The sequence below is a fragment of the Rhinolophus sinicus genome, chromosome 1, assembly GCF_057876585.1.
Source record: "Rhinolophus sinicus isolate RSI-liver-muscle chromosome 1, RSI-T2T, whole genome shotgun sequence".
Taxonomy (NCBI): Eukaryota; Metazoa; Chordata; class Mammalia; order Chiroptera; family Rhinolophidae; genus Rhinolophus; species Rhinolophus sinicus.
Window position 1 is genome coordinate 198450389 of NC_142501.1, and position 274988 is coordinate 198725376.

Consider the following 274988-nt stretch of genomic DNA (forward strand, 5'->3'; position numbering starts at 1 on the left):
ATCCTGGCTCGACCAGCTACCAGTTGTATGACTGGGACACATTGAGCCTTTCTGAACTTCTGTTTTTTTCTGTAAAATAAGGAGAGCAGTTCTTTCACTGCAGAGAGGTTCAGAAAATTGTATGAGATGTCTCTAAAGTCTCTCCCGGCTACTCCACCTCCATGACAGACTTCTGCAGAAAACCTTTAAAAGGCAAATGTAGCCAAGAAAGGGGGTGGGTGGAGGCAGGTGCAGGGAGAGATCCTTTGATCACGAGCAACCTCGGGTCTGGCCTGGCCCCAGAGCGTCTGTGGGCCCAAACATGGGGGATTTCTGTGTACAACTTGGCAGATTCAGAGCTTCCCAGGGCCTGCTGGGTTTGGCACCTCCTGGGTCCCCTAAGTAGCGAGCTGAAGACTTGCTGCCTTCTAGGGGCCTGGGAATGGTCTTGTTGCCCACGCAACCAGAGACCCTGTACTGGGCAGTTCCCCCAAGGAATGCTTTGGACGACCCAGGAGAGGCTGAGCACCATGGGCCACCCTGGCCCAGAGCTGGGGAAGCCCTGAACTGCACCTTCACACAGGGGTCACGACTGCTGATTCAGTTTGTGTTCCTCCAGGACCGAGCTGGGCCTCTGAGAGGCCCACTCTCCTAAGCAGTTGCGTTGGGCCACCTCCTCACTGCCTGCCATGCAGGGTCTCTGCTCCCGCTCCCCGCACAAGAACGCAGGATATGGTGAGGCCAAAAAGGAACACCCACGGAGCCATAGATAGGGGAGTCATACCACTATATTCTCACTGGTGGCTAGTTGAGACACAAAAGCAAACATCTGCCAGTACCCCAAGGAGGGGCATTCCTGCACCTCTGTCTTGCTGGCGGCCGGAGGAGACATAGAAAGTAGGATCCACACAATCCACTTGCTAACCCCACTGGCTAGCTGCAATCTGCTATCCACTTCTCTGCCAACCAACCAACCCCCTAGCCTAGCCACTGCAGTTATATCAGTGGCTAATGGCTAACCAGTAGCAGCTGATGGCCACCCAGCCACAGTGGATGGCTTTCTGATTACAGCTGATGGCCATCTAATAACCGCGTCAGCACCTTTCCATGTGAAGATGAGAGCCTGGAAACTGCTCTCTGGGACTCTGTCCCCATGGCAGTGTCGGGACAGAGTCCCAGAGAGGGGTTTCCAGGCTCTCAGCCTCACGTGGAAAGGTGCTGGCTCAGGTAGTGGATGGTCATTAGCTGTGACTAGTTGGCCATCAGCTGTTACCGGGTTAGCTATTGGCCACTGATGTAACTGCCGTGGCTAAGCTAGCAGGCAGCAGAGTGCGGGCTGCGGATTGCAGAGAAGTGGACGGATCATGTGCCTCCTGCTTCCTGTGTCTCCAACCAGCCACCAGCGAGAAAATAGTGGTATGACTCCCCTATCCATGGCTCCGTGGGTGTTCCTTTTTTGGCCTCACCATATCCTGCGTTCTTATGCAGGGAGTGGGACCAGAGAACCCGATGACACCCTGCATGACACACATGCAATCACGTCTGAGACCAGCAGTACCCTGACAAGATTAGCAGAATAGCAACCATAAACCCCCAGTTCCCAGTCAGTGGGGAGAGCTGCTGAGTCCAGCTGTAAAATCCAATCAGAACTGACCACCTCCATCATGGCCTTTAATCTGTGTCCCAGATGTAAGAAGTTCTAACCTGTGGCTGATACAGGAATTAAAACACTAATCATGCTCATGTGCCGGCTTAGTATTTTTATTCTGCTCCATATGTTTATAACCATGGGCATCTGTTTCAAGCTCCCCTCAGGAGGCAGTTAGCGTGCGTCTTAGGGGTACGACCCTGTCTTAGCCCACCTAGGTGTGAATCCCAGCCTCATTCCTTATTAAGTGACCTTAAGTAAGTTACTTACTCTCCTCCTGGCTTTTCAACACCCCGGGAGCCTTGGAAGCACACGCAGCTTTTTCTCCTCCTCTTGTTCGGTCACTGCCATCATCTCATCTCTCTGCCATCATCTCACTGCATGGCCGCTCCTCCTCATTCACTGGTGACCTCAGCACCCAACTCACTGTTACTTTCTCCGCCACTACTGCCACCATGTTTTCTGGTGATTTTAACAGCCACACAGATGAGCCGTCCAAAAACCCTGGCCACTCTGTTCCTCACCGACTTAGCCCTAGTGATTTTCTTTCCCCAATTGCGGCCACCACCGCCACAGTTACACCAGTCATCAACTTCTCCTCTGTAATAGTCACTGCAAATGAGTCTCTTTGGCACCGCCTCGCCCTATCTTTCCATCCAATTCTAAAATTCCACAATTCTCCACCTTCTAGTCCACTGACCCTGTCACTGTTTTACCAGCTTTTCCAACCCCCTTGGCCTCTGCCTTGTTGGAAGGGTTTGACAAAATGCCAATCCAGATTAAACTCAATGCTCCACCTAAGCCACCCCACACCCAAGCAGCCTGAGAAAATAATTCCATTAATTGGACTCACTTTAAGTTTGTACCACAGATCTCCAGTGGACCTTCAATGCTAACACTTCCTTAGCAAATCCACGTTCTCATTCTGAGGCGACCATTTCACTCCTCTCCACCCCCACCCCCACCCCGCTGAAACCTTAGCACCTATTTCATGGGGAAAATTGTCCTGCCACCAGTTTCACCACCAGCCAGCATGTCCCCTGATGCTCCTGTTAGGATGGAAGAAACATCCTGCTTCAACCTAAGGCTGACCCCTTTGGTCACTGGGTCTCAGCCCTTTTTGCTCAAAGATGTCACTCTCACATATGCTCCCTCTTCTCTCTAGAATGGACAATTTCTCCCCCTTTAGTGGATTACTCCTATGGATGTATAAATATGCCTTTGTATCATCCATCCTTTTTTTAAAAAAAAGCCTCCTAATGTCCATGCCCTCCCCCATACTGCCACCACTCTTGCAGCAAAACTCAAGCATTGCCTACATTTGGGGTCCCCACTTCCTCCTCTCCCATCCTCTCCACACCCACTCCCACAAGGCTACGGTTACAATACCTCCGAAAGTTCCTGTTGGTGTCACCGTGGACTTTTTTAAAACTAACAAACTAACAGTCATCATTTTAATGCATCGTTTCTATTTTAAATTCACAAAAATGAAGTCCTTAAAAATTATGTGGAGGCTGAAAATTGGGAATCTTGATTTGAAAATCGAGGTCTATGGTCACCAATATTTGGCTAGAGAGGAGCTTGCTGATTTGTAATTGTTATTTTCAGTGGGCGCAGGCCTGGACCAACAATGAGTTTTTCTATAGAGAAATGTAATCTGAGAGTCAAATAACCAATCTGCAAAATTTGGAATACAATGCATTGGTGAACAAATTCAATACACTGTAACATTAAAATTTTAGGATAATTCATCATTTACATTTCAAGCCAGTGTCTACTTTGCTGTATATTTGGCAATCGAATCATCAGATCTTACCTGAGCACCTACTGTGCGCCAGGCACTACGCTAGACACGTGGGTACAGGGAAATAGCCAAAATGGACATGATCTCTGATGTCACAGAATTTATATCTAATTGAGACAATAAAACAATGAGTACCAAAGTAATACGTAACTACAAACTGTGACGTCTGATACAAAGGGGAATCCGTAAGAGAGACTCCTAAAATGACAGTCGGCTTTTCTGAGGAAGAGACATTTAGCTGAGAAATGATGAGTTAAGGAAGCATTAACTTTGTGAAGGGTTAGGAAAGGACATTCCTGGCACAGGGCACGTCCCAAAGCTCTGGAGTCGAATCCAGTTCCTTCGAGAAATGGAAAGAAAGCCAGTCTGAATGAGGCTGCGAGATCCCTGAGTGACGCTGGGGAACAGTGCAGGGCAGAGCCTGCAGAGCCTTAGAGGACACTTTAGAAGTTGCAGTTTCCTCTAAATGCAACCACTGACTCAGTTTTCCCAGATAACGGCCAATTCTCCATCACTCCCTTTCTCCACTGCCGGGCGGCATTTGACATGGCTGCTTCCTGACCTGGGTCTCCTCGGGCCAACCCGGCCATCTTTCCCAGTCTCCTTTGTTGGCTCCTCCAGCAGGGAGAAAAGGACTCTACACACCGGGCAGGCCCCACAACAAGGTCTCAGCCCTTTCACGACCCACACTCTAGGAAATCTTGACTTTGCAGCCCAAAAGAACAAATATATATATAATATATATATATATATATATATACATCCCCATCCTTGACACCTTTTTCTGCAACAATTAGGCAGCACAAAATAAGTGGTGGAAAGAAAAAAGGGAAGTAACATATTTATCCATGTTAGAAAGTTTTGCAGCATCACTTAAAATGGTGACAATTGTTAGTTTATAGCAGCCATCTAATTGGGCTCCTAAACACCCAGTTCTATTCTCTAAACAGTGCAAAAAGTATAATTTAAAATAATAATGTTCACTCTGCAAGAGGAATCAGGAATACAGACATGAATAAAAAGTCCCTCAAGTTTCCAGCTGGGTTGGGGGCCCATGAGAACACTGGAAGCTGGATGGTAGGAGGCACAAACCACAACGCTGTCTCCTCCCTTTACCATTTAAAACAACATCCATCACGTCAGTAGCCGCGTTCTGTAGTCATGTCGTGGGACGCATGTATCATCCATACAGCAGTAAGCACACGGTACATTTTGTGTCTGGCTGTGCTGTGAAGTCAGTCCACCGCACGCACCTGTGGAAAGGTGACATTTATGAGCTGTAATGGCCTATTTCTAACCTGCATGGGCCATACAGACCCAACTTAGCATCTACCACTCAGCCAAATGTGACTTTCTTAAGGCTGAAATGTGGCCTTGAGGGATTCATTGTTTCCATGCGCAATGCAGAAAGGGAACTGGGGTACAACTGCCCACCATCACGTACAGAATTACGTAGGGGTGAGCATCTTGCGTGTGAAATGGACTACCACTGAAGGTCATTTTTAAAGAAAAAAAAATACATCCATTTTCAATGCATCTAAGGGAGCAGCTTTTAACGTTTTTCACTGCCCAAAATGACAAACATTTAATACTGAAAAATAGCATCTACAGAAAGTAATGGTTCTCAACCTTAGTGGCCACAAGATCAGGTGAGTTTGTTAGAAATGCAGACCTGGGCCCTATCTCCACATTGATTGAGTGCGCTTGGGTGGCACCTACAAATTGGCATTTTTAATCACTGGTCCAGGCAGTTCTGATGTGGTCGTGTGCACTTCACGGAAATGCTGTGTGAGTTCACTCAGAAATTGACAAACATTGATTACCTGCCATACTAACAATTCATTTCTTAGAACCTTTGGAAAGTTGAGAATTTCTGAACTGAACATTCCTCCTAAGAGTTAAAATACTATTTTCTTCTCTAATATATTCCTTGCTCTCACATTATAAGGTTTTTGTGAACTTGACTTAGTGGAATCCTAAGTATTATCTCTCTCTCTGCTCAGTGAGAACTAAAAGTGGTATGTAATACTTGTAAACAGTCTACAGATAATTGTCACAACTTAAAGAGGTGCCAAAGGAACTGACTTGCCCAAGGTAAAATCATACAAGCTATGATTTCAGTTATAGCATCATCTAGAAGTAAGTATTTAGCACATGTCTGCTTGCTGGACTTTTTCAAGAATGGGAAAATATTTAGATTAATTCAGATATATATAGGTTCCCCTACATATGGCATTTATAAACTCAAGACGATACCATAATAGTCTCTTCACATTTATAGTCAAGTGTTCTGACTAAAGAAGAAAAAATGTTTTAGCATTTTGCTGAGTGTAAAATTTTTATTTTGGAAGAAAATCAAGAACAAAATGAAAAAACTTGGAAGCCAGAGAATTAGAAAGACTATTATTGTCACAGTCTTATTAAGTCTAGGCAAAAAAAAAAAAAAGCAGCTATTTAAATTTCTAAAAAAATACAATTTTGAAAAGCAGCACAGAATACTGTAACAAGAAGGGCTTATCTTGATCAGGTGTCTCATATCTCAACCACAATGCTCTATCAACACCCTGCATTTAGTCCTCAGACCCTGAGAGAGGTACTCAATTATCCCCAATGTACGAAGGGCAGGGCCGAGTTCCACCCAGTCAGTAACTGAAGTTCATTCATCTGCCCAGGGTCCTCCACATCCCCACTCGTTTTGTTTACTAAATTCAAAACACAAATCCAGCATCTGCTAAATATACTAGTCTATAGTGATCAAATTGGTTCTAAATATTAAAAACAAAGTTTCTACCGCTATGGAAGGCAGTGTGGAGGTTCCTCAAAAAATTAAGAATAGAATTACCATACAACCCAGCAATCAATCCCTCTCTTGGGTATCTACCCAAAAAATCTTTATGGAGAAAACATTTATCCATAAAAACATGTATGCTCCAATGTTTATTGCAGCTTTATTTACGGTGGCGAAGACATGGAAACCACCAAAATGTCCTTTGATAGATGAATGGATAAAGTTGTGGTATATATACACAATGGAATACTGTTCAGCAGTAAGAAAAGATGAAATAGTACCATTTGTGACAACACGAATGCATTTGAGATTATAATGCTAAGCAAAATAAGTCAGACAGAAAAAGTCGAGAACCATATCATTTTACTGACATGTGGTATATAAAACTGAAAACAAGAAAAGAACAAGACAAACAAATGAAGGAACAAAAACTCACAGACACAGGCAATAGTTTAGGGGTTACCAGAGGGTTAGCGGGGAGGGGAGGTTCTAGAAGATGTTCATGGTCTAATGTATGGTGATGGAAGGAGAACTGACTCTGGGTGGTGAACACACAATGGGATTTATAGATGATGTATTACAGAATTGTACACCTGAAATCTATGTAACTTTACTAACAATTGTCACCCCAATAAACTTTAACTTAAAAAAAAAAGCAAAGTTTCTAATGGTGTAGAAATTACAGCATATATTTAAAAATACAATGATAAGCACAATTATTTGTTCTATACTTCTTATTAAAACTTAAAGAGAGGCTCAGGCCAGTTTAAACTTTTTCACTTTGATACAAATCCAGTTCCTAAATATTTGATGCATCATATTCATTAAAAGCATTAGTGAAAAAATTATCAACCTATAATTAGGACCAATTCACACTGTTACTTTAACTCAGTGTTAAGGGAAAGTGAGGTACATCAGTTAGAACTATTTCTGATCCCTGGTTCAGGAGGACAGAGTCTGGAAGTCTCAGTTCCGATTTACCCTGTGCTGGAACCACAGACAGCAAAGGTGCACATACCAAAAAAATCTTTATAAATTGAATCCTGAAGTCACACGGGACGGATTACTGTCTAATAAAGAACTGGTTGATTACTGTGAAATTATAATTCACTCTAAAAACAAGCTATAATTCTGTGTCCCCCAAATTCATCAGCTGTTTAAATGTTATGCAGTAAATGTGCACTGCATTCACTCTAAAATACTCCACACATTACAACCTATAATTTCTCCGTAATGTCACCCGACAGTTCACCTTTCTCATTCACAAAAGCTAACTTCAGGCATTCTGCACTATGCCATGAACGTTGACCAATCATAAACAAACATTTATGTAAATTAAATGTTAATCGTGGTTAAGGCCTGCAAGGCCACAGGCTCCCTAGCATGGTCTGTCTCCTGTAGATCACAGTTCTAAACTCCACACTCCTGCGCACAACAGTGGCTTCTCATCAGCTTTCCTTTCAAAACCAATAAAGATCAGACCAACTGAGACACCTGGAGTATAGAAAGAGCAATGTACCTAAAATCCCAGTGTTAACAGCTACCTATTAAAGAACCAGACAAACGACACAGCAATCCTGCAGTTACACACTTACCTGTAATGGTGTATCTTCCTGCCCAAAGATACTGTAAGCTTTAAAAGTGATTCTTTCATGTATCAGTGAACTGCGATTAGAATTCATACATAAAGTAGAAACTCTGTGAATGTCACATGAGAAGACTATTCAACTTTAGGAATGAGCGTTAGGAAATCAGGAGTGGCTCGTCTGCACTAACGCTAAATTATGTTTAGTTGACCCCTATTTCTCATGTTCCCAAGGAGTCAACCACACAGACAGTCTTATGTCCTTGACCAATTCTAAACAGAGGAAAAACACACTTCTAAACACTGCTGATTCAGAAACTTCAGAGCTCAAATACAGCACAATGAGAAAACAATCAGTCGGTGTCGAGCAGTGGTTTTGCTATTTAGATCATAAAGATAGTATCCATCTTTGGTTCATTTAACATCACAGTAAATCAGTACAATGTATTTTGAAAACATAATTTTGAAAGCATTCTGGAGACCTAAAATAAATTAGAACGTGGAAAATGGAAAATAGGAACAAATGTCTACATTTTAAAAATACCAAATGCATCCAAACTTCCAGTGATGAATGACTATTTAAATGTCATTTCTTCCTGATACAGGAATGATTCCTGATACCTATCTTTTGACAGAAAAGACTGAACTTTTTCTTCACATTCAATTTACGTTTTCCTAAAACACTAGTTCTGCATACAGTAATAAAAAGAAATTTCAGCAAAAAGTCTATCACAATAACTATACCACTAAAAGAAGAGGCAGAGTAAGAAAAAAAATAAAATTTACTGTTTATTTTTTTTCTACACAAAATTAAAAGTGGTTCAAGACATCTTAGCCTATCTCTTGTTTTTTTTCTGACATAACGAAAACATACAAAACAATGGCAAGCTAGACTACGAGTCTAACTCAGGGTCAAGTTTTTCCACTTTAATGACTATATCTGGAGCTCCAGCAGCAGCTCCGGCTTGTTGGCTCTCTGCCTCTGACTCGGACAACACCTCTTCCTTTATTTTTACGGGCTTATTACTGGCCTCCTCCTCTTCATCTGAAGACTCATCCAGCTCCCACTCATCATCTATGTCCATTTCAAATACTCTCACATGACGGAGATTGGAGCTTAACTAAAGAAAAGGCAAATAAAGAATTTTTAAATTAATGGCTTAAGTTATATATAAGGAATCAGAAATCAGAAGTTCAAACAAAGAATAATTTTATAGGAGAATTGTTTTCCCATCAGTTTACAACAAAATCACTAAATTCAGCCTTCATTTTACATAAAAGGATCTCCACATACAATACCAACAATTTCATAATTAAAATCTAGAACTGTTATTAATTGCTTAGTAAGCTTTCTCAGAACAAGAAAACTAAATAGCTGAGGAGACTAATAAGGTTATAATCAATAAAAGCAATGTATCACAAAATGTTTGCACAGATCTAAAGTCACTTCCTCCTACGTTTATAACTCTTAGTCAGGAAACAATTTGTACATACTTACCACACAGGACACTTTTCGAAAGCCATTCCCAGCAACATATTGTGCTTTCATACTTTCCAGTAATCGCCAATGCTTCTCGAAATGCATTGTACGGGTGGGGATCGCACCCCACTGTTCATCTAGCCTAGAGAGGGGAAAACCCAACCCAGGCGTGAAAAGGGGATCTTCTCCCCGGTTTACTAGGCGTGGTATCAGTGTCAAACATGGGTTTGATTTCTACCAAATTCCCATTTCCAATATAATTCTACCAGCCCTGGTATAAAAAAGCTGTGTGCTATATTCTATGAAAATACTGCAATTCCAAATAGGCAGAACATCATCTTATTAAAGTTTCTGATTCCCTTTCAAGGAAAACAAACACTTTTAAATTAGAGAAGGGATCTGCTTACATTTAAATCTCAGTCAACTAAAGCCATCTCTTGGAAATAGCCACGTACCCTCCACATGGCTACTGAGGGCCTAATTCCGGAAGGAAAACACTAAAGGCAATTTGAAATAATTCTACTATAAACTGGGGTTAATGCTACTCTTGAAAAAAGAACTAACAGAAGTCCCATTCTTCACTCCAAATAATTTCGAATCTTGTTCCAGAAAATAATTCTTAATTTACTAGTAAAGCAAAGGGACAGAAGAGCCGTTGAAGCCAGCATTTTTTAATAAAAAATGGAAGTATTTCTGCTCAGTTGACTTTACAATTATCCCTAATAACCATTATCTAGCATACCTAAAGAACTAGAATGTACAACATACATTAAAAAACATTCATCTGTTCTACCCGAAAGACGACCTTCCTGATGAGTTAGTTACCTTGCAGAGTAAGTCCCAGTGAATTGATATTCTGCAGAGTCTTCACAGTCATACACTAAAGACAATGGCAACTGGACCAAGAGTCTATCTCTTCCTTCACGTCCTACCGTGTCTTTAAGAACTACCGTTACAGTTTCATCATCGTAAAACTGTGCATCTAGGCAACTGTAAGTGCTAGAATTGAAACAAGTTTTGTTATAGCAAAGATGACCATAACTACTGAGAAAATACTGTATCATAACCTTACACTCGTACCAAGCAAAAAAATGTGTAATAAAAAGTCAAGTGACATTCCAAACAATAACGTTTAAAAATATATCATTAGTTTGCACTAAAATCACAGTTACCTGTTGTACTGATTATTCACATATATTTGTAGGCCTTAAAAATAGGTAATCATGAAAACAGAAAAATCTGTGAGGTTGGTTCGCAGTTCCCGAACACTCCTGACATTAATGATCAGGCCTTAGGCGTATGGAAATTCCATGAACAACATCTTTATGTATTTTGAGTTAACTAGACTGGAAAGTAAAAATACGACTGACATGAAGGCACAACAACTTCAAAGACGTTACCAGAGAAAACTTTCATGTAAGGAAAGAGAGGGAGAAAAGATCAGCCCATGATTAGTGTCAGTTCTTTCCTCTGCAAAGCCTTAGGGGAGCCTTTTGTGTCTTAAGAAAATCCCACCGGACTAAGAATAATGCCACCTTATAGTTTTGTTGGTCCTAACAAGAACCTCAGCCACCTGCCCCTGGAACCACATCACTGTCTTAGTAACAGGGAGCACAGAAGCATTAATTATAGGAAACCATGCTACGTAAATTCCTGCAGCAGGGTGGTAAGGTTCTTTTCAACTGTAAGTGAAAACATTCTCTATGTATAAAACATGTGACCAATCCTGCCCCTATGTTGCAAGTGAGAAAAGCCTTCTAGTTATGTCATCACTATAACTGAGTCTAATCATAGTCCTATAATTTACATTTATTAAACACATACACATATCATTAAACACACACACACACACACGTCCAAACACATTTCAAGATTTACCTTCTTCTCACTTTCTCGGTTGTGGCATAAGTGAAGCTCCCAAATTTAATAGCAATTAGTCCGTTACTTACAGATCTTGAAGAAAGAAGGGGAGAAAAAGAGACTTTGTGGAACAACCTGGATAGCCAATAATCTAAATGCTTGAAAGAACATGATTGTCAGTGTTAGTACATTTACCTAAACACCAAATCCCAGACTAAAATACCATTATGTTCACTCTAGAATACCGATAACTATTTTAAACACCTAGATAGGTCAACCTAACATCAAAATTACAACTTGGTTTAAAATCTTATAGTCACCAAAGTAGCTAGATATCTTGTAAAGTTAAGGACATCTGAACAACCAAATTATTTCTCTTTGGCTACATCTTGGTCTCAAAAAATGTCCTTGAAATTCAGAATTAAAATCACTTAAGATACCAATAGCATTCCGAGTATGATTTACCTCTTAGAACTTTTACTTTGGATTCTCAAAAAATTTCTCTATAGGTGAGGCCTCTTGTTTAATGAAAACCATACTTAACCTGAGGTAATGAGATAAAAATCCTTTCTATAAGACCCAAAATAGTTTTGAACTTCTACAAATTCATGAAATGTAATCCTGAGTATTTTGCTCTTGTATTTTTCCTAACCCCCAATAAAATCCTACATGTAATTGCTATATACCAACACAAAATTAGATAATCTGTTAATTAGAAAGGATCATATAGCTTCCTAATTTGGCACTGGGATCAAAATGACGTGAAAACTAACAACACTTCAGTGATAAACCTAAAGTCACGAGGTAGCTTAATTAAAACTTGAAATGTAGGGAAGGGAAGCTGTATACTTTATTATTAAAAATAATAAAATCTTATCTCTTCCAATTTAAACTTTAGAGTAATACTTACTGGGAAATATCAGTATGTCTCCTTAAGATGCACATTTTATACAGTGAATCTTCTAAAATAGTAAAAAGAAGATAATGCAGATTTGAAGTTTTATTATTCCACCTAAGGAAAAAAAATTAATGTCAAAACATGATATTTAGCTATCAATACACAGAACAAAATTGTATTGCTCACGTGATAGGGGAGAAACACACACTTACAGAAAAGGAAATTTGAACAATCTACGTGTAGAGTCCTCACTAAAACAAAAGGAAAAAAATTAAGAAAAATTTAAATTGGCTGCTGGATTATACCATCAAAAAGGTAAACAGAATTACCTTCTAGCATCTCTATATAATGGAATACAGATTGCTTGATTCATTGATTTTCCAATTACATCCTAAATAAAATAAAATTAAAAACAGTATTAGAGCATTTACATATACACAGACACATGAGCATGAAGTGGCTGAACATTACTGGTTAAGTCTAGTAAAAAAAATCACCTATGGCACCAAAACTTTCACACGACACACTTTAATGACAGTCATAGCAGTAAGAAAAATAAAATTTTGAGCTGAACAGGACTTTGGAGATTAGCGCATGGCAGGTTAAGGTATGTAACTAAGACCATTTATAACAAATACTAAAGATGTCAACATCTTTCAATAATCCTTTTATTTTTAATGTATGTAAGAAACTAACAATAAAAGGGAATGTTAGTGAGGACCATATCAGACTGCCATTTTTGTCAGTCAAAAACATTTAAACATCAGCATTTCATATGGTTCATCTTAATAATTATGGTCATTTACATAAATGAGCCACATATGGTAGAGATAATTCTTGCTCCTACACAAAAACATGCATTTCTTTCATACTTACTGCTGGCTTTTGCAAACATTGATCAATAATGTTCTCCATCCGTCTTTTCACAAAATGCAATGATTTTCGAGGATAATAAGGAAACAGCAAAGGACTTTCTGGTTTCAAATAAAAACAAAGACAAAAACAAAAAGCTATAGCAAACCAGGATTAAGAGAAAATACTATTAGAACCAGCCCACACAGTTTATCAGATGGTGGAGCTCTCCATGGCCATTTCATTACACCTTCACACAACCTCATTGAAAATGAGCACAGCCTCTGCCTTTCACCATCTCCTGCTGCCTGCCCTCTAAAAAAACACAACAAGCTGAATCCTAGTGGCTTATTATTCTATATACTATTTTTCCCACCAAAATCCTACAGTGTGCTTCTGTTGGCTCTAAGAAGAAAGGGATGGTCTGGGAACCATAAGACATATAATGAAACAAAGTTCCTTCTTTTCTATTCTTTGTCACATATGTAGTGACAACAGCAGCCCAGTATTGTTTTGGAAGCGTATGATACTAAAAATAAAAACAGGAGGCAAAAAACTAGTGCTATGAAAATAAGCTCTTTACTTTAAAAGGCTACTTTATCAGTAGAAAGTAATATATAATTTAGCATTTACGGACACCAACTATGCTAAGTTCTTTTGATATGTTATTTCCATTGCTTAAAATAGCTGTACAAAGCAAACATCGTATCTTCCATTTTACAGATAGAAAAAGAGGCTTAGGAGGCTTAGGCAATGTCCACTGTGAAAACGACCCAGTGCTGAGACCTATGAATCAAACCCAAGTCCAACGCCTGAAGCTCACCCTCTTCCACTGTGCCCTGCAGGCCTTCCTCGCTTACAGCAGCATCTCATGTCCCAGCTAAGCGGAACGAAATACATTTTAATCATGTTAACATTTTAAGTTCCCAGCAGGTGACAGCTGCTGTGGTATCACAGAGGGATATTTGGTCTTAAACTCCAGTTTCTGGCAGAGCTGCTAAAACCCTTGGAATTTCCTGAGTGATAAGGGTAATAGGAAAATCTTTTGTTTAGTGAGGCACCGCTTGCCAGGCTCCTAGACAGCTTCAGGATGGGGGCTGGAGCCATAAAGACCAAGCCCTGATTAGAAGCTTGGAACTTTCAGCCCCAACATCCAGGGAGGGAAGGGGAGAGTGAGTGACTTAACCAATCACGCCTGCATAATGAAAACTCCACAAAACCTCCTGAACAACGGTGCAGAGGGCCTCCGGGCAGCTGAACACTTGGAGGCTCTGGGCGGTGGTGCCCCTGGTGCTCCCTGCCCCTCCCGCACATGTGCCCTGCGCATCATTTCCACTGGCCACTTCCTTAGCTGTATCCTTTATAATAAACCAGTAAACATAAGTGTTTGAGTTTTGTGACCCATTTTAGCAAGTTATCAAACCTGAAGACAGGGCATTGTGGGAACCCCCAAATTTGTAGCCTGGAACCCAATGCTACAAGTCTGGGGACTAAAGTCCCCAGACATGGGGGCAGTCCTGTGGGGCTGAGCCGTTAAACCGGTGGTCTGGGGCTACCCTAGGTAGTTAAATCATAGGATACACATTGGAATTAAACTGTAGGATACACAGATGGTGTCAGTATTGGTTTCATGAGGGACAACACCTCTCATTTTCGTGCCCGAAATGCTTTGGGTAAAAAGAGCTCAGATGCTAGCATACTGACTGCTTATGTGCTCTGTGCCAGGCACTATTCTAAGCGCAATATTTAATTTATTGATTCTTCACAACAGCTTTTTGAGTGAGGCACTATTATCATCCTCATCTTTAGAGGAGAAAATTGGGCACAGAGAGGTTAGGCAACTTGCCCCAGCCACACTCCTAGGCGGTAGTAGAGCAAGATTCCAAGCTGGGCGTGCAGCGTCCATGCAGTAAGTTCATGCAGTAAGCATTTAGTGCTTCGTTTTTGCAATGTTCAAAATAAGTTTCACTCAAGTTTTCTTAACAGTTCCAAAATGACAGTCGGTATTACTTCATACTAGACTAAGAAACTGGGAGAATAGTGAGCTTGTTGAAACTCACATACCAGCAAAACCTCCAGCACTTAAAAGATAGAGTTAATCTGGAACGTATCTCTGGTAAATTTGAGGCCAGTAGCTAAGATGAGGCCTCTCTTCTCAGCCGCAGAAGATGTGGGGGAGTACGGGGGTGGGATCTACTTTAGCACAACCAAGTTCCCAGGACGAGCATTAGCACAATACAGCGACAGGGTCCAGGTGCTAACACTCCTGGCACATCCCCTTCTCGGGCATCCTTCCTTACTCCTTGGGCATCCTGATTAAATACAGTAAATGAGTTGAGTTGGCTGTACCTCTATTCTCCCTCCATTCAATAGCTAACTTATATCAGTGTACCTCTCACGTGATCTCAAGACTCTCAAGCAACACAAAATATGTTCTGCCCTGAAAAAGAATTTGGACTTTTAGGGTTAAAAGAGCAAGATGCAACTTCTGGGCCTCAGAGAATTCTCTCCCTCCCTCCTTCAGCCAGCCAGTCAGCCAGCCAACCATCCATCCAGATAAGCACCAACCAGATAAAAGTCAGAGACTACTACTGAGTCCAATTACAAATTCAGGCTCTGTAGTTAGCAGAATCCCAGCTCCATCACTTCCTAGCTTTCATGATCTTGGGCCTTCTTTAACCTTCCGTTTTCTCTTTAGTAAAATGAGGGTAACACGTACCTAACCCATAGGCTCTTGTACGGATTACAGGAAGTAAAACGTGTATGTGGCTATTATCCTAAGGACCTAAGTAACAGTTGAACTATGGCCAAACTACTCTTTGAGAAATCAAAGAAATACTTACTTAAAAAATGTTTTTATCTAAAATGATGAGGTTCTGACCTATTTAATGGTTGCTATTTTGTGTTGCATCCCTAATAATGCAGGTTAAATAAAGTTTTACCATATCAACATTTTATGATCTTAGAAAATGAAAAGGCATAACAAGTAAACAAAGACCTACAACTTCAGGAGAATGCAGTGATGCATTATTGTGCTTTTTGGAATTAACAAATTGGAATCGGCAAAACAGACTTCTCTGACTAGTAGTCTCTATAGTTGTCTTCCCAATATCCTACTTTTTAATAGAGTTCAAAACAGACAATATAATACTTAAGAATAAGCAATCTTACTACATTGCGGTAAATATCAGAGTGTTTTTGATCATGGTAATGCCACACACTATTTGTTATTCTGCTGTTTCTCTAATCAAGTAAAATGGACACAAAAGATAACTCTAAAGAACAGATAAGTAAGTATTCAGCAAGTGTTCAGCAAAACTGTAAGCTGATGTACTGGTCTCAAGTAAATATAAACATGGCCCACATCACTTGGTTCATGAAATACCTTTAAGGTGGCTGCTGTTCTGAAGAAAGTCATACCACTGGTTTCCTTCTGTGTTCGGGGGTGAGACAAGATCATCATCTTCATCTTTCAAGTACTAGAAATGCAGAATTAAAAATTTTAATGTAAGAAGCCAAAGGATTAGGCTTCAAAAGTTGTTTATATTTAACATTATTCTATTTAATAAGTTAGTTTGTTTTGCTGGCAAGTCCTAAAAAGTGCAGTGCTAATATTCTAAGTGACCAAAATTTGCTAAATGCCAAGCAACTAAACAAACTGGTAAAAGATTAGAATGCTAGAGATGTAGAGACTATAAATTGAGTTTAAATTTTGTGTTCCATTTTCATGAAGCATATTTTAAGCTTATACGTGTAAGTTTGTGAATTAATTGGAAACTGTCAACTGTCATTCGACTCTCTGGCAGTAGTTCTCAAAGTGAGGTCCACGGACCCCTGAGAGTTCCCAAAATGTTTTTAGGAATGCGTGAAGTCAATACCACTTTTATAATAATACCAAGATGTAATTTGTCCTTTTCACTGTAATGAGACATCTGGACTGAAGATCAAAAGCACAGGTGGGAAAATCTGCTGGCACCACCACCAAGACTCAAGGTAGTGACACCAAACCGTATGAGCAGTCATTATATTCTTTGCCACAGACAGTTTCGCTAATCTCTGATGAAGCTATTAAAATTATTAATTAAATCTCAATCCTTGAGTACAAATCTTTTTAATATTCTGCGTGACAGAACTGGGAACTATACATAAAGCACTTTTGCTACACAGCAAAGCATGATGGTTATTATCACAAAGCATTTAGAAAAATATAGTTGTGACTTAAGCCAGGCGCTCTTTTGTTGTTAATGGAATTCCATTTTTATTTGAAAGAATGATTGGCAGAAAAACTATGATCATTCATTCTTGGGTATTTGGCAGCTATCTTCTTGAAATAAATAAAATGAGCCTGTCACTTTAAGCAAACAACTGACAGCATTTGTTGCCAATGATAAAATTCAGGCATTCAGGCAAAAATTAAAATTCCGGAAAACCTGTATCTGCCACTGTGTGCTTGACAGCTTCACAGCACCTAAAGACTGATGAGACTGGTGATGATATTACTAAAATCTGACTTTTGGACACTACATGGAGAAAAGTGTCAGCATATGGAAGATCTGCATAACTCAGTGAAGCAGTATTTTCCAAATGGCCGATACACGGTATTATAAAATCACGCACGGGTAAAAGATCCATTCAAAGTGCAAGGTATGAAAGGTCCACTGATGCAATTTAGATCAACACTGAAACTACTGTCACTTGTCAGGATTTAGTGCAGTATCAAAGAATATCCACAATTATCTAAAAAGGTATTAAAATACTTCTCCTTTCCAAATACACACCTGCATGAGGCCAGACTTTCTTTATATACATTAAACAAAACAACGTATTGAATGCCAAAACAGATTGAATGCCAAAGCAGATGAGAATCTAGCTGTCTTCTACTAAGCCAGACATCAAGAGATTTGCAAAAATATAAAACTCTTTACTAAGTTTTGTTTTGTGAAACAGTTCTTTTTCATTAAAAATATTTACATTGACATGTAATGGTAACTGTTATTTTAAATAACAATGGTTTTCATTATTTTTAAATAAATTAAGATACAAGTTTTTATTCTGTTTAATTTATAATTCCTAATAATATCTACCACTGATAGCTATAACCCACATGAAAGCTCTTTAGGGTCCTCAATAATTTTAAGAATGTAAAAGGGTTCTGAGACCACAAAGTTTAATTAAACTGCTACTCTGGTTTATTTCACTAAAAGGATAGGGCTACTATATAACTGGTATTATATTACTTTCTATAAACTCTGGATAATAAAGACTAACACTGCTAATGTTTTAAAATCAGTGTTTAAAAATGAAACCAATTAATAACTAAGTTCAATCCAAAGCCCATACCTGACCAACTTTTTCAACATTAAAGTATTTTCCTTTTCGATTATAAAGGTCTGGAGCCTAAAAAGAATAAACATAGTTTAATTGTTAAGTCAACTAACAATAGAAAAAAAAAGTCTAATACTCAAACCAAAAACTTTATTTTTTAAGAGAGCAATTAGTGGCAGTTACTACTCTTTTTTTTTAATGGACTATAAGACACACATACAAAGCAAAGTTCAATTTATAGGCTGTATGTTTAATAAATACATACAGCCATTAATTAGTCCAATGGTTTAAAAAGCATAACTGCTAAGAACTTCAAATGAATTGGATTAAATTTGATTACTTCTTACCATTACCCAGACTTATCGCAATTATTAAGGAAAAAAACAGCATCACAGAAATATCAATTTCTTACCTCATTGAAATGTTCAGTAAGAAATTCAGCAACAAATGTGATATCTTTTTGAGTCATCTATCAAAACCAAAAAGAAACAAAAATCAAGATAAAAGAAAGCTTCCCAATAAAAGAAATATTGTGTAATAATAAATATGACTTTTTTTTTTCACTATCTACTAAAAGCCACAGGACAAAGAAGCAAAGTTCCTTCGAAGAAACATCAATAGAAATCCTCAAGATTATGTAAATCTGAAAATATAAAATCCTGGGGTTCTGAGAAGCATGGAATTAAACATTTAAACCCCTTTTCCAATCAGCCAATCCAATAGCTACAGAACTCCTTATAGCCTAAGGTTGTTCATTATTTTATGCCTGTGCTAAAACTTCATGTGCAAAGTCCCTCCTTTGGGAGTGGGGGACTGGAAACCCAGATAAAAACCTCAACCTGCGTTAAGGAGTTCAGGGCTGCGAATCAGCAGTGCTGCTTGCTCCAGCCGTGGCCTCTGCTTCTTCCAGTGACCCTTGCTTCACCCTACCCCCAGTTCTTCAGCCCTCAAAAAACGTACACATTTAGGTCCTTCCGAACAATTAACATGTTTGATCGGCCAAAATAAAGCGGGACGTCAGAGAAACAGCTAATGTGAACTTTCCCAGTTTGCAAGGCCAGTCACCTGCAGCACAAAAGATCTACTTTGCGTCAAGAGTTGTGACCCCTTACTCGTTTAGTCCACTGAGGCAATTTTAATGCTCTCCTTTTTTTCAGGTTGAAAATTACTTAATCTATCTGCATCAGTTTAGACAGGGACGATTACCGAGCCACAGTAATCGAGGGGGAAGTTTGCCCCTATTCTGTAAGAGCGTCTGAGAAGAAGACTGTACTGCAACTTGTCACAATCCTTACAGACAGAAAGAAACTTGGCTTACAAGGTATCAACAGAGGTATGGATATCTAAGGATTAGATTTGCAAGGAACATAAAAATGCACTTAAGATGTAGGGAAGTTAAAGTAAGAAATACAAACACCCTAAGTTATATAGATTATAAAATCTTACATAAACATGAAAATTATACGTTTCGATAGTCATAATAAAGGTATTCTGTGAAATAAAATATATACATGTATATATAACATGCAAACTTCTTTTAAAAATAAAAGGCTTACTAAGATTTGTCTCGTGTCTACAGCAAAGCTGAGCTCACAGGGCATAATTACAATGTTAGGGAAATACACTATTATATACTACCTTATTCAGCTCAGGAAGTACATGGTCTTCTGTCATTCTCAACATCGCTGTAAAGAAAAATTTAAAAACTGTTTTTAAAGGAAAACTGCAAACACAACTTTAATTATAGATGCTTTTCTAAGACTAAATGTGTTTCACCGAACTCAATTTGCAATTTTCAACAGTTTCTTTTCACCAAGTAAAACTCATTGTCTTCTAAAAACTAAAGGGTAAAGAATTTAAATTTGATTTATATTTTCAGGTTCAAAACGGTTGGTCCAACCCGCCTAAACTATTATTGTTCATTTTCTCCTTCAACTCAACCCATGGGACTCCAGACAAACAAACCTAACTGCTGCCTTGTGCTAAGACTACATGTGCAGGGATTCCTCCGTCTAAGCTGGACGTTTCTTTTCTTAAAATCTTGCCTCCAAAAGCCTTAGAATAGCAAACAGATGTGTTTCTTTCCCTTGGGCTTCTTCACTACATAAAGATATTTGCACTAAGATTTACACGTGTATACATACACTGGTATCTATACACTGTCTTTAATATCTGTGGCTGACTCTGTCTTTTCACAGGGTTGTTTTCATCGATACTGCTTTTGTGTCACGCCCACCCAAGTCATAACGTACGCTGCGTGCGCTTCTGCTAGTGTCTGAGCATGCTCCTTGTGTTTGGTCAGGAAAAAGCACGTTGGACGTGCTTCTGCAAATACAGATTACTTCAGAGACCATTTTTAATTAATTCAAACTTCTAAATTATCAGAAAAACCAGCCATAATCTAGTTCCATTCATTTATTTATCCATCCAAAAATTATTTGAGCATATACAGGTGCTAGGGATACAGTAAAATAAAAGAAGTCCCTGCCTTCATGGAGATGACATTTTACAAAAGAGTAAACCAAGGTTATAGAGCTAACTCGTGGCAGAGCCAGATTACAATGCGGTCTCCAGTGCCCCAAATCAGTGCGCTTTCTACAGCGTTCTGCTCTAATGATAAGGACTGAGAAGTAAATTCATTTCTCTTCTAATCTGGCTTCTTATTACAGCTGGGACATGCAAGAAGAATATAAACTGCCCAAATTACTCAAATAATTGGAAGGAAAACCAAACTACTACTTCTGTAAAAGAAAATTATTCCTAAGGTTTTGCTCAGTTTTAATACTGTAATTTATTCTAATTAACAACCCTTACTAATTAAACAGGCTGGCCTGATGAATGCTCTGGCTCCCCGTTCTGGTTAATGTTGGTACAGTGCTGAGAAAAACTTAACAATTATAAATGTCAACATCTGCAGATCACATTCATTATTTTTCAGGAGCAATTATATTAGGCTGACACATATGCTGTCAGTTTTTAAAATATCAGAATTGAAGATCTCGGCATTTGTTGAAAGGATGCTACTGTGTTTCCCTGAAAATAAGACCTAGCTGGACCATCAGCTCTAATGTGTCTTTTGGAGCAAAAATTAATATAAGACCGGGTCTTATATAAATAAGATATATAAATAAGACCCGGTCTTATATAAGATAATATTAGTATAATATAAGACTGGGTCTTATATTAATTTATGCTCCAAAAGATGCACTAGAGCTGATGGTCTGGCCAGGTATTATTTTTGGGGAAACATGGTAGTATATGACTGGTAATTTATTTCCTACTTTACTCTTTAGATTTTTAACAAATGTGGGATAAATTCCATTTACAACCAAATTTTGGATATGTTGGAGGGAAACGTATGCTGGATTATTTCAAAGACATGAAGAGAGGTCACAGAAAGAACAGTAGAAATGGACCTAAATAAAATATGCATACACTGTAGAGCACTATAATATTTAATATCAAGTTAATACATATTTGTTAATGTGTATGCAACGATCCTGTGAATATACAAAAAAGGCCCTAAGTGGTCTGCATCCGATTTACTAGGGCATCACCGTCCAGTAGAAGTGACAATGGAAATGTTCTAGCTCTGTGCTTTCAACATGGTAGCCACCAACCACGCGTGGTTACTGAGCACTTCAAAGGTGGCTAGCATGACCAACAAAGTGAATATACAATTTTATATAATTTTAACTCATTTAAATAGCCACCTGTGACTACTGGCTACCATAATAGATAGCAGAGATCTAGAGACAGACGACTAAAATATAAAACAGGAAATAAGCTACTCAGTGCAGAGGCTCTGTCATATTTTTTCTTTTTCTCTCTCTTTTAAAAAAATCTAACACTTAACAATGCCTAATACACAGCAGGGATTTAAAAATGTATTTTAACCCAAGGAGACATTACAAGGTAAAAAAGGGTTAATAATCAGCGAGTGATAGACAAACAATACTACAAGTTACATCTGTGGGGAGCTGGGGGTGGATGCAGGTATAGAGTAAGAATGGCTATGTAGTGACAACTGCTGAAAATAAGAGTAGAAAGTGGTTCATTTATATTATTCTGTTTTATAGGTATCTGAAATATTACTAGAGTAAATGAAATATTCTAAATTGATACTCCCACAATTTTAAAAGAAGTATAAATAACAAAAATGCTTTAGTCAATTAACTTACCCACATAGAGCCACCGAAAAAATGCTTTGAAGTTTTTCATACTACTATCTATAACTCTAAAAAGATAAAAATAAATCAGAAATAAAATTATTACATGTGATTCACATAACACTGTTAAATTGTCGTGAAATATGGTAATCCTTACTGTTCTATTATATCCTACCTGGATGACATTTAAGCCTTTAGCACAGATTTTACAAATCAAACACACACCCAATCATAAAATTTCAAAAGAGCAAATCCTGATTCTTTTCAAAAACAAATAACTCAGATTCTAACTGACTATAACAGCCTTGCCACACACTGTGTAATAGTCTCTCCTAGCAGTCAGTAAAGTATGAAATCCTTTCTAACTTTGCAAATAAAAGAAACCAGAAAAAAATAGTTCTCAGCATTATTCTCATTTAAAAAAAATACTTACTAGTCAGTAAGAAAAAACATCAACCCCAACAGAAAACTATGATTATAAATTTGTACCCGGTCTCTACTTCTGATATACGTAACTGAACATTATTTTTGGAAGTTGATTTTTTTTGTTCTTATAAAAACAGATCCCAAAAGTTGAATTTCCTTGTTCTTTACACAAATGTACCACCAAAATTAAGCGTAATAAGTGGAAGACACCTTCGTCTTGATGAAACTGTTTCTGATGTAGAGATGGGTATCATTTAAAAAAATCTCTTTAAACTCACCTCTTTAAGATAATTACTCTAAGCAAATAACAACTGCATTTTTCATTCTCAAATCTCAAAGCCCCTTCCAAGCAGTAAGTTTCAGAAGATTAATAGAGAGTTAGGTCATTATCATTAGCCTTTCTGTACACAATGAAACCTCTGACCTAAAAGACTGCGACATCTCCTACATCGCTAAGCAACATGATCGAAACTCTCCTGCAGCAAAAAGGAAAAACAGGAAAAAAGTTCCTTTGTGTCTTTCCCAATCAATACTCTCACTTTAACCCCAGGTAACCACTGATCTGTTATAGATTAACATCAAAATTCTCACTGCCTCAGTTTCTCCATCTATAACCTAAAATAATGCTATTTTCTACTTATTTCAAAGGAGCGAGAAATCAAATAAACTACCTTTCAATCATATTGAAAAGTGATCATAGAAAGCTTAATAGTTTATATTTACTCTTTGCAAATATGGTGAACCAAAAAAATAATGTAACACACAGGAAAAGCAATGTAACTTTTCCTCTCATTTTGTCTTCTGAGCATACGCATCTATAACCTCTACTTTCTAAAACCCCATTAAAATGATGGTGGATTGGTGGGGAGGGGTGTATGTGTTATAAACTCACACACACACACACACACACACACACACACACACACACACGAAAAAAGGACAGCAGAAAATAAAATAAACTCCAGAAATGTCGCTGACGGAGGACGGATGACTGACAACGCTCTAAAGACGCGGCCTTGAACCAGACAGCACACAGGAGCAAGCCAGGAGCCAGGTGCCCTGCAGAACCTCAAAGACGCTCAGTCCCCAGGAAGGTCAGGTGCAACAGAAGACAGCAGGATGACGTGGGGGGGGGGGGCTGGACACAGGAGGACAAACTGACATACACACTGGTCAATATGTTATTTCCCCCCAAATACAAATGCCTAGGGGTTTACCTTCCAGAGAGACAAAAACAAAATAAAACAAAACAGGGTTCTTCAAAGAAACGGAATGCACTGGGAAGAGCTGAGGCAGGTCCACATGGGCAATGGCTGCACAAGGCAGAGCTGGCACACTGGCACTCAGACTGGCTTTGGGCTGGCCCTGCACTCAGAGATTCTAAGCAGCTTTAAATTGCCTCACGAATAAATATGAGTAAACCATTGGGCATCAGATAGTGGAAGGAAGCTTCCAACAAGAGACGAAGACAAACAGAAAAGTGACCCAGGAAGACGAGATAATTCAGGGAGCAGCAGAGACTTTTAAAAAATCTAATGAATGTTCTTGGAGAGATTTGAGAAGATGTCACATCCACAAAGCAAGAGCAAAGCTTTGAAAAATGATTAAAGAAATAAGAAAACACATTTGGAAATTAAAAGATGAGACTGTCGTAACAAAAACTTCAGGGGAATGGTTCCAGGCAACAATCTCGTCCTCTACCCCACTGGTTACTTACTCCAAAGTTCACATCCTAGACCCTGTCATTACCAACTTGAACCTTCTACCAGTCCATTTCAAGCATCCCACTCACCAACCACCACCCCCTATCTTTCCACTGACCTCTTTTCTGTACCCCAAAATTTGTCCCACCAGGACTACCATCTACTGGTTTTACCACCTTTGACTGCCTCTCACCCCCTCATGTCCTCACTTCCCTCCTCAACCAGCTCAGATTCGAAGTGCATCCTTTTAGTCATGTCCTTGCTTCAATTCCCTCGCCTCCCTTTTGCTCTGTTCTCCTCACTAAGCTTAGTATATCTAACTGCTCATCTATCCTGCGGTCCCCACTACTGACTGGAGAAAACCACACAGCCAGGCTGGCTGGTCTCACTTGAACGCTCTCATGAATGCTAAGTGGCGCTTAACACTACCAGCAAACTTCCTGTTTCATGAGCCCATTCACTTTCCTATTGTACTAGACAACTGGTTCATAGCTCTTCCGTTATTCTTTAACCTCCAACACCACCTCCCATCCTTACCTTCAGCTGATGACAGAACAGGTCCTATTTTATTAAGATAACAAAAACAATTGGAAATGCTCCCACCTGCTCATGTATTAGCATCTGTGATGCTCTTCTCAACCTTCTCTCCTGGAACTCTGGATGAGCTACTTTCTCAGCCTCTTCCCAGGAGCACTAGCTCCCATTCCCTCTCATAAACTCTTGCTCTAGCAATCCACCCCTCTTTGCTATCAATTGTTCCCCTTCTAGAAGAACATTCCCATCATATACAAACATGCTCTGACTTCTCTTCTCCCATTATAAAAAGATAGAAAAACCCAACAACTGCTTCCAGCGACTAGCCATTCCCTTTATAGCAACACTCCTCAGAGACTACATTTGCTGTTTCCTTTGCATCTGCTCTCATTCTGTATCGTAAGAGCTCCTGTAACTCCAAACCAAAGTGGCTCTTAACAAAGTCACCAATAATCTATTCTAGTAACATTCTGACAACCTATTCTATCCTTGGTCTTCATCTTATGTGACTCAGCGGTATCTGAAACCCTGTCCCTCATTCCTTCTTTTTCTCCATTTGGCCAGTGGGACACCCACTCCCCTGGTCTTTCAGCCTCTCGTCTCCTTTGCTAGCTCCCCATCAAGCCCATGTCTAAATGCTGGAATGCCCATTGCTCAGTCTTCAGATCGCTCCTCCTCTCGAAGCATGCTACCTCATCGAGGCTCACAGCTTGAAATAACACCAACGGGCAGCTGGCTCCCAAATTCCCATTTCCAGCCCAGACTCCTCCCTTGAATGTTAGTCTCATAACAGTATGTAGTGGACAGCTCCACCAGTGCATCTCATAACCATTTCAAACTTAAAATGCCTAACACATTGACCCGGTGATCAAAATTAACATCACTAAGGAGGGGCATATGGACATCGTTTGCCTCTGGATATGACATCTTATGTGGGACACTCTACCAATTACGTAGTATTCTAGCCTGGGATGTATAACCTGAATCTAATCATGAAACATATCAGATAAATCCCAATTGAGGAACATAAAATACACACATACATACGTATGAGATATATTTATATCTACTCCAAGTCTTTCCCGTTTCAGTAAATGTCAATTCTACTTTCCTAGGTGCTCAGGACCTAAACTTGTATTTATTCATGACTCCTTCATTTTGCTATCCATATACAATCATTCGGCAAATCTTGTTATTTCTACTTTTAAAATATATCCAGATTCTGACCCTTCAGATTCTGACCAATTTCTCTCTTGGCTTGTCCTTCTCCTCCTATACTCCATTTACAACACTAAGTAAAGAACAGGAGGGATCTTTTTAAAATGTAAGTCGTATCCTGTCACTTCACTGCTCATAACTCTATAAGAGCTTCTTCTTATACCCGAGGAAGCCAAGGTCCTTACAACCGCCCGCAGGTGCTACACAACCTGGCCCATCCTCCACAACCTCTCTCAATTCACGCTCCACCGTTCAATTCACTTTGGCTGCTGTGCCTCTTTGAGGCCCCTGAAACATGCCAGGCATGCTCCAAACTCAGGGCCTTTACACTTACTATCTCTTTTACCCCCAAATGTCAGTAAGGCTCGCTCCTTCCTGTCTCTACAACATCACCTTTTCCATGAGGCCTTCCCTGACCACCTACATAAAATTGCACCCCCGGGGTGGCTGGTTGGCTCAGTTGGTTAAAGCGCAGTGCTCATAACACCAAGGTCGGTCGCTGGTTCGATTCCCACATGGGCCAGGTTGCTGCGCCCTCCACACCTAGACTGACAACAACTTGACTTGGAGTTGAGCAGCACCCTCCACAACTAGACTGAAAACAATGACTTGACTTGGAGCTGACGGATCCTGGAAAAACACAGTTTCTCAATATACCCCAATTAAAAAAAAAAATTGCACCCCCTACCTCTAGCATGCCCTAGGCCCTCCTTCTGTTTGTTTTTCGTCACTACTTATCAGTATCTGGCATGTTATATATTTTAATTATTCATTTCTTTATTGTCTGTTTCATCACATTAAAATGTAAGATCCATGAAGGCAAGAATTTTTATCAGTTCTATTCATTGCTATAGTCTCAGCATCTAAAACAGTGTTTAAAAGATCCACATTTAAAAGTGTTAATGTGAAATTTCAAGAATGAAGCTTTTAGAGAAAAAAAATACCCCACAAAGGAAAGAGAATCAGATGTTCCAGACCTTCCTTTAGCAACAAAAAGGACAGATACAATGGAGCAACGCTTTTGAGGCTCCATGAGAAAACCATTTCCCCTTCAACATCCTATCCCAGTGGAATCCAACAATTAAGTGTGAAGGTAGGAGAAAAGACACAAAAGGACACAGAAAGTTTATCCAGGCATATCTGCCATTTAAGTTACTGAAGGATGTTTTCCAGCAAAAGATTAAATGAACCAAGAAACAGGAGATCCTGGAAGTGTGGCTCTACGCCATGAAAGCAATGAAGACAATGCATGTGGTGGCTGACAGGAGAGCTGGAACAAAACGTCCAGACCGGTGTAGGGAATGGAAGGCTAAAGAAGGAAGTCTGAGGGACAGGGAGGAATTCCAAGGATATGAAACTGATACTATGCTTGAGACAGGGAAAGAACCTAAGGATGTGATAAAGACAGATAACATTAAAAAAAAAAGGAAAGCAAATAGAGTCTAGGAAAAACAGACAGAAGAATAATTTCTAAAAATTGATGAATAAAAGAAATATAGTATAGTCATACAATTTAGAAATACCAGGGGTGCCAAAATATATATATACACATTTTAAGAGATGTTATCTATTACTTTTCAAAGTGAAATTGAATTACGGTAGCAGTGTGTAGTTTGACGTTCACTCAAAAGATGGTGTCAATCAAATGAATGCTGGTGTCACCAAGCGACAGGCAGGACAGTCAAAGAGAATGGAGGGAGCACGGTTGTCCTTCAAGGAGCGCAAGACCATTTTGAAGTGGTATTTGAAATTCAAGAACATTCTCCTGACTTAACACCCCTTGACTTCTACTTATGGGGGACTTTAAAGGATGTGGTGTACCACAGAAAACCAGCTACACTGGCAGTACTTTGGGAAGAAACTGAAATGGCATCGCAGCAATACAAGTGGACACTTTAGTCAATGTTGCTCAAGCAGTAGTTCGCCGTAATCAGAAGTGTCTGGACGCTGATGGTAACCACTTGGAGCACCTCTTGTAATTGCAGAAGTCAAATGTGACTTGTATTCATCTTTTGTTATCAGTATATATCAAGTATTACAATTTTAATATGTTTTTCCTTTCTTAAAATGTGTACACATTATTTTGGCACGCTCTGTATGGAAAAAAACCTATGGAAGAACTAAAAATAAAAACAGTTATACGATTTAAAAAGTCCTGGGGTGAGGATGGCTGGGACAGAAAAATACTGCTTTACTGTATGAAATCACCATTCTACTGGCTTGTTTTAATCATGTAAAGGTATTACTTTGATAAAAACTTAAAAATTCATTTTAAGAAAAACATGACAATTTGCTAGGTTCTTATTTGTAAGAGACAGTGAAATACTCTCCGGTTAATGAGTCTAGGTATCTCTAATACTTACTGAAGAAGTTCGTTTGCCTTGAGTATGAAAGAACCCACAGCAGTAATGGCATCTAAAGGAAAATAAATAAATAAATATCATTTGTCAAGTAAAGTGTGTTTAATGTACTCTACTGAGAGATAAAATCACTACCTTCAATTCCTGCAGCATCCAGTCCAAGAGGTTCATATTTTTGCTTCCATGAAGCCATTCCTTTCAGTTCACTTAAATGGTATAATAAAGACTCTGAGCCACTATCAAAACGGAGCAGAAATAAATTAGTATCATTATCATCATCAAGGTGGCAGGCAGCCACCAAACCACCTTGCCAGAACATTTCTAAATGTTCAGAAATAAAAACTAAGTTTTTATTAACTTTAATTTTCTTTCTGTAAGAACTAATTATTTCTCCAAATTATCTCTAAAAACTACAGCAGAATCATTTGGTTGTCATCACTACTGAGACGAGTCCATGACCACAAGATTAAATTTTGTACGAAAATCAAATTTTGTTCCGTGGTTAGTCCTGGCACTTTTAAGGTATGAATACGGTCATCTTTACCCAACAGCTATGTATTTAATATTCTGCAAGTATTTACTGAGCTGCAACTTTAGGCCAAGCACATTCTGTCCCCCAGATACTGGGGAAATGACGGCAAACACAACAGAAGGGTCCTCATGGCACTGACAGTCTAATGGGAGAGAGAGGCATAACCACAATCAAGCGTATCATTCCAACTACCATAAATGCCTTGAAGGAAACACACGGGGTGCAGATGGAACAGAAGAACCTGATCTAATCTGGGGAGTAGGGGAGGCCTCTCTGAACAAGTGACATTGGAGCGGAGAGCTCGAGTGCAGATGAAGAGCAGGGTGGGAGAGTTCCAGAAGGCCAGAGGGATGTACAAAAGCCCTAAGTAGGAGAAAAAAATTGCGAAGTTTTTCTCAGGGCGAAGCCTAGAGGCAGGTGTGCAGCAAGTCATATGAAGATCTTGGTCCTAAGAGCAATGGGAGAGCACAGAGTTTTTAAGTGAGAGCAACATGACCAGCTCCACTGTGGAGAACACACTTGAGCAGCACAATGCTGACTACAGGAGACCAGGCTGAAGGGTACTGCCATGAGGCAAGGGAGAGGTGATGTAGTAAGAGGCTAGGGGATGCCGCACAAAGGTATTTGTCAAAATTTAAGTCAAACACTGAGCATTGAGCATCCACCTGTCAACTGCTGCAGTGAGGAGGCTGTGGAGAGAAACAGCATGAGACTCGAAGATCTGGGAGAAGTCTTGGCCCTGACACTTAGTATCTTTGGGCCAGCTACCTGACCATCCCAAACTTCAGTTTCTTTCTGTATAAAATAAGGATAATCAGAACCAACACATTGCCAAGGTGGTTAAACACAAAAATATGTAACGTGCTCTGTAAACTGCAAAGTGATATACAAACATACTCGTACTTAATTTCACTGCTCAAAAAAGGGTATGTGACCTTTTCAAAATATACCTCTTGGTTGTCTGGGTGAAAAAAAAGCCCAGACAGGGCATTACCTGGTGAAAAGATGTTGAAAACTTATTTCATAAAGCAGTATTTCCATGATTGATTCTTTAAATCTTGGGCACTCCAAGATTCCCATTAAAGGTCAATGCAATAATTTTAGCTAGGAAAGGCTCAAAAAGAGAATGTCAGATGATGAAGAGAAGGTTGCAGAAAGAAGACCAATGCCAGGTACATATAAATGCAATACCAAAAGTTCTACATCACCTGCATACCTCTGTAAGTGACTTATAACCAATTTTTGTATACTGGAATATGATGACTCTATAGACTGGCCAAGCTTTTTTAAGCCCTAATGAAGAGAAGAAACATATTTAGTATACAAGATACCATATGCCATTCTAAAAAGAAAAAAAATAAGAATGTGTTCACAGCAATTTAAATACAAAGATATTGTAACCACACCTTTACTGTTAACTGGTTCATTAAGAGGGTCTGAAGTTCAGCACTACAATAAAAAAAAAAAGCACTTTTAGTCTTCTCCATTCAAAATGTGAATGCATCACTTAAAATTTTATAAAGCATAAACAAGATTTTTAAACAAAAATTAATAACAAAAATTAAGACTGTTGTTCTCACAAAGAAATCAATCAAGTCCAGAAATAGACTGAAGCATACATGAGGATGCACTGTATGCTAAAAAGGCGTTTCAAATCAGTGAGGAGAAGGTGTAATACTCAATAAACTATGCTGGGCAATTATCTAAACATTCAGACAAAAAGAAATTACTCTTCCACAGCATATAACCAAATAAATCACATCTGGAACACGCAAATGAAATAAAACATAAACCATAAAAGAACTCTAGAAGAAAATACAGATCAATCTTTAAGTACTCTTAAGATAGGAAAGGTCTTAAGAATAACACTAAGGCAGATACTATAAAGAAAAAGACTAACTTGGCTATATAAACATTTTTTAATTTTTATACATTAAAACATACATATATATTATACACACAAAAAATGATCCTTTACATAAAAAACATGTGCACAGACAAGCCTAGAAAGATATATACTACTTTTGTTCTTGTACAACAGAACTTTTTTACAATGAATATGAATAATTTTTGAAATAAAAAACTACTTAAAGAAAGAAGGAAAAGCCAAAGTACCTAATGTGAGTTTATTACCTTGCTTTCCCCCACAACAGCAAGTGCATGAATTCATCTTGCACTGATGTGGTTGTGTTCTTTTCCTAGACAAAATGGATATAATCATGACATGCATTTTGTTAATTATAAGCATATTTACTCAAATTACAGGAGCATAACTCGCTTTCTTTTACTTAACCTTCCCTCAAATCCGTATTTCAACTGATTATGTGAATATCAGTCACTAGAAAACAGCCAGTCACCTCTTTCAACACCTGTCCGATCGCCCTGCCCCACCTGCTCCACTTCACAATCCTGTCCCCACCTGAGCTGTTAACAATGGGAACATAGTCCTTCCTCTTTGAGGAAATAGCTTCAGGTTGGACCAAGGCATTTGAAAGAAATCATAATCTTAGCCTTTTACAAATCACACCAAATTTTTTCGTGAACCTCATGAAGTACATGAGGACCGCATGCATGCTTAAGTCCTTCTGTGGGAAACCTCAGTTACATTACCTGCACAAACTTGGTGAGACGAGAATCCATCTGCATCAGTATTTCTTCCCATGCTTCACACATGCATGTTAGTGACAAATTTATATACTATTAACAAGAAAATACTAATATAGTAAAAAAAATTTAAATCAGTATCCTAACTATTAATAAATAATATGTGCTTCTGACTGTCAATTGTTTTGAAGAAAAGCAGAATTTACTTTCAATCACTTTGAACTCAGTTAAGCCTGTGAAAGAGAAGACCATAGCTAATACTTCATAATCACTTAACTGTGAAACGTTCTTAAGTTCTTATATGGTAAAACAGATATCCTCAAGCTTTTTATAAATATGTTTTATGTTCACGAACTGTCAAAATGTGGGTTTAGTTAGCTATTCAGTTTTCCAACAGGATCTTTAAAAAGATACCGATCTTCAGAAATCTTTGATTTTAATTAGTGACTGTGGTCAACTGGGGAAAAAAAAAAAAGCCACAGTTCTTTGTGGCTCCTCTATCCAGATGCAGTCACTTTCTCCAGTCCTTGAGTCTGGGCTGGCCTTGTGTCTTGCTGTGATCAACACAGAGCACCAGAAGTGATACTGTGAGTCCAAGGCCTCAAAGCTTTGGACACTTCCACTTATACTCCTGACACCCCAGCTGCTGCCACCATTTCATGAACAAGCCTGGGCCAGCCTGCTGGGAGATGAGGAACACGGAGCCTAGACAAAGCCATCACAGCTAAGGGACACTTAGATCAGCCAGCTGACCACCGAGGCACGATCAAGCCCAGACAGGATTACGTGAACCTGGGCCAGATCCACAGAACCTTCCAGCTTAGCTCGGCCCAAGTTGCTAACCAACTAAGACACCAACCTACAGATTCACTAGCTAATTTGAGATGGATTTATTATACACAAAAGCTAACTGATAGGATAACTATTTTCCATAATACTTTCTTTGCAATAAAACTTTTAAAATTTCAAAATATTATTTTATTTACTAGAACATTTTTATTTAAATTACATTTTTTTTTCTTTTCTTTTGGAGAAATAGGGATGGGTGGAAATAGATTTTCAATTATATTTCTTTTTCTTGCTTTAATGGACATTATAAATTTATCTATCAGACTAGATACCTCTACCACAGATAGTTAGCATTACAAAATAAAATTTGCAAGTTTTTTGTTTATAGAACATTAGAAACTTATAGTAAGTATTCACATAAAATAAGTATAAATAAATACCTGTAAAAGAGCTGAGATGTGAGTAAACTTTCTGGCCATCCGAGTAACTTCGGGTAAGAAAGAATACAATAGATTGGTTTCAAGCTGTAAAATCACAATAATAAAGTGAGTCAGAATCAGATGCACTGACTTCTTTTAAAGGTAAATCAGGGGGGTGGGGGGGGAGGTGAGGGTAAGGGGGATCGAATATATGGTGATGGAAGAACTGACTCTGGGTGATGAACATACAATGGGATTTATAGATGATGTAATACAGAATTGTACACCTGAAATCTATGTAATTTTACTAACAATTGTCACCCCAATAAATTTAATTTAAAAAAAAAAAAAAAATAAAAAAAATAAAGGTAAATCAGTTCCTCTCTGGTACAAACTTCCAGTTATAAAATAAGTAAGTCATGGGGACATAATATACAGCATGGTGACTAAAGTCAATAATGTTGTAATGCATACTTGAAAGTTACCAAGACAGTAAATCTAAAAAGTTCTCATCACAAGAAAAAAATTATATATGTGTATGTATATACATTTGTGTAACTTTGTATGGTGATCATTTCACAGTGTACATATAATTATCAAATCATTATGTTATACACATGAAACTATGTTATATGTCAATTATACCTCAATTAGAAAAATACACTTTAAAAACATTAAAAATAAATAAAGCAGTCCCTTCCAGCTCAAAAAAAAAAAAATTCTATAACTTGGAAGCGTCAAGGTCTAACTACATATGTATCAGAAAGACTATCAGAATTCTGCTCCCTTTGTGCATAATAGTTTGGAGACTGGCAGAACATAACCTTAGGATTTTCTAACCTGCCATGTTTAACTGTGCATAAGTCACCCTCCCTAGGTTAGCAATCCCCTCTATCTAACTAGAGTAAGTGTCATAATATATTTTGCAACAGTATTATGAGGAATTTAAACGATGACCACAAATATATGTACAATTTTTAAAAGAATTATAGGCTATTGACAAATACAAATTGAACATCTATTATAATGGTATGTGGCTTATATCTCAATAAAGCTGTTGTTTAAAAAATACATATTACAAACTTCAAAGAAATCATTTTGTTATAGCACCAAATGCAATCCTGGAAATCAGTTTCACAGAACCTTAGATGAAGAGCAAATATGAACAACCGTTCCAGTGAATCAGCAAGTCAAGTGTTCTCTGATGCTCTGAATACAATGAATGTCGGAAGGCATCAAACACATCTCACCCTGCCTTTTTTTGTTGTTGTTGTTCCACTTTTGTTTCAGAGTTCATGCATACCTAGACTAAGTGGCTGGGTTATGTGAGATGAAAATTTGGGTAAGATTTTCTGGAAGGCAAGGCCACAATCTAAATACTCCACAGCAGCCCAGTCAAACAGTTTCCACCATCTACAATACAAATGGCACACAACGAAAAAGGTTTCTCCCAACATTAACCGATCACCTCATACCAGAGGCGGTATGCTGGTTAAGAGCACTGACTCTGGAGCCAGGCTGCCCAGCACGACTTCCAATTCTGTGACACTGAGGAAATCGTGCAGCTTCTCTGTGTGCCCATTTACTTATCCATAAAATGGGATAATAACAGTACCTACCTATTTGGTTGCTGTGAGGCTTCAAATGAATTATGCTAAATCACTCAGTACTTGGAGCATATTAATGATAAATATTAGCATTTATTATTATTAGGGTCAGAGCCCTAAGAAAATACTGGGTACCAAGATGAACTGGTAGAGCAACCAATTAATATGGTCATTAACAGACCATCAAAACACTGTTTTTATGAAAACTGTACTGGGCCATGGGAATAATACTTAAGGCAGTGATTATAATAAGATTTTATACATAAGATTTAGAAGCTCCAAGTCAATATTTTGCTTTTTTTTTTTAATGACCATTAGAATGATTTGGATAACAAAACCTATAAAACCTTTAAAAAATAGATGAGTATTTATTCTCTACTGCTATTTGGGTTTCAATACTCACCTGAAAGTATGAAACTTCTGAAGCACCACCGGCAGAAACCTCTGTAACCACTGATAGTGATTTCAAATCACTTGATAAACACAAGGCAAGACAAGTACCAACAATCTGTAAGACAGTCAAATCCCCCAGTGTATTTAGTATTATTGTTAGATTGCATCTGCTTACAATAAAGGACACAATAATGCAGAGCTCCAAAAAGCAGTGTCGCCAATGAAGGTATGCATCTGCCTAGTTGTATGGACAGATGGGCGGACAGACACACACACACACACCCACCCATATCAAGAATCCCAAATCGAGTGTTGGAGATCCAGCATATTCCATAGGGCCTACATTATTTCCTACCTCTCTAGGGTAGAATAAGATGAAAAAGCTACGGAGAAGACCGAAACTTAGCAACCACAGGAAACTCAGCACTGAGAAGACTGCTTCAGATGACTCGTCACATTCTAATCACAAATTGTAGCTCTTACCCAGAAGGCCAGAACAGCATTAAATCATAATCAAGTGTACCCTATAAGCTTTTTTGTTACGATAAAAAACTTGACTAATTCCACTAATAGCTCCTGATCTTCACAGACAAAACACTATTTTACCTTAGTAAGAAAATTATCCTCTTAACATTTAAGAATAACCCCAATAATTGAAATGGGGGGGAAAATGTAGTGTTTTATTCTATTTCCATAAATCTGCCATTTTAAATAATATAGAAAACATTAAAGAAAAACTTACCCCTGTGACTCGAGCAATTTTGAACATTCCATATGCATAAAGTTCAATAAAACCAGAGCTTCCTCCAAGGACAAGAATATTAAGCCTAATTAAAAATAATGCAACAAGCTGAGGACAACAGTGAAGATGAAGTTCTTAAACCAAAATACAAATTGTTCCTGCACTCATATAATCTGCATAGTAAACTCCCCTGCGGGGGAAATGGAACATCAAACAAATTCACTAATACTCAATATTCAATCATATCAGGCTTATTCCTTTTATTCAAAGGTTTAAATTTTCTCTAGCCTCAAAAAAACCTCAGTTTACAGTAAAGTAAGAAAACATTATTTCAATAGCAGTTGAATTTATATACTCTCAATAACAAAACAATCTTTTTTTCCAGCCAATACAAAGCACCATCAGTTTTATCATGGCTCTGATGCTAAATATATTAAATGGGCTTAAACAACTTGAATATTTAAATTTTAAAAACTCTAGTACTTCAGTCTTCCTTTACTTCTTATTGAAATAAACAAAAGTACATTATAATATTAAATTTGACACAATCAAAGACCATACAATAAAAATAAGGAAATAGATATTAACGTCTGTATACTGTTCAGAGGTTATTTGTCAACAATAAAATAACATGAAATAAAGGAATTATCCTTGAAACCTTGAAAACCGCCTCAAATATCAAATGTTAACTTTAATAATCTTGTTAAAGATATCTGCAAAATTTACCTGACGTCTCCCAAAAGCTTAATAATTTCATCAGAATTTTCTTCACTAAAATATAAAAATAAATTGGATTATTTTTCAACTATATCTTTCAAATCATAAAAGATTATCTTACTTGAAAAGAAAAAAGGCGTATCTTACCTAAATATTTTTGAGGTGTTGCTATAACTAGAGAAAAATAGAGATTGGGGTAAAAACTACTCTTAACAGAAATGTATGTTTTATAACACATGAGAAAATTGTCAGTGTTAAAAGTAAAGAGAAATGTGCAAGATTAATTCCAATGGAATTAAAATGATACTTACTTTTTTGGCAATGTAGGTAGTTTAGGTAACAGAAGATTTGATTCATCTTCAGCATTATAAAAGGATGTTAGAACACTACAAAGAAAAAAACACACAAGTATCATAAAAACAGCAAAGATTTTACTCCTCTCTCCATTAAAAAAAATACTGATTTTTTTAATGCCGTTTTATACATTACACATTACCAAGTAAACAAATGCCACACATACTCATATTTATCATAGTAAAATTGTCTTAACAATCATAAACAAGACATACAAAAGTAGGAAATTCATCATTTAAAAAGGGCTTTATTTCTGGGGGAAAAAAATCAGCCTACACACTTTGCATTTAGAAGAACAAATATTAATAAACAATTATCTAAGCATATAAAATATATTCATGTGTTTAGTACTAGATACTGACTGAGAATTTATGATTTTTTAACTCTCACCTAAGAACCATCACTAAACACATGAGTAGCAAGAGGAATTTTAAAAAACACTGCAATTACTTTATCATTTAATTACTGGTTCTATGGCTTACGTACCTTTGGGGATATGACAGCCCAGCAGGTATATAAGAAGACACTATGCCTTTTATAATAGTCTTATTTATCCCTTCCCCCCCCCCTCAATCCTACCTCCAACTAAGGTTAGAAATAAATGAGTGAGAAGGTGAAAAAATGGTGACTTGGCAGGCCTTTTTTTCCCACTGGAACACAAACTAGGTGTCCCGAGAGACCCTGGAATCTCCATATAACATTTCTAAACCATTCATAGAACATGTGTTAGAATTACGCTTAGTAGGTAACTGGACTGGGATAGAAATTCCATACGCTAGTATACTCTGCTCCTCTATCCTATAAATTCACATGATTATTTGTAACCCTTGATTATTTGATGATTGATTAATCACTGTTTTATCTATAGTGAATTTCAAACGCCAGGCTACATCCTTGTTATCTAAATCCTTACAGGCCCCTCTTGGGAAACTTTTCAATTAATATTCAGAATTTACAAATTCACGTGATATTAACTTAAAACTTAATTAGAAAGGAAAAGCTAATGGAAAGAAAATTATCACATTTCCTCAAAAAGGAAACTTTTATTTTCAGTATTAACTAAACCCACTGATCCTTTAGGCCTTCTTTACTGCAAACCTAGTATATTACTTGACTGCATAGACTAAGGCAAAATTGTTTTCATGAAAAATAAACTAATAGGACCACGGACACAGAATTTGTACAGCATAAAAACAGAATGCTCAATTTAGCACTTTTCACACTCTAAGAATGTTTACTAAGGCATACAAAAAAAATATATGATGAAACGGAAAACAGAACCTCAATTTGCTAATCAGTAATTTTAAGTAATGTTACTTGAAAGGATAAATTAGTGATATGAACTACAAAAATTAACTAAAAAGAAAAAACATGGCCATTCAGGCATTAATTTTTCCATAAGAAAACATCTTTTTCGGAAGAAAAAATAATCTAATATAGCATTAAAAAATTTTATCTTGATAAACTTAAAACCAAAAGTTAAATGCAATATATACATACTCAACATAGATACTCTAAAGTACCCATTTTAAAAAATTAAAATTTCATGTACGGCATCCTATTGACTACTGGAGTTTTTTGTTTGTTTTTTTTTCTTGTTTTTGTTTTTTTAATTACTCTACCTGCTTTCTACAGTCACTTCCATCCAATGCATACAAGAAACTGGAGCCTCCACAGAAAAGGAGTGCAAGCTTTCAGGTTTTTCTACATCACACAAAACAATTTTCTTGGTGTCGGCAAGAGCAAAGGCCAAAACTGAAACAAGAAGAAATAATCAGAATAATTTAGTGTAACATTCTAGAAAAATAAACAGGTATTACATTTCTTGTCCAGTTTTACTATTTTAAACACATTGTGATCATTGAAATTATTTAACCTAAAAATCCTTCCTTTAGTAATATTTTAAAACCTAAAAGATATCTTTGCAGGTAGTTATGCTGTTATCTAAGCTTATATTCAAATGCTCAAACTTTCATGAACGCTCTACTTAACACTTAATACATCAAAGCCTCTAGACTGGAACCCAGTTACCAAGCAGAAAATACAAAACAGGTCTCAAGAGATAAACAATAATATTGTATTACCAAGACACTGATCCCGTAAACATGCGTAAAAGGTAACAAATATTCCATCTATTTGCTTCTTGGAAAATGTTTTATTACCCTTTGTTTCTAATGCTTAATGGAAAAGAAGGCCATCAAATACTAATGAGTCTTCTTCCTTTCACTGTGACTGAATTATCTAGTACAGTTTCTCTACATAAGTCATTAATATCTTCCCAACATATCAAATTTAAGAATTTCTAAATAGAGGGCTATGAGTGTCACTGTGTACCAATATACACAACTTGGCTACATTGTGAGACAATCCAGCTTTCCTCCTCTTCAAAACAATTTAAAGCAATCTGGAAATAACCAATACGTAAAACTTTTTTCTTTTACTGTCCAAAAGCACAACACATTTTTAGTGATAAAAATATCATCCACTTAACACACTGACTTTCATAATATATTTTAAGATTCGGGTGTTTTTGAATGAATACTGCAAGATCTCAAGGTTTTACTTACAAAAATCTTCTAATTTTACACATATTTTTTAAAATAAAAGATAAAACAAGAGCCGAGCAAAATGACTACAGATAGGAATAGTTATCTGTAAGTGATAAGCTTTCAGGGCATTTTTTACATACTTATTTAAATTTATCTAGAAAAAAAATTAAGCAATGAGGAGTGCATATCATTTGACAAAAACAATTCAGTTTTTTTCTTAAAGTACAAATGATACACATAAACTTTAAGCTATGATTTACATATTTTACTGTAGTGACTCTATGTGTACAACAGTTCAAGTAACAACTGTCATTGTACAAACACAGGAAGAAGCAAGTTTAGCCATGAGAGCCACAGTGAGCTACAACATAACAAGCTACAAAATAAAGAACACCAGAAGGAGAAACATCACATAGAAATGATAGTCCTTCAGGTAAGGCAAGCATATGTGCAGAGAGAATATTTATGAGCCACACATTTAATGCTAAGATACATTTTTGGGAGAAAGGGCCATGATGGCCCTGAACTGACTAGTGAGTGATAGGTGAAGTTTGGGCCAAACAGAGCAGGACAAGACAGTGAAAAACACAAAACCAACGTATTCTGTATATATCCATCAGATTTCATTTTAGAATTATCTTCACCAAGAACTCAGATTTCAGTTTAGAGAGATCTTTACCCAGAAAGAGATGGTAGAATTAATCTTGAGTTCTATGAAAATATTTGAAAGCATTCTAAAAAACAAAGTTCCCAAACTGGTACTTAGAATTCTAGTATACAATAAGAACAATAAATTCTTTCTGGATTTAAGCTTTCTTTACAGAATACATTTTGTAAAGAATAAAAATGTATTTTTTATAATACTATCATTACGTTTGCCATCTGGTCTCCAAGCCAGACAGGTCACTTCCTTTCCTGTATTTTCATTTGGTGGAAAACTCCAAACTCGATGAAAACTTGCAAGTCGATGAAGTAAAACCTAAAACAAAACAGATATAATGGTAGAAAATAAAAATCCATTTCCAAAAATAAAATAAACCTAGATCCCCACTATAAAATTTTTAAAAATCATCTCAAGTATAACACTTAGCTATTGGAAGAAATTAGAAGACAACACTGTCTGAATCAACTTAAGGTATTTTCAAAATGGGGAAAACAGGTGTAATTCAACCCTGGTACCCTATACATTTTCCTATCTTTTATGTCAACAAGAAACTTGTCTTTTGGAAAAGAGTAAGAATGTCCAACATGATGATAAAAAAAGGGAGAACACAATAGCACTAGAAAGGTAGCCGTGATACAATCAACAGTCAGCTTGGAATCAGACAACTTGCATCTGATTTCAGCCGTGTCACTTATTGGCCATGGATGTTGGACAAGTCACCTAGCCATTCTAAATTTCCATTTCCACACTAGTCAATTTCCACCTTGGAGGATCAAGATGGTGCCCAAAGTTCCCTGTGCTTCAAAAATAAGACTGTCCCTACTCCGTGCTCTCTACAACCATTGAAAATAAGAAAAGGTAGAACAGCATGTGCTCCTGAAGACCCCGCCACACCTTCCTAGCACCCCACATTCACAGCTTCAACCACTCCCTGCCTTATCTCATAGCATCCTTCACTGCTGGTCACATCTGTCCCCTGGGAAGCCAGGACTCGCACGGAATCAGTCATTCCCTCGAGTCAGTCAGTGCTCTTCTCTGAGCCCATCTCTGCCATTCCTTACTTCTGAAACCCTTCCTCTGCACCCTCTGGAGTTCATGGTTAGGTATCATCAAAATCCCCTGTACCTTCATTCTCTTCTCTGAAATGTGCTTCTCACCTGAGGATACTCAGGGGGTGGCCATTTTGCACGCCGTGTCCCTTGTACTGCTATTGGGCTAGGAGATGAAGTGGGTTTCCTCCCTGATGCTCGATGTCATTTCTGGATGACTTCTCTTCTCTAAAATCCTCTAACTTTGAATCTTATGCCATCAGACCAGATCTATCACCCACTATCGCCCTTAATTGCAGTCATCTAAAGACCCCTAGACCAGTCCCCTCACCCCTGCAAGACATGGACTCCTGCCCGGCTCACTCATGCTTTCCAACGCTACTCAGCATCATTCTTAGTGATTTCGAGAGCTTTTCAGTTCTCAACTTCCTCTCCTCCAATGATCACGTCTTCTGCCTCACCTCAGTCACTCCCAGGGTCCCACTCTTGCCCTTGTGTCATTACCAACAAGTACAAATGCTGCCCTAAGCTCAGTTTCAAACCTCCCACTTTCCATCACCACCTCTACCTTTCCAGCTCATTCCTACTAATATCCAACTTCAACTCTTCAATTTCACCAAGACACACAATCCATGGATTCTACCTTCTATTCACCGTCCCTTACCCAACACGCGCTCTCACTTCCCCACTTAATCAGGTTAGAATGCAAGGTTCATCGTTACAACCACTCCTCTCACGTATAGTTCAACTTCCTAGTATCTCTCTTGCTTTGTCATACTTGCAGAACAACAACCCTGGTTAAACTCAACCATGCCTGCATCCACACAGCCAAAAAGAACAGAAGACACATAGGAGTACAACCATGGTCACTACTTGCCCTTGAACTTACCAAGACCATTAACCTCACGTGGCTCTTAATAATGACCAGAAATCCTGTTAGGTTTCCACAGTCAACTTGCCTTGTTGGCTTTTGCATCTCTCTCCTTTCTCCTCAAACTTCCAATATTTTCTTTTCTCTAGACGGTGCCCTTTCTTCTCACTGAGTCAGTGGAATCACCAAGTGCCCACAATTATATCTACCCATCTAATCACACCGATGCCCCTATTCTCTCCCTTCCCTCCTACTGAGATGGTTGTGGTATCCGAATTCCTCTCTAGAGCCATGACGGAGTTCCAATGCATCTTGGCAGGGGAGAAAGATGAGATTTCATGGAGGGCCTTGAGAAAGCAGTGCCCTGGCGTCGAGGTCATGGCAGCCGACACAGCAACGTGGCCCTGCAGGCTGCTAAGTTTCCCAGGCTGAGTTTTCCTTACCATCATAACACAACTCTCACCTGGCCAGGTAATTCAGGAAACCTGCCAAAAGGCCAAAGGAGGGAACACCGGTGAAGGTTTCCTTACAAAATGGCTACCAGGTAATAACTCTCCGCAGAAAGTTTGGCACAACCTATTGTACTTGAAGCATAATATAACGTGAAGTAGGAATGCTAACTGACAACACTCATGCACATTGTCAGGAATCCAGGGAGGGATCACTCACTACCTTGTTTAATTTAAAGGTATTTTTAATGGGTGGTGGCTGTCCGACCCATAGTGTAAAACTTGCGCGGTATAATGTATGCCCTCTGCTGCAGCTACACGCATGGACGTTTGCAGCTAGTTTGACAATAACTCATCTTGCTTCTGCTACTAAACTCCAAGCACACACTTCCAGCAGCGTCTGTGGATCTACTACGTGTAGCTCACGAGTAACACATCACTGGCTTTCATAAAAAAGCCATTTAACAAATCATTGACTAAAAGAGACTTGGCGATGCTGAGTGTGATTGTGTTCAGCTGCGTGATAACGTATTTTCGCCACAAAATACGGAAAATGGGCACAGAAATGATCTCTCCTGTATATGCTCCCTTATATACTTTCACTTGGAGTTTATAGCCGCCTGGAAGGAGGGGCAGGGTAGACAGGTGGCCAAGTTCACAGAAGGAGCAACTGAGGCCGGGGCAGTCTGTCCGCGCTCGCTGTCGGTCCGGCGCGGTGTTCCTGGGGCTCCAAGCCGTTTCACTCACCTCGCCCGCGGTGTTGGCCAAAGCAATGAGATCCCGCTTGGGTGACCAAACCAGGAAAATGATCTCCTGCGGCAGCTGCTTCTCTCCCACCACCCGGAAGGACGGGAAACAGGTCGGAAAACGCAACATGGGGGCGACCCTGCAACGACACCCCGGTCGGAGGCCGGCAGAGGCTCCCCGCACCCGCCCCCACTGGGCCTGGCACCCGCGCCGCGCTCGCCCCGAGCCCTCCCGAGAGGAGCCCCGACCGCGGCGGTACCTGCGAGCAGCCCTCGCGCGGCCTCTCCCGCCCTCTGCCCGCCGCGCGCCGCCGCCGCGCGCTCCGGCACTTCCGTCGCCGGGACTTCCTCGCGAGAAGAAGGAGGCGGCGCGGGTGTGGGAGTCGGCGCCCGGGCGTGCGGTCTGGCCCCGGATGCGGAGCCTAGGACGCGAGGGGAGGACGGGCTGCACCGCGGACGCGGGGCTGGAGGACCGCGCGCGGGTCGGCGCCGGATGCGGGGCTGGGAGGGCGGGGCGCGCGGGTGCGGGCGCGTCGCTGAGGCTGCGCGTCAGCCCACGGAGGGGGCTCGTATACACGTGTGTGCACGCCCGCAGGTCGTGTCTGTTTTCCCGAAAATTCCTTGCTGTGGGTGAATGGACAGTCATAGGTTTAGGAGTGAGGCCTCAGAGGCCAAGGGGAGACGAAAAGGAACTCGAACTTTAGGTCCTGATCACCTGGAGCCTTCTTTGACAGTCTCTTAATAGGTGTTCTCAGTCCCGGTTGCTCGGTAGAATCACCTGGAGAGATTTTTAACTCCCCCCCCCCCCCCCCCCCAGGCAGTATCCCAGACCCGTTAATTCGGTACGGGACCCAGCCTTTATTAAATAAACTCTCAACGTGGTTCCGGTTTGCAGCTAAGGTGGGAGGGCACTGCTCTAAAACCTCCGACATAGGCAAATGTCTTCATTCTTTATCCCATTTAAGCCTCAAAACTTATTGTTGGTAGTAGCCCCACCATAATAATTGAGGACTGCGGGCTCACCGAGGAGTTATCCAAGTTTGAGCATCTGCTATGTGAAAGAATCTGAACTACACAAATGCACGGGATACGGGCTCTGCCCTAAAAGGCTCACAGGTCAGCCTGACCAACAGGTAAACCAGAAGCCATCTGATGCTTCCTTATACAGGACACGTTTGAATGTGTCAACATACTCCTAAGTGCCCAGAAGTTATGACCGGGTTAAGAGAATGTGACACTATCATCCTTTGATTCTTGAACTTAAAATCTGCGATGGCCAATGGGCAGCTGGGAAGGCAGGTTCAAAGGGGAAAGGTCAGGGCCTGAGAAAAGACACGGGATTCCCTGTGTACAGGGATGGAAGATGTTGCGGTGTGGGATGTGGCTAATCTAGGTCATATAAAGTCTGTTATTCTGAGAAGTCTATTTTGAAGTCATAAAATAGGTGAAACACATGAAATATGCAAACTGACTGAATTTGCTGGAAAGAAAAATTAATGTAGGTTGGTGGTGGAATCTCTCTGCCCTACCACAGTTTCATTCATTAGGCAACAACAAAAAAACCTGACTCAAAGTGGCACAAGTAATAACTAGAATGTTATCAACTCATGTAAATTGCAAGTCCGCAATAGGACCGGCTTCAGGGAAAACTAGATCCAGCAACATCCTATCACCAAGTACCCAGCTCAGGATATGTCATCATAAGGTTGGTTCCCCATGTGGTCACTGGAAGTCGGCTAACAGCTCTGGAGTGACATGCTTCCTCGTTCAGAGGGAGAACAAAACACCTCTTCACCAGTCACAAGATTAAAGTCCCGAGCCCCGCTGTGATTAGAGTAACCCGTCACCTAGCAGAAATCAATCCCAGCTAAGGGGGATGGAATGATGCCCAATAAAGACTTCCCCAAGAGCTGAGAGGATGTCAATCATTCCTCCCCCAAATCTCATGGCAAGAATGATGCTGCCGAAGGAACCAATCAACTGTTCCATAAGACAATCAATCATAACTACTCAAAGGGTAGTTTTAAGTATGAAGTACATTTTGGAGATGTTCCATCCTGGCAGAGGGAGTCTAAATTGTATCAATTCATGGTGTTCTGTCTCTCACAACTACTTCAGTTGCTGTTCTGGGAAAGAACTTAAGAGACCAACTTGTGACTCCCACCTTGAGAAATGAGTTCTACTAAGAGCTACAGAACCAGTATTCATACGTACAGGAATTTCTCCTAAGGAAATAAAGAGAGATTTGGTTATAAGCATGTCCATCATAGGGTCTTTTACAACAGGGAAAAAATGCAAACAACTTAAGATGTCCAACAATAGATTGATTTTTTTAAAAATAGGGTACATCCATACTAAAGAATACTATTTTTGTAGCTATAAGTTGATATGCATGTTTATGAAGAGTATTACAAAACAATTCCATTTTTGTGGGAGAAATTTTAGTGTCTGTCTGTATAGCTATTTATCTATCCTTGGAAGAACATACACAGAAGTTGTGACAGTAATTATTTCTGGGTGGTAGGATTAGAATTGCTTTTCATTTTCTTTGATTTACCTTGCCCATGTATTAATTGTAGAGTTAAGAGGCAGGAACCTTTGTTTCCTTTGTTCTCTTTAAGCACGTAGAATCTTTAGGGGGCTATTCTAGTTTTCTCCCACTCTTCGCCTCCACATTTGCAGATGAAGAAACTGGCCCATATGTTGAGGCTTAGCTTCTAGAGATCACGGGTTGTTACACTTCTAGTCTGCAGGGGGATGAAGCAACTAAAGTGTGAAAAGCTTGTGATGGTCCAGCTAATGGGATAAAACTCCCTTCTCAGAGCTCTGAGACCTGCTTGCTCACTTTTGGTGCTTTCCCCCTCCCCACCCCGTGTCCTGCTGAGTTAACATTTATACTAAGTCACCTGAAATCAAATAGTACAGATCTTATCTTCACTTTATTGATTGCAATGACCTTCTTAGCTGACCCTCAAGTAATTTAACCCACGTCCTAATGTCCCAATTAAAATCACATCAAGTAAGTGAAATTGGATTTTCCTTTGCATTTTGTGCAAGCTTTCCTCACCTCCACAGCCCTAAGCGTGTTAGCTTCTTACTCATGTAGCACAGTTGGGGTTCTGAGGCATAAAGCGGTATATTAAATGGCATTTCTACTCACTCAATATGTATTTATGAGCGGCTACTACTTGAAGGAATGGGCGAGCCTGGCCACCTGCTGCCCAGGTGGGGAGGAGTAAAGGGATGACATGTGCTACCGTCAGTTGTCTCTGCTATCACCATGTGCAAGGCACAGCTCCAAGAGCCAGGGAACACACACAGTGATGTCCACAAGCCCCGTCAATGAGCTTTTTATCTGACAAGGGAGACAAGTACAAAAAGTCAACCTAAGCCATGATTTAAGTACCTTATAAGAAGTATCAATGAAAAGACAAAAACACACACGCATTTTTATTTCACTGGCACAAGATGTACTATTTCACTAGAGACACCGAAAGGACATTATGAAGGAGGTGGCCTCAGACCAGGTCCTTTTGTAGACTGTGATTTTCTATTTAAAAATAAGTCAAACTACTCTCAGATGCCTATTATTTTTACAGATTACTTTGAAGGAGCAAGACATCAACTGAAGTGATTTTCTTAAAATAACCTTGAAAGCCGAAATATTACAAGTTTGAAGGGTTCCAGATAAGGCAGCTAATCTTGCTCACACAGCACATCCCAACATTTAAACCCTCAATGTTAGACTAGTCCTCCTATTGACTCTTAAATTCCTCCTAATACTGTTTAGGTTGTTTTCCTTGTTCCAGTTCTTTTAAGAAAGAAAAAAATAGTCCTCTCCATATCTTAGGCATGCCTACTCTTACGGACCGAACTGTGTCCCCCCAAATCCCTATGTTGAAGCCCTCCGTACCTCAGAATGGGACTGTATTTGGAGATAAGGTGTTTAAAAAAGGAGAGGAAGGTAAAATGAGGCCATTAGGGTGGTCCTAATCCAATCAGACTGGTGTCCTATACGAGGAAATTTGGACACAAAGAGACACCAGTAATGCACACGCATAGAAGAAAGACCATGTGAGGACACAGTGAGAAGGTGGCTTTCTACAAGCCAAGGAGAGAGGCCTAAGAATAACCAACACCTTGATCTTGGACTTCCAGCCTCCAGAACTGTGAGAAAATAAATTATTGTTGTTTAAGCTACACAGTCTGCTATTTTGTTATGGCAACCCTAGCAAACTAATACACCTACCATCTGAAAACCTATAAAATACCATGTTTTCATCAGATTTTTAATGAGTACCTACAATGCATAAGACATAAAAGTGTATAAAATGGTTACTGACATTAAGAAACTGCAATCTTTTGGGGAATAGAAGCTATAAATATAATCATATAAGAATAATACATGAAAAGTGCCTCAAATGCGGTGTGGAACGCCAAGGGGTTGAATCCTGGCACTGGTTGGCATCAGGGACTCATGCAAGACGTCCCAGGGCAATGGACTTGGGCCAGGGCCTGAATGCTCCCTAAGACTATAATAGATGGATGTATGGAGGGAAATATTCCAAACAGAAAGAAGAGAAGGCGATGAAAAGATGGGCACATTGGAGAAACAAATCAGTCTAAGTATCACACTAAATGTAGGAAAAGAACTGAAATGCAATCATTCAGGGCCTACAAAGTGATTGTATTTCATTAAATTTTATAAGCAAGAAGTAGAATGAAATTTAGCTGTAACTGCTTAAGAAAAAGGTCTTTCGAAAAAGCTTACAAAGTCTTATCTGTCAAATTTCAGGGATTTTCTTCTGTTGCTGTGTTGAGTAGGTACCTTAATGTTCATATTTGCAAATTTCTAATTAGAACAAATGACCTCATCTTCCATCACACTTTACCTCCCAGAGACATTTTTACATTCTATTTACTATCTGAAAAAAGAAAGAAGATATTAAGTCCTTAAAATTAGTATTGCTTGAACACAAGAACAGAATCAATAGTTTTCTTATGTTTAATTTTCTAAGAAGGTAACAAAGTTTTAAGTACATAATTCCTGATTATAAGTAATACCTTATTTCTTCAATTCTAAGATGTACTTTTATTTTTGCATTTTAATATTTCTGAAATAGAATACATCTAAATTTTAATATGAATAATTAATGAGATATGGAGTTTTTCCCCCTAAAAAGCTATGATTACATCAATAATGCATTTTTTTACAATTGATGGTATCTTAAAACAAAGGAAATATGGTGATAATAAGAACTATTGGCCATCAGGACCCACTTCTGCAGTAGTCACGGTCCCTGAGGTGCCAGAATTTCAGGGGAGATATAAATAGATTTTACCACGATATTGTGGATACCACGAAAGTCAGGCAATGTCCATATCCATGCCTGAATCGGAGAGGGGAGCCCTCACATGGATTCTACAAGGTTCATATCTCATGGTAATTAATCCTATCACCATAGCAACCCATGCAGTAAAGGGGGCAAGAGTTTTCCAATGCTTATTAAGTCCAGGAGCTTAGCCCATCATTTGACGTCGTCTGATGAACCACCACAGTGACCAGGACCCCACTTGAGTACCCACATCAGGCATCAGACAGTCCTAACTTAAATACCAGATGGAATTTAAATACTAGATAGAGTGCAGTTCTACCTTTACTCACAGGGCCGTAGCTAAGCCCAAGCAAGGATGCCTCCAAACAAGCTCTGAGGCAGGTGTTTGGGAACAAGAGAAAACTCATTATGCGAATACAAGCCCTTCAAAACTATCCAATCTTAAGGAGATAATGTCAGATTCTTAGCAGAGAAATGGGTGGGGGTGGGGGTGGGTGATGAACTGTTTGTCCTTGGGTTTCAAACTACTCCCGTCAGTGAGATGCGAGAGGATTGCCATTATGGCTCCAGAGGCATCTTCACTTGCTAATATTTCTCACCAATAACAGAACTGAGAGCCAGGCACAAGTGCACTTAATCACGAAAACAAACCTGAGGTGTAACTATTATTGTTCCCATTATGATACTGAAGAAACAGGGGCTTCTAAAAAGTGAATAACCTGGCAAGGACATACTGTCAGGAAGTGTTAGAATAGGAATGAAGGGATTTAGGCACCAAACTATCCTGCCTTCTGCACCACTTTTATAAAGAGAGAAACTTATTGCCTAGGTTATAAGACAGGAGATGACAGAGCAAGTTCTGAATACCTCATTTATGCAACAAACATTTAGGTGATTCTATACCATCAAAGGACAGCTGCAAAAAGTACTTGAAAAATGAATATTTAATAATAATGTAACCATAATTTATGATTATATCTTTAGACTGCCTTTGTCAAAATTCTTTCCATCACCTTCAGATTCTGTCTAAAAATAACTGTACATTGTACTTCTCTTTACAAGTGGAGTCTAAGCCATTGTAGAACGTTTTAATATTTAAAATATCTTACATACTCTTATGTAATGTAAATAAAACCTCAGGTTTTCATTTTCTTCTGACTCTGCACAAGAATGCTACATGCCCACTTTTCAGATAAAAGAGGCTAACATGACACGATTGGAAGAGATTTAAAGAGAGAAAAAACACACAGAGACAACTAGTAAACCAGCTAAGGATGGAACAACTTACCAGGTCTCCAGGGACTCTGCTGAGGGGTCTATAAACCAGCAAGTACCACCTGTCTATTATCTAGTTCAGAAAGGTGCACACCTGTGAAAGTGACAGAATTTAAATCCAGTGTGGCACTTTCAGAAAATGGCATCAAAGGCTGGACTATAAATCTTTCTTATTCTCAAGTCACTGGACATTTAAGAGCAAAGATATTGATGAGCTCTTTCTCTCCTTTTCTTCTTCCTTGTAACAGATGTATGATTCATGGATTGTCCTTTAGTGGTCTCCATTTTCATCTTATTACTTTTTCTTTGCTTCTGCTTTCTGACAGCTCTGAAAAACAAGGTGCTAAATTATTTTGTAGAACGAGCACCGTTAATAATGTAATGAAGTTTAATTAACTAGCTAACCAAATAAAAAAACAAGAGGAAGAATTTACTGTATTATAAGCATAAATCCTCCAAATCCTAACCATAATAACAAGGAGATAGTCAGAGGTCTGACCAAGCAAAATGTTTGAAAGATGGTTACTACAGATTTAGAACAATCTATTCAGGACAAACATACAACAGAGGTAAGTAGACAGTCAAGCCAACGAGTTGGGAGGTTTTTTTATTATTATATATCTGTACTGCTCAACTCAGCACTTCAATCTCCAAATCCCTGAATTACATTTTTCAGAAAAAGGACAATATATTCTGGCAGTTAGCAGAGGTAGAAAAATGAAACAGCACCATAGAAAAAACTGGGAACACTGTGAGACGCATCTCATAAGTCCTACAGCGAATTTTCCTTGCCTCAGTCCATCTAAAAGTCCTGACAAGCGCCATTCAGGATGTCCACATTTTGTGGTCTGTTTTCCTGAAGACTAGCTTCAAAATGAACAAGTTGGAACTCACCCTCTAAAAACACTAAACCACACCAGAAAATACCAGATCTGATGCTCTCTGAACTAAGTTACAGGCAATCTACAGCTGAGAGATTACTGGTCCTTTCACTCCCTTTCTCCAAGCTCACAGAATCATGCCATGTGTCATATCACCACGGAATGGGCTGGGGCTGCCAGCACTGGCACACGTGGAACCTTCCCATGGCTACACGGCAGTATCCGTGATAAGATTCATTCTCCTAAACCACGACAAGCCTCAGAGAAAAGCTTGTTATTCTTGATCTTCCCAGAACCAAAACCCAGGAACGGCACCTCATACACAGTATATCATCCCCCATGGACCAAACTCAGGCCTCCCTTTTTCTTCATTCAGCATGTACGTTAAGTGTTGGGAATACAAAAGTGCATGGGCATAATCTTTAACTTCAAGGAGCTGGGAGACTCAGACAAGGCAGATGTCACCCTTTCTTTTCCTTCCCTCCAATTTTTTTAGGGGAAGAAACGGAAGCTATGCAATCCAATGAGGAGGTGGCAAAACAAACTTGATTCTAGAACCTGTGCTCTTAATTGCCTTGATACTATTTACCCTACTGTAAGTTATTCAGGTATGTAAAATGCTAAGTGTACAGTAATTACTAAATAAATATGAGCTATTAACCGTAGATCCATATGACTATTATTCAGAATTTTGCTGAACAAGTTTAAATTTTTTCATATTTAGATTTTGCACTATGGACTGGGTTATCCTACCAGTTCATAAAACAAATGAAACTGTCATCTTTATACTGTTTTGTGCATGTTACATAAATCTCCTTTCCCTCCAGCCATTTTTCTTTAAAGTAGGATAATGTCCTGACAAGTGACAATTTAGCAAATTTAATGAACATAGCCTCTTGATGGCAAAGTGAATGAAGCTATGCATGTCTGCATACAAAATTTAAACAAATTTTCTTTGGCTTATCCACTCATAAGAACTAAACACAAACCAGATTTCACTAGAGGATACAGTGAACAAAAACAAAGAAAACACTCATTTTTAATATGAATAAATAAAACTTTCCAGACATAAAATTTTTCCACAATGAAGAACTTATTGAGTATAAAATCAACTGTTTTATTTTGCCTTAAAATTAAATTGACCTAGTATTTGTCCTCTAAAATGTAGGTATTTATGTAACTGATAAAATGAGCTTTAACCACAAGAGGGAGCCAGCATCATTCTAGTTCACAGCCAAAGGAAAATACTAAGGGAAAACCAATTAATATGAGACAGCCATAAAATACGTAAGATGAAACAATCTTTTATGCCATATATACTAATATAAGGCTATTAAAATTATTTTTCTATTGTAAAGAAACAAATTTTGTATTGCCAATTTCATTATAAAAATTTTTGGAAGTAATACTGAAAGATAACTGTTAATAGGAATTTCGCTGTTTTTTCTGAGAGAACAAAGTACCATCTCCTAAGGGATTTACTCTCTGAATTAAACATGATAAATCTAGTACTAAAAGATACTAGATGATTTCCTTCGAAGAAAACAATGTATTACTACCAAATAGTAGTCAGGCCTATTTGAGAACTAATGAAGAGCCCACAATAAATTACTATAATGCAAATTCAGTTTCCATGCATCATAAGATCACAGAATCAAAGGCTGAGCATGTTATTAACTCCTGTTTGCAACCAGAAACACACTGTAAATAGTGCAACAATCCCAAATCAATAGTTTATTAGGTTGTATTCCATTCTCGAAGGGTTCTAAGGAAAAATACTTCGTAAGATTCTTCAATATACCTCTTTAATTAATTTTTAAAATTCCACTTCTATCCCGTGGATTACTTAGTGGAAATAATTATTTAAAGTAAATTTGATAAAAAGTAATGGAAAAGGCAATTTAAATGGAAGGCAGAACTCAAATGGCTGGAATTTAATAGAAAAAAACAATTTTCACTGACCAAAATAAATACATAATCAAATGGGAAGGAATTCTAATACAATCATAAATAGTTACCACAGACTCAGATACTTCTAATATTAATCGACTTTTTTTTAAATCACAAGTAATATGATAGCTCAAAATTTTTATCCTGATCTCAATTTTCATGTAATGTTAAACTTGGCTATCTGGTTTTCATATCAATAAAACAAGAGGACTCAATACCCACCATCCCTTTTAGTTAAAAAAAAAAAAAGAAAAAAAAAAGGATAATCATTCAAGTTAGCTCAGTTGAAATAACAATGGTTTTTCTAAATATGCTATTGTCATAGGTGTAATTTTGTTCTGAGTTATAACCAATATCAAATATTGGTGGGAGAGGGGAAATTATCATAGAAAAAAAATGGTAAAAATTAAAACTTTAAATATTAAATATGTCTAAATATGTCTCTTGAAGTCTGATATAATTTAAAGCAGTAACTTCGTTTTCCAATGTTCCACTGTGGAATTACACATTACAGTCCATCTGAAATGTCTTCTCCATCCTTACCTGCTATCATATGTCTACATCCCATCTGTTCTGACTTAAATATCATGTCCTCCAATAAAACCTGAACTCTCCCCCCACAAATTATAATTTCACATGAACCACAAGCAATGCTCGTCACTTTCTACCTTGTTTTGTAAAATTTTAAGCTATTTGACTCATTTTCATGTCCTCCCTTCCTCCATCTATGCAAACAATACTTAACAGTGAAAGGAACAATTAATTTAGCACTTCTGAACCCTCTACCTAGCATAACTTTGTGGACTGCTCCATACAAATCACACAAGGAAATTTTCTAGTAAATAAAAGAATTCAACTAACTTGTTAACTTTCTTAGATGTAGAGATGCGAGGGCAAGTACCACGTTTATGATCTAATTCACCACAAATGAAGCAGCCGTCTTTAGAGCCCTTACAAGAATGGTCTGGAAGAGCACAGTGATTGCAAATGCTACAGTGGATCCAGGCTGTAAAATAAAAATTAAGTTTTGAAGAGGTTCATTTAACATAATTTTTCATTTGATTAACCTTTATGATAGAGAAGCATGAATGTTGTTTACTTCAAATACTGTGACTGGTTTGCATAGCTGGCTATAATTTGGCTAAAGACACCAAAGTGAAGAGGTTGGAATCCCTCATAAAATAGCTAACTTCTTTCTGATACATGGCAACAAATTTAGCCCTTCTCCAATGAGTCATGATCTCACAGCCGCTGATACATTGGGGGCTGGCTAAGTGACACAAAGCCCTATTAAAATAAGCCAAACAAATGCCACCCTGAAACACGATAGTAGTCTTGTCTCTCTGTGAAGGAGAGAATGTACATTTTGATACTTGCAGAAATTAATAAGCAAGTAAATTAATCCAAGTCTCTATATTATTTTTTTTCTTTTATAAATACAGTTAAATAAAAAGCCCATTTAAATGTTTTCATAGGGTCTCAAACATTAAGTCTAAATACTTACAAGGCTTTACACACTTTTTGCAGAGAAAGCAATGGTTCCATTTCCTGCCATCCTACAAAAACAATATTTAAATTATGTTTAATTTGTCATTAAAATCAAGTTCCACAATTAAAAATTAAAATGTCTTATTAAAATCTGTATAAATTATTAATTCCTTATTTCTCACTTTCCTGGGCTTCAAAATTACATACTTTGATTTTAATTTATACATTTCTCCACTCAACTCAGTGCCTCCTTGATGGGTCCCAATTTCCTTGACTCTAAAACTGGGGGATTTATCTAAATGATCTTGGAAGTCCACTCCAAATCAAGCCGCCCAATCTGCATAAAGAAGAGCTCACTGAAAATTTCAAGAGAATTAATGATTCATAATTTTTATGTGTCTAGCACAATCCTTAATAAAATTCATATTTGAGAACTTTATGTAATTTAGAAAGATGGGGATTATACGTAGGTTACTATTTGGGTAATTTTAAAACTGGGAAGTAAAATGTGTCTAGTTTAATGAGTATATAAAGTCAACATTTACAGATCTCAACAGGTCAACAAATAGAATGCCATGATCCCATTAGACACGTCCCCATGAGCCCTCCCCAAGCCAGAATTCCACCTTCCCCACTGAGTAACACCTGTTCTGGTTTCTGTGATGGCCACTTCCTTGCTTTGATTTATTTGTACCACTATGTATTTCTAAGTTTTGCTTTCCTCATTTTGAACTTGTATAATCTGGGCCTCATTTTTTAAAATGAAGAATACAGATAATTTCTAAATGAGTTGAAAATATATGTAATCAGATGTTATCACAATTAAAAACTAGTATAAACCAGTAGTAAAATGACAAAGTTATGAAAAATGTGACAAAATACACTCTTTCCTTTGAAGAAGAATATGTGTTTATCGGTCACACTAAACCTCACATATTCTTTCTGACTGGATTTAGTTAAAATAACAGAGCAACTCAAGAGTGATCCCACCTTCCTAAACAATAAAGAGGAGGTATGTCCTGTGCAGTCCTTCTTTCTCTGTAAAAGGCGAGGAGTAACTGTACATGTCTGCTAGGACTACTGTGAGCAGTAATGAGTTAGTCCATTTACTTTACGCCACTTAGGAATGGGCCTGGCACACAAAAAGTACACGGGACATATTATTCATTATAGTTGCCTTAGAAGAGCGATGATGGCCAATATAGTTCAATGCTTTACTTGACACATCATAATTCTGCCCTTAACAAAATTCAATGCCTTATTTGAAACACTAATAATTTTAGCAGTCATACAGTACTATATAAAAATGAATTGTTAGTGATGACGAAGCAAACTGTTACGTGCTGTTGCGTCATCTCCACTCCTGGCGACCCTGTGAGTGAGTGACGTCCACAATGTCCTGTCCTCATCAGCCCTGCTCAGCTCCTGCAGACTCATGCCGAAGGCTTATTGTATGGAGTCAGTCCATCTCTTGTTTGGCCTTCCCGTTTTCCTGCTGCCTTCCATTTTCCCAGCATTACTGTCTTTTCCAAATAACCCTGCCTTCTCATGATGGCCCTAAAATAGGACAGCTTTAGTTTGTCATTTTTGCTTCCAGTGATGTTTCAGGCTTAATTTGCTCTGGGACCCACTTGTTCATCTAAGTATTTTTAAAAGCCTATTGTACTTTATAATTAGAAATAAACTACTGTATTAAAGTATAATTAGTAAATGATAATGTATTAATACAAATAATATTAACAAAATAACATTAAATAAAAGTAATGAAACTCGTAAACTAAAACAAAATTAATATATTTGAATAAAAATGCATTCTAAAGAAACCTATACCTTGGATGTGCAAAAATTACAGTGCTCACAGTGCTGATTCTCTAGAGAAACATATCGCTGACACAGAGGGCAAAATCTAAGGAGAAAAAAGACTTGGAGAAATTAGCTGCATATACTTGAGATTCACAGAGTAGATAAAAGTTTGCAAGAAACTCATTATAAAAATTGGGTGTAATCCAAATTCAATTCAATATAAAATTATGAGCTAAAGTTAAAAGTAACAGAACTACTTGAGTCAGTATTAAAAGCACTCTAATGTTAGATATATGGAACTTTATTTTCAGTGACTTGTGTATTTCAAGTACTGTGATCTTACCTGTACCCTTCTTCAACAGGAAGGATTATTTTGTTGGGTGGAATATTGGTGAAAATACGCACGGGAGACTGTTTTCGACCCGTCTTTCCATGTTTATAAAGTGCATGATTATCATAATCTACCTAGAAAGTTTTGAAAAATTTAAAAAGAAAATTTACTCAAATGAGTCAATATTCATTAAGATTCTTTAACCAATGAATGAACAAGTTGATGCCAAGACCAAAGTATTTAGTAAGAAATTGTGAAAAGAGTTTACTTATTAATCAGCAGCCTCAGAAAGACTGTTGGCAGTAAAATTTCATTAAAAAACCAGTAAAATTTATTATGACAAATTCACATTGCCCAGTATTGAGAACAACTCTATTAACCAATACAATAGATGTCACAAGAAAGGCTATTATGTAATTAAGGATTTAGCTTTTGGCATTAAAATTTCCACCGCTGAAGCTGTGTGCCCGTGCTGTTGGGGCTTTTCCATTTTTGTGTGTGAAATTCACGTCCGTTTTCAGCTCACCAAGTCTCAGCATGGCCTCAGCATGGCCCTCCACACTCACTATTTGACAGAGCACAGGTCTGGTGGCCAGACTGGGGTTCTGCCTGCAGTTCACTTGTCATGGGACCTTAAGCCAGACTACATAATTCTCATCTGGAAAAGGAGGTTACCTTCGAGTTGTTGTGAAGGTTAAATGAGATGATGTATGTAAAACACTGAGTTCAGGGTACCATATCTGTACATATGGTACAGACAGACAGAAAGATGGAGATGAAGAGAGAGATTCATAACTACAGGTCTTCTTCCCACAATGACTACTTCAAACATTTACCTCTCCTAAGATCCCCAACTCCACTTTCAGTTTCAGCAGACTACCTTCAAACTAAGGCGCAGCTAACAAGCATGACTTCTATTAGCTTCGTGCTCCTATCTCCTCCTCCAACCTCTCTACTATCCACACACATTTCAACTTGGTGTTAAACCTCCTACAAACCCACCTGGACACTTAGTCCATCCTTCTTTAGATCAGTAATTCTCCAAGTGTGGTGTCTGCATCAGCAGCAGCATCACCCGGGATCTTGGTAGAAAGGAAAATTCTCGGCCCACCTGGGACCCTAATAAAACAGAAACTCTGGGAGGGGAACCCAGCATCCGTATTTTTAACAAGCCCTCCTGGCACAGCAAAGGTTGAGAACCACTGCTTTAGATGGTCCACAAGAATACCACGGGATTTTTATGAGGTCAGTACAGGTAGATCACAACTTTTAAATAAGTTGTAATGAGTGGTTTAGATTGTAAACAAGAATACACTTAAGTTTTACCACAGAACTGGTGCAAGCTATAATATTTAACCAGCAAATCACAAAAATGTAAGGAACTGATGACAATGGAAGGAGGTCTTTCACAGGAGACTCCTAAGCTTTCTCTATGGCCCTGCCAATGCCTACTAGATTTACAGGGGAACAACTTTCGGAAGATTGATTAACAAGCACCAGCAGTGGGGGAAAAATGAGTACAGGATGAGGAGACCCAGCTAAACAGAGAGGAAAAAAAAGAAACAGTGTGAAAAAAATGCCCTGGGGGAGGGGTCTGTTAACTTTCAGTATGGTGAGACCACAGTCTAGCGTAACTGTGTAAAGCTGGCACCGGCTCACAGCTGGCCTACACAGAAGTGTAATACTGTCACAAGAAAAGGATGAGGTTAGCTCACATTGGAAGCCCTGCATTCAGTCACATTTAAAGAGACATTAATAAAACCAGTTCATTTCCACTGAAAGTAATGGAAATGAATAGGATTTAGAGTTTAACATATTGGTGGTGTTTATTCAGAAAAGAGAAGACTGGGAGGATCTGATAGCTATTTTGTAACTGAAAGGGTGTCATGTGGAATAGAAATTAGACTATATCCTTTATTGCTTCAGAGAACAGAAGTAGGACCAATGGTTAGAAGTTAATAGGGAGCATATTTTATCTCAATATGAGAAAATTTTCTAACGATTAGAGCTATTAAATAAATTGAGTTGCCTTGTAAGGCTGTAGGACTTTGCTCACTGAAAGCATTCAAGTGAGGCTTAGATGACTACTTGTCATGAATTTAATGGAGAGGATTATTACATGGGGAAGTTAGCCCACGTTACCTCTGTTTCTTTCCAACTTTAAAATTCTATGAATATACGTGATCTATCAGAGGCTAAGATACAAAAGTAGATTTTACTTCAAAATCACCTTAAAATAGTACCTTAAGTAGTTTTCTTTTAAAATGATTTAAATTCATCATTTTTTCCCATTGCACTTCTTTACGCACTCAATATACAGCACCTTATTAAATTCAACAAAGATATTTTGAACATTTATGAGTGTCATAAGAAAAAAAAATTATTCCTAAGAGACTCTTACGAAGATTTTTAAATGTTGGAAAAGAGTATTTTAGAAAGAGTTCTAGCAAATGGAATATTCCATGCAATATAATAGATAGCAGATGGAAGAGAGGGGAAAACAAGAAAAATTTCTTTATGGTTACCCAAGGAGTCAAAGAATGCATGTGTCAGGAAGGTGGTTGATTGCTTGATTTTGCATAACCTAATTGAGATTATTATTATTTTTAAATGCGGGTTTGTTGTGCTAATTAACTATAAACATATGGTATGTAAAATGCATGCTGCTAGAGTAAATTAATGTACCTCTAACATACATCCATATTTCATAGCTTCATCCACACAAATAAACCTCCTATGGAAGTGCTGTAAAGCAAACACAATTTTGCAAATTGCGTTATCACTAGTGGTAGAACTCATACACCATTTTCCCATCATTATCCCTGACATTTCACTCACAATGATGATGAGAGGCATTTTCAAATAGAAAATTTCTCCCATGGAACTGATTAATGTGATGAAGTACTGTATAGAAATGAGGGAAAGCACAAAATCTCTGCACTTCCTAACTTTTAATTTTATCTCTACGCAAATTTCTTAAGTAACGTGAGACTGAAACTAGTTACACGGAAACCAAGATATTCAAGTCAACCTTCATTCTGTACCTACTATGCTCCAGGCATCGTGCCAGGAAACATGAAATGAAACAAAGTGCTTGTCTTTTCATAACTTCCTAAGGATTGTGTTCTATTTAATTTCAGTATATTCAAAAGATTCCAAGTGAACTCTTTAGCTCTGTCAACCAACTTCTATCACAGCAAGGTCTTTTAGTCTTATTTTCCATATCCCATATAACCTCTTATTTAAAATTGTTATTATTATATATATGTGTATATATATATATATATATCTATATAAATATATAACTTTCCTTGTCACTCCAAACCCATTAAATATTTTATGTTTATTATACTGAGTTTTAAGAATGTCAGTTGCCATCTTTTAATTTACAATCACATCTCAGAAATTCGTGTCAAAGTATCTTCATTCCTGACCATGAAACTAGCCTCAAAAAACAGTTTTCTATATGGGATGATTTTTTAAGCAATAGCTTAAAAAATAAAATAGCAAAGACCTCTACTATGAACAATCCAGACAAATGTCCCAGATTAAGTAGAAACAAGAGATCACAGCACGTTTAAGGTGGAAGGTGTGTGAGATGATCTAGTTCAGATCTGGTAAATACAAGACCTGAACGCCATCGCTCCCTGACCCTGACCCGGTGACAGACATCACTAATCAATCACACTACTCTCTGGTATTCCCAAATTCTCCAGAAAGTCACTACCAATTCATCACGCTTAGAGCTAAAAGTGTAACTTATCTGCCATCCCTTTTCTGGTTCAATCGTTTTATTTTATTTTATAGGTAAGGAAACAGAGATCTGGAAAGATAAAGTGACTTCCCCCAAGACTAAATAGCCTCTGAAAGGCAGTGCCAGAACTCAAACTTCTGACTCTAAAAGCAGAATTTCTTTTCATTATCACATCTTCCTTTCTAATCTACCCTTAGCAAAACTCTTGGTTTTCTAGGTCTTTGATCACTATTTTATTCTGAACTCATCAAGTGCTTTATCACAGAAGAGTCTACAGCATTTATATTTTATGAGGATTTACAGCATTTCTGCCTTCCTCTTACCTGAACAGTATTTGAAAAAGAGGGTTAGTGATTTTGGTTTCTTTTCTGCATTGTGGTTTGGGGGCTTATAATCATCTTAGGCAATGTCAGAAAGAAGGACTAATCAAGGTCTATAGGAAAAGTTCTGAGAAGGAGGAGAAGAGCCTTCAAATTTTTATTTGATGAAGGTGGCTAATATGAAAGAAAAAAATTACCACAAAATGAAGTTAAAGTAACAAAAGAATGCAAAAGGTTTGGAAATAATAATAATAATATCCAGATACATTTTTAAAAGTAGGAAAATCATCAAAGAGGAGGCACTACAAATAAGGCTAATAAATATACTAGGAGATATGATGAAATCAGTTTTTCCAACCGAGTATGTCATGGATAATAGTGCTCTTATCTTTTTTCCCCCAAAATCAACGCAGGACTTTTATTGCATCTTCAAAATATCACAAATAAGCCTGACGAATCACTTGACATCTTGGCGTTTCTGTAGCTGGACAACTTAGATCTAACTCATCAGCCCGCTGAACTGTTCCTTTTTCTGAAACATAGACAACATCCAAAAATTTTCTGATATCCTTGTTTTTAACTGTGTGGCTTGTTGAATCAAAGCAGCTGAATTTGATGCAAATTCAGTATCATTTCCTTCAAGAATTACTCATCTTTCTGGGCTTGAGATACTGAACAAGCGACACCTGACCTCATCTGAACCCTGCGAATGTATTTTTCACCCAAGAGATTTTGGATTTCAACATGAGAACCATTCTCCTGATAACAACGTTGATGGGGAAATGAGCCCACACAGAGCTCAGCTTGTAACGGACGCCCAATGTAACACCCTTGATTGTGTTCTGTCCGGGACGACAGAGAGTGCGAGCAGTCGCCAGTTCCTTTCTGTTTCCCCACCATTGGTCACCCCAGAGCCTCTTCTTTTTCTTTCCAAGGGGACTGGGTTCTGCACTGATGTGATTGAAGTCCCTCCGCAGGGTGCAATAACTGTGCTTTCCTTCAGAGTGATGTCCACATTTTCTGGAATGTCCACCATGTGATTGCTGAGAATGGGCTTCATCCTTGCGATAGATGCAGCATACAGCAGTAGCGTCCTTATCTTTAGTAGGAGTCATGGACAACAAGTATTTGTTTTGTTTTATAGATTTTATTCAAATTTTTCTTTTCAAGGGTCGGCTTCCTCTCTATTGAAAAGACTGTCATCCTGTCCAATACGTGACCTAATTAGAGCCTCTTTCACCAATACACTGAATTGTATAATTATTTCCAATAAGCTTGGCCCTTGGAACTATTCCTCAAAATTAAAACTCCAGTATTTCCAAAAGTTCTTTCCTAGTGACACAGCTGTCTAAACAAATGATAATTGGTTATTCTACACAAACACCTCTCATCCACTTTATTCTGGATCTGCCTTTGCCTCCTCACCATTTCAAACTCTTGTCCACAGTGAAAAGTCATCTCTAAATGTAGATGGAACCGTTTTCTAAGGGACCTTGTATTTTGCAATTTTAATGTCTCAGATACTGTACAAAAAAAGGACCTGAAGAGAGTTATACCCTCACTTGGGACTGTCTGAGTGATGACAATATAGTGATGGTTCTGACAGTGCTGATTGCAATAACCTTGACTCTGCATTTGCTGTGTGTCAGGGCCTCGGCTAAGCCTTTTCAATGTCTTATCTCATATAATTCTTGAAACCTTTGAGGCAGATACGGTATTACTATGCTGATTTCACAGGCAAGATGAGCTTCAGAGAGTTCGATAAAATGTGCCTACCTAGTAAGTGGCAGAGCCAGGATTAAGAAAACTCAGTTCCTTTCCAAATCCAGAGTTCACGCTCTTGGCTCTCTTTCATTTCATTATTGATTCATCATGTAGGGTACCTACTATGTGTCAAGCATTGTGCTAGATAATTTATTCACAGTCAAAGGCAGCAGACGCTCCTGGAAACCGGAACTATTAATAGTTTATTTAGGTAACATCCTTAGGGTATGTCAGCTATCTCTGCATTGCAAACGTCAATATAAGAAGCATCCATCAGATAAGGAACAGAAAAGTGGGTGCCCTAAAAAGGAAAGTAGAAGCTTTGAGAAGAATTATGATGTGGATTTTGCTTAAAGCAGAGCTCAAAAAGTCAAGGTTAAAATGGTTTGTGTCACACACTTTTGGAAGGGAACATATTAATATAGTTCAATAGTCCTAAAAATGTCCATTAAATTTGGTAATGTAATTTTTAAAATTCTTTTAGTTTTAGAAATTTATTTTAAGGCAGGTATGTAAGATACGGAAAAAAAATTATACGAATAAAAGATGTTTATGGCAGGGTTATTTATAGTACCTTAAAGGTGGAAGCAGTCTGTAAGTCTAAAAAGAAGAGAATATATAAGAACATAGCCAGTTAATGAAATAATTAGGAAGATTAGAACCAAGTGCCCGCTTGGAACAACTAGTGAAGACATTCACAGTTCGAGGGATGAAAAGCCGTAATCAGAGGCTACTCAATTGCTCAGGAAACTCAAATAGGAAAATAGAATTACAAAAGAGGCAGCAGTGCGCGCTTGGTGGCCACACAGGGTAATATGACAAAGGGCTTAGCTTCAGAACCAAGGAAATAAATACAGGAAAGTGGACATAAAAACAGTAGAATGAGTTGAGGGGCAGAATGGAGCTACCGTGGCCTCCACTGTCTATTCTCACCTAAGGCAGGTTCCCAGGACTTTGGGCAGAGATGTGAGGGAGATCTAGTCAACTCCGCCCTAAATCACACTCAACAAACAGATCTCAGCATCTCTGCCTTTCTGATGCCCCTCGACCGTGGCACATCTCTCCTTAGAGTTACTGGCATCCTCTGAGTTGCACAATACAGAGTACATGGCATTCCACAGGCCAGAAAAAGTGATTTACTTCTCTAGGGCCTCTGAACAGAGAAAACCCATCTGCATGATGAGCCTGGGTACTGTGAAATCTTCTGGTGATGATAAAAGATGAGATTAGTTGGTCTAAAACCCAGCTGCACTTCAGAATCACCTGGGGAGCTTGGTAAAATATTTTTTCTTGGGGCTTTACTTGCTGATTTTGATTTAGTTGGTTTATTTTGGTACCTAAGAATCTATATTTTTAATAAGCACCTTAGGGATTAGAGACATTTAGGTACCACTCTACTAAGCTACATATGGTATAATTTTAGTGTTTAATACAGCTTGCAGTATTTTCATTTACTAAAATCAATGGATAGTCTTATCAGAATATTTATTTAAGCTGGATATCCATTCCCCACCAAGCCAGAAGATAGAAGGTACTATACCTGATAATCCAGCATGCAGAAACTTGGAAAAAACTGACAAATTCGGGATTCAAAAAAATAGGGGAAAATCCAGAAAATGGGTAGTTCTTTGTTATCTAATGGATCACAAAAGTAGGGGGAAAGAAAATAAGAAATTGATATTAAAGAAAAAATAAAACAGCTATAACTGGAAAATTTCTGGTATCAAGAGAAGCTGCAATTGCTCAATACATTTAAATCATACAAAAGGAAAGAATGTTTACTGGCATGCCATTTACATCCTGACATTTCCCAAAGGAAATGAAAATGTTCTTTTATATCCAAACACAGCTACAAAAGTATGAAAAGTAATCCTTATATGCATATCACTATAGTATATGTAAAGGAAAGATAGTCCCAAAACAGTGGGAAATAAAATTAACTTTTATGAGAGGCAGGGAACGGAGCTATTATTATATGCATAGCACCTAGTATAGGCTGAGCACAATGCTAGGTAATTTCTTCTCCTTCTAATAACCGCTAGAGTTAGAAATTAATAATCCCATTTTACAGAAGGAAAAACTGAAGCTGCAAGATTTAAGTCACTGGTTCAAGTTCATGGAGCTGATAAGTGGCAGAACAGGAATTCAAGCCCACAAAGCTCTTTATTGTTTCCCCAAGAACATATACTTTTATCCACTCTGATAAGCAGCTTAAGAACCAAAAATAAGTGGAATACTTGACACTATGAGTCATGTTTTAGATTTCGTCTGCACTCTGTCCCGGGGCACACCATTTATGTAACGCTATTAACGGAGATGCCTGATCCCAATTCCTGACACTCTTACAATTTATCAACTTGCAAGCTGGAAACTAAAATAATTACTGTACAGACTAATAAGATAATTATATAAAATACTTTGAAGCTCTAAGCCACTTTAAATTGAATAATAACCCTCAGCCATTAACTCACGCCCAGGACCGGGTATCTGTGTGTCACTGATAACCATTGTTAGGCTACTGACTGTCTGACTTGCCCACCCGAATTTTGGTGCAGTTTAGAGCTCTGGGCCAGAGGTTGGGTGCCCTCTTAGAGTTTGGGGCAAGACTTTAGGAACAGGGAATGTATGGCCCATGAGGGCAGAGATATGTGTCTTATTCACTATTCCTAACACCTAAACAGTACCTGGTACATAGTGACTATTTGGCAAATATTGGTTGAATAAATGACAATTCACCGCTATGCTTCATAATGTCCCTTTATGCCATATATATATATACATATATACATACATATATATACACACATATATATGTACATATATATACACATATATATATTTTACCTATAAGCCATTTTAAAAACACATGACTAGAACAATACAAAGTGCATCATGATGATAAAGTTTGCTATATTATCAAATAAGCCCATTAAAAAAAAAAGACAAGAACTCAAGTCATGTGTATTTCATCAGTGCTCTGATTCACGGAGACCTGCTAACGTTTAACAGGAAGTAGATACATAAATACATGTTTATTTTGCAGTAAGCAATAAATTATATACCTTGGCTTTGACCTTCTTTCCACATAGCAATTAACTTCTTGAATGTAACAGCTAGAGGTTCAACCAAGCCACCGAAAGGAGGGTCTGTCACCATAATGACTCCTTCACCTTTATCTTCCTGTAGAAATGTTCTACATACTGCAAGGGCAGCCTGAAACAAATATAAATTCATTTCTAAGTTAGGACTAGAGGGAGGCACTGGGTCCCACCTGGGGGAGAACGCATTAGGCTCAGCCTCACCCTTCACACCGAAAATCCCACCCATCCTGCCACCCCAGAGCCCCTCTCTCATTCAGCTGCCGTAAGATTTTATCTTTGGGTTGCTTGATAAGCAGGTCTTTAAAATTGCAAATTCAAATACCGTCACTATCAGAGGATTACACATTTCAAATGGTTAAATTAAAAAAAACTAAATTTAGTAACGTAAAAAAGAGAAACTCATTACCCATGAAGACTATCTAAAACCGCTACATTCAGTTCAACAAACAGAAGCAGGGACTGGAGATACAAAGACGAATAGGACATACTGTTTTTTCCTCTCCAGTTTGTCTGTTGCCATGAGCTCAGTTTAATGAGTTACAAATGACCAGTTAAACATGCACGTGTCTTTGAGTACCAGGTAAATGAGAGACATATTTGAACATGTAGGTCAGTAAATAAATGAAAGCTCACAAATAACAAAGCTTATCCAGGCCATGAAACCACGCTATTAACGTGTTTTCCCAACAACCTGGATGGAGTGTTTTTAGTAATTACAAAGTTAACATTATCCACTATCTAGGATATTTCCCATTTTTTCGCTTTGGGAGAAGTTAATAAGAGATACAGCTATTAATACTAATTCCAGTCAACTGACTTTGTAGTAGTTTTCAAGTATGTACTTACCTAGAAAAGCAAGTCAACGCTTATATGAAATGGCATAAGATTTTAAAGTTTAATGGTATTTTAAACTTACATGTACTTTATAATAAAATATATATTGTTCTACGACTAAGTCAATGTAGAAGACCCGACTGATGAGAGGAAAAAGCACAACATCTAATCCCCGTTTCCTAGGAGAGTCTGTATTAACTTCCTACTGGAAGTCCTGTAACAAAGGATAATGTGTGAAGAAGGTCCCTCATTTTTCAAGTGCTGCCTGGTCCTTTCTTAACCTGCCTGCACAAACAGGACCCAAAGCACAGATGTTATTGCAAAACCTTCAAATTCCTTAGAGTGAGAAGCAGAAGAAAAGAAAAGAAACAAGTAAACGATGCCTAAACTCTTAACCAAATTTAGAAAACATTAAAGAATATCTTTCCAGTTAAGAATCAATGGCGTCATGTCCCGTCATGAGGTACCGAGGGGCCTAAAGCTGACCACCTATGGGAAACAAATGCTTGCTTAATGCCACCAGTGTTGACAGTAACTTACCTCTTTTCTGCATGTCAGTTATCACTAAAAAACTGCTTGACATTTTAAATGGCCACCCTCTATACATACTTCAACCCCCTTTACCATTAAGGCCTATGACATTTTTGTTATCCGAACAACTATTATTTGCTTATGAAAAAACCCTGGCGGGAAACTCCTGCTTTTTAATCCAGACTGTAAAGCAGTTATGTGCAGTGACAGAGGCTTATAACCTCAAAGCACCCTGTAAACCTGCATAGGCGCCTAGGGGACACTGAAATACTTAGTGATTAAGTAGATGGTCATCTCTACTGAAAACCTTGACTGGGGATGTACGTAGAAAAAGGACAGAGAGTAAAACCATTAAAAGAATACTTTCCTATAGTTCAGTCTGGACAGTTGCAGTGCTGTTTAGAGGCTGTTTCTAAAACATAGAGAGGAAAGCCTGAGCTGGACGACTGTTTTCTGCTGGGAAAGATAAAGTGGAGCTCAGTCTTGGCAGCTTATTCTAACCGTTAGTCTAGAAACTCCGAAGGTAATTCTGTAAACTTTCAATAAAAGTTAAACAGAATTTCCTAGAGAAAGGCTAATTGCATGTTACTTTCTTAAAATATATGAAATTGCTAGCCAACTGTTAGGTATTTAAATTTTACACTTATTCAAAATAAAAAGCAAAATCATGGCATGATATTAAAAACAAACAACTAACCCAGGACCCTCTACTGCAGCGTCAAGCAGTAACATAAACTCGGTTACTTTGTCATCTGTAACCAGCTCTGACCACAACCCCTGAGCTCAAGGCCCCACAGTTTCAAGAGGCCATACTGGACACTTCTACGTCAATGTTCTACCAGCTCCACAAACTCGACATTTCCAAGCCTCACTTCCGAACTTCCCTACCCTCTGTTTTGAAGAAGGAAATACAGATCCGGGTCACATCACCAAGTCATTTTGACTTATCCCCCAGTACATTTATGACCAAGTCTTTTTGTTTCAGGTGTACAATTTTGTAAAATTCAGGTGTACAACACAATGATTACACCAAGTCTTCTTGTTTCATCTGCAAAATGCCCACAGAATCCACTCCTTTCCTCTTTTTCCCACGGCTACTGTCCTAGTTGTGAAGTCCCTCATCAATTGTCAAGTGAGTTTTCAATCCCTCTCTCTCCTTCACACTAATCTAATCAGTTCTCAAATCCTAGTGATTATCAACCACTAAGCCCTTTGGGAAACGGTGAAACACATCTAATTCTAACTGTTATTTATTTCATACCTGCTTTTCATGGCCGTCACAGCTGAAAAATATATATCCCAACGCTAAATTGATTCTGATGGAAGGAATACATCACTGGCTGTACTTACTAAATCAGGAGACTTATTTTTCAATCCCAACCAACAACTGAGAATTTGTTTTCATTTCCTAAGTGCTTAGAGTTTTAGTCTTGCTTGGTTTTCATTCTATCATTAGCTAGTATTTTAAAGTACACTATATAATTAAGCATGGTTCACAATTTTTAAAAAAAATATATAGAAACATGTATGTACAGATATGCTTCAAATAGCCTTGATAATTTCAAAACCCTTTCAAATTCACAATCTGCTATCAGGTGTGATTGGTTGGTTACAGTTTTTATTCTGTAATAGGACTGACAAAGACCTCAAAGTTGTAGAAGTATCAGCTCTGCTCTGTTGTTTATTCACAGTGACACTATTAACATCATATTGAAAGAAGGTTTTGATTTTTTTAAGCCACTATCCTTTTTTTTAAGACTATTCTTTTAGAGTAGGTTTGGGTTCACAGCAAAATTAAGGAGGAGGTACAGAGTTATTCCACATACCCCCTGCCCCCACACATGCATAGTGCCCCCTCTTGCCCCCCCTTATCAACATTCCCGGCCAGAGGGGTACCTTTGTTACAGTTGATGAACCTACATTGACACATCATTATCACCCAGATTTCACAGTTTACATTAGGATTTACTCTTGACACTATTTTTTAAGGATTAGTTTAATAAAACCATAAATCCCCTTAATTGGGACATGAAATTTATCAGGGAGGCAGACACCAAACAACTGACCACAGAGTTATTTAATTACAGTATCGTAAATCTACAGAAAAGAACCTGACCTTGTCTGAGGCTCAGGGGAGACGGGAGGAAGTGACTTGGAACAGAACTCTCTCTGAAGGATGAGGTAAACTTAACAAGGCAGAGAGCGAGCAGAAGGCAGAGGGGAGAGAATGGGTAAAAGCCCCTGTTGTGGAAAGGCCAGTTCGAGGTGCAAGTCATGTGCCCTGTTCCCGAACACAAACAGCAAAGCAGGAACAGGGAGAGGAGAGGCTGGAGTGGCAGGGGTCAGATCCCACAGAGCCACACGGGGCTTGGTAAGAAAGTAGGTCTTTATCCAAAAGCAGTGACAAGTCATGAAAGAGGAATAACTTGATCGCTTCTAGATGCTCAATATACTCTCAGTGAATGAACAAAAATAAATATCAATAAACGGGGAAACAGCCACAATTTGATCTTGAGGGACTTTAGAAAAATAACAAAGAAGGTACTCTTGAATTTGTTCTTCCACAATAAGAAGAGATAATGGTCATAATTCTTACCTGTCCATCAAAGAAGTGATGATTAAACATGTTATAATGGCAAAAGCTATCTTCCATATAAAACTGTGAATACCTGTAAAATAATTTATTAACTGAAGTTACTTGTCCAATCAGAGATGTACAGTACATAAAGAGAAACTAAAATTTAAAACTATGAAATCGTATCTTTAATAAAATAAACTTCATCATTCTTTAAGTTTTCTGAAATAAAGAATATTTTCCCCAAATCTCAGAGTCAGTAACAGTGGATGATGAATAATGAACTTAAATTATGTTCCCAAGTTTAATAAATCAGTGGCAAAATTACATACGTAAAATACACACATTCTTATGGACTAGGAGGGTATATATAAACAAACAATCAGGTTACTGATACATTACTATGCAGAGTAAGGTTGAGATGGGTGGGCAATTAAAATACATCTCTCATAGTTAATAATTTTAAGCAAAATACTGAATGAACATTTCTGCTCAATAACTGTTAAGTACTATATTTTCTTCTGTGGTTAACCAAAAAAATTATTTGATACAAAGTTTTTCTTGTCTATGTCAGATTAGCTTTATAAAATATGCTTCTCGATACATTAAAAAGAGAAGTATGTGCATTTCACATTTACTGAATTAGTGCCAGAAAAGAAGGGATATTTATTTACTGATTGAATCATTTTATTCTTCTAACATACTACTCTTTTTAAAACACTTTTTAAAATTTATTTTTATTAAAAACAAACTTTTTTACATTTATTTTTCAATTACAGTTGACATACAATATTATATTAGTTTCAGGGATAGTAAGATACTACTTTAAAATGCCATCAGTAATGAATGACAGTAAAAGCTTTGGGTATTAATGTTTTATAAATTTTTGCTAATTTACTAGGTAAAATTCATACTACGAGTATGTTATGGTTCCAATTTGCATTTATTTGATTTCTTACGAGACTGAGAGTTCTTTATTCCTCAAATGTATTTGTACTGTCCGTCTCTATGCATTCTCTATTTATGTATATGGGTCTTAATGCTTTTCTTGCTGATTTTTGAGTTTTTCATATATTACAGAAACCTCTTTTTTATCTCAAGAGGATTTTGAACTTTGACAATTTTGTTATATAAACAATTCACATATGAATCACATCATCCTTCTATGGCATTCATACCCTTGTGGAAAGACTGAAAAAAATCAAGGACACATCCTTACTTCTACGACTTCCTTAAGCAGATCATGATGGCAGCACTTCTTTGTGTCTGCCTCTCAGTTATCCATTACTGTCTATGTAACTGATTCACCATCCATGGTGGGTACTATAACGGACGACCGTGGTTTATTCTCTTCCTATTACACTGTGGTTAAAAATGCAGGCTCTATAGTCAAATGGTCTGGTTTCCAACCCTGAGTCTTTCAGTTATTGGCTGTGAAACCTTACTGAGTTATTTAACCTACCTGAGTCCCAGTTTCTTCATCTACAAAATGAGAAACATAGTAGTTTCTACATCATAGGACTTAGTAAGAATAAATAGATAACGAATGTAAAGTGCTTAATGCGATACCAGCTACACAGCATATACTGAAATGTTTCGTATCATTATTTTAATAAATACCAGCTACCAAGATTTATGTCTTAATGTCCCTAATATTAGGGAATTATGTTTATGTCCAACCAAAATTTCCCCTCCTGTAATCTAAACCTATTTCTTCTTGTTCTGTAGAGACAGAGGATAGCTATTCACCATTCTCACTATAATACCCCTTAATATTATTTAAGACACTGTTAGTACATCTGCTGATTTCATAAAACATAAATTTGCACTGAGGAAAAAAAAAGGTTCGGATAACTGAAAAATATTTAAACAATATACTGTAACTTAATGAACATTCCAAAAACTGTATGATAATGAACATTCCAAAAACTGTGGGACAATGTCAATTGCCATTAATAAATGAATGTTTTCCTATTTAACTAAATTCCAAATAGCTGATTACATATCTATATCTATATCTATATCTATCTATCTATCTCTACCTAGATACATATCTAGGTATATGTGTGTGTGTGTGTATATATATATATATATAATATATATATATGTTATTTAATTTACATATACCTATATCAATACTAGTATAGCTGTGAGTCAGCTATCATTTAAGGTTTTCTTCTCTCTTGCATTGCTTTGTGTAAGCAAAAAAAAAAAACAAAAAAAAAAACACATTCCCTTTTTAAATCTATTTCTACCGTCTCTCCACTTTTCTTTTTTGCTTCACAATGACAAGTCATTTTTAAATATTAAAAAAGAAAATTTTATTTACATAACATTCAACACAGCACAGTTGTCCAAAACTTTCTGAGCAGTAGTGGGCAGAGCCGGGGAGAGAAAAAAGCCTAGATTTCAGCTCTAGGTTTCCATGAAATACAAGGGCGCATAATTATTCATATTTTAAATTATGAAAAATCACTCAACATTACCCTTAAAATGAAACTAGCCACAAAGAATTATTCTCTCCATTGAATAAGGCAAACAAAACCAATCAGAAATGCATGCACTTGAAAACTGCTCAAAAGGACATTCATTTAATTTGGCCATTCATTCTCTTTAAATGAGTCAGTTACCAACTGTGAAACATGCTCTACACACAGGAAATGTAGTCAAGAGCTGAATAAAATCAGTTCCTGAAGTGAACCCAAGAAATTCATTTTTTTGATATAACTTTATTTGGATGAAGTTTGCCTTCACATCTTTCATGCTAAAATTAGAGCATATATAAATCCATCTTAGCAAATGTTAACTTCCTATCTTAGACCACCCAAAAAAGAATTAATTACTTATAGCACATATACATAGAACACTGGAGTTGAGGCAGTTCTCTCTCTGCAGCTTTGGACAGGACTTTTGCAGAGCAACAACGAACCAAAGTCAAAGTGCCAGAAGTAACCACACAGGAATTTTTTCCTGATTTCATTGTGGTCCTTGTGAGAAATGTGAACCAACTACACTCCATCATACGCTAAATACAGGCAACAAACTGAGTTCATTCTGGCTACTCATATGTTTCAATAAACCAGCTCTCTCTTAACACCCAGTGTTGACCTTTTGTAGAACTGACTCAGTAACAGGGTAAGATACCAAAGAAACTAAGTAAGCTAGGATATCTTTAGTCCCACACCTTCGGCAACACACACACACACACAGGTTCATAGACGTGAAAAGAAAAAAGGATCAGCGTATTCCATTAGCTATAAAATAACTATATCTACATCTCCTACTCCCTACTCTGACCAAGAGGTTTCAACTACAGGCTCAAGAAAGGTAAAAACTACAAGGTACGGCATTTAAGGCGAAAGAGTTAAGGGTTCATTTAAATCTTTCAAATTACATCAGGTAAGATGAAAAAGAGTTCTGGAGAATGGTTGCACAATGATGTGAATGAACTTAACACTACTGAACTGTACACTTAAAATGGTTAACATGGTAAATTTTATGCTATGTGCATTTTATCACAACTTTTAAAAAAGTAAATCGGGGCAATGAATAGTACAAAATGAAATTAAGAAAACAATGTAATTTACAATGGCAACAAAAAGGATAAAATATTTAGGAATAAATTTAACAAATGAAGTACAAGTCTTGTACACTGAAAACTACAAAATATCATTTAAAGAAATTGATCTACAAATTTAATGCAATCTCTGTGTAAAATTTCCAGCTGGCTTTCTTGTAGAAATTGACAAGTTGATCCTAAAATTCATATGAAAATGAATGGAACCCACAATAGCCAAAACAATCTTTAAAAAGAATAAAGTTAGAAGACTCACACTTTCCAATTTCAAAACATACTACAAAGAAACAATAATCAACATTGTATGGAACATAAGGATAGACATAGATCAATGTAATAGAATTTAGCGCACAAAAATAAACTCGTGCATTTTTGGTCATTTGGTTTTCAGTAAGGTCTCAAGACAATTCAATGGTAAAAGAATAATCATTTCAACAAATGGTACCAAGGCAACTGGATATCAACATGCAAAAGAATGAAGCTGGAATCCTACCTCACGCCATATATAAAAAGTTGACTCAAAATAAGTAATCTAAATATAAGACCTAAAATTAAAAATTCTTAGAAGAAAACAGGTGTAAATATTCCTTACCTTGGATAAGACAATAGTTTCTTAGATATGATATCTTAAACACAAGCACCCAAATTAAAAAGAATAATTTGGACTCCATCAAAAGTAAAAAGACAACCCACAGAATGGGAGAAAGAATTTGCAAATCATGTATCTGATAAGAGCCTAGTATATAGAATATATTAAGTACTCTTTAAACTCAACAATAAAAAGACAAATAACTAATTAAAAAACGGACAAAGGACTGAATAAACATGTCTTTAAGAAGATAAACAAATAGCCCATAAGCGCACGAAAAGATGCTCAACATCATTAGCTACCAATGAAATGCAGTCACCTTGGAAAACAGTTTGGCAATTCCTCAAGAAGTTAAATACCGAGTTATCATATGACCAAAAAATTCGACTCCTAGGTAGATTCGACTCAGTTATGGCCTCAATTGTGTCTCCCAAAATCCATATGTTGAAGCCCTAATCCCCAGTACCTCAAAATGTAATGGTATTTGGAGACAGGGTCTTTAAAGAAGTGATTAAGTTAAAATGAGGTCATTAGCGTGGGCCCTAATGAATGTGACTAGGGTCCTTATAAGAACAAGAAATTTACACACACAAAGAGATACCAGGATAGGCACACACCGAGGAAATACCATATGTGGACACAGTGAGAAGGCAGATACCTGCAAGCTAAGTAAAGAAGCCTCAGAAACCACACCTACTGCCCCTTGATCTTGGACTTCTAGCCTCCAAAACTAAGAAAATAACTTTCTGCTGTTTCAGCTACCCAGTCGACAGTGTTTTGTTATGGCAGCCCAGCGATCTAATGCAATACCCAAGAGATATGAAAACATGTTCACACAAAAACCTGGACATGAATGTTCATAGCAGCATTATTCATAATAGCCAAAAAATGGAAGCAACCCAAATATCCATCAACTGTACATCCATGTAATAGAATATTTGGTATATCCACATAATAGAATATTATTCAGCCATAAAGAGGAATGAAGTACGGATGAAGCCAGACACTAAAGGCTACATATTATATGATTCCACTTATGTGAAATATCCAGAGTAGGCAGATCCATAGAGACAGAAAGTAGATTAGTGGTGGCGAAGGGTTAGGGGAGGCGGAAATGAAGAGAGACTCTTCTTGGGGGAGTGTTTCTTTCAATGGTGATGGAAATGTTCTGGAATTAGATAGTGGAGATGGTTGTACAACCTTATGAGTAATACTAAAAACCACTATTTTATGTATGTGAAATGTATCTCAATTAAAAAAAAGAAATATTCCTGAAATACTGCAAGTGGAAAAAAAAGACTATATGTTATGATTCTACTTTTTAAAATTTGTATATGCATAAAAAAGTTCTAAAAAGCCAAAGTCCAAAATGTTCTGGGTAATAGAATTAAAGATCATGTTTCCTTAAAAAGGAAAAAAGGTAAACCAGGGATCCTTGGAATTTGAACAAGTTCTTTGAGATGAAACACTATGATTTTTTCCTTTGTGTAAACTAGTCTACCACAGTTAGGTTGGGAGAAGCTTGTCTTTAATGAAATCACAGTCATTATATAATTTACAATGTAACTTCAAAGAACTAGGTTATCGGAAAGACAGCACGGTACCATTTTCACTCAAGTAAAGTGCCAACGGTAGGAATTTTAGTGCCTCTGATCACTGATATACTATATTTGCTTAAATAATTCGGTTGTGGACACATGATTTGTTTGTTTTTCCAGCACCCATATTTCCCCTCCTTCAGTTAAATACCTATTTCCAATGAAGAACCCACTTCTGCAGTTGGCCAGGGGCTGGCCAGAACACTCTGTCTGCCAGACCACAGTGATGGTTCTGGAATGGCCACTTGATTTCAGACAAGCAAAGTGGAGTGCTTCCTGGAGCTCTGCTGCTGGAGCTCTCAGGAAAGACTGCCTCTTTCTACTGGGCAGTGAAGCTGAGGCTTTGTGAGCTAAAGGTGCTGCCCGCCAAAGTCCCTGGCAGTGTGAAAGAAGCTGTGTGTGAATAAAGCCAATACACACAGGAAGACAGATGAGAGGCAGAGAGAGAAGACGGAGCCCTCACCGCACTGTGTGAGGCCCAGGATGTTGACCAGACTAAAGCGTGCTGTGTCCTGCACTCCAGTCATGTGAACCAACACATGTTCTGTGACATAAACAAATTTTCAAGACCCTAACAAAAGAAACATTCCTGACTAATATGAACGCCTTATTCTAATTACTATATGAATAACATGAAAACCAGTTATTAACTCATTTGAAATCCACTGTCGAACAAGGCAGGGGACAGACGCAGAAAGGGAAAGACAGGAGGGTGATGAGGGAAACGGGCTATATAAGAAAGGCTCATATACACTTTCAAAAGCAGTTACTTCCAGAGGATAACTTAATTTTTGGAGACAGCTTGACTGGGTTTGAATCCTGACTTGGCCACTTGTAAACTGTGACTTTGGTCAAGTTATTTAACCTCTTGTAACTCAGTTTTTCCATCCGGCCAATGAGAATGATAATAGCATGTATCTTCATAGGGCTATTGTCAGGGCTTAACATATGAAAAGTACTCAATAAATAGCAGTTGTTATTAATGTTGTTATAGTAAGAACCCAAAAGTTAAACTTCTACCTTTAAAATAATAAATGTATAATAATTTAACAATAATAATTTAGGGGGAAAAGTGGTAGTTAACAAAAGAAATTAATATACCTATACAGTGGACTATTATAACAGCCATGAAAGGAATGAAATACTGTTACATGGAGGAATCCTGGAAACCTTATGCTAAGTGACGAAGTCAGACACAAAGGTCACATTGTATGCTCCTGTTTATGTACAACAACTAGAACAATCAAATCCATAAAGACAGAAAAGAGATCAGTGGTTGTCAGGGGAAGTAACGAAGGAGCTGCTTTTCAGTGTTCTGGAATTAAACAGTGGTGACGGTTACAAAACATAGTGACTACACCAAAAACTGCTGAAATATACACTTAAAGTGGTAAATTTTAAGTGCATATCTCAATTTAGAAAAAGGAACTGCGTTGATTTTTAAGAAGAACTCTGTACTGTCCTTATGGAATTCCCTTCTGCTGAGGGTCCCTCACCAAGCAGGTAATGTTAACAAATTGTGCTAGTCCCATCGCCAAGGGCTGAGTGCTTCAGACAGCGGGGCGTATTTCTGAGGAATGTAGCTGCTTATTTTAGACAACCTAAAGATGACTTGGAAATCTAAAGAAAAATGAATTATTTTCATAGCTACACATTTTATTGTGACTTTTTACACTTAAAAAATCTGCCTGCCTTGTTTTTAGTGAGAAAAAGCATATGCAGTTTCATAGATTGTCTCCAACAAATATTGGAATATTGGCGCAATAGACTCTAGCAGATTAAAGAAAAAGAACCACAAAGCCTGATTCCTTCAATGCATAGAACAAGTAAACGATGCTAAGAACACAGTGTCTTATAGACTCACCGTGAACTCCTGGGATTCAAGTAACTACAGAAACTAGGAAAAGTACTTCAAATTTACAGAACCACAGAGACTGTGGATGAACGTATTTACCATCTAGGGTTATAATAAAAAGTCTGTATCTTCTAAATTACCACCAGGGGAGAGATTCAAGGTATGGTCCTCTTTCTGTCTTATCTCCCTTTGTCCGAACATATCAAATGCCATCTAATTTTGAAGCTCTCCCACAAAGCTTATCTGTTTGCTAATCCTCTGCCTTGGGACCTGTCTATTTCCCTAGTTAGCACTCCCTTCACTCCAGGCTTTGTCCAGTGAAAGACAATATACACATCATCTGGTAAAAATATGAAAATAATATCACACTTAAAACATCTTGATGCAAGTTCAGAATTCTCTTTGAAAACAAGTATATGAGAAAAAATTTCATTCAATAGGAATTTATCTCTAAATTACAAACTAAAGACAACTAGACACATTCATAGGGAAAATTTAGGAAGCACACTAGTAAAAAAGAGAAATCTGCTGCCTCTGTTTGAAATATGGAAGATTACATGTGGAGTTTCTATGACTAAAAATATGCCTTGTAACAAATTACTACTTCTAAATGATAATTACGATTATAACAGAAAATAAAAAATTAAAAAGAGGAAAACATCAAAAAGAAACAGGAGACAATGAAGGAGAATAAATACACTTTGTAAACCTACCGAAAATCAATATCCAATAAAAGGCTTTTCATGTTAGACTTCTTGTCACCTGATGCTTTCAACCTGATCAGCTCATGTAACCTAAAGTAATTAGTGAAAGCAAATTTCATAAGAAATTACAAATGCCATAGATAATAAGCAAATAAACAAAAAACTCCCATCAATGTTCTCCTGATATTTCTAATATTTCAATGCAACAGTGAAGAGAATTTGGCAGATATAACCAGTTCCAGTTTTGCAAACATTTTTTGAAAGGCAGAACTTAACTGAAACAGAGACATATAAAATAATAAATAATTTAAGAATCAAATCAGAATGAATCCCTATCATATATCTGAAATCCATAAAGATTTCTCTCAACTGGCATACATAGCGGGTACCAAAAATATGTATACACATTTTAAGAAAGGAAAACACTGTATTATTGTAATACTCAATATATACCAATAACAAAAGATGAATACAAGTTATGTGTATCCATTTTTTTGGCATCTCCAGTAGATTGCAAACTCCTTCAGAGGGACCATGCTTTATCTTTTCTTGTATACACAAAGCTTAATGCTATATCCTGGAACTTGATAATCTTTTCTTACAGTTTACATAGTGATGCGAGGAGACGTTCTGAAAAAAAATCACATAACATACCTTGGTGTTCCAACACACAGTACTCTTCTGAACCCAAGGGTAGAAAGTAGGTCTACCAAGAACTGACAGCTCCTATCAGCAAACAAATACTGGGCATGTGTCTTCTTGTTTTCCAACGGATAAAGGAGCTGACTGGGCCTTTTTAACTGGGCGATAGAAATATCACCCAGTGCCTGGTGCTCACAATGCTTCTCCCAGTCATCTGGCAACAGCAACTGCTGACATGTTTGACAAAACTTCCTCTGAGACAACGGCAGCTCAATGAACTTCACATACCTTCAAGATACAACAAAAAACAAAAAAAAAGATATTTTAAGTTTGTTGTCTTAAAGGATAATTTATTTTTGCAATTTTTAGTATGCAAAAAGTATTACTGTTTCCCAAAGAGAACCGCATAAAGAAGCAAAGGTAAGAAAAATCTGCGCAGTGTTGCCTAGAATTTATGTCTGGCTGCATGTCTACAAAGTGGAAGAGAATCAGCAATTTCATAAGAATTGAGATGCTCCAATTCAGTCACCGAATGAAGATCAATATCCATTTAAAATGTGAATATAATATATTACTCAAACAACTTAGTAGTAATGGAGACTACTATCACGTTTAAATTTATTGACAAATCCATGCGCTCTAACTTTCAAGTGTTAAACAGTCTGGCTCAGTATGACAGTCATTTTAAAATGAGAATTTAAGATCATTCTTCAAGTTCTACGGCATACTTAGCAAGAAAAATTACCTCCTAAAAGAAAAAACATTCCTACAGAGTTCCTCTATTCTTAGCAGTACTGACAAAGACAGTTCTGAGAAGCTCATCCCCAAAACAGCAAGATGATATCCAAAGCCTTAAAGAAAAACACTATTGCATATCCCATTGGATCTCTTTCAAGTCATCCTTACATCTGATTGCAAAGTCACCACTTTGGGTTTTTTCCTTCTGTTTTCATTTTATTAGAGATGATTAAAGAGAGAAAATAATCACGGTTAGTATATTTTAAACACTGCTCATTTTGTACATGCTGTACCAGCTATGAAATCAGAGTAAGATTAGCGAGGCTCATAAATGTCTAAATCTAAGCATGTCAAATAGTACACTAATGGATTCTTATAGTTTGAGAAGTCATATGGTTTCAATTGAAGTAAACTCTGAAACTGTACTGTAAAAGACTGTGAACTTAACATAAAATCAAAGGGGGGGGGGTTAAAACTTTTTCTTTCTAAACACAGTTTCACTTCAAAGCACCCAGGGCAGTGACAAATAGATATTCTGAATGGCTATAGTAAGAAATAAGCTTATCGTGCCAGAAATTTAAGTGTTTCTGTTCCTATGATAACTGTTCTTTTGACAGCTTTATCTATGACTGGAAAGAAAAAGGAGAGCGATATTAAATATTGGAAGAAACTTTTATAGTAATTCAAAGTAAGAATGTCAGTAAGTAGCCCCTAAGACATGAAATGCAAGTGGAAAGAACCACTACACTCTAGAAATACTAAATTTACTACAGTTACCTTTCCTTATTACATGTTAAGTGTCCAAGACTTCCACATCCAGCCATGAGAGAGTAACACAGACCAGATTTACCATCCTGGCCCACAAAAAATGTCTTAAACAGAAAACATATGAAACCCCCGTTTTAAGATACTGGATAACTGGCAGCCCAAACAGTGAACAGTAAGAGAACGGAACAAGTGAGTGAGTATACAGCTGCCCAGCTTATAGCAGCACTACCCTTACCTGCGGGGGGTACATTCCAAGAGCCTCAATGATGCCTGCCCGAAACTGTGAAGAGTCTTGAACCCCACATATACACGTATATGCTGTGTTTTTCCCTATACATACATACTTGTGATAAAGTTTAATTTCCAAATTAGGCACAGTAAGAAACTAACAACAATAACTGATAAGAGAATTATAACAATATACTATGATAAAAGTCATAAGATTGTGGTCTCTTTCTCTCTAGTAATTTTTGTATTTTTCATTGCGATCCTATTCCTGAATCTGGACTTACTGAATTGGCTAGGATCCCCAGTCAGGGTCGAATCGAAGCTGTGAAAGCAGACATCCTGCTGTGTCCCAGTCTTAGGAGATGTGCCCTCAGTCTTTTCTCAGTCTGGTGAAAGCTGTGGGTTTTTCTTAGATGCCCTTTATCAGGTTATGGAAGTTCCCACCAATTCCTAGTCTCCTGAGAATCTTTATCATGAACGAATATTTGACTCTGGACTTAGAAGAACTCGGGTTACATAGTTATATAAGCTGGGTCCTCAGTGAAGAACCTGCTGGGCAGCTGGGTGCCAGGTAGAAAGGGCAACTTCCAGACGGGAGCCTTTTTAAAGCCCGCAGGCAGATTTCTCTAAGGAGATGATGCTACATCTGAATGTTCTGAAAGGATTCCGACGACTAGCAGAGAGTCTGCAGCTGAATCAGTGATAAGCACATAAATAACCAATAGCAACTACAACAGAAAATCCAAGACTGCTATTAACTCCAAGGAAAACAAAAAGCTGCATAGGAAAGAACTTTCATGGTTTTATTGATTTATTTCATGGTCCAGCTATTAGCAGCATTTATATGGTTACAATATTGCAAACACTAAATTTTGAATCTAACCAAAATCATGATATAAACATGTAAGAATGGGGTATGAAAAGGGTACAGATTATAGCTGGGGGTAGGGGGACGGGGAGGGGAGAGAGCAAAGAGAGCGGGAAAGATAAATCTTCATCTGCCATATGAAATAAGGACAATTCCAAACACTGATAAATCAAGAAAGTCAAGAAAGACATGCATGTTTTGTATTTCACAGATAGGAAGGTAAATTCTAAAAGAATTGGCCAGAAGAGCTGACTGGGGTTGTTTCTGGAGAGGGGAAAATGCATGGGTGGAGACAGGCGCTTTAAAATCTCACAGAACTATTTGATCCTATTGCTGCTACATACAGATTTCTTCATTGAAATTTAATTCACGTATCACACTATCACCCTTATAAAGTGTGTGATGCAGTGGTTTGTTAGAATATTCACGAAGTTGTGCAACCAACACTGCAATATAATTCCAGAACCTTTTCATCATCTCAGAAAGAAACCTCGTACCCATCAGCAGTCACCCCCCAATTCCCCTACCCCCAGCCTCTAAAAACTACTAATATTCTTTCTAGCTCTAGAGATTTGCTCATTCTGGACATCTCATATAAATGAAATCATGTGATAGCCACATACAAATTTTGATTTAAAAATTGTTTTATTAATAAAAGACTTAAAAAAAATAAAAACTTCTAAAGGATGAATTTCAGCCCCATACATGAATGAAAAGATTACAGCCAAGGGGCTATCAGTAAGTACTGAATCCATTTAACCACAGAATAAAAACAAGAACAAATATGGGTATTATAATTACAGTACAAAACATAAATAATATACATTTAAATAAAAGTTTAGGGGAAGGGGATGAGAAAGTGGCAAGTAGTGTAAGTATATCAATTTTCTTATGTGTTAGCCATAGGCCAAAAGATATAATTTAAAACTGAAAAATCAAGTAAAGGGGTTATAAGCAATATTCAAAGCTATAAAGGTTAACCCTAAAAAGAAATAATCATCTAAAATTGGACAGTGATTGCAGAGAAAGAGATAGGAAAAAATATACGAGGTTCATTATTTGTCATTTTTAGATGGATGAAGACTATCTGAAAAATTAAAGGATTAAATATGGTATAGAAAGTTACAAAGGCACCCATTACAACAAAAACACAGAAGAAATATACATTAAAACAGGAAAAGCGAAGAAAACACAGACCATATAGTGACAGAGAACAAAAATAAAAACAGAGAGTATAAAATAATACAGCAAAACTAAGACCAAGCATATCTTTTAGATCCACTATGAAAAAGGACTCAATCCACCCATTAAAAGACAGCCTGTCGGATTGCATCACAAAGCAAAATCAACCATGCTATTTCATCACTTCTAAGAAGCATATTTTTTCACATTTTAGCATCCGTGATATTGAGCTATGATTTATAATTGCCACCAGCCAGATGGAGGTCTGTGCAAACTTGTGCAAACTTGCCGCCCATGTGCAAACTTGGCCCCAGCTCTTCAGGCTGCATCTCTTCGATGCAGTACCAGGCATGGCTGGAACTACAGGGGGAGAGTCACAGTCATCACCCTATGATTCGATCCCAAAAAGCAAAGTCATTGTACGTGCAGTCAGGCACCCAAACAGAGCAACAGAGCATACATTCGATATGAGAGAAGTAAATACTCATCATTGAACAATGACAACAATCAAAGGCTTTAGAGGAAAAAGGAGAAGGAAGGTCCCCAAGGAGATGAAGTTGTGCCAAGTTCTGCGTCAGGTTCAGCTAAAGGCCAGAGAAGCTGCAAAATCACCAGGAAGAGATGAAATAAAGTTCAAGGCAACGAGGGGCTCGTGGGGTCTAGTGGGACAGTTCACGCACTATATAGGACTATCTTCAGGCACTTAAGGTACTAAGTTCGATTACTCTTAAAAGAAGAACACTGATAAACGAACCTCCACTTATATCTCTTTGTGCCTTGTCAAAGTTGTCCTTCAGAAAGCTTTACTGCTTATCAACTTTCTCTTGACAAAAGATAAACTGAGCTCTTGTGCATATTTCTCTCTATTCCAAATCACATCATAATCATTCAACTATACTTCTTTGAATTTAACATTCAGACTCAAGGTTTTTTGAAAGTTTGGTAGCAAGAACAAGGGACTATGAAGAGCTAAGGATTACTCAGTGTTCCCTCCCTTATTTGTACTTACTACACATACTCCAGGGGGAAAAGAAATTCATTCTGTCACATGGCTCAGCATGATTCACAAATTGCAGGCTAGCATTTTGAAATGTCATTTTTATTGATCTCCATTTGATGTTCCATTTGCCTTTCCTGGAGTAGACAAATTATGTTTATAACATTTCCCTAATAGCAGACCTTGAAAATCTGAGTTTAAATGAGCTCTGAAAAAAACATAACCAAATGAACTATCAACTAAACTATCTGGGTGCACATAAATAAATAATGATTTTAGCATGAAAATATATCTTCCCTAAGACTTCATAGGTCACAATAAAGGTGCCAACGTAGGACATAATAGAATAACACATTTCAGAGCGTAACAGGCAGCTAAAAACTATAAGGAAAGCCAAACTCGGGCATAAAATGTAAATCTGTCAACTGAACATTAATGAAATATAAAATATGGTTCACAGACTGAGATTAGAAAAACGAATACCAAATCCTGTTCTGTAGAACCCAGAAGTCTGTGTAGCACTGCCAGTTCCATAATAAAAATCAAGTAACAAAGGTCAATTTATCTTGCTAGCTAACATCGTTCCTTTCTGACAATTTCAAAAATAAATTAGTCAGTGAAAAGCTATTGTTACTCCATAACAGCATATGAAAAGTTTGCTTCATAGAACAGGTATAATGTTTAAATACTTTTAATACTTTCAAATACAGTAGTTTTTGAAACAGAGAACTTATAAATGAGTCGTATAAAGTTAAATTAGAAAACAATTACAATCTCAAGTAATGGTACATCATCCCTAGGTCCATTTACACACAAGAATGAACTGCTAGTAGTAAGTTGAAGATACACTAACAGACTAGGTAATTAGTAACACAAAATAGATAATTTAGCCAGCTTTTGAATTAAAAAAGCTAAAATTTTAAATTTTTAGAGGATTGACTGATTTCAAACTTTTTACTCCCTAGAAAGCATATAAGAAATCATAAGAGCGTCAATTACAAAGTGACGTAGTGAAATCGATGTATTTCAAAAAGCTTACACTTCTATTCACCCTCCAGAACCTGTTCAAATACCATGTTCTTAAACTGTATCAATCAGCTAGGGCACAAGTGAGCTGTAATGCTCTGCCTTTCCTAGAGCACTCACTCTTTTCTGTCAATACTGTCATTCTTTGCATTGTAGACTCTTTGAATGTATCTCAACTTCACTACTAGCATTTTAAGTTCTTTTTGAGCCCTCAACAAAGAAGGAATAAATGACTGGATGGATGGTGGATGGGTGGATGGATGGATAAATGGATGGATGGTTGGATGGTGGCTTGGGCAACAAATCCCAAGTCATGAGTCACAGATGATTTAAAATATTGAAAATTACTTTAAGACATTCTCTCAAGAATCAGCAGATCACAGATAAAATTCTGGCCTCCGAGTCTTACTGAAACTATATTTTCTTTTTCTATTTAAATAATTCTGATTCTGTAAGGTAAATAACCTCTATAAGCTGCCCAAACTAACAACCTTTTGAAAATTATTTAATACTTCATATTTTAGCCATGGTTTTTATATCCTAATTAGTATGAGATGTGAATTTCAAAAAAATTCTTTATTATCAAAAAACCCATATTCTGGCAGTACAAAGATAAGAACAGTGTTTCAGTTCCAGACTAAAATTTTATTATGCAAGGAAACAAGATTACCTCGATTTTCTTCTTACAGAATTTAATTGACTCACCAATATCTTTATGTAATAACATGAAAAACATGCTCATCAGATAAAAGAGATAAGGCAGAGTACAAAACAATGTACACATTATGACTACAACCTGGTAAAACAAACAAACCTTGGCACAGGAAAAAAAGGCCTGGAGGAAATACTACAAAAAGACCAATGTAACGGGTACAAAGGGAGAAACCATGGGTGATGTTTTTCTACTTTCTACTTTCCGCATCTTCGATATTCTATTTTATCTCATTAGGATAATCTCATTACAATAATTCTATATAACTCCTTATATTTCACCCCCTTATACCTCCTTAAATTAAATCACTACACATCATATATTAATTATTCTGTGCTTTCATGTTTAAAATACCGTTTCAGAGTCAGAGGCATAAGTTTGAATCAACGCTCAGTCGTTCCAATAGTATGAACTTGATCAAGTTACTTAACTTCTCCAAGCCTCAATGTTCTCATCTAAGTAAACCACCTCACCAGGATTAACATCTCCTGTAAAACACCAGCTTAGTTCCCAGCTCATCCCGGTGCAGAATTTACATCACTTCACTTTTCGACATTTTTTGCTGTAGATCGAATTCCCATAAATTAAGTAGACATCACAGATTAAGTACTCTGGTTAAGAGGTCATCAATTTATCTTAAGAAAAGTTTCCTCCATCAAAGGAATTGAAAAATCTACTAGTAAGAATAGGAAGACATCTTTATTAGATCTCAGCAGTCCTTTCCTCTTAGCCTGGAGGAGACCTCAGCAGTCATCTAAACACAGCAGCCCAGATAGGCAGAAGCAGTAGCCATGAGAGTAAAAGCCTATTTGTCATCAGCAACCAAGGCCAGGAGATTCTTAAGCAGCTTCTCTCAGCACATAGAGCAAATGCCTATGACACGGGAGAGGGATGAATTCTTTTCCCAGGTTTGACAAAGAATTAAATCTATGACTCAATTCTAGTTCACCCAATAAAACATTTTAACAATGCAGATTTTAAAAAAAGATAGATGTTTATAGCTTAAAAAAATTTTTTTGGTTCTTTCAGTATTTCAGAAAAGAAACATGCAGTAAATCTTCATGACATTGGCAAATCGGCATGCCAAATTGGCAATGGATTCTTAGCTATGATAAGAAAAGCACAGCAACAAAAGAAGAATTTGATAAACTGGATTTCATCAAAGTTAAAAACTCTTGTGTATCAAAGGACATCATCAAGAAAGTGAAAAGACAATCTACAGAATGAAAGAAAATATTTGCAAACCATCCGCTAAGGGTGTAAGAGCCAGAACATAAAGAGAACTCCTGCAACTTAACAACAAAAAGCAAACCCTGTTAAAAATGGACAAAGGACCTGAATAGACATTTCTCCAAAGAAGATATACAAATAGCCAAAAAGCACATGAAAAGATGATCAACATTATCAGTAATTAGGAAAATAAAAAAATCAAAACCGAAATGACATCCCACTTCACAATTGTTAGGCTGGCTATAATAAAACAAACAAACAAACAAACAAACAAACAGAAAATAATAAGTGTTGGCAAGGACATGGAGAAATTGGAACCCTCCTACATTGTAAAATGGTGCAGTCACTGTGAAAAACAGTTCCTCCCAAAATTAAACATAGTATTTAACCACATGATCCAGTAATTCCACTCCTACGTATATAAGCAAAAGAACTGAAAACAGGGATTCAAAGAGATATTTATACACTGATGTGTGTTGTAGCACTATTCACAATAGCCAAAAGGTAGAAACACCCAATGTCCGTTGAAGGGTGAATAAAAAAATGTGCTGTATATATACAATGGAATATTGTATTGCAGCCATAAAAAGAATAAAATTCTAACATATGCTACAATTTGGATAAGCCTTGAAAACATTACGGTAGATGAAATCAGCCAGACATAAAAGGACAAATATTGGTGATTCCACGTATCTGAGGTCCCCAGCATAGTCAAATTTATAGAGACAAAAGTAGATCACAGGTTACCAGGGATTGGGGGGACGTGGAACGGGGAGTTATTGCTTAATGGTGACAGAGTTTCTATCTGGAGTGATGAAAAGTTTTGGAAATAGTGGTGATGGTTGCATGAATGTAATTAATGCTATTGAGTTGGCAAGTTTTATGTTACATATATATTTACCACAATACAAATAAATAAATTAATTAATTAATTAAAGGCACAGGGGGAAAAACCAACAGGATAACAAATGAAATCGACACCACATCATTACCTTTCCACACACTGCACTCGGGACAGAGGAGGCTGACATCTTCGGTTCAGAGCTTCTCGGGCAGCAAGTCTAGCTCCTGACAACTGAAAGACAGTACAAAAGCCACTGAAGAAGCCACCAAACTTGCTACCACCCTAGAAAAACTAGTATCACATTCTGACATAAAGAGGTTAGAAATTCAAGCAGCTCAAAGTTACAAACAAGCACTCATTTCAGGGGGGAAAAAACCCCCAAAACATTAAACTGGGAACATCCTAGAGTAGTACCCAATGTATTAAAGCACTAACTCACATTTGATCTTAATAGGTTCTGCAAAAGAGCGGTTTACAAGACTGTTTTCTACTGAACCTAACAAAGCTGAAAATGTTCTAGTCAAAACTTTCAGAAACTTTCATTGGAGCTGAGTCCAAGAAGATATCCAGCTCATAAGTATATCTCTACATGCCTTCATCAGTCACCCATTGGCTTAATAAATGATGTTCAATGAAAATGTTCAAAAAAAGTGTTTTTCTAAAACACTTGCTGGAATGATCATGACCTAGACTCTTTGGGGAGAAATCTATATTTGAAAACTCAATACTAACACCTCAGAAAGACCTAATGGGAATGAAGTCTTTGAGACAGTAGTTTAAGACATCAGTAACAAAATCAGTTCAAAGTATGAACTCCAGTCTCTCGAAACAAAAAAACATAGTATTTTCATCTCTTAAGAGATTTATCTCCAAATACATGGTGATGAAAGGAGAACTGACTCTGGGTGATGAACATACAATGTGATATATATAGATGATGTAATACAGAATTGTATACCTAAAACCTATGGAACTTTACTAACAATTATCACCCCAATAAACTTTAATTAGAAAAAAGAAATTAAACAAGTTCCCCACACAAAAAAAGATTTATCTCATACATACATCAAAAATAAAAAATACATATCCAAAGACTTAATATACCTTTTCATCTTCCCATTGAAAAAAATTACAATCTTTTCTGTCTCTACAGGCTGAGCAGGCATAAAACCTCCGTGTTTCTTCTTTCCCTTGGCTCACCTTTACAAACAGAAGAGTGGGTCCTAGTTCCAGAATAGGAAAAAAACATGTCAAGCAATAGTCATCTACGTCAAGTTCCTACTTTTCACCACTCTTAAATAACACTTGTTTTAACTGTATGCATGTTTTTCTTAACTAAATCCACTAAAATGTTGAATTTTTTTTCAGTCACAACATTCCAGCACTATTTATTTTTTAATTTTTAATTTTTTGTTAATTGGGGAATATTGGGGAACAGTGTTTCTCCAGGGCCCATCAGCTCCAATTCATTGTCCATCAATCTTAGTTGCAGGAGGGCACAGCCCACCTTCCCATGAGGGAACTGAACCAGCAAACCTGTTGATCAGAGCTCCTGCTCTAACCAACTGAGCCATCCGCCTGCCCCAGTACTATTTAAACAGTAGTTTTTGGAAACTGGTCTGTCCAGAAAGAAAATGCTATTGTCAGTATAGTTGCTATGTACATGGTGAACAGCCTGGGTCCTGAGACTAAAACAAGGTGTGGGTCCAGAGAATCGAGCCCTTCACCACCTCAGTTCAGTTATCCTTTCAGTGAGAAGCTGAGCTTTTAGAGTTGGACACACCTTCTCTCAAGTTAGAGAAAAACTGGTTCTGGTTTCTACGCAAGAATTCATTCTATCGTTCTCGCTAACTTTTTTTGATTGAAGAGATAGCAAATCAACAAATGAAATCCCCAAGTACTTGGCAAAGCGAATTACTCGAGAACATGCATTCCCTTTGCCTAGCCTCTGCCTCTTCCCATTAAAAAAAAAAAAAAAAAAGGAGCCAAAACCAGACAGTGACGACTTTCTACGACGGTTTTTAAAGTAAGTTGAAAAACACAACTTCCCGAGAAAGGAGCGTTTTCCAGGCATCACACACGGGAGGGAAGAGAGGCTGAAGGCTACTGCACGCCCCTCGGCGCCCGACAGCCAGGCTGAGCCCAGACACGGACCCACCGTGAGGGCACAACGGGGCGGGGGTGGCGGGATCGGGGGGAAGCACCACCTCCACTCCCGAGCTCCCCTGGCGACTCGCGCTCCCCTCGGCCTCCATGGTTCCGAGCCGGTCTGTGAAGGCCGCCATCTTCCCGCCGCCGTCCCGAAAGCCTCAGTCCGAGCAACGAGGAGGCTGAGAAAGAGCGCCGCCTCGACTCGCAGAAACTCAGAGCGTCCCCGCGCGCCTCGGAGGAGCTGCGGCCCCCGGGGCGCAGGCCACGCCCCCAAGCGCAGTCGCGGCCGCCCTGGGCTGCAGCGAAGCGGTCGTGGCGCTGGGGGGAGCGACTCGCAGGCAACTTGTTGGACCTGTGCAATAAGCTCATCTATTTCCTGCCTCACCCTTAGTACCTGTTAAGCACCCTCCTGTCATAAGAATACAGCCAGGAGATGAGATGACTCTTTGGAGCAAAGGTTTCGTGGGGATTATGTCCAAAACACAGCATCACCACCTACAGCAGCTGACTATAAAAATAGCTGAAGTATCTGCCCTTGATGAAACCATCCTCTTTTCAAAATCAGAGGCAGTGTCGTCTACCTTTACGATGTTTATATTTGCACGTCATAGTTGCATATCTGTTGACATTTTATATATTGTAAAGAAAGGAACCTGTCCCTATTTGTGTCTGACATGATTATATATGTAGGAAATCCCAAGGAATCTACGAAAATAATTCTAGTTTAAGCTGAGTTCAGCAAGGTTGCAAGATACCAGATAAACATACAAAATCTATTGTACTTGTAAATACTGGCAATGACTACGTGAACCAAAATTAAAAATAGAATACCACTTACAACTGCTGGAATGAAATACTTAGGTGTGAACTGGGACTTGTAAAGGGTTTGTATGCTGAAAACTACAAAATGTAGATAAAAAAATCAAAAAAAGATCTACATAAATGTAGAGACTTCCTGTGTTCATGGATTAGAAGACTTGTCACAGTAAAGATGTCAATTCTCCCCAAGTTTAGGGCAGATACAGGTTTAGCTTAATTTCTGTCAAAATCCCAGTCAGATTTTTGTACATTCTGACAATACTATTTTGAAATTTATATGGAAAGTCATGGGAACAGCTAAAACAATTTTGCAAAATAATAAAAGTGGAAGGAATCTATCCAATTTCAAGACTTATTGTATAGCTGCAGTAAACACACATATACTCTTATAGATGAAGTAGTCAAATATCTCCTTATAGTATTTAAAGAACTGATGGTATTTATACATATTTAAACTTACACATTTAATACTATGGTATATTAATTTAGAAATACTGCTCTTTTCCATGCATATTTCATGCACTGGTTTCACTCAAATCCTTTACCTGCACTGTAGCATCTGGTCTTTGACATAACAATTCCCCTTTTTAAGTGGTCCAACACAAGATATTGGCACCTCTACAACTTTAGGAGTGGGAACTGTCTGGACCCATGTCTACTGAAATTTTTGGAAATTTTATCTCAAGACCTACTAGTTCTCAAGTTCTCATTAACACTTCTATTTTAAAATGTTTAAATAATAGGTAGAGATTTGTGATTTTTAAAAAGGACCTGTTTACAAAGCTTGCAAATTGAATTCAAGAAATCATACCAAAATAGTTACTGAATCTCTATTTTCTTATCGTCTCTTAAATAATTCTGATTCTGTGAGAAGAGCTCTATAAGCCACTCAAACCAATACAGATTTGCAACCTTTACAGATAAGCTTCCCCAAACTGTAAAAGTACAACAAAGGCTGTCCAAATAAGGGAAATGGAGAGCACCCCTTAGTGTGACAGACTTGGAAGGTTTCAAAAATAAGGCAGTTCTCTCTTTTCTGGGGGATAATTTGAGGAGAAAAATACTCATCTTATATTCAGACATGTGTAGTAAATAGTGTATGTTGAATATTGGCTGAAGAGGATATAAATATGAATAGTGTTTTGTTTCATTTGTCTGCTAATATTTTTAGTTTGTACAGGAAAATCCTTGAGCAGAGAAAAGTGGAAATGTAGCAGGATTCTCAAAGGAAACCCACAGCAGAGTTGAAAGTAGGCCCCTTGAGGCCTGAACAGAGATAGACCCATGACACTTGTCCTCTGTCAGGGTACAATCCTTTATGCCCTTAAGACAGGCTCAAATTCAACGATTGCCCCACCACAGGATGTGGACAAAGTAGTGAGCTTCTCATAGGGACCAGGATCTCACTCCTTGACTTTGTTAACAGGATAAAAGCCCTCCTATCCACCCCCGCCCCCACAAGTGGTTGAAGCCCGGGAGCGTTTTGTAGTGGCTGCCTGACCCACTTCTCTATCTTCTGTTATGGAACCCAGATTTTCTTTGGGAAGCCAACCCTCACCAATTTAGTTTGAGAGGTACAAAGAACCATAAGGACTTTCTTGGGTTTGGGCAGGTGACTTAGGGAATGGCTGGAATGGCTGTAATAGTTAGATTTTTGCCATCTCAGTGGCATTCACAATACTGAGTTGTCATGTTTCTGAGGGGTTCTGCTCTCCCGTCTTTCCTGGGCTAGGTGGTACATCTAGTGGGGGGCTGGTCCAGGTTCACCTAGGCTGGGATAACTCAGCTTTGCACAAGTCTTGCATCCTCCTTGCAATGATCTGAATGTTTCTGTCCCCCCCCCCCAAACTCATATGTTGAAACCCCTAACCCCCAAAGGTGATAGAATTAGAACGTTTTGAGAGGTGATTATTAGGTTGCCCTCATGCATAGGATTAGTGCCCTTTTAAGAGGCCCCAGAAAGCTCCCTAGTCCCTTCTGCTATGTGAGGACACAAGGAGAAGTGACCCAAAGAGAGCCCTCACCCCACCGTGCTATCACCCTGACCTTGGACTTCCAGCCTCCAGAACTGTGAGCAATAGGTTTCTGTTGTTTTAAAGCTATCCAGTCTGTGCTATGTTGTTATAGCAGCTTTAATTAACTAAGGCACTCCTGGAACCAGGGTGCCAGCCTGGCACTTCTTTCTCAGAGATGGTGAAAGCACAAGAGAGATGGGAGAAACAAACTTCTAGAGGCCTGGGCTTCGAGCTGCCACTCTCACTTCCGCCTCATTCTTTTGGCTCAAGCAAGTCACGTGGCCAAGCACTGTAAAATTACGTGGTGAAGGGCATGGGTCAGGAAGGGGTGAAGAACTGGAGCCAATAATCCAGTATCATAGAGACTCTCTTCACTGGGATAACCAAGTGGCTGGTGGCAGTGTTTCCCCGAACTTACGGAGCACCGGCGTTAGCAAGAAGTCAGTAAGAAGCAAGAAGAACTAAGACAGGGATGTGTGACGATACCATGTGAGCACCTAAATCCAGCCAAGCCCGATGTTTTCAGTTACAAGAGTCACAAATTCCTTTACCTCCTTAAGCCAGTTTGAGATGGCGTTAGTTCTATCAGTCACAACCAAGGATGCCGAGTAATGCTCTATGGCTGCGGCCATAATAATGGATGTATGGATGTCTATGAATATGTATTGCAGCCCCTTTCCAGGCAAGACCAGCTAACCCTTCTCTCCACTCTCCCCTGCCACAATTCCTGTCAATCTGCCTGCTATCCTCCACTTCACCTTTCTCCTCTACCCACCTTAGGTTCTCCTGCTAAGGCCCTTTAAATTAGACAAAGAAAAGACAGATTAAGACAAGGGGAAAAAAAAAACCCCAAACCATAAGTTTATTAGTTTATTAACTGCATCAAGCACACACATAGAAGCACTTAGAGATGAGTAACTCAAAGGGGTGATTAGAACTTGGGCTTATATAGCATCTTAACAAAGATAAACAAATTTTTTGGGGAAACTAATGGTAGATCAAGGTCAGTTTTAGCAAGATTTGTTATGTAGATGCCTCTGGTGCCCTCTGAACTGATGAGCGTCTAGAATTGTCTCCACTGATTAACTTCTGTCCTTCTTGGTAGAGAGGAGAGGAGCAAACATCTTTACAAATTATGTCCTGCTTTTAGGCAAATAGGCAGAGAACTTTTCTTGAGTGTGCTTTGTAATTGCCTTTGGCATAATCCTTATGCCCACGTGGCATATTTGGGAATGGAATATTCTGCTTCCCTTCCACATCTTCATTCAGAGTCAAAGGCTTTTTCTATTGCCTTCCTCTATCGATGATTGCAAATTCTACATCAGCGATAATAAGCTGTCCTCTCTGAGCCACAGACTTTCCAAACTTAAAGGTAATATTTACCCTCAAAACATATTAGGGTGGATGCTATCCAGTAAATGAGCAGCATTTTAGCTAGAGATTCAGAGAATTATGCATTTCCAACTCCTCATGGATAGCAAGTGTAGCTAGATGTTCAATCGCTTCAACACTTTGCGAAGGTAGTGGCAACCTTGGTTTAAACCAGCACCTTGGTTTAAATGCAGTTCCTGATTACCTTCAAGTACCACAATTTAAAACAAACACTCGAAGAGTAAAATAGCTTTCTGGATTATTCCCAAGGTTACACTGAGAGATAAAAGGCAGTTTTATTCACCCTGACAGGCCTTCAGCCCTGAGTGTCACTGAATCTGGTTAAACCAGTTCGCAGGCCAGAGATCAGCCCGATGTTTATACAACTTTCTGACTCGGGAGAGGCTCCCGGAGTTTTCTGTTTTCTGCCGTTTCAGAGGGCTGCAATGGTTTCTGAGGCCTTGACTGTCAGGTGAGAATGGTGTAGCGTAGACGAGGTTGAGGAGCAGCCAGGGCTCCTGGAGTCAAAGGAAAAATAAACACATCTCTTTGCTTACAGAATAGATTAGCTGCCTTGTTTTGGTAGCACATGCTTTCCATTTCCAGGTCTAAAAGAACCCACAAGGCGACATGCAGAGTCACCAACTGCCCGGTTAGCATTTCATGGGCTGGAACTGGTGTCAGGGTTCTGAACAAAAATCTTTTGAAATGTTGCTTAGTTTCTCAGGGAGTCAGGTTCGGATAAAACTCTATCACCTGGTGACCTCAGGGATCTTTTCCTTTCAATCCCAAATCAATTCATGTCACATAACAAAAAACTTTAAAATAGCCTTTTGATTCCAAATCGGTCACCGTGCTCCAGGAAAGACGATGTCAAACCTAGAAATTTGTGTGTGCACATACTCCCTTTATGCAGTGCCCCCAAACCCAAAAACACGGATGCGTGCCTTATTACATCATCTAAAACCAAAAATCCAAACATGCCATTAATACACACAGATAGCTTCTCGGATGGAAACCTCATCTATAACTAACAGAACTTGTACCGCACTTTTCTCAAAACACCTTGTTTCGTCCTCATTACAAACCTGCCATCGCCATTAGCTCGTGTATTTTACATGTGGAGAGAAACCTGCTCTGGGAGACTGTGAGATTTGCACAAGAGCACGGAGCTAATAAGGGGCAGAACCAGGACTTAAATATAGGTCTATTCCAATCTCAAACTCTTAGTCCGGAGGGAACTGTGGCATAACTTCAGTTTATTGAAGATAAGCAATATTAGAACATAAGTGTACAGTATTTTGAAATGACAGAAGTTTCATCTATTGCATTACTTAGAACAAAAACTTTAAAGCTTAAGAATTTTTCTCAAAGAACTCTACATGGATTCTGAAGCAGGCTAAAATGTACTAAATAAAATGACGCTGATTAATAACACAGTTTACTTAGATAAATGCATTTTTGTGATATACTCACACTACTTGATCCATGGGCCAAGAGGCTGAATGAAAGCCATACCCTCCACAGCCCAAGAGAAATCTAGGTGTGGAAAACATGCTTCTATTATAAATAACAGAAATGTTGTGAGCTCCAGTCAAAGGCAGCCAAGCATTTAGTTTACAAAGCATTTACTTTCCCTCCCTTGCAGGCAAGGAATTTACAATCTAAGAGGCGAAGGTAGACCTGTGCAGGTGTAGGACATACAAAGATTAGGAAGGACATTATTCCTTAGAAAATATTTGATTTCAGACCTATTACCATTTGCAGATTTTCCTTATTCCTTTGAGCAGTATTTGAAGAGTAAATCCAAGAGTTGACTCTTCCTGATTTTTGTATTCCTACTACCTTTCTGAGAATCTGGCACACAGTGAGTACTTAGTAAATGTTTGAAGTCAGGGATTTATAGCCACCATACAAACTGTGATCCACTCAGGAGCTGGGATTTTATAAAGGAAATGAAAAAGGGCTACAGCAAATTCATGTATCTGCCATGACTGAGAAGTAAATGGTTTGGATTCACAACTGCATCAAACAGAACCAAGAGCCCGGCAGTAAGTAAGCAAGACATTTATCTCAGTAGTCAAAATAATGATTACAAATCCAGGTTGAAAAGTTCCTACACGTTATTATGAAGCAAGCCTCTCAGACCACACTTGAGAAAATATTTAGAGGTGGGTGTCCCTACTGTCAGTGTTCCATCAGGAATATGATGGAATACTAAGGTGGCGGGGACGACAGTAGTGGTTAAGGTAGAGGCTGGTGTTGGTTACATTAGAGACTATGTCATATGCAGGTACTTGATGTTTTTTACTTTGGGTGGTGTTAGGGACTGAAATGGATGGGTCTTCCCCAAATTCATATGTTGAAGGCCTAATCTCCAATGTGACTATATTTGGAGCTAGGGCCTTTAAAGAATTGTTAAATGAGGTCATAATGGGTGAGCCCTAATTGTAAAGGACTGGTGTCCTTATAAGAGGAAGATACACCAGAGATGTGAGTGCACAGAGAAAAGGCCATGTGAGGACACAGTGAGAAGGCAGCTTTCTGTAAACCAAGGACACAGGTCTTACTGGAAACCACTCTTGCTGGCCCCTTGGATTCCAACCTCCAGACTGTGAGAAAATAAATTTGTTTAAGCCAGTCTGTGGTATTTTGTTATGGCGGCCCTAGCTAATTAATAAAGGTGACAAACAAAGCCTTCATGTAAATGTGCTCCCATATAAAAGCTTATTAAAAAAAAATTGAAAGATGGAACATAACAGAGAAACAGAATATAAAAACACTCACTTACCTACCACTCAGAGTTTAACAAGTGTGTGGGCATCTTGTCATATTCGCTGCAGATTTTCCTCAATACTTCTACAGTTCGGTGTAGAGACCCTGTACATTTTTGGTTGGACTTATTCCTAGAACTCTGTTCTGCTGCTGCTGTAAATGGCATCTTCCTAAATTCTCTCATATAAACTTTACAAAATTCACTTACTAATTCTAATATTGGTAGATTCTTTTGAAGTTTCTACATGCCTAACTTTGTCATCTGTAAACAATGAGTTTTCTTCTTTTCCCACCCTCAGACCTGTGACCTCTCTCCGGCCGTTACTGCGCTGGCTAGGCTCCACAGTACAGTACTGAGTAAGACAAGGGAAAGCAGGCAACCTTGTCATGTAACTGATCTCAGAGGGAAAGTGTGGAAGGCAGAAAGGCCCCCAAAGGTATTCATGTCCTAATTTCCACAATTTATGCATATTATATGGCAAAGGGGAATTCAAAATTGCAGATGGAATTAAGGTTGCATTTCAGCAAGGCCTTACTATAGGAAAAATATCCTAGATTACCTGGGTGGGCCCAGTGTAATCACTAGGGTCCTTAACAGTGGAAGAGGGAGGCAAGAGTCAGTGTCAGAGTGACTGGATGAGAAAAGGATTCCACCAATGGTAGCTGGCTTTGAAGACGGAGGAAGCCACACACTGTGGGACGTCCCTGAGCTGGAAAGGGCAAGGAAACGGATTCTCCCCTAGATTTCAGCAAGGAACGGAGCCCTCCTGATGCCCTGGATCCACCAGCTGAGCTTGCCACCACTAGTGTGGACGCCTTCTTTGGGGCTGAGTACATGCCGGCAAATTCTGGGTTCTCTGGCTCTTAGGACCATTACAATTCCCTTACTTTCTCTGTGCTTGCTCCTCCAAACTGCTGTTCCCGTGTGATCTTGTTGTTATTGATGGTTTTAGTCCAAACTGCTGATTCTGGGATTCATAGGGATAGTCTATTACTGAATTTAGTGAAGATGACGTCAGTTTTGTAGGGTTTTTTTTCTTTTGCTATACCTTAACTCCACTGGGATTTGGGGAGATTAAAAAACTACCCGCTGCTGCTGCCATTGTGCCTCCTATAATTGATGTTTTATTTTAAAATGATTTATATTTTCTATTTACATTATAATGCCCAGGACAGGACAGACTATGCTTTAATAACAAATTCAAAATTTTAGTGACTAAACACAAACATTTATTTCTTGTTCATGTCACAGTCCAATGAAGACCTCCTGGTAGCTTTCCAAGCAGTGACTCATGTGCCCTGGCTGCTTCCATTTTGCAAACTGTTTACAGCCAAACAGGAATACAGGAAGGAGCGAGTTCAGTCATGGCCACTGATTGTGATGGCACTGCGTTTTATTACCAGGTCTGGAAGTCACATATATCACTTGTCCCCACATCTCACTGGCCAGAACTCAGTCACATGGCCCCAAACTAACTAAGGGAGGCTTGGAAACGTAGAGCAAACTGAGAATCTTTGTCACAACTTTGTACAGTTGCCCAAGCAACTATGGGAAAGAAGATAGACTATAAAACATAAGACGCTGCCTGTCTCTTCATATTATCTGTGAAAGGACTTAAGATGTAATCTGATCAAAGAACATGTCACCATCATTTTTTAATAAAGTTTTAATACCATTAGTACAGTATTTTAGATTAAAAAAATGTAATCAAATTGTTTTCAAGTCTGCAAGAAACCATGTTTCCACAGTCTTCAATTGCTGACAAACTTGGGAGAATAATGCAGCATATAATTAAATAAATTAAAATGTCTCCAATTATAAAGGTTCCAGTTAAATACATATTTTGGAATTATAAAGAATTAAACTATACCGCTTATATAAGAAGTAAGAAAATGGTTGTTTGGCATCATTTATAAACATAAATATGTCCACAAACATTCTAAATATTCAATATACATACTTCAGGAGAAATCTAGCCTTAAGACAATGGTTTTCATTATTACCTTTAGTCTACCATGTTTGACACTATAAATATACTCATTGAAAACATATTAACACAATATTTAAATAAGAGTTAAGTTCATGAAAATTTACAAAATATAACCAATGTACTCTGACTTGTAATCACATCTTAAATATTTCAACTTTACTTTTCTGGCCTGGTCAGACCATTTAAAAATATTTCCACACCATTTTAATTTTAGGATATAAAACAGTAGCGATTTACTAAGTTTTCCATTATAAAAATTAATATAGCAGTTCTCAAAATACTGAAGAAAAAGAAACTGTTTTATGAAAGCAGTACCCACATCATAACATCTTAGTTCTTTTAGAACACATTTCAAAGGCACATTTCAATTACTAGTATTTATCTAAAGATAGTAGCTTCAGTTAAATTTCCAGTTTTCCATCATCTCAACATTAAGATGGCGGAGGGTTGGGGGAGGCAGGAGAACAGAGATTTTCAATGGACTTCTACTTGGACACCATACTCTCACTCCCACATCACAAGGACCAAGAAAAAGATGTGAAGGGAGAGAGAACTGCACATCTGTCTTCCATGCTTACTTAACCTATAGGAATCCTTTTTACACAAAAATACTTAATTAAAAAAAAATAATCAGAAGACAGAAAGCTCAAAAAACCAAAGGCCAGACCACAAACTGCCCAGTTTAGTCCCAGAGGTGATGTTATTTGTTTGGAGCCTCAAGAAGAGAATGAAATTCTGCTTCTTTGAATCACATCTTCATATTGAGTTCTTCTCAATTTAAATTACTTGGTGAGTTAAAAGTGCTACAAATTCCCAGGATGTCAGACATACTGATATTCAAAATCAAATATAAATGATTTTATGGTTATGTCTGTTATGTTCCCCTTTAATTAGGGCTGATATTCTAAAGTTGACTGTAATTATAACATTGATAATTCCAAATTCCCCAAAATAGTATACTATTCTTTTTAAAAGTTTATGTTGTAGGACCCCAAAATGCAATCCAATATGCCCTTTGAGGTATGGTTTACTTTTCAGTGAAGTTTAATACTAACTGAAGTACTTAATTGAACAAGATTAGTACTCTAGAGTACTAACTGATTAAAGAATTGATCCCACGCAAGAAACAAAAAATTTTAATGCTATTTTGGAATTTCAAAATACTAAGGATCTACCTTAATTTATATAATTCTCTTCAATTCTCAGTTGAATGTTTCCATTTTTTAAAAAGGGGGTATCTTTAGTTTGTTTTTCTCACTATAACAAAATAATTGACCAAAAGTATTCTTAAGTACAAAAAAGAAAATGGTCATCTGTTACTTAACCAAGATATAATTTTCTAGTCCCTAACAGTGGTCATTTTAGGAGTACTTATTCAAGTTCTAAAATAGCAGCTTTTAAATTAAGGCAACACTGCTTTATTCTTACCTGTTTTTCTATTAACTACTCTGTTAGAGTTCATAAGAGCAGTTTCACTCTCAAAGGCCTTTTATAATGTAAGAAGAGTTAAAATGAACATTCTTCACAATGTTTAAAAAATATATAAAAAGTTGTTGTATTCAAAGTCAACAAATACCTTATTTTTCTGTTTGGAATTCTAAAGTAATTACAGTCATTTCAGAATGTGTAAACCATGAAATTACCTTTTAAACTAACAACAACATAAAATACAATTATTCTACAAAAATACAATATGGGAGATATACTTCTTCCCTGAAATAGAAATTTAATATTTAGACAAAGAACTGTAAACTTTTGATTACATTCAAAACATAACCTTTTAAAGACTTATATTATTTGAGGTTTTGGCAACTGGAGCTCTTAACAGCAGATTTACATTACTGTACAGTAATGTAATGTAAATCCATCTTACATTTTAATAACACAATAATGCCAGTTTGTTTCTCTTATTCTTACATCTGCTACCAGGAGGAGAAAAACGGCTTCCTGCAATGGAAAGTCTGGGTGAAAGTACTGTTGAGGTGGACAATCCGACCCTGAGTTCCACCTCGACTGTGCTCCACAATCACACAAGGCATCTGTACCAGCTGGACAGGACTCTTCCCGTCTCTCAATGCCTGAGTAAGATTTAAGATCTGTGAAAAGAAGAGAGATTTTTCACCATTCAAAAAGACAACAACCTTCAGTTCACTGACATTATTTTAACCATTTATCCATAATTACAACTTTTATTTCATCCGTTTATGCCCAATACAGATTGTGATGAGTAACTGCTATAAATACATATTACATGGATGCATGTAACTTTATATATATATATATACACACATATACACAATATTTAATTCTTTGTTTATGTATGTATGCATATATAAAATCAGAATTAAATAACTTTTGCCAACTGGTAACCTTAAAATATTCTACAATGCACCTACGTCCAGGAGCAGTGGAATCAGAGACTGAATAAAGTGAATGGTTCCACATACTCCATTTGACATAGAACCTAAACAAATACTGGTCTAAATAGTCTGGTTTTAACTAATTACTTGCCTTATCCACTCATCCAGCTAATTAACTGCAAGAGCCTAGAGTGCTAGGCTCTAAGTGCCGGGGATACAACAGTAAAACAACCAAACCAAATCCCTACCTTCATGGAGCTTACATTTTAGTAGGGGGAGGAGTCAATAAACATTATGAATAAGTAAATCGTACCATGTTATTTTATACAATGTTATTTATAAATTATACAATGTTTATTATATATGTTTATTTTATACAATAATTTAACAATGTTTATTATGCAATAGCTTATAAATTATACAATTATAAATTATACAATGTTAGACAGTAAGTGTCATGAAAAAACATGATGCAGGGCCAGTAGGCAAGCCCTGGGTTAGAGAATTTGGGAAGGTGGCCATTTAAAATAAAGTTTTATTTAAGAGCTTACTCTTAAATAGAAAACATAAAACTAAGGAAAGTAAACTATATTACATTCCAGGTTTACACATACCCTTGGAATTGTTACTTGAGCATATAAATAAGGTTATGAAACTTAATACATAGCTTACAGCCTATTCTACTGTTTAGATAAAATAAAATTTTAATAATTCATTTTTCCCTGCATATCAGGTAAAAAAAAATTCCCCTTGTTACGCACTTTAGAAATAAGGATGTTTCCTTCAGATATTTGGAAATACCTAATATACAGATGATATGCATTTTACTGGATCTTGTAAAGACTATTCAGTAGTGATAAGCATAAAGATTTCAATATAAAACCACACTAATACATGAACTTCATAATCCTTTACACAGTATAAACTAGATGGTTTACAGCCTAGGAGATTTAAAGTATGTATTATAACACATCAGGGAATTATTTCTAACAACCGTAATTATTACTCATTGCATTTATGTTTTAGGCTCCTGTTTAAGTCTTCCCTTAAAATCTTCTAGGGTGGCTAAATCGGAATAACAAGACAAAAAGTTTTCATGAAATTTACACTTATAAGCATTGTTCTTTTTTGTGTGTGTGTAAAATGAAGAAAACTCGGTGCAGTGCTCTTTTAGGGTATGGTAAGGACCAGGATTACAAGTTGTATTAAGTATTGTTCTTACCATGAAAATAAAATGTGGGCACCAGCATGGCTGAGGATTTATGTGTCCTGGGTGAGTTTCCTCTACTTGTTTTAAAAATGTGAAGTCTAAAAACCCTAATTTAAGTAACATCTAATATTTTCCTGACTTTAAAACAATACATAACTGTTGTAGAGATTCTGGAAAATAGAATAGTAAGAAGAAAATGAACACCATTCTACACGATTAACAGTTTTCAAATATATACTAATAGCAAAAATTATTCAATCCTAAATATTAATATTTCTCTGGGAGTTGAGAAAACACTTGATAATCTTGCACTTATTTACTAAAGAAACATTTACTGAGCACACACTGTGTCGGGGAGAAGAGAAGACACCTCCCCATGAAAAAAATCGTATGAGCCTGAAAAGTACTCACATTCTAGAAACAACAGCCATGTGAACAAGTAACAGCAATATTGTGTGACAAACACTTTAACAACAGTGGACCTATGCCAACTTTCAAATCTGTTCCTCTCCCCCACATAGCACCATTTTTTCATTTCTCAAAGGATAAACCAATCTATTATTACGTTTTTTTCCCCCGATGAGAACTGAGCATAACCCAGTAGAGTTACAGCTAACCTGAGCACTCACGTGTTATGTTTAAATCAGAGAAGATTCTTTTAGAAATAAACTAAATATTGCAGGCAAGAAGAAACATTTTAGAATTCTCCAACTATGCACATGTGATAACTTGTTAGGGATGTGTAGTTATGTCAAGGGCAGATTTCTTTCCTTTAGACTAGTTCACTGGTCCTCAAATTTTAGTGGGCATAAGAAGTACTACATTATCTCTACAAAGCCACATATATTCTATTTTATGGTTGATCTAGCTATTTTTTTTAATAGTAATGTGCTCAATATGCTGATTTTAACATCAAATTTCTGAGTAAAATGTGACTCCAGCATATTCCCAGGGAGTGCCGTGGAAATCAGAACTCCCTGGGTGGCAGGAAGAAAGAGCCTAGGAATCCTAGACAGAGCTGAAGCGTGAAGGAAAACTGTTCTCTAGAGGAAGAGGAAAAGGCACCGGAGGAGAGAAAGCAAGCAGTACAACACACACAAGGGCACCACTGGGAAATGAAAAATGGGAATGAAGAGCACTTAAGAGTGGCCAGGCTTAGGGGAAGCTGCAAATGAAGAGATAAAGGCAGGTGGACGGGTGGAGACAGACTATGAAGGGTCTTGTCGACTGTGCTCAAAACTGGGACTTGAGCTTGTACATACAGATGATTCACAGGCGTTTTACGTCACAAGGGATATGTCTGGATTTGCGTTGAGAGATTGTTCTGGTCTAATGTGGAAGAGAGACAGGGAAATAGGTAAGGCCGCCGCTTAGATCATTAACTCCAGAGAAGAGATGAGCAAGGCCCCAGGCAGAGGCAATGCCTAAGTGTTGTAGATTCGCCAGACTGAGACAGGCCCCCTTATTTTATAGATGTTCCTCAACCCCTTTGAGCCAAGTTTCCTCCACAGAAAATGCAGATGACTATGGACAGCTATTATGAGAATATATGACAACAAACATAAATAGCTAGTAAAGGGTCAACTACTCAGGAGGTACTGAAGTGTTAGGTTCATTTTCTTTAACATCAATTGTTACTGAATCTACAAATGAGATTCTGGTTGACCAATCACTGAGTACAAGTTCACTGTGCATTCATAGCACAGTTTTATTTATTATTTCTACCATTTTTTTCAGATCATGTATACAATATATTTCACGTTGCCCATAAATATTTTCTGAGGTGTAGTGTCCCAAATAGGCACAGAGATAAAGGGAAATGCGTGATCTCATTGAATCTCATCATGACCTACTGCTATTTAATGTAAAATTTAAAACACGATTTATCTTTAACTTTCATAAACATAGTGGTTACTGGTCCTGATTTTAAAAGAAATGCCTTCATACTAGTTCCTACCTCCATTCCACAGCTTTATGTGAAGAATGAGAGCATGTCACTGATTATCATGTGTGCAAAACTAAAGACTTACTATAAACTAGGGCAAAAGACTTGGTTGTACAAAGCACAAATCATGAAGTTAGTTGGCAAAACTGGAGAGGAGAGGGGTTTATGGTAAAATTATAAATGATGGTAAAATCACAAGTATTTTGACTCAGTTAAGGAACTGGCTGGAACTGGAGTAGAGGTTACTATTATTTGTTTATGTTTGTTAAGCATCTGTTTCATAAGCAGTATTGAATTTAGAATATAAAACACTACCTAATTTTTCACACCAGATTAAAAAGGAAAAAAGTGTCAACTAGAGAGCTACATAACCATGTACATGATTAGGTACCTTACTCTTTCTGGCCATCAGGATGGTCAAAACCAAATTTTAAAAAACAGTAAAATTAAATTAAAACATATAAAGAAGGTATCATTTTGTTTCTTTCCCCAGATCTTGATCCTGTCATTTTTCTATTTTATTTGACACATTTGTATAATACTTTAACTCCTTTGTGGAGACAGGATATGAATAAAGAAACCTAAAACAGCAGATAGACACTGGTATATCTCTGTAGACCTCAGCATTGGAATGTCTCCGTATCTTTTCAGACGAGCATTTTTTAATTTGAATTTAAGTTCCTCATGTATTAGATTGGTGCAAAAATAACTGCAGTGTTTGCAACTGTTTTTAACCTTTTAAACTGCAATTACTTTTGCACCAACCGAATACTAACTAAAATTAACAAAATTATTTACAACTTTTATTTTAAAATATTCCTCAAATAAAGATATATATTTAATGGTAAGAGAATTCCAAAAGATGGAGCATATTGATTAATTTGTTTCAAACAAAAAGGTCAAATTAGGGCATCATTATTTATGCCTGGTAACTGAGCTCAAACATAGTTTGGGATGGTGACCCTCTGCGTGGTAATCACAGTGATCATCCAAGCCCTTCATTCATGCCTGAATTACCCAAAACAGTTCCCCCAGAGGCTCCCTGGCTCTAGACTCTTCCTCCACCGAGCAAACTTGCAGCCCACTGTCCAGCGTAACCTTCTGCAGTGGTTCTTAGTCTTTGTTGGGCTAGGGATCCCATGTGCTGAGGTATAAATCCTATGGTTTTCCCCCATGCCCAAAAGACACGTATACACAGAACTTAGTGCACAATTCCAGGGAGTCCATAGAAGAAGCCCAAGATGAGGTCGCCTTTCCAACAACGTCAGTTTCATCATTACCCGTTTTCATGCTAAATCTCTAACTGTGCCAATCCCTTCCATGTGGAATCTGTATTCTGGCACTTAAGGCCCTTCATGATGTGGCTCTATGCTACTGCTCCAGCCATTTCGCTTACTGTTTAAAACTGGACTCCAGCAAAGCACTGTATCAATTCAACAGAGCACAGAAATGTACAAGCTAATAACCAACCCCTTTCCCTGAGCCCAGGCCTCATCATCGGAGCGAGAGTTCCATGAGAAGAGGAACCGGGTTTTGCTCACTGCTTTATTTCAATGAGTAGAACAGTTTCTTGCACTCGTTCTGCAATAAATACAGAGGGTATCAAAAAAATGTATACACATTTAAGAAATGAAAAACTGTATTAAAATTGTAATAATACTGATAACAAAAGATGAATACAAGTCACATTTCACTTCTGCAATTACAAGAGGTGCTCAAAGTGAAATTACCCCCAGCATAATTTCAATACAGTTTTTTCCTTTCTTAAAATGCGTGCACATTTTTTGGGCACTCTTTTGTATTTGATGAGTAAATGATTCTCTAATTTAATTATATTTATTTGTTAAAGTTATGTAACATAATAATCAGTGCAAAAACCAGACTCGTCTTCTTTGCAAAAGGTAGGCGGCAAATGACTACTTTAAATTAAATGTATATTTTAGGAAGAAAAATTTAATTAGTAAATCACTACAAGACAATGTTTACAGTATAGTTTATTTTCATTTCAAGTCTTCCTTTTGGAATCTAAACACGACTAATTAATACAGTGGAAGAACCACGTGTCATCTGTAGGTCCACACCAGCAGAACTAAATACCTTGTATCTCTAATTAAAGGAGGGGAAAAGGGGTGAGAGAACTTAGTTACAGTGACCTTGGGGACATGGCTATTCAGTGACTGCTCTAGCACAGGCCAAACATATTCTATGAAGCAAATAATCAACAGTCAACAGAGCTCTGTGCTAAAACATCTAAGGAAGTGTATTTGAAGAGGGAAGAGATAGTAACACTCAGGAAAATAGTTACCAAAATGAGGACAAAGAATTCACAGTAGGAGGTAACTGGGTTACTAAACAAAATACAAGGTCAACAATATCTAATTTATAAGACAATAGAGGAAAGATGCTACTGAAATCAACTTCATTTCTAATAATCTGAGCTATTTTGGTTCAGCATAAAGATAGTATCCAGAGTTCCATCTTTGGGTCACAATGAAGACAAAAGTTGACAACTACTCTTTCAAAGAGAGATTTTGTTTCTTAACAAGAGCATAAAAAGGTGACCCACCTGACCTCTCATCACAGACATCTGATTTTCAAAAGTGGCTTTGCTAAATCTTTTGTCATTCTATCACAGGAAAAAAAAAATATGATTACAATTCCAAAAGTCAACATCTTTGAAACAAATATGTGAAAAACAAACACTTCAACTTTGCACATAAGGTCATTAGAAAGCTTTCCTAATTAATACAATAACATGAAAGAGTATTTTTACCTGAGGTATTTTTGTATACCCCTAGAATGACAACAGTAGTTAATTTATACTCCATCTTGCTACAGAAAGGATTTAAAATGACATTGCAATCAATGGGGTTAGGCTTTTTTGAGAGGTAAACCATAGCAGGCTACCAAACATTTATTATAATTTTTAGAGTCATTGTGTAAATATTCAACTTGTGAAGAAAACAACTTCTCAAGTTTTAATTCTCACGTCAAAGAATACTCATAGTACGTGTAACTTCATAAATTTATGCCTGTGTAGAATAAAACTGCTAATTCCTTTCTGTTAATGTCAAGTTCTACTACAAGAAGTGATACCTGAAGCAGTAAACTTCAAATTAGCTCTATTAAGAAAATCTATTTGAGAATAATTTCATTTTCCGCAATAATACAACTAAAAATTTATTTACCTTAAAAAGTTCATAAAGATCTTCACATAAATCTTGCACAAAGTTCATGTCAGAAATATATGGTAGAATCAAGTTTCTTGTTTCTTCAGAAAACGGAACTTTTGCTTGAGGCAGCCAAGCCCAGTGAAATGGATCTAATAGAAAAAAGTATTCTAATCAGTGGGAGAAAGGGTTTATTTTGATCTACATTTATCCTGGTTCTTTCCCTACAATTTCTACGTTCTCAAAAAACAAACAAACGAACAGGAGAAAGAAATTATAAAAGAACAATTACCCTTTGCTGTCTAAATTTTTCAGATTCTAAATTTGGATGTTTAGCTCAGATGTCAAAACCAGTAAGGTATTACCTGAATCAGTCAGGTTTCTGAGTTTTAAAGAGTAAGAATTTTGATAATGAGACTATTTCAAACAGATTAAAAAAAAAAGATCTGACTCTCTAGTTCCTGAGTTTGGAAATTAAGAGATACCTAGAAGTTGTTCACAGCCCCAGATCAAGTATCATGATTGAGATATCCCTGCCCTTCCAGCCACAAATCATCAGGAACTGGCCACCCATTTGTTCTAATATTTTAAAACCATTAGTAGGTAAATAGGCGAGTGGCTCTAAGGAGTAAAAGATCCATCGCTCCCAGTTAACTCTAGTTCTCTTCCAAGAGGACCATTAAATCTACAAAGGGCCAGGACTAGAAAGATCTGCAAAGAAGTGAAATCTTCTAGAGATGGTGCATACTCAGCCTGCACGGAAGTATATGGCTTATGACACTATGATCACCCATAGAACCACTGTAGGTTCATCCAATGAAAACCTCCAGCTTTCATGGCTACCATTTGGAGAGCCCTGAGGAAGACATCTGCCTTCAAAGTCATTCCTTCTTGTCTTTTATCTATCTCTTTGCATACTGTGGGAAGTACACAGTCCATTCCAAAGAAAGCTTTTCCTCTGGCCCACACCTCCCTGAAGCTATACCCAATTTTCTTTTTATTAGATTGGGACAAAAGCAATTGTGGTTTAAAGAGTTAAAAACAACTGCAAAAACCGTAATTATTATTGCAGTAACCTAGTATCTTTCCCTGATCAACTACACAAAAGAAATGCCTTTGTTCTATGTCTGCCTCTACTTCCAATCCCTATCCGTCAACTTCTATTAGCAAAGTCTCTTCCCTAAGACCACTGGTCATCTCTTAAGGGTCTCTCCAAAGGCCCAATTTGCAGTCCTCATCTACTTAATGTCTTTGTAACACGTAGCACTGTTTTCTGTCATCTCCCTCTGTGAAATTCTCTGCTCTGTGGCTTTGGAGATACTACTCTTAAAGTTTACCTTCTGTCTTTTAAGTCACTTCTCTAGTTTGCTGGCTTTTCTTCACTTCTTCAATGTCACCATTCCCCCAGAATCTACACTTAGTCCTCTCTTGCCTTCATTTACTAAACATTTATGAAACATTAACTGAGTACTGTACCACAAATTGTCCTAATAATAGTATTTGTTTACCATGATTTCCCTGGGTGATAGCCAACACCACTATGGTTTCCATTACCAAGGTGACAGTTAAAAACCTGTATCTTCAATGTCAAGTTCAGGACCCTTAATCAACCTAACTGTGTCTTTATTAAAATTTCCATATATACTGTAGTCACCTTAAACTTAACACTTTTAAAGTGCAATTTGCATACAGATTCCAAATCATTAGAGGGGGAAACAATGGAACACAGACATCCCAAATCAGTTCAACAAAAGATAGGACAGAAAAAAAGAAAAAACTGGAATTCATGGTAAATAGGAAAAAAAAAAAAGATGGCAGGAAAAGTTCAAACACATCAGTAGTTTACTGAGACAAACTACAGAGTTAAGTGTCCCTACTAAAAGAATCTCAGATTGGGCAGAAAAATATCCAGCTACTTGCTGCCTATAAGTCATATACTTAAAACAAAATGATGGAAGTAAAAAAAAGTATAGAATACCAGGTAAATACTAATAAAAAGAAATGAGGTACAGCAAGCAATGTTACCACAGACAAAATAAGAAAAGAAATAAACACTGAGACCACGGTAAAGTGGGATATATTTTACACTGATAAAAGAACAGGCCACCAGCAAAATAAAACACTGGGTTTTATGAATGTGAAATACAAAGCAAAAAATGTATAGAAATGCAAGAAGAAATTGACAAAAATCACAATCACAGTAAACCTTTAAGTTCCTCTCAAAAATTAACAGATCAAGTGGTCAAAAAAGAAGTCAAGAATATGATTTGACAACTAACAAGCTTTAATTAGTAGACAGATAAAGAACTTTGTGCCCAAACACATTCTTTTCAAATAGTTCTTCAAATTGGCCCTATATCAGATTACAAAGGAATTACTAACAAATTTCAAAAAGCAGATTTCACAGCCACCTTCACAAATCACAAAGTTATGAAACTGGAAAATAACAACAAAGGACAGTTTAAAAAAACAAATCAACTGACCCAGAAATTTTAAAATCAAAATCAAACAAAATGCTTCTAAATTACTCCTGTCAAAAAGAAAATCTGAAAGTATGAATCTATAGAGCAGAATCATAGAGCAGCATACCCAATCTATGGTTTAGCCAAAATGATAGCTAGAGGAAAACATAAAGGAAAGCAATCTAGGATGAATGCAACAGAACAAATAGATGGAAAACATAAATCAATGAAAGAAAAAAAGTAAAAAACTGAAAATCTGATCAATAAAATCCAATTAATTATCTGAAAAAAGTAACTAAATAAATAAATATAAAAGGTTAATGCTTTACAACAGACATCTTTGGCAACTGTAATGATGGAAAAAATCCCACTAATAAACAGTAGAAATTTAAAAGAGAAATAATCATAGACACAGAGATTATTTTTTAAATTTATTATACATATTTCTAACACAGAATCCTAATGAATGACAACTTCACCCAGGTTTTCCTGTACTATTTGATATCCATAAATTTTATTCCCTTCCAATTCTGGAAAAGGAGTAATTACAGAACCTATAGAAAGTTCTAAATACTCACATGCTCTCCACTCATCAGGATGTTTAAAAGGAAATGCTAGACCATTATCAATTGCAGCTATTTTAATAAGCGATTCTTTATTATCAATCCACTTTGTTTCCTAAAGGGGAGAAAAACGGTCTGTTGATAAAAAAATGCATATGAATATTTTTAACACATAAAGCATTTACCATAATTGTTGAGGTTTAAAGAGCAATTAATTTTACCTGAAGAGCCTATAAAAATAAAAATAAAAAATAAGTTGCCAGAAAGTAAAAATTCACCCTTGAAGGGCTGACTGTCTTAAAAATCAGTAAGAATTTTGTAATCACTATTTTTTTTAAAATTTGATATTATAAACTTAAGAGTAATGTTTTATTTTTTTCCTCTTTGGGGAAGAGGGCTTGGAATTATTAAGACTTAAAATGTTGTCCCAGATAATTTATTGCTACATGCATTGCTTAAATCTATGATTATTTCCAAACTACAGACATTTTTAAGATAACAACTTAAAAATTGCCTTATTAAAATCTAGTCTACCCTAGGGTCCCATAAAAATAATTAGTTCAAATACCAAATGTTTCTAAATAAAACTCTCCAAAGACCATAGTTAAATATAATAAGTTCCAATAGCAGGAACCTCAAGAAACTCTTGATTACAGAATCTAGGCCATTCCTAATTTCTACATTCTTCAGTAGCAAAAACAAAGACCTCAGAAGCAAGAGGATTTTCATGTAAAAGACTGTTTCCTATTAAAAAGTTTAAGATAGAAAGATGCCATTATTAAATGGCCTAGATAAAATAACAAAATAAGAAAAAGGTAATTCTTAAATTAAAAGTATTAGAGGTTCATGTGATACATGCCATATTTGTTTCTTTTAGTTTATATCAAATATCTTAGCTCAATGAAAATGCACAAAATACTTTAGAGCAAAATAATGAAGTTTTCAGTAAAATCTAATGCTTAAGATATACCAATAAAATATATTTAAGAACTAATAGAATTATGTATATTTATGTGTATATTTTAAACCATTTCTGCCATAACTGCCATTTATTTTTATTTCTATTATTTTTTTCTATTTAGAACTTTATTGAGGTATAATTTACATGAAATAAACTTCATGATAAATAAAGTGTACAATTTGATAAGTACGGACAGATGTGAAACCTTCACCTAAAAGTTCCTTGTGTCCCTTTGCAGGCTCCCTCCCTTCCTCCACCCTCAGGCAACCCTTAATGTCATAGGGATTAGTTTGCACTTTTCAGATTTTTATATAAATGTAATCAGACAGTATGACTCTTTATGTGTAGCTTCTTTCAATCAACAGGATTTTGAGATTCATCCACATTACTGCCTATATCGAGTTTGTTCTTCTTTTATTGCTAAGTACTCTGAATATGCAGTTTTAAAATTCTTTGATAAACACTGAAAAGTACAAACTTTTTAAAGTGAGGCAACAGCTTTAAGTGATGAGAACACATAGATTATACGTATTGGAGAAATTATTTTTTAACTAGTTAAAACTTTTCAACTGTATGGACTGTTTTAAACTAGTAAAACTATTCCAAAATATCTCTTATGCAACTATTTAAAATTTGAACTTGGTAGTCAAAGTTGACAAAAACTGATCTAAACAGCTATCATTCTGATAGCTTTAAGGGTCTATGCAGTCCATTATATACATTAAATCCAGCTTCTTATAAGTAGTGGAAGCACATTTTTTTAAGTTCAATGTATGGGATTCACAGGTAACACATTCCATAATACTATATTACCTAATATTGAGTCATAAGACTCACAAAGAAGTGAATTGGTAATATATAAACATGACCAAAAATACCAGATACCTTTATTACATAAAAGCAAAATAAATTTGGTGGTTCTACAAAAATTTTCCAAGCCCTGAAAAAAGTACCAAGCTCGTATCATTCTTCTATCCTAATGCAACATAAAAAATAAAGCTGCATGGAGATTTTAAAAAGTGGAATTTTAAAAAATGCAATGAAAACAAGGGAAGAAATGAAAAGAGATCAGAAAAACCAAAAAGGAGATAAAAACCAAGAATCCAAGTGAAGGAAATGATGAATAAGAACTTCAAGGAATCTTTTACAGAAATGGAGTGTGTGTGTGTGTGTGTGTGTACATATATATACATTCTTTTAAAATTTCCTTACCTTAATTTCCTTTCCATGTTTCTGCTTTTCACATCTGATTAACCAATTATCATTCCCCCTGTCTTTCAAAACAACAACAAAAAATCTGTTACTTTGTTTTTTATGGATATCACAGCAAACAAAAAAATCTAGTCACCTCTTGATTTTCAAGATTTTCATTGGTTATCTGTGGCATGTGTTTACATATTAAAGGCTCTAATCTAACACATACAAACAAAAAAATATTCATAAATGATAACTAACACTGTTGAGGGTAAACTTGGTCAAATATTGTTGTAAGTGCTTAACATGTATTAATTCATTTATTCTCACAATCACTCTGTGAGGTAGGTATAATTATTGTCAAGAACTATTAAATCAAGGATAATTTCTCTATCCTTAGGAAGAAAAAGCATCTACCCCTATGACCAGGCAAATTTCTGGACAGGCTCTCACCTAATGTCTATGTAGGCGTATTCTAGACTCTATACTAATTTTAACATTAACTTAAACCACATTAATTAAGGAGGTAGATCTAGAAAAATATATAATGTTTGTTCAGAAACCAATATAAATGAGCAAACATTTTTGAACCCGTGGTTCTCAAACTTCAGAGTGCATCAGAATTACCCAGAGGACTTGTGTAAAACACAAACTGCTGGCCCCCATATGCAGAGTTTCTGCTTCAGTAGGGCTGGGGTGGGTTCCAAGAAGATGCACGTGTAACAAGTCCCCATGCAACGCTGACCTTGACAGGCCAGGGAACCACATTTGGGAACCACTGTGTTATATTATCCACATCATTGCTCCCTTCCAGCCCATAAAAAATTAAGAGTTTAATGTATTTATAGACTGCACTACGTCACCTAAGTCAAAATAAGCACCTAAAATAATTTACACAATTAAGTTTTAATCATTCATATATGCAGACAACATTTCGAAAAATTGGCTTTGTCCTGCTGCCGAGAAACAGCTCACTAGGGATGGGAACTGCTCTCCAATACAGTAGCAATTCTGCCAGTAGAGTCTACTACATCTCCGCTTTCTAAGGCAGGTAGAGGAAACATGGCCTCAAGACTTCATCAAAACGTATGTCTTTGATTTAGATAACAAGAGTTGAATATGGTTTGAAACCTAAAAAAATTTGAGTGAACGAAGAAGAGAACTTCAATACCTGTATTTCTGATGATGTAATCCAAAATAACTAATCTTTCAAACTGTGACTGAAATTGTTTTCTAATATTCTCAGGTAAAGGGTCAGCTTCAAATTTCCTAAGCCAAAATTCAGCCTCCTTGTAACCTTCAACAAATAACTGAAAGGAACCAATCTATAATTTTAAGAACCATAGTTAGAAAAGAAAGTACAAGAACAAAGGTATTATTTTTTTAATTTCTCAGCAGTATTTTCAATAAATATATAAACACAATAAGAAAAATAGAATGGTTAACGCTAATTTAGGTAAGCCACATTTATCAAGAACACTATTTTTATACACTAATTTAAAATAATCATACGAAGAACACATAGCAAACAAAAAATTCTCAACCTTAGACTTTCAAGAAGCATAGCAGCTATTTTAGGATAAATGGTATTTCTATCACTAAAATTGCTAGCTGTTAACATTAAAAAATTTATTAAAGGAAATACAAATTTAAACAGTACATGGCACACAGGTAATGGATAACTTTGTTGGCCTCATAAATACAGATAAATCACCACAAAGAAAATGTTTCTCCTCCTAACACTTTATGTTCTTGTTGGCATGCAAGTTTAATGATTTCCTAAAGGTTTTCTCTGAAACACTTATAATTAAGTCCTAACAGTCATAAATATGGAAATAATATCTTTTTTGAGTCACACTTATTCCGTCATACCCAAAGAGTTACAGGCCTTGTAAAATTTTCAAACTTCTTGATTACTTGGAGTACAATTTTAAAAACAAGTTGGGTTGACCATGAATTTCTACTCAAAGTCTTTTATCTAGATAAATACACAGCTACAATAAAGCAACAAAATCGCAGGTCAAATATGTGTTTAAAAAAAATAAAGCCTAGAGCTTTTCCTAAAATGCCTTTCCCATTAACTCTCCCCACCCTTGCTTATTAGCTAGCTGCTAATCATCCCTTTGGTTTACTTAAAAGTGATTAAAAAAAATCTAATATGTAGTGAGTAAACATAGTTACTACCATTTACTTTACCATATGTCAAGTACTTGACATATATTTCTTCATTTTATCTGCACAACCCTAAAAGGTAGTTTTTATCATTTCTCTCCCCTTACCCTCTCCTTTTATAGAAACTGGGGCTTGGAGAGTAAGGAATTTGCCGAAGGTCTCAGAGCTAAATGGTGGAGAGGCTGGGAGTGAAACCTAGGTCTGATTCTTGACCTGTGCTTTTAGCCATTCTTTATAAAGCTTCAGATTCAATCTCCTCTTAGACACATTTCCTAGCCCTCCAAACTGGGTTAGACATCCCTCCTCTATTCTCTCTGAGCTTCCTGCACTTAACCATCCTAACTACTTTATCACATTGCATTGACATTGCTTCTTTACTATAAGCTCTTTGAAAATGAAAAAACTGTTTTCTTTACTGTTATATCCACAGCCCTCAGCACAATCCCCAGCACATGGAGCTAAGTAATAAGTGCTGAACTGTCTCCCAAATAAAGCTCATCACAGTAACTTACCTTAGGAGGGAGTCCTATCCGATGAAATTTTCTACCTACTTTTGGCACTTTCTCTAAAGCATACTTTTTGCCTCTAGATTTTGCACGGTCAATTGCACTGTAGTTAAATGTCTCACTGACAAGCCAAACCACCTAGAAATATATGGTTTAGAAAAATGGTTATTAGAATTTGCATGATGGTATTTCTATTCATGTATACTATGAACCCACTCTAATGCTGCAAATTAACAAAGTTTAATCCTATATTAAATGCCTCAGAGAATCTAAAATAGAAAGGCTAAGGGTTTTGCAGTCAGTGAAATGGCACATCTTTCTCTCTGAAAGAGGCAGCCTAAAATTGGCCAGTGGAAGAAAGAAGGAATAGTCTTGAAATGCAGAATTAGGAATGAATATTTTGAGGAAGTCTTCAAGTAAAAATGTATAAAGGATAAAAAGAAAAAACAAGTCTTTTGAGCACATTTGTTATCTCTACCTTCAGCAGAAAGTCTAGATCTCTGATCTTTTTATCTGCTTTCTAAATGCTAGTTCTTTTTCCTTCTTGTTAGCATCATCTCAGCTCACGTGTGCAAGAGATACTCACTTGGATACTTTGTGAATCCACACTAGAAATAATTTATTCTCTCTCGTGACTCTGGATTACCAAAAAGGGGGATCACTTTAGGCTGTGTCATTAGAAATAGTACTAACATGTTCACAGAGAAGTAGGCTGTAAATTAGAAGTCCATGACCTAGAAGAAATTCTCCTTTACCCTTGTTTTAGGTACAATGCCCAGATGAAGCTTTTCATCCACAAGGGAGGCAGCAGCTTCGGAAAGGTATCCCTGGTTAGGAACCAAGCAGCCTCTGCCGAAGCAGCAAGGGCAGCAGACCTTATGAACATATTTGGTCCATTTTGGATTCAGTTGACCATAAGGCTCTTCCGATTTGGGTTTAAATACACCAATAATTTTCTATAGGGAAACAAATATAGAAATTTTATTAGACTTTTAACAGATAGAGATAATAATCCATAAACTACATTCTGATAAATCTTTTGTACTTTTTCCCACCACAGATTTGGACATAAACCTTAAATATTAAAGAGATTTAGTTCCAATCATATTTTTATATTCATTCTCATTCAACAGTCTAAAATCGATAATCATTTGGGCTAGTGATTTTCAAACTGTGTTCTGAGAAACCCTAGGGGAAGGTGAGAAGGGAGGTGAGGGCAGGGCTCTAAGAACTCATGCCACTTAACCAGTGAGGCTCTGATTCCACCTGTTTTATATTACTGGACTTCCAAGCTATGAGAGGATTCTACTGATTTTAAAATGTGTGAAAACCACTATTCTAGGTCAAACAGTATTATTCTTCAGTATTTATCCAAATTACATGTTTGTTTATTGTCTACAAGAGCAGGAACTTTCTTAGGACTGTATCCCAAGTACTCAGAACAGTACCTGACACATGGCAGGCATTCAAGCATTTGTTGAATGAATAAATCCAATGACATAAAGTGGTCTCTATACAAAGATAATGAAAAAGATAAAATACAAAGGTAATGACAGGATATAGTTAACACCTACCAGTATGTTGTCCGATTCTCTTACCTTAATCTTTCCATTATTTTTTTATGAACCCATTTAAAATAAATTCTCTCCTCTTAAAGAACTTTTTCCTCATGGATGTCTAAAAGTCTATAATCTTTACTACTGCTCTGATAAAATATATTCATATTAAATTTAGGGGCTGAATTATCCTTAGATAAGAAATAAAAATCTTATTATAATTTTGAGTATATAATTGCTTTATAAATACAATAACGTCTGAGCCACTAGTAAAAAAGTTAACAAGAACAAATTGAGAAATCAAACTCAGAATAAACGTTGAGATTGACATTACCTACATATATGCTTAAACCTCAAAAAAGACTATGTTTTAATATGCAACTTCAATCTTTACAAAAAATATCTGGATGAAATTATAATTTTTCTTCCTCTTGAAAAAGATACTGCTGGCTATGCATTATTCAGAAAGCTTTCAGAAGTGATAACATCGATTTCTGAAAAATTCTAGACTAAGTGGAACAAAATCCCATATCAGCTTCTCTTTCCTGCCCTAGAATTCTACTTTGGTTCATTTCACTTTGTCACATTCCAGCGCCTGCAAACTTCAGACTTCCCAGGCTCCTTCTCTGATATAATGCAGGAAAAAAAAATTTTCTAGGGTAAAATATACCTTTGAAAAAAATCAAGCACTTTGGAAATGACATTAAACAGGTTTTGAAAGTTTAAACTTCTACTTTCCTTGGCTAATATGGTTATAGACTACTGTAAGGTAAGGACTTATGAATATAAACTCAATAAATCTATAGCTAAATATGAGTATTCAATAATTCAAGTGGTTGAAACCAAATATTAAAATAATAGAACAGTAAACTATGACTTCAAATAAATAGCTCTATTTCTAAATAGTAGAGTGCTTTCGTAAAAAAAAAACAACAAAACAAAACAAAATTGACCTTTATTTCTGAAAAGAGGGTGCAATCAGATTTATTAGGAAAATATCTTCAGAAACTCACAATGACTTCACATTTAAACTAGTGATTTCCAAAATTTGTGTTATATATAGTAGGTCTATGAAATTCTCACCCTTTTAGGATCCTTCACAAAGTAACTTCCACTTGAACCTTGAGAGATTCTTTCTGGAAAAACTCCAAATTCTATTGCCTGCTCCGCTTTCAATACAACATCAGCAAATTCTGGATCATCCAAGAATGTATTCAACTCTGAAGAACCAACAATTATTGCAGTAAGAAAATCAATGTTGGTGATGGAAAGAGAACTGACTCTGGGTGGTGAACACACAATGTGAGATATAGATGATGTAATACAAAATTGTACACCTGAAATCTATGTAACTTTACTAACAATTGTTGCCCCAATAAACTTTAATTAAGAAAATCAATGTTAATATAGTACATGAAGAAGAAAACCCAGCTATGAGAATGCTCATGATATGGACCTGTAATAATGGATTATGTCAATACCATTAGAACATGAAGGTACAGAAAATTGTAATCAAGTACTGTTACGGGCTGCTTTGATCCTTTTCGCCCCATTAATCCCACTTGTCTTTGAGATTCAAGTAATGACACATGGAAAACAAGACCCCTATTTGTTGGAAAAAATCACGTTACTGCCTCACAGTACTTTGAACTGCTCTCCAGCAGTGATTTCTGTCCTCCATCCTCCCTCAGCTCCAACTGCAAACACGTAGTCATACCTCAGATGTGTCGTTACCAATACGTGCAACTTCTCCATACTTTCCATTTCAAGCAATTTCTATCCCTAGTTCACTCTCTGGCAACCTGAACCCCAAAATCCTTCCATCCCACTAGGAACTACAAAGCATTGACCTACTATGTTGTCACTGACCTTCACCCCCTTTGTGTCCTTACTTCCCTCTTTGATGAGCTTAAATTATGACCAATCATCATATAATAAGTCTCTTCCTCTCTCTCCACATCATGGTCACCTTGAAAAATCTCAATCCTGGTTAAATCCAACTGTCTGCTGACTATGCCTGTACACAGACAGCTGAAATGACAAGAGAAACACACACGCACACAATGCCTGGTCTCACTTTAAATCCATTACCACAAACTTCAGGTGGGCCCTTCATGCTGCCCAAGGAAGCATACTGTATTTCCCCGGACAATCAGCTCTAATGCGTCTTTTGGAGCAAAAATTAATATAAGACCCGGACTCATATAATAATTGCATAATAATAATAAGACTAGGCCTTATATTATAGTAAAATAAGACCGGGTCTTAAATTAATTTTTGCTCCAAAAGTCGCACTAGAGATGATTGTCCGGCTAGGTCTTATTTTCGAGGAAACACGGTACTACATTCCTGTTATGGACGGAATGTTTGTGCTCCCCTAAAACATGTTGAAGCCCTAATCCCCAACATGATCATACTGGGAGATGGGTCTTTCAGAGGTAATTTGGTTTAGCTGCGGTCATGAGGCTAGGGCCCTGTAAGGAGATTAGTGCCCAGAGCTAGCTAGCTAGCTCGCACTCTCTCTATTTCTCTCTCTCTCCCTCTGCCATGAGAGGACACAATGAGAAGGCGGCCATTTGCAAGTCAGGGAGAGAGCCCTCACCAGAACCTGACTATGTTGGCTCCCTGGTCTTGGACTTCCCAGCCTCCAGAACTGAGAGAAGTAACTGTCTGTTGTTTCAGCCACCCCGTCTACGGTATTTTGTTATGGTGACCTGCACTAAGGCAACTCCCCTGGTACACAGACTCTCCTGCTCTTCTGGACAACTATCTCACACCCTCACCTCTCCTCAAATTCCCAGCACCTCCTCTCTCTCAGCAGATGATCTAGCTTCCTATTTCACTATGAGAAGCAATCAGGAGAAAACTATCATTATCCCTCAGCACCGTATCTACCCACCCACACCCTCTCCCTTCTGTCTGTTACCACAGTTCTGTTCAAGTTCTATGACCAACTCTTCCATTCTGTGTACTAGACCCTATCTCAGGGGCTGCTCCAGGATATTTCTTCAGCAATTTATCCCTGCATCAAAATTTCCCTCTCTATTGCATTCTCTTACCCTCCACATCCAATCCAACAGCAAGTTATACAGCATTGCCTTAAATAAATATCCAGAATCCACCATCTCTCACCATCTTCATCCCTTCCCTGCAAATTAGGTCACTATCGGCTCTCACCTAGGACATTACAAGTCTATCTGATCTCCCTCTTTCATCTGTGCCCTCTCTATACTCAACAGAGAGGCTATAGTAATCCTTTTAAAATAAATCAGATTAACACTCCTTTGTACAAAACAGACCAATGGCTTCCTGTCTCAAAGAAAAAGTCCAGGTCCTTATAATTAGCCCCAAGACACTATCCAATCTCCTCTAACCTCCAATTTGCTTTTTTTGTTTAGCACTTATCACCTAACGTATAACTTATTTAGTGAGCTCCCGGAAGACAAGGATTTCTCTCACCGCTGTATGCCCAGAACTTTTACAGTTCCTGGAACATAACAGGCACTCAATAAACTCTTGCTGACTGAATTAATAATTAATAATTTAAAGTGAAAGACAAGCCAAAATTACTCTGGAAGGCATTTAAATACTACATGCACTCAATATTATAAAAATCCAAAACAAACTTTCCTTACTTAAAAATTTGCCTTAATTCAGACAGAAACAAAACTGCTGTTTACTAATTTTTAAGTCTGTGCTAAGAAATACTACAGAAAGTGCTACTGGGCATATTTAACCTACTTAAAAGAATAAATAATCCTAGTATTTTAATCAAGTCTATACAATTGATATGTTAATTCCAAATCATTTTTTAAACTATTTTTTTAATTGAGGAACAGTGCATTTCTCCAGGGCCCATCAGCTCCAAGTGGTTGTCCTTTAATCTAGTTGTGGAGGGCGCAGCTCAGCTCTAAGTCCAGTCACCATTTTTCAATATTTAGTTGCAGGGGCGCAGCCACCGTCCCATGCGGGAATTGAACCGGCAACCTTGTTGTTGAGAGCCCGTGCTCTAACCAACTGAGCCTTCCGGCTGCCCCTACGGCACCTCAATGGCAGCTCTTCAATCTAGTTGTGGAGGATGCAGCTCAATCGAACCAGCAACCCTGTTAAGAGCTTGCACACTAACCAACTGAGCCATCCGGCTGCCCCCAAAATCATTCTTAACTATCCCATGAAAATCCTTAAGAATGGAGGGAGAAATTTTGTCTTTCTTGTTTATTGTGTATGTGTATCCCTAGCACCTAAGAGAGTGGTACTTAATAAATATTGAATTGAATAAATATATTATTTATGTGCTAGAATGTGCCAGTAATCATTATCATTAGTCAAATGATATTTCTTCTAGGTCAGAGCTCTTAATAATAAGAAACAACTTGAAAAGTTATGGATTTCAACCTTGCTTCCAGTCTAGTGTACTTTCCATAGTACATTACCAGCAGGCGGTCTTTGGGCCAATGTTCAAACATTTTCAAAGACAGATCACTCCTTTCTTCATGCTATTGTTTGCTTGAAAACATATATAAACTTTTTCCTTTACCAGAAGTATGTCTCCTGTAGTGTCACCCAATGTCCTAGACATCTCATCTGGAACAAAACTCTACCTACTCCTTTCTTCCCAGGGATGGTCCTTCAAATAGCTGAATATCATTTCATGATCCCCCAAGTCTCTTTATTCTGCGTCTCCTTCCATACGGAAGTGTTTTCAGGCTTTTCAGGACCTGAGTTGCCCTCTCATTTCATGCCTCAGTTTTTCAATGTTACTTCCTTAAAATATGGTCTCCAGAATAGAGCAACTCATTGCAGACAATAAAGACATCGCTCAGTCTTGACACTACACCAAAATAAGAAGCACTTCAGTATTTTATCAGTTGTTTAAGAATCCTTTTCATATTTCTAATTCATACTGAAATGCCTAAACTCTTGGACTCTCCCATCTTGTACTTGAGCATTTTTTTGGGAAACTATGTGCAGCCTTTGACGTTATTTCTATTAAATGCTATCAAATTGCTTTATGGGTGAAGCTTTATGAAATCTTCATAGAACCTGCCTATGTTGCTCTCATGCAGCCATGATTATACTCTGAATACTTAATAATTCAGTTTCAGCCAAAAGCAGATCAACAGAATCATTCCTATCAAATCAGCCAGCATGTTCTCAATCCTTTTTTTAACTTATCCCTTGTTGAGCAACTCTTTTGGATAAATGAGATAATCTCCCCCCATGAAAATGGGCATTCTTTGAGATGGCCTGGATTTATCACACAATCAAGAAAGGGATTTAAAAGACAACTGGTCCTACTATCTAATTAATGCCAGAAGCAAAGGGTACATATCAACTATTTTAAAATCAAAGTAATTGTATTTTAGTAGATAATTTTTCTTTAACTGACTCATAACTCACATTCTACAACTTTCTTCATTTTACTTAGATGTACATTTGGCAATGAGTTTAACTTGGGGACACCCCCAAAAGGTACACTGCTTCAAGCTATATATACTATGGAGATTTGGTTTGAAAATTGACTGTCACTGTTTGGTTTGATTTTTTAAATAGCTGAGGGACATGGTCAGTTACATTTTCAATTTTTTCAGTTAAAATGACTAACACCCCTTTTAAGCAATAAAAATGGGGTTTATTTTGTCTCAAAGAATATTTAAATTTTCTAAGAAGAATCTCAATTCTCCCTCTGTGTACTCCCTTTGAGTCTCCTCTAAGAAGACTCAGTAGATTTCTAGTGAAGTTCTAGTTCTGCTCAAGCTTCTCACTTTTCACAAGACATGGAGCCTACCTTCGAACCTTTGCCCCTGCTATTCTCAGGCAGATGCCGAGCTGCCTTCCCAGCGCTAATCCTAAATTCATTCTTTGACTCCATCTGATCACCTGCAAAGCTATCAAACAAAATGATATGGGTTCCCGGAGGGCAGAGATCTTTGTTTTGTTCTCTGATATATCCCAAGTGCCTAAAACAGTGCCTGGCACATAGGAGACCCTGAAGAAATTTGAGTTCACAAACTATCCCTTGAATCACACTTAAAGATTATTACTGGTCCTTTAACAAGTGGAAATTGAAAATGGAATAAGAGAATCCACAGTATAACCTTTTATATTAAGTTGGTGCAAAAGTAATTGCGGTTTTTGCAATTATTTTTAATCTTTTAAACTGCAATTACTTTTGCACCAACCTAACAGTATTAGGTAAGTATGCATGGTAACTTAACAAGTTCTCATTTTAAATAAATAAATCAAATGAACTCTTCCTCACTTGAGGGTTGGGACTATAGCTTACCCACTAAACACAACATTTTCTAAAAAAGTAGCTGGCTCACAAGTTTGGTGATTTGAACCCTGCGTCAGTGCTATTCATCCTACGAGTCTCAAATTCGATGGCACTTGCTCTGCTAAGTCTTCCGTGACCCCTAAATCTAGGGCATGGTTCAAATGGAACCCTCAGCCTGCCCCATCCAAGTAGCCGTTTCATCTGTTAGAACTGTTTTAACTGACCGACTCCTCCATTAGGCTACAAAGCTATGTGGGGACAAGGCTGGCCTGGACGTCCATGTCATATCTGGTCACCACTGTTTCCCCAAGGCCTCCATTTCCATTGGCACCCAGCAGGCGCTCAAACATTTCATGAATGCTGTATCGCTGCAATAAATGGAAAATAGAGAATAGGTGGATTCTAATTAGTGGTTGAGGAATAATCTCTGACACATCGCTGCTTACTACCTTTCAAAAGCTCAGTTATAGAGGATCGTCAGACACGTTAGGACATCTACTCTTCTAACACCTTCCTCTAAATCAAGGCAGATTAGCAGCATTTGAATCTAGACCCACCAATACTGATAGCGCCACCCATTAGAATTACTGCTATTGAAGTGGGCTTCTGGGAAGTTAGATGAATACTACAGTCACTTTTACTACAAAAATATTCTTTAGCATATAGTCTCCCCTCCAAGAGAACACGTAACAGGTTATCCTTTGTTAGTTCTGTTTTGGTTCAAATAACCAGTTTGTTTTAACTTTATGGACAATAATTGTGTTTCTCTCAAGTTGACTGCTCAATAATCTTAAAAATCAAGTATGTGGGCTGCCTGCATCAAGTATCTGACGTGCACTTTGTGTACTTATTCCAGCCTCCTAACATAAATCTTATGTTATCTCATTATCCTTATTTCCCATTCTCATCTTTCCTCCTTACTTTTAAATGATTTTATTTTGTTCCTACATTTTATAAGCCACCATTAATTACTAAATGGCTTACAAATATACACTTCCTTTTACTTTGGTAGCTCTTTGTGAATTCTAACACTGTTCTCTAATTGTTAGGCTCTCCAACAAATGTGATTTAAGTGCTCCTGGTTTGTATTAACTGGGACCTTGGAGAAGTCACTTCACCTCTTTATGCTTCTTTAAAATGAAAATAAAAAATAGTACTCACTTCACAAGGTTGGTTATGATTAATATATGTGAAACGCATAGAACTATGCCCTGCATGTACTGTTACATAGGTATTAGCTATCGCCATTTTTATTACTCACCAATTCACTAATTAAAATGACAATAAAAACAAGGAATGCCACTAATCCTTATACTTTGACATTGATCCAACACCACTGTGTTTATGCTGGTTCTAGACTTTGTCAAATGCCTTGTTCAAGATCACAGACACGACATTCTTCCACTGGCTAAAGTACACAAATAACAAACAAAATAGTCACAAACGATGTTAATGTTAAACTAAAGGCAAGAACTTCTTGGAACCAGAGAGGTGGCTTCATGGAAATTGGATGTAAAGGACAAAGGAAGTTAATGGGCTCACTGAAAATAAACTTAAAAATCTAGTTACACAGTCATAAACTTTTTAAGAGACTGGTTTGAAATTTTTAACATAGTTTTTACAATTCAAAGCTATTTTTAAATCCATTAAAAATGAGATCTCTATAATAAATAACCAAAGGTAACCATTATTTTATAACACTTGGGGATCTGCAGAAAAATGGAAAAAGCGCAGCACATGAAGAAAGAACTAGGTTCAGTCCTGGCTTTGTCACTTTCTGGACAGGTAGTTAACTTTGGCTGATCTCTGAAATTCTGTAACTACTCGTCATTACAGTTTTATCCATTTTCAATCCTCACAAGGATGAGGGTAACAACTAACTTGCTATGCTGTTGTGAGAATCAATGAAATACACACACAAAGATCTTCAACTATAAACTGTGATATAAGGTATTACCATTAAAAAAGGCAGGAATTCTCTTTAATAATGCATTTGTATTTTGAGTACTATATCCCCCGTTTTATTTTTTCTAGCCTTATCTGTTTACAAAACCTCACTTTCACAGAAATGCACTCTCAAGTTTTAAAATATAGCTACACAGGTAACTCTGGGGTAGAAAAAGGCAAGCTAGCCACTTGGATCTTAGCCTTTTCACAAACTGGATTCTAGGTAATATCGTACAAATTATCAGCGTAGCTAGGTGAATGTGGGTCCGTTTGTGATCTGGTTCCAACTTCTTGTTTGTCCCGTTAAATGTACCGTCAATGCATCCATTAGCTAACATAGTAATGGCAGTTGACCTGCATAGCTGATGGGTTTGCAAAAGCTTTATTTGTGAAACCCTTGAATTGAAAAATCCGCTTTCCTTAGGCCTCTCTGATTTATCTACTCTAGAATGTTTGTAAGTTTAACTGCAACTTGAATAATCTATCTAAATATTCTATCTAAAATTATTTAAACTACGGAAGACCCATTAATTAGTGTATTAGTAGCAGCACATGTAATATCCAGTATTAATGAAAACTACCTTGTCTGTGGCTTTTCTTTGAGCTGTAACATATGGAGAGATCTTTCAGGCATACTGCACACACCATCTCATTTAAACCATCCTAACCACCAGCAAACTTTAATCACAATTTTACTAACTAGCCTGTCTCATCTCTAGCTAGGACGCTTACAGGTCTACTCTATTTTACTATCAAATTAGCCTAACTCCACTCGACAAGCCAAAACACTCGCTTTTTTTAAAACAAATATCCATGCTTACAGTAGCATGCCTCAATTTTACTTTCAATATCATTTCAATTACCCTCTCTTTCACCTGAGGCTATCAGTCCGCTTAATAATTAAAGTGTCTTGTTTTTTTCTTTTTTAAAGTGTAAGAGTAGAAATGAGTCAAGCAAAAAAAAAAAAAAAAAAAAACTTTACGAGAGATAACGGGTACAGAAATTCAACTGCCTCTGCCTCCTCTGGCTAACGTCACAATAACAACATTTAATAGCATTAGTTTTTGAAACGTGTCCCAGTGGCAGCTGGATATTCTTGCTGTATATCTTGCAAATTCACAACTCGGGGAACTTTGCTAGTTCAGGGTTCTTAATCCAAAACTCAAGTCCAAACTTGAGCAAACAGCTTACGTCATTTTACAGTGTTAAGTTTTCTTCGGTGTCTGATTCCAAAAGTTTAGGCTCACTCTTTAGGGAGGCCTCAAGGATCAGTCTAATGACAACCATAGGCCTTAGGTGCAGTAAGTCTACCGCTCCTGGAAAAGGTGCGAGCAAACGGGAGAGCAGGAGAGAAAGGCAAGGTGTTTGACCAGCGGCTGGCCCCTAGGCCTGTGCTCCGGACGGGATGCCTGGCGAACTGCCTTTCCTACTAGGCAAGTGCTAGTGAGAGACAGAGGGAGCCGGGGACAGGGCGGGCGCCCGGAGCGGGAACCCGGGGAGCGGCGTGAATCGGGGGCTGAGCGCCGGCAGCGGCGACAGGCGCCCTGGGAGGCCCGCGGGAGAAGGGAAGAGCCGGGTCGCACCTGAACACGTGGGGCGGTCCCAGTCCAAGTCGGTGGGCGAGCTCCGGAGGAACCTCACGCCCCGGGAAGGGCTGCGGGGCGCGTCCCTGGGCGGGAGCAGCAGTTCCTTGTCGCCGGCCTCGCCCGGAGAGCCCGCACCCTCCTCCCCGGCAGCCTCCACCAGCCTCACGGCGGTCCCCGGGGCGCCCTTCCGCGGCTGGGCCCAGGCGATCCGCGGCAGCAGCGGCTCCCGCTCCTCATCCTCCTCCTCGTCCAGGCTCCCGCCCCCCGTGGCTGCCCGCCGCCCGGGTTCGGAGGATTCCGCCATGACCTCCTTCTCTGCCTTCCGCGCTGACACGGCTCAGAGAAGCAAGGTGCCCGGGTCTGGCCTCGGCATCGCGGGGGACCGGAGCCGCTGGATCCGGTCGAGGCCACCTCACACACGGGCTGGTCCGCTCCACGCCCGCCCAGTGGTTGCCCCGCCCCACTTTTGGCCGCGACCCACCTCACACCGCCTAGCGCCTGCGCAGAAAGGGCCCTGGCGGCAGTGGGCGGGGCGCGGGCTGGGCGTGGGGCTGTCACCTGCCTCGAGCACCCGGAAGCTGCGAGGGGTAGGGGTGGGGGGCGGTGTTGCTCCTACTGGAACGCAGGGGTCAAAGTTTAACTTAACCTCCAGAGTGCGCCTCTTCATCCTGTTAGCCTCTCTCTCTCAACCGCAGAATTCTCACACTTTACCACAGTTTGTACCTATATATTTTTTTGTATGACTATTTAACATTTATTTCCCACTCTATAAGTTCAGGAGAGCAGGGATCACGTCTTTTGTTCAGACATTCCTGATATTGGTAGTTTTTATTTCCTTTTTTTCTGACTAATCTAGCTAGAAGTTTATCAAATTTTTTAATTTTATCAAAATCTATCTCTTGATTACATTGATTTTGTTTTCTAGTTCACTGACTTTTGCTCTTTATTATTTCCTTCATCCAATTAATTGGGATATGATTTCCTCTTTTTTTAATAGTTGCTTAGAGTAGCTTGGATTATTAATTCTGGACCTCTATTTTTAATTTTTTAATATAAACTTTGTTTTTAAATAAAGCTATGCATTTCCCTCTAAGCACTGCTTTATCTGCATTCCACAATATTTGATATTTTATTATTTCATTTTCATTCCGTTCAAAATAGTTTTTTATTTACCTTATAATTTCTTTTGACTCACTTCTTTGAAGTATGTTAAGTTCCAAATATTTGGGGGCCTTCCTAGATATTATTGGTTTCTAATTTAATTCTGTTGTGGCCAGAGAAGATACACTAAGATTTCAACCTTTTGAAAGCTATTGAGACTTATTTCATAACCCAGCATATTATTTACCTCGGTGTGTGCTTTAAATTCCATGTGTGCTTTTAAAGAAAGGTGTATTCTGCAGATAAATGGTTCTGTAATTATCAGGTGTTTCTATAAATATCAATTCAGTTAAGTGTTGATAATGTTGTTCAGATCACCTATATCCTTAGGGATTTTTAAATTTAGTTCTGTTGTTCACTGAGAGAAGGGTACTATAACTATGATTGTGGCTTTGTCTGCTCTCCTTTTAGTTTGGTGAGTTTTTGCTTTACGTATTTTGAAGTTATTAGGTGCATACACAGAATTTTTATATCTTCCTGATGATTTGACCCTTTCTTTTCTCTTTTCTCCTCTCTCTCTCTCTCTCTCTCTCTCTCTCTCTCTCTCTCTCTCTCTCTCTCTTTCCTACTTATCAACTGTCTCTCCTTATCTCTCTTAATACTCCAGGCTTGCAGTCTATATTGTCTGATATTAATGTAACCACTCCACCTTTCTTAGGTTTACTGCTCACCTGGTAAATCTTTTTCCACCTTCTCCCTTTCAATCTATTTGTGACTTTATATTTAATATGTATGTATCTCTTGTAGATAGCTTATAGTTGGTTTTTAATTTAAAAAAAAATTAAGTCTGATAATTTCTGCCTTTTAATTGTAGTTTTTAGTCTATTTACATTTAATATAATATTAATGTGGTTGGATTTAGATCTATCATTTTGCCATTTGTATTCTATTTGTTTCACCTTCTTTTTGTTCTTCTTTTCTTCTTTTCCTACTTTCTTTAAAGTTAATCAATATCTCTTCATATTTCATCTTAATTCCTCTATTGATCTTCTGTTAAAACTCTTTACATTATTTTTTACTGCTTACGCTGGTATTTACTGCATATCCTTAAATTATCTCAATGTTCTCAGACCTCATGTTGTACTACCTAACATAAAATGTAAGAATCTTGCAAAAGTGTAGTCCTATTTATCCCTCATCCTTTATGTTATTGTTGTAATATATATTAGACCGACATATATTTAAATACATTGAATACATTTTCTCCCAAACAATTACATGCCTTTAAAAGAAATTAAGAAAATAATGTATAGTCTTCTATATTTACCCACACATTTACCATTTCCAGTGCTTCTTAATCCTTCCTGTAGATCTAAGTTTCTATCAAAGTAGTATCATTTCCCTTCTCTCTGAAGAATTTTATAAAGCATTTCTGTAACGCAGATCTGCTGGTGATAAATTCTAAGTTTACGTTTATCTGAAATTATCTTTATTTCATCATTATTTTCAAGGGATATTTTCTCTGGATATAGAATTCTGGATTGATGTTAACCCCCTGCCCCACTCCAAGTTCAACTCTAAAAATGTAATTCTGCTATTCTCCAGCCTTCATCGTTTCTGAATCATATCCCTTCACCCACCCACCCAATTTGTATTGTCATTTTCTCTAGTTCCCTTTAAGATTTTTTCTTTAACTTTGGTTTTCAATAGTTTGATCATGATATTCTTGGTATGAATTTCTTTATATATATCCAGTTTGAGTTTTGCTTGGCTCCTAGAATCTGTAAATTTATGTCGTCCACCAAATTTGGGTAAATCTCAGCCATTATTTTTTCAAACATGTTTTTCTGTCCCATTCTCTCTTTCCTTTCCTTCTGGGGTTCCTATTACATGTGTATTTGACTCCTTGATATTATCCTGAAGGTCAGTGTGAATCTGTTCATTTTTTCCAATAGATTTTCTCTGTTTTTCATATTGGATAATTTCTCTTGTTTTTAAATTTGCCAACCCTTCAGCCATTTCCAATTAGCTATTAAACCCATCCAATGGATCTTTTATTTCAAATGTTGTACTTTTCAGTTTTAGAATTTCTATTTGGTTCTTTTTCTTTTTTTTTTTTTTTAGAGTTTCTCCATCTCTGTTATTTTCCATCTGTTAGTTCATTATGACTTTATTTTTTAAGTACTTGAATATATGTATAATAACTGTTTTAATGTCTTTGCTAATTCTTACATCTGAGTCATTTGGGAGTCAGTTTCTATTGACTACTTTTTTTCTGGACCATGAGTCAAACTTTCCTGTTCCTTTACATATCTGTTAATTTTTATTGAATACTGTATATTGTTGATAATATATTGTGGAGCCTATAGAGTCTGTTGTCTTCCTCTGATGAGTGTTGAAGTGTTCTGGTAGATAGTTAATTCAATGAGAGTCAAATTCCACCTGAAACTTCTGATCATTTCTTTCGGCTGTTGGTTTTTGCTGGGCTCTTTGGCGTATCCTCCAGGCACATAGATTTCAGGAATCCACCAAAGATTTGGGCAGAGTGTATGTGTAGATTTTGAAACTCTCTCCCTCCTTTTCAGGATTTCCCTCTTCAATTTCTAGCTGCTTTGGAAGCCCCAGAAATCATCCTTTAATTCCTTAAACCATTAAGACTGTGGCTTCCTTATTGAGTTCTAGCTGCCTTTCACAGTGCAAACTGAGTAGTGCTCTCAGATGAGAAAAAGTATGAGCATGAATCACACTCATTATATTTCAATTCTTTGAAGAGTGTCCATCCCTTCAATTACTGCCAGCCTACGTTTGATTACTTCTAGTGCCTTCATACATCACTTACCGATGGGGATATGTTCTGAGAAACGCATCATTAGGCGATTTTATCATTGTGTGAACCCCAGAGAGTGCATTTACACAAACCTAGATGGTATAGCCTATTACACTCCTAAGCTATATGGTATATAGACTATTGCTCCTAGACTATACACCTGTACAGCATGTTACAGTACTGTATACTATAGGCAATTGTAATGCATTGTACTATGATGTTACAACAGCTATGACATCACTAGGTGATTGGAATTTGTCAGCTCCATTATAATGTTATGGGACCACTGTTATATATGTGGTCCATCATTGACCAAAATGTCATTATGTGGCACATGACTGTAATTGTTCTTATATTTTATCCAAAGTTTATAATTTTATCCAGAAAAGGGTTAGTCTAATATAAATTCCTATGGTGTATTTTATTGGAAATGTATCTTTTGGTGAGACGAGTGGTGCTCTATTTTTTGTCAGTACTTCACATGTTAGTAGAGGAATACTACTGATTGCTAGATAAGACAGGATTCATCATCAGTTCTATTTGTAGTTTATGTTTTTATAGACATGAAGAGTGAGAAAATCTGTCCAAATAAATATGTGAAGATGGAAAACATCTTGTAATAGCAGTATCAAATCGTTGTTCTCCTTCCAAGGTATATGCTAAAAATCACATGGTACTCTATCACCAAAAATATTTTTTGTGATCTGTCATCAGGTACCTCATTTAGGTTCTCCTTTCTCAGTTTCTGGGAAGTATACCAAAAAGGCTTTTAAAAGACATTAAAATTTTAATTGTATATAACTTTTATTTCAAGGCACCTTATTTTTTAAACTCAGAGTTAAGAAAATAAAGATATTAACATTTCCACAACTTTTTGCCAATATATTATGTATTAAAATGCTTTAAGTATCTTTTTAAACACTTTAGAACTACAGATTTCTCTCATTCAATGTATGTACACATATAATTTAAAAGTTAATTGGCGAAGCCAGCTTTCATTATCAAATCAACCAGCCCAAACAGACTTTTTTCAATTCACATCAACATGTTAAAATACCCCGTGTCAGCATCTCAGTTTTGAATTCTAAGGCTCTGCTGCCTTCAGTATTTCTCACAGATACTTTCTTTACTTTGTTCCCATGGAATATTCCCTAAGGGGGTCCATTCTTTGATATTAGTGTTTAGAAGAGACAAAATCTTTTAACTTAAATGTGTCATCTCTCTACAACTTCACTCTACAATACCTATGTATACAGAACATTCTAACACAGGCCTAAATGTACCATGTCCAATATCACCATCACCTTTAATAAGAAAAGACATGAAGCACTGCTGATACTTTATGAGGCCTCTGTTAAAGGCGGCTTTGCCAACACCTGTATTTCAAATTCAATCTTTGTGGGAAGACTCAGGTTCTTTTATACCTGGGAGCAAGGAGCCACTAGAAGACTCAGGATAGGCATTCCAATACCAACTGGTGTACTATAATTCAGTTTTGGCACTAACCATCAGAGTTAGCACAGATCCCACAAGTTAAGGGATCAGTCTTCCATAAGACTGCCATCACTTCAGATGCCAGCCACACTTTGCAGGTCCCCAGGCCACCCCCATTTATGACCAACTGGCTACAAATTTGGGGGCTCTGTGACCTTCTCAGGTTCTATAATTTACTAGAAAAACTCACATAACTCAGCAAAGATTTCAAAGTTCTTGCCCTCAGGGAGATCATGATGAGATGGAACTTACAGATAAATGAATAGGCAATTACAATACAGTATGCTGAGAGCTGTGTGGAGGAAGTACAGGCTTCTATGAAAGCAAATAAGAGGGGCCAAGATTAGGAAAGGGGAGAGGCTTGGCTGATGTAAAATCTCACCCGAAATTTCTGGTACAAGGAAAGTTTCGCAGGACAGATGACATTTGGGTGGAGACTTGAGCGATGAGAAAGAACGGTTCATAGAAAGAATGAAGGAAAGGGTAATCCTGGCAGGGGGGCAGGTTGAGCAAAGGCTCCGAGAAGTGCTTGGTGTGCATTAGGCACTGGAGATCTTTGGGGAGCAGAGTGGCGGCGTGGAGGTGGTGAGAGGGGGAAGCAAGACACGAGGTCCTGAAGGTGGTCCAGGGCCTCACTGTGCTGCCTTTCAGTACAAATCTCATGCCAAAATGTTCAGCCCTCGGGCTGAAGGTCTTGATCACCTCATCCTTCTCTGTCTAGATGCCAGAGGGTGGATCATGACACAAAATGAGCTTAGAGATTTAGGAGACTTTCGGGTCTGGGCTGTATGGGTTAGAGTTCAGATTTAATTGGAAATTTGAGTCCAAAGCCTTCCCCAAAGGATCAGAACTTTTGTTTAAAGAGACATTTTAAACAAATGTTTGATTCCTCTAATAAATGAACTCAACATATAACCGTATAACACTGTTGAAGGTTAGTCTCAATCTTAGATGCATATACTTGCACTGAATGTTTTTGGAAATATACACGGAAGAGTGATAACTGGTTGCCTTTGGAGAGGGAATGGGAGAGTAGAGACTGAGGTGGGCACGAGATCTGCTTTCTCTCTATACAAGTGGCAGGACGATGGGGTGTCTTATTGGTCCTGGTTGAGCTCCATCAGCAATCCTGCTCCCCCCAAGACACCCCAAATGAATATATGCTGTAAGTAGAAAACCATGCTTACTAAGCAAACTCAGACTCAAGAAGGTTTCCTACCTCCTCTGTTCATTCATTCATCAAATGAATTGTGCCAGGTGCTATTCTAGTGCTGGGGAGAAAGTGTAAGGGTGACAGTAGACTTTCAAGGATTTAACAATCTAGCTTTTTTACTGAATCATAGTTTGATTTAATTTATTTTGTAGTTTATTATTTTTTTCCTATTCTTTATTTCTTTCCCTCACTGATGATTTAATTGCTCTGCTTTCCCAAGGCTACATGCATACCTCATTAATCTTGTTAATCAACAGAACACTAACTTGCAAGAAACTGAGTCAGCCCTCAGCCATCAGGATACTGGGAACAAGGCTGCAATTCTGGATGGTGATTTTCTGTCAGATGACGTATCAATCACCCCTAAGACCGGGTTCGAGATAACCATCGCAGAACAAACCAGACCCCTGGAGAGTCACATGACTAACTCCCCAGGCCCCAGGAGAGTCACATGACTAACTCCCCCTTTCCTTTGTTCTGTTTCTTCTTGTGTATGTATATAAAAACTTCTGACCATTCTAGGAACGAGGAAATGGCCTTTGGACAGGCGTCCGCTGTCCTCCCAGTATGCTAGCATTTTGAACAAATCTGCTTTTTTTTTCTACCAACCTTGTTTCTTGATTATTGATTTGTGAGCGATGAGCAGCTGAAACTTAAACCATTAAAAAAAAGAGTAAACACATCTCTTTTCTCATGAGTCTTCCATTCTCATGGGGGAGACGAACAACAACAAGTAACTAATAGCACATTAGAATGTAAAATGATGACAAATGCTATGAAAAAGAATAATGCAGGGTGAGTACTAAATGATGGTGGTGTGGGTGGGTGCACACTCTTTTATAGAATGGGTGGGCACTCTTTTATATAAGGTGGTTTTAGTAGGTTGAATAGTGGTTCCCCCAAAAGTTATGTCCATGTCAAATTCCCAGAACCTGTGGATACTATCTTATTTGGAAAAACGATCTCTGCAGATGTAATTTAGTGAAGGATCTTGCGATGAGATCATCTCAGATTATCTTGGCTGGTGCTAAATCCAATGACAAGTGTCCTTAGCAAAGAAAGGCAGAGAGAAGTTTTGAGACAAAGAGGAGAGGATACACAGGGAGGCAGATGTGACGATGAGGCACACGTTAGAGTGATTTGGCCACAAGCCGAGGAAGCCAAGGAATGCCAATAGCCACAAGAAACAAATAATTGTCAAACACTCAATGCAAGAATTGACAGAATTGAGGGTAAAAGTGATGGCTATTATGTTACTACTTGGGAGAAGAATGTTCCAAATACATGGCTACCTCTAAATCCCTTCTATATGGAAATTGTGAAGCTTCTATTTCTGCATACATTTTTTAGCTGTTGGACTTTTTTTTTAAATACATTAAAAATGATTTTTAGCACATTACAAGATTTTTATAACAATGAAAAAAAGGAACAAGAACTATCTGACTTAGGTGAAAGTCTTAATCAAAGGTGGTTGATATTTAAGGTTATGACTCAAGTGACATGCAATCCGTAAGCACGGAAAACAGAGAGAACACTAGCCTTTGAGTCAGTCTGACACTAGCCACTCGGTTGAAGATCTGTCTTGGCTTTGTTCAGCGAGCTGCAGTGGGCTTCTGCTTCACAGACTCTTCTTACCTTGAGAAAGCACAGAGATCCTTTAGATGAGCCCCCCAATCTTTGTATTCTGTTCCATTTCAACGTTTACATGTATATGTTGTGATTTGAATACAGACATATTTAGGAACAACTTAATTCCCACTTTCCTGTCATCCCCAAAATTTATCTTATACTAATGCTGGATCTGGCTTTCAGCAGAATCTGTTCTCAAAAATTTACATGCAAATAAAATGCTTGTGAAACAAACACTTGCTTTAGTGCAGTAATAATGAAGGCTACAGTTTATTGAGAGCCAGATGCTGTTCCATGTGCTTTGAGTTTATTAGCATATACACCTTCACAACAACCCACTGAGACAGGGGTTCTTATTAGCCTCTCTTTGCACTCGGGGAAACTAAGGCATACAAAAGTTAAATAACTTTTCCCAGATCACCCAGATGCAGTAAGTGGCAGAGTTAGTGTTGGGACGCAGGTGGTCTGGCTCCAACCTCTTGGCCATTCTATTCTGCGGCCTCTCTTGGGAAACCCACGGAAGGTTCTTTCTAAATCACAATTCTGATCATTGTCACTAACTTCTAATGTTAGTCGTTTGCTCACCAAAAAAACAAAAACCTGAAAATTGACTGTGGCATGTAATTCCTCTCACAGACTGGGCTCTAACCTCTGACATAAACCTTGTTTCTCAGCATCCCAGCGGCAGCCACCTTGTCCCCACTCCTAGAACCAGTTATGTCATGCCTCTGTGTCTTTAGTGTTGTCAGGATATCCTTATCCTCTTCTTGACTTGAGCAACATCGATCTGGCCTCTAAATCCTAGTTTGATGTCAAATTGCAACTGTCCCCAGTTTCCTAATTAGAGATCATCATGTCTCTGTCCTGTTTCCTCCCCAAATCCTTGCTCTGACCTTTGATGGAGCCCTCTCTTGCTGAAGTTTATTTCTCTATTCAAAAATGTGATGAAACTGTGAGCTCCTGGAAAGAGAGATGTGAAGCTCTCGCCTCTGTATTTCTCTCTCACTCCCTCCAGTTCCTAGGAGAGTGACTAGAATATAGTATGCGCTTAACAAAAGTTTTATGAATTAATGAAAAAAAATGAATGAATAATATTATATTTAAAGGAGTTCTGTAAATACATTTTGCAGTGAGAACCATTAACCCCCAAATTCTCTTTGGTAGTATTTGCTCCCCAAATATCACCAAGACAACCTATGTCAGAGGTCCCCAAGAGCATGCCTTGGTTTGATGATTCACTAGGAGGACCCACAGAACTCGACATAGAGTCGTATTCACAGCTATGATTTATTGTAGTGGAAAGACACAAAGCAGAATCAGCAAAGGGAAAAGACAGATAGATAAAGTCGGGAGGAAACTGGGCACTCGTTTCCAAAAGCCCTCTCCCAGTGGAGTCACACAGCATGCTTCGACTCTTTATTATAACTTAAAGTTAACTGACTGTAGATGTTAACCACGTCTCCAAAATACCCTCACGGCAACACCAAATTACAATTTGATTGAGTAAACGGGCACAATAATTTAACCACGTAGACACGTACCACTATCCATCACACGGACCATTTTGTTCCTTCTCCCGTCTAGCTAGGAAGCACCTACCCCTCATCCAGGTCTCAATGTCCCCAGGAAGGTTTCTGTGATGGCCTCCTTCTCCAATTGGATTAGGTGCCTCTCCTTGTTACCTCCAAATGAAACTCTCTAAACATAGTACTAACACTATACAATTTTATAATGACCTGTTTACCTGTTTACTAACTAGAACATAAGCCTGAATAGCAAACACTGAGCTGAGGTCCTGTTACACACATCGGCTAGCACAGACCCTGCCACGTAGCAGGCACTCAATAGTTTCCAAGTGAGTGCATCTCGCCCAACTCCACGTTACTGTTGAAGTAATAGGTTTAGAGATAATAAGCCCCTTACTTACGATTACCACACCCGTTAGCGGCAGAGCTGGATTAGAACTCACGGCTCCTGCCTGAAACCTCAGGTTCCTCTCCATTTGCTACTCCTCTTTGAGCAGGAAGGTTCAGATCCACCAGATGTGGTGAGGTTTAGTTTTTAGAATATGTGTGTTCAGTACTTTTGCATTAAAAAAGAGAGGCAGACTCAGGTTCCTGCAATAGGGTTTTGTGATTTTTTAAAAAGACACATGATGATGGGAAGCTCACGTGACAGGAACTGCCGTCTTGCAGAGCCGGTGGGAAACCCGACCAGGAACTGGGTTCTCTCCTTGCTCCTCAGCAGCCCGTGGTCACCAGTGGTCACCAATACCCTGCCATCCTGCTGACTCAGCTCTGCCCTATCTCTTCTGCTCTTTTTCTCCTGCTGCTGTGCACCAATAGCTCCTCGTCAGTTCATGCCTTCCTGACTGCTTCTGGGTAATATGGGCTCACGCATGCCTTCTCTTTGAAAGTTTTCAGTGTCTCTTCCTGCCACCCAACTGACACTTCATATTTTCCAAATCTAATTTCTGATTAAGGCAGCTGGTTGGCTTCTTTTGCTATAATCTTTCTTGTTTGGATAGGGCTTCTCGTCCCTGTTTTTTTGTTTTGTTTTTTTTTTGCTGTTGTTTGTTTTGTTTTTACTTTGTTTTGTTTTTTAGTAAACTTTATTTTTTTGGAGCAGTTTTAGGTTCACAGCAAAACTGATCAGAAGGTACGGAGATTTGTCATTTACCATTGGTGCCCACACACGGACCCCCAATATCGAGATCCTGCACCAGTGGGGTCCATTTGTTACAATCCATGAACCTACATTGACACATCATTATCGCCCAGAGTCCACAGTTTACATTAGGGTCACTCTTGGTGTTGTACATTCTGTGAGCTTGGGTAAATGCATAACGACGTGAATCCCTAATTATGGTAGCATACACAATATTTTCACTGCCCTAAAAATCCTCCATGCTCTGCCTATTCATCCCTTCTTCCTTTCTAACCCCTGGCAACCACTGATCCTTTTACTGCCTTCATAGTTTTGCCTTTTCCAGAATGTCATATAGTTGGAATCACACAGTATGTAGTTTTTTCCGATTTCATGCCTTCACAGATTAGCCAATGAACTGGCTGCTTTTAGGTCTAATTGGCTGTGATGGAGGGAGTCAGGAGGCAGTCAAATCACATGGAATAGAACATTCCAGAGACTGGGAGAGGCATTTATTTTCTTTTCCGGTGACTGAGATTGAGGCAGGTACCATCATTGACCTGTCCAACATGCAGAAAAAAAGATGACCAGAAGTTTTGGATAACAGTCCAAAGTGTTATCTCATGTCAAGATATATTCGTATTTTAAAAAGGCTCATGCTCCCTCATTGGTGACATATGGTGGCTCTAGATTTTCCTTTTCAGGTTAAAAGGCTGGGAGTAAAACATGCTGGGGTTGGTGTGAAGAAAATGGGAAAAAAATATAACGGAAGCGAGTAAAATAACCCTGAGATTATAACAGTATTTGACTTGGACAATAACAAGTGAATTTAAATGAAGCTAGATCTCAAAGTGATTGCTATGAAAACAGACAACTAAGTTTTATTTTTCTTCCTTCCTTTTTTAAAAAAAGATTTTAATGTAATCTGGTAGTGTAGAAGAAAATAACTCAATGTTCTGGAAATAAATTTCCCAGAGGAGGCTATTACAGCAGCCTTCTTGTTTCCTGTCATACTCTGAATCAGTTACAAGGACAAACTCTATTTGTTTGGGTACATTAATTTTGCTCAATGGCCTTTCTATCAAATGAGCATCAAATTGATGGGACCGGACCTCAGCAAAGAAGAAGTTCCAATTTTCTCTGGATGGATTGTTCTGGATGTGCAGTGGAAAATTATTATTAATAGCAATTCATGTTTACTATCCAGTGAGCACGAGAGAAAGATGAAATTTAGAAATGCAGCTGTATCCAACTAAGCACTGGGCATCATAGGACAAATTACTAGGGAGCGACGACCCCAATCTTTGGCTCCTGTGTAGCCAGTCTATTTGGGCCACATTTGATGTGTTGGAGCATAGGTTTTCTCTGTGCCTTGTTTCAGGAACTTCAGGGAAGCAAGATGGATTTTTGATATGACCTAGTCCTTTGAGTTGTGTTCTTGCAGGTACCACATGGTGTTTATGCCCTGCATGTATCCATCTGCGTATTTACTTCAGTCATTCAACTGGACACATGGAAAGGATCTGAACAGACATGTTCCCTTCCCTCATGGAGTGATTCTATCTGGTTCTTAGGTCTTCCTGATTCTGACTCAGCCTTCAAAGGTCAAACCAAAACAGAGGCACATGGTTGTTCTAGATTTTCCTTTTCAGATTAAGGGTCAGGGAGGTAAAGTATGCTGGAAGGGGGATGTTTGGAAGGAAACAGAAAGACGTAAAATAACTTTATCTCCTGCAGTTAATTAGAAACCAGCTAGTCCCTGTGGTCAGTGGGGTATGGAAAGTTGCTATAATGCTTATTTCTAATAAATGTATATGCTTTGTCATTTGCATTCTGTGTGCTAAGCTCATTCCTGAAGTCATTTCTTTTTCTCTTCTGTGGAAGTAAATGAAGACCAACCAAATGGGAACAGGCAAGGTGTCTTTATTTAGAGTTTGCTGTAGTAAGGGAGTCAGCTACCATCACTCATGTTTTGGCAGAGACTCAAAGGCAGGCAAAGGAGTGAGAAAGTGTAGAGTGAAACAAAGCGAAGGCATCAGGTACACCCTGATAAGAGGCTGTTGGCCTGGGGAAGCTGGAGGTGGGCTAAGGAGAAGTGGGGCAGCCTAGGTGATTGGTTGGGGGTACAGATCGGGCTCTCTCTGGTTGGTCCTAAGTTGGAAGTCGGAACAAAAATTAGGAAAGCTCATTTATTAATCAAGTCCTGGCTGTTTTAGGCCAATTGCTACAGAGATTACTGTTTAGCTTCCTGGGCTGGTTGACAGAGAGAGTGGTCTGACATAGATATTATAGCAGATTAGTTTCCTGGGCTGATTTCTATAGATAATAGGTTGGTTTCCTGGGCAGGTTGTTACAGTTTGTGGGTCAGAGTTCTATTTTCATATACAGTCTGGCCATTGCCTGTTTGGATATTGTCTCCACTTACTATTTTACCTAGGATGCTTCATCTATTTTAACTTTTAAATCCTTTGTCTTACACATATCTATCAATAGCCATTAATTCTGCAAACGTCATGGTATAATACATTTTCAGAAAACTATTAATTACAAAAATAATGCATGTTCATTGAATAAAAAGTTTTAAAACAGAGCTAAGCAAAAGGAAAAATAATGTTACAAACTACCAACCATGTGCCTACTGACAATTTGTTGTATGTTCTTCCAGTGCATCCCTATCAATATAATCCCATAACACTTCGCACATTCATAGCTCTCTTATAAATAGTTGTTTTTCCCACTGGGGGTGTGCAGAGATGGAGAGTATTTCTTATTCAACCCTTACTCCCCCATCCTCGCATAGTGTGTTGAACAGGGTAGAAATGTTCAGTAAGTATTAATTGAATATTTGTATTCAACCATATGAAGTTTCCTTTTTTATAAGTCAAAAGCAGCCCAATGATGGCAATCGCATGTGGTTCAACATAGTGGATGGATAGATGAGTGGATGGATGTATGAACAGACAATGGATGGATGAATTGTAATGAGTTTTGCCACTGTCAGTTCTATTCCACCTAACTAATGATTTAAGCATCAAAATTCTGGATGAATGTGTTGTGGTCTCTTGACAATGATGGGGGTATTCCAACTTCTGCTTTCAACTTAGTTATTTCTTCCATTTGTTTATGACTGTTATTTAGGCAATTACCAAATGGCAGTGTCAATCCTTTTCATCCATATATGCATTCAACTTTTTTTTATGAGAATGCAATCTCCCTGTCAGGAATAGATGGATCATTTTCATTTTTCAATTATTTGAGCTTCAGTTTAGGACTTTGGTTAATGGTTTTGCAAGACACTGATTAGGGAGGTCTTTTTCTTTCCTGATTAAATGCATGTATGATATCTTCTCTCCAGCTCTCTTTTATTTGTATCTGGTAATTGTGGATCTAAATATATGACTATGGCAATCTGTCATATACTACATTATATGAATTTTTCAGGAGGCGAAATCATTTTGTTTTTTAAAAAAATCATTTCAGAAGGTTGTCATTAGTCAGACTAAGGATTTTGGAAGTAAATCTTAAATAAAATGAATCGTTTCCAATACGACACTATAATAGCAAATCACTGCTGCCAACTCCTCCTCAATATTCCTATTAAAATATCTGTGTACAATATCTAGAGAAGAGTTGCCACATAAATTATCTCTAAGACTGTTGTCCTTAGAGCTTGGTCTTTAAAAACTACAACCAGGTGGTAGTTTAGTATTGTGGGTAAGAGTACAAGGTTGGCTGTCGTGAGTTCTCTTTCCTTCTAGTTCTGTCTCTTACAAGTTGTTACCTCAAGCATGTACTCTCCTTTGTGGTGTCTCAGTTACCTCCTCTGTAAAATGGTGCTATAGACTGAATGTTTGTGTCCTCCCAACATTCATATGTTAAATCCTAACCATCAATGTGAGATACTAGGAAGTGGGGCCTTTGGGAGGTGATTGGGTCACAAGGGTGGAGCCCTCATTAATGGGATTAATGTCCTTATAAATGAGACCCCAGAGAGATCCCTCATCCCTTCTGCCATGTGAGGTTACATTGAGAAAACTGTGTCTATGAACCAGGAAGTGAGCCTTCACCACACATTGAGTCTGTAGGCACCTTGATCTTGAACTTCCCAGCCTCCAGAACTGTGAGAAATAAATGCCTGTTGTTCATTCAATCTACGGTATTTTATTATAACAGCCCAAAAGGACTAAGACAAATGGGAGTAATGTTATCTTGGAGGATATACTCATTCATTCTTTCATTAAATATCCACTCACTTAGGTGTCCAGAGCTGTCCTTGGCAGTATTACTGGATGGCACAATTCCATGCATAAAACATACACAGAATATGTTCACTTTGCTTTGTAGGTTCTGAAGATACAATGGGAAAAGAAGCAGGCAAGGGTGTTTTTCAAATTTTTTGTCATAGTGTAATATCATTGGTGACTCAAAGATACAAGCCAGTTCTCTAAACAAGCATGTTATAGTTGGAGGGAGGAGTATTTGGGTTCAAGTTTGCTGTTATTTGATCTTGAGAAACTTCTGACTCTTCTCTCTCAATTCCCTCCTGGGAAAAATGTAAATAATGGTTTTTCTACCTACTTACCTCCCAGAAGGGTCAGGCAGTAACACCTCTTTGTAGATTACATATATTATGGCAAGTCAATAAGATAATCAAATGAGACTATCTCCATTATATACCACATGTAAACTATAAATATAGAAATGGTGGTTAAAATCTTACTTTAAAAAAAACACACAAAAAACTAAACACATTGACATGAAGAAAGTAGAGTTTTTCTGGATTTTTTGGTTAGAGAGTTAAACTTTCCCAGAGAAGTTTTGGAACTTTTTCCTGCACTCGATATAGAGAATTTATCCTCATCACCCAAAGGTATCACTCTCCACTCTGGTTATTAGCATTAACTGGGAAATATCTTAAAAATATCCATTGCCTCAGTCTCAGCCCAAGCAATTGAATTCTAATCTCTGGAGGTGGGCATTATAAAAAACTCTCCACGTTATTCTAATGTACAGCCTGAGTTGAGAAACACAGCCCCATGAAATGCTTTTCTAATCTAATATCTGCAGTTTTGCCAGAAAAACTCTTAAGCATTACAATTGTTCTGAGTGGGCGGGTGGTGGTTTGCCCAGCTTCCCTTTCACATTCCAAAGGTGGCAGCTGCGGCAAAAATTGATTGCTTAGGTGGTTAGATAGAAGATCTGCCCTTACAAATGGCATTGCCAGCACTTAATATGTTTCATAGTAGTAAAACCACTTTTATAATTGAAGCGCTTCACAGATTACAAAGTCCTTTCAAATCCATCATCTCACTGAAGTTTTTTTTTCATATATAAAGAAATGTATGCTCATCATAGATATCTTAGAAAGTATAAAGCCAAAGACAACATCAAAAAATGTCCCAAGTCCCATTATCCAAAGACAACCACTGCTAACAATTTATAAATTTCCTTCCAGTTGTTTTTAATGAATTAAAATTTTATCATGAAATTATGCATATTCGTTGTAAAAAAATCAAATACAGAGTTAAAAAGCAAAAACTGAAAGTCCCCATCCTCTCCCTAACCCCCTAATGATCCCAACTCCTACATGCCCTTGACAATTCACATTCTTCAGAGGCAGACATTGATAATGGTCTTTTACACGCAAACCGTTTCAGGGATTTTATTTCTGTAGGCATAAGTTTACATTTTTTTGTTTTGTTTTTCATGGTTGTAGTCTCAAAGTATTTGCAATTTTGATTTCATCATACCCCACTGAACACTGTCAGCAGCTTTCTTGAGCTTAATTTTTAATGGCTGCATAATATTCTATTGACTATGCGTATTATACTTTGCTTAATTTGCTGTTGAATAATTAGGTTGTTTCCATTTTTTCATTGTAAATTCTGTGATGACTATCTTTGTATATAAACTCTTTTCAAAAATTTCTATAGAAAAATCCACACTTCAGGAGTGTATTCTTGGGTCACATCACCCCAGGAGATTCCCTCAAGTCCTTTCCCCATCAGTAACCATCCCCCCTGCCCAGAGGTAACCACTGACTTCTATCACCTTGGATTCGTTTTTCCTGTTCTTGAACTTTATTTAGTGGAACTGAACATCAAATGAATCACATATTCATTCAATAGATGTTTGTTAATTGCCTAATATGTACCAGGCACTGTTCTAAGTCCTGAGTTAGAGGGGTTCCAGGGTTAGTTAAATGAGGAGTTTGAGAATGTCATTAAGTACCACTTTTCCTTTGCACCATCTTTAGAGAGTTTCAGAGTATTTAACTTCATCTTTGGGTTTGTACCCTCATAGTCTCAAGGCTGCTGCAACTCCAGGTGTCCCATCGTTACAGACCTCATCAAAAACAGAAAGTAGGTGGAAAGAGGGTCTTTCTTGTGTGTATGTATTTTATTTTATTTTTTAATCAGGGAGAGAACTTTCCCCAAAGTCCTCAGCAGACTTTCCCTCAGTCTCCATTGGGTAGATTGGGCCATATGCTCCTGCTCTACTAGCAAGGAAGTTTGGGATAAAGTATATTCAGCATTTGCAATTTCTTTAATGAGAAGCATGTTCAACCAGCAAAGAGAAGAAGCAAAATAGTTACGGAGGAGCAACTAACAGTTTCTGCCATAACAGCTCTTTTATAACTGTTTAAACTTGGGTAAAGGTTTTCCCATGGAAAAATGGGGGCAATAACACCTGTTTTAAAGGTTAGGGTCAGTATAAAACAAAGTAACGTGACATGATAGGCACATCATAGGTGCCAAATAAATGTCAATACCCTCCCTTTATATCATTCTTATGCCAATGCCATTCAATGTGTGTGGAGATTTCATCAAGAATGATTAAAATGAAAGACAGTTGAGAAAGGCGAAGGGGAGACACCAAGAGAATGTATTTCATGTTATGATAGAAGTCTATGTAATTTATAAATTATATGGCTAGAGAAATTGTAGCTTATTATTTTAGAATGTGAAAGAGAATGTGGAAATCTGAATCAGTTACAAAGATATGTACTGCAGCTAATCAAATTTTGTTGCTTCACACATACATGAAAAAATATGATCATGTGAAGAGATATTGGATACCAAACGGGCTTTATTTTCAACTGTTTTAATAGCTCATGAAAATATGATGGTGCTTTTTATGGCTGTAATGAACTTTAGGGATATGAGACTTCACTGTAGCTTTCTAATACTAAATCTTTTTGGTGGAGAAATAAGATACTCAGCATACTGGTGTCTCTCCATGGATCCTGGTGGCTAATTCCTCTTCTGTGGCTGTTCATGCTTTTCTAAAAATTGTGGTTGTGAGTATGAGTAGAAAGGGTGATAATTTCAGGAGTTGGTGCTTAGGAAATTGGTACGATCCCCCATGAGTGTCATTTTACTTCCTCGGGTTTACTCTCAGTTCTTAAATACAAACCTTTCTCCCTTCCCATGTAGGGGATATGGCTTATTTGGCATTAGAACTTTAAAAAGGGGAATATATGGGGTTGATATGACTCTCTGATTTCAATATCAGAAATTCAGCTTAACTTCTTAACCAAAAAAAGAAAATGGATTGGCTCATATAACTGAAAATGCTGACCTCAGGTATGGCTGGATCCAGGAGCTCGAATGTTGTCAAAGGATTGGTTTGCATATCTTGTGTCTTGCCTGCTTTCCTCTAAAGTGGTTCCATTTGCAGAGAGGCTGATCTCTAATGGTGACAGGATAGCTACCAACATTTGTCATCTCAGCAAACCCAGCAGAAAAAAAACACATCCTTTCCTCACTAGTTCCAGGAAAAGGTGTCCATTCTGGAGGATGAGGGGCAAGAACGGGGCTATCTGAGCCAAATAGTACCCCTATAGGAGGGACAACAATTTATAGTTGCCATCAGATTGGGCAGTGCCTACGCTGTACCTGAAGTAAGGAGAAGTGGCAAAGAGTTATTTCATTCATCTTCATCTTTATTTTCCCCTTTTCTCTGTCTTTGCCCCACTAAAGTCTCAAGAAGTAGGTGGGCAAGATTTGATCCTAGTTGAGGGTAATGATATAGTTGTCATGGTAGTATTGTATGTTCGGGGAGTGGGGCCTGGCTATCCAATCCCTGTTTTCCACCACAAATCCCTTTGTTTGAGAAGAAAGTAAGAAAAACTTGAGCTTCACTAGGGCAAGTGTCTAATATCTCATCCACCATTGTGTTTCCAGCACAATGTAGCCCAGTGTCTGGCACTTCTGAGGTATTCATTAAGTGTTATTTGAATGTAGGAAAGAAGAAACTTGAAGAGGCGATAGGATTTTTCTCCCCTTTAGTTGTCTTAAAGAGCACAGGCATGTTTCAAGAATAAAAAAAGGAAAAGAAATAAAGAAAGAAATGCAAGGGACCGGGACCCAGAATATCCAAAACAATTCCGGAAAAAAAGAACAAATTTGGAGGACTTATCCATTGCAATTTCAAAAATTATTACAAAACTATTATAATCAAGAATGTGTGGTACTGGCATGAGGAATAGGTCAATAGAATAGAATTTGGAAATAAACCAATTTATGGTCAATTAATTTTTGACAAGGGTGCCAAGAATAATTCAGTGGGGAAAGATTAGCATTTTCAATAAATGGTCTGGGACAACTGGATATCCACATGCAATAGAATGAAGTTGAACCCCTATCTCATGCTACACATAAAAATTAACTCAAAAATGGATTAAAGACCTAAATAGAAGAGTTTAAAACTATAAGAATCTTTGAAGAAAATGTAGGGATAAATCTTCTTGATTTTGGATTAGGCAACAGTGCCTTAGACATGAGACATAAAATATAGCAGCCAAAGAAAAAAGATAGATTAATGGGATTTCATCAAAATTTAAAACTTTTTGGCTTCAAAGGACACTATCAAGAAAGTGAAATGACAACCCATAGAATGGGAGAAAATATTTTCAAGTCACATATCTGATAAAGAATTAGTATTCAGAATATATAAAGGACTCTTCATAAAAAGACAAATTACCCATTTTTAAAATGGGCACAGGATTTGAATAGATATTTCTTAAAAGAAGAGGTGATACAAATGGCCAATTGGCCCATGAATAGATACTTACATCATCAGTCATCAGGGAAATGCAAATCAAAACCAAAATGAGATTATCATATTACACCTAAGAGTATAGCTATCATCAAAAACAGATAACAACAAGTGGGAATGTGGATATGGAAAAATTGGAACTCTCATACATTGCTGATGGGATATAAAATGGTTATATACAACTGCTCTGGAAAACCTTTTGAAAGTTACTCTAAAACTTAAACATAGGTTTACCGAATGAGCCATCAATTTCACTCCTAGATATACACCCAAGATAATTGAAATGATACAAATTAATATAACACTACTAGAGAGCAGATTAGAAATAGTTATCACAACTTTAAATGCACATGCTCTTTGAGCTATAAATTCCACCTCTAAGAACATATTCTAAGGAAACATTAAGGCAAGAGTATAAAATACATGTCAAAGATGTTCACTGAAGTTTAGTAAATTTGGAAATCACCTAAAATATCTATCAATAGGAGATAAGTTATGATACAATTTCTATCAGGCAGTGGAATACCTAGTACTTGTTTAAAAGGACATTGTGATGCTGGGTTCATGACTCTCTTACTCTACATTTTTTTTCCTTTCTTGTGGAAATGGAATCAAATGACTAGGACAAACACCTATTTTTCTTACGCACCTCTGGGCCCAATTCCCAGAAGACAGAGTGAGTATTTGAAGCAAAGAAGGAGAACTTGTGATGTTTGCAAATTCCTTTAGACAGTTCCTCTTTGTTGGAGGTTATGCTGAATTGCCTGCTATGTCTGTCTCTGAGAACTGGGGTGGTGGGGAGGGGAGAAAGATGCTCCTCTATGTCCTAAATGAGCGAAGAGAGTTAAGATTGGGAGGGGCTAACATTCACAATTTCAGCCTGGAGAAAGGAAAGAAGTAAGGGTGTTACTGGCCCGAAGTCCACGTGCCATATGCTTCGAAAGGCCAAAACTCACACCATCTGAGTTTGGAGTAAGGAAAGGTTTATTGATCTAGAAGGTGCCAACCAAGAAGATGAGAGCCCAGTGGTACCTTAAATCCATCTTAAGAAAGTACAGAGTTCAGATTTCTTGTATGTCAAGGGGAGGGACAAGATGTGATTGATGACCTCAGACATCTGGGTGCCGGCAGGGGTGCAAAGAAGACCGTGATAGTTGCTCCGAGTCTGGTCATGGGGTTCCTACAAATCTTTCATAAACAATACACACCTCCCTTATCTCCTCAAGCTGCAAGCAGAACTCCTCTATGTCTAATTGCAAGACTAAGCAGAAACTAGTAGCCTGAAGGCCATGGACAAAAGCACGCGTGCACGAAACGAGGTCAGAGAGAGTTAGCATTTCACTCTGTTAAAGGGCAGCTCTCACCTTGGAAAGATGGAACCCCACAGGAACAGACCTGTAGGACACTAGAGGGCCCCTTGTTTTCTGCTCCCAAATCACTGAGAGCCTCCCTGACTTGGGGCCCACCATCCCTTGGCAATCTATGCATCCCACCACTAGACAGAGGGTGGGAACAGTATGGGCTAATTCTTGGATTTTGCTTACCACTGAGTGGTGTTTGCCTCTTTGGGCCCTAAAATTTCCACTTTATTGCAATGAGTATAAGTAAAACCTAGACCTGGGGTGAGGCATGGCTGGCCAGCCTTAATTCTGATAAGGTCTTAAGATATCTATTTTTTGAAAGGGAAAGATGTCCAGAATCTATTAAGTAGAAAAACTGTATATGTTGTGCTTTCTACTTTTTATATTAAAAAGCATACAAGTATTTTCATAGAGAAAATATTTGGATGGACATACAATCAATGTGGTAACAGTGGCTATTACTGGGTGATGTGTTTTGGGAGGTGATCCTTATTTTCTTCTATATACTTCACCACTGTCTGATTTTCTTTTTCCCTATAAACACATGTTACTTTTATAAACAGAAGAAAAAGAACTGTTTTTTTAAAATATGCCAGTGTGTCAGATAGATATTATTGGTCTAAACAGGTAAACGTTGAAGCCTGGCAGTCAACGGTGATACATGGAAAAGCACACAGTACAAGGGTGATTCCAGATTGCAGGCAGAGGGTGTTTACTTTCTGACTCGCGTTATATCCCTCACTAGATGCTGGTTGTCACGTCTCCTTCTGTGTTATGTGGAAGTAAAAGGGATGTCAAAAACTGGTCTGCCAGATGGAGGTGTGTTATGGGCTGAATTGTATCTCCCTAAAATTCCTATGTGGAAGCCCTAATCCCTAGCACCTCAGAATGTGACTGTATTTGGAGATAGGGTCTTTAAAGACCATTTAGGTTAAGATGAGCATTAGGATGGACCCTAATCTAGTCTGATTGGTGGCCTTATAAGAAGAGGAAATTAGGCTCACAGAGAGACACTAGAGATGTGTAAACACAGAGAAAAGACCAGGTGAGGGCACGTGAGAATGTGACCATCCACAAGCTAAGGAGCGAGGTCTCAGAAAAATACTAAATCTGTTGACACCTTGGCATTGGCCTTCCACCTTCCAGAACTTCAAGAAAATAAATAATTTCTGTTGTTTAAGCCACCGAGTCTGTGGCATTTTGTTAAGACAGCCCTAGTATTCTAATACAAGGATAGTCACGATTGTAAGTGTTTGCATGTTGAAATGTATAAATACTTCAGCCCAAATATTTTCACAGACGCTGCCCTTTTTGTCTTAATTTAGAATACCTTTCTTCAACAAATATTTTATAAGAAAAACCTCATCAAATAAGTTGTCTCTACTTATGATTCTGCATAATTATAGGCCTCCTAAATTTCATTTCATTCCAGTACAGAACATAAATTTATCCAATTAAAAATAGGTGCTTCAGCAAATGAGTCATTCTGTAAGCTGAGATATTCCAAAATGCAATTACAGCATTTCAACATTAATATTGTGTACCATTGGAGGGCTCATTGTTTAGTATCTCCTGTGCTTCTGAAAGGATAAATTTCAAGTCACCTTCTTTGCAAATCTTGCTTCCAATAACTGCATTTTGGCACTTCATTTGATCAACACTTTGATTAAAAATTTCCATATGTACATGAAAAGATGTCCACTTTTATTGGCCATCAGAGAAATGTCAATTAAAATCACAATGAGATACCACTAAACCCTAGAATGGATAAAGTAAAAAAGTCTGACACCACCAAGTGTTGACAAGGGTGTGATACAACTGGAACTCTCAGACTTTGCTGGCGGAAATGTATTTACTTTGGTGAATAGTTTTCCCTTATACAGTTAAAGATTCGTTACCATACAACCCAGAAATTCTACTTCTGGGTATTTACCCAAGAAAAATGAAAATACATGTCCAGACAAAACATGTACATAAATGGTTATAGTAGCATTATTTATAATAGCCCCAAACTGGAAATAACCCAAATGTTCATCACCAAGGAATGGATAAACAAAGTGTGATGTATTTTACTGTGGAAAACTACTGATCAATAAAAAAAGAAAGAAATACAAATATAGACAATAACATGGATACATCTCAAAAATATTATGTAAGTGAAAGAAGTCGAACACAAAGATTCTGTACTGGATGAGCCCATTTATATGAAATTGTATAATATGCAAAACTATAATGATAGAAAGCAGACCAATGGTTGCTTGGGGCCAAGGTGAGAGGATATGATTGAATATAAACGGGTATAAGGAACTTTATAGGGTGAGAAAATCATCCTATATCTTGATTGTCATAGTGGTTACATGATTATACAAAATTACAAAAATACACCAAACTGGACACGTAAAGTTAGTGTAAATATTACCTTGCTTCACAAAAAGGAAGAAAAACATTCCAACTAATTTTGAGCAACATACAGCTAAACTTTGGAGGACTCGTTATATAAAGAGTTGGATACACTGGTGGAACACTTATAGTGATTTACAAAGTAGTCATTACAAGGCTTAAATATTTTTAATACCACGTTGAAGACATTCCACCAACTCTGTGAGGAAGTGCGATCTTCATTTTGAAGATGACAAAGCAGGCTGAGAGCATGAATAACTTGCCTAAGGAAACTGCTAGTAAGCGGTGAGGCTGGAATTCAAACGAGGTCCGAGTTCAGCGCTCACATCCCACCCACTGCACGCCTCTGACTTCTTAATTGGACCTGACGTCAGTGTTTATCATGGTCGTTTGGGGCCATTTGAACATGTTGTGATTAGCATTTAACGACGGACCTCACTTTTTACCTGTTTTAACTGTTGTTTTCCTGTTGCATCCTCTACCACAATCACGTGCGCTGCCAGTGGTCTGAGACTGTCTCACGTGCCCCGCCCCCACGCCTAGGTCTCCTCCGTTTGAATCACCCTCTCAGTTCCCCATTGCTATGTATCAGCGGTTCGCACCCAGGAAAGCACAGTCCTCCAAGGAGTATCTGGAAACATGTATGTTCAGGAGCATTTTGGACCCACCTGGTACCCGAGGCAGAAGTCAGGGATGCTAAACGTTATGCCATGCGTGACGTCACGCGTGAATGAATCATCCAGCTCCAAATCACCAACAGCACTTCCCTCAAAACTTGGGCTAAATCCTAACTGTCCTTAGCGACCCAGCTCAAGTCGTCACTGCGAGGCTGTCTCTGCCCACCTCGGCCCAAGTCACTTCTCCCTCTTGAATGAGTCCAGGCTGTTGCTACTTCTGCTGCTCCTGCGTACCTCTGAGCCCTAAATTCTCTGCTTTTCATCTCTTCTCGGTGTAAAGCCTGCCCGCGGAAGCACATTGGAGGCACTCTGGCTTCGAGAAGCCAGTCTGCGATTCGGTTGTACTCAGCCTTCCAGGCACACTCAGTGCTTTGCTTGCTCAGTCAGTCACACAATGATTTAAAAAGGCTTCAGTCGGCAGTACTGTAGGAATTTCTTTGGGGATTGTAGCTTGAGAGACGGGATTAGGGGGCTTTCTACAGAATGAGTGTAAATATGTACGCTATGGATGCCTAGGAGAGACCCTGGGTGGGGGTTGTGGGGTGAGGTCGGGGGCTTCAGGAATGGTTGACCTTTGCCTGGGACTCCAGGCGGCATCATATATGGCAATCCTGAAACCTCCAGTTAGTACTTAATTCTGCATGGGTAGCCACCATGATTCATGCACCAGGCCATTAATCCAGTAAGAAGCCGCTAAATGGGCAGACGAACAAAAACAGGAGGCCCTTCTGAGAGCCGTAAATTATCTCTCAGGACAGCTTTATATACTTGAAAGTGAAGGGTATCCAGAGCACCGTGGAAAGTACCTGGAACTTAAGTTTCTAATAGAAACCTAGGAAATTCGATTCAATCACTAACAAATTGAAGACTTATTTTGTACAAGTGGCTGGGCTGGCACAGAGATGAATGAAAAGACATTACTTAATCTTTCAGGCGTTCAAAAACTCAAGAGAGTAATTCTTGAATACTATTTTGCCCTCTCACGCGCCCATATCTAGTGCTAAGAACTAGCAGCTTAATACCTTCCCCAGACTTTCTCCTGCTCTTCACCTCTATTGCTGCTTCTGGTTTTCAAAAACCCTGGATGATGCCTGCAACAGCCTCTTAACCTGGTTTTCTTCGGTTACTCCTGCCCCATTCTGATCCAGCATCCACACCGCAGCAGGTGAACATTTCCAAAAAGCAATCTGGTCATATCACTCAGTAACAGATGCAAAACCCTTTCATGGCTCCCGATTGTTTTAAGGATGAAATGTGAACCCCTTACCAAGGCCCTTCACCACGGCAGCCATGTTTGCATCTCCAGCCTTTCCGTAATATAATTCTCCGATCCAGACATCCGGACCCTTGGGCAGTTTCCCAGAGCTCTATGCTCTAACTTCCACCACCTTGCACCATCTGTCCCAACCTCCAGTCCAGATAACCAAGCTTTCAAGATTCAGCCCAGGTATCATCTTTTCCTCCTGGTTCCTGGGTGAGAGGCACCTTTATTTGTGCTCCCCCCACCACTGTGCTTTCTCACTCATCATATGCACCATATCTGACTCCTTGTTCATCTCTCCCAATCAACTAAACCACAAGAACTATATCTGACTCATCTTTGTACCGTACCTAGCAGTGCACCTGGTGCCTAGTAGGTGCACAATAAACACTCCTTGAATGCATTTGACTGAGTGCCTATGCAAGGTCATCATAATAAGTAAGACAAAAATGGCTCGTTCAGAGATGCATTTATCTTTAGGTGGCTCCTATTTTGCTTCTAATATTGCACTTGGAAAAGGTGCTATGGACAACTGAATGCTTCATTGTCACTGAAGGAGGTCTGGGAGTAGTCAGATCTTAGAAAAGAGACAAGGTTTATCATCTCTGGGGAAATCAAAATACAAGTCTCCATTATAATTCTGTCTCACGAACGATATGAACATTCGTGTTCCAAGTGCTATATGCATAGAAGAGGTACAGTTTAGTAGGTTGAAGATTTTGGTTAATCAGTTGAGTTTGCAACTTCATGATTTTGTTAAACAAACTGGCTTGCTTTTAGCTTGGTTTTATTTATTTGGGATGTGTATTAGTTTCCTAAGGCTACCATAACAAATTGCCACAAACTTGCTGGCATAAAACAACAAAAATTTATTCTCTCACAGTTCTGGAAATCAGAAGTCCAAAATCAACATGTTGACAAGCTGTGGTCCCTTCAAAGGCTCTAAGGGAAAATCCTTTCTTGCTTCTTCCAACTTCTGGGACCTTTAGGCATTCCTCACTCCATTCTCTGCCTACATCTTTACATGGCTTCTCCACTTTTTCCTGTCTTCTCTTCTGTCTCTTCTAAGGACACTTGTCATTGAATTTCGGTAATTACTCTGGTAAGCCATCATCTCATGTTGTGATACTTAACCTGATTACATATGCAAAGGCCCTTTTTCAAATAAGGTCACAGGTTCCAGAGATTAGGGAGTGTAGATGTTTTTTGGGAAGTTTGGGGGAGGGCACAAGTCAACCCATTATGGATTAGAAATAGTAATTTTAAATACACTTATAAAAGCCATTGGGATGAAATTCTGGGTGTTACATAATTATTTCCACCTTAATTAAGCATAAATAACTATTTTGAAATTCTTAAGAGGGGTCTTACTTCCTCAAATTGGAAGGGGCTTGCAACTGGGTGAGCATTCAGTATTAATATTAAATGTGGACGCCACCTACTGGTTGCTAAGACCCACAACTGGGAGAGCTCTGAGGTAATAACGCTGAACTCAGAATAACATGTGGGGGCACAGATAATAAACCGAATTATGTGGTACCTGTTAACACATTTGACAGTGTAAAATGGCTATTGAAATACAATAGATATGTTGAGTCCAGAAGGGACACTTAGCAAATTAATCTTTCTCTTGAGTTTTAAAGCCGTGAGTTTGAAGGGGTATAGGTGGAAACCACTTTTTTCCCTTTAGAGCTGATGATATTTCATGTTCATTAGGGAAGAAGCAAGGAGAGACAGATTCATTCTAGGACTCCTTGACCATCAATTCTAGAGTCTATGATAAAATGAATGGGGAAAAGTAGTGCATAAATAACACTATAGTGCCATGAAATCAGTCAGTTCATCCGGTCTAGGGTTTGGCAAGCTATGGTCTCAGGCTAAATCTAGTCTACTGCTTGTTTTTATAAATAAAGTTTTATTGGGACATAGCCATGCCCATTCATTTACATATTACCTGTGGCAACTTTTGCACTCCATTACAGAGCTGAATAGTCAGACAGAGATATCATAGCCCTCAAAGCCAAAAATATTTACTATCTGTCTCTTTACAGAAAAAGTTTGCTAACTTCTGATTCTACTCAGTCAATAATATTTAACTTTTTTGGACGTATACTATATGCTAGATGCTGTGTTGTTTTATATGCATTTTTCATATAGTTTTATTTCATCCTCAAAGCTACACTATGAATTGGTTATTATTATTGGCATTTAATAGATGAGGGAACTGAGGCTTAAAGGACCAAGTAAATTGCCCTGGATAATAAAACTAGTAAATGACAGAGGTGGGACTTGAACAGATATCTGTTTGATTACTGAACATTTATCCAGCTAAATGCAAACTTTCATGTCTCCTAATTACCTAAATTAGCACAGAGGACCATGAGTATATATCTATCTCTCTCTATATATATATAGATAGATAGATATATACATATATACACATACATATATATATATATAGATATATATAGATATATATAGATATATATAGTGTATAGTGGCACATATTTGTTGTTCCTTCTTGAAAAATACAAAAAAATGCTTTTAAAGTCTTATTAGAATATTAAAAAAAAGCTTTAGCTTATTTTCATAATTCAGTTAGTATTTAATTATCTAAACTGTCCTATACGCAAAGAGGCAATGAATTCATCTGTGAAGTGAGCTCTCATCTCTTGATTATAAACATGATTAAAATGAAAATCTCATTCAAAAGCTACACGTGAGATGGAAACTTGACCAATAGGTTTCATATAATATTGTGGTTTTATTGCAAGACTATTTTTGCGGTAGGGGAGAATGCCTCTAGCCATTTTATCTGAGGAACACTACTAAATTCCCCCTACCTGACTCTCCTCACCCTGGTTCCGTGTTCAACAATCAACCTACTTGTTATTCAGGGCTGGTGCACTGAACAGTCACGGGGCTGCGAGGTGTACCATTCACCCTGCAGTTCACGTGAATAGCAGTCCCTACAGTTCTGTACGTAGCGTGAGAAGCTGTAGGTAGGTGGCCCTGGAAAGAATGGACAGGTCTTGTTGACACTTGTAGTTTTAGTGAAAATTACGTCACTTGTAACGTAAATCGGCCTTCAGCTGTGTGCTTTGCTATCTGAACATGAATTAATATGAGTCTACCCCTGAGACTGGTTAATTTTCTCTGTGCTATCACCATCAGAATTTTTGATTTGGCAGATTAGGAACTAGTCCCTGGAGAGTTGTAATGTTGCCAAGGAAATAGATGCTACATTATGAGGTCTCCAGACAAAGGGCTATATGTAGACTTATTACTACAATTAAGCAACACGTCTTCCCATTTGTGGAAGACGTTTTGCTGTGCCATTCACAAATAAAGGACAAACCCCAGATGTTGGGAATGCTGCTGGCAGCTAGCCCTCAGCTGTCTAAAGGGATTATAACAGTGAAGAGGGCTGCCTTGTCCTCTTGCTCCAACTTTGAAGTTCCAATAGCTTCAAAGGGTCAACCGATTTTCAGAGTTCCCAGTCGAATTGGCTGAGGCTCCTGCTAAGACTGTATCAGACAGCTCAACGTGTCCCTCTGGCAAGCCTGCTTTCTTCCCTTCCTTGCACAGAAGGCGATACACTTTCTGCATGCTAATCTCCATCTCAGCATCTGCTTTCTGGGGAAGCTAACCTGTGATACCATTCAAACCTCAAAAATCAGAGACCCCCACCTTTAGGGACTGGTAATCCATAGAAATGACGAAGAAATCTCCACTTACTCATCCAACAATTATTTATTGAGCACCTATTATGAGCCAAGTACCTCCCAGGCACTAAATAGAGTAGTGAATAAGAAAAGTCTGTCTTCTTGGAGAACTTTCCAGTGTGGGAGGCAGATAAAAACAAATAAGTTAATAAGCCAGGCAGAGATAGATACTTGAAGAAAAATAAAACAGCATGCAATTTAGAATTAGGGGCGGGAGGAGCTGCCATAGGGCGGTCAGGGAAGGCTTTTCTGAAGCAGTGACATTGAGCAGAGACCCAACGGAAGGCAGCAATGCAAGGGCTCGGGAGAAGAGCATTCCCAGCAGAGTCAACTGAAATGCAAAGGCCCAGTGGGAAGGAGCACTGAGTTTTTGAGGAACAGCACGAAGGCCAGCCTGACAGAGTGGAGTGAGCAAGTCAGGAAGTGGTATGGGCTGAGAGCAGAAGCCCAGACAAGTGCCTTGTATAATATTTTGAGTACAATGGGAAGCATTCAAGGGTTTTTAGCAGGAGAGTAACAGGATCTGATCACTGTGACTCAGTGGGGGAAGGCATGGACGCGGGGGACCAGGGAAGAGGCACTGCAATAGTCTAGGGGAGCAATGGTGGCGACCTAGACCAGTGTGGAGGTGGTGAGAAGTGGCTGGATCTGCGGATGTATTTGAAGGTGGGGGCTCAGGACTTGTGATTGTTATGGACGGACTGACTGTGTCCCCCCCAACTTAATTCATATTTTGAAGTCCTAACCCCCAGTGCGAATGGTCTTAGGAGGTGGGGCCTTCGGGAGGTGATTAGGATTGGACGGAGGATTAGGGTGGAGACCTCATGATGAAATTAGTGGTCTTATAAGAAGAGCAAGACACCAGAACTCCTTCTCACTGCCATGTGAGGAAACAGCAAGAAGGCGGCTGTCGCCAAGTCAGAAGAGAGTCCTCCCCGGAACCCGAGCCTGCTTGCACCCTGACCTCAGACCTTCTGCCTCCAAGACTGTGAGAAATACATTTTTGTCATTTAAGCCACTCAGTCTGTGGGTACTGTTACAGCAATCTGAGCTGACTAAGACCCTGAAGGGTTAGATGAGGGGATAAGGGTGGGGAGAGAATCAAAATGGCTCATTTGTTTCTGGCCTGAGCACATGGGTGAGTAGCTGGTGCCATTCACTGAGATGAGCATCCTCCCCATTTATAGGTTTCTAGAATCTCTTGCACACAAGTCGGAGGACCCACGTGATAATTTGCATTTGCAGAGGAATCCTTCACTGTATGACTGAGGACACTCATGCTGAAGGAAGTAGAGGAGACAGCATTTTAGTTAATACAAATATGCACTTATTGTTTTATAAAAAATAATCCTGGAGGGGAGGGGAGTGGTAAGGGAGACTGTGGCCAGGGCACTCTGCTTTTATTATTACTAGGAAAAATGGGATCTCTGTTGTAAAACAGAATTAGTGGTGATAAATTAGCTGAAATAAGTTAAAACCAGAGGACTGTTGGATGCATTTGGGCTTCTCTGGTCAGTCCTGCTTGCATTTATTGATATAATTATAGTTCTGGTCTTTAACTTGATGTGATAAATTTTACTTATATATCTCATAATGTTGAACCATTCCAGCAGTGTAAAAATAAAATCTACAAGGAAGTGGTATACCATTTTCTCAATATACTATTGGATTTGACTTGCTAACAATTAATTAGCTAAACAATTTACTTATTCATATTTAATGCTCTTTCAAAAATAAGCTTAGGTATTTTCTATTATCTTTCATTTTCTATTTTATTAATTTTTAGCTTTTATTTGTTACTTCCTCCTACTTTCCTTGTTCTCTTTCTAGTTTCTTAAATTGACCACTTATGTTTTTGCATTTTTAAAATAATAAAAGCATTTAAGTCTATAAATTTCCATTTGAGCATAATGCTACCTGTATGCACTGGCTTGGGAGTGAAATATTTTCCATGTTGTTAATTTCCATATAATTTTTTCAGTTTTGATTTATCTCTTTGACATAGGCTGTTTAATTTTGTTTTATTTTTAAAAGATAGTTTAAAAATTCTCACTTGTTTAAGATATTTTTGACATAATTTTGTTGTTGACATAATTTTATTAGTTTATGTTTAGCAAAAATCAAGCTATAGAACCATGCATTTCAAAAAGATTTTCTTTCTGAACTATGTGACCAATTTTTGTTGAAATAAGTAAAAAATTCTCAAGGCCTAGAGGGAGTGGGCAAGAAAATAGCTTCTTAGAGTGGCATAAACATTATTTAATTTTTCTATGTTAGTAGAAAAGTAAAGGTTGCTGGTTAAAGATGGAAAATTTGTCACATAATTTTTCTCTGCTCTACCAAGTCCTCACTAAAAGCTACAATAAATGGCTTTAAAAAAAAAAAATTGTAAACCCACAAGGACAAAGAGAATAAGTAGAGACAAAACCGGAACCTAATTTTGTGAGCTGAAATGTAGATAGGTGAGTGGTAATTGATTGGGGGCTACTGCCATGGAGTAATGAAACCGTAAACAGTAGCCTGACCCTCCCTTGTATCTCTCACGGTTCCTAACAAAGGGACTGGCACATAACAGCACATTAATAAATATTTTTTAATAATGAAAAATACAAGTTAAAGAGGGAAAAGTAAATACTAGTGGAATTCAAAAGCCTAGAACTGTCATAAAATTAGGGACTAAAATGAGGGGGCAGTGTTGTGAATATACGAACAGAAACTTGGTTAAGCTTGCAAAAGTGAAGAAAAGAGAATCTACGGCATGACCAATTTACAGACTTAATAAATCTAAAATGGGATGGAAGAAATGAAGCCGAGTGAGATATCATCATGATGAAAACGGAGCACCTGATTTAAGACGGAGGCACGAGTAGAAGGTAACAGGGTCAAACGCATCATGTATGCTCCACAGGAAATCACAGATTTCTTGGAAACACCATGAGTTTCCTTTCCTTTCCTACACTTATGTTCATGGCGTATTTACAAAAAACTAATGGCCATGAAGAAGATAGAAAGTGAGCACCGAGATAAATCCACAAACCAACCTTACTAAAATAACCCTTCTCTTCCATTAGTTTTCCCCATATTTCCTGATCGCTTTCCCATGGTTTACCACCCCTAGCCTAAACCCCATTTTCTTTGTCTTGTCATGTCTCAGCAATGCATTAATGTTTGTTAAAAAGGTACATATAATCTTTCAGACCTATCCACTTATTTGGGTTTTTACGTTCTGCAAAAGCCTTTGAATGCATAAGAAATAATAAACCTTTTCTCCTGTTAACCTGTATTTTGTCAGCCTAATTTGCAAGGTCCCAGTCACTAACCATGAGGGGGTAGAGGAAAAAGTTTTATTTTCCTCCTTTACATCAGTTATACTTTCTCAGTATAACTGGAAAAGAAAAAGGAGTGCACAAAATTAAATAACTGTCCTGATTGGGTCAATGAGACCCAGTCTCTGGGCATTGTTTTTACCTCTAATCATATCATCTCTGGTGGAATTCTCTAGAAGCTGTTTATTATGATGCTAATACGTTGGTGATGATTTGCTCTTGAAAGTCAAGCTGACTGTAAATGTGTAGGAAAGTCTATCATTTCTGAGGGAATCTATGTGTCCTTGAAGTCACAACTTGCTGGGTATTTGAGGAAACAAACTTTATTCAGGAGACACAAATGATCTGGTAAATGGGCACCAGAATGTTAGTTAATCATTCATGTTCCGTTGTTATAAACCAAAACCACATCCTCTCTTCAGAGATGAAGTGAGGGACTGAGCTGTGTGAGTAGTGTCAGTTGAGTAGGCTTTCTGCAGAAGGCAAACTTTCAAATTATAGCTCTGTCACTGAGTGGCTCGCAATTGGGGCGAGTTCCTTTCCTTCTCTGAGCCTCAGTGCTTTACTTGCAAAGGTGAAGATTCACTCACTCATTGTTTCATTTATTGAGACACTATTATTTGGGCGCCCAATGTGGGAAGGAATAATGAGCAATCACAAACACGGTTCCTTACAGATAATAATTTCTATTTCATAGGATTGTTGTGTGGATGAAATGGAATAACTCAACTAAAGGGTTGGTGCAGTAGTTATTGGTATTATTATTAACCTTAAATTATATTTGATCCAAATGACTAATTAGAGCTGCCTGCCTTGGAACTCGGTCTTATTTGTTGAAGATCTCCAGCTTTTTGGGGGAACATTCACTTGTTCTTACTTTCCACTGCTCCTTCTGGCCTACTGAAGTCCCACCAGCACCTCATTCATCTCGCTTACCTCTTTGGATCTGAACAAATTAGTAGCAAAAAGGAAGGAAGGGGCCAGGAGGTACCCTTCTCCTCCCCTCCTTTCACCCCATTCTGGATTCCCTTGGTTAGTGCATTCTAAGAAACAAAAATTCCTTCTTTCAACATTGTTGAATATCTTTTATACATTGTATAGTATACTAAATGTGGAATATACAAATTGACAGACTATGTCCTTGACCTTGAGAAGCCAAGAATATTCCAAACCCAAAATTCTAAAAATGGACCATCTAGATGGACCTCAGAATCTCCAAGAGTGTAAGAAGAGGGGTATTCTTCAATGAGTGTTCGGGACAGTGTTTAGCAAATCATAGGTCTCATAATTTTTATAAACGCAGATGCTACAGTGTCAGATGGGCATAGAATTTTCCTTGATGTCTTAACCATCTGCTAACTACCTTTCTGCCTCCAGTCGTACTCACTTTTATTTTAGCTGGACATCTCCTAACATCCTGAGAAGGAAATGTTTCTAAGCTATAAAAACCTTGGAATGTGGGAGGGGTTGGTAGATGAGGGTAAAGGGGATCAAATATGTGGTGATGGAAAGAGAACTGACTCTGGGTGGTGAACACACAATGTGACATATAGATGATGTATTACAGAATTGTACACCTTAAATCTACGTAACGTTGCTAACAATTGTCACCCCAATAAACTTGAATTAAAAAAAAAAGAACTTGGAATGTGTTTTTCAAAAGCACATTTTTCAACATTCAAGGAATTTCAAGAAATGTACCATTTGCTTCAGGGCTGATGATTTAAAAGGTCTCTCTTGTGATGGCTTCAAATAAGTTGGTGGTTGGAAAGCTGATGCATGAATATAAGGCATTATTATTCTACAGTGATGCTTCAGAGGAAGAAACTAGTTAGGGGAATATTTTCCTTACTAACATTTTATCCCTGCTGAAATAAGTCAAAATACCCAATGTTCTTTGCATTCAGAGGTGACACCGGTACCAGCAAACTGTCAGCTGCTGTCAATCCCGGCCTTTGGAAGCAATGTCACGGTGCTTTTACTTGCTTTTCAGTTTGCTCAGCATGTCTTTGAAGCACTGCCTCTACTCATCTCTTCCACAGCTCACTGTTCAGCCAAATTGCACTATTTCAGCAGGAACTCAGCTAAATACTTAAAAGCTAGGGGGCCAGCCTCCTCCTTGTTGAGGATTAAAGCTTGTGTTTTTCAAAGAGTGATCCTCAGGTAGGCAGCTTGCCCATCGCCTGGGGTGCTTGTTTTATGTCATATTCCTGGACATCATTCACAAACCAACGATTCAGAGACTCTGGGAATGGGAGATGGAGTAACCTGAATTTTGAACAGACGCCTCTGCTGATTCTCCTGCACTGATGGTCAAGACCTCTGAGTTGAGGGCTTTTACAGTTACTGGCTATGTTTTGGTTGATCCTCACATAGTCCTTTACACACAGGGACACCAACAGTCTGCAGAAGGCCCCTTCCCAGAAATACACCTGAATATCACAAGGGCAGGTCTGTTCAGATGATTCAAATCTTCCCAGAAAACTCTCTGTCCCTTAAATATATTATGGCTTATGTTTTGAAAATGTCTCACGTGCAATCAAATATACCTTTCTAAATGGCTAGGTAGATCCTGAACAAATACAGAAAACAAATCAAATTCAAAACATTAACGTACTTTGAAAGAGGAAGAGCTCAAAGAGTGGGAGTAGAGTTGTAACCTTCCTTGGGAAGGGAAAAGGCCCTCAGCTTGGCTGATACGCAAGACCCCTCTCAGGTATTGGTTAAGAAACCAAAAATAAGTGCGACACCTTGGGCTTCCTCCCCAGACAGATATACTTCCAGCCCTGCTGCGAGCAGACTATAATTCTTCCTCTGGCTGCCTGGAGCTCAGATCTCCATTTCCATCTGCATGGTTTCTACAACTGCAGACAACATTTCTATCCATCTTTGAAAATTTGTTTCATTTTGACATAATTATAAATTTGTAGGAAATTGCAAAAAAAAAAAAAAAAAAAAATGCACAGGGATGTTCCATATACGCTGCACCCAGTTTCCCCAATGGTAACATCTTGCACAACTAGAAACTATTGTACAATATCAAAGCCAGGAAATTAACACTGGTCATTGGTACAACTCACAGCTTATTCAGATTTTACCAGTTTTACATGTATTTTGTGTGTGTGCGTGCGTGCGTGTGTGTATGTATAGTTCCATGGAATTTTATCACATGTGCAGACCAGTCTAACCACTACCACAGCTAAGCTACAGAACTGTTCCATCATAGCCACACCCACTGCTTCCACCACTGTCCCCTAGCAACAGCTTCTCCATGTCTACAATTTCCCACAATTATTTTGAATAGCGTTGTAAAAGCCTCGAGGCAACCACCAACCATGCTGGGCTTCCCGCCTAGACTCTACAAGCTGCCTCTCAGGGTACCAATTACTGTTTTTGTCAGTGCTCTAGTTCCAAAGTTACACACATTTTTAGTGCTCTGACTATAATCCTAATATTTCTAAACGCATTATTCTGAATGTACAATTTTGCTGAATGTGTTTTTTTCCCCCCCCATCAACATCTATTTTGTGTCACAGTAGAAATATCTATGTAATGGCTCCAACAGAATAGAAGTTTATTTTTTTTTTTTACCCCCAAAAGAGTGCAAGGAAGATATTCTGCCTGGCAAACATTTCTCCTCTAATCGGCAATCCAGTCACCCAGACTCCTTCCATCTTGTAAATGTGCCACTTTGATGGTTAATTGCATGCATCAAGTGGACCGGGGCACAAAGTACCCAGAGATTTGGTGAAACATTATTTCTGAGTGTGTCTGTATGGATGTTTCCGGATGAGATTAACATTTGAATCAGTAGACTGAGTAAAGCAAATTGCCCTCCCTCCACAATGTGGTCAGGCCATATCCAATCTGTTGAAGGCTTGAATAAAATAAAAGCCTCAGTAAGAAAGAATTCTTTCTTTCTGCCTAAGTGTCCTGGAACTGGGACATTGGTCTTCTCCTGTCTTTGGACTCAGACTTGGTCTAGAATTTACACCATCGGCTCTCGTGGTTCTCAGGCCTTCAGACTCAAACAGGAACTAAACCGTTGTCTCTCCTGGCTCTCCAGCTTGCCAGCTGCAGATCGCAGACATTTCAGCCTCCCAAATCATGTGAGCCAATTCCTTATACTAGATCTGTTTCTCTCTATATAACCTGTTAGTTCGATTTCTCTGAAGAACCCTGACTAACACAGCCACCCTCTGGCCAGGGCACAGTTGCAGTTATATCTCTCTAGTAGATGGGGACAGGGAGAATGGAAGAAGTACTTATACGTTCCGTTGTCTAGAACTAAGTCACATGGCCACATCTAACTGCAACAGGGGCTGAGAAATGTTGAGATCAAAGGACATCTCTCTTCTATGTAACTTCTAAAAGTGGAGGATTCCTTAGGAGGAAAAAGGGGGAGAGTAAAGGACTTTGCACGAGGCAAAAAATAGTGCCTGAAATAAGGATAAGTGCAAACATGAGGCTAAAAATTTTCATCTTAGAACTGTTTATAGTAGTGTAAATATTTTAACAGCTTAAATAAGTCATAATAGGAGATTGTTTAAATACTTTATGATGAACTCAAATAATATAATAAAACACAATTTTTAAAATGATGTTTTAGAAGAATACATAGTTTAGAATGACATGGTAAATGTTTATAATGCACAGTTGAGTGCAAAAAGCAGGTAAAAAAAACATATATACAATGTATTCCTTCTTTTTGTAAAACAATAACAACAACTACAAAATAAATATGCGCACAGAAGAGAGACTGAATGGATACATACCACAATTTTAACAATGGTTACCCCTCTGGGAAATTACAGGCGATTCTTATTTTCTTTTTTTCATGTGTAGTTTCTAACTTTTTGGAACTATCACAAAAATGTGCTACACTTGAAATAGAAATTTAAAAAGATTTACAAAGATGGTAATGAATATAGATGACCAGAAAACAAGGATAAAAGGGACAAGGTTGAAAGAAGGAACTGGTGACCTGAGTTTGAATCCTTGCTCTCCAACTTACTAGTTGTGTGACCATGGATGAGTATTAACCTTTCTAAGTCTTGATTTCCTCATCCATGAAATGAGAACACTGGAAATAAAAATATTGATCTCCCTGACTTGTTATGAGGCTTAAGCAAAATTTGTTCTTATAGTTCAGTAGTTGGCACACAGTAAGGGCTCTAAGAGCTTAGCCACTGTTGTCACGATCATTATTAATAAGAAGAGTTGAGTGTCTTAGGGCAACTTAAGGTCATGGGGTAACATGGAAGTTTTTGAATATTCTCTCCGCTCCTGGGCCAAATATCAATCTTCACAAATAAAGTCTACTTCCTCCAAATCTACATTGCTTTTCTTTCTCATCTTGTTCATAAGCTTTCAAATGTGTTTTTGTTATCAATACCATTCAGCCTAAACTCTAATCTCATTTAAAAAAAATCCCACAGAGAGAGATCCAAGGTGGTGGAATAGATAAACACTGTGCTTGTGTTCTTCTGTCAACACATTACAATTACAATGATAGAACAATCAACCTGGAGAACCATCTGAAGTCTAGCAAACAAGTCCTACAACTGAAAATATAAAGAAGAATCCATGCCAAGACTGGTAAGAGTAGTGGAGTTGCAGAACGGGCCCCATAACTGTGTGTGGCAGTGGAGAACCAGGAGGGATACCTCCGCTGCCATGGTCTCCCTGAGAGGACCGAGGGACCCCAGTTCCCCACACCAGCTCCCCAGCCTGGAGTACTGATGCTGAGAAGAGGAGCCCCCACAACAGCTGACATTGAAAAACAGCAGGGATTCCAACTGTTCAGGTGGTCCAGAAGGCTGTGGGAAAACCGGATGTCCTCTTAAACAGCCCACACACAGACTCACTTGTTCGTGGGCACTTACCTTGGGCTCCAGTGGAGGGATGATGACTTGGGGGGCTTTGGAGACATTTGGGGGTGCAGACTGAGGTGTGTGCCTGTACGGGGAGGACTGGAGGATAGTCGGCATTTTCCGGGAAAAGGGTACATATTCATGCAGCCAGCAGGCAGGCGCCATCTTTCCTGTGTTTAGCCCGCCTCCTCTGGCCATATCTGAACCTGACTGGCCTGTTGAGCTCCACTGCTCTGCCCTGACTCACTGGGAACCAGCCCTACCTAACTCGTGCACAACCGGAGGCACTTTCTCTGTGAGCAGCCATCCCTGCTCTCTTTCTTGGAAAACTATCAGAGTCTGACAGACCCCAGGCAGGCAGCAACTGGCCTCTGTGTGCTCTGAGACTTGCTGAGTTGCTCCAGGCTCAGCACTGGCACCAAACCAGAATTTACATCAACATGGTAACCACAATTCTTCCCACTCTAGTGACTCCCTGAGGCCGTGCCTCACCCAACTCAGTACTGCACAAAATGTTATCAGTGGCTGAACCTTAAGGGAGCTGGCAGGTGACAGCAGGCCTCAGGCTGTCCTGGCTTTTGCGGAGCTACCCCAGGCTTGGTACTGGTGGCTGACATCCTCAGTTTGCCACATGGCCTCTCCCACATGCCTCCAGGTCTAGCACAGGCAGCAAACAACTGTGGATTGCTTTATAGCTCCTACCAGGTAGCCACCCCACCAGTCACAGGCAGTGGCTGACCTGGACCTGCACTGGAGCCCCTCCCAAGAGGACCTAGAACCAACATACTTGGAGGTTGGCTTCAGACCACAGCAGAGCACCGCCCAATTAGCCCACAAACAGCACACACAAAGGGTGGTCTCAACAGGCACCAGAGCCTGCTGTGGCAAATCCCACTCAGTGGGGTAAGCCTCCTACACAGCATCCCATAAGCTGTGCACAGGGCCAAAACCCACAGCCAGTCAGCCTGAGGGTCAACCCCACCCACTGACGTGCCAATAGCAACCAAGGCTCAACTATAACAGGAAGGTGCACACAACAAACACAAGGGACATTCCTGGAGCACCTGGAGCAGGTGACCAGGGAGACCGTGTCACTGGGCCTCACAGAACACCTGCTACATAAGGCCACCTGGCCAAGACTGGGGGCTGGGGGGTGTAGCAGGTCTACCTAATACATAGAAATAAAAAGAGAGGCAGTCAAGATGAGGAAACAAAGAAATGTGTTCCAAATGAAAGAACAGGAGAAAAATCCAGAAAAAAGACTAAACAAAATGGAGGCAAGCAACCTCCCAGAGACAGAGTTCAAAACAATGGTTATAAGGATGCTTAGTGAGAACTTCAATAAAGAGCTAGCAAAGACATGAACCCATGAAAAAGAACCAGTTAGAAGTGAAGAATAATTGAAATAAAGAATGCACTAGAAGGAATCACCAGCAGATGAAGGAGAGGATTGAATCAGCAATTTGGAAGACAAGGTAGCATGAAACACCCAATTGGAACAGCAAAAAGAGAAAAAAATCCAAAAAAAATGAGGAGAGTTTAAGAGACCTCTGGGACAACATCAAGTGTAACAACACTCGCATCATAGAGGTACCAGGAGGAGAAGAGAGAAAGCAAGTGATTGAGAACCTACTTGAAGAAATAATGACTGAAAACTTTCCTAATCTGGTGAAGGAAACAGACATACAAGTACGAGAAGCACAGAGAGTCCCAAATAGGATGACCCCAAACAGGCCCACACCAAGACACACTATGATTAGAATGGCAAAGGTTAAAGACAAAGAGAGAATCCTAAAAGCAGTAAGAGAAAGGCACTTAGTAACTTATAAGAGAGCTCCCATAAGAGTGGCAGCTGATTTCTCTATAGGAACTTTGCAGGCTGGAAGGGATTGGCACAAAATATTCAATGTGATGGAAAACAAGGACCTACAACTATGATTGCTCTGCCCAGAAAGGCTATCATTTAAAATTGAAGGACAGATAAAGAGCTTCCCAAACAAGAAAAAGCTAAAGTAATTCATCACCACCAAACCTGTATTACAAGGAATGTTAGAGGGATTTCTTGAAGATGGGAAAAAAAACAACAAAATTATGAATAATAAAATGGCAATAGCTACGTATCTACCAACAATTACCTTCATTGTAAATGGATTAAATGCTCCAATCAAAAGACACAGGAGGGACGAATGGATAAGAAAACAAAACCCTTACATATGCTGCCTACAAGAGACTCAGTTCAAATTGAAAGACACACACAGACAGAAAGGGATGGAAAAAGACATTTCATGAAAAGGGAAATGAAAACAACAAAAAAAGCTGACATAGCAATACTTATACCAGATAAAATAGACTTTAAAACAAAGGCTATAGAAGGGACAATGAAGGACCCAGTAATCCCACTTCAGGGTATTTATCCGAAGAAACCCAAAATGCTACTTTGAGGAGATGTGTGCATCCACATGTTCATTGCAGCATTTTTTACAATGGCCAAGATGTGGAGGCAGCCTGGGTGTCTGTCTGCTGATGGATGAATGGATAAAGTGGAGGTGGTACATATATACAATGGAATATTGCTCGGCCACGGAAGGGAATGTGTTCTTGCCATCTATAGCAGCACGGATGGACCTGGAGGGTGTTGTGCTGAGTTCAGTATATCAGACAGAGAAAGACAGATGCAATGTGATTTCACTTATATGTGGAATCTAAGAACACAATTAACAAACAAAACAGAAACAAACTCATAGATACAGAAAACATTTTGATGGTTTCCAGATGGAAGGAGAATTGGGCGTATTAGTGAAGAAAGGGGAAGGGATTAAGAAGTACAGATTGGTTGTATGGGGATGTAGGGTACAGCATAAGGAATATAATCAATAATATTGTAATAACTATTTATGGTATCAGGTGGGTACTAGCCTTGTTGGGGTGATAGATGGGAGGGGTCAGGGGCAGAGTAAAAAAGGTGAAGAGGTTAAGAAGTACAAATTGATAGTTACAAAATCGTCATGGGGATGTAAAGTAGAGAATATAGTCAATAATACTATAATACTAATAACTATTTAGCCAGGTGGTTACTAAACTAGTCAGGGGGATCGCTTCTTCTTTTTCTTTTTTTTTAAAAGAACCCTCTCTTCCTTTCTTTTTTTGGGGGGTGGGTGGGAAGGGGAATAGGACTTTATTGGGGAACAGTGTGGTGTACTTCCAGGACTTTTTTCCAAGTCAAGTTGTCCTTTCAGTCTTAGTTGTGGAGGGTGCAGCTCAGCTCCAGGTCCAGTTGCCATTGCTAGTTGCAGGGGGCGCAGCCCAACATCCCTTGTGGGAGTCAAACCAGCAACCTTGTGGTTGAGAGGATGCACTCCAACCAACTGAGCCATCAGGGAGCTCAGGGGAAGCTCAGCTCAAGGTGCCGTGTTCAATCTTAGTTGCAGGGGGCGGAGCCCACCATCCCTTGCGGGACTCGAGGAATTGAACTGGCAACCTTGTGGTTGAGAGCCCACTGGCCCATGTGGGAATCGAACCGACAGCCTTTGGAGTTAGGAGCATGGAGCTCCAACCACCTGAGCGACTGGGGAAGCCCAGGGGGGATCACTTCTTAAATTATATAAATGTCTAACCATATGCTGTACACCTGAAATTAATATAAAATAATACTGAGTGTCAACTGTAATTGATAAATTAAAAAAGGGGTTGCAGAAGGGGAATAAGGGGTCCAAATTTCCAGGTATAAAACAAGTAAGTCATGGGGATGTAATGTACAGCATGGGGAATATAGTCAATAATATTATGATAATGTGGTGTCAGATAACCAGCTGGACTTATCATAGTGATCACTTCTTTAGGTCTATAAATGTTGAATAACTATGGTGTACACCTGAGACTAATATAATATTGTATGTTAGTTATATTTTTAATAAAAATCTTTTTAAAAATCCCCCAAATTACAATCTTTACTATTTCATTTTAACAGATCATACCATTGATTAATCATCATTAAAGATCATTTCTAAAGAATTTGGCTTTTAAGAAACTTCTAAGCAACTATGATGACCACATTTTATGGAACACCTCTCTCTCACCACCACCACACACATACCTATCCTCATTCCTACTGTTTCCTTTTATGTAGAGGTAACTCCCCTGGCTTTCTTCAGCCTCTCACTCATTTCCTACCTTCCCCCAATCAGGCAGCAAGATTGCCCTGTGCCAGCGCTGATTTTGGATAAGCCATGTTTAATTCTGTATGACATACACGAAGCCATTCAACAGTGTCTCTACCTTAGACTTTATCAGTGACGATGTTTTGGCCTCAGCTTTATCCTTTGTCTTATTTCTTAATTGCCTCAAAACCTGGAAGGGGAAAGCACTTTCATTTACTGGGCCCTACTCACAGTTCCCAAGAAAACACACACACACACACACACACACACACACACACACACACACACACGCACACGGCGTCTTGATCATACCACTTCAAAGGATAAAGGTCATTTTTTGTTTTTGCTCTTACTAAAGCTATACTAGAGAACAGGGTATAATGATGCATATAAAGAAGTAAAACAAAACAAAACAAAACAACAAAACCAATCTAACCAGAATTTGAAAGACTTAGGTACAAGTGCACAATGCAGATCCAGTTTGTATTCTCAGGATAGGATAGTGCTTCCCCAACTTTAAGAGAGCTAAAGCCTCACCTGGGGATGCTGTTGAAATTCATATTCTGATTCAGTGGGTGTGGAGTGGAGCCCAAACTCCCTGTTTGCAGTAAGCTCCTGGGATGTCGATGCCGTTGATCCACAGACAACACTTTGTGTAGCAAGGTTACAGGACACCATGAACTGCTTTCTTCTGCACTCGATAATTACTTGTCAATTTATGTATTCTGAAGTAAGGTGATGTTAGGAATTATTTTGTCTAATCTAGTATTTATGATGTGCCTCCAGTTTTCCAAATGCATATCCATCTGGATAGCATATCATATTTGCTCACATCACTTACCTGCCCCTGTCTTTGAATGGTTCTCCATTATCAGCAAGCTTTTGCTGCATTAACAAACTACCCCAAAATGCAGAGGCTTAAAACAACCACCATCTTTTTTGCTCATGGTTCTGTAGGTTGTGATTTGGGTTGGGCCCAGCTGGGTGATTCTTTTGCTGGTCTTGACTGGGCTCCCTCTTGGCTTCTCTGGTCAACTGCAGGGAGCTAGGTTGCTGTTCCCCTGACAGTGCCGACTGTGGGTGGTGGTGGAGAGCACTGAACACATATTTCTCATCAACACCCAACTGGCTCAAGCAAGCTTGTTCAGGTGGTGCCAGAAAGGTTCCAAGTGGGTCATTAGAGTCAGCCCAAATATGCAAGCCCGTTTCGTGTTTCTATCTGAATCACGTTTGGTACCAGTCATCCTACTGGTCAAAGCAAGTGGCATGACCAAGTTCAGCATCCCCATGGGGAAGAATTACCTAAGGGCTCGGATACCTGGGTGAAGCATTAGTGACTGGTTTTGCAATCTGACTCTTCAAGTTCAAATTGGCCTTTAAAGCCTTCCCCAGAGAGGCTACCAGGCTTGTTTTTGCTCCACAATATTGCTCTTTCACTTCCCTCTTTCTGGACCACTTTCTACCTAACTTCGGACAGAGCCCTAGTTCACTTTCCAATGCTACCTCCTACTTAAACTTGATGTCTAAATTGGATGGAATCGTCAGTCATATGGCACATCCCATTCCGGCTGTTATAGTTACTTATGTACAAGCTGCATCCTCCCTACTAGATCAGCTAGTTCTAAAGGGTTTTGATTGTGGCCTCCTCAGTTTTGCATTCCTGTAGTATCCAGCAAATAATATCTATTGCTACTATTTATTAAGGATAGGTATGTGTGTGGCAGTGGTGAGAGAGAGGTGTTCTATAAAACGTGGTCATCATACTGTAGTTGCTAAGAAGTTTCTTAAAAGCCAAAGTCTTTAGAAATGATCTTTAATGAGGATTAAATCAAGGTATGATCTGTTAAAATGAAAGAGTGAAGATTGTGTTTATGGGATTTTTAAAAAGATTTTTATTAAAAATATAGTTAATATACAATATTATACAGTGGTACCTCTGTTTTCAAACATAATTCATTCCGGAAGACCATTCAAGTTCTGAAATGTTCGAAAACAGCCGACAGCTAGGCCTCAGGATCTTGCACTCAATGGAAGCTGCATGACATGTTCGACTTCCAAGGCGTGTTCAAAAACCGAAGCATTTACTTCTGGGTTTACGGTGTTCATAAATTGAAAAGTTTGTCAACAGAGATGTTAAAAAACTGAGGTACTATTGTATTAGTTTCAGGGCTACACCATAGTTATTCAACATTTACAGACCTAAAGAAGTGATCACCATGATAAGTTCAGCAACCATCTGACAGTGTAGTTCTTTATATAACCTCTATCTTATACAAAGTAGGTATTCTTATTGGCTCCTTTTTTATAGATTAGGAAAGTGTAACACAGAGAAATGAAGTCACTTGTCCAAGATCACAGAGCCAGGAAGGTGCAGAGTCAGTATTTGAACACATTCTCTCTTGAACTCAGAGCCTGGCCTTTTCAACTAGTCTCCTCATTGAATAAAAATAAATGGTTTTGAATACGCCACACGCAGATAATTAAGAATTGACCAAGGACTGTATGTGTGCCCACTGTTGGAAATGCAAGTCAGGCTATAGGGGTAAAATAAGGTCTAGGTGTTGATGGGCTTCTCATAGAGATGAGCTCAGATTTTGACTCAGGTCTGTAGGTTCACAAATTGTTCTCAGTTCTCGGTAGAACTGAATTATTGATAAAATGATTTCAGACTCACAAAAGACTGGAGAAAAGTCTAGAATGCTTACTTATTAGTGTCCAGGGATATAAAGAAGGGACAACCACACCCGCACACGAGTCAGATGTTCAGCATATTCTTTTATCAAAAGGGAAATTAAGTTAAGATGAGACGGTTGCAGAGTGTTTGCTTTCTGTCTCCTTCCAAAAAGGATCTAAGTCCATTTTGAAGGGAGCGGCTATTTTTAAGTAATACAGTCAGCAGTGAGGCATGGTGAGTCATTCTGGATTAAAATGCTGAGTCAACCAAGCTGACGGGAAGATTCATATTGAGTCATCAATGCTCCATCTCTCCTGGGCAATACTGGAGAAATTCTTTCCTCTCAACGTCTCCATTTTCAGTATTCCATAAGAATGTCAATATTGATAGGGCTTCACTCTCTTAGTTTGGGATTGTGAATCTGCTCTATCCCGACTGATTATTCCCTTCCCGTCATTATCGTTGCAGTTTGGGCAGCTGTCAGCAGGGGATGACAAGGCTTTAGGCTTAGTTATACAGGGATGGGGTAATTGGTTAATCTCAGGTGTGAATAGCTCAGGAAAAATAATGTTACTAGGTGAAGCGAATGATGTTAAAAAATTTTTTTTTCATTTGTAAAAATGTGGTGCACAGTTGAGATTGTGAAGGAAAGAAACACAAACACCTTATGTAGTAGTCAGGCTTGAGTGTAGGAAGCAGACATGTAGGAAATGTAATGTAGGGAATAAGGTATTTACAAAACCACTGGGAGATCTATGGGTGTGGGCTCTTAACAGGGCTTCTGGAAATGACTTCCAGAATACTGCAGAGCTGACCCACTGGGGTGCTATTACCTTGAGGCCACTTCTAGGGCTACTGATGGCAGGAACCCACAGCTGAGGTTGTGTTCCTGGTATCAGAAAGGCACACTGTCTCTAGACACCCAGGACGCTGGAGAATGGACTCTGACAGGCCCTACAGACCTCGCGTCCCTACTTCGTAGCTTGCCAATGACAACATATAGTGGAAAGAAGCAGGAATAATTCTCCACCTTCCAAGTCTCATTCAAGTATATTTAATTGGCCAAACTTAATTTGTTTCTAGAATTAAGAAGGAGCAAGTTGGGCCCCAGAGAGATTAGGTCATTTGCACAAACTTAATGCTGGAGGAAGAAGAGCCAGGCTCGGAACTCTACCTGCCTGTTTGCCACCAACTACTTGACCACTTGCCTTTTTCCCTGTCTGCCACTCACCATCACTCTAAGTCCAAGGCCTCTGAAACTCCTCCCAGCTCTGAGCCAGCCCCAGGCTGTGGGTTAGTTCACAGACTCCTGACAAGTGTCCTGCAGCTTTCCTCTTGCTCCTGGTTTTAATGGGGGTATCACAACTTTGTTAACACTCTCCACAGTTTTACTGCTGGGAGGAGGCTTTCTCTACCTACCTCTCCTCCCTCTGGAGAGAGAACGGCTTTACTCTTCCCAGGGAAGGTCTGAAATTACTTTCCACCTCTACTTTCTTTTCATCTCTCTCCATCTGAAATAGAGAAGATGAAGGCGAGACCACGCTTTCTGAATTCTCTGAGTCTCAGCAAAATGTAATTACTACATTTCTCCCCCTCTTTCTAATCACAGGAGACTTCTTTGAGCAACCTAGTTACTGATTCTATGGCTCCCTCACTTCCTCCTTCCGACTGCTCTTTGAAGCTTGGCCTCAGTGTGGAAGTTATTTTGCTTCAAATTGCTTAAGCTGCCTCATTAATGAGGTTGATGACAGCCAGATCCTACCATGCTTCTTAAGAGACTTGTCATTTCCCCTACCCCGAACACTTTAGCACACATGTGAGTGGAATGACAAAGTGGTGTGGTCATTGTCTATTTGCATCTGCCATTGGAAAACACCTCCTCAATTTAAAATACCCTCCAACATGAGGTGCCACCCATTCATCCCTGGTCCCTGCTCTCTCTCTTCTTTCCGCATCTGGGTTCATTCAGCAACCACCCAATGATCAGCAAACTCTGGCATCCGTTCCTATCATTTATTCACTAAACAAATGTTTGTGAATGCTTGCCATGTGACAGGCACACCCTAGGTGCTAGGAAGAGTAGCTGAAATATCAGGGTTCCTATCTTCCAGGAGCTTCTAATCCAGACACTACACAACTCATAAAAAGAATTTGAGGTGAATACACACACACACACACACACACACACACACACACACACATATAATTTACTTCAAACTACATTCCTACTTAGATAATGTGGTCAGGGAAGGCTTCTCAGAAGAGGTGACATTTACATTGAAGGAAAAGTAGGAGACAGCCATGCAAAATGAGAAGGGGCAGGTCATTTAAGGCAGCAGGCACAGCATGTGGGAAGAGAAAAATGATGTGTTTCAGGGTCTTCAAGGTGAGTGGGGTGGGGGCCCACCAGCCAGAGGGAGGATAGCACTCGATGTCAGTGGGGACCAGACATTGTAGGGCCTTACAAGACGAGGGGTCTGGATTGAACACTCAGTGTGATGGGAAACTGTTGAAGGGTTCTAGGCAGCGGAAGGATGTGGTTTGATGTATACTTACTTAAAAGATAATTCTCTCTGCTGAGTGGTAACTAGACAGGGATGAGGGGTGATACACAAAAGTGGAAGCCAGTAGGTCATTACAGTTGTCCAAGGGGAGATGACAGAGACCCGGAGTAGGTGGTGATGGGGGGATGTGGAGAGAAAGGGGTGGGGTGAGGCATGACAAAATTGCTGGCAGACGAGATCTGAGCGGTGATGGAGTGGATGAGACGGTGATGCCTTCTGGTTTTCAGCATCAGGAATCCTGGCATGAATATGGCAGGGGTCTTTCCTGCTGATGGGGTTTAATGGGCTTTATGACTTAAGAACACGCTTCTTGGCAGCCTGTCCTCTTTCCCTTTCTGGCTATATTATTGTTAGTCCATTCTCATCCCAGGGGACAAAACTTCGAGGCTGCATAACCTGACTAAAGCCTAGTACATGCAATGCCTCTTGGCTCTGACAGTGTTTGGGAGTGGATATGAATATAGTTCCCAGGGCCAAACAGCCTGGTGTGAATCCTGGCTATTCCCTTGACGAACGGTGCTATCTCACCTGACTTCTCCATAGCTTAGCTTCTTCTATTGTAAAATGGGATGAGGACAATCGTACCTACCCCATCGGGTTGCTGGGAGGATTGGATGAGCTCCTGCAGGTAAGGTCCTTAGAGCGGCACCTGGCACACATGCTCAGGGTTAGCTCTTAGTAGCGGAAGTCAGAAGGGACCAGGTGCTTTTGACTGTACCCACCTTTACTCTACACCACCTTTACAGCAGAATTTAGTGCTTGAAAGCATCCCCAAAACACATCCAATCCCATAGTGGGTTAACAAGAAAAACTATTTTACTAAGTATTTCACAGGCACATGGGGTATGGGGATTTCCTCCAGAGTATACAGCATTTCATTTCCAAACATTCTCATCATTGAAAATCTGGTCTCTTCTCTCTCTCCTTCGCCACTTGCTGTGAATCTACCCCCCCCCCCCACTCCCACTCCCACTCCCTTCATGCAGTTTTCCTGGCCTCTGGAGCTGGACTGTCCTTTTTACCCTTAGGTTTTTATAGAAACCACAATTGAGTTTGCTAATAGTAGGGGGTTGGGGAAAATGGGGTGAAAAACAACAACATATAGCAGAAAAGAAAAAAAGACCAAACCTTTCTGAGCTACGGTTTTATCTCAAGAGTTAGTTAAAGAATAGAAAATAAGTGCAAAGAAAATAGAAGGAAAGAAATAATAAAGACAAGACCAGAAATCAGGGAAATAGACAACAAAGAGAGGATTAGCAAGACCAACTACGGAACACTCTGAAGATACCCGACCAGTACGCCTCAAAACTGTCCCAGCCATTGAAAACAAGAAAAAGCTGAGAAATTGTCATAAACCAAGGAGACTAGGGAGCCATGATGACGACCGCAATGTGGCATCCTGGATGGACCCATCAAAACAGGGCAAAGCAAAGGTCCACTACAGTGAAGCAAGGATAATAGTTTCAGGTAGATCTGATGCCAAGATAGGTACTAATGGTAAGTGAGGGAGAAAAACGTTGTTGATTGTCCCGAGGTCTTGGAAAAACCGATATCCGTATCCATTTGGTTTCTTCACTGGCAAGACCAGAATGTTACAACAGGGTCTGGGAAGTGCAGGGTCTGGGAAGACCTTTGGATATAAGGCCTTCAGCTCTAGCTTTGAACCCTTCCTTTGCTTCTGATTTCAAGGGATATTGAAGATATTTGGATAAGAGTTTCATTGGATCTATATACTGTCCAGATTCTGCCCCAATTATTTTTTCTATGTCAGTGGACTTTGAAGGTCATAGAATGTCAGGTCTGATGTTAAAACTTGACCTGGGTATGCACCAAATATAATGGGGAAGGCATAGGTATATCCGGAACACATATAACTTGACTATGAATAGAGGACTTCTCTGGAATTTAAAGAAATAGTTCCTCTGTTGAGCGCTTAATATTACAATTCCATTTGCAGAGTAAGTCTCTCCTTATTAAATCTGCAGGGGTGATGTCACAGAGCAGAAAGACATGTTTTTCATTCAAGGGCCCAAGGATTATAGTTAAAGACCTGGGAGATAGGAAAAATCTGTGGGTTATTTGAGAGATAGGAAGAGGCTGAGCTAAGATGAGGAATTTAATGTAGTAAGAGAATGCCCCTATCTACCAGGAATTGATGAGGTTGATGATATTTATTCAACCTGAGTGTTTAAGGGTAAATCGGGATATTAAGAGTTTACTTATTTTTTAAATTAATTTATTTTTAACCTCTCTAGAGCATCCTCATTGGCCAGAATTGAGGGATTTTCTTTGCCCTGGTTTTTCTTCTATAAGTTGGGATATTCTTTCTTCCCAGTGTTTCTTCTGTTTACAATATCTACACTGTCCTTGTCAAAGATGGTTGCTTGGGAAGTGGGCCACTTAGCTGTTTGATCTGCAAGATCCTAGTTTATTTTGGATTCTGTCTCATTTTTATTCTAACCCCCTCTCAAAATGTTCTGACAGGTGTTTTAGTTCAGGCAAAGGTACTCTTTCCCATTCTAACTTCTATTTTTGAATTAGGCTTCCAGTTTCAGGTTTAACTCCACTGACAGTAGGAGATGAAAGGGTTGCTTTTACACCGGCACCTTCATTAACTCCTGAATGTTGTCAGAAGGTATTTTTCTAGTCTATCATGAAAACCTATGTTTTCATCTTTTCTGTTTGCATGATTGAATTATGGTCCAATCAATTTTTATTGGAAATGTTTGGGGAGACAACTTTTACAAGACTTTGCCCTACTTTTCAGGCTTTTTGTTTTAGACTCTAGATGTATTGTAGAAAGAGAGGTCCTTCCTGTACATCACTTTCTGGGCCAGTCCAATCAGCTTCTGCCACTTAAGATTTAGCATCGGAGGTTTTCAACAACATGTAGACAAGTTGATGTATGTTAGGTGACCCTGAGTTATATGCACCTGAAAGAATTTTAAATTCTTGTAGGAATAGTTGCTGGTCTTGCTGGAGAGTAGGGAGATCCTTAATTATAGCTTTTAATTTATCTTGGGTCCAAAGTTTAAATTCTACAGTTGCCTGCATACCTGGAGGGATAGATTTTTACACGCAACTAGCATTTTGTGGTCTTAGCAGAATTGTTGGGAAACGGTAGGGGGTCTGGCCTGGTCAAGAGGAAAAGAAGGGAGTAATTGTCGGAGGTGAGGAAAGAGAGATATTGGATGTGGGGAGGCAACTGGGATATTGGATTTGGCAAAGAGGGATATTGGATTTGGGGAGGCAACTGGAGGACAAGGAAAGGGAGGATTTACTAGAAAATGAGGAACGTGATGCAAAGATAGCAGAGATCATATCTGGTACTGACTTACCATGTTGGCATAGATTTGACAAGCCACAAGTAGCAAGGCACAAGGGGCTTCTGTAGATACCACATCTGGTCAAAGGTTGGGGTCCATGGTGATGGAAAGTGCAGACTGTGCCTCAGTGGAGTCTCCAGGAAAACTAGGGAAATAAACAAAATAAACGAAAAACAAAGACTATTTATTTCGAGCTTGCTAGACCAAGGGGGTTAGTAACCGTTATTTGCATTTGGCATACTCAAAGGCAGGCAGGGGAGTGGAAAAGCTTTACAGTCAAAAAAGAGGGAAGGCTTCAGGTGTCCTCTGGTTGGAGGTTGTTGGCAAGGGGGCGGTGGAGATGGGTTAATGAGAACCAGGCATCTTACGTCATTGGTTTGGGGAACATATTTGGCTTTCTCTGCTTAGTCCTGAATGGGACGCAGGTGGAAAAATTGGGAAGCTGGGAGTCCTTGACTACGTCCTAACTGTTCCGGGCAGATTGCTGCAGGGGTTGTAGGTTGGGATTCTTATCATGTGTGATCTGGCCCTTGTCCATTTGTATAGTCAGTCTGTCAAGGTGAAAATGTTGTTGAGCAGTTAGATCTCACTTAATCACCGTGACTATCTCCTCCACGTTCCTATTTTACAGACGAGGAAAGCAAAGCTCAGGTCATGCAACTAGTGAGACAAGCAAAATTCAGACCTACAGAGGTTGGAGCTACTTTAAACTAGGTTATGTTTCGTAAAGCTCATGACATTTTCTGATGTTGCCCTATCTGTTAAAAGTAGTAGGTACTAAAAAGTTTTCATTGGGTGAGTGAATGGATGCAAATAATTTTGGAACACTTTTGAAATGATCTCCACAGCCTGTGTTTTTGAATCCTTCAATGATGGCATATCTTGATGGATTTAGTTTTGGGAAACAAACATTTTTCCAAATTAAGACTGGTGAATAATGTGAGAGAAACTGCTGGCTCAAAACAGTGTGTCCATCTAGTAACGAGATGGATCTTGCGATTTTTGCCCATTTTGCATGTGATCGACAAAGCAGCTTTGAAGTCTTTTCCAAAGGAAAAGTTGTAAAAATAGCTGCATTTTGGGAATAAGAACTTGACTTTTTCAAAGTTTGAAGGCTAATGCTTATTTTAAAAAACAAGCTAAATTATTTTGCGATCTATCTTTCTGTGTAGTTTTACACATTTCTCAAATTGTCTACATCATTCAACAAACATTTGTTGAACATCTATTATATGTTCAGTGTATGCTTTGAACACAGAAATGAAATATAGTCAACCAGGAGCTCAGAGTCTAGTTAAGGAAGACAGAAAATTAACAACTGAAATGCAATTTAACAAGTACCATGGCTGATAAATGACAGGATGCCCTGGGAACAGCAGTGAGTTGGTATGTGTTAAAAATCGACACCTGAGAAGGTAAGGGCCCGATTTGTAGCGTTTGCTGATTTCCATGGTCTAAATATTCCCAAGGCCAATTTTGAGCTACTCACATGATGCCACTAAAACAGGAGTTGAACAGAGGTGTGCATCATTATATTCCATTTCTACTACATAAGGTACCGTCAACATAAATAATGTCAAAAGCCTAGATAATAGTAAAATGTAGTAAAATAATTAGGAAGTGATGAGTTTAAGCATTTATTACTTTTGTTTTTAATGTAATTAACTTAATTGTAAGCTTACATAATGTATTGTTAAAGAGTGGCTGTATTTAGAAACCAGCTCACAAAATTACTGAACATTTAACAATCAGCTCTTGCAAGCGAGTATGAACCAGTGCAAACGGGCTGTTGCACATCACTGGACAAGAGCAATGTCAGGAATTACTGCATACTCACCTAAGGTGAAGATTGCAAGGAAACTGAAGGCGAGGATCCTGCCTTTTCATTTCTGTATCGCTGGCATCTAGTGCTAAGCTGTTGAGTGGTCAAAGTAAATCATTAATTCAATATTTAAAAAAATATTTTAGCCCCTGCTATATTCTGGACACTGTTCTTGAAGCTTGGGATGGGTGGTTGGGGTGAGTGGGACAGCAAAAACCAAGGCCCTGTCTTCAGGGAGTTTACATTCATAGGTGTGTGTGTGTGTAAAACACGTCTGGCAAATCAGGCAGTGATGATAAGTGTTAAGATTAACAACTCTGTAGTGCAAGAGAGAAAAGGAGTGGGGGGCATTGCTATTTCATAAGGGGTTGTCAGGCAATTGTAAATGTTGAGACGTTTGAAGGTAAGGATGAGAAACATGGTCTACGTAAGGCTGAAGCACAGAGTGCGCAAATCTCACCATTCAACAGGACTGGATCACAGAGTAACTTAAGAAAGTTTTTCTTCAGAGAAGCCCACGCAATTGCCCTTTACTTTCCTCAGCCCCTCTGCACAAGTGCAAAGTCCTGGTTTCAAGTCTGTCTCAGGAACACTAGTGATTAATTAGACCAATCAGATGCAAGGAGGCGGGGCTAATTTTCAGTACGATTTGAAGCCCGCTAAACGCGCTGACACCCCTGCGCATGCTCAAATCCTCCGGTTTCTGGTGCACGGTTGGGAGTGGTTCACGCATGTGCGAGAGCGAGATGCAGATTTTTGTCCCAAGGCCTTGCCGTACCGTCCAGGAGGCGAGTTGCATCCTGGTTCCGTCGTGTGTCGGTCTTGTGTTGACTCTTCTCCCGCCACAGTCGCCACCGCCGACATGAACCGCGAGAGCTTCGCCGCGGGCGAGCGGCTGGTGTCGCCGGCTTACGTGCGGCAAGGCTGTGAGGCCCGCCGCTCGCATGAGTGCCTCATACGGCTGCTTCTGGAGAAGGTACCGAGCTGTCAGTCGGACCTCTCCCCAGCCGCCGCGCCCCCAGGCTCCGCCCCGCCCTCCTGTTAGTGCCGATCCTGCCTCACCCCTTCTGTTGCTGGTTGGGACCTGTCCCCAGAGTCCGTCGCAGCGTGGCGTGCACTGTGCTGACTTGCTGTGCTCAGCTCGTTCTCAACCTCACCAAAGCCAGCAAAATCCAGAGCGTGTTATTAGGGGGTGTGTAGGGTCGGGATTTTGAGTCTCGTTGTGCCTAGTCTCGGGCTGCGGCAGTGAGGGGGGCAAGTCCCAATGGGTTTACTTTGTTTGTTTGCGGAAAGGGCCATGTTCGCACCTGCCATCTTTCACTCCCAAGGACTCGAGGAACACCTTACATTTGTAAACCGCGATATCCCACGTGGAACCAAGGGCCTCCCCGGAACTTCACCGGTCCTGCGCCTGCCAGCGTTCCTGAATTTTAATTTCGTTGACGTTTGACAGCCCGTAGTTTTAACAATGTGGTTGGAAGAACTTCGTTGTAGATAAGGTTTATGATTTCCAGTTACCTTAACTGCAACTTTAAGTAAATCTGGCCGTGTGCATTTATTATCATTTCTTACAATCTGTAGATAAGTGTGACGCAGTGTAACATACACGTTTTGCCTATTCGAGGTTTCTTCATAGGGCTGAATTTATGTCTGAATTTTAGACAGCAAGGAGCATAGCAAAATACACTTTAAAAAGTTTTAAAATTCCTTGCAGTAGGGTTTTAGGGAACCATGCATGGTTTTCTTAAATATAAGTTTTTGTTTGTTTGTTTTTAAGGGCAAATGTCCAGAGAATGGTTGGGATGAAAGTACACTTGAACTCTTTCTACATGAGCTTGCAATAATGGATAGCAACAATTTCCTGGGCAACTGTGGTGTGGGAGAAAGGGAAGGGAGAGTGGCATCTACATTAGTTGCTCGACGTCATTACAGGTATTTTTTTCAAGTAGCTTGTGAAAACTTTGTTTTTTGCTTAGAAACAGTGGTGGCAGTATTCATCATATTATAAAATGTCTGCTTGTAACTTACTTCTTGAACTCCCTTCAAATGGACATGAAAACAAGATGCAACAGGGAAATGGAAACAATTTATCTGGTGTTTTTCAAGACAGTAGCGTAAAAGTTCTGGTATGTGGTGGTTACCTTGTCAGGTTCTGGGTGGTTAACAAAACTGCCTATTCATTCTATTAAGAATGTTTAACCTAATAAACTTACTTGGCTGTAAGAGTTTAAAATATGTTAAGGTTACTTACGCTTTTCCATGTTTCTTTTCTACAATTGTAAGTTTTTTTTAGAGAATGATGTATAATAAGTAGAGCTTTAAAACATTATTCATCTACGTCTAAACTGAATCCCACTTTATAAGTACCTTGCTTTGTTGCAGTAAGTGTAGGAAAAGGTATATTAAATTTAATTTTCGATTATTACATCACTCTTGCATTATTTCAGAAAGCTTTTCATCAATTCTGATAACTAATTGATAGTGGTTCCAAATGTAATCATTTTTCTGTTTTCCAGGCTTTCTGTGAAATATAGGTAAACTCTTAACAACTCCTGTCTTCCATGATTTTAGATCATGAAAGAATTTTCCTGGGGGTAGTAGAATTTTATTTCAATCAAAGTCACCACACTTCTAGTTCTGTCAAAAGATACAAACTTCCAGTTATAAAATAAGTAAGCCATGGGAAGTAATGTACAGCGTGGTAATTAGTTAACAATACTGTATTGTATATTTGAAAGTTGCTAACAGAATAGACCTTTAATGTTCTTATCACAAGAAAAAAAATTGTAACTATGTGTGGTGATGGACTTGATTCCACAATATATACAAGTGTTGAATGATTATGTGGAAACTAATAGAATGTTATATGTCAATTTAGAAAAAACATTGCAGTCAAAGCTAATGATAATGAAGGTATAACTTGGATGAAAAATTCATGGTCAAAAATGGGCTGATAACATGGTTGATATTCCGTGTAAAAAAAGGCTTTGTACATGAGGTTTCAGTGGTAATGAAGTGCAAACTAGTGTTCTGTGGTAATTCCAGTGTGCAGAATTTCCAATCTAACTATAAATTACAAACAGATGTTTTATTTTGAAGAATATCCAGAAGTCTTTTTAAATAGTGTATAACATCTAGTTTAAAATGAGTGGATTTGCACGCTTAATTTTCAAGGAGCGTCTAGTTCTTTTAAAATTAAGGCAATATTTGAAACAGCTCATCCCCATTGGAACTTAGCCCACTGCTATGGTTAGGGGAAGAGGAAAGAAAGAAGATAATTTAGTGTTGCATATATTCTGCTTTTCTACTGCTGCATAACAAACCACTTGAAAACTTAGTGACTCAAAACAGTCATTTATTATTCTCTCTCATAGTTCTGTGGGTCAGTTGGGTTCAGCCCGGTGATTATCGCTTTGGGTCTCTCATGTAGTTGTAGTCAGTTGTTGGCTGAAGAATTTAGTCGCTGAAGGTTCAACTGGGCAATTTATCCCAGTTGAGTCATGTAGATTGCTGGGAGCTCAGATGGCCTTTCCATGTGGCTTTGGCTTCTCCCAGCATGGCATCTGAATTATAAGAGGGAGCCCCCCAGAACAAGCCCTTCAAGAGGCCAGGTGGAAAGCTTGAAGCCTTCTTATGACCCAGCTCTGAAGATCCAGACCATCACTTCTGCTAGATTCTTTCTGGCCAAGGAAATCACTATGGCCAGCCCAGGTTCAAGTGGAGGGAATTAGACTCATCTCTTGGTGTGGCAGTACCATGTGGGCACAGAGAGGAAAGGAATTGATGGTGGCCATCTTTGGAGCACCGCAGCATAATTGATGAATTTGTTTTAATCTAATAGTATATTTTCATATTATTAATAGTTTATGAACTACATCTACAGGAGTCAAGTATCGCTTCTGGTATTATTTAGTTATTGTATTTGTATACTTATACAGTGGATTGCTCTGAACACTGAATATTTTTGTCCAGTTGTTGGCCCATTTTTTGCTTAGGTTCATTCACGGAATTGGACGATCGGGTGATATTTCTGCTGTGCAACCAAAAGCTGCAGGTTCTAGCCTTTTGAACAAAATTACCAATTCTTTGGTCCTGGACATCATAAAGTTGGCTGGTATGTACTGTGTTAATCGTAATACTTTTGGCTGACCAGCCATACATACCTTTGCCTAATTTCTTATATTAATGCCTCTTTCCAAAAAGGATATATATAGCTTTTGAAAAAAAATACATATATATATATATATATATATATATATATATATATATATATATATATATATACCTTTAGAATAAGATAGAAAGTCAGAGTCATAAGCATAGAGGATGAATTTGGCAGTGAGCTTCCTGAGAGCGAGTACAGTGGGAGCACTAAATCTACCACTCTTATTATTTGCTAGAAGTATGTAATTTCTTCATGAAGGATACTGGTTTATCAGTGGAATAATTTCTGTTTTACTTTTTATTCCTAGGTGTCCACACAGTGACCAGCTGCTTTGTAGTGCCTATGGCAACTGGTATGAGTCTAACCCTGTGTTTCTTAACATTGCGACACAAGAGACCAAAGGCGAAGTATATTATATGGCCACGAATAGACCAGAAGTCCTGCTTTAAATCCATGATCACTGCAGGTAAAAGAATGTGCTATGTATAACGTCTTCAATATCACAGTTAAACATTTCAACCTTTGTATATAGCGATAAATAAGTAAAAAGAAACTAAACCTGTTCTTATTTCTTCTTGTTATTGTGATCAATATACATAAAATTTACCAGTTTAACCGTTCTTAAAAGTATAGTTCCATGACATTATGTATATTCACATTGTTGTGCAACCGTCATCACCATCCATTTCTAGAAACTTTTTCATCCTCTTAAACTGAAATTCTGCCTGTTGAACAATAACTATTCCCTCCCCAGTACTCACAGTTTCTAATAAACATTCTACTTTCTGTCTTTATGAATTTGACTACTCTACATCCCTCATGTAAGTGGAATTATAGAGTATTTTGTGACTGGCTTATTTCACTTCCCATAATGTCCTTAAGGTTCATCCATGGTATTGTATGTGTCAGAATGTCTGTCCTATTTTGACTAATATCCTATTGTATGTGTGTATGTTCATCCTACATTTTGTTCATTCGTTCATTGATGGACACTTGGGTTATTTCCACCTCTTGGTTATTGTGAATAATGCTGCTATGAACATGGGTATACAGTACCTACCTGTTTGAGTCCCTGCTTTGAATTCTTTTGGGTATATACTTAAAAGTGGAATTTCTGGATTGTTTGCCCTGTTGGTTAAAACGGAGACATGATGAGCTACCTCACTAGATTGTTTTGAGGAATAATTGTGATGACACATAAAATGCCCAACAATAATCTTTGGGCCATAAAAGGTGCTTAGGAATGTCTGTTGTATATACATGAGTGGAGTACACATAAATTATTACCATGAATCAAAGTACAAGAACGCAGACATCATTAAATATAGATGAGACAAAAATCTTTAAATTAGTATTTTAGTTTTTGGCTTGCTTAAGTACAGTCGAATTTGAGAATTTAAGGTTATTTTGAATGGCCTCAATCTGTTGTATGAAATGAACAGTATTGGGCTGTAACTAAACTGCATAAATAATCCTAAAGAAACTCATGTAAAGGGATTCATAATAAGGAAATATAGCAGAAAGCTGATAGACTTTTAAAAATATACTGATTTATTTTAAGTGGCATAAAATCGTCAAGTCTGTTAATTGACATCTTATTAAGCAAAGAACTGATAACTAACTTATGGAACAGATTGGCATATTGGAAAACTAGAAACTTCCAAAAGATGTTATGATTTGGACTACAATTTGCAGTTAATTCTTTTTTAGGATAGCCTCTAGTCTTAGGAAGCAAGATAGTTGTAGTCTTTAAAAAAAAAAACTTGCATTTTAATCATCTGAAGGCCAAAATAGGGTTGGGTCTTGAGGATTTGAGACATAATTGAAAATTAGCTGTCCTCAGGAAACTACTTATTTAAAGTTTTGAATGTTTGCTTCATTAGCTGTGAAGGTATAGATATAAAACCTGGACATTTCTGAACCAACATATTTGAAATAATGATTTTATAGTGGCTTATTATAGAGGTTTTATATTTTTGTAGATAGAATGCAGATAACTTGATGTGGATTCTAAAACACAAAACTACTTGCTCTTGACTTTGTTATAACTTGCTGTGTGACCTTGGAAAGTCACTTCATCTCCCTGAACTTTGGCTCTCTTATCTTTGAAATGAGTAAGTTGAGCTAAATAGTTTCTAAATCCCTTATGGCTCTTAAATCCATGAATTTAGCCTGTTGCTAGATTTGGTGTTTGGGAAGACCAAAGATGTGACTACATAATAACTTTATGTGCAAAATTTCCCAGGTTAATTTTGTATACAGTTTCTGAGACTCAAACACATAGGTTTTACTTTTACCCTAAATACTTACTAGTATCACAAAGTACTTAGTTAATATGAGTGCTTTGTATATTATTTAGTGTGTATATTGCTTATACAACTTTTTAAGTTTATGGATACTTAAAAATATTTACCATACAAGGTTACATCGTTATTATTCAGGTAAACCTTTGATCACATGTTAGTTAAGTGTACTGATTCAATTGAAAATTGGAAAACAATTTTTATATTTAAGTTATAGGAGGCTCTTGTAAGCTGACCCATAAGATGGGTCAGTGATCCGTAGGCTACTAAAATTCATAACAGTTTTTTTTAGAGGTAAAATATTAAGTTGATGATTATGATTTGTTTCAATAGTTGAGTTATTATTTTTGTCCGTCTCTGAAATAAAATGAACTTTAAAATAAAAGTTAAACATTGCCAGAGAATGGGTAGATTTGCTTTTCTGTGGACTGAAATTGAACTGGACTAAGTTATCTATTTTGTCATCAATGACTGTTATTACTTTTTTAGGTATCTTTTTAACATTTGTTTCCCTTCCCAGAACTAGTCTTTCTTGTCATGTCGAACTGTTAAATAGATTTGTGACCCTAACTGTGGTTTAGTTGTCCTTCATGTTACTTTGACATGTGTTTGACTCATACCAGTATTGAGCCGGGTCTTTATCGCTAGAAGAGGGTTCATCGACCAAAATAAATATTTAGCGTTCTTGCGTAGACGAGCACTGCTCCCTGGAGTTCCAGGATCTTCCCTTACACTAACATTTACACAAAATGTTTACACTAACATTTTGATTTTTGGTTGGCTTGCTTAGGTTTTGAGCCTGTGGTGATAGAGAACGTTGTAGAAGGTGATGAGCTACGTACAGACCTGAAAGCAGTGGAGGCTAAAATCCAGGAACTGGGGCCTGACAACGTTCTGTGTGTTCATTCTACTACATCCTGCTTTGCTCCAAGGGTGCCTGATAGGTGAATATTGTCTTTTGGGTGTTCCTCATTCTTTTAAATAAAATGCATGTATCCTAATTCTCAAAGATGCTTCAGTAACATTTGGCAGTCAATGGACTGTTCTAAGAGAATAGATGACTTTGTGGAGAAACAACATAATTGCTTAAGAAAATAAAACTCTGCTATAGAAGAAGGAAAAACAACTAGTACCTGGTGGAGATCCCTTTATCACCTGAGCAGATGCAGAGCATCTGTTTTCTTGCTCTTTTCCCTGTTTCTGATCTATTAGCATCTTTTTCCTCATGATGTAATGGAAGTTTCTAAGCTAAATGTTGGGTTTACCTGTTTTCATTGCTATCTCTACTTCTTTGATGGTACAGTTAGTTTTCATATGTGGGAACTATTAGTATTAACAGAAAATTTTAGGATTATTTACTGCTCTTTGAATTTTGTTTAATTGGAAGATTAACCCAGATGTACACTTTGGTGTTCACAGTGGTTGTCTTTGCATTCTAATAAAAATGTAAATATTTAAGAAAATAAAAGAAAAAAGCAAAAAAGCAAATGTTTACTTTTCTAAAGGATGGCCACAAATTTTTATTCTGAAAATGTAGTAGGCTTAGGTATAGGAATACAGATTTCCAGTTTTGACAGCAAATCTTTGTTTCATTTTACTGTTTTGAATAGAAGTGCTAGTAATTTGTAAAAACTATGTTGACTTTGGACTATTTTTGTGGCATCAAGTTATACTTTGGTTTTCATGAAGTCACATAATTTTGCAGTAATGAATACATACACATATTAGCTTTTATTATCTTATAGGCAGACTTTAAGAGACAATTTTAAAGCGATACTCTTGAAAATTTACCTTGCTTCAATCATGAGTCTGAATTCTATTTTAAGATTAAATTGTATATGCTTTATTATTAATCACATTTTAAATTTATACTAAAATATTAACATATCTATTCTTTTCTCATTGATGGTTTTGCTATCTAGAGAAATTTTAATGTGATAGAAATAAATCACATTTACAAAAATAGTATATGGATATTTATGTTAGATTATTTATCATTGAGGATAGTTTGGTTTTGTTTCATTTTGATTAATTCTTTTTGGATATTTACAGTATGCCTGGTGTACTATTAAGTATTTTATATGTATTATTTCATTTGGAAAAAATTGTAAAGTTTTTTTATCAGCATAATTCTCATTTGCCACTTTTTAGTGATGTTATATGATGAATGTTTCTTAGGGAACCTTAAAAAAATGGTGATAAACCGTTTTCAGTAATATGTTTAAATTTCTGATTTTTATTAAATTAAAAAATACATTTTGATCTTTACATTAAGCTTAATTCTTTATAGTCGTAATTTGAGTGTGTATATATTGTCTTTTTTAGTTCATTAATTGGACAGAGCATTGTGGGGCAAAATCATCAAAGGAACTGTTAAAAAAAGAAGAGTATCATTTCTTCTACTTGATAAACACCATAAATTAGCTTCTAAGTTAGAATACAGTTTGATTCACATGAAAAATATTTTTTCAGCCTCTCTTTGCCTTTCATTGAATACCTTAAATACACTCTAAATATTAGTAGATTTGATCAATTCAGACTAAAACTACTTGCAAGTGATTTTTTTTTTTTAAATAGTACTTTGTTATTATGGTGCCTTACTCTCAGGAAGTTTATTATTAAGGAATGCTTTCATTAGAACACAAACATGCGAAAGTGCCTTTTATGAAGAAAATACTGTGTGTATCCCAGGTCTACTTTGTTAAAAACAACATCTAATTAGTTTACGTAACAAAGGTTTTCTGTGTTGATTTACGAGACTTATGAAAAGGAATGACAAAATGAGTTTAAGGAACTAAATTGAAAACTACTGACAGATGAAGAGAATAATGTTACTCCTATTTTTAGCTTAAAAACATCTTAATGCATGTCTACAAAATGAATGTATTATGCATCAGTAGATAAAACTATATAATATATATTTGAAATATATAATCTATGGAAAAGAACTTTTATTGTGTAAAAATGCTTTGCTTCCAAATTCTTTATATTGTAGAAAGAATTTTTAAAAAATAAATTTTATTAAACCGTATGTAGGATTTAGTTTTAGCCTCTAGCATGAAGACGTTTCTATTAGAGATGACCTCAGTCACAAGTAGTAGTTGATTTCGCAAAGGAATATAATTTGTTATACTCTAATTAAAATTTAATTATCTTTTCATAAAGTTAGACTCTCAAATTGTCTTAATATAAGGAGTATTAAGTGAAAAAGTAAGAGTGAATTTAAAACAAGCAGCTATTTTCAAGATTCTTTAGTATCCAAGTTGTTGGAAAATGTTGGTACTGAAACATTTTGATATTCTGTATTTTTTTAACACATTGAAGTCTATTTGAAAGTATGTTTTTTTACATTATGTTTACAGTGAGATTTCTTAACATTTCAAGATATGCTAATTATTTTGCACATATTAGCTTTAGTACAATAAGCAACCAGATGTATTTAAACATGAACAGACAACCTTATAAAGAGTCATTATAAATAATCTGCATCCTGCTTTTTGTATAAGAAATTTTAAAGTGACTTTAAAGTGACCATCTATACAGACTTTTATAAATATACATTTTCTCATTTATTAGTAACTTAATTACAAGCTTTTAATGTTTAAAGTGCCTGCTATGTATTTTCAAACTGCTGAATTGCATGCTCAAATACTGTTGTAGAAATTTCAGTTTTGTCGTTTTTTCCCCCTAGTGTACGTTAAGAATAACTGTTAAAATAGTTTTCACACTGTAATTTATAAAAGCGTAATATGACTGTGTCTTTCTATTGAATATTTATGTTTACAGATTAGAGGAGCTGGCTGTGATTTGTGCAAATTACGGCGTTCCACACATAGTGAACAATGCTTATGGGGTACAGTCTTCAAAGTGTATGCACCTCATTCAGCAGGTAAGGGAGTTTAAAGAGGTATGTCAGGAAAAAAGGGATTTTAACATATGATAGGATTATTACTTTGTTTTTCTTCCTTTTTTTAAATTTATTGGGGTGACAATTGTTAGTAAAATTACATGGATTTCAAGTGTACAATTCTGTATTACATCATCTATAAATCCCATTGTGTGTTCACCACCCAGAGTCAGTTCTCCTTCCATTACTTTGTTTTTCTTACAGCCTAATATAGTAAAAACAGTTGTCTACTACCCTCCACTTTACGGAGCTCTAGAAGTTTGCACACAATATTCAGTCAGTAAAAGTCAATTTTGGTAGTATGGTGGTAATTGGATTAATAGCTTTGGTCAGAGCCAACATAGAAATACTTCCGTAGCTTAGTTTTTAACTTTCGGAGAATGAGTCATTACCAGGATTCTCCTTTTTCTATTAGGGCAACGACTTTGTTTTCTTCACTGTTATGTCCTCAATACATAGGACAGTACCTGGTACATAATTGACACTCAATAACTAGTTACTGAAAAAAGTGAATGAATAAATGAAGTATTATATTTTATTACAATGATTAATTATTCATACTATATAGGATATGGATAGATGTTATTCGTGTATGATATGAGTTATATAATTTGTGTGCATAACAATGTTAATCTCATATTCAGTTTTGTCATACATGTGATCTGTGGCATGTGGACATAATTTATTCACAGATTATCTGTGGCCTTCTCCAATGTCGTGGTAAATGCTCCTGAGCCCAGTAGATCCTGTCTAGTAACTTTTTTTTTATCATTTTGATTATACTAGTATCATCTCTGATATAAATGTGGTTTATATGATAGTAATAATAGCTGATTTGCTTAATTTCTTTACTCAAAGGTTGTGCCAGTTAGGTTGTAATTGGTTGCAAGAAACAGAAATTCCAACTCAAATTAGCTTAACCAATAAGGAAATAGATTTGTTTATATAACATAAGAAGTACAGGGGTGGAGTACATTGTAGGCATGGTATGTCAGGGTTTCATAATATCTTTGGAGGAAAACTACCATTTCCTTGGTATCCTTTTCTATTATTCCTTAACTTTTTAACGTTTTATTCAACATAGTTCTAAACTAGATTGTATCTAATTTGGTAGCAGAGGAAGGTTGTATAATTCTCTACGCTGGAAATCTTAAAAGCATTTCAGTGATTCATTTGCATTCCTCCTCTCGCTTTTACTCTCCTCTCCCCTTCTCCTCCTCCTTAATTTTTAACAGCTTCAATTCTTTCAAAAGTCAAATACTTAAACGTTACTAAAAGTTTAGAAAAGTGAGGAAGGAGTCGATCATTCCTAACCCTATTTCCCTAACAAATACTCTTAGTAATTTATGTGTGCCCTTTTCTTTTTTTTATGTACAGTTGTTGCTTTTTATATAGCTGTAGTCATTGTGTACGTTTAGAATTAACTTTTTAAAACTTAGTGAAAAAATATATTTAATTTTTAAACTTAAATACAAGCTTAGATGCTAATTTTATACTCGCCACATGCCTCTAAAGTTTCATCATGATCATTTTAATGGTTACTTAACATTTACTCAAATGTTATTTACTCAACCCAGGAAATGCTCAGTGTTTTGGTGCTCACACATATTTTTGAATACTAAAAATCTGGTGGCGTACTTGAGGAGATGAAGACTAATAAAAGAAAATGAGCTCCAAGATACTATATGAAAGGTGCCCTTGGAGTTGTCATCACGAATACACTATTTGTTATCATCTCTCTTCATTCATGAGGTGGTTTTACTAAATTTTAACCAGAAGATAACACTATAAAATGGGTAAATACATTTTTTAAATGCAGCTATTCTATTACCTTTTAAAATTGCCATTTCTTAAAAAAAAAAAGGAAGGCAGTACACATTCCATTTGTCCCAAATTGGCCCTCACCAAAGAGGTAGTACACTCTTACATTAAATCAAATACATACTTAGGACTTATTGAGTGCTCGTTGCTGTTTCATGACATTCTAAAAAATTAAAGTTAGCTTTAATTCTTCCCAATAGTCCTTCATGGTAATACGTACTAGTATTTACTGAGCACCCACCATGTGTCAGGAATCCTGCTAGACTTTTAAAATTTATTAACTTCCTCCTAATAATTTAAGGTTTATTTCTTATTGTTGCCCTTCTGCAAATGAAGAAACAGACTCGGTAGGATTAAGTGACTTGCACCAGGTCCGAAGCTACAAAATGGCCCAACGAGTTCATTGTGACGCCAAAGCCCCCTGTTTTTCTCTAAAAGACAAAGTGTTAAAACTGCAAATACTTTCTTGAGGAGACAGTATAATGAGGCAGTCAGTGAAGCAAGAGCTATAACTAAAATGCTGTAAGGGCGATGCCCCAAGATGGCTTAATGCTGAGCACATAGAACATTCTGGTATACGCATGTAGTCCCCAGGAAGCTAACCTTCGAAGAGCCTGTACTTTTGTTTATATACTGAACTGAGTAATAATTTAGGAGTCTCATGAAATACGGATGTTAGGACAGCTTAATGGAGGGGGGTATAGTAGAGTCACAAAAATACACAGGATTAATTATTTTAGAGTCAGAATGGATTGTAAAGCTCCAAAGTGTGGGAAGCAGCAACGTTGGTTATTAATAATTGAGAGAAGTAGGTGTTATACTGTTTATTCACAGACCTAATTGTCAGTTCATTCAACAAATATTTACAGGGTTCCCACTGATGTGCAAGGCGCCAGGGTGGGTGGTGGGGATGCAGCAGTGAATACAACAAAATCCTGTCCTCATGGAGCAGAAGCAGACAGGAAACAATAAGTATGACAGGTCTTGATGGACACTCTCATCGTGAGGGGGAGGGTGGCAGATTAGATGGAGTGATCCAGGGTCCTCGCCAAGAATCGGGTAGTCGGAAATCCGCATATGCGGAGGACCCACTTAAGTTCTATACAGATTTTGACTGCACACGTGCTCAGTACCCCTAATTCCCGCATTCTTCAGTGGTCCATTGTAAGTGTTATGTGAATAATTATCTGTTTTATTTACTGCTGCTATCCCCAGAACCTAGAACAATGTTTGGCCAATGATACGTGCCCACATATTTGTTCCCATGAATAAATGAGTAAATGCAACCCTTTGCTTCATAGAACATGCTCTTATGCTTCCTATTCTGTTTAAGTCCTTCCATCCTTCTAGTGTTTTTTTCCTCCTCTTTTCCTCCTCTTCCGACTTTAGTGTGGGGAATGATGTCTATATACCATTCCTGAGGTTGGGTCCAGTCTCTTTGCTTTCTTGGTACATAGTGCTGCCTTTTCTTTTTTTTTCTTTTTTTTTTTTTTTTTTTAACTTTTTAAAAACTTTATTTTGAAATAATATTAATCTCACACAGAAGTTGCAAAAATAGCACATGAACCACAAACACATTATGCTAAGTGAAAGACGATAGTCACCAGAAGACAAATATTATATGATTCCACTTATATAAGGCATCTAGAGTAGTCACAGTGGTTAAAACAGAGAAAGTAGAATAGTGGTTACCAGGAGCTGGGGGGAGAGGGACTTGGGGGGGAGGGGGTTATTGTTCAATGGGTACAGAGTTTCAGAGAACAAGTCCTGGAGATGGTTGCACAGTATCGTGAATGTAATTCATGCCAGTAAACTGCATACTTAAAAATTATTAAAATGGTAAATTTTGTTATGTATATTTTATCACAAGAAAAACAGTACAGAGAGTTCCCGTGTACTCTATCTCCCAATGATATATCCTATATAAGTGCTGCCTTTTCAATGTTTGTTATGTTTTAGTGAAAGTCTGGGGCACTGATGTTTCTCTTAATAATCCTGCTCCCAATTTAGGTTCATGTTTCTCTCAGGAAGCCTTGGGCAGTACTTAAGTGTTAATAAAAGGCAACTCGAACTGTTCCACTTTATTTTTATGTGCTACTACTTTGCATGTTTTTCAGTTGTTTATTCTATTAGTGTTATATGCTTCTGTTTTCCTGCGATATGGTGAGGTTTTTCTATGATCATAGTTTATGAGGAAAATAGAAAAAAATGTAATGGGAAGGTTAAGATTTAAACAATCATGTGATAGCCTCCAGAGTAGTCGGCTCCCCTCCAGCTTTTGCTGCTTCTACCTGTTGCCTGGATCTGGTCTCCTAGATTAGGCCAGCTATCTGCTGCTGCTGTTCTCTCTGAGATACAGATGTGGAGAGAAAGTGTGAAGATGAAGGTCACATGTGGTTATAATATTAATAGGAATGTGGGTTGTGAATACAGATTGAAAATCTGTAGCCACAGATAAAGAAAAAAACTTATCTTAGTTGGAATTTAGATAGTATCTCTAATTTTAAGGGGAGAAAATTGAAGTACATTAGACAAAAGGTCATAGACTCTGTTGGATGGGGACTTGAACTTAGTTTCGTGTTTTTGGTAAGTATTCAGTTTTTCTCCAGAATATTAGATTTTCACGTGAAGTTCATTTGCAGTGGCATGAGATCATCTGAGATTATGACATTAGGAAACATGAGTTAATGTGGAAACATTGCCAAGACTATACAGAAAAATTTGCCATTAGTTGATGTTAAAAATAAAATTTTTCTTTTTCTCTTTTGTAATCCAAGTGGTGGTAGAAGCATAATTTAGTGCTTAAAGGGGTCTCGCAGGTGGTGGATTATCCAAGCATTGAAGAGAGGCTCTCACAGGTATAACTCATTGATTGGCAGCATGGGTGGCTGCAGTCCATTAGATTATGGCGGCCGCTCTTAACCTCACAGAGGGTGTTTAAAATTATTTAATAGTTGTAGGGCCTACTGTCAACATTTATAGTCAAATAGAATATCCCAGATGAGAGGCACAGGAGGAATCCACTCTCTCTTGCCCAGTTTTAAGGTGAAAAGCTCTGTTTCAATATAGTTCCCACCTGAACTGATACTGACACCCTGCCTTCCTCACAGGGTTGTGAGGATTAAATGATTTATGTGTGAAAGCAGTTTGCAAACAATAAAGTGTTCTTTCCTCTATACAGAGCAGTGTTTAAAAACTCAGTTTGATACTTAAAAATATTTTACTGGCACTGTCACAAAGAAATAAAAGGGTTTGATCTGTTTTTTATTTTCATACATTGTTTTAATGGTATTTATTTGTTAATAGCTATTGTTGTCTCTTCTTCTAGAAACTAATATGTATACTACATGTTACTTCATTCTAGGGAGCTCGGGTTGGTCGAATAGATGCTTTCGTTCAGAGCTTGGACAAAAATTTTATGGTTCCAGTAGGTGGCGCTATAATTGCTGGCTTTAATGATTCCTTCATTCAGGAAATCAGCAAGATGTATCCAGGTAAGTAAATCAATTGCTCTTCAGAAAGAGTAACTAACAAACAAAAATCCATTTGTACGTAGGCTACTATAATAAATCTTAATTTCCAAAGCTTTTCCCCGTTGTGAATGTAACTCGTTCATTCTTATTTCAGGAAGAGCTTCAGCGTCACCTTCTTTAGATGTCCTTATTACTTTATTATCACTCGGATCAAATGGCTATAAGAAGCTATTAAAAGAAAGAAAGGTACGCTTTCCCTTTAGGTGTAAAATAGTACTCCTGATTAGAACAGCACTCTGAATCACTGGTGTTTTTGCCTATTGGTTTGTCACTTTTGATTATAAATCTGTAGTACGGTCCTAGGGATTTGCTTCGATCTGGAACCACCCTGGGTGGTTTGCAATTAATCATTGTCATCCTGTTTATCCAGATATTCTGAAGAATCTTGGACAGGTGATTTCGCCTTTTTTTTTTGAGAAACTACATTAGGGATTCTTATTAGTTCAGTAAAATTCAACTCATTTGTCACTTAGATAGAAGCTCTTGAAAGACAAACAGACAAGGCTTTTAGAAACCCGTAGGCTTGTGCAGGTGTGAGCTGTCAGTTGAAGAAGGTAGAACCAGGTCAGAAGTTGGTCAGCTACTCATTCTAAAATAATAAGTCCATCCCTCGCCGTTATTGGAATGCTGAACTCACTGGTTATGTTGGCCAGAAAGAGAAAATGACATCTGTGCTTGAAAACTGGGCTTTGTCTCCAGCACTAAGAACTACCTTCATTGAGGCCAGCTCCAGAGTCGTCGACAGTGTTGGCAGGGCTAGTCAGACCAAGATGCTTTATTTGTCTCTCATCTGGGAGAGCCGGAGGCGCCTGGTGCCGTGCAGTTTTTGTATCTGTACAACTTTCCAACACTTAGCAGTTATGGTACTTTGGATTTTATAATAGTACTTTACATATTTTTAAATACTTTCATAGGTATTATTGGATAGATCATCTCAACAGCCTTATGAATATGTAACAGAAGTTTTAAAATTTTTGTGCCCTATTTTACCCTCCCCCCACTAATTCAGTCCATAGGAAACTAATTATTTACTTTTTATTGTGAGGCCATCTCTTAAGATTTACATGATCTAGGAAAAGATGCTCAACGTCATTAGTCATTAGGGAAATTCAAATTAAAACCATAATGAGATAGCACTACACACTTATTAGAAGAGCTGATACAACTAGTTGTTTCATTATGGAAAAAGGACTTGAACTTGCAGATTTTATTTTCTCATTTATGAAAGAAAGAATTGATACCTCAGGCCATTTCTAGTTCTGAAAGACTGTGGAATTGTCTGACAACAGCTACTTCCTGGGCCACAGGCATCGTGATCAACATTGGCCTATAACTCACAATCTAGCACAAGTCATATTGGGAAAGTATATATCAGACATGTTTTTAAGGTTGAAGATTTTACGATGATGGTCTCTTCAATTTCATGGCACCTCATATCCGTTTCCACCCCTATCAGGCTGTCTTGGTTCCCCCAATCTAAACAATAATAAGCCCACTTAAAATAGCGTGGTCGAAAGTAGGGACCAGTGTTTTTGTGAAATTCAAAGTAAATGAAGGTGAATGTGTGGGGTAAGTTTAATTTACTAAATATTTATTGAGCACATACTATGTTTGGGGCACATAATATTGATATAGCAATCAATAAAATAGACAAAGATACCTGCTCTTGTGGAGCTTACATTGCATATGGGGGAGACCAGCAATAAAAAAGTAACATAAAACATAAATTATAAAGGTTACTTAATGCATAAATGATAAAGGTTCAAAGTGCTCTGGAAAAACCAAAAACAGAGTAAAATAAGAGAATTGGGGATAACGCTGTGGTGGTGGGGAGGGATACAGTGGTTAGGGCAGGCCTCAGGCAGGTGACATTGAGTGCACAGGAAGGAGTTTGAGGGAATATACACATGTGATGGAGAAGAGTGCGGCAGAAAGCCGGCCCAAGGATCTAGGGCAGACACGGTGTGTTTGCAGTGCAGTAAAGAGGCCAGGGTGGCTGGAGCAGGGTAAGCAAGGACGAGAGCTGTGGGTGCTGAAGCCAGAGTGGTAACGGGGGGCGGCTTTCTAAGCCATAGGAAGGTCTTTGCCTCATATTCTGAGGGAAATAAAGAGCCACTGGAGGGTTATGAATAGAGGAGTATGGTGATCTGACTTATATTTTAAAGGATCACTCTGGTTGCTGTGTTGAGGGGGGAGGGAGCGGGTAGAAACTGGGCCACCTGTTAGGAGGCCTTCGCAGTAGTCAGCAAGTGAGGTTAGTTTGGATCTAGATAGAGACAGTGGAGGCAATGAGAAGTGGTTGGATTCTAGGTCTGTTTTGAGCTGGTAGGAGTTTATGATGGATGTATTGTATGAGAGAGAGAAGTCAAGAGTAATTGTGAGACTTTTGACCTGAGGAATTGAAAGCATGGAGGAGCCATTAACTGAGATGAGTAAGACTGGGCCTTTCAGAAGGCCAGGAGTTCAGTTTCTGACAAAAGTAAATTCAGAATATCCGTTGACATCTAGATGGAGATGTCAGGTAGAGCGTGGGATATGAGTCTTGTGTTAAGAGAGAGACTGGGCTGGAGATAAAAATTTGGGGAGTTAATTGGCCAAGAGCCCAGATGCGATTGCAAGAGAGTGAGTCTAATAGAAAAGAGGTACAAGAACTGAGCGCTCAGATACTCCAACAGGAAGAGGTCTGGAGAAGAAGAAGGGACGAGCACAGTAGTTAGAAATAACAGAAACTTGGAGAGAGAACATATATAATGTCATAGCGTTTTAATATTTATGAATAGGTAGATAATATTCTATGGAGTTTGAGATGGACTGCATAAATGTTCCAAGGATCAAAGCTTGAAAATATAACTTGTTAGTTGTCTATTTTTGATCTTTTTAGTTGTCATAGTGCAGTCTTTTCTTATAGTTCCTTTTTACCTTATATCGATCACTGTACAGATTTGGGTAAAAATTCATTTTAAGCTAAGTAAATGGAAAATATAATAGCTCTGACAATAAGACTATTACACAAAGTCTTAAGTTAGCTATTTAAAGAGTATAATTTATTACATAGAAACTTTAAACATTTTTAGATGCTGTTATTATATCAAATAAGCACACTACACATATTTAGTATTTTCTATTTTTGTTCTTGAGTTGACACTAAATAATAGCTAATAATATTAAATATTTGCTATAATACAATAATGTAAGTCTTGAGTGGCTTTGTAGTTAAATTTATTTAACTAGCAAGTTAAACTGATTATGACCATCAGGTGTCTGAAATGAAACTTGGTTCTTGGTTATGGGTAGTCTAGTAGACTAGTATCTTCCTTGGATTTTGCCATTGATACTTCTGTTCTGGGCATCCTTTGCTTGATGTATAGTTGATGCTAATCAGATGTTTGTTGAATGAACCAATGCAGAGTGTTTGGGAACATATAGGTTCAGTGTTGTATAGTCCTCTCTTGTTTTACACAGAATAAGTATCTTTCTGGAAAGTTAGGAAACAAATAACATTATGATACTGACCTCCATTAAATTAGATGTTCTTATGGAAACATTTCCCTATGTGGATACAGTTGAAAATTTATGAAAAGAAATGAGTAAAATGTGATTACCTGCTGTGTATAACAGGTAATGTACTTCTGGGAGTAGCACGTCCTCCCTACTACGTATTCCTCTTCCAAAGCACTTTTCTTACACTAGGAGTTTGGAATTGTTGATTTTAGGGGTGTTTTGTCATTGCTTTGGAATCTAAGAATTTCTGTTATGCCATGGTTCTTCTGACTTCTGACATGTGGGGTTTGACTTCAAAATTTTCAGCTACTTTTAGATGATTCCAGAGGCCCACGAGTGTGTACATTTTGCTTAGCATGAGTGGCAATGCACCTGCTTTGAGAACGACCTGCAGGGTGTGTAGCTCAGCTGGTGAATGGCTCTAGCAGGCAGTCCAGCTCTGCTTTTCATTGAGACTTTGTTCTTTATTAATCATTGGATAAATACTTCATGGGAGAAATTTTATGTCCTAGTGATATTTATAAATTGGATGGCTCCATCTCAGCTGTCAATGGTAACTCGCTGTAACACCCAGAACTTTGTTCTTTTCCTTTTATCTAGATAGAGTGGAATAAACAGGGACAGGACAAGAACAGGATTATAGCTATGGGGTATTAAGACATGTTTATAGGAGTCCTGCTGGCTAATGTTAGTTATTTAACCTGAAAACTCTTTTAGGCTAAGGGAAAAGTAGGTAAGTGGGGAACAAACATTTTTATGAATATCTACCATATACCGGGAACTCTACAAGGTTCATTATATTCATTATTTCATAGAGTAAGTTTTTGAGGTAGGTATTATCCCCATTTTACAGATGGAATTGAGCAGAAAAATTAAGTGCTTACCCAAAGACCACATATAAGTGCCAGAACTGCTATTGAAACTCAGGTGTTTGTGACCTAAAGCCTCTGCTCTTTGCTGTCTTACCACTCTCCTCTCACTGCTTCCATTGAGAGAGCATTTACCTGCCCTGTGCTAGGCATTTGAGCCATAGAAATGGTGATCTCGTGACCCCACACATTTACCTGGTGGAGGGATGTAAAACCCCAAAGGCTCTAGTGTATTAATTGGTTTTATTTAAAATTCTTTGTATAGAATTTGTTTACAATAGAGACTGTTTGCAGTAGTAATCTTCAAAGTACTAGAATGCTCATTTGAGAACTCTGTCATTGTAAGTGAATAAAAATAGTTCTTTAACAACTTCATTCAGCAAGCAGGTCTTTTCGTTGAAATATGACGATGTCCTCCATAAACCATAATTGCACATAGGTAGCATAAATATTGGTTTTTTTATTGGATTCATTGCAGAAGTAAGGGCCTCTTTTGTTTAAATGGACTTGCTTTTGAACTGTGAAAATTTAATCGTGATAGTTTATTGGTTCAGCTCTGGAGAAGCTGAGGCAAAGCTATTTTGCTCCAGCCAGAGCTATTTATATACCATCACTGAGAGCTCCTTTTTATATTATTGGTGTTACTGCATGCTAAAAAAAGGAGCGTTAAAAGAAAACTTAGGAAGTTTTTTTATTCTATGCCCTTATTCACCACCATGATATTTTTAGAGGTTATTTCATCTATATCTCTTCAAAAAAGGCTTTATGTTTTGCACAGTAGAGGCAGACAAGAACTCAGCTTGAAGCCATTCCTTCTCAAGCTTTCTTTTTTGAAGAGTGAAAGGATCAGAGAGAGTGGAACTGTGAGTGTGAATTGAACCTCTTTGCCCTTAGCCCTTTCCTGATCAACACATCTGCTTTACTGAGAGGAGAAATGACCATGAATGGAACTGAAGAGGTCTTTAAGGAAGGGGTTCAAATTTTGAGAAACTGTTTCTTTGAGTTTCTCTACGCAAAAAGAAAGATCAGCCTTAAGTATTTATCCTTACTTCTGTTTTGCTTCCAGAGAAGACCATTATTCTGCTTAGCTTTCCTTTCAGAAGAGTGTTTTGTTGAGCAGGGCAGACAGATAATCATGGTTGCAAGTATCTGCTGAGTGAGACAAGTACAGAAGAAGAATAACCGCGGAATGGCTGCTGCAATGGCTGGAATTTGTTAGCTGAAGTTTGGAGGACAAACTAAGTTCTAAAAGAACATCAGACGTAAACTTCAAACAATGTCGGATAACAAAGCTGAGTTTGGAAACACTGGTAGATCTGCAGCCCTAAAAGTAGAGTGCTTGCGTCTCAACACAAGTGTAAGGTTTCAGTCCTGGATGTGGGGTGTCCATACTTGAAGATAACAGTCTAAATGCAGCGTGCAGACTCCACCGAAGAGTCTACAAGCAGTGCTTTAGCCTGTGATGCAAGGACTGCCGAGTGTGCCTGCATCCTTGTATCTGGCCATATAGAGCTGCACGCTGCATTTATACTGTTATCTTCAAGTATGGACGCCTGTGTGGGGATATGTACCCACAGTCACTTGTCTGTCCAAGTGATGTTTCCCTTCTGATTTATAACCTACCTTAGTAGACATACTGTAATAATACGTGAAGTTCTATTTTTGTCTTATCCTGTAACATGCAACAGTGTGTATCAAAAAACATGATTACATAAGACCTTTTTCTTCAAGATTTAGTGAATTATGCACATCTTTGGGTTATGGGGAGGGATAGGCTGAATGTTGGGCTTCATGACTGCAAATCAATGTGCAAAAGGCCATCTGAAAGGTAATGCTTAATATAATTCAACTTCTCTGCCATTAACATCTTGAACTATGGTGCAAAGTTTTGTATTTTTTATTCTAGAAATATAGCTGACATTAGCATTCAGGTATACAGTTCAGTTTATCTCTAGTGAAGAGTCTTTTAAAATTAAGTTAAATACAGCACAAAAGACATAGAAAATCAATAATATTTCATTTCTTTTAAGTAAGATCTTTCTATATACATTTGCTTGGGGTGCTTATAAATTTTTGCCTTCACAGAAGTATTTTATAATAAATGTCAGTTATAGATTTAACTGTAGCAAAAAAATAGTGTAAGTTCTGTAGTACCTTTAATACATCAGGTAAAAAACTGCTTAGCTAAGTATTAGTGTCGGAAATAGTGGTACAGTCTCCTAAACCATATATTTTAATCTAGTGATATTAATGGGAGAGCATTTAGGACCTTAATATGTAGAATATTGTAGGATTCAGTGTTTTGTACTGTAAGATAATTTAAGCTTCTTTGCTTTTCTGATTACCTATCATAACCCATCACCCATATAGTATCTCAGAGTAGAGATACTATAGATATTTGCAGGTGGATATGAATTTGACTCACAAATATTTTCTTATTTGTCTAATTATTCCCATACAGTGATATATGAGATCTAGTTACCTTAGTAGTATGTTTGTAGTCTAAAGATTTTTATCCTAATGTTAGCTGCAGTTAAAACTGAATTCTAGTGGCATTAGCAAGTGATTTATAGACCTGGTTAAAATGTATTTGTTAAAGTATTAGAAATTGAACATTGGGAAAATTTCAGTTTTTTAATAATAGCCATGTTTGCATCAGTAAGTTTAAAAGCACAGTCTACAGGTGTTACTAAGGAAACATTTCCTCTCTCTTTAGAAATAGCTAAGTACAAATTAAGTACATTTGACCCTTGAACAATGGGTTTAGGGTCACCAACCCACTGCAGAGTCGAAAGTCCAGGTATAGCTTTTGATTTCCTGAAAACTTAATGACAGTGGGCCCTTTGTATCTGTGGGGGGGGGGGGGGGGGATTAGATTGGTTCCAGGACCCCATGTGGATACCATACTCTGCAAATGCTCAAGTCCCTTTCATGTGGCCTAGAACAATACATACAGTACAGTTGGCCCTCCACATTCACAAATTCTGAACCTTGGATTTAAAATACATTTTTTCAACCTGTGATTGAAAAATAGATGCAAACTTGTGGATACAGATGGCCAACTGTATTCATTGAAAAAAATCCATATATAAGTGGACCTCCACAGATCAAACCCGTGCTGTTCAAGGGCCAACTGTACTCTCCAAGTGTGACCACAATGGTGATTATTGTGGCAGCCATACTAGATAGAATATTATTTTAGATTCGTCCTCAAAAAATAAGTTTTTTATTATTGCTATTAGTGGGGAAAACGTGGGAGTCTGTAAGAGGAATTTCCTGGCTGCAAATTTGTTACTGCTTATAAGAGGTTGATTATTTTGAGACTAAAAGAGAATTAGATGCAGATTAAGACTCTGGTTTATATATAGATGAAAAATCAGTAATTAATACCTAAATTAAAAAGGAACTTTTTAAAAAAACAATATAGAACATTTAAATTAGTGACCTAGTTACTTTATAACAGATGAAAATATATAAATGAACTCAGGAATTCTACGCTTTATTAACACTGGTATCTTTATATTTCTAAGAAAAGATGCCTACAATAACTTTTTTTTCCTGTTTCTGGTGATAACATTTCGCTACACTTTTTTTTTTTTTTTTTGGTGACAAAAGAGAAAGGCTTTTCACATTTATCAGTAGCACTTACTCATAGGTTCATTAGGTATTACAAATGTGGATAATATATTGAATATAAAAACTTCAATTTCTTTTTTTTTACTCTTTTTTTTAATTATAGTTTATTGGAGTGACAATTGTTAGTAAAGTTACATAGATTTCAGTGTACAATTCTGTAATACATCATCTATAAATCACACTGTGTGTTCACCACCCAGAGTCAGTTCTCTTTCCATCACCATGTATTAGACCCCATTTACCCTCTTCTAGAGCCCCTCTCCCCCCTTACCCTCTGGTAACCCCTAAACTACTGTCTATGTCTATGAGTTTTTGTTCCTTCATTTGTTTGTCTCATTCTTTTGTTTTCAGTTTTATATACCACATATCAGTGAAATCACATGGTTCTTGACTTTTTCTGTCTGACTTATTTCACTTAGCGTTATAATCTCAAGATGTATCCATATTGTCACAAACGGTACTATTTCATCTTTTCTTACTGCTGAATAGTATTACATTTGTGTATATATACCACAACTTCTTTATCCATTCATCTGTCGAAGGACACTTTAGTTGTTGCCATGTCTTGGTCACCGTAAATAAAGCTGCAATGAACATTGGAGCACACTTGTCTTTATGGATAAGTGTTATCAGATTTTTGGGGTAGATACCCAGGAGAGGGATTGCTGGGTCATATGGTACTTCTATTCTTAATTTTTTTTTTTTTTAAGATTTTTTATTGGGGAAGGGAACAGGACTTTATTGGGGAACAGTGTGTACTTCCAGGTCTTTTTCCAAGTCAAATTGTTGTCCTTTCAGTCTTAGTTGTGGAGGGCGCAGCTCAACTCCAGGTCCAGTTGCCGTTGGTAGTTGCAGGGAGCACAGCCCACCATCCCCTGTGGGAGTCGAGCGGGCAACCTTGTGGTTGAGAGAACACGCTCCAACCAACTGAGCCATCCGGGAGCTCAGCAGCAGCTCAGCTCAAGGTGCTGTGTTCAATCTTAGTTGCAGGGGGCGCTGCCCACCATCCCTTGCGGGAGTTGAGGAGTCGAACGGGTAACCTTGTGGTTGAGAGCCCACTGGCCCATGCGGTAATCAAACCGGCAGGCAGCCTTTGGAGTAGTTAGGAACATGGAGCTCCAACTGCCTGAGCCACTGGGCCGGCCCTATTCTTAATTTTTTGAGGAACCTCCACACTGCCTTCCATAGCGGCTGCACCAGTCTGCATTCCCACCAACAGTGTATGAGGGTTCCTTTTTCTCCACAGCCTCTCCAACACTTGTTACTATTTGTCTTGTTGATGATAGCCATTCTGACTGGGGTGAGGTGATATCTCATTGTGGTTTTTATTTGCATTTCTCTGATGATTAGTGATGTTGAGCATTTTTTCATATGTCTATTTGCCATTTGTATGTCCTCTTTGGAGAAATGTCTCTTCAGGTCGTCTGCCCATTTTTCAATTGGGTTGTTTGTTTTTTGTTGTTGAGTTTCATGAGTTCCTTGTATATTTTGGATATTAGCCCCAATTTCTTTTAGTGATTTAAGATTTCATAATTGCGACGCGCTGAGAATTAATCTTATAAAATATCCCCCAAATTTAAGAATGACAATTTGGCCGTACCACTTAAAAATTTCCAGGTCAGAATATAAAATATACTGTTGTCAACAAGGGTAAAAATATTTGTGGTCTTCAGCTGACTCATTAATAATTCATAAACTTGGTAGGAATTTTCCTCTTCTCTTAATCTTTACCTAACAAAAGACAGAGTTAGTCATCTCATCTCTGTACGTTAGACATGTACAAGCTATTCTGAGTCCGAGTGGGATCAGACTATGCAGCCCTTAACTTACAGAAAACTAAAGCAGCTTTTGTGGCTTTTGAAGTTGGAGAGGTATCATGTCCTGCTGTCTCTACAACAGGTTACTTACTCTGTTGACCTTTGGCTTTTAGGTGTATCTTTAGAGTATATAGGTTTTGATTATGGCTTTGTTCAGCGGCAGAGGTTTTTTTTGGCAGATTTTCGTTCTAGCCAGTACGTTTTAAAGGGCTTTCTAGGAGAAGAAACTATAGTTTTAAGTCACACAGTTGTCAACTTAATATTTATTTGTAACTTTGTTAAACTCCCACTTATATACATGTGCACATGAAATTTCATACTTATAAAATATATTTTTATTTATTAGATATACATTACTTTCTAGACTAGGATCAAAAATACAGTTTTTAGTTGCTGTATTCTTTTAATTAAGGGAATTGTTAATTTTACGTTTCTATGATTTATAGGAAATACATTTTTAAACTACCCCTACCTAAGTTACTTATATTCTAAAAGCCTGCCACATTTTTTTTTTTTTTTTTTTTTTGTGTTGAGAAAACAGTGGTGAAGAAGACAAAGTCCCTGCTTCCAAGGAGTTTTCCATTCTAGTAGGTAGTCATAGGCAGTATTCATGTAAGCAGATAAATGAGATACTTTCAGGTTGTGATAAATTGTAGTGAACGAACCAAAATAGGTGATGGTGTTAGAGGGAGATTGAGAGTCAGGAGTGGGCAGTCGGAGAGCTACTTTTATAGGGAAGTAATAAAAGAAGGTCTCCTTGGTCTGTGACGTAAGGGACCACTCATGGGATGATCTGGGAGGAGAGCCTCTGAGTCTAGGGGAAGCCGCCATAAAGTTCTGACACCAGAATGAGCTTGGCACGCTCAGCTGTTGGAAAAGAAGCTGACGTTGCCGGCGCCATAATAGTGATGGGGGACGGGGAAGGACAGTTGCTGAGTCAGGCATGTTGGCTGGGCCAGATCACTGGGGGCTTAGCGTACAGATGTTTTATACTCACAGGAGGAAGTCATTGCGGGGAGGCATGATGTAGTTGCTGCTTTGGAAAGACCACTCTGGCCTCCGTGTGTAGGAGAGATTGTAGACGGGTAGGAAAGGAGGCAGAGAAGATATTCAGAATGTGTGGCTGTGGTCCAGGGAGGAGATTGACAGCTCTTTGCACTAGAGCAGCAGCCATGGAGGTTCTGAAAGGAGGATGGATTTGTGATAGGTACATAGTAGCCCCAAAGCAGGAAATGTGCTGGTTCATCTCCATCTTTACCTAAAGCCTGTGCTTTCTGATCATTGTAGCAGCTTTGCATCTCACTATATTGCAGCAAAGGAAAGAGTTGCTCCTAGGACACATGACTGAGTTTAATTTATAGCACAGACTTCACACCAATCAGATTTTGTCTTACTAAATCTGGCAAGTTGCAGTTAGTATTTATTTGATTTTCTTTAAGTGTAACATTTTGTTGTTGCAGGAAATGTTTTCATATCTGTCCATCCAACTAAAGAAGCTGTCAGAAGCCTACAATGAAAGATTATTGCATACACCTCACAATCCCATATCTTTAGGTAATTTTTTTTCTTTAAAAAAAAAAAAATGACTTCAGAACCATCCTCAGCAGGAAACTGGTATTACTAGGAAGAGCATGAGGTCTTTCTGGCTACAATGATATTTCTAAATTTATTACAGTATTAATTTGTAAATTGAAAAAGTTTCATTAGCCTTTAGAAATGCTTTAATGTATTTCTAAAATAAAAACTATATACTGAAAGAATCCAAATCACTATTATGTATTATAATGAACATACAGAAAACAATGCTTTGACTCCTGTTTCTAACCAAAATAATTTGGTCACTATTAAAAAATGTCTGTAGTTAACAAAACACCATAATATTAGAAGTTAAAGCTATTCTTATATTGTTTTTAATGCTATTTGTTTTCTTGAGTGTCTCTATGTTAGAGAAATTTGTGTTTATGATAATTACCTTTGTTTGTATAAGGACTGTGTATTTTTGTCGTGTAGTACAAGAGCTACTAAACAGGATAATAAGAATGTTGACTTGTATGCATTTAAGTAACTTTTAAGCTTCATAATTACCCCTTTTGCTTTGTGAATGTATGCAGTATGTTTCATGTTTCAGGTATATCAGAGGAAAGCAAGGAAACAGTCATTTGTAACTGAAACCTTTTTCAGGAATGGGCTTCCATGGAAAACTATTTGGCTATCGATATATAATAAAACCCATCCATGTCAGTCCTTTGCTGGTTTATAATCGATACAGATGTTACAGAAGCTGATGTGGTATGGTTTGAATCTGAATTCTGCCATGTCATAGCTTCGAATTGCCTTTTCCCTATAGAGATAATGATGCCTCACATGCAAAATTGTTAAAGAATGGTTGAGATTATATTTGTAAACTATCTAGTATGGTAAGTCCGTCCTTAGGAAATGGTAACTAGTAGTAGTGGTTGGTGGTGTGAATAGAATACAGTTCACCCACATAACTTCAGAAAGATAATTGTCACTTCCATATGCAGAAATGATCTTACTTAGTCTTATACGTGTGCTGAAATATATCCCACATTCTCATTTTACAAGTTCTTAAAACATTGTTGAATGAGAATAAACTGCAATATTGGTCATGCATGTCATTGTTCCATCAATTTAATTGGAAAATTCACTCTTTAGAAGGGTGATATGGAAATTCTGTCCCAGTCTGTGCTAACTTATATTAACATGTTTTTGTCTGATATGTAAACAAGTCCTTACTATAATTTATTAAGTGCATTAAAGTAAAATAATGCCTCTTGACCATGAATAAAAAGTAATGTCTCTGTGAAATAAGCCAGTTTCAAAAAGACAAATATTACATGATTCAATTTATATAAGCTACTTAGAGTAGTCAGAATCATAGAGACAGGAAGTAGAATGGTGGTGCCCAGAGGCTGGGGGGAAGGAGAATGGGGAGTTAGTGTTTAATAGGTGTACAGTTTCAGTTTTACAGAATGAAAACAATTGTGAGGATGGATGGATGGTGGTAGGACAACAATGTGAATGTATTTAATACCATTGAACATACACTTAAACATGGTTAAGGTGGTAAATTTCATGTTATATGTATTTTAGCTCAATAAAAAAAAGTCTCCAGTCTCCATTATTATGTGTTTGTTTTTTGATTGTTTTTTGTGTTGGTTAACCAAGGTTCATTGGGATACTTTTTTCTTTTTCAGCTGTGTCACTTAAGACACTAGATGAACACTGTGACAAAGCTGTCACTCAGCTTGGCTCAATGCTTTTCACCAGACAGGTTTCTGGAGCCAGGTAAGTATGTTCCAAAGAAGCTTGGATTTATTTGGCTTTTTAAAGTTAACTGTAATAAAAATACCTTCCTTAACAATAGTCCCCTAAGTATATGCTGAACTACCCCTGAGAATTCGTGGTGGAGTAAAAGACGGATGACGTAGAGAATCTGTAAGGCTAGAGAATCTGTAAGGCTATTATTATCTGTGCCTACACTTGAAATAGTCACAGAAAGATATGAATCTTGTTTGTCTCAATAGACACACAGAAACGATGTTTCATTACCTCTATACAATTTTTTTGTCTTTATTTTCCTTTGTTAGATAATCTTCAGTGGTGTCACATAATTGTGTTAGAAATGAGTCATCTTCATTACTAAATTTAAGTGCAAATGTTTTTAAGAAAAAGCCCATTTCCTAAACTAAAAAAGTTATGCAATTCTTGTGTAAGTACTGCCTTTGAAAAATGTACTTTTTGCTCTTATATGTACATGGCTTAAAAGTTAATTTCATTTTTCATTTTTTATTTGATGAGGTCAGAGAAAAATGACTTGAAAAGAAACATCTTGTTCTAAGTACTCTTCTGTACATTCTCTACTAAAGTATTTTTCTCTGACTACCAGAGGTTAGATATTTCATATCAAAGGACAACTTTAAAAAAAAAAATCTTAGATTAATTCAGCTTTTACCTTGACAGCCTGTATTTATGAAACATAGCATAATTTTGACACTTCTAAAATGGTTTTCTTGGCCTTTCAGAGTTGCCACTACTTGTCTCTAAGTTTAACTTTGATCTTAATTGACTTCTTTAAAAAAAATGTACTCTTAGATAACTGCTTATATCAAGTATGCCAACGAAATCAAGCTTAATTGCTGAATATTACTGATTACTGACCACCACCCCACTGTAAGCAGTTACATAATTTCTTCTGGATCTTTGCTTTAAGGATCAGTGCCATTGCATAACACTGATCAGATAGCTGTAATTATTTGAGGTGACACATGGCAATTAATCAAAGTGATTTGACTTAACAAACTTCATCATTCCATTATAGGGTATTATGTGAAGTCAGATTCCATATTTGGTACAAAAACAGAAATCTTTTTACCTCTTTGAAGAAGATATAAAGGTGTTTGTGATTCCTAGAGCTTGTACCTCTCTAATAGAAGATAAGTAAATGGTAATCACCAGGCAGTACCTTTCCATGTAAAATTGCAGTATATTGTGTACTTTTTATTTTAAGGCTGACACAGTCTGTTTTCATAGGCCATGATTTATGGCTGTTTTTAAACTTCTTAAGTAGATGTAAGGCTTAGTAACATGTGCTTTTTGTTGTTGTTTGTTTGTTTATGGGTGATATTCTGTTAATATCACCAGACATACTAAATTAGCAAGTCGTTTCCCTTCCAGGGTTGTGCCTCTTGGGTCTGTGCAAACCGTGAATGGCTACACGTTCAGAGGCTTTATGTCACATACAAATAATTACCCTTGTGCTTACCTCAATGCTGCCTCAGCCATCGGAATGAAGACACAGGATGTGGACTTGTTCATAAAGAGACTTGACAAGTGTTTAAAGATAGTAAGGAAAGAACAAAATAAAGAGAGTGATGGATCTGGAGTTGACAATTATGACAAAACTGAAGATGTTGCTTTTGAAGAAATGGCTTTACAACTAGGTAATGTACTTCTTGACACATACCAGGATTCTTCTTCGTGACATGTGAAGGGTTTCTTTTTGATAATTTGGAAGAAATGATGAGGCGACAGTACAAGCAGTTGAAAGACAAGACTTGGGATTTTTGAATTGGGATTGTCATGGAGAATGTTTAGTCAAGGAATAGACTATGGTCTGACTTAGCCATTGATGATTGTTACTTATTTGTTCTCACCCTGCCTCAATCATTATGACCCTTAACAGATTATAACACACAACTAGTGTTATTCTAATTGTTAGAATATGTGTCAGTTAAGTAAGCATTATGATTCAGAAAACTCGTACTAATATAATGACAGTAAAATTACCACTAATTCTCTCTGAAATGAGTACACTGCCTCCTCCTAACCATTCAAAAATTACTTATGTTTCTGATCACACAGAATTTAGAAAGATTTCTAATGCTGATTGCTAGGTGTTTGTTGATATGTGCCAGTCACAGAATGCCTGTAAAATGGACCTTTCCCAGGGAAGCAGCATCAAGGTTAAGCTTTAACTTTCTCTTGGCAGCAATGGTTCTCAACTGGGGATGATTTGCTTATACCTAAGCAACATCCGGGCACATTTTTGGTTGTCATAACTGGTGGGAAGCTGTTGACTTCTAACATCCTACAGTGGACAGGACAACTTCCCAAAACAAAGACCCTGCCCAAGAATCTCAGTATTGCTATGGTTGAGAAACTGCTCTAAAGTGAATTCCTCAAGTAAAGAGAAGTTTTCCATAGCAGCTTTAGTTATTCCATAGTGCTTCAAAGAAGATAGGTAGCTCTGTAATGTTTATCTAACTGAACAGTGTATAGACTCTTAAGTGATAACCAGGATTACCAATTCTAAACATGTAACTGTAAATTGTGTCATATGGCACTTGTGCATTTCTCCATTTGGGCAAGTGAAAACTATTCCAGAGGTTTTGCTTTAAGCAGCCTTTGTTTGTTGGTTAGTTTGTTCAGGTGTTGTGTACAGCTGTCAGCAAGAATGGTTAACATAGGTGTTTTTGAGCATGTTTTGCTAGGGAGCTGAAAACGATGCGGTGTGATAGACGGGTGGATTCCCCCCTCCCTGCCCACATGCTCACTTTCTGAGTCTGAAATTCTAGGCTTCCTGGCTATACCACTTATTTTGTTGTTAATTTTAAGAAATAGACTGATATCTCAGAGTCTGGAATTAGTGAAGCTTCTGAATACACCAAATGCTGAAGCCATGTTTCACCAGACCTGCTCTGTGGAGCATTATTCCTCAGAGATGGTCATGGGGATAAAAGGCTCTGTGGGCAAATAATTTGGGGACTTTGCAATCCTGTGTATTGGCATATTAAACACTCTAAGAATTCCTTTGAAACCAGTTTGAATGTATCTTTATTTAAAGGTGGAACTTGTTTTTTAAATTAAATACTTATTGACATCCATTGAACATACTTTTGAAAACACTACAGTAGAAAATGCCGCCTTGATTTCTGGATTGTAGTTTTCTTTATTGATTTGGCAGTTAAACATGAGCTCAGATACCACTTCCATTAATGTGTAAGTTAGACTACTTTAGACACTGGCTTGCCAACCTCGGAAGTCCAGATGGTTGAGATAAAGTACGTAGTTATAAATATTGTAAAAATTACTTTTAAATTACTATATCTTTGGGGTTCAAATATATTAAATATTTGTTTTTACGAAATAGCTGTAATAACTCATTTCAAAGGAGTAAATCCTAGATTAAAAAGGTGGGTAATGTTTTATGTGAATTTGGGGCTGAATTGTAGCACCAGTAAAATTGAAGAGTCACAACAGAACCTGTAGAGTCTACGAAAGAGAACGCCAGTGTAAATACTGGCTGCGCAGCTTACTGTACACGTGAGCCAAAATTGTTTGATGCAACAAGTGGTGTACATTGTGTGGTCATCATTTAGCTAAGAAAGGCCAGAGCTGAGAGACTAGCAACTGTTTGCCATCTACAGGGCATCAGCAGTTCTTGGGCTTCAGCTGCTGAATAGATAATAATTCTAATTGAAGATAAATGACATGAAGTCACACGTGAACAATATGTTATAACACTTCATCTCTGCTGCATAAAATCAGCTGCAGTTTGTATTATTAGCCCTTTCTTTTCAGAGGTTTTGGAATTCCAGCTCTGTTTCTGCTGGTTTAAACTGAACCTTGAGGTTCTAGAATTCGTACGTTTTTGAAGGTCCTGCCTAGTCAGGCGTTCCTTGGCCTGTACCCCAGGGTTGTTTTTCCTTGCCCTCTCCCATTTCCACATAGACGTATAAAAAAGTCTGTACAGGTAATTCTTTTAAGTGTCAAGTGCTAATTGGTAACCCTCGTAATTGGCCTTAGTTTTCTTGGAACTGGCAGAGAGGCAACATGGTACGTTTTCCAGGCATTGATGAAGATGACCTATCTTTAGGATTCAACTGCCTTTGCTAAGACTGTATCAGATAGAATTTTGGAGTTTGGTTTTTAAAGTCATTGGGCTGTGTGGTTGTCTGCCCAGAAAAGAAAACTGAGGAACACAAAATATTCTTTCGGTCCCTACACAATGTGTTACTTGTACGCACAGCAGGGAAAGGTATTTTAAATCCAATTCTCAATCTGGCTCTTACGTCTTTTGCTGATGAATTCTTACCCTGTCAGAGAATGATATGTGATACCAGCCTTAGGAACTCCGTGTTCAACTATAAATCTTTCTATTTAGCTCTTTGTATTAGTTGAGTGAAATTACAGAATATGAATTATTGAATACAGTTCTGTTCAGCCAATAGTCACTTGAAGTGCAGCATGGTAAATTTAAATATAAATTAAGTTTTTTCTAATGTTTTGCTCCAGCACATAATTCTGCTGTGATTCTATTTCTATAACCACCCTGTAATAAGAACTTTAAAGAGGCCTAAGCTACAGGATGTGCTTTTATTTTTAGACTATATGCCTGTGTTAGGTTTTAGTAGAATTTATATTAAACAAAGGTAGTTTTTTTTTTAACCAGTGATATTACTTTAATATTGAATTAGTAGCTCATCGTGAGAGTTAAATTCTTGTGTTCTTTCATGGAGTAAAATAGCCAGCACTTAACAACAACAAAACCCCTGATGATTCTCATTCATGTTATACTTGGAGAAATTTTTTTGAGTACATATATATTTGATGCATATAAAACAAGTTGGGTTTTCTTTTCTAAGATATGTACTAATTTCTGCCAGGCCCTTAAATCGTTTTGTTATGTTTTGCATTTCATGAGGCCAACCTTATTTTGTAACTAAGTTTACATACACAGAAGTTTAGTCATTTCAGAACTTTGATACCCTCTGAGTAATTTGATAAGAATAATTGAATAGGCTGTTAACATTTTGGAGAAAAAAAAACCAAAAACCTCCTGTAAACTGTTTTTTCCTTGTCTGTCACATTGTGTTGACATATCTTTTATGGCCACTCGTAATATACAGGTCTAAGACCCACAGCATCCATTTGTGCCTTTTTTTTTTTTTTTTGTACTTTCATGCTCCTTTTAGCTAGTATGGTATATACACGTATAAGATGAAGAGTTCAAAACTAATGAACATATCTTTATAATTTCCCAGCTAATATCCTACCGTTCAATTAAAGGCCTTAAGCAAAATATGGAAATGTTTATACTGTCTTATTTTTATCAAGTGGTATCAACTTGAATTTTTGGAGAAATGTGAACAAAATCTATGTTTAGCTGTATAATTTTGGGGGATTTTAGCCATTAGAATTGAAGCTGATATCAGCCTGCTAACCTGTTTGTTTTACCAAAAGAAAAAGATGTTTCCAAAAATATTTTTGGTGTAGACTGTTTAAAAGTGAAAATGAATTATATAATTTATTACATGAAATAAATCTTTAATAAATCATTGACAGCACATTATATTATTTTACCTAATCATTGCTACAGATAAAATCTGAAAGTACACTAACACTGAATTACTTGCCCATTTTTTTCGTTCAGCCATCAGTACCACCTTGCACAGATACCGGCAAGAAAAGTCATAATGAGAATCATGAGTTATAGGGGGTGAGGGGTGGCTAGATGTCATGCATGTTCTCTGGTCCCATTCCCTGCACCAGAACGCAGGATATGGTGAGCCCAAAAAGGAACACCCACGGAGCCATGGATAGGAGAGCCATACCACTATATTCTCGCTGGCGCTGGCCAAGACATAAAAGCAAACATCTGCCAGTACCCCAACGAGGGGTCTTCCTGCACCCCAATCTCACTGGTGGTCGGGCGAGACCCAGGAAGTAGGATCCACATGATCCACAACCTGTCGACCGCTTCTCTGCCAACCAACCAATCAACCAACCAACCAACCAACCCCCACTTACTAACTGCAATCCGCACTCGCTAACTCAGCCACGGCAGGTATATCAGTGGCCAACGGCTAACTGGTTACAGCTGATGGCCATCTACTACCCAAGCCAGCACCTTTCTACGTGAGACCAAGAGCCTGGAAACTGCTCTCTGGGACTCTGTCCCCACACTCCACCCCTACAGGGTCTTGCCTCACAATCTACGCAACAAGCACCTTCCATGAGGGGCCCTGTGTCAGAAACTCAGCTCACGATAAAAAGTTTCAGTCCAGTTCAAGTAATGTCCCTGGGGGTGTCCCTCGATGTCCACCTACTTTCTGGGCACGGCCCGATTTCCTGGGTATAGCCAGGGTTCTCACATATTCTCGACGGTGTCCAGTGAAGACACAGGAAGTAAACATCCACCTGTTCCCCAACAAGGGGTGTTCCTGTACCACAGTCTCACTGGCAGCCGGGCGAGACACAGGAAGCAAACATCTGCCAGTTCCACTACATGGTGGTAGGTTCCTAAGCAAACAGTCAAGCGGCCCATCAAATCAGTGATGGAAGACACTTCCCCATAGTCCACAGCCATTCATCAGGGCTGTGTGCCGGCCCCGCAATGTGTGCCCTCTCTGCAGGGTCAGGGCTCCAAGTCCATCCCAACCTGGGGGTGAGGGACGACCTTGACCTCACCCGCATCCTCCACCGAGGACTCAGCAAGCGTTTCCTCCTGAGACTACAAGTCCCGCATCCAGGCTGCCTCAGCAAGCACTTCCCAGCCCACAGGGCCGCAACGACCTTTGCTTTCTCTGGCTTATGCTGGTTGGAGAACCGTCCACGTCCTCCCACCCCTCCATGGGAGTCCAACTCCCGAGAACAGTAGCCACTGGGCACCACACACTGTATGGGGGCCACATGTCCTCCCGCCCAGAGTCAGACGCCATTCCTACCTGGCCGGAATCCTGCTTGTCGTGCCGGGTGTCTGATTGGGTGGAGGCCTCGGTATAAAATGTCCACAACTCTAGGAGCACATGGCAGCAGCAGACCACCAAAAGGAAAACGTCGCTTGCTTTGGCCAAGAGGGTGGTGTGCCATCCAGAGGCTTGAGAGGACCACCAACTCACCGAGGGCTCACGTTTCTCCCAGGCAGATCACGTTTCCTGTTCTGGCACCACTCCTCCCGGGCTTCCTGAGACTGAGTGCTCATACGCCCAAACTGCTCCACCGCCCTCGGAGAGTTTTTGACCGTACCCTGCTCGCTGCGCCATGTGTCATGCAGGGTCTCTGGTCCCACTCCCCGCACCAGAACGCAGGATATGGTGAGGCCAAAAAGGAACACCCACGGAGCCATGGGTAGGGGAGTCATACCACTGTATTCTCGCTGGCGGCTGGCCAAGACATAAAAGCAAACATCTGCCAGTACCCCAATGAGGGGTATTCCTGCACCCCAATCGCGCTGGTGGTTGGGCGAGACCCAGGAAGTAGGATCCACATGATCTGCAATCCGCCGATCGCTTCTCTACCAACCAATCAACCAATGAACCAACCCCCACTTACTAACTGCAGTCCGCACTCAAAACTCAGCCACGGCAGGTATATCAGTGGCCAATGGCTAACTGGTTACAGCTGATGGCCAACTAGTTACAGCTGATGGCCATCTACTACCCAAGCCAGCACCTTTCCACATGAGGCATAGAGCCTGGAAACTGCTCTCTGGGACTCTGTCCCCACACTAGATTATTAAAAAAAAAAAAAAAAAAATGTAGGCGATGACATTCCAGCATCCATTTTGTAAAGGATCTGTTTACTATAGAAAGTTGGATGCTTTGAAGTTAATCTTTTCTAAAGGAAGCGCTTTGTCTTTTATTTGGAAGAAAAATAGGTTAATATCACTTCCTTCAGCAGACTTCATTTCTAAATTTTGCTGTTTGAATTTTGGAAATAGTTCTCATTTGATTTGGAGCTCTGCACTGGTACTTTTTATTAAAGTTTATTGGGGTGACAATTATTAGTAAATTTACATAGGTTTCAGGTGTACAATTCTGTAATGTATCATCTATATATCACATTGTGGGGGCAGAGCCCCAGAAAGTAGTTTCCAGGCTCTCAGCCTCACATAGACAGGTGCTGGCTCAGGTAGTAAATGGCCATCAACTGTGCTTGGATGGCCATCAGCTGTGGCTAGTTGGCCGTCAGCTGTAACCAGTGAGCCATTGGCCACTAATATAACTGCTATGACTATGCTAGCAGAAGGAGAAAGAGAGAAAAGAATAGGGGCTAGCAAGAAGATGGCGGCTGGGCTGGCAAGTGTGGATGGCGGTTTGCGGACAGTGTGGACCCAGCCTCCAGTGAGAGTATAGTGCCGCCAGAGAGAATATAGTGGTATGACTCCCCTACTTATGGCTCCGTGGGTGTTCCTTTTTGGCCTCACCATATCCTGCGTTCTTGTGTGGGGAGCGGGAGCAGAGACCTCGCAGGCCTCCCTGCATTACAAATGGCGCGGCGAGCAGGGTCTCCCGCATGACACACATTGTGTGTTCACCACCCAGAGTCAGTTCTTCCATCACCATATATTACCTTCCGGTAACCACTAAACTATTATCTCTATGAGTTTTAGTTTCTTCATTTATTTGTCTTGTTCCTTTGTTGCTTTCAGTTTTATATACCACATATCAGTGAAATCAGGTGGTTCTCAACTTTATCTGTCTGATTTATTTCGCTTAACATAATAATCTCAAGATCCATCCATGTTGTCACAAACGGCAGTATTTCATCTTATGGCAGAATGGTATCCCATTGTGTATATATAGTACAACTTCTTTATCCAATCATCTATCGAAGGACACTTTGGTTGTTTCCATGTCTTGGCCACTGTAAATAAAGCTGCAATGAACAGCAGAGCACATATATCTTTATGGATAAATGTTGTCAGATTTTTTGGGTAGATACCCAGGAGAGGGATTGCTGGATCATATGGTAATTGTATTAATTTTTTGAGGAACCTCCACACTGCCTTCCATAGCGGCTGCACCAATCTGCATTCCACCAACAGTGTATGAGGGTTCCTTTTTCTCCACAGCCTCTCCAACACTTACTTATTATTTGTCTTGATGATGATAGCCATTCTAACTGGGGTGAGGTGATATCTCATTGTGGTTTTTATTTGTATTTCTCTGACAATTAGTGATGTTGAGCATTTTTTCATATGTCTATTGGCCATTTGTATGTCCACTTTGGAGAAATGTCTATTCAGGTCCTGTGCCATTTTTCAAACTGGATTGTTTATTTTGTTGTTGTTGAGTTGTATGAGTCCCTTATATATTTTGGATATTAGCCACATATTGGAGGCATTGACTGCAAAAATTTTCTCCCATTCGGCTAGTTGCCTCTTTATTTTGTCAATGGTTTCTTTTGTTTGCACTGGTACTTACTAACCGTGTGAGCTCACATATTGAGCCTCTGAATCTCAGTCTTATCATATGTGAAATGGGTACAACCCGATAGGGTTGAGAATTAAATGAGATGATAGTACATGTAAAATGATTAACTCAGTGCCTGAAACATAGTACTTACTGTTAATAACTTCTATAATGCTCTGCATAAGGCTATACTGTACCACGTTGTACTAGATTAAATTAAAATATATTCACTATCTAGTTTATTTAGTAGCACTTTTTTTGAGAGGGAGTCATTGATGAATTTTCTCCGTTCTCCAGTGGAAATTAAAAAGTATGTAGTTGATTTTAGATGACCATCTTTTTTTTATTTTCAGAGTTTTTCTATTTTGGTTTCTATGATTTACCTTTTGTTTTACATTTACATGTGAGAATTAATATATATATATATTTAAAGTGCATTAATTATTTTATGCACCTGGAATTTCACCTCACAATCCAGGAGTGATGTACCAAAAAAGTTTGTCACAACGACTACCACAGCAGTTGTATTGTCTGACCAAAGCTTTTGGTATAACCAGCAGCTCTGCAAACATAGCAGTAGTTCATTACACTGAGCCTTATTCCTAGATGACTGTAGCAGAACGACTGATGCTGGCCCACATTTACCTCTTTCGCACACCTCTTTCCTGCACTGCACACTTGTGCGAAACTGCCTACTCATTTCTTGGAGGCCTACTGGATGTCTCAGCTTCTACATGCCAGAGGTAATTTCTTGAGCTTCCGCCAAACTTGTTCCAGTCCCAGCCTTCCCCATCTGATCACACTTCTGTTCTTTCAGTTATTTAGGCCAAAAACCTTGGTCTTATCCTCTCTTCCTCACATCCTACATCTAATCCCTCAAGAAATCATGTTGGATCAAACTTAAAGACTTACCCAGAGTCAAACCATTTCTCAACTCCTCCTTTGCTACCAACCAGGTCTGAACAATCAGTGTTTCCTGTCTGAATTAACATAGCACCCCTCCACCCTCCACAAAGAAAAGTCTCCGTCTTCCTACCGATGCCCCGTTGCAGTCTATTCGCAATACAACACCCAGGGTGAACCTTTGAAGACATGTGTCATATCACTTACCTGCTCAAACTCTTGCAAACAACGTTCTTGCTGGTCCCCAAAGGCTCTACAGCATCTGGCCATCCTGCCCCGACCCCCTTTTCCTTTCTGACTCTCCCTGCTCTTCACCGGGGCCCTCTGCTCCAGCCAGACTGGCCATCTTGCGTTCAGACACTGCAGGCCCGCTTTGCCTTACTTAGAGCTTTGGTTCTAGCTATTCCCTCTGCCTGCAAAAATCTCAACCCAGGTTTCTTGGCCAACTCCCTCCCTCCTTCATGTGTTTAATCAAAATTTCTCTTTTCAGTGAGGACTAAATACTGTAGTTATCTCCCCTAATGAACCTTGTCTAAAAGTTGTCTCAAAATTGAGAGTAGAGCCTCAGTTTCACTGTGCATAAGAGTCACCTGAGGTTCTTGGTAAAACGAGGATTTGAATTCAGTGGTTCTAGCAAACCCCTAGGTGATAACTAACACTGGGCATGGACCCCACGATGAGCAGAAGTCGAACATTGTGGGATCAGAGCCAGGAGTGCATTTTCCAGGCTCTCGGCCTCACATGGAAAGGTGCTGGCTCAGGTAGTAAATGGCCATCAACTGTGATCAAATGGCCATCCGTGGATGTTCCTTTTTGGCCTCACCATGTCCTGCATCCTTGTGCGGGGAGCAGGACTAGAGACCCCGCATGACACCCTACATGACAAACATACTGTGTAATTTACATATTTATTATGTCCGATTGTTTGTTTCTCTCCCTTTTTGTAGAATATAAAGTTCACCGGAGCACGATCTTAGTTTTGCCCACTCTTGTATGTATTCCCAAGCACCTAGATGGCACCTGGCATATGACAGATCCTCGACTATTTGTTGCATGAATGATTCCCTAGGCATTATTAAATATTTATGTAACCATGAGATCCCATATTGTCTGATTGAGACTATTCAGTGGTTTTCTATTGCTTTTAGAACGAGATTCTGCTTGGTGTGGCAGACACACAAAGATACTGCTCTGATCTCCCTTCAAAAAAAGACTTGCTACGTCGCTGCACGGAGTGTGCTTAGCTAACAGCCTCCCTGCTGGTTGCTCCTTGAAGGTTAGCTCCAAACTCAGTGTTTGAGCCAAAGTCGAGCTCTTTGGCCAATTTCTGAGTAAGGTTGTGGTGTAGGGGCCTGGCTATTTCCACCTGATGCAGGACCCCTCTAACAGGTAGTTTTTGCTTCAGATCCCCCTGGGAGCCAGCTGACCTTTGTGGGGTTTGCATCACAGACTGATGGCTCCCCCTTCCCCGGCCTACATCACCCCTTTTCTCTCACAGGCATTACTTCCCCATAAGCCTTTTATGCTCTATGTTTTTTTTAGCCTTTGAAAAAGTTTATTTTTAAATTATAGTTGACACATGATATTATATCGGTTTCAGCTGTACAACTTAGTGATTAGACATTTACATACCTTATGGACTGATTGCCACGATAAGGCTAGGAACCATCTGTCGTCGTACAGAGTTATCACAATATTGACTATATTCCGTATGCTGTATATAACATCCCCGTGACTTATAACTGGCAGTTTGTACTTCTAATTGCCTGGTGGTAAGGCATCGGTCTCATAAACCTTTTGTACTCTTAACCTTGTCTCAGCATCTACTTCCCAGAGAATCCGACCGACGCCGCCTGTGGCCTCTGGGCGGGCTATACTCCCCTGCCTACCGGTTTAGTCTCCTCCATCTCCCCCCCCTCTTCGCCCTTGCTCTAAACAGACCCAGAGTGCACCCACTTACTACTCTTTAAATACTACCAATCCAGATATAGTTCTTCACTAGCCTAATAAGTCTTGCATTTTGTTGGCCATCACAGAATCTTATGTGGTTTTAGTCTGGCATCATTTTGGGGGGCTGTTTTGTAATTTAAAATACTAGCTACTGGCTTTTAAGTCTAGGGCAAGACTTAATGATTTAGCATACCTTTGATACATGGTCTGTATATGGGGAGAGAAGTGTACAGAAGTATACAATCATCTCTGACCAACCTTCAGGAAGTTTCCTTCAAGGCACGGTAGTGACTGTGAAGTTCTTAACAGGCCAGACTTCCACCCTAGCTCTGCCACTTAGTGGCTGAGTGACCTGGCACAAGTCACTTTTGACTCATCTGTCAAATGAGGATAGTAATATCTAAAAGGGTTAAAATAAAGATCAAATGAAATCATGTATAAAGTACTTACCGTGTTTCCCCGAAAATAAGACTGGGTTTCATACTGTATGTCCCCCAAAATAACCTGGGTCTTATATGAATCGTTGCTCCAAAAGATGCATTAGGGTGTATTTTCAGGATATGTCTTATTTTTTCATGTACAACAATCTACATTTATTCAAATACAGTCATGTCATCTTCTGGACCATCGTCATAACATATTAAATGCATCTGTCTGGCTGATGATCTTAACTGGGGCTTATTTTCAGGGTAGGTCTTATTTTCGGGCAAACACAGTAGCAAGGAGTCTGGTATATATAGCAAGTTCTGTGATAGTAGCTATTGTTAAATGGTGGCTAAGAAAAAAAAGGAAAATAAATAGTATCAGAAATAGCTTTCCTAAAATGTAGTTATGTTTATTGGCCTGATCTTGATTAAATCTTGTTAGGTCAGACGAAAAAAGAAAATTGAGACTGGAACTGTAGTCAGAGTGTTGACGTAAGAAACATCTGAACCTGTAGAGAATTTTAATGAGTTTATTTGAGCCAAACTGACAATTGCTGGGGAAAAAAATCTCAATGGATTAAGAAAATGCTCTGAGAACGGCAGTTTTGCAGCTTATTTTATACATTAGAATCAAAGGAGGAGATGTAAGGAGGGTTACACAAAATCCATTGGGGGCAGACTAACAGGGTAGGAGAAAGCAAAGCGGGTAAATCTCGGATTGGATAAAAAGTAAAGCGGAGAGATACATACTTCTTTGACACTGGTGAGACAGGATAGTTCAGTAACATTTACAGCACATAGAGATGATATTCAGGGAACAAGACAAAATGAGGGGTTCTGTTGTCTGCCCTGGTGTGGTGGGCTGTGCCCGGAGGGGTCCTGAAAAAGGCCTTACTCTGACATTCCAAGGGACATTATCTTAGATGAAAAAGACAGTAGACAGACTCGCTTAAGGTAAAGACTGACCTTTGCCAAAGAAGCTACACGTCCAGGTAGTGACTACCTACCATGACCTGCTTTTAGTGAGGAATTTTTATGTTCTTACCATCCTATGTAGTTAATTTTGGTCTCTGAGTTTACAGGGCCAGCGATGCTGGTCTCCCCTGAGCTTGTCAAGTTGAGTGTGTGGCCCCTTTTTTCATCCACAAGAGCTCTTGGCTTAAGTGGCCCTTTTCCTAGTGGCCCCTTCCCGCCTCTCCTCTCCCCTTTGCTCCTACCTGACTTGTCACTGTTGGATTCATTTCTTTTGTCTTCTGTCTTTTTTCTCCCATTTAAATACAGCGACATCAGGAAATAGATGACTGCTATTTGTCCAGTGTGGGGGCAGAGCCCCAGAAAGTAGTTTCCAGGCTCTCAGCCTCACATAAACAGGTGCTGGCTCAGGTAGTAAATGGCCAACTGTGATTGCATGGCCATCAGCTGTGGCTAGTTGGCCGTCAGCTGTAACCAGTGAGCCATTGGCCACTAATATAACTGCTGTGGCTATGCTAGCAGAAAGAGGAGAGAATGGGGGCTAGCAAGATGATGGCGGCTGGGCTGGCAAGCGTGGATGGCGGTTTGCGGACAGTGTGGATCCAGCCTCCAGTGAGAGTATAGTGCCACCAGAGAGAATATAGTGGTATGACTCCCCTACCTATGGCTCCGTGGGTGTTCCTTTTTGGCCTCACCATGTCCTGCGTTCTTGTATGGGGAGCGGGAGCAGAGACCCCGCAGGCCTCCCCGCATGACAAATGGCGCAGCGAGCAGGGTCTCCCGCACGACATCCAGTTAAGGACATCTGAGTTTGGATGAGTTTATCAGACGTTTCCCTAACTGGGCTATTTAAAACAAAAACAAAAATCTTTTTATTATAGAAAATTTCAAACATACACGAAAGTAGAGAGAACCATATAATGAAACCCAGAATCCATCACTCAGCTTCCACAATTGAGTTGCTAAGTTTGTTTCCCCTACACCACCCGAGTATTTTAAAACAAATTTGCGCATCATTTCCAGGTGTAGCTCACATTTCAATCTGTATCACTAAGTAAAGGACTCAGTTTTTTAAAAAGTTATCCTACCATTATCACACCTGAAATAATTAACAAGATCTCGACCATCTATGCTGTCAGTGTTCATTTCTCTAATTACCTTTTTAGGTTTGCGTCAGGATCCAAGTAAGATCCCCTCAGGGTAGATTTAGTGGAAAGGGGGGAAGAGGTGAGAAACAGTGTGAGGAACCAGTGAAAATTAGACAAGAGCAGAGTGAGGACATTCAACGTCCTCGAGACACTATTTTTCTGACAACTTCCCCACAGATTAATAATCCTGCTGGATTTATGGAGCTGTGCACACTCCACATGGGCCCCTAACAGTCCAGGACACTGCAGAAATTACGATTCGACCTGCTCGAAGTTTCATCACTTATCATGAGCCATGGACTTGCGTTCACACTCTGTCTAATAACTCAGTTTCAGTACCAACTTCCTTAACATAAGGCTGCAAATTAGAACCCCAAATCGGATGAGACCTGTAAAACAGTGGGGGTAATTGTTCTGGCGACATAGAGGGAAGCTTTGTTGTAAATAAATGTATTGCAGGTGAATCAAGTCATTATGTTGGGTTCCAGCCAGGCCAGGCTTAATGAGCAGTGAGGGGAAGGTCAAAGTGCCCTCTCAAAAACCAATTTTCAGAGAAGAAGGGAGGCAGACAGGCCCCCAGGATAGATCAGAGGAGCTGAGTGTGTGTGATGCTCCAGTGGGAAGTGTGCTTAATGTGGCTCGCGAATCACATTAGACAGACAAAGGGACTTTCAGGAAGTACTTGGGGCTTCTGACCAGGTGAAAAGCTGAGAGTGTTATTCCACAGTCCCCCCTCCAAAAAATTTGGCCAGAGGTGATAAGAAAAAGGTCCTTTATGCCATAAAGGCAGAAAGTACTTTTAGTTAGAAAGCTGCGAGGGAAAAACAAAACCAAAAACCCAACCTCTCCTTGGAGAAGTGAACCTGGGAAATGTAGCATCCAAGCTCCTGGGATACATTAGTCTAATGAAACTCCCCCTTTGACGTTGTCGTCGGGGGTAAGGAAATGGGTCTAAGGGTGACTACCCAAAGCCATGTGGCTGAGGCAGGGCTCCAAGGCTGGAGTCACCAATGGGCCCCTGACAGGACATGCAGAAACACTTTGCAAGATGAAAAGTTGATCCAGAAGTCATTTTCACGGCTTTTAGGTAAACCTTTTGTTTCCATGTAAAATGCATCAGTTTCTCTTTGTTCCCTTAGTTTTCTGTGCCTGCTCTCACCATGTCCAATTTATGCCCTGTTTGCCGTTGCCCAGTACTTAAACCTTCTGGGGTGAGGGGTGGAGGGCCAGTGGGGTAATGAGGTGGGGTAGGAGATAGGAGCCTTTTGCACAAAACCCCTGCTAACTTGTCTTGAAGACCCGTAAAAATTCTCTTCAGTTTTAATCCACTAGTTACCAGTAAATGGACCTTTTAACATTAAGATATTCAGCATTTTTTGTTTGCGTTTATGATCATTGTCTATTTTCCATTTATTCCCATCTATTTGCAATAAGTGTATTTTTGAGCCAACTTGGTTTATGCTGTTTTCCCTGGGAAAAAAAAAAAAAAAAAAGGAAAAAGCCTACAACCAACCAAACGGCTCATAGCGCCATCCCCATGGAGCCCAGCACTTCCTCGGCATGAAATTGACTGACGCGCACAAAGGCAGCAGGTGCGGGGCCACATGCCACTTGCCGCCTTTTTTTTTTAGTGTGTGTTTATAATCAGTAAATGGCTGTGGATGTTTAAATGGTTCCCTAATACTGATGGAGAGCGGATGCCATTATAACTTGAACTTGTATTGCCATGCAGATGGTGGAAATAAACATCCAATTCTGCACACAGTTTTGTTTGTCTCTCACTTGTAAAAGATCGGCTGAGTGTCAGGCCTGCGCGGTGCCAGCAGGGGGACGCGGGCGGGGGCAGAGGAGAGAGCGGGGCTGCCATCAGGCTCCAGATTGGCTGTTGTGTTGAGAGTACCCAGGGCAGCAGGTTTCTGGTAAGTGGGAGGGGGTTCATTTCGGAGGTGGACCCCGCCCCGGGTTACCAGGCAACAGCTCCCACTATCCCTTTACACTCAAGATGTGCTTCACATCCTTGACCTTCTCTGTTATAACACTATTCCAAACCCAACCACACCTCCTGGAACTCTCCCTGTATCTTCCTCTCCACCTTTCCCTTTTTAGACACTTTGAAAAATGGGGTGGGTTCAGCACTGTGGTGAAGGCACATGATTTGATGTCACCTTTCAGTAGCCCCCCCTGCTTGTCCTTCAGATTGCCTCCTTTCTGGGGGGGTCACTGATGTACTTAGTACATTTCCCTCCTTTTCCTCAGCACATTGGAAGACCTTGGTAAATAACTTGAACAAATGCTCAACTAACCTGTTCACGCTATTGAAATAACCAATAGGGTTTAACATTCGCCTATTGCAGAAATACTTGTAACAAGTTTGGAATAAAGGTAGCAATGAATCTCTGTGAAAGTTGGCAAATCAGTGAGCAGAAAGAATAGGGTGTGTTTGGGGCAGGACAGTCTTCCCAGCACCTTAAGATTCCCCAGGAGGAAGCCCACTCCTTGGGGGGCAGGCCAAGCCTGGGAAGGCCCTGCGAGTCATTTCTCTGGGCCAGAGGAAGTAGCCTCCAATTTGAATGCTTCAAGGATGATTCCAGACTTCAGGGCCGAAGAAACTGTTACATGAGGGAGGGGTGGTCAGTGTATGACAGGCCACGTTTAGCAGGCTTGGTTTGCTTTATGAATGAATCATACAAAAGCAAGACAGAACTCGCCTTTCTCTACCCCCCCAGTTGGCTTATTTCCCTCACCCCAGCCTCGTTTCTCTGAATCAAATCATGCAATAATCCTGCCCACTGCTGCAGAGTGCTTTCCCATGCATTAGCTCGTTTTCATCTCCTCACAGTCTTTGGAGCTGGGCAGGGCGTGACGATGATCATAATTTTGCAGTTAGACCTCAGAAAAGTTGGGTGACTGAGATGGCTTATCTGGCTTCATTCCAGGGGAAGACTCTAGAAACCCTGGTGTTCAGGGCTCTGACGCCAGCCTTGGAGCTTTCTTGGAAACTTTGGGACAAGGGTTAAGATCCTGCACTTTGGAGCAGGGATAGGTGAGCTTTTCCTGTAAAGGGCCAGGTCGTAAATACTTGACTGAGGCTTTGCAGGCCATGTGGCCTCTGTTGCAACTACTCGAAAGCAGCCACAAGGCAGTATGTAAATGAACGTGCATGGCTGTGGTCCAGTAACACTTTATTTATTGTGGAAACTGAAATTTGAATTTCATATAATTTTCATGAGTTGTGAACTATTTATTTTCTTTTGATTTTTTTTTTTCTCCAATCATTTAAAAGTGTGAAAACTATTCTTAACTCGTGGGCCATACAAAAATTGGAAGCTGGTTGGTTTTTGCTCGTGGGCCATTGTGTGCCGACCCTCTTTAAGAGCTGGCTGCCTTTATTACATTTGCAGTTTGGGGCAGATTATCTAGATAAGCCTCGGTGTCTACAAGATGGGAAAAATAATGGTGATTTTTACCTTCAGGGACTGGAGGACAAAATGCAATGACTGTACAGGATGTAGCATAATATCTGTTATACACTTGGCCCTCAGGAGATGGGAGAGGTCATGATTTGATGACGCTAAGTTCATGGGACGGTTTGTCCTCCCAAAATACACTGATAGGGGATTCTGATCTCTTTAAAACAATCTCAGTCTTTTCCGCAGCTGGTGCTAATGAAAAATTGTATGTTGAAGGGAAATCCAGATATGCCCACGGGACAGAAATACTTTGGTTTTTTAACCAAAGATAAGGCTTTAAAAAATAATAACTTGTCAGGGACAAGAAAGGCCCAAACAAAATAAAAACAGTCTCCATGTTTGTCTTGCTGACACAAACTCAGGATAGGAAACTTCTGCTTTCTGGCCTTAGTTTCCTCATCTGTAAAATGGGCATAATAATAGTCTGTACCTCGTAGAACTGAGGAGAGGATGGAACAAGATATGGGTGTCAAGTGCATAGCACGGTGCTGATCATGCTGTAAGCAAGATTCCAGAGCATATGAAGAACTCTCTACCTACTCCTCATCGTGCCCACCTCCAGGCTCAGTGTTGGTGTTAATGGTAGTTGTGGTGGGGATTATCTATTAGCCAAATACGCACCTTTTATGCCTTAGGACTAAGAGACAGTGAACTTTGGAAATCCTCCACTCCTGGCACCCACGGAATTCGGCCCACACGAGGGGTCACTGTCTGTGGGGCTCCAGCATCACCAGAGGAGGCTGGGGTGGAGGCAGGTAGAAGATACCTCTGAACACAGAAAGCTGCTGAGGCGCTGAATCCAGAAAAAAGTCCTGAGTCTGTCCGCTCAGCATGTGTGAACCTGGCCTAGATTTGCCCAAATCTGGCTCCCTGCTCTCCCCTTTCAGAAGCAGGAGCTTGTGACTTGGCATCTGTTTCTGGAACCCTCTATAGACCAACCTTCTTGGACGATTCTACACCCTTGAGCCAGGGAGGATGCTGTCCAGAGGTGAGAGAAGCCTCTTGGGATCCAAGAGGCCAAGTGGGGCATCTGCCTCTCTGGTCTGAAGTTCCCCATTCGTCAGCTGGAATCTCTACACCTGCCCAGAGGACTGCTGACCAGGGCTGCAAGTGACATTTTGCATCCTGTGCTGGTAGATGGTGAGCCCCATCACTGACCAAGCAGATGAAGTCCTGGCGTGAAGGGCAAATGAAGGTCAGCCCAGTCCTTGCCCATCCATCTTTCATCAGACAGCCTCATTGCCAGTCAGTCATCCCTTCCGTGCCCAGCGACAGTTCTGGCAGTGATTTGGAGCCTTACGTTTGGGAAGGATGGGGTAAGCAGGGACAAGAGTGGCTGATTCTGCCTCGCCCATCTCTCACCCCTGAGCCAGCCTCCCACCTTCTGACTCCCCACTCACTCGGGCAGTAGTCACAGCCTGGTATAGCCAGGGCTGGCACAAATGACAGGTCAACTGGCCTTCAGTTCAGTGGGACTCCCCCGGGCTCAGTTGGAAAGGACTGAAGCTGTCTGACTGAGATTTATCTGTCTGACTGAGATTTACTGAGCACTGGCCAGAGACTGCTAGTTTCTTCTCAGCTTTAACTGGGAATAATGGCACCCTTCCCCAGGATTAAATCTCCCAGCTTTCTTGGAGTTAGGTGTAGCCACCTAGTAAGGTTACGCTAAAGAGATGTAAGCTGAGTTGTTGTGTGGCACTGTTGGAAAATTTCCTTAAAAGAGAAACAATACACATTCTTCGTGCTTCCTTGCTTCTAACACAGAATTCAGATGTGATGGCTGGAGCTCAAGCAACCATTTTGGACCATGAAGTAGACGTGCTAAGCCTGGTAAAGGAGCTAGATAGAAGGAGTTTGGGCTCCACAAAACTTTTCCCTGAGCTGCACACCTCCAAACATTTTCCATGAGAGGCAGATAAATGGCTGCTTTTAAAAGTACTATTGTCATGAGTTTATTTGCTACATACAAACCCAATCTAAAGTGAAACAAGTCCCCACACATTCTTCGAGGTGGTGATGACAGAGCAGTGAGGATTGGACACACGGTGCCTGCCCTATACACTCACATTCTAATGGAGAGAGAACTCTAATGAGGAAATAGAATAATTCCAAGAAATAATTGGTGCCATGAAGTAAAGAAAACAAGATAATATTGAATGAAATGTGAATCTCAGCTGTCACATGTTTTAAGCAATATAATTTTCATGTAAATTCTGTGAAATAGGGGCTGTTATTATTCCCATCATACAGATAGGGAAAACAGAGGCACAGAAAAGTAAAGTTGCTTGTGTGAAGGCATTCTGCCACTGAGTGGATAAAGCAGCAAGTGAATCGCAGCACTCAGCCTTGAGAGCCCCCACTCTAGCAGTTTGTCACTGCTATCCCTCAACAGGCTAGAGAGAGGAAGCGCTGCTCAGGGACTGCCATTTAGCTGGCACTAGGCCCTCTGAGTCCCATCCAGTGGTCTTTATACCAATGCTATTCCTCCTCAGGTGTGACATTTTCAGCATGGCAGTCCTGGGGTGTGACACTTCTGAAGTGGTGCCTGCCCCCTTACATACCTACTGGAAGCTGCATGACCTTTCTCATCTGAATCATGCTGCCTCTCTTCCATTGCATTTTATTGGTAACTAGTGAGTCACAAAGGCTGGTCCAGATTAAGGGAGAGGGGACACCGACCTCCACTTTTCCATGTAAGAATGTCAAAGAATTTGTGGACATGTTTAAAATCACCACACATATTAGTAAGTCTCAGTGATAGTCACTCTGGTTGGGGAGGCTCCTGGGAAACACACAGAAAACAGGTGCAATGGCTGGAGCTCAAGTAACCATCTTGGGCCATGAATACTCCACAGTGAGACAGCAGGAGCCAAGAGCAGATCAGATAATAGGGACCATGTATAATCAGTCCTTCCAGACCGAACCTCACATGGATGGGAAGTGGAGGAGGCCTTGGCACTGCCCTGGGCATCAGTACCAAAGGTGAGTTCTGGCCAAATCCCCTCCCTGTCACTGAGGGCTTTGTGTGCTGTGACTTGGTAAGATGTGTCCAGGTCCAGAGGGTATCTGCTGAGGCAGGGCCAGTCCTGCGGGTCTGCTGGCCCCCAGGTGGGCAAGACCACTGGCAAATGAGCTGGTGGGAGAATGAATAGACTGCTTCCAAGTACTGACATCTTACAAGAGCAGTTTTGAGATCAACCTTACTTTTATAGGAACTGGCTCCCAATTCAGGACAACCTTCCCAAGAGAATCCCTGGAGGGTCCCCAAAAGCTGTGGAATTGTCTGAGGTTTGGGGAGTATGGACCAGTGCAGGAAAAGCTTGGGACCTTCTTCCTAAAGTCTTGCAAGTTCTCTACCCCATCACCCCCACCTCCTGCCTACCACCTAGGAAAACAGTGGGTCCCTGGCTCCAAGAAGTATCGTAGGATGGTTCATGGATTAGCAAACACAGAAATAATTGCTATTTATTAAGGGCCTAGGCTTTTTCATATATTATCACAGGTTATCTTGTTTAATTGTCACAACAATCCTGCAAGAAAAATAATGATTCTCCTTCTACAGACGAGATGCTGAAATTCAGAAAGATGTAAGTCATGTGCCTATGGTGACAAGGCAAGTGTCAAGGATAAGACTGAGAGCCAGCGCTTTCTGGCTTTGCATCTTAGTTTCCATCCTCTGCCCTATTGTAACCCTCACCCCTTGCGAAAATGGAGGGAGTTAGGCTTGCGCCAGTTTTGGGATCCTTGAGTGACTCTGCAGCTGTCTTGAGTTATTCAAGAGTAAGCTCAGCCAGGTTCAAGTTCCCCTTCTAGAAGGAGAGCATTCTCAATGCTTAGCGGGTCCCAGGAGATGTGCTGGGAGCCCCATGGATGTATCCCCCAGACACTGCCCAGACCATTTTGCAGCTGGGAACAGCTGGGCTCTGGGCAGCTAGGAAGGTGACTGTGGAACTGTTTCCCAGCAAAGGAGAACAATGGAAAATTTGGTTTATTAGGGAGAAAGGTAGGGAGGAATCTGGAACGAAAGGTCAGATTTGGTTTTCAATAAGAAGGCTTTTCTCCCAGCTTCTCATTCTTCAACTTTGTTGACTGAGAACAAAGCACTTTTTATACGTTGAACAAATGGTTTGTCCCCAACAGTTTCTTGGGAACCCCCCGCCCCAAACTCACCCTGGCTGCGACCTTAGAACACAACAACAGCGGAAAGGCTCTCTGCCCCGAGCTGTTTCCTTCTTAGAAATGAGAAGTGTGAGAAGAGAGTCATGTCTCAGCTTGGCTTTGTGCCGTTACAGAGCTACACTCCATTAACATTCCAAACCCCAAACCTCCGAAAACCTCAAGTTAAAAAAAAAAAATCTGACTTGAAAAACCATGCAAGGCTCTTTTCAGCCTTCATTGATCCAGCTTTGTGCTTTTTGCTGCAGAAATAGCAACGTGTTTGTGTACAGGACACTGTATCGTATAGACCATGCCCCACTGTATCTTTCTTAAAACCCCCAAAATTCTGACTGCCGAAAACATCTGGTCCTAAGATATCCGATAAGGAAGTGTATGTAAATCTGCATCAGAAAAAGAACATCATTCTTTTTACCCTTCTCTCATTCTTTCTTTGGGCTTCTTCCTCTTTTTTCCCCTCTTTTTACCCCCTCCCTTTAAAAAATCCTGTTTTAAAAAATATCACGTCTTTTTTTTCTTCCCTTTCTATGTGTCTATCTTAGTTCTTTGGCTCTTTGCCCCACCCCCATCCCCTTTGCACACATCCACCCATCCATCCACACCCAGCAGAGATGCACGGTGGGCCAGGCACACAGCGAGGGGCGTGGGTGTAGTCCAGACCTCACTTAAGTCTTGGAAGTTGAGCCTAGCAGGGGGAGATCATCAAGTCATGTGACGGAAGTGAGGACAGGGAGGTGTAAGGTGCTATGGGGGCACCGGGGAAAGGTACTTCTCCCAGACTTGGTGGGCAGACAGGATGGAGCCCCAGTGGGAGCCTCAGAGGCAGCTTTATTTCCTCCCGGTTTCACAGACCATCCACGTAAAGTCAGCACAGGAAACATACGAGGTCAGACAATTACGTTTGTGAACTCATCCTAGAGAAAGTGCTCCATACTGCATTGCTGAATATCACCATGGTCACCTTCGAAGTACTCTCCTAGGAAAGCTATGCACTGACGCCAGCGCCTAGTCCACCCTTCAAAGCAATTTTGGAACTCCTTTTCTGGAATGGCCATCAGAGCTGTCATCGTATTACCCTTGATGTCCTGAGTGTCATCCAAGTATCTTCCTTTCAATATTTCCTTTATCTTCAGGTAAAGAAAGAAGTCACTGGGGGCCAGATCAGGTGAGCAGGGAGGGTGTTCCAATACAGTTATTTGTTTACTGGCTAAAAACTCCCTCACAGACAGTGCTGTGTGAGCTGGTGCGTTGTCGTGATGCAAGAGCCATGACTTGTTGGCAAAAAGTTTAGGTCGTTTTCGTCTTTTTCACACAGCATTTTCAGCACTTCCAAATAGTAAACTTGGTTAACTGTTTGACGAGTTGGAACAAATTCGAAATGAATTATCCCTCTGATATCAAAAAAGCTTATAACATTGTTGCAACAAGTTCGCGAACTTAATTGTCAGGCCTCATAGTAGCACGCTACCCTTGCAACACCAGCTCAGCACTGGCCCCTAGCCTTCTCTTCCGCCAGCGAGCTGCCCCAGTCCCCTCCTCTGAAGACCACTGTAGGGACTTGGGAAATGCTTCCCCAGGGAGCGCCATCTAAGCGGGGAGTGGGAGGATTTCATTATTTGGGACTTCCTTCTTTCCTCTATTATTTAATGTCTAGTGTATGAGTTGGCTAGGGCTGCCGTAACGAAGTACCCAGACTAGGTGGCTTATCCAACAGAAATGTATCACCTCCCAGTTCTGGAGGCTGGAAGTCTAAGAGCGAGGTGTCTGCTGGGTTGATTCCGTCTGAGGGACATGAGGGAGACACTTCCATGCCTCTCCCCAGCTTCTGGTGGTTGCTGGCAATCTCGTGTGTTCTGTGGTTTCTGTTGCCTCACCCTGATCTCTGCCTTCATCTTCTTGCCTCCTCAGGGCCTTCTCCCTGTGTGTGTCTGTGTCCAGCTGTCCTCTTTTTATAAGGACACCAGTCATATTGGATCAGGGCCCACTCTACTCCACTGTGACCTCATCTTAACCAAATATATCTGCAATGAACCTGTTGCCAAATCAAGCCACACTGAGGTACTGAGGGTTAGGACTTCAATATATGAATTTTAGGTGGGACACAATACAAGCCATAACACCCAGTCTTTCCTTGTGGATGGTGCTTCCACGGGAGAGGCTGTTGTCCCTACCATTGGCTTAGTCTGGGGCTGTGGTTCCTGAAAGGACTGATGGCGAACAAGTGAGAAGGCAGGAAAGGAGCCTGACTGGCTTTCTGGTGAAGAATGGAGAAAAAGCAGCAGCCAGGCACGTGAGAGGAGCTGAGCTAGGCAGAGAAGGGAGGGGTTCTCAGCCAGGAGGAGCTCGGGGACAGGAAACCAGCGGGCTGGTGGGAGGAACACGGGACTTCCGTAAGGGTGGCCCAATCAGTGCTGCGAGAACCACCTACATGGCTTTTAAAAACAACTGCTTCCCTGATGCAAAAAAGTTTTAACAGAAAACCAAAAATCATCTCCCATAATTTTATCACATCATAAAGGGCTTTTGAAGCTAAGTGCAGAAAAAGTGACAAAGAATGGCCAGATCAGTGAAGCATAGTAGTTCAGGACATGGGTGTGAATGTCAGCTCTGCTCCTTAGCAGTGTCAACTTGGATACGTTATTCACGCTGTCGTGCAGGGAGGCCTGCGGGGTCTCTGCTCCCGCTCCCCATACAAGAACGCAGGATATGGTGAGGCCAAAAAGGAACACCCACGGAGCCATAGGTAGGGGAGTCATACCACTACGGTCTCACTGGAGGCTGGGTTCACTGGACATGCGACCTGCTGTCCGTTTTGTCTGCAACCCACCGACGACTCTCTTTCACTCTCCTCCACTCTCCTCGGCTCTCCTTCGTAGCCGCAGCAGTTATATTAGTGGCTAATGGCTCAATGGCTACAGCTGACGGCCAACCAGCTACAGCTGATGGCCATCTACTACCCGAGCCAGCACCCCTCCACGTGAGGCCGAGAGCCTGTAAACTACTTTCTGGGGCTCTGCCCCCACACACGCCCTCTGTGCTTCAGTGTCTTCGTCTGCACAAGGGGTTAATAGCTCTTCTTACTTCATTGAGCTGTTGCGAGAATCACCTGTGAGCCTGTAAGTAAAGCCCTCAGAACAAGGACCAACACACACACTGTATATTCTTCAGTGAATGTCTCTATTATTATACAGGAATGAGCCGGTGAATGTGAGGCCTGGAATAGACCTGACCACATTTACTTTGGACCTATTAAATTGTACCCAAGGACATCGAAAAACTTGCTGACACGGCCACAAAACTATCAGTGTCCCATGAGGAATCGAGAGGTAGGGGAGTGGAAGGAGAGAGCCAGGGATGAAAAGCATTTTTCTAGTTCTTTTTTAAGGCCAAAAGACTCAATTGTAGAGACTCCAGACTGGTGTGATAACAATCCCTATAAAATTATTAGACAGTTGTGCGTATACACGTAGAAGAAAGGAGTGATCACCCAGTATTATCATGGGTTTATTTACTACGATCAAATCATGCCAATTCCACTTTATCTCTTCTGGGGATGGGTTAATATGAATGTGGAAAATGCTAAAAACCTGTGGACCTTGATCTGGTGAGATATTTATCAAAGACACTTGCAATAGCCTTTTGGATTAGAAGGAGAAATGTGGTCTGGCTATAGAGCACAGGTGAATTGACTCATGTTTGGTTGTAGCCAAAGACTATTGAATAATGAAATGGCCTGTTTGAAAGAAAGGTCTTAAGAGCCGAGTCCCAGGAGCAAACATTTCTCTGTTGCCTTTCACAAATAAATACCATCTTCCCCAGCACTGGACCTATTATTCTGTCTTTTCTTTCCCCCTCTGAATTTAGTGTTCAAGTTTTTTGTTTGATTGTAGAAGTAACTTAACACTGATAACAAGTGTAGGATAGCTTTTTATTTGCATTTTCTTCTTAAATTTTCTCTCAATGGTGAAATGTTTCATCATCAAAATTCAAACAGTTTGGTACTCATTGCACAGTTCATTAATGCTGAATTCCTTGCAGAATCTGGCCAATGAAGGAGGGCAGTTGGCAAATAGGCATTCTTTTCTGCTGTTATTCTTTCCAAAAAAAAATATTTGCTTAATACCAACTATATGTCCCAGGCACTGTGCTAGACATGAGAGAGCCACAGGATCAGAAGGAAACCGGAGACTTTTTAGAACAAACACAAAAGGCATTTTCCTGATAGCATGGGAATTGCGGAAGCATTTTAATGAAAGCCCGCATAATGCAGCCCTCCTCAAAAGGTTTGCAAACTTCCTTACCCTTTGTGCTGGGGTTTTATTTTTGAAATAAAAGCTGATCTCATGGGAGAGGCCATAAAAAACAAAATTGCAGTCCAGGCATTTTTCTTTAAAGCACGGAAGAATGTTCAGAAAGGAACTTCTGAATGATTACATTTGGCCAACCCCGGAAAACAAGCAAACGACCCCCACTCCCAGCCCCTGTAGTTCCTACAACTAAAAACCAAATAGCCCCCAGACGCAGAGTGCTGGCTCCTGCCCTGTCGTACATACATAGCCAGTCCCTCTCCTGGTCCTCACTGTGGTATGTGTGTGGTGAGACCAGCTGCGTATACTGTTCCCTGCATATCACAGGGAAATGTGTGCTTGTAAGTGGAGTGGAACGGAACGTGGATTATGGTGGTGACAAGCCAGGAGCTGTCATCCCCCAGAGTTTCCCTCTGCAGCTGCGTTTTGTTACTTCCTAGTAGTACTATAAAGCGTGTTTTCTAAAAATGACAGGACAAACAAAAAAGAGAAGGCGCATTCTCCTCTTTTTGCCTAGCCCATCCCCCAGGCCTCACTTGTACCTTCTAGATCAGTCAGGGGCTGCCTGGACCCGTGTCATCCAAATGGAGGTGTTTAGTCAAGCTTAGGGTGGCCCTGAGTGGCTGGGAGTTTGGAGTCACATGGTTTCATGCAACTGGCTGAAACTACTTGAGAGAAATAAGCACGGCATCGCACGTGACCCCAGGCAGCGGCTCTCCATTCTGGTTGTCCATTAGAAATACCACGGAAGCTTTGAGAAAATACCAATGCCGGCCTCCACTTCAGACCAGCTGGCCCGGAGCTCTAGATTTCTGAGATTTCTGTAGTTTCTTAACATCTTCCCAGGTGTTTCTGAACCACCGAGGTGGCAAGAGCTTGGGGCGCAACATCAGGCAGAGCTGCGTTTGAACCTTGATTTTATTGTTGCCTTGTAAGGAGGCCCTTGAAGAAGTCTCTTAACGTCTTTGAGGCTGTTTTCTAAGCTATAAAATAGAGGATAATAGAAACTGCCTTTGAAGCTTCAGGGGATTAAAAGAGACAAAACAGCTTAGTGTTTGACTCACAGTAAGTGCTCAGTAAGTGGTTGTGGTTCATAGTATTACCAGACTTCCTCCATGTTCTGTGGGCTGTGTTTGACCCATCTTCTTTCCCTTCTCTGCTCTGTCCCCCAATGTGTGGGCTTCAGTCTCTAACTCCATGGGGACCTTAGTCCTACTTCTATCACCTCTGTATTCATGATGAGAGTTAAAGAGTAAAAAAAAATCCAGCTCACAGGGTATGATTGGTCCCCAGTGTCACATGTCCATCCTTGACCAATCACTCTAGCAGTGAGCCTGTGAGACTCTGATTGGCTCAGGACAGGACCACATGGTCCACCGCAGGGCCCCATGGTGGAGTGTAAACTGAAGAGCATGGGCTGGAGATTGGAGAAGGAACAGGTTCCCAGGAGAGAAACTACTGATGGGATTTAGCCGATGGATGCTGGGGCAAATACAGTAGATGGCTGCCTCCCACAGCTTGCCTTACTCATAGTTACCTATAACCGTGCAAAGAAATAAGTCAGGCTACAGCAAACAAAGGTGGAAAGGGACAAGAAAGAACCCAGGTGTAGTGACTTTTGTTTGCTCTGTTGACTGCCATATTGTTACTAATACTTTACACAACTACAATAAGTTCCTGGCTGCTGACTGAACAGATTTAAATCTCTTTCTATGCTCATGCTCTTCCATCTACTTGGTGTATGCTCCTTCTTTTACGTGCACCCATCCAAACTCTACCGATCCTTCGAGATCCCACTTCAAATTCTCCTCCTCCAAAAAGCCTTCCATGAGCCCCTTACTCCGTTACCTCCTCCCCATGCTCAAAGGAAATGCATTCAGACCTCTAGCTGTGTTATCTGTGTCTCTTACAACATACGTCACTTCCTATGTTGTACTACGATTCTAATACATACTATTGCTTCTGCCACTAGTCTACGATCTGCTTGAGGGCGGGTTTTATTCAGCTCCGTGCCTTCATTGTCATCATAGGTAATTTTCTGTGTCAATTTGGCTGGTGCCCAGATATTTGGTCAAACGTTATTCTGGATGTTTCTCTGAGGTGTTCTTGAATGAGATCAACATTTAAATCTGTTGACATTGAGTAAAGCAGATTGCCTTCCACGGTGTAGGTGGGCCTTATCCAATCAAACAAAGGCCTGAATGGAACAAAAGACTCACCTCCTCTGAGCAAGAGGGAATCCTGACAGAAGACAGCCTTCAGACTTGAACTGCTCCCCCAGGGTCTCCAGCCTGCTGGTCTACCTTGCAGATTTTGAAGACTTGCCAGCCTCCATAATAAAATGAGGGAATTTTAAAAAATAAATCTCTCCTTTTACATATATATGTATATATGACACATATGTATACACACACACACGTGTATATATTTCTACACATCCTATCAGTTCTATTTCTCAGGAGAACCCTGGCTAATACAATTACCTAGCAGAGTGCCTAGAAAAAAAGTAGGAGCCTTGTAAACATTTGTGAATAAGTGAATGAACGAATGAATGGATCCTGCATGACTGTTGGGTGCTATGCATCTAAGGGAAAACCTGTCTTTCAACTTCAGCTAATGGGATTACATTTGGAAACACGCTTCGAAAAGGGCCAATCTCTCCACAAATCCATGTTATAATTGTTACTTCTCCCGCCACTGTTTTTACCACCACTGAGGTTATTGGTTCTAGGACTTGTGCTGCTGCTGGCCTTAAAGAGTTCTGCAGTCCTTGCCCTCGTGGACAACCAGGTACCTTGTTCCAAACAACCATCCTTCTTCTCTTTCCCCAAATGCCTAGTACTGAGTGGATCAATGGGTATTTAATTTCTAGCCTCCCTCTCACATCCGGCCATGTTGTCTGAAGTTGTGGCTCAATTTGATGGAAAGAAACCATGGTAGTGTGGGGGGTATGTTCACTGTCCCCCCTTTTTTTCTCATGAGCAAGCCATGCAGCCATGGAAGAACCAAACCATGTTAACAGATAGAGGGAGAAAGCCAGTTCTCCAAACTCATGGTGTTGCCACGATGTGTTACTGAAAAGCCTTTGTTGAAAGTGTGGAGACAATAAAAATATCTGTGGGTGCCAGGGGTGGGGAGGTGAGGTAGGGGAGATGGATACAGGACACAGATGACTTTTAGGGCAGTGAAAATACCTGTATGATATAATGATGGATATATGTCATTATACATTTGGTCAAAACCATTGAATATACAATACCAAGAATGACCCCTAAGGTAAATTATGGACTTGGGGTGATTCTGATATCAGTGTAGGTTCATCCTTGGTGGAAATGTACCTCTGGTGAGTGATGAGAATGGGGGAACTATGCATGTGTGGGGGCAGAGGGTATATGGCAAATCTCTGTGCCCCCCTCTCTATTTTATTGTAAACCTAAAACTGCTATGAACAAAATAAAGTCTTAAAAAAGATTTTGCCGAGTGAGAAAAGTTTCTGAAACCAATGACAAACTCTAGATGAAAAATCGCCCCGACTTATTGCAAGTCCAAACAGCTTGGCTCAGCTGAGGGGGCTGGCACCGCATTTGAAGAACAGCTGTGAGATCAATTTGGGTATGAGTTTATTAGCCATGAGTTGGCTTGGAAGGGTATCTTTGGGGAAAAGGGTCTTGGGCAGGGGACCGAAGCTACTGTGAATAATCCTGACAGCACATGCCGTTGCTGGGGAAGATTTAACTGCCTCAGCTGTGCCTCATCAGTCGGCCAGTTCAACCGAGCCTCAGCAGATATGAAACAACAAGCCAGGGCCAGGGCCAGCCAGCCAACTCTCAGTCCGGCATGGGGCCTGGATTGATTTCACCTGTTTAATGGCCGCCTCAGCTTCTCAGAGCCCCAGAGTGGGAAGAGGCGCGGGAAGGTCCTGGAGTCCAACAGTTGTCAAATCGGAGGAGACCCATGAGGCTTTCTATGGTGAGTGTCTCACCTCAGGGCACAGCAGGAGGGCAGCAAGCACACAAATGCACAAGGACACCAGCTATGTGTGCCCCAGTCCTGACCCTCCAGGAGCTCATGTCCTCCCAGGGCAGAGTGAGGGAGTGAGTACCAGGTCTTCTGCGAGAACTGGTTTGCCTTCCCAGGCAGTTAGTTCCTTGGTTGAACTTTGATGCTATTTCGCTTTTTCTCTCATTCATTCATTCATTCATTCATTCATTCATTCATTCATTCATTCATTCTGTTTACAAAGATAATATTTGCATTCTGTGTATATGCTCTTGTAGAAAATGTACATACACAAAGGTAGAAAGAATGTAAAACTCTTCATCCTTTGAACATTCTGGCATTTGACAGTGAAGCTTTTGACATCTTTCTCTATGTATATACTCATGTAGACATCTGAATGTTGCTCAACATAATGAGACTTTTTCCGTTTCCCAATGTGCATTTTTTTTACTCAACGGTGTGACAGAGAGCTTCCTTCAGCAATGACTATAGGTGCAGAACAACATTTTAAACTTTTATTTATTTAAGTGTGCTTTTCCAGGGCCCATCAGCTCCAAGTCAAGTAGTTGCCTCAATCTAGTTGTGGAGGGCGCAGCTCACAGTGGCCCATGTGGGGATCGAACCGGCAACCTTGTTTTTAAGAGCATTGCGCTCTAACCAACTGAGCTAACCGGCTGCCCCAGAGCAACATTTTAAATGGCTGCTTAGGATTCTGTTACGTGGCCAGATCAGCACCCTGCGAGGTGATTCTCTTTGGACCCATCCATGCTCTGACATCCTCCTGCCCCTGAGTCACACTCTGCCAGGTACCTAACGCCATGCCCTATGCAGAATAACCCAGGTGAACAGCTTTGTGTCCTCGTTCTACTATCTCCTTAGGAAAAGATCCAAGAACCAGAATTTTAGGATCCAAGGGAAGAGACATTTTGACTTTAGTCACATCTAGCCAGATTGCCCTCCAGCGCAGTTGTAACCACGTACAGTCCTATACAGGTTGTCAGAGCTTCTTCAGACGTCTGCCAAAGCTGGGTGTTTTCCTGTTTTCAGTCTTTCGCAATCTAACAGGCTCGATGTTTTATACTTGACTTTAAGCACCATTTCTCAATTTGGGTTAAAATTATTTGTCTACCTTCTTTCTTCTCCTCACTAGTAGCCAGCCTACGGCCTGAAGCAAAGTTAGGACTTAATACAGAGGGTACCAAAAAATGTAGACATATTTTAAGAAAGGAAAAAACTATTAACATTGGAATACTTAATATATACTGATAACAAAAGATGAATACAAGTCACGTTTGACTTCTGCAATTACAAGAGGTATTCAAAGTGGTTACCATCAGCATCCAGACACTTCTGAAGACAGTGAACTACTGCTTGAGCAACGTTGACCCAAGTGTCCACTTGTATACATTTTTTTGGCACCACCAGTATATGTAATGCAGTTACTCAAGAATATTTATAAAGCAGGGCACTATACTAGGTACCCTCGGACATGGCATCATTTCTGCCACTGCCCACAGGGAGACCCAGCATGTGACCTGGTGTGTGCGGCACCTGCCTTTGGAGAGAAACAAGTGACACTGTGGGAGGAAGATAAACAGGAAAGTAAGGGGGATGCCACATGGTGGATTGCAGAGGATGTGTCCTGGGAGCAGACATGAGGTCTAGAGGGTGGAAAGAAGGAAGCACGGAATGTGCCAGAGTTGGCATCCTTGCTGTAGCCTTCAAGGAGAGATTCAATGCGGGATGAAGGGACTGAGTGTAGCAACCACATTTCTTAAACTATAGCTGAAAACCACCTACAAGAGAACCCTGCATAGTGCTTATTCATAATGTATTTCCCTGAGTTCATCTCAAAGCAACAGAGTCAGAACCTCTGGAGATTGGACAGGTCTTGACACCCCCACCAGGAAATTCCTTTACGCACCGAAGCTCAGGAGCCATTACTCAGGGCAACACCCACTCCATAGGTGTTACAGTGAAATAGTCAGAGAAAGTTGATTTAGGGTTTACACAAAAGCAAATAACCAGTTTGTCTGGCACCCTCACTTCACCTGCACATGCTCACTTAGCCTATTGTTCTGGTGTCAAGCAGACGACAAAGGAAATCTGCCTCCCCTCCTGGTTCTTGTGTAACCTCTATGTGGGCAAACATTCTTTTGTCTGTGATTGAGGGATTTAGAGAACTGGCCATGTGGGTACTGCTGTGTCTTCCCCACAATCACACTCATCACGACACCCTTGAGAGTCTTTGTGTGGCTAAACTGTCAACAAAATGGGAAATTCGCTTGGGCTTTCTCCGGATAAACAGGGCAGGACCTCTGTCCAGCTCTTCGGTGGCCACATAGAAGTGCACTCTCTTACTTCATGTCTGTCCCCAGAGCCAAGTTGCCTTCCCTGGGTAGGGGCAGGTCCCCCAGGGGAGCTGGCCAGAACATGGGGGGCAGTAACAGCTGCTGGAAACTTCCCAGGTAGCTGCCTATAGAACTGAGGAATGAGCCTCTCAAATGAGCATACTGTGGAAAATTCAATTTCTGCTTGTTGCCTCCTGCAGCTCTCAACTGGCCCGCTGCAGAGGTAAAGCCAGGAAAAGCTATGAAAATGTCAGAAAGCAATTGACGCAGCTAAATCATGGCTGTCATCACACGGGCATCCATACGTCCTGATCTTGCTTTACCGACAGTCTTGGCTCGGGACCCCACTTCTGATGGAGGACGGGGTGAGGGGTGCAGGGGGAACTGTGATTTCAAAGAGGCTGCCAGATGGTGGTGAGAGGCCCAGTGCACACATGTCACGCTGACTGACAGCGTCGAGAATTATGCAGATGGAGAAGGAGCCGGTTAGCTACAGTGGATGGTGTTTCTGCCATTCACTGACTACCTATACGGAAAGTAATGCACCTTGATAAGTGACCGTGAACTCTTACTAAAGGTCTGATATGCCGAGACGGGTGCGCCTTTTCCAGCAGCGATGATGGCTGGTACAGTCAGCATATCGGGATAATGTTCTTTGGAACCATCTTTCCCTGGAACCAAATAAAGCAGTTGCTCTTTCAAGTTCGCTGACTTAAGGCCAGAGGAGTGAGGAATAGAAAAAGGCAAATGTCTTTGCCCCTGGACCTGCTGGTCCTCCTTGATTTTCTCTGCCTGCTCCTCTCAAGAAAATATTCTTCCTGTCCTATAAATACCATGGAATCAACCCCACCTTAAGAAGCCTTCCTGCATTTACTGAGTTCACCTGGCCAATACCCTATTCTTTTATTTTTACTAAATTTATTGGGGTGACATTGGTTAACAAAATTCTGTAGGTTTCAAGTGTACACATCTATAATACACCATCTGTATATTGCATTGTGTGTTCACCACCCAGAGTCAGTTCTCCTTCCATCACCACATATTTGACACCCTTTATCCTTTTCTACCTCTCCCACCCGCCGCCCTTCCCTCTGGTAAACACTACACTGTTGTCTGTGTCTATGAGTTTTTGTCTCGTTCATTTGTTGCTTTCACTTTTATATTCACATATGAGTGAAAACATGTGGTTCTCAACATTTTCTGTCTGAATTATTTCGCTTAGCATGATAATCTCAAGATCCATCTATGTTGTCGCAAATGGCCATATTTCATCTTTTCTCATGGCTGAGTAATTAGAATGCACTTTTAAAACCAGGCACTCTCTAGTGCTAGATTCCCACTTCTTTTTTGTATGAACTGTGTGGCCTTGGGCAAGCCTCAGGGCTGCTAGGAGGATGGAATGAGTTAATATGCAAAGAACATAGTACTGTGCCAGGAATAGAGGAAGGCTAATTTATTATAACTAGAATATATAATATGTACAACACATATTATAGGTAAAATATAATATTACATATATGCATTATGTACAACATATAATGGATGTATACATATATACAATATGATAATTATTAGTAGTTCAACAAATAATATTCAGTAAGCACCTACTATGTGCCAAGGATGGTGCTGGCTACTGGAAATGGGAGAATAAATGTATAACACACATTAAAATGTCTCCCGTTCCCATCAGTGTGTAACGCACCTGGAATGAGAGCAGGATACACATGCCACTAGTTCAAACTAATGTAAAGATGAACAAAATACTTTTTAAGCAGAGGAGGTGAGGATGAGTCTCAGGGAGAGGTAAGAAGAAAGAAGAAACTCCCCAAGTCATTCCGACTGCTGGAGAGAATGGGAGGGCTTCCTGGAGAAACTCACGTGTATTCTGGACCCTGAAGGGTCAGTAGGATTGGGGGTGGGGGGTGGGGATGGGCCAGACCTCCCAGGCACAGAGTGAGGGAAGGGAACGATGGCATCGGGCCATCCAGAATGCACGCAGTGAGTGCCACAGTGTGCCAGGCACTATGCTAGGGAGGCCCCCCAAATAGAGCAGTGACCAACATGCATCACGAAGGCTTAGTCAGAGTTAGGAAGAATGGGCTGTAACATAGAGGAGGTGAAAATCCCTTCCCCACCCATCTGAACTCAAGGAATTATGAAGAAAAAATGGCACCAGAGGGAGACTGAAAAGGTGATGCTTTTCTGTTCCCTACTGGCCACTGGTGGAATGGGCAGCTTTACAAATATCCAGATAGGCAGGGAACATAGAGATTGGACATTTTGTACTAGGCAGGGCATAGCCCAGGGGAAGCTGCAGGCCCCTGGAGACACCCCAACCCTCAATCTGTGCCCATATAATATGGCCGTAGGGCAATGCTAGAGAGGCAGGGGTAGGGAGCCGGCAGCCAGACAAGCCTGAGGTGGGGTTCCCTGGCTTCCCGCACTGGGGTCTTTTTTGCCCTCTTTAGTAAGAGAGTAGTTTCACAAAGCCAGGCATTGTTGAGAGGAAACACGTTTTTCTAAATTCCTTTATTTTCCTGTTTATAACAGGCAGGTCAGCAAGTAAGTGGGACCAGAAGAAGGGGAAGGCAGGGCCCTGGTGGAATTCTGAATTTTTTAAGGCCAGAGACTCTCTTCTGAAGGAAAACCAAAACTACATCAATTATTTTTAACAGAGATAATTTAATATACGGCATTGGCTGAACAGAGTATTGAAAAGCCAAAAAGGAAATAGTGAAGTAAATCAAAGAGGTCGTGTAAGTAAGAGGAAGTAGGAAGAGTCAGGAGTTATTGGGCATTAGAGACACGGGGAATGAGCTCTGCAGAACTGGCATCCAGGCTGGATCTGGAAGAGGGGGAAAGAATGGAACCAACTGCGGCTGTGAGGCTAACGTCTCCGCAGATGGGGACAGGAAGAAAACAGGCAGGAACAAGCCCCTTCTCCCTCCCTTCCTGCCTTCCGGTTTTCCCTCAACGACTAGAATGTGGCAGAAGTGACAATAGGTATATTCTGGACCCCAGTCCTCAGGAGGCCTTGTGCCTCCCGACTCACCTCCTGGAATTGCCCTGAGACCTCCATAGGACAAAGAACCCGTGAGGAAAGCACGATCCGGAGAGAGATGCCCAGCCCAGATGATCCAGTGGCCCCAGCCCACCTGCCGCTGAGTATAGCTACATGAGTGAGCCCAGGTGAGTCCAGCTGAAGAACCCACCGCCCCATCCACAGAACTGTGACAACTAAATGTTGGGGTTTATTATGCAGAAATCAACAACTGAAACAATGTGCAATGAAGAGACCAGTCAAGGATGGCAGGGCACCTAGAAGCAGGACGCTGGGGCAGGAGGGAGGGGTGCCAGGGGAGGGGCAAGGGGCAGGGACGGATGGCGAGAAGGAAGGGCCTGCCTCTGTGTTCTGACCTCTTATCAGTGAGTCTCATCGAGACCACAGTTGGTGGGTTTCCTTGGGTTAGTCACTCTTACTTACCACATTCTCTCCTTTCTCTTACTTCTCTCCCTGGCAATGTGTCTCCAAGGCATAAGCTGGGTCCCTTTCCTGCAGTGCTTTTCGCTGGCTCCTCACCTAGTTAGTTCTAAGCATCCTCACTCAAAATACACTGAGAATTCTGTGTGTGTTCAGCTACTATTGTGTCCCTCTTGATCCTAAACCAGGATTCCCTGTAGGCTCTCTGAAAACACGCTGTTGTCCTACATAGCGCTCATCTCAGTTTGTAATTACATATTTATTTTTGTGTTTTAAAGGCCCGAGCTCTGCAAGACCTAAAGAGCTTATGCACCGAGACTCTGCAAGACATGATGAGTTAATGCCAGCACTTCTAGTCCCTCACCTTTCCTATCAGTTTGTCTAGACCACTAGTTCTCACAGTGTGGTCCCTGATGAGATCAATGTCATTTAGCATCATCTGGGACCTTGTTAAGAATGTAATGTCAGTTCTCAGGCGCCACCCCAGTCCTGAATTGCCAACTCTGGAGGTAGAACTCAGCACTCTGAGATTTAATGAGCTGTCCTGGTGATTTTAGTGACACACTAAAGTTTCAGAGAACCACTGGTCTAAACAGTGAGGAGAAAGGTGAGTTGGGGAGGAAGTAAGAAATGAGGAGATGGGACCTGGAAAAAAGACAACTTTATACCAGCCCTCTTCTCTGCTTGCTTTGGCCAGTTCAGGAGGTGGAGCCAGAAATGCCAGATAGGTTTGTAGGGAGTGGTATGAATGCACAAGGACCTTTGCCCAATGAGAGAGAGAAGAGAGGAGAGAGAACAGAGAAGAGAGAAGCGAGAAGAGAGAAGCGAGAAGAGAGAAGAGAGAAGCGAGAAGAGAGAGAAGATAGAAGAGAGAAGAGAAAAGAAAAAAGAGAGAAGAGAGACCACTATGCCGCTGTTTAACAGTGCGGAAACTGAACTCATCTGGAATTAGGTAACTTCCCAGACTCACACGGCCAGGGTGTGGCAGGGCCCCTACTTGACCCCAAGTCTGTCTGTCCCCAGGATCTGCACTGCTGGCCAGCCAGTTCAGCTGCCAGACTTATTATTAAGAAATGCATCTCACACTTTTCTTAAAGAAGCAGCTAAGCAAGCACCTCAGCAGAGAAATACCCAGCACACCAGCGTTGGCTCTGAAGGTGAGAGTGTGTCAGAGGCTTGCGGGCAGCTGGCGGGCTCAGCGTGGGCTCTCACGATATGCCTGTGGGGTGCTTTTCCCTGAGTCCTTTGCTCCAAGTGTTCAGGGTGAGTTGAGGCCTGGGGATAAACAGCAACCGGCAATACATCTCCCCGAGTTTATTTACTAAAACAACATTTTTTTTTTTTATTATTTTTTATTACCAGGTCATGTTCGCAGCAAAAATATGACAGTCTACATTTTATGTTGCCATTGATCTTTAATCCGAGCCTGCCTCGAGGTTTCCTATAAAATCAGGGTTTCCTGCGCCCAAATGTGATTCCAGCACCGGAATGAATGACAGCCCGGGCTGCTCTTTTCTCATCTGAAAAGGCTGAAATTGCTTTGTGTAAATGGGTGGAAAATGCTGATATTTGGATTCTATAAATAGCTCGCCTCTTGAGCGAGCGAGTAGCGCCGGGTTTCATCTGTGCGTCTCCTTGGAGTGTTTGGGGCCTTATCACTTTTATCCAGGGTGCGGCATACAAATGAGTCCCGCCACTGTGCGCCCTGCCACGCAGCGTTGATTTGGAACATTTGGGCACATCTACAGGTCAGGAGGGAGGGCTGCTGCTGGAGGCACACGACATTGCCCTCGAGGGTAAGGGTGGGGGTGGCTGGAGACGCCGAAGAACCTTCCTTTAGGGGAGAGAGAGCCTCACAGCCCCTTCTCCACACTTCCATTTGCAGCCTGTGCCTGCCTGCGTGGGAGAAGGTTCTATCTATAGCGCGCTATTTTTAGCTCCATCATCTGAAGAACCTGACAGCCAGTTAATGACTGGGACCCATCGCTGCGTGTCTGCCGCGCTGTGGAACACGCACACCCGGAGCAGATGGGCAGAGGCTCAAGGTTGTTGCATCTGCAAATTCCTTTCCTTCCCCCAGAGGTGGGCTGTTGGGAGGGGCCTTGCTCCCCATTTTCTGAGAACCCTCCTCTGTCAGGGAGGGCGCATCTTGTTCATTTCTGGTGCAGTCAGTGACATCTTCCTAACCCAGAATCCCATTCCTAGACACTGTTAACACCGTCTGGAGAGAAGGAGGGGCAGAGAAGGCAGGGGTGGCAGGCCTGGGAGCTGACGCAGGAGTCTCATTTCACCTTGGGGACTTGGAAAACCCGGGAAGAAGGCCAGTGGAGAGCCATCCCGGTTAGAAGCTGTAATTTTCCCAAAGAGGGAAAACCCTGTTTCAGAGACTTCATGCCCTTCAGAAGCTGTAGTCTGTATTGGCTCCAGCCCCTGAGTCCATAGATCAGGTGCCACATGCCCAGAGAGGCCCAGCCACCCGCCCAGGACTTCACAGCCTGCTTCTCCTGTCCCCACACCCTGTCCAGCTGCTGCATCTGGGACCAAGTCACAAGTCAAGCGTCTGCTTATAGTAGGTGAAGGAGCACAGGGAGATGTTCAGGGTTTGTCCTTCCATTCATTCTCTCACTAGCCCTATAGCTGTGGGTCATGGGGGCTGGTTGGCTGAGCACCAGGAGATCAGATTCAGAGCAAGGGGTGGCACGAGAAAACCAGTGACAGGGCCCCAGCTGGAAACCTTCGGCACAATCTTGGGTGGGATTGAAGGGTAATATGGCAGTTGTGTCCAGTGAGGGCCCCGCGGGGGGCTTTGGCCCACAGTCAGGCCTCCTGCATGACACAGGCAGCCGATGTGTGTAACAGGTAGCATGTGTGTCATTCTGAGCCCACTACTGGAATCAGCACAGAGTTCTCAATGCAACTCCAGGAGATAGTATCCTATTATCATTCCCATCTTACAGCGGGAGAAAGAGGGAAACTACTTTATCCACGTCACCCACCCACCCACCCAGTAAATGGGGGATCTGGGATTCAAACCTGGGCTGTCTGGCTCCATCGTCCGTGCCCTTAACCACTGTTTTATACTGCCTTCAGGTTAGACCCATCTGACTTAGCCCCCTTAAGTTGGGCCAGATTTAAGGGGCCTTGGAATTCTGAACCGGCGCTCTCACTCTCAGATTCCTCTGGACCAACACCACCCAATCACAGCACTGTCAGCAAGGGTGGAAATGTTCCATATTGGTGTTGTTCGGTACCATAGCCACTAGCCCCCGGGGGCTACTGACTATTTGAAATGTGGCCAGTGAGACTGAGAAGCTAACTTTTCTATTTAATTTTAATTCATTGCAATGTCAATGTCAATAGTCTCATGGGGCCAGTGGCTACCATGCTGGACAGAACAGCTCTAGAAGACTGGCTACACATTTTAATCCAGTGGGGAGCTTTTGAAGATAACAATGCCAGGATATATGCCTGACATTCTGAGTTAAGTGGTCTGGGGTAAGACCTGGCATTATTATTTTACATGATCTTCAGGTGATTCTAATATGCAGGTGTTGGGAACCACTGGGTCCCTAAGTCATTCTAGCCTCTTCTAGTTGCTAATAAATAGTCCTCTGATTCTATTGTGGCAGATACTGTAGGTGATTCATTCAACACCATCCCCGAAACTTTTATCCCTTACCTTCCTCTACTCTAGAGGTTAGGAATCTAAACACTTGATTTCGCTAATGGCCAGGCAGTTGGGAAGACACTGTTCTGGCCAAAGAAACATAAGCAGAATTCCGCTGATGCTGCTGCCTCACATTTCTTTTTCCTGCCTAGAAGGCGACTAGCTGCCTGGAGCTGTGGCAGCCGTCTTACAACCATGAGGGAAGACCAGGAGCATAGCAGATGTCCTTGTGCCACTGAGTCTTGTGCTACCTCTGAACATGTTTTAAGAAAACATACAACTTAGTTGCTTATGCCACTCTCGTTATGTTTTTTTGTTCCTTGTAGCCTAGAGCATTTCTATCTAATATTGGTATCTTTTAATTTCCTTAGCATTGAAATTGCTCTAAAGACTAAACCTGTTGAAGTACATGATAACACATTGCAAACTGTGAAGCACTCAGCAAATGGACAGTGTTTGCAGTTGGTTTGTAAACATGGTGAATCTCCACTTCAAGCAAGAAATCCAAACTCAAGGGCTTGAAATTCATGATTCAATGGCAGGTGGGGAGCGTTCCCAATGGGGATTTGGCCAAGGGAGGAGCAGTGTCCTGGGAATAAGGTGACCAACTTCTCCTGCTTGTTAGCACTGCAAGTCCCAGGAAACCCCTGCATGCTGGGCGAACCAGTAGCGTTGTTCGCCTTCTCTGGGAGCACAGAACAGAGACCTCTCATCGACCACAAAACATCTGCTCTTAGATTAGGTGCCTAGCTGACCTCACAGGCCTGGCCACTCGTTGCTGGAAAATCCATCAGCTGATACACTCTGGGCCGGAACATCCTCCACTCAGCATTTCAGTTGTGGTGCCTGAAAATGAATTAAGGGCTCTTAGAAGTGCTCACATACTTCCCTCAAAGGCTCCACTTCTTCTTTGTCTAAGAAACAAGAATTGCACACCCCAAGGCAAACGGGGCTGGCACGAGGACTGAGTGTCCAGTGCTTTACACAGTGCCGGCCCAGCACCACCCGCCAAAACACATGCTGCTTGAGTGAAGCGCCTCGGGCTGGTCCTTGCTCCGCATCCCCAGCGGCTGTGTCCACACATGGGCCACCCCACTGCTGCCTCTCCCCAGCCCCAGCCCAGCTGACTTCTCCAGTATTTATGCTCACCTCTTATTTGAATGATGCCTTATGGTTTGCAAAAGAAGCTCATGCACATTATCTTGTTTGATTCCTCCCACAGTCCTGAGAGGTGGTCATTCTTCATTTCATCCCCATAATATAGATGAGAAAACTGAGGCTCAGAAAACGAACTGTTTTCCAGTTTCTCTCTAATTTCTGTTTGTTCTTGCTGAGGTGTAAGTTGTAGTTGTGGACAGGATTTTGGAATGTGACAGGTTTCGGTTTGAATTCTGCCTCTTGTCGGCTGTGTCTGCTGAGCCTTGCCTCTTGGAGAGATAGGATGGTCTTTCTGGAGTTCCCAAAACAGTGCCCGGCGCCCAGTAGGGGCTCAGTAAGTGATCCCTTCCTTCTTTCTTTTTCCTTTTCCCCTCACCTTCTCTTCCACTGTGTTTAATTTGAACAAGCTTCTAAAGGACTAAAAGTCCTTTCATAGTAATAGCTGACAGCTATGTGTCAGGCACTCTTCCAAGCATTAGTTAATTCTCCTGGCCCTTGAGGTCTGTACTATTTTTATTCCAATCCACAGATGAGGAAAGGAAGGCACAAGAAGGCTAAGTAATTTGTTTATAGTCTCACACCTTGCTACTAACCACCATGCCATCCTGCTTCCACTGTTTTGATGGTGGGAAATTTCAGGAGCTGACAGGACAGGGTAGCTGGATCCTACATACCTTCTGTGCTGTTCCCATCAAGGATAAATTCACTTTAAAATAATACATATCTTGACAACAGCATGGTGCCCTGGCAGCCACTGGGCGTGTAGGGGGGTGTGGAAGGGCAGGTATTAGTTTTCTGCTGCTGCTGTAACAAATTACCACAAACTTAGTGGCTTAAAACAACACTGATTTATTATTTTAAAGTTCTGGAGGTTCTAAGTCCTAAATGAGTCTGACTAGGCTAAAATCAGGGTGTTGCTACTTTCCTTCTGGAGACTCTAGGGGAGATTCCACTTCTTTCCCTTTTCCAGCTTCTAGAGGCCTCCTACATTCCATGGCTTGTGTCCCTTTATCTTCAAGCCCAGCAGCAACTTCCAATTTATAATTCTAACCTTCTCTTTATAAGGACCCTTGTGTCTGGGACCAGCCGGATAATCCAGAATATAAACTTCTCGTCTCAAGATAATGTAGTCACATCTACAAAGTCCCTTTTTCCCTGCAAAGTAACATATTCATAGGTTCTGGGATTAGAGCACGGGTATCATTGGGAACCCATTATTTTGCTTACCATTGTGGTGGGCAGGGTTTGAATCTTAGCTCTACTGTTTGTAGCCCTCGTGTCTCAGTTTCCTCCATAAAGTGAGAGGATGATGAGGCTGGTGGAAATACCTACCTCTTAGGATTGTAAATGTTAAAGGGAATCCGTGTTCCCTAAGTGCAATGCTCTTTGGCTGTGATGCAAAACCATGGTATGTGTAGCATCCATCTAGGCCCCTCCATGTCCTCCCCCATAGAACTTGGGAGAAATGAGAACCAACGCCAAATTATGCTCTGCTACTCATTATACTATGAGTAATAAATCCCTTTGTCTCTAACCTGGGAGTCTTGTGTCTCTTGCTAGCGTCACTATCCCAGAACCTGACAGAATGGTGGTGGTGAAGTATGAAGGGGGGGTGGGTGGTGTGATCTTATCTTGATCTCGATGGGCAAGAAAATACCACCTGATCTTGAAGTTACATGTTGAAGCTTTGGTGGTAAAAAAGAGCTGTTAACATGATTAATTAGGTGATTTAGGAAGCTTCCACTGGTAACTATAGGGCAGATGGGGAGAATTGTTAGGTTATCCGACATAAGAGGAGAGTGAAGGTGATTGTAATGTTGTCTATAATCTAATTACAATATTTTGACAGAGATACCATAATATGTAAATGTATGTGGGTTAGTTTTAATCTATACTCTAGAGACAGTTAACATTTTAAGTGTTCTAATCAGAACAATCCAGGGGGGATTGATTAGCACTTCAAATCAGAAGTCCAACCTCTTGAGGTAGTTACAAGTTCTCAGCTATTTTTATCTTGGATCAATACCAGAGGCTTTGCTAATTAGCATAATGGATGCTAGAAATTAGTTTTTTATTTGTGAAATCAGTTGTATTCCAGATGTGCAGAGGAGCTTGAAATATTATACAGAGACTCCTGCTCTTGCACGGACCGAGTTGAAGGACCCAGGGAGCCCTACAGTGTATGAGTTCTCAAACCTGGCTTCCCATTGCGATCACCTGGCAGGAAGCTTTAAAAAAATGCCTGGATTCTACCAGATTGACTTAATTGGTGTGCCCCACATTTAGCTGTTACTTATGAGCTGTGTGACCTTGACCCAGTTACTAGCCTGTGTGAGTCTCAGTTTCTTTATCTATAACGTGGGACTAATAATATACCTACCTCATCTGGTGGTTTTGAGGACTTAATGAGTTAATTCATGTTGAGTACTTAGAATGGTGCCTGGCAAGTAGGAAATTCTTCACTAAGTGTTAGCCATTATTATATTCTTATTCAGACTATTTTTATGATGATCTTTGGAAACGTTTCGAAGGCAGGATTATAGTGTCTATGTGGGGACAGAGCCAGGAGTGCAGTTTCCGGGCTCTCGGCCTCACATAGAAAGGTGCTGGCTCAGGTAGTAAATGGCCGTCAACTGTGATTGGATGGCCATCACCTGTGGCTAGTTGGCCATGAGCTGTAACCAGTGAGCCATTGGACACTAATATAACTGCTGTGGCTACGCTAGCAGAAAATGGGGGCTAGCAAGAAGATGGTGGCTGAGCTAGCAAGAGCGGATTGCAGTTAGCACGGTGGATTGCAGCTAGCAAGGGGAGTCGGTCAGTTGGCAGAAAAGCGGACAGCAGGTCACATGTCGTGTGAATCCAACCTCCAGTGAGACTAAGATGGTGGCTGGCAAGTGCAGATTGCAGTTAGCATGGCGGAGTGCGGGTTGCAGATTGCAGAGAAGTGGACAGCAGGTTGCAGACAGTGTGGCTCCTGCTTCCTGTGTCTCCAACCCAGCTGCGAGCAAGACTATAGTGGGATGACTCCCCTACCTATGGCTCCGTGGGTGTTCCTTTTTGGCCTCACCGTGTCCTGCTTCTTATGTGGGGAGCAGGAGCTGAGACTCCGCAGGCTGCCCTGCATGACAGTCTAGATGTTAGTTGGCTAAAACCTATAACTAGAATATTTGCCTTGAATGAAACTTTCAGGTGAGATGCTGTGGGAATTCCTGAAAAAGGAGCCCGACCTTGATCTCACTTCCAGAATAAGATGTAGGAAGTGCTTTAGTGCGAACTTGCTAGTAAATGTATACGTAGATGGCAGGACTCAGTCTGGAACTTGCTTTCAAAGCAACCTGGTGGGAAATTTGTGGAGTAGAGAACTTTGGCCTATGCCTACCTCTGGTTCAGGGGTTTTTATTACTATTTTAGGGCCTTGGACCCCTCTAGCAGTCTGGTGAAGCAGGATAATAGTTCTAACTGCATAACACAAAACAGTAGTATTATCGAGGAAATGAATTACATTAAAGTACAGTTATCAAAATATTAATGAACAAATTTGTTATAATAACATGTGACTTTATTGATACCTTAAATAGTAAGGTCTAGCAGTGGGTAGTGATAAGCATGCAAGACAGTTTAGGATACTTGCTAATAATTGTAATGTGACATGAAAAAAATCTATCTGTGATTTTTATTACTGACAAAATCACAAGCTCTCATACTACTGTGGTTTGTTGCACCATTCATAATTAAAAACAATGGTAAATTTCAGTTAAAGATTAATGGAAATAAAGATGTTATTTTTTTTTTTTCCTCATCCGAGTTCATGGACCTTCTTGAATTCCGTGACCCTCAGGTTAAAAACCCCTATTGGGAGGCTGCTAATAGCTGCCCAGATAATAGTTGGGTGTGAGCACATGGGCTTAGTTAGGTCAGACTGAAATGCCACACAATGGAAAGAAAAGGTGCCAAAGGAGGATTTATTTTCAGTTACTATTGCTATATAACAAAAAAACTTCAAAACTTAGTGGCTTAGAACAATGATTTGTGAATTTTCTCATGATTCTGTAGGTTACATGTTTGGCCAGGGCTCAGGTGGGCGATTCTCTACTTGGGGTCTCACTTGCAGTTTTTCATATGTCTCCATTCACTTGGGAGCAGGACGAGACCTGGCGCTCCCAGGCTGACATCTCATCCTATCTAGCAGTGAGCTTAGGCTGCCAGAACAAGATAACGTAGACTGAGGGGCTTAAATAATAGAAATTTATTTCTTCACAGTTCTGGAGGCTGGAAAGTCCAAGAAGTTTCTGGCAGCATTGATTTCTTGTGAGGGCTCTTGTTCTGGCTTGGAGACAGCTACCCTCCTATTCTGTGTTCAGTTGGACTTGCCTTGGTGCATGCACCTGGAGAGGGAGCCGGGGTCTCTCTCCTCTTCTAATAAGGAAACTAATGCTGTCAGATCAGGGCCCCTCCCTTATGACCTTACTTAACCTTATTTCCATAATTCCATCACATGGGGCATTAGGACTTCAATGTGAGTTTCGGGGGGACACAATTCAGCCTGTAGCATCCTCCCAGGCCTCTCAACATGCATAACCTCTGATCAGGCCACAGGCTTCCTTACAACATGGCATCGTTTTGGGCTCCAGAGAGACGAAGTACCACATGACAGTCCTCTTCAGGCCTGGGCTTAGAAATTCAGGAAGCTGCTTCCACAATCTTCTACTGATCAAAACAATTCAAAGGCCAGTCCAGATCCCAGGGGAGGGAAGACAGACACGGCCTCCTGATGTAAGGAGAGGCACCCAAGCACAGGGAGAGGAGGAATAGCTGGGGGCCATATCTGGAGTCTGTTTGTCACGGAGGCCTAACACGGCTGGTGACTGCTCAGACCCAGGGAGGAGGGATAGGGTAAGTCAAAGCTGCCACAGAGGTGTTCTTGCTCAGAACTTGCTTTTTTTTGTTCCTACACCAGACTTCCCCCGGGGTTCCCGACAGGCTCCAACCGAACCACCAAAAGCTATTCCTGAAGCTTGAGAGGTGTTAATCTAAATGAAAAAATGTGCCAATTTTATTGATACTCATTAAGAGACTTAATTATGCAGTGTGTCCTATACTGTCAATAATATAAGAGGTTGTTGCTTTACAAATGAGAATTAAGGGAACACTTTTCCCTTAATTCTCTCAGCATGTTTGGCTACTGCTGATATCTAAGCAGAGAGGATGCTCTCCCGCTTTGGGAACCTTCCCTGAGTCCTACCTCTCCCTCTAGTCAGAATCAGGTTGCTCTCCCTGGGCTCCTGTAAGCCCTACACTTGCCTGTTTGGGTGTCTTTAACAGCTTTATTGAGATATAATTCACATACTATCCATCACTTGCCTGTTCTACAACACTGGATTAGAATAATCTTTTATCTGCCACTGGCTCTCCCCTCGGCGACACATTGGACTCCGCTTGGGGACTTCAAAACTACTGCCAGCTGGGTCCCACCCCAAGAGATTCTGATTTAATGGGTCTGGACGGCATGGTACTTTTCAGAGCTCCCCAGGTGACCCTAATGTGCAGCCAGGGTCACCTTGAGGGCAGGGGTGCTATCTTACTGGTACAGAGTAGGTGGTTAATACAAAGTGAACAAGTGAACTAGTGCCCAGCCTTCCTTCTTGGGGAACTGGATCCTCTTCTTCCTTAGATTCCCAGCTGCGGGAGAAGATATTGAGGTTTTAGATTTTGTTTCTCCTTGCATCTGTAGATGAATTGGTAAAAATGAAATGCTTTTTTTTTTTTTTGGCCTTTTCCTCCCTCAAGAACAAAGCAGAGCTTGGAAACTTGGAATCTTGAAAGTATGTTTTTGCCCTTGGGGTAAAAGGCAGAGTTCTCTGTTTTTGAGAGCTTAGACTGGGAGCCTAAGTGCTGGAAGACGGATGAGGCATTGGGGGGCTAAGGTGGTGTTGAGGGTCAGGGAGCACCCTGAGTGTTAATAAAAGCTAACACCGATGCAGCACTTACTTTGTGCTAGGCCCTGCGCCAAGGGCTTTATATGAACTCATTTGTCCCTTTGCTACCACCCGATCCCATGAAGAAGATACAGTGACTACTGTTTTCATTCTATCGATGAGGAAACTGAGGCACTGAAGTGGGTGACCTCAAAGTGGCAACTGCTGGGAAGGAAGTTCCCAAAGACTGGAAGGGTATGGGTTTGGAAGGGTGGCAGGAGGTGGCACGGCCTGTCCCTTTGTTCCTTTGGTGTGGGTAGAACCTTGGAGGTGACATGCCAAACATGGTTTCTTGGGAAGCTCCCACTTGGAACAGCTGGAGGTTTCAGTCTCAGACAATGGGCTTGTCAGCATTGTCCAGTAAGAACCGGGCACGAAAGGGCGCTCCAAAAAAATTCTGGATTATTTATCAACCCCGGCCTTCCTCCACCCTACTCCCAAAAGGATCTTTCCCAAGAAAAGGACTCTGGTAGGAGATGGCTGGACTTGTATTTAATTTTACATTTAAGTATAATAATAAAGCAAGAATAAAATCCATACCCACTACAATGTGTGGGAGCGGGCTGAGGGTCATAGGATGCTGGCAGTTTTGCTTCTGGGCCTCTCCTCCTGCTTTGACCAAGTTCAAGGTCACTCCATCCCGAGGCTAGCTTCTGGAGCATGTTCCCAATCTCTACCTCTCCATGGCCCAGCTACCATGACATTCCCACCAGTTCCAGTGGCCTGGCCCCGCATGTCTCTTGCCTCAGCCTGTCTGATTGGTTTCTTTAGGGAGATTAAGAACCGAGCTCAATTTAACTCAGACCCGCACAACTCATTTATGCTCTATGCTCCTCAGCGCCAAACCTGCCTGAACAAATGCCAGTGAACCGTGGTTAACCCACGCCCCACCCCTCAAAAAAAAAAAAAAAAAAAAAAAGCCACATTCCTGTTACAGTTCTTGGCAGGTGCATGCTAGGAAGAAATCTATATTTGATTATTTATATTCGTGTTTGGTGTTGCTTAATAGGATTTAGAATGTTCTGAGGGAAAAGAGTGTTTGAAGACAGCAGCAGGTGGCTGGCCAAGGGCGGGGGCACGTCAAGGAATGGTCCTTCCTTGCCTTTAACAGACTCTGAGTGACCCCGATTATCATGCAGGGTCTCAACTGCTCCCCACACAAGAACGCAGGACATGGTGAGGCCAAAAAGGAACACCCACGGAGCCATGGATAGGGGAGTCATACCACTACAGTCTCCATGGCGGCTGGTTGAGACACAAAAGCAAACATCCGCCAGTACCCAACGAGGGGTCTTCCTGCACCCCCATCTCACTGGCAGCTGGGTGAGACACAGGGGGTAGGATCCACACAATCCGCAATCCGCTTGCTAACTGCACTTGCTAGCGGCAATCCGGGCTTGCTAGCGCAGCCACACAGCTGTATCAGTGCCCAATGGCTAACTGGTTACAGCTGACTGCCATCTACTACCCAAGCCAGCACCTTTCCACATGAAGCCAAGAGCTTGGAAACTGCTCTCTGGGGCTCTGATGGAGGGTGCAACAAACTACAAGTTAAAGAATTCCCGTGGGAAAGCGGCAAGTCCATCCTCACACCAGGAAGTCATAGTACCAGGAAGTGTTCATAAGAACAACAGGGAGTATCACTGTGTACTTAGCACTTAAACCTCAGGAGTGACAGTAACAGGAAGTTTGTAATAACATGTACCATCGTGTAGTAAGCGCGTCTGCTGCCTGCCAGACACTGCACTGGTTCCCACGCATTCTCTCCTCCATTCGCATTGCCACTATGGTACAGATGAGAAGACTAAGAACCAGAGAGGTTATTCTATGCACCTGAGACCACACAGGAGGGGCCCCGACATGAGCCTTAAGCTTGAGCCTGTTCGACGTGCTCTGCTTTTAGGAGATCTGCCGAAAGGCAGCTGGGAAGAAGCCAGAATAGACTAGTCAGTGCTTCTCAGCCTGGATGCACATTAAAATCAGCTGGGGAGCTTTTAAAACAGCACTGGTGCCCAGGCCCCACCCCGGAGTGGCTGACTTAATTGAATTGAGCTGCAGCCTGGGTATCGGTATCTTTTTAAAGCTCCCCAGGTGAATCTGATGTGCAGCCAAGGTTGAGAACTCCGGCTGGATGGTCTGGATGAAGACCTGAGGCGACCGAGACGGAGGTAAGACTCAGAGACAGAGGAAAGCCGGCGAGCATGTTGGGAGCGCATGGGGAAAGGACATCTGGGATTGTTACTACTTTATTCTTCATTCTTTTTGTTGATAAGTGACTCTGCATTCAAGTTAGACTTTAAGAACTTTAAAAACCACGGTTCCCTAGATAAAGCACAAAAAAGAGAGCAAGTTATCTAAAACCCTTCATTTTCTCGGGAACTTAGGCCCAGAACCAACCTGACTGCCATTTGATACAAACACCACTAATCATCCTCACCGTGTCCTGGAGCCAAATTACCCCAGACCTGGGGGTTAATGCAGACCTAATTTTTAACAAACTTATTTATTTTTTAAATCGTGGTAAAATATTCATAACATAAAATTTACCATTTTAACTATTTTTTAGTTCACAGGTCAGTGCCATTAAGTATATTCACATTGTTGTGTCACCACCACCACCATCCATCTCCAAAACATTTTTTTCATCTTGTGAAACTGAAACTCTATGCCTAGTAAACAATAACTCCCCATTCCTTCCTTCCCCAGCCCCTGGTAACCACCATTCTACTTTCTTTCTCTATGAATTTGGCTATAGCTAAGACCTAATCTTATGACTGATTACTTGTACCTATATCAGCTCAAATACAAATAACAATAGCCACTTTTGCATGAGCAATGAATTATACAGCCACCATGTCAGTAAGTTCTGTTGCATTGCTTCCATTATATAGATGCTCAGACAGTGTGGCAGGGACGATTCTGTGTGTTCATACAGGAGGACTCCCTTTTCTAGCCTCTGTGACAGTTAGGTGGGGCCATACTACTGGGCTTGGCCAATGGAAAATGGGCAGAATGATGCATATCATTTCCAGGCCTGGCCCGAAGACCCCCTGTACTGTCCACCGTACTCTCTTCCCCTTCCACAGTAACCACCGAAACCACATGTTTAACATGGCGGAGTCAAAAGATGGGAGGAGCCTGAATCCTTGAGTCTCTGCTTGGAGTAGAGCCACCAAGAATGGGTGCCCAACTTGCATCGAACTGGCACATGAGCAAGAAAACAAACTCAGCCATTGGGCATATTTGTTCCTGCAGCACAGCCTAGCCCATCCTAATGTACAGGGATTAAATAACACACCACGATCGCATAGCTAATAGTCACTGGAGTCAGGATGCAACCCTAGCTCTTTCTGATACCAAATTGTGTGGTCTTCTGAATTATACCTTACTACTATCAGGTTCTCTTGTATTGCTCCCAAACTATTTATCTGAGGTTAAATATGTGATCTGTTCTGTTGTTTTTTTTTTTTTTTTTAAAGAAAGTGCTTAATTTTGTAACAGAAGCTGATCATTTTAATGTCTCTCCATACCCAACCAGCCTTCTCTACATCATGCCTCATCTCAAAAGAAAAATAAAATTTCTCTTGCTGAGCTCCATCCCTCCAGTTGATAAAAATCCTGGCGGCCTCTGGCACTCAAGTCAGGCAGACGTTTAAACCTCCTCTTCTTCAAGAGACGCTTCTCCAGCAATTTATTTCCTGTCACTGCCTGTGTTTCTGCCTATGAAGGATGATATTTTGTTCACCTTTGGTGCCTTTACCCCATTGTATTTTGCAGTAAATGTCCCCAAACAATGCTTGCACTATCCATTAGGTAGGGCTGTCTTGACTGGCTGTCACTCAGCAAGTCTGCATTTTGCAGCATTTGGTCTAAAAATAATGTCGTTTCTTCTTAGCATATCACCCACCACTATCTCCTCTTGAGTGATTGTGTGTGCGCATTAAAAAAAAACGTTTCAACGCTATTTCTTCTCTATTTTCTATCAACACAGCACGTGCCGACAGAGGCAGAGCAAGCCAAGTGCTTGATAACCCTTTTAAAACTTTGAAGAGGAAGGTGTAGGAAAATGACCGGGTGCTAGCACATAAAACTGGGAACTTAGAAACAGAAAAGCAAAGCTGGATATCGAGCAGCAACAATACTAAGAAGAAAAAATTCCAGAAAACTTTTCACATTCTGAACTTAACAGGATAGCAAGTACTTCTCATCCAACCACTGAAATAGAGTAGGGAGGCTAGATTTAGCAAATAAAACCCATGCATTCACTGAGAGCCTCTTAGATGTTTGGTGCTGGGTTGTGTATGCGCCACAACTTATTTGCTGTGTGACTTTGGACAAGGTGTTAATCTCTCTGAGCATCACTTTCCTCGTCTGTGAAATGGAGCTAAAAACATTTACCTGTCAGGATTATTGGCAGAATGAATGAATTGCGTGCAAGACGCCTGGCGTGAACAAGGTGCTCTTCCTTTACTCAAATCACTTTTCCTGTGGTTAAGTGTTGGTTCTTAGCAAAGTCTGTCCTCTTGAAAACATGGAGCAGAAGAGGAAGTCTTGCTCAGAAGATGAGGTAGGAGGTCTGGAAGGACCAGGGGAGAAAATGACATCCGAAGGAGAAGCAGAGGACCCAGAAGAAACATTCCCTTTCCTTGAACTTTGCCTTGTATGGGAGGAGCTGGGTTTCCGTTTCAATGGCAGGTCCCCGCTGAGAAGGTACTTTCTGTTTTCTCCCACCATCCCCTTCTCTCTGATTTGCTGTCTGAATTTTTTTCCCCCAGAGGACCCAACCTGTAAATCAATTCAAGTCTTCAGAAAAAATTGTAAGCACCTACCACATGTATTAGGTAGAAGGTGGCAAGTAGAGGCAAATATAGGACTTAAATTTAAGGGATCAGAATCTTAGGATAGAAGGAAAGGTTCTGATTGTAGACCTTTGTGAACTGGGAGAAGTACTTCTGGAAGCAGGAGGAGCTATGTAGGGATTTGAAATTATACTATATAATGCTTTTATTCAACACATTTTTTGTTTGTTTGTTTGTTTGTTTTTTGTTGTTTTTTTTTGAATACCTGTTAGGTCCTGGTCCCTAGCATAGGGACCAGAGAAGTAGATGATTAAAACCCAGTTCCAATCTTGTAGTTGCTCATGGTCCACTAAACAAAGTGTTAAATACAATACAATGTGGCAAATACAATACATGGTACCACGGGAACATAGAGGAGGGTGAGCCAACTCAGACCTGTGGGAGTCAGGGAAGGCTTCCTGGAGGAGGTAATATTTGACTTAGGTCTCAAAGGAGAAGTGGGTGTTAAAGAAGGGGAAGAGACAAAGGAAAAAGACATTTCAGGTGGAAAATACAGCACATGCAAAGGCGTGGATCAGCTCTATAAGACCCACCCAATAATAGAAAACAACACCAAAAATAGTAGTAGCCAACATTTACTGACTACTCACTGTAAGGTAAAGCACTTTGCATGTATTATCTCATTTTACCCTCACAATAGTTCTTGGAGACAGGTGTTCTTTATTTTCCCATTCTCCAAATGAGGCAACTGAGTCATAGGGAGGTTGGGTAATTTGTCTACAGTCACTGAGGTTAAGTTCTGAGCTCAGACTCAACATGGTTTTTTCATTCCCAAAGCAAAACTCTTAAAACCTCTTTCATACCTCCGCTGAATCTGAATTTGGGGTGTTGAAGCTAAGAGCTCAGCATTCCTTAGTCATCTTTCTATACATTTGCTGTTCTCTCTTCTTTTTGACGTGGAAATCTGGCGCAATCCGAGCCCCAGAGGCTTGGTGTTACCAGGATCCTTGGGCTTCCTTGCTGCCCTCTCACTGCCCACTATTCCTGCCATCTATCTTCACAAAGCACCGAATCAGAGAAAAATTCTGGGAAAAACAAAATCGATGGCCGATGTCACCCCCGGGTCTTTAATGAAATTGCAACGATGCTTGATTCGTGGTGGCCTCCCCCTCTTTCCACCCCTGGCTCCCCAAGCACTTAGCCATCACTATCGATTCCTGGGCTGCTGGAGATGGGAGCCCATTAGGAGGAGTCACTGGAAGTCTGTTAATTTTCCTTCCATTGTGGGTTGATTTTTCGCTTGTTGACTTTCTTTATCTCATTTCCCTACTTGTTCTTTTAGAAATAAATAATATTGTCAAGCTGAAAAAGAAAATAAAAAAGACAAAAGAAGTGTGTTTGTCCTCGCTCTGCTCTGTATGAGAGGAAGCCAACCTACTCTGTTTCAATAGTTGGGTAAAAAGTACTTACTTCGCAGTCCTGTTAAATTCAGTGTGGAAAGTTTTCTGGCATTTGTCTTAGGATTTTTGCTGCACTATATCCAGCTTTCTGACTTCTGTTCACATCTATATATCAGGGTCTGTGGTCTTCCTTGCTGCCCTCTCACTGCCCAGTATTCCAGCTATCTATCTTCACTAAGCACTGAATCAGAGAAAAGTTTTGGGAAAAACAAAATCGACAGCATCTATACCACTTTTAGGAATCTATCCCAAGTAAATAACCATCTCTGCTTATTTACTTATAGTGAAAATTTGAAAATAGCTTGTCTTAGGCCGCTTTGCTATGTAACAGGCAATCATAGCATCTCACATCATGCAACAATTTAAATTGGGTCCTGAAGGATGAATAGGAGTTTACCAGGTAGAGCAGAGCAGGGTCCAGGCAGAAAGATGTGTAAATGTGGGGAGGCCTGAAAGAGCACATTTAAGGAGCATTAAAGAGCTTAGATTGTGCATGTTAGGGGTGGAAGGGAAGGTGAAAGGAGAGAAGTCAATAGGGGTCAGAAGGGTTTGGGTACCACCCTGGGAATTAGACAATGGGCAGTCAGTGATGATTTGCAAGCAGAATTGTGGAAGGATTCATTCTGTTCCAGGGTGTTCATGAGGCATCCTGGAGACAGAGAGACAGCTAGGAGGCTCTGGAGAGAGGCCAGCCAAGGCTCCCTGAGGTTTGGCCCAAGGTAAAGGTGGGGGAAGGATTAGAGAGAGATGAAAAAGCAGCACTTCTGAGGTGAGGATGAACAAAGACTTAATTCTTGGATTTGCAATTTTTTTTGACACAAATGGGAACAAATAATTAGAATACAGTTGACACTAGCACTCTAGAATACGAGGTATACCAAGAAGGAAGGAAGGTACCAAAAATGGGAATTTGGGACGTTATTGCCTCAAACACTAGGAATTCCAGAAGAATACCTTTCCAGTTGGTGTCAGCCTCATCCAGTGAAAATAAAACGTCTGGTCTTCCCTGGAATGTGTCCGGGAAGCACAGTCTACTCCCAAAAGCCTGAGGTGGTCAGGCAGACGTCCACATCCGTTTCTAGTACCATCCCGGTTCTAGCCTTTTCTCTATCAGTTTTCCCCAATAATGAAAGTGGGAGAAATGAAACCCTTTGAATTTGCTACAGATGAGAGAGTATAGTGGTGGCCAAACTCAAAATATGAATTTTCTGTGAATATCTACAAAAGCCCCTCCCTGAAATGGATAATTTTGTACACACACACACACACACACACACAGTGCTCTAGCCTACACATTCTGCATACATTTTTGCCTTCCTTTAATGGGTGACTGTTTGCAAAGCTCATCTGAATGCCCATGAAAGCAATTCCATATATTACTGTGACATTCTTTATATCATAAAAGGAGAGGGTTAGGGTTAGCTTGTAGGGCTGCAAGCTGTGTCTGGTAATAAGGCCCTCAGTTTATAGGTTAAGTCTTCCGAAAATATCCTTACAAAAGCTGCCTCCTCAGGCATGTCAGAGAGAGAGGAATTTATTCAAGGCACTGCTGTCATTGGGAACGCAGGTAAATAACTGTGCTGCAAGTGTGGTGTGAAGGGGACATGCTTCTCTTCAAAGTTGGCAGAAAGGTGGATGCAAAGAGAAGCGCAAGGCCTAGGAGACAAGAGACGAGAACACCCGGCTTATGTGTTTGGACGTTTCCCATTTGGAGACACTGTCACGGCTTCCTGGGGCGTCCAGATACTCAGCCCTGGTTAAGCCTGGAAGAGAGAGCTGGTTGCACATTTTGAGGCCTGTTTCTAAGCAGCACTGTCATTTATTACTGAGGGCTTTAAATGAGCGGTCGCCTGGTGACAAAGGGGATTAAAATGCCAAGAGTGTGACTATTGAGTAAAAGCTGGCAATTAACCTCCATGACCCCTATTAACCACTGGTTTTCTCAGAATTCGATGCCAACCCCACATGAAGGTTTGACCCTACGTTATAGGCTCATGGTCTGTGGTGACAATTAACATTCTGGGCCCAAGGCCCTGGGCAAAGTTTGAGAAATGTCTTTCCTAACTTGTGCTCCACTGTCTCACTCTAAATACCCATCTTTGGGGACCTCTCACTGCAGCTTTATCTTGTGAGCTCCCCATAATTTTTTTTTAGGGTAAATGCTAAACTATTGCAATGATACCAAAACATACAGAGACTCACACAAGATTTAAATGTACTTCTCGCTCCTATAACACTTGAGTCGTAGGAAAATGGTTGGGCAGCGCTGGTCTGTTGAGACCTGATCCTCAGGACCGAGGCTGCTTCTCTCCTGAAGCTGATCATCATTTAGATGAGGAGTCAGTCAGCAAATATTTTCTGTTAAGGGCCAGCTTTGGGATCCAAATGGCCTGTGTTGTAACTACTCAACTCTGCCATTGCAGCACTAAAGCAGTTAGAGACCATATGTAAACAAATAGACATGGTTGTGTGCCAATAAAACTTTATTTACAAAAATAGGTGGTGGGTGGAATTTAGCCTGTGGGTGGTAGTTTTGTTCACCCTCATCTAGAGCAGTGCTGTCCAATGGAAATTTAATGCGAGCCACATATAGAATTTTTAGTTTTCCGGTAATTACATGGAAAAAAGTACAATGAAGCAGGCGAAAATAATTTTAATATTACATTGTATTTAACTTATATCTAAAATTTTATCATTTTAACATGTTATCAAAAGAAATATTTTTAAATTAAATTTATTGGGGTGACATTGGTTATAATAGTTTCAAGTGTACAATTCTATAATACATCATGTATATATCGCATTGTATATTCCCCACCCAAAGTCAAATCTCCTTCTGTCACTGTATATTTGACCCCCTTTACGCTCTTCTGTCAATCTCCCTTGACCCTCTGGTAACCACTAAACTGTTATCTGTGTCTATGAGCTTTTGTTTTTTTTGTTTGTCTTATTTGTTGCTTGCTTTCAGTTTTATATCCCACATGTGAGTGAAATCATGGTTTTTGACTTTTTCTGTCTGACTTACAAAATAAATAAGTATTAATGAGATATTTTATATATATATATATTTTGTCACTGAGTCTTTGATAGCCAGTGTATTACGTACTTACAGAGATCACATTTGTGATCACCTTTGGACGAGCCATATTTCAAGTGCTTGGTAGCACCTGTGGTCAGTAGCTCTTCCTTTAGTGCAGGGTTGCCCTTGTCTGCCTGGTTAAAGCTGGCTCATTGGTGCCACTTTGGCATTCTAGATCATGGGAAGAAGGAAGGGGAGAACATGTCCAATTATTGTAGAGTCAAAACTCCAAAGTCACAGCTGTCACTTGTTTTGACTTACTATTGGTAGGAATCCAACCATGTGGACACATCCAGCTGCAGAGAAGAGTGGGGAACGTACTCTCTAGATGGTGGCCATGTGCCCAGCTAACACCTGGCAGGAGAAGTTCTATCATTAAAAGGAAGGAGAGAAAAGGTATTGGTTGACAGCAATTTTTGCCAAATCATCTAAGTTTTATTTGATTGTTCAACAGTCTTCTCTCTGACTCTGAAATCAGACTCTGGCCTAGGGTGGTCCTGAAAGTCAGTCTGTTGGGATGAGAGCGATAGGGGTTTCCTGTTCAGATCCTGTCTTTCCCTCCTTGGTGCCACCCGTTCCTCTGCCATTCTTCTGAGCCCCTCCCCATCCCCTGTATCAACAGTCCATGTGTGTTAGTTTCTCAGGGCTGCTGTAACAAGTGACCGCAACCTCTGTGACTTAAACAGAAATGTATTCTCTCACAGTTCTGGAAGCCCGGAGTCTGAAATTAAGGTGCCGGCAGGGCCAGGCTCCCTCCAAAGTCCTGGGAGAGAATCCTTCTCTGCCTCTTGCAGCTTCTGGCCTAGTTCCTGGCCTTCCCTGGTTTATAGACCCATCATTCCAATCTCTGCCTCCATCTTCATATCATCTCTGTATTTCTCTGTGCGCTCAACTCTTATAAGGATGCTAGTCATTGGATTTAAGATCCACCCTAAATCCAGGAGATGTCTTCTCAAGAGCCTTAATTAACTATGCTTGCAAAGACCCTATTTCCAAATTAGGTCACATTCTGAGATTCCAGTGACACTCTACAATCCACTACACTACCTTACTAGGACTCTGAATCATGGCCAGAAACTTTGCAACCATCTTTTCCTCTCCCACCCTCTCCCCCCGACCTCCATCCCTGAATTTTGTCTGTTCTAAGCCCCTTGCATGTAGGAAACCCAGTACCAGAGAAGAGCTCAGGGAGCTTGTTGAGGAACTTCCCAATGGCAGGAGGGCCCAGAAAAGACTGGAGAGGGAGGTACAGAGCAGAAGGCCCCTCAACACTGGAGGTGGCAGAAGGGAGAGAGGGACGGGGCAGTGGAGAAGCAAAACTGACACTTTGCACACCTCCACTAAGAATAAATAAGTGTAGCTCTCGTGCCCCACGGGTAGAAAAAAATATAAAACACTTAGCATCCTGTGATAAAATAACAACAAAAGAACAGGATCACGCTGTCTAGTTGTAGTACCCAAAATAAATGAGTCCTTAAGCATTTCCTGACAGTTGCTGATTACCTAGCAAAATGCCTTTATCCCTGACTTGTGCAGTGCTGATTTCTATACGTGTGGAGATGAAAATCACGTTTGAAAATTGCTCTTACTCCACCATGAACAGACAGATGGAAAATTGGTAACCTTGACACTTTTGCAGGTTTAAAAAAAAAAAAAATACCTGTTGTGTTTTTGTATTTTCTGGCTTCCTTGCAGTTCGTTGCAAACAGACTTCTTGCTTTTGTCTCTGAGTTTCCTGTCGCAGGTGTTCTAGCTGTCAAGGGGAAGAATGGTGCCACTAGCCGAGATGAGACAGTCCTCTCTCTCTCTCCAGGTCCTGTTGGTTTTGTCTTCTATCTCTTTATTCTGTCCACCTCTCTCGACCATTCTTTTTCAAATCTCACCTGGACTATTGCAACCATTTTAATTGGCCAACCCATAGCTTTTTGCCTCCCTACAATCCATTTTCTATATGGAGGCTAGAGTGACCGTTTTGAAATCCAAAGCCAACGATGTCACCTTCTTGATACTAAGCTGCATGGTATCTCTGTTGCTCTTAGAACGATAGCAAATATGTATATGGCACTGGACATGTGCCAAGCACTATTCTAGAAAGTTTTACACAGACCAGTACTAATTAATTTAAGCCTCCCATCAATAGCCTCATATTTCACATGAACAAACAGAGAGATTAAGTAACACAACGAATAGGTGATAGAGTAGGGACTTGAACCCAAGGAGACAGGCTTCAAAGTTTGTAATCTTACCTGCTGCTCTGGACAGTGGCCTAGTGGGCTTTGAAACCCTCCATGACACCCCTGCCACCTTGCCAGCCTCTTCATTCCCTACACTCTAGTAGCACTGGCCTGTTTCTACTTCATTGCACCCCTCCTGCTCTCAGCAAGGGGCTTTTGCACACACGTCGCTCTGCTGAGCACACTTTTCCTTCCTCTCTTAGCAAAGGTAACTCTTCCCAGACCTTGATTCAGGAGAGTCAGCCATGGTCTCCTCAAGTAGCTCCAATCTTCCTAGAGAGGCTTCCAGGGAGATGAGAACTCTCCTGCATACCACATACCCCAGCTCTATTTCTTGTGGGTGTGGGGGGTTCCTTGATAATGCCCCTGCCTCCTCTCTCCTTGCCTCCTCTGACCCACGTGTAAGCTTCATGCGGACAGTGTTCTGCTTTCTGCCACTACCCCTCCCCCGCCCCCTCTCCCCCACTCCCGCCGGGCCCAGCGCAGGTCTCCCTCACAGTATTTGCAGACTAAGGAAATGGATGAGGAAGATATTGATGAATCAGTGATATCTGATATCAGGTTTTTAAAATGTCCTTACTGATGCAGGTTACAGAAAAGCTAACAAGAGATGGAGAGGACTAAAAATGTGGTTTTGTTGGACTGGTTCTAGTTCTCGTGTGACCTGCCGTCGTTGGCCCTGATCAGAGGAGGGAACGAGCAGGTGGTCCTGGGGAGACCCTGGGTCTTGTGACCAGAAAGACCTCGATACAACGCCTTTCTTCAGACCTGATGTTCTGCCATGTTTCTGTGTATTTCAGATGTTCTTTTGTTTTTCCCTTTCAAATTTTAATGTTTTTGAAAGCACAATTGATCTTACAACAGAGCCATACACTTAATGAAGTGTGTTTTTTGTTGTTCCCTGTAAAGCAGTAATGAAATCAATGGTGAGTCCCACAGTCAATAGCGTTTTGGAATTGAGGTAATTCCATTTGTGGCCTTTGGGTAAAAAGTCTTTGCTTTTCTGAGTCCTAATTTCCTTATCTATAAAAGGGCAGGGTTCTCATAAATATTGGAGATGAATATAATGGCCTCAGCACAGTGACTGGTAGCTTTAATTCATCAAAAGCAAGTCTATTACGAGTTTCATAAAATATGTGTCAGATTAGTGTTTTGCTAGAATAATCCATATCCTTGCATGGTCAGTCACATATTTTGCTACTCATAACTTTAAAAAGGAAACAATGGAAGATTTTAGGGGCTCTTTCTTCTTTACATTTTAATTAATGCTGTACAAAACCTTTCTGCTATGTCTACTTTGTGAGGCAATCCTTCACCGGTAATAGCCACGGGGAGAGGCACTGCCTAACTGGTCACTAGGGTGCATTCTTAAAACTCGGTTTCTTCCTTCCTCCCCACTTTCTAAGGACTCTACAAATATTCCACACAGGTCTTTGCTTCTCCCTTACGTTAACAATTATATGGAATTTGACTCATCTAGAAAGCACATCTTTTTTTTTTTTTTTTTTTTTTTTTTTAACTCAGGGCAATTACTCGTTCTATTTCTACATCTAATGCTCTTTCCAGTTTATTCTTGGTGAGCATTAGTCAGTGCAACTATATTTCGGTAAAGGATTCTATTTGCTCCGAACCAATAGCTGAAGTATAATCTCGGTAAAGTCATCTAAAGTCTTCATTTACGTCACTGTTTGTCATTCATTGACTTGAGCCAGGACACGAGAAATGATATAAATTAAGCCTTCAGATGATTCTATAAAAGATTATGTCTTTATGAAGGACCTCCCTTTATCCTTAAAAATATCACAGGACCAATAAGTAGCTGTCTTAGCCTTATTTAACTTGGAAGATGAATATGGACTAAGAATAATGGAGAAAGCATGTATGTAGATTAAAAACAGGAAAAGCAACTGCTGAGTGAGGGCAGAGGACTATAAAGTGGACGACGCATACTTTTCAAGTAAAGAGACCCAAGTCCCTTTTCTGCTGATTGGAGGAGTCAGCTTAGTGAAAGACAGAGTTCAAAGTGTACTTTTTCCACTGACCAACTTTTGTGGGTGTCGGCAAATCATTTCTCTGCTGCCATGATAAGGTTTTCCATTATTTGCCATAGAACACATTAATCATCTTTTAAGATTTGATTTCATTTTTGGAAACAGCAGAAAACATTGAGAGCTAAGTTGAGTGAATGAAGTTGATCAAGTGGAGTAATGAATGTGAGTGCATTTGTGTATGTGTGAGAGTGTGTTTGTGTGAGTGTGTGCATGTATCAGAGAGAGAGAGAGAGAGAGAGAGAGAGAGAGAGAGAGAGAGAGAGAGAGAAAGAGAGAGAGAGAGAGAGATTTTCCCAATTGACCAAAAAGCAATGAAACTGGTTGTGGTGGGTTGAATGGTGCCCCCTCCCAAAAAGATCTCTCTATGTCCTAATCTGAGGAACCCACAAATATGACCTTATTTAGAAAAAGGGTCGTTACAGAGGTAATTAAGTGAGGATATCAAAATTAAATCTTGGATTATCTAGGTGGGCTTTGAATCCAATGACAAGCGTCTTTTAAGATAGAGGCAGAGGGAGATTTGAGAGAGCAGAAAGGAGAAGGCCCCTGAAGATGGAGGCAGAGATTGGAGTCATTCAGCCATGAGCTAAGGAATGCCTAGAGATAGCAGAAGCTGGAGCAGGCAACAAAGGGTTCTCTCTTAGAGCCTCAGAGGGAGCACGACCCTGCTGACACCTGGATGTCAGATTTCTGGCCTACAGAACTAAGATAATAAATTTCTTTTGTTTTAAGCCGCCATGTTCATGGTAATTTGTTGCAGCAGCTCCAGAAAGTTAATATGCTGGTGTTCTTTTTTGGCTTGAAAGCCTGGTGTTAAGACAATTCCCAAAGAGAAAGGAATTTCAGAACGAATTTGAGCAGTGACAGTATTATTGAAATAAGTGTCTATTCCCCTCCAAAGTCTACTTACATTAATTTCTCCTGAACTGTATCAATCAGGGTCCAACTAGGGAAACAGAAACCACTTTGGGTATTTATAGAAAGGGAATTTATTAAAGGAATTTGTTACAGTGCTGACAGAGAGGCTAAGAAGTCAAAAGGAGACAGAGAGGTAATTAGTGGCAGCAGGAAGCTATGACCTTCCCTAGGGAAGAGGCGGTGGGCAGAAATCAGGGTCACCTACGAGCAGCTGGAACCGTGGTGGGCTTGTGTGGTGTGAGATGCCACCTGAAGTAGAGATGGAGGGAAGAAATACCCCAGCTTCTCCCTCCTCTGCCCTCCTATCTCTTTTAGTCCCTCTCGTTGGCTGAAATGAGATCTAGAGACTCACTGGGGCTTAGTTAAGTGAGGGAGTGGGCGAATGGGATGTGGAAGGGCTGAGAGCTCCAGGCAGAGGGAATGGTACGTGTAAACCATTCTACTCAAGTAGAAAATTGAGCATGGCTCTTGGCCCAAACCCTCGCCAGTAACAACACACCAAAAGTTGCCCAAATGAAATATTCCTCGGGCATGAAGTTACTCAAATCCTACGGGGTCAGTTACTCCCTGCAATTGCACCCCTGGTTGCTGAGAGACACCATAGTACAAAACCATGGACGTGGAATAGTAAAAAAGAATGAAAAGCAAGTCAACAGTTTATGGAGAACATTGTGTACAAATGACAGCTTAGAGTAAACATCTTAATGAACACAGATGTAAGCAATTCTGGCACACTTGTAAGATGAGATGAGCCTCTTACCAAATTTAATGATTTCAAATGACTAAAACACTCCCCAGTCATCACTCAAATGAAACAGCTCCAGGGTAGTCAGTGGTGGCTGTGATTTTCAGGTGTCCTTTTCATAACAGGACCAGTTTTTATTGGGTTAATGGAGATAGGAACCCCAACAACTCAACATGGAGTTGGTTGAGTAGAAACACAGCAGAACCCACCAGAGTCATATGTCTTTGCCCGGAAAAGGAATCCTCTTCCATACAAACACAGGATGTGAACTTGACCACTCTGAACTGAGACATTTACTCAAGAATACGACAGGACAAAAAGAAGGGGAGAGGGAAGCAGATTCATATATTTATTTCCAAGCTGAGCCCTGCTGCCTTAAAATACATCGTATTTCTTAACTTGTGAAGACATTTCCTCTACACTTTGAAAATTGAAATGTAGATGGTTAGCACTAGAAGATCATTTTTGTTTGCTTCCATTTTTAAAAAAATCTGGTAAAATTGGTATACAAGACATTATATGAGTATACATACATTTCAGATATGCAACATCTATCCTCTGTGGCTGAAGCATCACTCCCTATGGAGAAAGGAGAATTTTGGAAGCCAACCTTCACACTGTATGACAGGACCCTCCTCTGTCACAGACCAGAGACCCAATGACTCCAGGAGCCTAGAACATCTTTTGTTCTCCCTGACTTCTCTTTGTACAGTTCTTCCTCTTCATCAGTGCCCATTCCAGGTACTCCAAATCCCAATGCTGTCTGGGACTCTTCGTCAGTCACACTATGGGGATGCTGGAACAGACATTGGTCCTTCCTTCCTCCTTTTATGTATTCATCTGACAGATATTTGGGAGTCAGGGACTGCGCTAGGCAGTGGGACTAGAACAGTGAACCAAACATCATGGTGTTTGCCCATGAAAAGTATTGTCTCAATGGCATCCTCTTGTCCACTTAATGGCATCCTCTTGTCCACTCATGCTTTAGTATTTGTTGAATGACCATTCAATACCAGGAGCTTTTCTAGAACTTCAGGAGATAGCAGAGTACAAGACAGGCAAGATCTCTGCTTTCATGGAGGTCACATTCTAATGAGGAAACAGTATTAAACCAATAAACCAGCCAATGAGTATACATTATGTTGAGTAGGGGGAACTGCTTACAAAGAAAAAGCTGTGTGAACCAATGGAGGGTGAAAGAGGTTCCATTTTAGATGGGGTAGGCAGGGAAGGCCTTGCTGAAGATGAGACACCTGAGGAAAGATACTAGTGAAGTGATAGGTGAGCCATTGCTGAGTGAAGATGAGTAATGGGTTATTATTCCTCCGAAGGGAGAACTTGACAAAGAAGTCATGTGTGTCATCTCAGACCCTATGGCGTCTGAGTGGGGAGGGGCCTATCTGTGAGGGGAGGGTCTTCCCGGTGTCCCTCAGTCTGCCCTCCTTGCCTCTCAAAATTGTGTCTGAAGTTGCCCAATGTCCTCTTTGGCTGGAGATAGCATAGCCGGGGGACAGTGGAGAGCCAGCTGGAATAGTCAAAGTCAGAGTGACAGAAAGGAGACTCACCACATGAGATTGCATCCCTTCTGCCTCCTGGGAGTTCTTCATCCGTTTAGGAGAGGGGAGCATCATTTCCAGAACTGCTTGGTCAGAAGCTAATTATCCCTGGGGCCATGAGTTTGAGCAGTGGGATTCCTGTCACTTGGCATTGAGAAATGGGTCAGCAGCCAGGACAGACTGTGCCACCCTCACATATACATCAGGGCTGGCCATTCGCCTTTGGTATAGAGACACTTCCCAACTGAACACACCCACGCTTGGCATCTTATTAAAATAGGAAATGTGGACACTTAATCTCCTAGACAAGGGAATGGCGATCTGGCCTTACTGCTCTCCCAGAAGGCATGGCCCCTCTCCAAACCCAGTGGGCAACTCTAAGTCCGTGACTTTCTCAGTCTCAGCACTCAACAGCACTGGAAGCTGCCTCCTTGTATCTCCCCTCTTTGCATCCAGGACATGTAACTCTTCCTGCTGCTCCTACCTTCCTGCTCATTCTTCCCCCAAGCTCACGGCATCGTACATTGAAAAGCTCTGGGGTTGTGTGGTTGATGCTCCCATATGGAGACATGAGACCCAGAGGCGCTTGGTTGATTTATCTAATGCCCAGCATTGGTTCAGGGTCGAGCGAGGCCTCCGGCTCTTCCCTCTGCTCAGTGTCATCTCCATCCTCTCTCTATTCTGCCCTTTGTGTTCTCCATCACTGGATTTGGTCTCCACTTGCAGCGTCTTAAGTGTGGCTAAAGTTCCATCCTCAGCCTGCTCTCACTCAGCCGGGGCCTCCCTGTTCCGCGGAGAACTTGGTAGTTTGACTTGACTCTCCAGCCTGTGGAAGGCCAGAGTCCTGCCCATGATTTCTGTGAATTCTTAGCCTTGGTTGTCAGGGTCCCTTTGTCCTGGGCCCCTGCTCTGAGCGCAGTCTCTGTTTCACCCATTGTGGGCCTGACGTGGAAGTCTCCTTTGTTGGCTTACACACACACAGACACACACACACGCACACACACACACACACACACACACATACACACACACGCACACACATACGGCTCATAGCTAGCAGAGCCTTCTTCATCTGTCTGTCTTGGTCCTTCCTTCTCTGCCCCTATTTCTGTCGCCCACTTTCACCCCTCCCTACCCACCTGTGGCAAAACATATCCTGCTTCTCTGCCACAAGGCATGTAGCCAAACTTTGGAGTCTCACACTCACAGTGTTTTTCTAAGCCAACCCATTGCTCTCCTTGCTTCATAAATAGGTCTTCATCTACTCACACAAACCCCGTCTTAATCCCAGTCTGTCTGTGTTTCAGAAGCAAGTTTCTACGTGGCTCCTGATCACATCCACTCAGATGATCCACAGACAACCCGGGGTGGACCCACTGTTCTCCCTCAGAATCTCTCCTCCTTCTCCTTCTCATCCTGCTATGAACTCTCCCTAGTCAACAGTGCTGTTTATCACAAATTCCCCCACATTTAGGGTCAGGAGAGAGCGGAGGGTTGGTAATGGGCTTTCAAGTCAAATGATCCAACTTTGAATCCTGAATCTGCCACTGCCTGTGCAACTGAAGGCAAGTTACCTAACCTCTCTGAGCCTTAGACGCTCCCTCAGTGTGTTGGGAATAGTAACACCTCCATGTTTCCAGTATTAAGTAAGGTAAACTTATATAAAGTGCCTTGCACAAATAAGCTTTAGAAAAGTGTTAGCTACTATTCTTGCTGTCGTTCCTACTTGGCAGCTTTGCTCGTTCCACATCCTCCATGCAGAATGGCCCTCTCCTCATATCTGTGTTAAGATCCCACCCATCCACCGTGGCCCACATCTAGTGATTGTGGCTCAGGGAAGCTGGTCCTGGGAAGCCTTGCTAGTTAGACGAAATCACTCACTCTTCTGTGCATTTATATCCCTCCGGGTTATTCATTCCTGGTAAGCAGTGAATTTATGGGAAGGAGTCACTGCTAATAGTCTCTTGGGTCTAGAAAGACCTTAAGATCTGTAACACCTTTTACTGAGTTCCTCTCAGTTTTTATCAACTGATCAAGACCAAATATTTTTCTTTACAATAGCAATGATATAATTGCTTGCATTTCTTTAGTTATTTATCTGTTGTTTAAATGCCAGCTCTTTGGGGGCAGGGCTTAAGCCCCAGGAGTCTTTGGAGCCTGATTCCTTCACCCAGGGTGTGCCACATTCAAGGAGCTCAATAGATATGTGCTGAAAATGCTTAATAACTGGTGGTTGCCAGAGAGGAGGGGCATGGGGGTTGGGTGAAAAAAGTGAAGGGGCATAAGAGGTACAAACTTCCAGTTATGAAATAAATAAGTCATGGGAATATATTGTACAGCATAGGGAATATGGTCAATAATATTATAATAATTTTGTATGGTGTCAGATGGTTACTAGACTTACTGTGGTGATCACATCCCAAGGTATATTATTATTGAGTCATTATGTTATACACTTGAAACTAGTATAATATTGTATGTCAATTATACTGTAATATAAATAAATAAATAAATAAATAAATAAATAAATAAAATAGAAAGTACTCAGTAGATGTTTATTGCATCAACCAATGAACTATGAGAAGAGGAAGTCAATAAGCGGCAGTTACTAACTCCTGTTAAGCAGTGAAAAGCCCAAATGTCTTTTTCACCATGTTTAGCAGACCTGGAGAATCACCGCTCAGAGGATGCTTCTAGAAAAGCCTGGATGTCCAGTGGCCAGGGGTGTGCTTTGTTGACAGTCTCCAGCTGTTCGCCCCTCTGCCTCCTTCTCAGCTTGCAAGCAGAGGTCACTCTTCTCTCAGGGAACCTCTGGACTGTGACTGAGCAGAGGGGGTGGTACAAGCGTCAGCCATTTCCACCCAATGTGGGACTCCTCTGACATGCATTCTCTGCTTCGGAGCCCCCACGGGGCTGACTGAACTCTGTGGGGTCTGCGTTGCAGACGGATGGCTCCCCTGCCCTGGCCTGCTTCTCCCCTTTTTCTTTTACAGGTGTTATTCTCTAATAAGCCTCTGCTTCCAACACAGCCTCTTCTTCCCAAAGATTCCAAACAGCACAACACTGCAAACCAGTGTCCCGGGAGAGCCTGGAAAGAGCCAGAAGGAA

General features: G+C 39.6%; 4 protein-coding genes and 2 long non-coding RNA genes across 11 annotated transcripts; 2 read left to right on the top strand and 4 right to left on the bottom strand.

The window, feature by feature from the left end:
* Positions 1-8580: 8580 nt before the first annotated feature.
* Positions 8581-43635, bottom strand: ANAPC4 (anaphase promoting complex subunit 4). 3 transcript variants are annotated; one of them, XM_019743881.3, is made up of 29 exons: positions 43375-43634; positions 43116-43254; positions 40209-40314; positions 38409-38541; positions 36744-36818; positions 36580-36606; positions 36442-36486; positions 35716-35800; positions 34984-35088; positions 32995-33078; positions 31772-31858; positions 31295-31359; positions 30568-30610; positions 30378-30454; positions 28765-28865; positions 28633-28684; positions 22401-22456; positions 19858-19904; positions 18632-18688; positions 18235-18291; positions 16280-16373; positions 12919-13016; positions 12372-12433; positions 12255-12293; positions 12055-12156; positions 11163-11237; positions 10110-10283; positions 9303-9426; positions 8581-8925 (listed from the first exon to the last, which is right to left on the bottom strand). In XM_019743881.3, the coding sequence occupies exons 2-29, from the start codon at positions 43242-43244 to the stop codon at positions 8698-8700; spliced, it is 2427 nt and encodes an 808-aa protein (XP_019599440.2). In that variant the 5' UTR covers positions 43245-43254; positions 43375-43634; the 3' UTR covers positions 8581-8697. The 3 variants fall into 3 exon arrangements, with proteins under 3 accessions (XP_019599440.2, XP_019599441.2, XP_074178061.1); XM_019743882.3 differs by lacking the exon at positions 36580-36606 and having other exon boundaries at positions 43375-43635; XM_074321960.2 differs by lacking the exon at positions 31772-31858 and having other exon boundaries at positions 43375-43635.
* Positions 43636-48105: 4470 nt separating this feature from the next.
* ZCCHC4 (zinc finger CCHC-type containing 4) lies at positions 48106-88936 on the bottom strand. Its single transcript, XM_019743913.3, has 13 exons — positions 88774-88936; positions 87720-87838; positions 86764-86846; positions 78035-78310; positions 77390-77470; positions 69079-69151; positions 65079-65229; positions 63557-63651; positions 56191-56312; positions 55875-55950; positions 54061-54112; positions 53418-53562; positions 48106-50053 (listed from the first exon to the last, which is right to left on the bottom strand). The coding sequence occupies exons 1-13, from the start codon at positions 88898-88900 to the stop codon at positions 49918-49920; spliced, it is 1536 nt and encodes a 511-aa protein (XP_019599472.2). The 5' UTR covers positions 88901-88936; the 3' UTR covers positions 48106-49917.
* An 8459-nt stretch (positions 88937-97395) lies between these two features.
* Positions 97396-126121, bottom strand: PI4K2B (phosphatidylinositol 4-kinase type 2 beta). Of its 3 annotated transcripts, none has more exons than XM_088792625.1 (10): positions 125644-126121; positions 116920-117056; positions 115036-115236; positions 114287-114418; positions 112774-112912; positions 111621-111682; positions 109463-109562; positions 106441-106574; positions 105819-105878; positions 97396-99833 (listed from the first exon to the last, which is right to left on the bottom strand). In XM_088792625.1, exons 1-10 carry the CDS (start codon positions 125948-125950, stop codon positions 99660-99662), a joined length of 1446 nt encoding a protein of 481 aa, XP_088648751.1. In that variant the 5' UTR covers positions 125951-126121; the 3' UTR covers positions 97396-99659. The 3 variants fall into 3 exon arrangements, with proteins under 3 accessions (XP_088648751.1, XP_019599453.3, XP_019599454.3); XM_019743894.3 differs by having other exon boundaries at positions 112774-112927; positions 125644-126119; XM_019743895.3 differs by lacking the exon at positions 105819-105878 and having other exon boundaries at positions 112774-112927.
* Positions 126122-131955: 5834 nt separating this feature from the next.
* Positions 131956-179412, bottom strand: LOC109453846 (uncharacterized). Its single transcript, XR_012492793.1, has 4 exons — positions 179243-179412; positions 178798-178875; positions 176973-177105; positions 131956-133916 (listed from the first exon to the last, which is right to left on the bottom strand). It is a non-coding gene; the product is annotated as an uncharacterized LOC109453846 (long non-coding RNA).
* A 136-nt stretch (positions 179413-179548) lies between these two features.
* SEPSECS (Sep (O-phosphoserine) tRNA:Sec (selenocysteine) tRNA synthase) lies at positions 179549-213195 on the top strand. Of its 2 annotated transcripts, none has more exons than XM_019743905.3 (11): positions 179549-179758; positions 180560-180714; positions 182778-182896; positions 183255-183413; positions 186041-186194; positions 189037-189139; positions 194343-194472; positions 194606-194697; positions 205795-205888; positions 207553-207643; positions 209033-213195. In XM_019743905.3, the coding sequence occupies exons 1-11, from the start codon at positions 179645-179647 to the stop codon at positions 209337-209339; spliced, it is 1518 nt and encodes a 505-aa protein (XP_019599464.2). In that variant the 5' UTR covers positions 179549-179644; the 3' UTR covers positions 209340-213195. The 2 variants fall into 2 exon arrangements, with proteins under 2 accessions (XP_019599464.2, XP_019599465.2); XM_019743906.3 differs by lacking the exon at positions 179549-179758 and adding an exon at positions 179788-179974.
* Positions 213196-244526: 31331 nt separating this feature from the next.
* On the top strand, positions 244527-248186 carry LOC141569285 (uncharacterized). The gene is made up of 2 exons (XR_012492792.2): positions 244527-245392; positions 246121-248186. It is a non-coding gene; the product is annotated as an uncharacterized LOC141569285 (long non-coding RNA).
* Positions 248187-274988: the final 26802 nt, after the last annotated feature.

Bases quoted from the DNA above. Each gene is read 5' to 3' on its own strand.
- ANAPC4 (XM_019743881.3), bottom strand. From the start codon at position 43,244: ATGTTGCGTTTTCCGACCTGTTTCCCGTCCTTCCGGGTGGTGGGAGAG. The intron at 35,089-35,715 runs GTAAGTTTTTCT...ACTGTCTTACAG, and splicing joins AAATTGCTCGAGTCACAGGG to ATTGTTGGTACTTGTCTTGC. The intron at 31,360-31,771 runs GTAATGTAACTG...CATTTTGTCTAG, and splicing joins GTCTCACCAAGTTTGTGCAG to GAAAAGAACACAACCACATC.
- SEPSECS (XM_019743905.3), top strand. From the start codon at position 179,645: ATGAACCGCGAGAGCTTCGCCGCGGGCGAGCGGCTGGTGTCGCCGGCT. The intron at 183,414-186,040 runs GTAAAAGAATGT...TGGCTTGCTTAG, and splicing joins TAAATCCATGATCACTGCAG to GTTTTGAGCCTGTGGTGATA. The intron at 205,889-207,552 runs GTAATTTTTTTT...TTTCTTTTTCAG, and splicing joins TCACAATCCCATATCTTTAG to CTGTGTCACTTAAGACACTA.
- PI4K2B (XM_019743894.3), bottom strand. From the start codon at position 125,950: ATGGCGGAATCCTCCGAACCCGGGCGGCGGGCAGCCACGGGGGGCGGG. The intron at 117,057-125,643 runs GTGCGACCCGGC...TTGGTTCTTCAG, and splicing joins GGACCGCCCCACGTGTTCAG to AGTTGAATACATTCTTGGAT. The intron at 106,575-109,462 runs GTGAGTATTTAG...TTTTTCTATTAG, and splicing joins TCCTGATGAGTGGAGAGCAT to ATCCATTTCACTGGGCTTGG.
- ZCCHC4 (XM_019743913.3), bottom strand. From the start codon at position 88,900: ATGGCGGCCTTCACAGACCGGCTCGGAACCATGGAGGCCGAGGGGAGC. The intron at 86,847-87,719 runs GTATATTAAGTC...ACTGTCTTTCAG, and splicing joins TTCAATGGGAAGATGAAAAG to TTGTCAGGAGCTAGACTTGC. The intron at 55,951-56,190 runs GTAAGATCACAG...TTTTCTCCTTAG, and splicing joins CCTGTTGAAGAAGGGTACAG to ATTTTGCCCTCTGTGTCAGC.